Source organism: Elgaria multicarinata, chromosome 2, assembly GCF_023053635.1.
Source record: "Elgaria multicarinata webbii isolate HBS135686 ecotype San Diego chromosome 2, rElgMul1.1.pri, whole genome shotgun sequence".
Classification (NCBI taxonomy): domain Eukaryota; kingdom Metazoa; phylum Chordata; class Lepidosauria; order Squamata; family Anguidae; genus Elgaria; species Elgaria multicarinata.
Window position 1 is genome coordinate 118,320,872 of NC_086172.1, and position 251,441 is coordinate 118,572,312.

At 42.1% G+C, this 251,441-nt stretch overlaps 2 protein-coding genes across 4 annotated transcripts; both read left to right on the plus strand.

Moving 5' to 3' along the window:
- Window positions 1–39,114: 39,114 nt before the first annotated feature.
- On the plus strand, window positions 39,115–97,699 carry LOC134392803 (1-aminocyclopropane-1-carboxylate synthase-like protein 1). Of its 2 annotated transcripts, XM_063117441.1 has the most exons (16): window positions 39,115–39,214; window positions 39,365–39,464; window positions 62,058–62,674; window positions 68,377–68,436; window positions 70,115–70,185; window positions 72,138–72,207; window positions 73,844–73,910; window positions 74,464–74,561; window positions 75,151–75,228; window positions 80,519–80,619; window positions 84,436–84,525; window positions 85,778–85,823; window positions 85,965–86,106; window positions 86,458–86,600; window positions 87,956–88,109; window positions 93,396–97,699. In XM_063117441.1, the coding sequence occupies exons 3-16, from the start codon at window positions 62,075–62,077 to the stop codon at window positions 93,683–93,685; spliced, it is 2,010 nt and encodes a 669-aa protein (XP_062973511.1). In that variant the 5' UTR covers window positions 39,115–39,214; window positions 39,365–39,464; window positions 62,058–62,074; the 3' UTR covers window positions 93,686–97,699. The 2 variants fall into 2 exon arrangements, with proteins under 2 accessions (XP_062973511.1, XP_062973512.1); XM_063117442.1 differs by lacking the exons at window positions 39,115–39,214; window positions 39,365–39,464 and adding an exon at window positions 57,188–57,243.
- Window positions 97,700–109,035: 11,336 nt separating this feature from the next.
- EXT2 (exostosin glycosyltransferase 2) lies at window positions 109,036–235,169 on the plus strand. Of its 2 annotated transcripts, none has more exons than XM_063117444.1 (14): window positions 109,036–109,300; window positions 115,882–116,447; window positions 116,866–116,955; window positions 122,851–122,967; window positions 129,024–129,219; window positions 132,945–133,084; window positions 133,905–133,998; window positions 184,060–184,191; window positions 196,107–196,296; window positions 209,848–210,014; window positions 223,969–224,112; window positions 226,213–226,341; window positions 227,459–227,541; window positions 231,734–235,169. In XM_063117444.1, exons 2-14 carry the CDS (start codon window positions 115,912–115,914, stop codon window positions 231,870–231,872), a joined length of 2,157 nt encoding a protein of 718 aa, XP_062973514.1. In that variant the 5' UTR covers window positions 109,036–109,300; window positions 115,882–115,911; the 3' UTR covers window positions 231,873–235,169. The 2 variants fall into 2 exon arrangements, with proteins under 2 accessions (XP_062973514.1, XP_062973513.1); XM_063117443.1 differs by having other exon boundaries at window positions 109,036–109,235.
- Window positions 235,170–251,441: the final 16,272 nt, after the last annotated feature.

Genomic DNA, 251,441 nt, shown 5'->3' on the forward strand with positions numbered 1-251,441 from the left:
CTTCATCACAACAGTAAAAACTGCAGGAGCCCTGCCCTCTTTTAAATCTGGTCACTCTAGTATAGCTCCTGCACTTTAACTGTTGTGATGAAGAGGGAATTTCACCAGGTTCTCCATATATACAAATGACACCTGCTGAAATTCCCTTTTCTATGTAACTGTTAAAGATACAGGAGCCCTGTCCTCCTTTTCATATGGTCACCCTACACTAGAATCTAAAGAGGGACACCCAGTGTATGAACAAGAGCTATTGATGTTGCACAAGCATTGGCTTTTGTTACCACAACACAAATAGCGCTACCAACCAGACATACTTGGATTCTTCCCATGTCCTTTGCTCGGCACAACTTAAGAAGCTGACTTATACCAAGAAAGACCATTGGTCCATCTAACCCAGTATTGTCCAAACTGACTGAAACGGCTTTCCGGGATCTCAGACAGAGATCTTACAATGCCTGACCTGACACTTTATGCTCTCCCAATGAGTTATGACCCTTCCCATTCAATAGCTAGGCAAGTGGGGAAGGGGGAGGGGGGCTTACCTGGCTCCACCATATGCCGCTGCTGCGGTCCATGTGGTGAGGGCGGCAGAGTCAGGTAAGGGGAGAGGGGGGCTTATTTGTATGTCATTTTGTCCCCCTTCCTCACTTACCTGCCTCCGCCACCTGCCGCAGAGGAAGTTTAGTGGGGGGGCTAAAATGCCATCCGAATATCGATCTGGACCTCCAGATCTCACTCCAGATCTGGTTCCGGAGTGGGTTGGGGGGGGGTCTGGATTGACCCAAAGTGATTCGGGCCCAATCCGGAAGGTCTGGATCGGGATACGAAGTGGCATGCACAGCCCTAATATGGAATGTGTCCTGTGCCCCAACAGGTATCAGCACACTTCAATACCATAGTGAAGCACTAGTATAGACTCCCAGATAGGTGTAGATCGGATTGCTGCTCCAGAGGCTCAACTTCCCCAATAATGCTGCAGGAATGCTTCTTTAGTCTTATTAGGAAAAAACAGTAGTGAAGGCTAACAAAGTTACTCCTGAAATTTCCTTGCTACTTCACAGATTCCTTCTCCTCCTCCTCTTCCTCCTCCTCCTCTTCCTCCTCCTCCTCCTCCTCCTCCTCCTCCTCCTTCTTTTCCTTCTTCTTCTGCAGAAGATGGTGCACTCCACTTGCCCCATACAGCTTGCAGTTCCCACCTGAACATAAATGAACATTGTCATCAATGTCAAAGTGAAACTGACACAGTGAGTACAATAAGGCACCCAAAACTATATTCTGTCAGATGGTAAGTAGAAATAATGCTAAGCAAGTTCTTATGGACTTCCCCACACAGAGATGAAAGTTCAGCTGGGGTTTGCTTTGCAGGGCTGAGTAAATACACTCTATGATTTATGGGAAAACCTTTCCATTCCGTAGATCTGATAAAAATGAATAGCACCGAGATGATCTAAATTCAAGACAGATCACTGCCATAAACTTGCATAACCTTAAGCAAATCTAGCTTTATATGTGTAAAATGAAATTGGGGGGGGGGTTGTACCTGGTATCAAAAGAGTGCAATATAAACCTTGGAGCCTGGTCTAATTTTACTAATAAATATTTAGTTATTTGATTTATAGCTCTTCCTTCCTCACAAAGAGCTAACAACCTATTTAAAAACAGCATGCCACATAAACATTAAAATCATGACTCTAAAATCACAAGTATATAATAAACTATAAGAAAACCATCAACAGATAAGAAGAGGAGCAAAGCTTTGCAAAGTGCTTTGTGCATTAAAAGTGCCATATAAGCAACAGATAGTGAAACCTTGAATCATATTTAGGCAGCATTAAAAGTTCAACAGACTCCTTCTGACTTCTACAAATGATTAATGCACCGCACTGTTTATAAAGCTGCGTGGCTCTTAGCCTCTTGTCTCTGCGATGGCCACATTTGTTTGAACTGGGAAGGTAAAGTGAGAGGCATCTGAATCCCAGTACACCCTGTTCCTACAGCAAGTTTAGCTTAGTCTATTTTGTGTGCTTTTAACTGCCAGTTGTGTTTAATAATAAAGGTTTTCGTACTCTTCTATCGCATCATCACTCTAAATATTTGGTTTAATTCTCAGGGGGGGAAATGGGAAGATAATGTTTGACCAGTACTCATGATGGTTTGCGTAGAAAGGTACTGTAGGGCTTTATGACACAAACCATTTATTCCAAGTTTCCAATATCCAAGGATATTAAACTCAGTCACCACCAGCACCAGCTCTTGTTCTTAACTTCAGGTGCCAACTGAGCAGGACAAAAAACCCAGCCAGACCTGCTCTTCTGCTCTAAATAGCAGCTAGAGCTTTAGAAATCAGCAGGTCACAGTATGGAGAGAGACATTATTGTCTGCTCATGTCTGGCAAAGATGAAGCTGTTGCTGAAGGCAAGGAGAAGGGTGGGTAACGGAGGACACAATTCTATGCATGTTTAGACCGAAAAGTGCCCCTACAGTTCCCAGCATTCCTCAGCCAGCTGTGGGAATGGTGAGAGTTATAGGAATTTTTTTCTTGTCTCAACATGCATAGGATTGTGCCCTTATTGAGATTTCCTCCCGGAAAACCATTGTGGCGCCCCCTCTTCAAATGCCCCTGCAAAGTTCACCTTTTCTGTCAGCTCTTTTGCTTAACCACTTAGCAATCCTCTCCCATTGATAAACATGTGTGATTCCATAGTGAGGCACGAATGTTTTCCCTTCCCTGGCCAGCAGCATTGTGCGGGGGATGGGGATTCAGATTGGGGCTGTGGTGTGGGTGGATGGGTGGGAAGGTTACCCTGCCCGGTGGTTGCTTTTAATAGAAAATGACATTAAGAGATCCAATCACAGACCTCCCACATAACATGCCATTTGACCCTTAGTAAATTTAGGTCCCAGCCACTTTCAACTCCTGACTTCATTATCGAGGGGGCAACTGGAGTTTAATACAACGATTCCTGGTGGGTGGACACTTTGTCAGCTGTGAATAACTGTGGTTCACTGAAGTCACTTCTGATCAAGATCATCAAAGTCACCTTCTGGGGCAAATACTTTTAAATTTATTTCTTATTTTGTAAATTGATGTACTGCTTTCCACAGAGGCATCAAAGCAATGAAGATAAAATACAATAGCATCAAAACAATAAATACCACAATAAAAACAACACAATACAAATTACTTGGTAATAAAACTGCACATTCTACTGTGTGCTACAACCATAGCTGTCTGGACCACTCACACTCGTAATTTTACATACATGGCTGCTTTAGAGCTGCCAGTTGCATAACATTTTTTATGGAAAACAACGAGCTGCCATTTCTATGCAAAATAGTGGCTCACTGGGAAGTTGGGTGTCCGCATCCAATCTGGTGGGAGCTGAACCGGGCAGGTAAGTGGAGGAAGTTCACGGACTGGAGTTTTGGAAGTTGGGCACAACCAGGGAAGTCTGTCAGACTCTATCCCCCTATTGGACTCTCACAACATCCATATTTATGAGCCAGTGTGGTGAGGTGGCTAAGGTGTTGGACTGAGAATTGGGAGAGCCGGGTTCTAGTCCCCACTCAGCCATGGAAACCCACTGGGTGATGTTGGGCCAGTCACAGACTCTCAGCCCAACCCACCTCACAGGGTTGTTGTTGTGAGGATAAAATGGAGAGGAGGAGGATTATGTATGCCGCCTTGGGTTCCTTGGAGGAAAAAAGGTGGGATATAAATGTAATAAATAATAAATACATAAATACTTCGAAGTGCTCCCTCTGAAGATCTCAGAGATCAGGCAGAGATATAAAGGATGAGGTATTCCCTAAATTAAACTGGTTCCAAGTTGTTTAAGGCTTTAAATGGGCCAGTAGCTTATTGGCAGCTAGTGCAGTTCTTTTAGCAATGGTGTAGCCTACTGTTGGAAAGAAGCTCCAGTTAACAGCCTTGCTACTCCATTCCACACGAGCCGCAGTTTCCAGACCAAGCCCACGGGTAGCACCACATGGAGGGCATTAAAACAATCCAGCCTTGAGGTTACCCATGCCTGTCCCACTATGGCTAAGCTATCAGGGCCCAGCAGCAGGTGTACTAGCCAAAGCTGGTAAAAGGCACTCCTGGCCAATGAAGCCACCTGAGCCTCAAGTGATAAGGAAGAATCCAGGAGTACCCCCAAACTACACACCTATCCCTTCAGGGGAAGTGTAACCCTAGCCAGAACAGGCAAATGCATCTTGCACTAAGGTAGAACTGCAGAGAGGCGTATAAACACATACAGTAATATGTGAATACTCGTTCCTTCTTCTGCATGCCAATTAAGAATGTGTTTGAATAAGAACCAATACATAAGAGTTAAAAATCTGTGATGCATTGAGACATTTTGCTTGCATAAAGATGCTGTTGCTAATAACACAGCCTACAACATGTGAATTTGTTTGCTCGTTCCTTCTCAACACCCACATCGTTTGCAGATGGAAGCTGTGATATTGGAGGCCTTTTTTCTTCATTCTGCGTAAAAACAAAAAACAAAAGTCAAGTACATAATTGCCCTATTTCAGCTGCGATGGGAAACACGAGGAGGGAACACTCTGGATATTTTCCCTCCAAACTCCAATCATCCAAAGCATTGTGTCATATCAGGCACATCAGTGAGCACAGCCCGGGCTGGGAAATGACTCAGCCTCTCTCCCACTGACAAAGGCAAAGAGGTTGGGAGGACAAGAAAATTGAAGGTGGGAGTGAAATGAAGGGAAACAACCACAGACACTGTGTTCTTTCATAACATGAGAAGAGCATTTTGTGTTATGCTACCTGCAGCTGAATCACGCTTTCCATCACAGCCATTGAAAACTGGCCCCAGAGTAATGCAAAAGGACAAGATGAAATGTGTAGGGAAATGTGGATAAGAAATGGACAGCTCCGGTTAGGTCAACTCCTCTTGTTAGTAAGGACACAGGGCTATGTAACCTTTTCAAAACCGATTTGAGAAGATCTAGCAGGTACACAAATACAATGAGGGAGAGAAACACACACACACACACACACACAGAGAGAGAGAGAGAGAGAGAGAGAGAGAGAGAGAGAGAACGAACCACCTCATTTGGAACATTCCAGCCTAGTCAGATAAGAACAAACTCCGCTCACCTTTTGTTCCCCAATACTGTACAAACATACTTTGCAATAAGCATAGTAGTGAATCATGGACAGGCCAGATTCATCAAAGAAATCTGCACCATGTTTTGGAATGGGAGGACTGAACATTAATGGCATGGCTTGCTCTAGCAGTCGGGAAAGTTGGTAAAAATCATTTTGGGATTTGTTCCAATGAGAACATTATATAAATGTTGTTAATCAATAATAAAGTGGGCACATGTTGAGATCCAGATATGTTTAAGAGCCCCCAGAGCCATCCTTGTCATTGGGGCATGTTTTCAATTCAGGTGGAACTTAACCAGAGTTGAGGCAGCAAGCACTGCTTTGACCTGGCTGGCAACCATGAGCAGGGATGCCGAAGGGAATACCGCCCCCCCCCCCCGCACTGCAGATTGGCTACACAAGGGCTGTACTGCCCAGAGATGATGATGAAGACAGTGGTGATAACTGCCTCTATACTTCTTTATGTCCCAGGATTTCCAAACTGTTTACATAAAAATGCATGCAATACAATATAAACACACACACAGTGTAAAACACACACACATACACACACTCACATAGTGTAAAACCTTGAAATCTTTACAACAAAACAATAAAACAGAGCAGTGTCATGATGGATTACAAGTCAGGGAAAGCCTGAATAAACAAATGCATTTTCACCAGGTGTTCAAGCCTTCCCACAGGGTATCTGATTACAGGAATGATCAGGCAATCAAACAATCAATTGTTGTAGAGTTTTTCTACTGTATTTACTTTCAGTTTTGGTGCAGAATTGAGATCTGGGTTCTATGAGAAGAGTGTTTCCTTTCTTGCTTTTCTGCTACATAACCTCTAGGTGGCACTGTGGTATAGCAAAACAGTGCAAATGCACAAGTGAAAAAAGCATTTTTCTTTCACCTTTACAATTAAATGCCACATTTTCCTTGCTCTGAAAATACTCACTGAAAGTGATCTTTAGACACAGAAGAGAAACAGGAGGCATCATCTAAAGAACCCATAAACCACTGTGGGTAGGGAATGCTTTATGTAGAAAAGCCGGTAATCATGGTTAATTGATAAAAGAGTGGGAGAGTAAAGCAACTGACTAGCTTGATATGCCTTAGGAGCAGAGCTTAGCCATGGAGGGACGAGCTGAGCTGAGCACTAAAGTGTCTATATATAGGGAGTGGAAGACTGCGTTGACATTCAGAGTGAAGAGGACAAGCTTTGAATAGTGAGCTTTCAATTCAAGGGCAGGCAAGCTGGTGGCTTCCAAATGTTTTAGACTACAATTCCCACAGTCCCTGACCATTGGCCATGCAGGCTGGTGCTGATGGGAGTCCAAAACATCTGGAAGGCATCAGGTTGCCTACTCTTGCTCTAGTTGTCCTATTGTTCTATAGTTTTCATGAACTGTGTCTTTTTTAGTACAGTTGGAATCCCCTTGAAGATAATTTGTAATTTTATACCTGACGGCCTTGAACTGCTTCACCTTAAAAACACTTCTGGGTTCCCTGCTGGCAGCCTACATGTACTGAGAATACTTCATGCAGGATTCCGGCAAGAGGAGAGGGAGCCATGGATGGTATCCAGTTTAGGAAGCCGTAAAGCCCTGTGATGAATGACCCTCAGGGAAGGGCTGCAACAGTCTTGGTTGTTGGGAGATCCTTTCTTTGCTGGCCCATGTGCTGTTGTGTCCCCGCGTCCTGGAAACCTTAGGAAAAACAGGAGCTGAGGGACAATCATTTTGTTTTCTGGGATTGGAGAGGTGGAGGGAAAGGAATATGTAGCACTGAAGGCTGCAAGTGTCAGCGGGGCAAGAGTGAGTGTACTGGGATGGCTTCCAAATGCACCTTTGCATTTGGCTGAAGGGTTGTCCAGTCCAGGTCTGCTTTAAAGATAAAGAGCCACAATAAGGGAGAGCAGGAGGGGCCTTGAAGCCGCCCACCCACAGTTAGCACTTGGCCAGCAGACTGAACAGCTACACAAATCAGCTGATCTCAGTCTTCCCTACTGCTCCGGTAAGATGTATTGTATTTCTATTTAAATTAGAGTGGCCCTGTTCGGAAGACACCTTAAACCACAGCTTTAGCCATAGTGGTTAAGCCAGAAAGCTGGGCTGTGTTCAGAAGACACCTTAAACCACAGCTTTAACCACAGTGACTAAGGCAAAAAGCCTTAGTCACTGTGGTTAAAGCCATGGTTTAAGGTGTCTTCTGAACGGGGCCATTAATGAGGGAAAGGCTAAGCTGACCAATGTGTGCAGTATAAATCTGTGTCATTTTGGTCCTCTCTTTTGGGGATGCATTTCCTCTTTTGGGGTGATACCTAAGTGGCCACCCTAGCATATTCCTGCTCCTCTTCTGGGCCTCACAAGCTTCCCTTGAGCTATTCAATCTAACCAGCCCTGTTCTCTGTTTCCCGTCACACCCACTTGGCCACCCTGCCTTGACTGGATTCTGACCTCCCTTTGCCACTCAACCCTGATTCTGCCCTCTTGCTCCAGATGTCTCTGCTCTGTGTCTCCTCTCCTTTGGGGAAGGTCCCCTCCATCATGTGATGGTAACACAGGAAACTGCATATGCCATTGCCATTTATTTCTCTCTTTTAGTGCCACAGGACTGCTGGTACTGTTCAATAGACATCTGTAGACATCTGTTTTTCTTTTCTTTTTTCTTTTTATTATTTTTCTTTTCATTTTGCAAATATAACAATAACAAGCACAAGGAAAACAAGACAGAAGTGGAAGCCTCTAATAGAGAAGCGGGGGAAAAAGAAGAAAGGGGGAAAGTAAGAACATGTCCTAAAGCATATCCATACATAATAAACATTTTTACAACTCTTAATAAAGAAAAAAGAATAATAATTGTGATTCAAATAATTGTGATACAAATAATTATTGAAACAAAAACATTTCAAGCCTCTGATTCTCATACCTATTATTCCAAACTCTTTCGCTTGTCAAACTCTTTGGCAGAAAATTCTGAAGGCTGATATTTTGCAATGCTAGATTTTTTGCAGTATTCCACAATGTGCAATGTGATCACCGAGATGCGAGTTTCCAGGCACCATTTATGGGAAAGGAAGAAGGGGGGAGCTCAGATATTAAAAAAACAAATCAGCGGTAGAATAGGAAGTCAGCAGCTTCCCAAGCTTCTCTCTGGATGACTTGACACACGGGGTGGCTCTCAAGGGAATATGAGCTATTTTTACAATGGAAATCCCCATTGTAGAAATTCCGCTTTAGTCAATAGAGTGGCAAGAGCACAAGCAGGAAAGCACCGGAGTATCAGCGTTAAGAGAAATCTAGGGCAGGGGTAGCCAAACATTTGGGCCTGTGGGCACATTTGGAAATTTGAGAAACTGCCCTGGACACAGCCATAAAATGGCACCCATGGGTGGGCATGGCTAGTTACAAAGGACAAGTAACTTCCCAGAGGCATTCATGGGAAATTAAGATGGCAGTAAGTAACTAGAGGCTCCCACTTCACTGTGAAGCAATCCATAGTGCCAGTAATAAAATATAAAAATACTTTTAAAATAAAAATTGGGAGGACCAGGGTGTCTTAGTGGGTACCAAGGAAGGTGACTGAGGGCACATTAGAGCCCGCAGGCACCATGTTGCCTACCAGTTAGGCAGGGGTGGGATTTAAGGAGGGAGAAAATCAAAGTGTGCAATGAAACCTGGTAAATGGGGGCATGAGAGGACAAAAGAAATGCATCAAAGCATACACCATCAGGCTAGATAGCATTAGGGATGGGTGAACATGTGATGTTTCAGTTTGTTGAGATTGTCAGAATACCTTCTCAAAGTTTGTTTCACCTTGTTTGAGTTTTCAAATGTGAGCTTTTTTTTTCCTATTGGGGAAAAAATGTGCATTTTTCAAGGGAAAATGCAAACTTTTAACAATGTGCACACAAAATGCGCATTTCCCCTCCACAGGCTAAAACTTGAAAATGCGGATTTGGCGCAGAAATACAAATTTTTGGATATGCATATTTGTGCAAGTATGCATTTTTGGAAATGCACCCTTGCCAGGTATGCACTTTCAAATGTGACAAGTTTGGGAAATTGCAAAAATGACCCTAGAATTGCACTCCTGCTCACATTCGCAGTTGCAAACAGGTCATGTTTGCATAATTTGCGTACAGGAAAAAAAAATCTTGAACTTTCCTAGAGGCCATTAATTGATGCCCAAAGCAGGCTTCCTCTGAAATACCATTAGCAGTTTCTGAAAAGGGATTTTTGTCATGGCTGAGAGAGAAGGGGTTAGCATTTTCTCTCCCCACCTCTGTGATCCTGAGGCTGCTCAGACTTCCCATGGCTGCTATTCACAAAATGAAAAAACACACAAAAAACCTATGCACATGAATTGCATTCACACAAATGATTCCATGCCTAGTTTGGCTCTGATGGTCTAAGGGCTTCTTATGCAGACCTTTCTTTTGACACTCCCCATAGAACAGGGGTTCTTAACCGGTGGGGTACACCTCCCCAGGGGAGGTTTGGACTGACTCCAGGGGAGGTGTGAGTAGCCTCTCAACTATAAATTGTTTATTTTACAAGTACATAGCAGCGCAGCTTGGCCCAACCTTATTTCGTTCTACTAATCTTGGGAGCTACGATGTAGCTCATTTGTACACCACGTGCATTACCGTAGTTATCGTTACCTGCTACACGTGCATTAGCGTTCGTGAAGAACAATCAATATTTCAAGGTAAGTGACTGCTTTGTTCTAAGTCACTTTTCCCCTGGATTATTGCAAAAAGAAGAGCTGGGCTGAAAGTTTTGATCATTTCATTTTTTGGCATTTTGTGGGGGGTGGGAGGAAAACAAAAACTCTGGAGAAAAAGGCTGGGGAAAGGAGAGGTTTTTTGGAGGATTTCTCCTTGGGGAAAGGGACAAGGTTTCCATCTTTTGAAGTTTAAGCAGTTGTTCCTTTCTTCTTTCAATTTTTTTATATTTTTAAAAGCACCCCTTGAAAACGCAGCAGCCCAAGAGTTCTATCTGAATGCTGTTTGGAGAGGGTGAGGTCACATGGTCTCCAATTGCTGGCCTACGAGCACAGGAGAAAAGGCCTACAATTTCCAGCATAGGCCTTTTCTCCCTAAACTTGATTTGATTTCTTCGATCAAAATCTTGATGAATTTTGGTTCTCTCAAGTGGCTGCATATCCTGTTCTGGCAAAGAAAGCTATTTCATCATTAATTCCATTTCCAACCACCTATCTTTGTGAATCTGGATTTTTATTTATTTGTTTATTACATTTATATACCACCCCACAGCCGAAGCTCTCTGGGTGGTTCACAAAAAAACAGTAAACATTAAAAAGTAAAAACCATCAGAGACATAAAAAACAACAGTATAAAAACATCAGTATCCATTTAAAAACAACAGTTCTGGGGGGCCGTTAGAAAACAAACTTAGCGTTGTTAAATGCTGTTAACTCTTAAATGCTTTTCAACTCTTTGTCAGCACAAAAACCAAAGCTAGAAAGTGGTTGGATGCCAGAGATGATATGCGCCTAGCATTGTCTAACATTGTCCCTCAAATAACTACTCTTGCTGAGCGCAAACCACATTGAAGTTATTTTGAAATTATCCTTCTTTTATGTGTGTAGCTATTAGAAATACTTTCTTTAAATACAGGTTTTATTTCCACAAAACTGTTCATTGCTTGTGTTTGTGTTCATTTCATTGAATATACATTTTTTTAGTCCAGAGACAGAACTAAAAAATGCAAACTCGCCCTGTCTAAGCCTAAATTTGGGGCCGTTAACACATGGGAGGCGTGGGTCATAAGATTTTTCACAAGGGAGGTGTGACACCAAAAAGGTTAAGAACCACTGCCATAGAAGGAACATCATAGTTATTTTGCCCTCTCCCAGCGTTCCCTTCTTGTTTCTTTTAGCTTCTCACTTTGTATTACTTTCATTAAACATGATCCAACATGGTGCCAGGTGACCTACTTTATGGAGAACAGCTCTCTCTATTTGAAGGTGTCCTCTGCCCAAAGTCAGGTTTAAAGTTGAAGAACCATCAGAAGGCTGGGCCTAGAAGTTGCTCATCACAGTTAACACTTGGACAGTAGAGTGAGCAGGCACACAGATCACCTGACCACTGTCTTGCGCACTAAGTGAGATGTATTTCAATTATAGTAATTATTTATAAGTTTGCATATACATGAGCTTATGTAAATGTTTTGCAAATTGGTGTCCTCTTTTTATCTTCTTTTGTGCTCATGCATTTCCTAGAGCACCTCACTACCATTATGACCTTGCAGTAAAATGTGTGTCATTAGAAATAACAGGGAGGTGGTTCTTTCTTATAGTTCTCCATCCTTCCACACATCCTTCCAATTATACTTGTGAAATCTCCACCAGATTGAATTGAACTGTTCTTAGTGGGCCGCTCCTAATTGACACATAGTTGAAAGCAGAATCAACTCTTCTCCTCCCACTGGACAAATAGGTACTTGGCTTGGTTACAGGGCCTGGTCCTTGTGTGGCACTTGATGAGTCACAGCAGAAAAGGTTGTTAGTTTCTTGTCCAAACTTACAGTGCTCTTGTGTCTCCGTTTCAGTATTGATGTTGCTCTGTTCCGCACAGTGTGTACAGCAGCAGTTATTGGAAATACGTTGAAAAGAGCTCATTAAAAGGTGCTCTTTCTTTATCGCTTTGGTGCTGTTACAGAATGTACAGGTGACATTTCCATTACAGATCCCTCATCACGTACCCATTCCCACCAAGCGGCCAGCTGCTCCCCTGGTCTACAGAATCAGACTCAAAGAGTACTTATCAATGGAACCTTCTCAAACTGGGGAGAGGCAACGAGTGGGGTACCGCAGGGCTCAGTCCTGGGCCCAGTGCTCTTCAACATTTTTATTAATGATTTGGACGAGGAGGTGCAGGGAACGCTGATCAAATTTGCAGATGACACAAAATTGGGTGGGATAGCTAATACCCTGGAAGACAGAAACAAACTTCAAAGTGATCTTGATAGGCTGGAGTGCTTGGCTGAAAAAAACAGAATGAAATTTAATAGGGATAAATGCCAAGTTCTACATTTAGGGAATAGAAACCAAAGGCACAGTTACAAGATGGGGGATACTTGGCTCAGCAATACTACAAACGAGAAGGATCTTGGAATTGTTGTAGATCGCAAGCTGAATATGAGCCAACAGTGTGATATGGCTGCAAGAAAAGCAAATGCTATTTTGGGCTGCATTAATAGAAGTATAGCTTCCAAATCATGTGAGGTACTGATTCCTCTCTATTCAGCCCTGGTTAGGCCTCATCTAGAGTATTGCGTCTAGTTCTGGGCTCCACAATTCAAGAAGGACGCAGACAAGCTGGAGCGTGTTCAGAGGAGGGCAACCAGGATGATCAGGGGTCTGGAAACAAAGCCCTATGAAGAGAGACTGAAAGAACTGGGCATGTTTAGCCTGGAGAAGAGAAGATTGAGGGGAGACATGATAGCACTCTTCAAATACTTAAAAGGTTGTCACACAGAGGAGGGCCAGGATCTCTTCTCGATCCTTCCAGAGTGCAGGACATGGAATAACGGGCTCAAGTTAAAGGAAGCCAGATTCCAGCTGGACATCAGGAAAAACTTCCTGACTGTTAGAGCAGTATGACAATGGAACCAATGACCTAGGGAGGTTGTGGCCTCTCCCACACTAGAGGCCTTCAAGAGGCAGTTGGACAACCATCTGTCAGGGATGCTTTAGGGTGGATTCCTGCATTGAGCGGGGGGTTGGACTCGATGGCCTTGTAGGCGCCTTTCAACTCTGCTATTCTATGATTCTATGAATTTAGACGGATGATGTTGATTCTGTGCCTTGCAGCTGTAATAGACCAAGTGCCCAATCCTTTGAATGTTTCTTAAAAAGTTAAGACCCCCTGAGTTCAGTGGTATTACTCCCAACTTGAGTATGTGTGTATAGCATTGCAACCTTACTTTGAGACTGTGTGGGCATAGCCTTAAAATCTTTTTGAACTCCAGTTTCTGTAGTAACGTTTGGCTTCCATACTGCCTGGCAAAGCATGACCAGAGTGTTCTGTTTTGCCACTCCCATACCACATATCAGACTGGTGAAGTATCTCTTCACTGCTGCTTAAATATGTGTGTTTGTGGGAGGTTGGGTAGAGATCACAGGGAGAGAAGGAGCTCCAAAGTCTAAATAGCAAGGCGTCCATGTGCAGAGTGCTTTCAAAGTGTCAATCGGAGATGGAATCCAACGCAGGGGGGAGGTCAGGCATTGCGTCGAGAGATGAAATGTAGTCAAGCTTTTTCAGCTTTGCACCAGCATTTAAGGCTTATTCAAAAGCTACTTGACGGACAGGTACTTTGACCTGTAAGACATGCCCATGTGCCAACAGGGCAGGACAGCACAACCCACATCTAAGAACAGCCACCTCCTTTCCAAATACTCTGAAGTTCTCAGACAACCAGCAGTTTCAAGGCCACAACAGGGAAAAAGCAAGCTAGATCCCATGGGAACTTTTTACAGAGATAAGCTTGCAGAGACATTTGACATTCTCAAACTATTTCCTAATAAATCTACCTACTATGTACAAAGCCAGCTTTGTACTTATACCTGACACTGGGAGATCTGGCAATTTCCCAGATAATACCTCTCTCTTTTTTAAAGTGAGATTTCGAAGGGATAGCACGGGAGACATCTTGGGATGTTGATGACGTCATGTAATGGGCCCACAAACTTCCATGAGTGGCCAATCATGTGCATGCAATAATTCTCTCATTTAGAGAAGCACTAGATTTAAAGTTTCCATACCTGCAACCTTCTCCCACTGCCTGCTCTCAGGAAACAGCTGAGCAAAGGTGAAGAGGGATTTTCTCTTTTGGAAGCCTCAGTTTTTAGATTAAAAATATATAGAAAAATATATAAATTGGTTGTGCTACTAGTGGTCATTTGTTTTGTTTTTGGGATAAATTAGAAATGCCTCTTAATAGGACTCTCCAGGAGTATTCTGTGCTTCCTTTCATATGCAGACGACCTGCTGGTGTGTGCTTTTGCGGCCAACTGAGCAAGGCTTCCCATGACCCTATCTGCATACTTGAGAACGATTTCTTTTTTACAACCCAAACAAAAACGACACAGATTGGCCTTGAAGTAAGAACCTTTCCAACAGCTGTGTTGCAAGCCTTTGCGTCAAACAGCTGGACAGCGAAGCAGAAGCTTTGGCTGCTGACTCCTGCATTAAGAGAGTACACTGAAAAACCTGGTGTCGGGTGATCTGCAGATGTTCTGGCAGCCAATGCAAAGATATTTGATGCTGTTTCTCTGTTCTCTCCTTTGCCTTTTCTGATAGTATTTATAGAATCTTTTCTCCTGCCAATATATAATCTCCTTTTCAGCTTGTTTTCGGTCACTACGTCTCCGTCTGGTTTCCAGGGAGCTTGCTCATTATTTTTCTGTATATTTGTTTGCCTTTTGCCTGCTCGTCCCAGTAACCCTTGAGTAGATTCTATGCAAAGAAAAGTGTCTCAGATCAACAAGCAGAGCAGAATACCAATCTGCCCTCAGAAATTGGAAGAAGCACAAGGTTGCTCCCGGCCTTTTATTTGAATCTTGTCAGAACTTGAGAGAAAGAAATATCAGTGGGGTCTGGTACAAACACATTGTTATATGCACCCCACTTTTCTGAGACGTTAGATGGGAGTAGTCCCGTTCCCCCCCCCCCCATTTTGGTTTCCTTTGGAAGGAGGTGACTGGGGGCTTATGGCATTTTGTAAGACTGGTGCTTCTTTACAAAGATAGAGATAAAGCGTATCTCAGCGGTTCTCAACCTGTGGGTTGCGACCCCTTTGGGGGTCGAACGACCCTTTCACAGGGGTCGCCTAAGACCATCGGAAAACACATATTTCAATTTGTAACAATGAAAATACATCCTGCATATCAGATATTTACATTACGATTCATAACAGTAGCAAAATTACAGTTATGAAGTAGCAACGAAAATAATTTTATGGTTGGGGGTCACCACAACATGAGGAACTGTACTAAAGGGTCGCGGCATTAGGAAGGTTGAGAACCACTGGCGTATCTGGAGCATAGGGCTGGCTCTACCATTAGGTAGTGTGGGGCAGCTGCCCCAGTCGGCAGAAGTGGGAGGTGGGGTGCTCAGAGCAGTGGCAAGGGATGGGAGGAGAGAGATGTCTGTGCTGTGCAGCCTGCCCTGTGCCCTCTAAGCAAGCTTTCTGCCCTCAGGTGCAGTGGAGGCATCAGGGTAGAAGTAGGATTCAACTGCCCAGCGGCCTCTGTATGTGGAAGAAGGGGTGGGGCCACCATCTTGCCCTTTGCCGTTAACTCTTTCTTTCCCAGTCTGCTGCCCTCCTGTACCTGTTAGACCATAATTAGAAAGTCCGTCCATCTTAAGACTAATGCAGACTCCATGGCTTGAACATCAGCTACTCACCCCACCCCTCACTTTTTCTCGCTTTGTCTTCCTATCTGGCCTGATGAAGAGTTCTGGGACAATTGACAGCTTACATGTTTTTCTGTTGACCTCTGAGTTGGGCTAAGAAAGGTATAACCGGACTTTTTAAAAAAAATCTTTTGGGTTGTAAAAATTACCTCTTTGCAATTCCTTTGAATTCAGTGTCCACTGAATTGGCTTTCTGTCTCCAAGAAATCCATTCCTCAGGGTCTGATCTAGAGAATATTTACCTGAACACACCTCTGTTCTTCCCTGCATTTCCCTTTGAATGTCATCAGATGAGCATTTTATAGTACACTCATATGGATGTGCATGGGTCCTTTTGATGATGACGTCCACCTCCCATGCATCTCCCGCTCCTTCTGGTCCTTTTTCTGGGAAAAAATAAATCCCAGAAAATCCATCTTTTTTGTTTGAAGCGAAAGGTGCCACCATTTCCTGCTGTGTGCAGGAAAGCAGTGTGAAAATAACGCCCACTGAATGGGCAACATGGTCTTTGTTTACTTCCTCTTTCTTCAGCGGCTGAAGAAAGAGGAAGCTGTTTGTCCCTATTATGGAACAGAAGCATGATCTCAATCATTGTTCTCCCCACCTCACCATATCCAAATAATATAATGGAAGAAGGAAAGGGCTGTCTCTTCCTTGCATAGAAGGAACACAGTCCTGAAATGATGGGGTTTTTTTTAATTACTAAACACATCAAATCCTTCCCAGTTGGTATCCCTTATCCAGGAAGTCACCTCAATTAAATTGTGCTGGCAAGTAGCCCATCTGGAGACATCTGTGCTGTGCAGTATATACTAACTGGGGGTGTAGGGTGGAGAAAATTATATCTCTTTGCACTGCAATTACAGCACTATTTTGTCCATTTTGTTCTTTCCTTGCAGATGTATTCAGCGTTCTACACTCAATTCTTCCCCACTCCCCCATGTTATTTTCTTCTGCTGCTTCTGTCCCTTACTTATTCTGTAGCAAGATTGCTTTCAATCCTCCTTATCCCTGTATGTACCAGAAGGACTGAGTGACCGGCTGCCTTCTGTTACATGACGCAGGATCCATTTCCTGCTGTAGTTTTTCTAGCCAGCAAAAGTCAAACATAGTCCTAACATCAGAGAAAGGTGTTCTTTGGATTCAAGAAGAGAAAAGGCAACTTTGTAGCTTTTATTCCTCACTTGAAGCTGATAGGTAGTAGGGGTGTGCACGGACCCCCCGCTCCACTTCACTTCCAGATCCGCGATTTGCAGATCGGGCCGCTCCGCCCCGCCCCCGCTCCGCCTATGTCCACTCCGCTCCGCTCGGAGCTCCGGATCCGGATCGGAGCTCCGTTTCCCCCCCCCCCATAGGCTTGCATTAAGCTAAAAAGGTATACAACTTTTTTTCTGTTAAAGTTAGAAACCTCAAGTTTGGCACCATGACACCTCATGGAGGTATACACACGCACACCAAGACTCAAGGCAATCCCATCATCCCCTGATTTTTGGGGAATTTATGAAAAACGGGCACCCCATTCACACCCCTTTCCATAGCTCCATCAATTTGCACGTTAAAAATCTCAAACTCGCCACCATGAAAGCTTATCCAGGGGTGCACACGCACGCTAAAGGCAGTCCCATCATCCCCTGATTTTTAGGGAATTTATGAAAATCGGGCACCCCATTCACACCCCTTTCCATAGCTCTGTCAATTTGCACGTTAAAAATCTCAAACTCACCACCATGATAGCTTGTCCAGGGATACATACGCACGCTGAGACTTAAGGCAGTCTCATCATCCCCTGATTTTTGGGGAATTTATGAAAAACAGGCACCCCATTCACACCCCTTTCCATAGCTCCGTCAATTTGCACTTTAGAAACCTCAAACTTGCCACCATGATAGCTTGTCCAGGGATACATACGCACGTCAAGACTCAAGGCAGTCCCAGCGGCAGAGCCCGGTAAAGGACCAAGGGAGAGGGGGACCTTACCTGCCTCCGTCCATGGTCCGTCGCCGTCTTCAATTGAGCCCGCGGTTCCCCAGGAAGTCTTGGCCGCAAGTGGCCCAGACTTCCTGGTGGAACTGCGGGCTCAATTGAAGATGCTGACAGACTGCGGACGGAGGCAGGTAAGGGAGAGGAGGGCGGGGAGGGGGGTTACCGGGCCCTGCCGCCGTCGCCGCATGGGCGACAGCGACAGGGCCCGGTAAACCCCACTTACCTTTCCGGCGGAGCTCTGGATCGAGGCGAAGGATCCACCTTCACCTCGATCCTCTTCGCCACGCTCCGCCGGCCCCCCAATCCTCTTCACCTCCGCCTTAAGGGCAGGCGAAGCCCCCCGCTCCGCTCCTGCTTCTCCGGTCCGATTAGAAGCGGAGCACATCCCTTATAGGTAGCCAGCTGAAGCAATCTGGGATGGAAGGAAGCAATATGGGAAGGAGAGTGCCATAAAAAACATCATTTTTGCCACCACCCAAGAGTCAGGAGAAAGGTATGCTTTGATGACCAACTCAGGCGGTCGCTACAAGAAGTCACTCTGCATTTTCTTACAGCTGCTGTAGCCATGTCATAAGAACCCACTGCCATGTACAGAAGTCAGATCAATTGGGGGGGGGGGGTAGTTCTTTTGTTTTGTACACGAGCCCCATCTCCACCTTGCCGCATCCACATTAGTATGAGCAGGTTTTTCCACATGGCTGCCAATGGTTGAGATGGCCTTCAGATCCAGTTTATTTCATCTGTGGCCTTAGCTAGACCTAAGGTTTATCCCGGGATCATCCCTGGGTCATCCCTGTACATATAAATGACACACAGGATATCCCATGAGCAGGCAGGGGTGACCCCGGGATAAACCTTAGGTCTAGCTAAGGCCTGTAGCTCCTGGATCAGCAACTTTTAACCTCAGATTCATTTGAAATACTGTTCAGAGAATCTAAGCACCTTGCAGTCACATCTCTTAGCGGACTATATGTGCACCGTGTTCCCTTTGAAGTGCTAATGTTGTCCTGAGATACACTTTCGGTTAGCTCCTTCTAATACATATTTTATTTCTGAGGTATATTGTGGTTGAGGTTTAACTTTTTTAAAAAATCGCTAAAAATCAAGGTATGATCCGATTTGCTTCAAAGTTGGCATGGATAAGGTCCTATGTGGAAGCTATCATAGTGCCCAGTTACATGAGTGTATCTTGAAAAATGACAGAGATAAATACAGTTTTGTAAATGGGGGAAACTAAAAATTTTCTAAAAATCAGGGGGTGATCCAATTTGCTTCAAAATTGGCATGACTAAGGATCTATTTATACACTATCATGGTGCCCAGTTACATGTGTGTATCTTGAAATAATAAAAAAGTTGTAGGCATTTTTTCCAATGCAAGTCTATGGGGAAAAATTTGGACTTCCGAATCTCGCCTTGGATCCTGAGGCAGATTGGGGGAGGTCCGGATCAGTCCAAGGCAGATCGGGCCTGATTCAGAAGGTCCAGATTGGGCTCCAAAGTGGATCAGGGGGTCCGTGCACAGCCCTAGTTTCCATAGTGTATGAAAGCTTGCAAACTTACATCTATGTGCTTGTACATCCCAAGCCTCTTTACACCTCTCCTGTAGCACATTGCTTTTGAGTAAAGTAAATCCCATTGAAGATGAACAGCATGAACATATGACTTTTGCCCAATACTGGGCCTCATCAGCGGTGCTGGTTTTCAATAGCCGAGTGAAAAGGCCCTTGGGATGACATGCTCAGGCGTGAGGGGCGAAGAGACCAGCCTTCTGGAGGCAGCAGAGAGAGATAGGCCCGGGCGCCACAACCCCCCTTCGCCATTTCTCTCCCCTCCAAGCACAGTTGAAATCAATAGGATTTACTTTTGAGTAAATATCTTTCGTCAGCAATACTGCCCCTTGAAAACATGCCCACAGAACATTGGATTGATAACAAGGGATGAAAATATATGTTGCAGTTTGAGCGGTGTGTTTTTGCATTACCAGAAGAACCAGACTTTCCGGGCACCAAAATATGCTGCTAACTGCAATCACAGCAGGACTTAGTCGCCATCATCAGAGTACTTTGATGCACTTTGCTGTGACAACAGATATAAGGTAGACGTCATCGGAATACTTTGCATGCAATTTGCTGCGACAGCAGAGTATTATGCTGGTGTGATAAAGCTCTGATCATGACTGGTGCTGTAGACTAACATTGCCTACCTATAAGTCTCCTTGCTTCCCAGTTACTCTATCTGTCAATAGACATCACACAAGTGCCACATGACATGAGTATTCTCTCTTTACAGTGAAATATGTGCCCTGAAACTTCCTTCTGCTTAGGGAAATTAGGAATGAGCAAAACACCATTTCATTGTGGGATGTGCATAGGGCCAGTCTATCCATAAGCTAAACAGACATTTGCTTTTTTGCAGGGAAGGGGAATCTAAGGGCTGCAGACCAAACCCAACCTTCCTGGGTCTCAATCCAGTCTTTCTGATTTTACCAGATAGCCCTTCCCCTGGTGGCAGGTGCCTGGCCCCTGGCTTCCTTTGTAGTCAAGCTGTCCAGCCGTGTTTCCAGTCAATCACTTTTATTATGCAAGCTACAAACAAACAGGCCTTGTTTCAGGCTACAGACAGTATCCTTATCCAGCAATTGACAACAATATTTCCTAGCAGGCCATGTGTAAAACAGTAGGCTTCAGGCAACTAAAGCACCATGAATACCAGTTGCTGCTGGCTCCTGGGGACCACCTTTCTCAGACTGAGTGTCCTACCAAGTCCTTCCCTCAAGGTGGTTTTTTCCATGGGGTTGCTGTCCTTGCTGCAAGTTTCTTGACCCTGTGTTGCTCCTCCCTTTTTGTCTGATGTCTGACTCTGGGGCCTCTTATTCCAAGTTCCTCCTCCTCCTCTTCATTAGGAGCCTGCATTCCCATGGGTTCAAGGGAGAGCCCAACTGGGCTGTCATCCTATGGATTAGACTGTAGCTGGGCTTCACCTTCTGTGGCACTGATATTCTCTATGGGGGATGGGGGTGGTCCTGCAACCATGACGCCTCAACAACTCCTTCCCCTCCCCTTCCCCGTCTGACTCAGAATCAGTTCCCATGTCTTCTTGGGATACATCTGCAGAGGTGTTGGGCCCAACCCCTATACCTGACCCCATCTCTTTTCTCCCAACCACTGATACTTTGGTTGTTCCCAGGCTTTTGTACCATTTCTCCCACATTCTAAAATGTTGAAATGCCTCTCTTAAGGCTTCAAGCTACAAGAAGCTAGGGCTTTTTTTTGTTTTGTTTTTTGGGCCCACCCTCTTTGCCTTCAGCTCTACCCACCACTTGAATGTGGCCTCCAAGGTCTTCTCCAAAATGGAATTTGGTCCAGACCTGCTCTTTTGCTTAGTAGAAGTTTGCCACCCGCCACCCCTTTGACTGATGCCACTTTTGGAGGTCACCACAAGCAAATGAACAGTCTTGAGGGCTGTGACATCATGACTCCATACCTAGGGTGACCATATTTGGGAAACCAAAAAAGAGGACACCTAATGTGTGTGTGTGGGGAAGCAGCTTTCTGAGTCCTGCAGAAAGTACGTTATTCCCCCGCCACCTTAAAGAACCCGATTGGAGTGGAGGAGGGGAAAGGATTTCATTCTGCACCACCACCATCCACTCCAATTGGGGCCTTTTCTATAATGTCCACGAATGACCCACTTTCCCCTTTAAGACCTCAATTGGAGCTCGGGGTGGGGGAATGACGTGCCTCAAGAAAGCATGTCATTCCCTCCTGCCATGCTAATGGCAGCCTTAAAGAGGAAGGTGTGTCATTCCAGGACATTATTGAAAATTATAGAAAATCCCCCCTGACACCATGGAAAGAACAAAAACCCGGGGAAATCCTGACAGTTGGTCACCCTATCCATACCTGGAGTCCCAGTCCTCAAGACATGGTTTTGGGAATGCATATGACCATCAGAAGCTAATTCAGTGCTTTACTTTTTGAAGTTATATCAATAGAGACAGCAAAGAGCCTTTTTAAACAAAAAACAAAAAAAACCATGTTTTCCTCATTTGCTTCATCCTTTGGTTAACCTTTAGAATGCGTAAACTATTCTAGGGTTGAAACAAGGCAAAAGAGACCTTTTGTGGAAGCATAAACAAAGCCATAATGATAATGAACCCTGCTTCAGTGTCGTTTTTCATCTTCAGATAACAACAATATTTACCAAACTTGGCACCTCAAATCCCTCTGCCCTGAAGCATGCTCAGCTGATGTGACATCTTGCTCTCCTCATGCTGACGCCGCTGCCTGCGTATAAGTCATGAATCATTCCAGGTGTTCTGGTTCATAACCCCAGTGGACAAAGCCCCTCCCCCACAATTCTTCATTTAAGAGGCTTTGAGCTTGAGTGTTTTGTGTGCACTGTGACAGTTAGAAAAGCAATGTTGCCAATGTTTTGCTTTTCAAGTGTTTGTTCTTCCTAACGTCTTCATTTTGAAGTTCTGGAGCCTGGCCTAAGTAGGATGCATTGGATAAGACTAACAAAACATGGTGGTTGGTTTTTGTTTTTGTTTTAAATCCCCTCTAACAGCAAAATGCAGGCAAGTTCCAAACTGTAGGAGTTTCTGAACCAGAAAGAATAATAATAGATCATATCCCATGAACAGGCTAGCAAAGGAAAGACTTTTGCAACTCTGTTTTGACTAAAACATGGGGGAAGGAGAACAATCAAAGACCCAGACAGGATGGACATGGGTCTTCTTCTCTTTGAGTCTTTTGACCCCATGGTCAGAGTCCCAGGGAGTTGAGGCACTCGGGACCAGCTGCTATCTTAGACTTCCTCTTCGGTTGTTTGTGGACGTGCAGCCGGAGAAATCTTACATCCCAATTTGGCCTCATCTCTTTATGCTGTGAGATACTCCACTTGACCCTGATCAGGGCAGCTCTTCAACTGAGCTTATAGAATGAAGTAAATTGCCATGTGGGTTATAACCTGTCATTTTTGTGTGCCTCTAAAATAGTTTTTGAATTATTTGAAGAGTTGCCCCCATCTGAACAGAGACAAGTGCTGAGTCTGGGAATAATGAACAGCCTGGTAGGTTTGCCTTAGCTAAGGCTTCTAACCAAACTGAAAAATGGATCAAATTTGATCTAATGCTTCTTCTTCTTTCTTTCTTTTTAATTGTTGTTGCAGTAGCCTGTTGTTTTTCTTCAGAATGTCCATCCATAGCTAGTTTAAAGTGAGAAAAGCCTTTCTGCACAACCACTTTGTCTTGTAACAAATGTCTGTTGGTTGCAGCAGTCTGTATGTCTTTTTTTTTTGTTTTGAGGTTGGAATGCTCATCAAAGTTACAAAGTGCTGCTATACCCCATTGCCCTGTTCTACCATTTTGTGTAATTTTTCATTCTCCTTGTTTTTCAAGGAGAATGAAATGTATCCACTGCGTACGTATCCACTGGAGACCAAATGGGTCCATATTATTCAGAAGTAACAACTAGTTCACTACAGTCCATCTCTTTCCTCCATTGTGTGGAGAGACAGGAAAGATATCATAGTATAGGCACTGAGTTTGGTGCTTGCAGTATTTTATTTATTATTTTTATTTATTATTGCATTTATATCAAGCCTTTTTTTCTCCAGAGAACCCAAGGCGGCGTACCCCACCTCTCCATTTTATCCTCACAACAACAACCCTGTGAGGTGGGTTGGGCTGAGAGTGTGTGACTGGCCCAAAGTCACCCAGTGGGTTTCCATGGCTGAGTGGGGACTAAAACCTGGATCTCCCAACTCCCAGTCTGACACTCTAGCCACTACACCACACCGGCTCTCAAGTATGCTTGTGTTAGGAACAAAAAGTGAATAAGACATGTGTATTTTGTGTGTGTGTGTGTGTGTGTGAAATGGAAAGGTTGCAGCACAGACATATTCACAGGTGGGTTTTTTATTTTCACGTGCTTCAGAACATGAGAGTTCTTTAGACAAGGTAGGGAAGGATCCAAACTGCCATTGGACTTAATCCATGTATTTACTATTTGTATGCTGCCTTTTGATACACTATGCTCAAAGCCGTTCAACATTCTAATCTGTCTTTCATTTTATGCAGCAATGAACTTGGCCTCAGTGAGAGAGTCAGGGCCAGAGCGCACGTTACTTTGCACCATGGGCATGCCACCGAAAACAGTATCTCAGTGATGATTTGACCCCTGTTCATTCCATAGCATTTAACAGAACTTAGTACATGGAACTCTAGGCTCCCTGATCCTGGTGGTTATTGGATGGGGTGTAGAGACTCGCAATGTGATATCCCAGCTCCAAACAATACATTGGGACAGCATCTCCCATGCCATGCATGGCGTGTGTGCTCTAGTTTTCAGATTATGTTTCTGAGAGTCAGGCTGTTGATGCTCAATTGTACCAGAGCCCTAGAAGTATGTAATCCTGAATACAGTCATCAGATTATTGACCCTTTCTATGAATGTATATTTGGCAGCTACAGCTTTTATAAGGCAAGGGACAGCCAACAATCCATTTTCATAGCAGAAAAGTCATTCACACAAATGTCATGGCTTGTTCTGGGCCTGGGGATTGTCAAAGACAGTCAGAAACCAGTGCTGCCCCTCCTTTTTTATTTTACAAGAATGCTTTTGTAAGTTGACAACCATAATACAGGAAGGATTTGTACCTCTCTCTCCTTGCATTGGTTTTATTTGCACTGGTAACCCAAGTAACTGGGAAGTGATTGGCCCATAATACATCTTTGTTCCACCCACCCTATCGTTTTCCCCCATTATTGCCTTTGTCAGAAGACCAGTGGTGCCACAAGGTAATTTTAGACTCGGGACTTAATTATCTTATAGGTGCTCCATAAGTTAATTATTGGACAGGCTTGTGTATTACTTGATCTTATGAGACAGGCATGTGTATTATGTCGGTAGTGAAGCACTCAAGTAACATTTCTCTCCCCGTCCCCTCCCCCTCCCCCACCACACCATGCTTTACAGCTGCTTCTACATTCCTGATAGAATAATGACAAAACTGTTTGCTAACCCTGATTTAAAAACAAAATTCTCTGAGCATGTGCAGTTTTGTGTTTTAAACATACTTATATCATACCACCATCATGACTACAGGTAGAAAATGGAGTTTGCTTCCGATGCCTTCATCACCTGCCACTCTCTTGGTGGTCATTGGGAGGGCAATGGGGTGATAAAAGCCCTCCTGGGCTACAGGGCCTCTGGGCTTTGGCCCCCAAGGTCCAGCCCTAGCTGTACACCCTGCAGAGGACTGGTATGCATTCCACAAACAAGAATTGTATTGTGTCAGATGAGTTTCTTCTAATAGGTTCTAATAGGACAGATACATCAAACGTAAGCGTTTCACTTTGACCATTGATAACCTGAAACAAGCAACTTATAGATGTGCGTTCTGGGAATGAGGAATAAATGCATTTGGTTCACATTTTAATGTTTACCTACTAATTTGCATTTCCAGAATCAATATGCAAATTGAAATGCAGGTGTCCTTTGGTATTTGCACTTCTTCAATTTTTTTTTTAAAAGCATACCAAAATGCATATATTCATTTAGTTAAAATATATTAAGGAACGGTCCACACAAGAGTGAAAATAACATATAAAATGCATTATGTTAGGGAAATTTGCTTGCCAAAAATGCATGCGTTAGGAGAAATGTACATGAAAATAGACATTTACAGATAAAATTTCAAACTGATGCAAATATGGGACAAAATGACTACAAAACTAAGAAACAGAGAAACTGAAACTGGCAAATATGTTGATCTGTAGGCTGTTCCTGGCTGCCTCCCATTTCCACCCAAAAATCATTGTAGCTTAACAGTGCATATTAGAGGTTGGTCTTTGTATGCCTTATTTGCAGTGTCTCAGCAGCAGACTTTTGCCCCTTGATATGTTTGATAGTTTTTGTCAAAGAATCAGAAATTACTTTTGAAGAGGGATTTTGCAAACTGGCTGAAATGTGCGGAGGGGCCAATGGAATAATTCCATTGACGTCAATTCCCAGATGCTTTATTCAGAATCACTTTCAGTTCACATTCCCTTCCTCTTTTACACACTTTGCATCTGGCTCGTGCTTTTGTAGCTGCAGCTGGGCCAACATTATCAGTGATTTCCCCATCTCCATCATAACTCACGGCTCATCCCCTCTGTCAACAACACCTTCTTCAATCTGTTCTCTAGAGGAATATGCAGGCTGATGGTTTTCGTTAGTGCATAATTTCCAGCTTGCTTCCAGACCAATTTAGCTGACTAATCACAGTATTTGGTAGAAATATAGGCCCACTGCAATCTGATCTATGCCTTAGAATTCCAAATAAGAGCTTCACAATTTGACTTTCTTTAGGGCAAAACAACTGGACTTTCATTGCAGCCACTCTAGAGAGTTGCTCCTTCACGCCTTCTCCTGTGAATGACAACAGAAATGTAAGACGGAATCCTGAGACTGGGTTCGCACAACACAACAATCTACCATGTACTGTCATCTGAACCTGGGGGGAATCCGCACGTCGTTCTCAGGCCGCTTCTAAGAGACCCCAGTGCGGCCCCAAAGCGATAATATAACTTACCTGGAGAAGAGCCGAGGAAGAGACGTCCTTGCCGCCTCCGCCACCCAACTCCCTCCTCGCCGGCCCCCCGAGCTCTCCTCGCCGGCCAGCGAGGAGGGAGTTGGGTGGCGGCAGTGGCAAGGACGTCTCTTCCTCGGCTCTTCTCCAGGTCAGTTACACTATCGCTTTGGGGGCCGCACTGGGGTCGCTTAGAAGCGGCCTGAGAACGACGTGCGGATTCCCCCCTACTAGTGAGTTTTCTGCAGGGTGGCTTAATTTTCATGAACAAGCCACCTGAAAACCCATGGCTTGTTGTAGGGTTGTTCATACGCCTGTGGGGTTGTCGTATCGTTCAAACCCAGGAGAGTGATTTTATCATGGGTTCCTAGGATTGGCTACAGAGCTGCTTGGCAAAAGCAGCCAAAATGCCTTTGCTGCTCTTTTCAATCTCTCCAGTGCTGCCTCCCATCTCCCTTCAGAGTGACTGCCCACCACCACCGCTACCCAAATTGCACTTTGGAGGAACCATCACATGCTTGCTACCTTTTAAAAAACATTTTTCAATGTTTCAGGAGTATGGAAATGTGTCATAATTTTACAATTATTTCCTCCTGTTCTTTCACAAATGCGCAAGAGTGTGCTTTTGCCTGTCTGGTATGTGTAATGTTGTCTTGTCAATGTCCTTGTATGTTGCAGATGTCAATGGGAGTGCTGAAAGGAATAGGTAACACAAGAAAACTGACAAGGAGAGACTGCAGATAGGCTAATTTGTGCACAGGCGACAAGGGGGTCCTTCAGACAGGCAATTTTTCATGAGATCATCATGGTTTGGTCACTATTTCCCCCACACACTTTACATGATGCCGTTGCCATGCAGTCATTGTCCCACCTTTCCCTTCTTTTTGCGTGTTATTTTGTACGAGGAAAAAACTGTACTTTTGGGCATTCATGTGAAACCACCATTGTCTCCCCATGAAATCCTCCCATAGCACTCTGTCCTGCTTGAGTGAGCATGTGTTGGGCAGTGCAGTGTTGAAGTCAGTACTCATGAGGATCAGTTAGGAGTATCTCCTCCCAACCCTCTGCCCCTCCGCTCCTGTTCGGCTCCATATTTCAGGAATGCCTAAACAGATGGGCAACAGGGAGGAGGGCGTAAGTGTTACGACTCGTTCCCTTGAGACTCCTTTTCACCTTTCTCTTTAAGGATCCCAACCATGAACACAGTCAATATACAGCTGCCCACTCAGTGGATTATTTTTCCTTTCCCACCTCTGGGCACTACCTTTTTACTCTCCACACTGGTTCTGTGATTCACTGATCCTTTTTGGTCCCACAGCAACCAGGTTGGCACTCTGTGCTCCTTTTTATTCACTTTTTCTTTACTGCTGCCACCATATATCTCAGTACCTTACCTCAGGTACTTAAAGAATCCAATCCAGTGTGAAAACAAAAATAACTTTTATTTAACAAGAAGCAAGTTCACGTATGTTATTAAGCCTGTGGTTTCATTTGGTTCAGTACTTGGTTGTTACAATAAATATTTATTTATTGCATTTTATTTATTGCATATACCATGCAAATATATCATGTACCCTTGCCTACTCTACCCTCTAAAGTCAAATCTAACTCCTCCTCCTCCCTCTTATTCCCAAAACAATAAAACACAGACCCTACACTGATCTAACCTCTACAGCAGACTAACCCTGACTCTCTCTCACTCCCAACTGCTGTCATTCCCCGTCACACACTTGAATCCAACAGCCAATCAGCATTCACTCCAACATTTCAGTCACTCAGTCCCCCTCCCAACAGAATTAACTACTTACCAGCCTTACCATACGAAGTACAAACATTTACATCACAGATAAATAGCATAAAACAGTGAAACATCACAGTGATCACCTGCAACCCAATTCCGTTTAATCTCCTCTCCCATTGTACACTCACACGAGAAAAATTGCTCACTGCTTTTACAGGGACAATACTGACTTTCACGTGGGGGTGGGGAGGCAGGCTTCCAAAGACACAGACTTCTGAACTTGTGAAGACTCAGCACTTAACAATGGGAGGGGAGTTGCTCTGCTCTGCACATGCTGCCCGGGAGGAGAGCAATGACAAATCTTGATAAAATAGTTAAGAGCAGAGACACCACACTGACAACAAAGGTCCGCATAGTTAAAGCAATGGTATTCCCCGTAGTAACCTATGGCTGCGAGAGCTGGACCATAAGGAAGGCTGAGCAAAGGAAGATAGATGCTTTTGAACTGTGGTGTTGGAGGAAAATTCTGAGAGTGCCTTGGACTGCAAGAAGATCAAACCAGTCCATACTCCAGGAAATAAAGCCAGACTGCTCACTTGAGGGAATGGTATTAAAGGCAAAACTGAAGTACTTTGGCCACATAATGAGAAGACAGGATACCCTGGAGAAGAGGCTGATGCTAGGGAAAGTGGAAGGCAAAAGGAAGAGGGGCCGACCAAGGGCAAGATGGATTGATGATATTCTGGAGGTGACAGACTTGACCTTGGGGGAGCTGGGGGTGGTGACAGCCGACAGAAAGCTCTGGCGTGGGCTGGTCCATGAAGTCACGAAGAGTCGGAAACGACTGAACGAATAAACAACAACAACATTCACTCACCATAGGTGATAAGACTTGTTCCATTTCATGCTGATAGAGGGGAGGGGCTACACCAGAGGGGTGGATTTCTGATAACATCCTTCCAAGCTCCACCCACTCATGAAAATGGCATATAGCGTTAGGCTTAAAAAGAAAAAATGGCCATAAAAAGAATCCAGAACAGGAAATCGTGGGAGAAAATCTCTGCCTGAAGATGTCCAAGGACTGGTGGGGAAATAATACCGAGGGAACTCTTTTGCACACTTGAGATGCACTGAAAAGGGGGGAGAATGTGGGAGCAGTAAGTGTGCTAAAGGAGTGGGGCAATGTCTCCCACTCGGCAATGTAAATCCTCTCACTTTTAAGTGTTGAACTGACACTTGTCAGTGTCCTCCTCCCATTCAACATGTCCCCAAGACTCCAGCAAGTCCAGAAAGGGAAAGTCAATTATGATGAATAATTTTCCAGGGATTTGCAAATTTGGAATGATTCATGTTTCTTCTCTTTGTTCACAGCTCTTTTCACAGCTCTTCTCATTAGAATCACTCACACCTCTTCTTTGTACACATGAGCAGGCATTTTTTTCAAGGCAAAATACTGGTTCATGTTTTGCAAGATTAAAAGAGATAAATACAGAGAAGCAGTTCAGGTGATGCCGCCATTCTGAAGGGGGTGATCAGAACTGTATGAATACAAAACACACTTTTATGAACAGTAGGCAGAGGTATCTGGAAGCAGAAACCACATATAAAATTAGAGAGCATTCAGTTTCCGCAGTGGCTGGACTGCTGTTTCACTGAATAATGTTTGCATATTCCTCTCCAGAATTTAAATCAATAAATCAGAGGCATTCCAGTCTTTTACAATTGTATTTGTTTGTTTTGCTGCCACTTTGTTGAATGACTCAAGCCTGAGCTAGACCCCGGGATCATCCCTGTGCATCCACATGATGCACAGGGGATCCCAGGATCAGGGAGGGATCATCCCTCCCTTTCCGCAGGATCTCGCCCTCCCCTTTGGGCCCACTTTTTCCACGGTCTCGGGCTGAGCACAAGACTGCGGAACGTGTGGCCCGTTGCTGCGGTTTGACCCAGCTCTGAGTGATTCCTTGCACGGAACCAGGTGCTGTGCCCATCAGGGTAGGGTAGGCCGAGTGGGGATTTTTTTTTTAAAAAAAGGACCTACCTTTAGCACATGAATGTTCGTGCGCTCCTGTTTCTTTTTTAAAAAATGGCGGGCACAATGCCTCCTTTCCTGAGGTCATCGCACCTCACGTGTAGACAGAAGAGGGATCTCGCATTAATCACAACACGAGATCTTCCCTCCTCCATTGCGGACTATAAGGTAGGTCTAGCTAAGGCCTCAGTCAACAAAGTGAGCACCAAGAATGTGAGACAGGGAACTATCAAATGGTACTTAAAATTACTTCATTTTATTTTATCTCTCCCTCCCAAAGCAAATCTTAGCATTATTATTATAGGCCTCACCGCATATTGTTATGGTTTTCATAAAAGACTGGAAAATAGCACTGTGGTAATTTGGAAATAGAGGCCTTTCCATCAGTTGGCTAACAGTAGGGTAGGGGCCTAAAAACTTCTTCTTCAATCCTTTCAATAAGGCCAAATCAAGTAGATTTTTCCCCATAAAAGGTAGCATGTTTCTACCCAATGATTCACATCCATCTTTCCAGTGGGTTTGAAATTGACTTGGACCTTGCAACCTCCTTGAATTGTTTCATTGCTCTCTTTAATTTTGGGGTTTTAAACTAAGCTAGATGTGGCAGACACTAAACATTGCTCCCTCTCCCAATTCTAATACTTTATTTATGTCTGTGAATGTTTCATTTGGAACTAATTCACCAGAAAAATGCTGGGCCCAGCTCCAAACAGCTTCGTTTCCCTCTTCCATTTCAAGACATTCCTGGCTCTGACAGCACCAACTCTCCCAGATAAATATTTAGGAGAAAGCAATGCAGTTTGTTACTTGAGACATAGAAAACATGATTTTGATTAAACTTAGGCCATATCTACACCTGCCTTTTCCCCCAGGATCGTCCCGGGTTCATCCCTGTACATCCAAATGACACACAGGGGATCCTGGGAGCAGGCAGGGATAATCCTTCCATTTTCCTGGGATAATCCTTAGGTGTAGAAAGGGCCGGAGTCACCACCTCACCTGCAGGGTTGTATAGGGTGACCATATTTTGGAAACCAAAAAGGAGGTCAACATGGTCGGCCCCAAGGGTGTGTCTCCAGCACCAAGGGGGCGTGCCTACCCAAACATAGCCTTGGTCACATGTCTGATTTTACAGCACACATTTAAGACAAATCTGTTCTACATAACATCTTAATGTTAAAATCACTGAAATAAAGAAGAAGTGAGAGATTCAATGTATCAGAAATTAACTTCACTCACTCCTACTTTTGTAGGTTTTGTTGTACTTTGAAGCTTTTGCGATACTCTGTGTTACATTCTCCTCTTCTCTCAAATATCTTTTCTGACTGTATCTTCACACATTGCAAGCTGCTGTTGTTGTTAATAGGGTTTGCTACTGGCCGGCCGGATGGCTGGCTTTTTTTAATTTCAGTTTTTTAAAAAAGCTTGTGTATAACAGAAAGCTCTGGCGTGGGCTGGTCCATGAAGTCACGAAGAGTCGGAAGCGACTGAACGAAAAAACAACAACAAATAATTGTCACAAGTTTCTCTACTCTAACATTAGGGTGGGTGTTGTTGCTGTTTACCTAAAGACTTGAGCTCCCCTTAATACCAAGGGCTGAAACATGCAACACCCCAAAGAGGAGGTTTGACAACCTGAGTTTGAAGGATATGGCTCCAGCAGTTTTAAAACACAATAATTTTAAAACTTTGAACTTTTAAAAAATCCTAAAAAAAAATGGATGAACAAATCTGATTCAAACTTGGCATGGCTAAATTTCTCCTTAAGAGCTATCATGGTGCAAACTTTCAGCCCTTTATCTTTTAAAAATAATAATTTTAAAACCTCAATTTTTTAAAAAAATCCTAAAACTCAATGGATGGACAGATCTGTTTCAAACTTGGCATAGCTAAAGTCCTTGATAAGAGCAATCATGGTGCCAAGTTTCAGCTCTTTATCTTTAAAAATAACGTGTTTTTTTTAAAAAATAAATCCTCAAAATTTAAAAAAAAATCTTAAAAAATCAATGGATGAACGGATCTGTTTCAAATTTGGTATGACTAAAGCCCTTCCTAAGCGCTACTATCGTGCCAAGTTTCATGTCCTTATCTTAAAAAATGACAGAGTTATAAGTATTTTTGTTAATTCCCATTAGAGCTGCTCTTCGGGGGGAAATCTGGATTTCCCCTCCATTTTTTTTGACATAATCAAAAAACAAATCCGGGCAAATCCGGTCATATGGTCACCCTAGCCAGTTGTAGGGTGGAGAGAATCCTGTTCTTTTATGTCCTGGGATGGAGAATGCTTTCTTATGTGTTCTTTGAGAGTGTTGTAGCTTGTGGTAGAACCATGCTTTGCATGCAGAACATCCCAGGTTCAATCCCTGACATCTCTGGGTAGGACTAAGAGAAAATCCTGCCAGAAACACAGGACAGCAGTGCCAGTGATTCCAGGCTAGATGGACCCATGGCCTGCCTCAGTATAAGGCAGCTTCCTAAGTTATGCACCTTATCTGAGATGCATCATTACCTTTTTCCAGCTCATGAACATCAAATTAGTATTCAAGACAAATTGGTACCTGTGTCAATTCTATGGGACTGTCACCCAGAAGCCCTGGGGGCTTCTAGATGGAAAGGTCCTCCACACACTAGCTATGAGGAGGCATCATGAAGCTGTTCCGTCTTTTTCTCCTTAAATTCAGAGGCTGCAGTGTATCCAGTGAAGGGTGGGAGGACAGTGGAGGTGATCTTTGCCTCCATGTTCCAGCCACCCTGCATTTCTGCTAGATGGGTGATTTGACCCATCTAACACTGGCACCTTGGAGAGGGATGCAAGGAAGCTAGGGGCGGCCACAGGAAATTGCACATCATAGATGCCTTGGTCTACTCCCCTCCCCGCCCCCAGGAATGCCTCCTTTTCCTCATTTCCACATTCTGTTTTCTGAACACAGAGAGGGAGGGCATGGGGAGTGCAGTTTCCTGCTCCCAGGGTGGAACCCTGGCTCTGTTTCCTCAGAGCCTGGAAACTGAGCAATCTGATGGTCCTCCAAATGCAGTCTAGGGCCATAGGATGGCTCCTTAATACAGTAAGAAAAAAATGGAAAAAACAATGGGTAAATTTGGGAGGGTTCCAAGTAGAAGATGCTGTCATCTGAATACACACATACTTCTCAAATGCCATGAATGAGGCAGTGCAATGGCATGATAAGAGCCTCATCTGGAAGCCTTTCTTGTTAACTTGAGAACTGATCAATGAAACCTGGCGGGTGACTGCAAAACCAAAGCTCCCTGGCTGTCAGATGTCTTGCTGACTGGTAGTAATATGCCTGTGCATGGCTTTTTGAGGCTAGGAGCTCAGCTGAGTCTGGAAGATTAATTCCATTTTAAGGAAGAGCAAGCCAGTGGTTTCCAGACTGCATTCTAGGGAATCCTGGTGTTCCTTAGAAGCTTACAGCCCCCAAAGGCAGTGTATTCATCACTACCAACTCCTAATTCATCATAGGCTCCAACTCTACCTACTAATCAGGGTCTATCCCAATTTTCTGCTCCTTGGCCCTGGTAAAGCAGTAGCCTTATTTTGCCCCTGATTTCCCTGAAAGATGTGTGTGTTGTTTTGGGAATTCCTTTTGCAAATGTTGTTAGTCTGTACCTCCAAATGCACAAAAGTTCTTTGGTTTTCAGAGCCCTACCTCAGGCTTCCAGCTGATACATCTCTGAGAGAGAGAGGGAAGATGCTTCCAGTATGTGCACATTTATTTATTTCTTACCTTACTCTGAAAAGTCTACTGTAAATCTATTAAATAAAATATATTTAGCTTGCCTCCTTGCAAGTAGATGTGCCATTCTGTGTCCATCTGCATGCAAGGAGGCTAGACTGGTGAGGTGGTTCCCATATCATCCTCACAACAACTCTGTGAGGTAGACTGAACTAAGAGAGAGAGAGAGTGGCCAAAGGTTACCCAATGTGTTTCATGCTGAGGGAGGAGATTTGGACCTGGTTTTGTGCCTGTCCCTTTCTCCATAAGAAAGAAATTTCAATACTTCCAAAGAACACTTTATTGATTATCTCCAGCTCCATTCCCAGCCTGGGTCTTCCAAATCCTAGTCAGACACTCCATTAAAAGTGTTAACTGACAGTTTACTAACACATCCCTTCTTTATAGTTATTTTGCAACCATTGCAAACAGAGGCCTTTTCTATCAGTATCTAAGCATTAAGAGTTTTATTACTTGTGAGTTTTAAGACTATAGGTTCCCCTCATTGTAGTTTTTCATCAAAAATTTATTTATTTATTTATTTATTTATTTTACTATTGCATTTATTATTACATTTTTTCCTGCAAGGAACCCTAGGTGGCGTACATAATCCTCCTCCTTCTTTTTACTTTATCCTCACAACAACAACCCTGTGAGGTGGGTTGGGCTGAGATTCTGTGACTGGCCAGTAGGTTTCCATGGCTGAGTGGGGACTAGAACCTGGATCTCCCGACTCCCAGTCCGACGCTCTAGCCACTACACCACACTGGCTTTCACATCAAAGCCTATCTGGTTGAAATTGAAACCTATGCCATTTTGTGAAATAAAATATGATAGATTTTAGTGGGGTTGACCTCAGATACCCTCAAAGTATCCCTAATTCATATATTTATGTCATAAAGTACATGACTGAAATTAATGTTGGGGGGGATGTGTCTTAATATGAAAAAAGACTGACAATATTTTACAGGGGATTCTTCCAATTAGACACCCTTTTCACAGAACAGAGTCTTTGCTGAGCTCATATGGTACAAATCATCATTCATGATTTTTCACACACACACACACACACACACACACACACTCCTGAGCCCCCAGAGCCATTTCCCTTTGTTGGAGGGCAGAACTGTGTATGCCATGCAGCCTGTCCTCCACCCCTAAACTGGCTTGCTGTGCTTAGACGTGTTAGTGGACCATCACCTGTACTGAAGTCAGATTCGACTGGCAGTCTAGTCAACTTCTGGACATGGAATGGGAAAGGGGGCACCAACTTGTCCTTAGCCTCAAGTAGCAAAATGTCTTGGGCTACATCTTACCTAGGATTTCCAAGCAACCGTGTGCTGTGTCTAGGGGTACTTCCAGATGAGCCTTTTATTGTGCAATTACCCTGCCTCCTTCACTGAATTGTATGGAGGCTCCAGATGACATTGTCTTCCCTTTGAAACCCTCCCCTGATTTCCCACTGTTTCTTTTGTTTTGTTTTGTTTCTTACCACAGAAAAACCATTATGGAAGAATAGATGGAAAATCCACTGTGGAAGGAAAGATGGAATACTTCACAATGTGTTTTGATTGGTTGCAATAGGAGGCCTTCAATCTGAAAGAACTCTAGGCATTAAGAAAAAGTCCCTCTTGAACCTGCTGTGAGTCTCCTCTTGAATTAGCCAACTGAAAGCTAGTCACCTGAGAGAAGGATAAGCAAATAGGTTTTACAGATTTCATGCTGGTGAAGGGGAAGTGACTGTATGACTGATAGACAGTCCCATACCTGGTTCCTTGTGTGGGACAGAATACAGGAAATTGTACATACTAGCAGATGGACTGCTTTACAGTATTGGTGTTGGCATTGACAGCTAGAGATGGAGATAGTCAAGTTAAGGTGACCAAATTTTAAAAATCCAGCAAATCAGAAATTTTCATCACAAGTGAGCATATGCTTCACTCACTCTCAATGTGCTAAGTATTTATTTATTTATGGATGGATGGATGGATGGTTCCAGATGGATGGTTCCTAGCTCTACCAATCAAAAGACACTGTGTAGCTATTCTATCTTTTTTCCTTAAAGGACTTTTTTTTTCTTTTTTTACAAAAAATAGTTTGTGGCAAGGAAAAAGATGGAAGAGATGGTGAGAAAGCACAGGGAGGGTTACAAATGGAAGATGATGATATCTGAATCCCGCAGAAAATTCCACGAATGAGCAAGGGCAATTGCTTATTTAAAAACACACACCTAAATCTAAGTTTCCCAAGGCAAAATACACTTATACACAAAATGCACTATCTACATCAAATGTAAATAGTTCAAACAGTGTTGATAACATCAAATAGGCTAAAGCTGCCACTAAATATTGCAAGAGTGATTCTTGTATATGATGTTGACTTTGTTAGACTAGGGCTAATCAAAGACTGCTCCTTGAACCCTTTCATCACCAATCTAATCCTCTTTACCTTTTCATTGCTTTCCTCTGAATCTCCTCTGAGTTGTCCATATCTTTCTCAAACATAGGCCTCAGCAAGGAAGGACAAAGTTCTCCTGCGGAGGTCTGAACTGTGCAAAGCAAGGGGGGTACTGTCACTTCTTGCTTCACAGAGATGCTGCTGCAACTTCTCCAATTGCAGCTTCAGATGGTACTTGTTTGTTTTGCAATAGCAGCACATTCCTGACATAAGTTCATTTTGTAATCCACTAGATGTTCTTGTCAGATAGCTATACGCCAGAGCTGTGCAAAAGCATGCAGGGTTGGTCTTTGCTTCTCTTCTTCACTGATTACAAACAGTTCCACTATCTCCTTTGGGACGTACTTGTTTTTTTGACTTCTCGACTGGGATAATAACATTCCTATAACTTAGGTTCTCAAACTGTGAGGCAAGTTGACCAAAGGAGATGTAGGAAATTGCTAGGGAAGAGGAAAATTCCTTCCTGGCTTTCCCTGGGATGATATTTTGCGTCAGGATGAAGGTTAGGTTAAAAACCTTCTCCTTGAAACCAAGGGCTCATCTACACCAAGCAGGATATTCCACTATGAAAGCGGTATGAAAGTGGTATATGAAAGGCAGGAGCCACACTACTGCTTTATAGTGGTATTGAAGTGCACTGCAGAATCCACACTACTGTTTTATAGTGGTACTGAAGTTCACTGACAACTGTTGGGGCCCATGACACATCTACACCAAGCAGAATATAGCGGTATGAAAGTGGTATATGTTATGTGTCAAGGGGTACCAACAGTTGTCAGTGCACTAATACCGCTATAAAGCAGTAGTGTGGCTCCTGCCTTTTATATACCACTTTCATAGTGGAATATCCTGCCTGTTGTAGATGAGCCCCAAGTTTTCCGTGTATCAGGAACTTTTCTTTACAGAAGTGGTGGGTATTCAATCATGTGAGTCCTCATAGGCCAGGTGTGGGGAACTTCAAGCCTGCACGCCTGCTCTGGTCCTCCTGGGGTCCCAATTCAGCCCTTCACGGTTGGCAGATGACCTTACCACGTCTTCCTGAGTAACTTTTACTAAATTAAGCAATATACTTATTGCCATCATGGACTTCAAAGCGCACTTGTTTCTGGAGCCTTTGAATAAAAAGGCATTTGTATGGATAGACAGATGACATGCTGCTCTTCAGATACCTACTTATACATGGAACAGGCCCCTGACTGTATACAGCTGCACAAGTTCTTTCACTTCCCAACCTCCTGTATTCTTTTCGTTATCTAATTTTTCATTTACTTTTTTGAAGGCTAACATTTGAACCTTGATCATCTAATCAGCCAAACACCTGACATTTTCCCATGGCTGCACTTGTGCACACCTGGCTGTGTTCTCCATATGTTTCCAGTACTGGAATTTGTCTAGCATTTAGGAGGATACATCTCTGGAGGAGCGATCTTCTCTCTCATTTCCATCAGTGAACTGAATTTTCAAGTTGATGAATGGTGAAACAACAAGGCAAAAGGATGAGGCAGAAGGACAACTGGCACTATCTATTTTAATACTTTTTTAATTTAGGTGTCAAGTAAGTGATGAAGCTATTCTGTTTTGCTTGTTGGATCGAGACAACCCAAAATATGAAGTCCATAGCTCAGAAGATAATTTAGTTTAAAGCTGGTTGGGGATCATCTCAAACAGATCATTGCTGGCTATGTCAGACTTTGGGCTTTCTAAAGCTCTTGTAAACTGAAAGGAGAGTAATCTTGAATTACCTTTTGAAAATGAATAGCATGATGTTAGACACTGGTGGATTTGAGAAGATGGAGACTGGAATCAGCTGAACACTAGGCACTATGTTTTGATTGCAAGCTTTAGACTGCAATGCTATACACAGTTACTTGGGGGGCCATCCCATTAAACTCAATTGGGCTTACTTGTGAGTAGACATGTATAGGATAGTACCGTTAATTTGTTTAATTGCTAGGTAAATCAATTAAAGTTTTAACTTCTGATTAAATGCCCTTCAGATGGGTCTAAAATTGAAGGGCACTTTGGTGGCCTGACTGCCATTCAGCCCACCAAAGTGCGCTGGCTCCATCTCTCTTGTGCCAAACTTAGTAATAAACATAACAAAGTACAGAGATGGTGTTTCCTTCAAGTTGTATCTAAAATTAGGAGCTATTTTTTGTATTTCAAGGTGGCTTTCATTCTGGCACTAAGAACCACAGGCACTCAAAATATGTCAATGCATCTTTTAAATCAGGATATTCATCAATAATAATGAGTTGAACATTAATTTTGACACCTTTTGGACTCCAGTTTGTTACTCTAATAGAAAACACTCTTGCAGTGCAATCTTATTCATGACAATTAAAAAATAAGCCCCGTTGCTTTCCATGGGACATAATCCTAGATAAGTGTGTACTGGATTGCAACCTTAGAAATATTTAAGATGGTCTTACCTTCCAACAGAACTGAGATCTGAGAAAGAGCTTTTCCTTTCTTGCTTTCCTGCTACATAGCCTCTAGGTGGTGCTGTGGTATAGTGGAATGATACAATTACACAAGTAGAAAAATGTTTTCGTTTACTTTCACAAAGAATAACCCACTTTCCCTGCTCTTTTAAAAAAAACCCTGTGAAAGTGGTCTTTAAAAACAGGACCAAAACTGGAAGATAAACAGCTGTGAGTAAGGAATGACAAGTGCACAATAAAATGCCTTATGTAGAAAAGCCTGTAGTGTCTAGCTTTTCCCTAATACTGGTTCTCCTCTGAGTCTCTTCTGCATGTTACGAACAAGCCACCCATAAGTCAACTACAAGCTTCTATGGCCTTACTGGAAGGATGTTTTGTGTATCAATCATCTGCTGCCACATTCCCACCCAAGCCTCCTCATGATGACTTTAACTGGAACGCTTGAGCTGGTTATTGATCTCTTCTCTAGATGAGTGCCCGCCTGACCCTAAACGAATGCAGATGGTGCATTTCCAATGACGAGGAAAGTTATCTCTGTTTGTGTTATGTAAACAATTGGGTATGAACTTTGCAGTGATCCGTTCAATACCCTCTTTTTCAAGCTTCTGCTAGTTTGAAAAGGAGCAGAAGATAGTCTCCTTCAGAAAGAGCAACTACAGGAAGTGTGCTAAAGGTGCTTGCAGACGAGGCTTTTATCGCACCATCATCCTGCTTCATTCACAGAATTTTATGGGGGGGAGTCCAGACATTGTTGACTTCCACTCGCGACCCTCCCATGTTTTCTGACTGCATGTTTTCTTTTCTTTTTACCAAAACAACCCAGATCCATTAAGGAGAAAGAGGTGAATTTGCTGCACAATGCCTCCGAACTGGTAGCACTAGGAGCCTTCTGACTGGAAACACGATTTCAACAAACGGGGAAGGTAAGAACTGAGTAATCATGAACTGAACAATTTCATTCTTATATTATAAATTACAAATATGGGTGTGCAATGGCATTTAAAGTAAATTCTGCTAAAGTGAAAGAAGAGAGCGAGAGCCTTATAACTGGGACAGGCAAGAGTGACAAGAAAGGCATTATTCTTTATTCCCAAAGGACACCCTGCATCTCAGTAGAAATCCACTTCTTTTTTCTCACCCCTAATCAGATATATAATCTGAGCCCAAATAAATGATCTGATTAGGGCCAAAACAGACATTATTTTAATGTTTAGCAGCATGTTTGAAAACCTTATTTTACTCTAGAACAGGCACAGGGCCCCTGAACCAGATCACTATCGTAGCACGGTGGGTATCTGGTCAGTCTAGTATAGCTCCTGCAGCTTTAGCAATTGTGATGAAGAGGGAATTTCACCAGGTGCTGCATGCATACAAATGACACCTGCTGAAATTACCTTTTCTACACAACTGTTACAGGAGCCCTGTCTTCCTTTCCAGTGTAAAAAAAAAAAAAAAAATGAACAGAAGACATAGCTGCTAGACACACATTGAAAGTAATGTCTGTTTTGGCCCTTAGTAACCAGGGGCTTGTCTATATGGCTTGATTACCCTGACCTAAATCTACATATTTGTATTTTAGGTTACATGACCCAGCCGTCCCTTCACCTTAGCACTGGGTTTTAACCGCGATAATGCACATATTCACATTCACAATTTACCACGACTTTTGGATCATGTCTGAGTTTGCACTGCGTTTTGGCTATGTGTCTTTGGGGAGTTAAATTGGATTTTGACATGTGGGTGGAGCTTTGAGGGTAGGACAATGTGATTGGCCAATTTCCCAATTTTGCACCAATTGGCTGCCTCTTCAACGGCTTCTCTGGTCAAAGTCTTTCTCTTTCTCTCACCCTTTTCCCTTTTATTCTCCACGCTTTCTTCCTTTTTCTTCCCCCTTTCTTCAGAGCCTTTGAGCTTCCCAATACTCTCCAAATACACACATCCCCCCTAAAAATAAAATAATAAAAAATATATATATGTAAAAATCCTGTGGGCTCGAGAGCTGCTGGGCTGACCCACCTGGTGGAATAAAAATCGCATCAAGGATGAGTTCCCCTGGCCTCCTCCTCAATCTGCCTGAGGCTTATCTATGGGAGCTTCCCCTCCTGACTGAGGGCTTTCAAGTGAAGGCGGTGTGCCCCATGCTGGCCGGGCCGATGGTCTCTTGCATTTCTGTACTGCCAAATATGCAAAGCTCTCTGGGTGGTTCACAAAAACAAAGAGGGGGGAAACGGGCAGCCAGACGAAGGAGATGTGTTCTGCTGTCTCGTTCCTTTCCCTCTGCTGCCTCGTTCCTCCCTCCCCCACCCCCCGCTCCCGGTTTGTTTGTCCCCATCTACATATGAATCTGTGGAGCTCCGCATATAAAATTTATAGCTCCTCTCGTCTCTCCTCTGTAGTTTTGTATATGGGATAATGCGCATGTGCGCATTTATAACTCACAAATTCAGGAAATAAATCGCTGCTGCTGCTGCAGTGTGACGCTCTTTACCTACATTTGAATCAATGAAATGAGGAGCAATCCCGTTGTCATATAGGCAGGGGCCAGGAGAGAGTTTCATCATCCCAGTGTAGCTTGGTTATTTTGTACCATCCTGAGAAGTGCTAACGAGGAAGGATACTATGTGGTTTCAAAATGGTCTCTTGGCTCAACTGAATTTTGTGGAACTTGCTTCAGCATAATGGCAATAGTTCAATGAAAGAGTTCTGCTTGCAAAATCCATGCTTCCCCACTGGTAGCTTTTCGAAGCCCTGCCTATTGGCAGTACCCTACCTACCCAACAACCAGCTTCCTGTATTTTTCCATGGTGGGGCAGTGCTGGAAGGAAGCCAAGGCTGCCCATACTCCACCATCCATGCTACTTAAGACACATAGGAGTGACCTTGTCCATCTTGCACTTGAACACAGTTCAGGAGTTAAACACAATAGGAACTGAACTTTTCAACCCTGCTCTGCTTACTAGGAACTAGAAGTAATAATAAAAAAATACATACCTTTCTATTGCCAAGGATTTTGCTTTAGCTTTCGCATTGTAAGGAGGCTTGTACCATATCAGCTAAAACCTTGGATAGAATTGAGCTAAAAGAAAACCATTGATGGTTATTTTCTTATAGGAACAGTTGTTGGGTGGCACAAGGCACAGTTGGTTTTGTATGACAGCTACAATCTTTGCTTCCTGGCTTTACTAGGAAATTTTGTGATGCTGTGCAGTTTGCAGTAGTCAAATGTAAGCCCTCTTCAATCTGTGTAGGAAGTCAAAATAAAACTGTGGGTATTGTTATGGCATATCCTCAGTTAAATATTCCCTTCTGTTCTGGTTGTCCCATCTTTTAAAGTGTTATAGGAAAAGCAGAGAAAGTACAATAAAAGGTAATTAAATCAGTCAGCAGAATGAATTGTTTTCTTTGTGAAGAAAGGCTTAAATAGAAAGATCTTTCACCATACGTGGTGTGTGTGTGTGTGTGTGTGTGTGTGTGTGTGTGTGTGTTTAATAACTGACTAGAGTCCCGGTAAGGTTTTTAATAAAGTAATGTGTGGAAAGAATGAATATGGAAAAATTATTCATCCTTGAAATATAAGAACTTGGGGTCATCCAATAAAACTGAAAGGAGCAGCTTTAAGGCAATAAAGAGAGGAAGTACTTGAGGTAGGCAACACATAATGAATCTGTATAGTTCATTTTCTTGAAATGTTGTGATGGCCACTTAAGCATAAATGGCTTTAAAACAGATTGTCAGGAATTCTGTGTCCATTTATTTATTTATTGCATTTTTATACCACCCAATAGCCGAAGCTCTTGTGGCAGTTCACAAAAATTAATTTGGATGGCCGCTGCCAGAGATCTACTGCTGAGCTAGATGGACCATTAGTCTGACACAATATGGAGTTTCTGATGTCCTTAAATGAGTGGTTGCACCACTTCCTGGGTTGTGTCCAGGTGGCACAGCTGGGATGTCCAATAAACACCCTTTAATAATCAGGCAGGCAGTAGTGTAGACCAACCCTGATTCTATAGGTGCCTTTATTGCTGGCACCAAGTCCACCTCAAGTGCCAACATTGGATCAAGGGGTACCCCTGAGATACATACCTGCTCTTTAAAGGGGAGTGCAACCCCATTTGGAACAACTTGTACACTAATTTTCCAGACCTGAGGATCATCTACCCACAGTTTTGTCAGGATTCAACTTCAGTTTATCAGCCTTCATCCAGCCCATTACTGAATCGAGAGACTGGCTCAGCACCTGTACAGCCTCACCTGACGCAAATGAAAGAGAGAAACAGAGATGGGGGTGTAGAGATGGGGGTGTGTGATCAGCATATTGATCACCCACTACTACTTTCTGAAGCTAATCCTGCAGGTAGGAGCAGGAGCGCCGTATCTCCCTGGTCCAACCTACACAGCCGATTTAATGAGGGAGAGGACATCAGGGTTGTTTGTGGCAGATGATGCTGTTGCCAATCCGCAGCCACCCCACAGTTTCCCTCTGTAAAAGGCGCATTTTTTGGAAAGTCATTTTAGTGTGTTGTTTTTCTTAGATGCAGCTCCGGAGTGGTTCTGCTCCAGTGTGCCCCCCCTCCCCGCATTATATCCTGGGCCTGCCTATTTCTGTGACTTGGCTGTGATCTGCAAGTGGGGCCGCCCCCTCCCCACAATTCCCACTTTCTGGACACAGGCTTCTTCCTACTTAGCACTACTTTATATTCACAAGCATTTACCCATTAAGAATCTGTAGCATCTTTTTCCCATTGAGAAAACCAGCACTATGCCATTTCAAGCCTTCAGAATAGGCTTGAGACTTCCTGCTTCCTCAGAATAGCACCTTTTTCTCCATTGAGAAAATCGAAGCTGCGCTGTTCGCCACCACCACCGGTAGGGCTGATTTCCCATTCACAACATGCAGCTCCCTTCAATCTGTCAGGATACTGACTCCTGGGCCAGTTCTACACCAAGCAGGATGTAACACTTTGAAAACGGTTTGAAAACGATATATGGAGTGTGTCCTGGGCCCCAACAGTTGTCAATACCATTATAAACCACTTTAAAGCAGTAGTGTAGATCCTACCTTGGTCAGCTGAAAAGCAGATTAGGGAATAGGGATTCAACTTGTGCTGAATGGGGTTACACACACCCTGAAGACACAGGTCTGCAGCTTCTAGAATCAGCCCTGAGCCTGGATGCCCAAGTTTCAGCAGCAGCCAGGAGTGCATTTGCACAGTTAAAGGTAGTGCCTCAGCTGCGCCCACTCCTAGAGATGTCGGACCTGGCCACAGTGACACATGCTTTAGTTACATCCCGATTGGATTACTGTAACACGCTCTACGTGGGGCTGCCTTTAAAGAGTGTTCGGAACTTCAGCTGGTTCAAAGAGCTGCAGCCAGATTGCTGACCGGGGCTGGTTACAGGGAGCACACAACTCCCCTGTTAAAACAGCTCCACTGGCTTCCAGTCTGTTTCCGGGCACAATTCAAAGTGCTGGTTATGGCCCATAAAGCCCTATATGGCTTGGGTCCAGGTTATCTGAAACACTGTATTTTCCCTTATGAGCCTGTCTATGCTTTAAGATCTTCAGAGGAAGCCCTTCTCTCAGTCTCACCACCATCACAGGAACGCCTGGTGGGAAGGCAGGAGATCTCATGAGGTTTTGGATACAGAAATGAACAGTTATGGAGGATGGAGAAAACATGTATTTGGCCATGGGTGGAAGACGGGCTGAAGTTTTGCGTTGTGAAGTCCCATCATCTTTTGTTCCTTGGAAAAGTTATCAGGTCATCTTGATAGTGCATTACAGACTGCAGTTCTTCTGATTTTACAGTGTTTACATATAATATAGTCATGGTGACTGCATCACTGAAGGGATTTTTCAGGGATTTTTTTTTAATATCCATCACGAAAAGATAGTGTTGTTGACTGTTGTTGCACCATGTCCCAACTTTGACTTTTCCAGTTTTGATTTCTCTCTTGCTGGAATTCTAACTCCAACACTTCTAAAAATTTCTCAAAATAAGACAATTCTTCTCTAAAACACATTGCTAGGGCATTCTTTTTTTCTTTTTTTAATATTTGTTTATTGAATTTTACATTTATAACAAAAAGATGTAACATCCAATCACATTAAACGTAACACAATAATCAAACACGGGATATCCTTAATACACCTGATCAGCGTCGAATCAAATTACTCAAGTGACACAGTGGACTGATTGTAACTGTATATATTCAGAGCTAGTGGAAAATATATCAAAACAATTCCCCTCTCCGAACTCTTATCCTAGCAGATCTTTCATTCTAGCCTGCTGCAGTGGTTGAACTACTTGTGTTTTAGGACATAATAACAGTCTTCTGTAAGAAGGCAGACCGAAAGAGAGAGAGAGAGAGAGAGAGAGAGAGAAGCAAATTCAGAGTCCAGCTATCATAAATACTGCAGTGCAGCTGAAGCAAAATGTTATGTCAGCTAAAGTAAGTTTTCTGCCCATTTCCTCCCAACTCTTCCTTGGGCTCTCCTACAGGCTTGAAGTGATGGAACTGTCAAACACAGGAATTTTGTCAGCTTTGGTTCAGTATGCCATTCACAATGCTCAAGGCTTCTTGGGAGACTGCCATGATGGAGTAGGAGGAAAAAGCAAAATTTAGAATGGGAAAAAGAAAAGAAATGGGAGCCCTGCAAGAAAGGGGCATGTTTAGCCTGCAGAAGAGAAGATTGAGGGGAGACATGATAGCACTCTTCAAATACTTAAAAGGTTGTCACACAGAGGAGGGCCAGGATCTCTTCTCGATTCTCCCAGAGTGCAGGACACGGAATAACGGGCTCAAGTTAAAGGAAGCCAGATTCCGGCTGGACATCAGGAAAAACTTCCTGACTGTTAGAGCAGTGCGACAGTGGAATCAGCTACCTAGGGAGGTTGTGGGCTCTCCCACACTAGAGGCATTCAAGAGGCAGCTGGACAACCATCTGTCAGGGATGCTTTAGGGTGGATTCCTGCATTGAGCAGGGGGTTGGACTCGATGGCCTTGTAGGCCCCTTCCAACTCTGCTATTCTATGATTCTATGAATCAGTAAGAGATGAACCACCCCAATGGAAATTGTAATTTGCACATCATGTTACGGGTTCCTCTGTCTTGAAGTGCACTGTACCGAAGTGCACTTCGGTATTGAAGTGCACTGATAATTGTTGGGACACAATCCAGATTCCATATACTGCTTTCATAGTGTTATTTTCGGCTTTTTATTCCACATTCATAATAATTTGACACAAGGTGTAGATCTGGCCTAGGACAAGAATTCTCCATTATTCTGAGATCTTGTTGTGCATTCTTATAGTTTGTATGCAGTGTTGTGCAAGCACATCAACAATGGGCATCTTGGGAAATGCAGCATGTATCATGTTATGCATCCTGACATCATACAATACTTTACATTCTCCTCTTGATTGGCTGTTTTCCATCCTCCTCCTTGGATTTCCTTTCCAGGACTCCCCATAACGCTACCCACCAGCACCTAGGTTTAAAATAAACTTTTACTTACCAAACAAGAAAAAAAGAATCTGTCCAATAACATTGAACTAGGGGTAGATAGCAATGCATGTGGCTGTTGAATGTGATTGATTTGTTGAAGGATTTCAAATCCAAAATTTACACCAATTGGTTTGGAAAACACGAACGGATTAAGTAACATCATTCCGTCAGCATGAGTAAGAGGGCAGGGTAGGCTCTGAACCTCTAATCCCTCCCCAATATTTCACTTCTCTTGCAATATTGCTACTATGCTGCAGCTGCAGACCAGGAGGAAGGAACTCCTGACCAGGACCTTCATTCATACCCTCAAAGTAGGGGTGGAGGAAAGGAAAGGAAAACTCCTCAGGTCAGGTCCAAGCTTGAATAGTTGTTTTAAATGGATATTGGATTTTTTTATACTTTTGGTGGTTTTAAATTTTGTATATCTGTTTTTAACGTTCATTGTTTTAAACTTTTGTAAAATGCCAGAGAGCTTTGGCTATGGGGCGGTATATAAATGTAATAAATAAATAAATAAATAATAAATAAGCTTGAGCCAGCCAATCACAGATGACCCTTTCTTTCCAAAGGAGGGGTCATAGCTGGGAGATCATGAGTGGCACCTCCCAGAGGAGAAAGCAACAGTGGAGTTAGAGGAGGGCCCACCTGGGCATGAGCCCCAAATCTTCTGAGCTGTGTCCCAGATCTTTAGAGCTGCCTTAATACAAGACTGCTTATTCCCTCTGAACTCAGTAAACTTGCAGATACTAGGAGCCTTTAGGAGTCACTCCCTTAGCAGACCGGTAGGGAGTGAAGTATGAAGGCAACCTTTTGAGGTAGGTTAGGCTGAGAATTTGTGATTGGCCCAAAGACACCCAGTGAGCTTCATGGTTGAGTGAGGACTAGAAACCAGATCTCCCAGATCCCAGTCCAACACTATAACCACTACATGGTAGTGGCTGTTTTGAGCCTGGGCAGACTGAAGTCAAGTTCAGAAGGGTTCTTAAAAGGCCACTGGCTTCCCTTTTTCAACACTGTTTCCCCCGCCCTCGCCTGAACTACTATCCTCCTCAACATGTGCACACCCAATGCTCTTAACAATCAGAAAAATGAAGCTAGCACAAGGGACAGAGAGCCAGCAAGGACTATCCCCAATTCTGGGCTTTCTACTTTCCATTCTACTTGTGCTGCCAATACAATGGGTGAAGCACGATCTTCTGATTACCCCTGTGAAAGGCTGGTGCTGGAGATCCTTGGACCAACCATAGGCTTTTGAAGACAGCCCCTGTAGCTGCCCTGTTAACAGTACTTCCATCTGCAGCAATTATAGCAACTGATGATAATGCTTAACTCCATGCCATGAAAAGCTTCACTTGTTGGTTTCTGCATCTGTGTTAGGGGCCCAGGGGAACAGCGGGTCTTGTTCACTTGCCTATTTGTTTTGGCTAGTTGGCAGTCCTAACCAGCTAGCTCAGAGGACTTGTCTGCAGCCAATATTTGTGTTGTACCCCACCTTGATCTAGAGGGGCGGGTAACAAAATTATTATTATTAATATTAATAATAATTATTATTATTTATTAGCCCCAATCCAGAGGATCAATTCTCATCCCAATCAGTTGTCAGTAATCAATTGTCTGGAATCAGTTGGAGTCCTGATCCTGTCATGCCCCTGTTTGAGGAGTCCTTCTCAGAGGAGGAGCTAGAGGCCCCAGAAGCCCGGGTGCCCCAGAAGCCAAAGCCCTAGACCAAGAGCCACCATCAAACCCTCAGGAGCCTGAGCCCTTGAGGGAGGTGGTTGCAGGGCCATCCCTGACAGCAGAAAGGGACTCTGACTCTAAGGCAGAGGCTGAGCAGCCCCCCGACTCCCGGGAGCATCGTTGCCTCAAGTGACAGGCTAGTAAGGCTAGTAGGGCTCCCATGCGACAGAGTGCTCGCCTGCAGAAAAGAGCAGAAAGTGGCTCCTCAGGAGTAAGGCTCTGAAAGGAGAGCGCTGATGACTGCAGCGGAGTTCTGGGTGAGCTTAAAAACTTGCATCAGAAATCAGCCAGCCTTGGAACAGCTTTGGTCCATCCTGCCTTGTACCTTGTCTCCTGCACTGTGCCTCTGCTTGATGCCCCATTTCCTGACCTTCTGGACTAACTAACGCCTCTGGACTGTGTAATGTACCGACTGCTTTATCGTGTTTTGACCTCTTGCCTGTTTTGTGAGCACTCCTGTTATTGCCTGATCCTCCTGCCTGCCTGCCAGTGCTCTGACCCCTGCTTGGATTTTAAGCACCTCTGTTGTAACCTCAACTGCATCTAGAGCCTGCTGCAGCCAGAGCAGGACAGATCCAGGAGAAGTCACAACTACCTTGTCCCATTGATTTCAAAGCACGTGCACTGGCCAAGTGTTGTCTTTGGCTAAGAGAAGTCTGCAGTCTTGAAAGGTGGCTAAGAAATACATTAAATAAAATAGAATATAGAAATAAAGTGTTCTCATTGGGGGAAGGTTCTCCAAGAGCTGTTGCAGTGGCCATTTAATGGTGGTCCCTTAGGTGCATCAGAACTACAGTTGGATCTTCCAGTAGTCAGTAAATCGTATATATCACCAAATTGCCAAAGGAAGGTGCAAATTCTGCTGTAGTTAGTAGCAACTTGCTAATGCAAATGCACCCAATGGACAGACATAGAAAGTCCTCTCCCAGTACTCAGGCCAGATCTGCCCTCTGAGATATTTAAGCTGCAAGCCCAAACAAGGAATTCTCTATAGACTTGGCTGCGATTCCAAACATTCCCTGATGTGTATATCCAAAAACGTTGTCTTATTTTGAATCAAGTTAAAATGAGAAAATTTTGGTATTCTTGGAGACTCAATAGTGCCTGGTGTGACTGTGAAATCTGGGCATATCACTGTTTCTACAAATTACCTTTCTGTTGCTCTTGCTATGCTGGTATACCACGCTGTCACGGCACTAGCAGGAATGACAGCCAGTGTAACTGGAAGCTGGCACTGGCCGGCACAACCAGAAATTATCTGAAACTACTGCTTTCAGGATGGGAAGTCAGCGGAGCTTGTGGAAGGGAACTCTGCTAATGGTGCAAACCTATCTAATCGAGATAGGCAACAGCCTCTGAAGTCAGAGGCTGCTGTGTACCCAATGCAGGGCAGCCAGAGCATGGAGGTGATCCTTGCCTCTGTGCTTTGGCCACCCTGCATTTTTGCTAGAGGGAAGGAGGCTGGGGCATGCATAGGAAGCTGTATAATGCAGTTTCCCTAGTCTCGGCACCACCCCTAGGACTGCCCCCTTTCCCGTCTCGGACTCCATTTCCGAATACAGAGAGAACCACAACGGCGATGAGGGGGAGGGGCGGAGAGCGCGGTTTCTGGGTTCTCAGGTTAGAGCCTTGTTTCCAACCTCAGATCCCAGAAACCAATCAATCCTATGTTCCCACAGACATTGTCTAGGGTTGCTCCCTAAATTGTCCTGCTCTGGAAGCGGTCATTTTGGCTAGTTTCATGCATTACATTAGTGCAATGGGTTTAGTGCTGGCAAATTGCCTGAATTGGATACTGCTCTAGGCTACCAATTTTTTTTTACTGGCCCTGCAGTTGTGTCTTTAACAGCAGCCTGAAAGGTAAAAATCAGGCAGGTGAAGCTTTTCCCCACCATGCCCAAAGTTCACCTGATGAATTGTCGCTGTTAAGGACACATAAGCAATAATAATAATAATAATAATGATGTAATAAAAGGGTTCGACCAGTCAATCAATCAAATTTATTACGGTCATAGACCAGCAGAAATAAAAGGGTTTACAATCTTACCTTTGGCCAATCTGGTAACTTCACTGTAACTGTCTCTGTAAATTTTGGAATGGGATGTGCAAACATTTCTTATCCAAAAGTACTTATTTAAAATGCAGTATCTTGCATTTAAATAAATAATTAGGAAGGTTTGACAACTGGTCCATCTATAGAGAGCATCCTTTCAGATTAGTTCTAAAGGGTTGTTAATGGGTAAGATGTAAGGCCTGAAGGAACTGGAGCTGCTCAAACAACTAAACATGTTTTGCCAGAAGACTTGCTGGCAATTCTTTCAAAGAAAACAGAGCATGCTCTGAAATCAATTAGCAAACATGCTTGTGAGGGGAGCTTTAAAAAAAAGAATACAGAAGGCATGTGCTTCTGTTTGTGGAAGACCATCCTAAAAAAGGATACTATAGAGTTGGAAAAGGCAACCAAACTGATCAATAGGCTCAAGCTACTTCCATATGAGGAAAAGTTACAATGTTTGGAACAATATTTGGAACTGCTGAATTTAGAGCGTCATCACATGGGGGGAAATTGTGTTTCCTGACCATCACTTCTCCATCTCCACTTTTGTCCCTTATTACTTCCTCTTTAGGGGCTGTTTTTATTGCACTGTTTTCCTGGCACACAGGAGAACGGATTAAAAGAGGTCTAGTTTGTGATGGAAAAATGAGTGGAAGGAGCAGGAGGTGCGTAGGAGGCGGATGCCCACAATGGTTGATATTAAAGGGCCATTTCTCTTTCCCAGAATTCACTGCTTGCTTGATGTGAAATTCTCTAGCTATTTTTTTTACAAATGTTTAAACAGTTTTTAATGGGTAATTCTGCTTTTTAAAATTTATTTTCAGTTTATATATCTGAATTGATGAGTTGGTTGGTTCCTCATTTGTATGCACTTCAAATAACTTAACAAAGTAGTGACCTGCTTTTTTAAAAAAAAAACCACAAGGATAATTCTGTACAAAAAACAAACAAATGAACACCCAAACAAAACAACAAAAACAATAACATCTGTTTCCCAAAATGGTTTCCTGACTAGTAATCTTTAGTAATCTTCTAATCCCATAAACAATTCTGAAATGTGTTTGTTATTAACATGCAATAATAGTGATAGAATGTTTGTGACACAAATGTTTATTCTGGTCAATACAAAGCTTTACATTTTATTTATTTATTTATTTATTTATTTATTACATTTTTATACCGCCCAATAGCCGAAGCTCTCTGGGCGGTTCACAAAAATTAAAACCATAATAAAACAACCAATATGTTAAAAGCACAATTACAAAATACAGTATAAAAAGCACAACTAGGATAAAACCACGTAGCAAAATTGATATAAGATTAAAATAGAGTTAGAACAGTAAAATTTAAATTTAAGTTAAAATTAAGTGTTAAAATACTGAAAAAGGTCTTCAGCTGGTGACGAAAGCAGTACAGTGTAGGCACCAGGCGGACCTCTCTGGGGAGCTCATTCCACAACTGGGGTGCCACAGCAGAGAAAGCCCTCCTTCTAGTAGCCACCTGCCTCACTTCCTTTAGCAGGGGCTCACGAAGGGCCCCTGTAGATGATCTTAAGGTCCAGGCAGGTATGTATGGGAGGAGGCGTTCCTTCAAATAACCTGGCCCCAAACCGTTTAGGGCTTTAAATGTCAATACCAGCACTTTGAATCAGGCCCGGACCTGGACTGGCAGCCAATGAAGTTGTAAAAGGACTGGCGTAAAGGGAACTCGCCGGCCAGTCCCTGTTAGTAAACAGCTGCCCTGTTTTGTACCAGCTGAAGCTTCCGGACCATTTTCAAAGGCAGCCCCACGTATAACATGGAATTACCAGCTGATTAGACAAAAACTGGCTTAATTCTCGTACGCAAAGGTTCTCTGAAGCCATATGGCAAAGGGAAAGAAGACAGAAAGACTACATGGAATTAGAATCAGCAATGCCATTCTAACAGTCCTCTTTTGAATGAATGATGTATGTTTTTGAAATTCAAAAACTTGATAAATTTTAGAGCCATTTCACACATGACATGGTAACAAACCCAACTTTGCCACTGAGTGTAGAACTGCATGTCATGCATAGATCTGTTTCTTTATTTGTGAGCTCTTCCTCAGTGAAGTCACTGAGACATCCAATGTGAGGGAAGAACAGCATATTAATCCTTTATCCTCACACAGTTTGTCTGCTAATTCCCCCCTCCCCCGGCTGCTTTCACCTCCCACTAGGAAAAGATACAGGTGTCCTTTGAAAATTCGAGACATCAATGGACCATGGAGACTTGAATAAAAATTAAAAAGCAGACCGTGCAAGAATGAAGTTAGCCTACTACACTAAAGTTCTGGTGATATGCCAACAAATTTCAAGAAGTCTTTGCTTATTTTCTGAAAGAGAGAGAGAGAGGCTTTAGCTAGAACTAAGGATTATCCAATCCAAGGCAAATGGAGGGGTCGTCCCTGCCTGCTCCTGGGATCCCCTGTGTGTCATTTGGATGCACAGGGATGATCCCAGGATATAGGCCTGGTCTAGCCATGGCCAGAGAGAGAGAGACAGACAGACAGACAGACAGACAGACAGACAGACAGACAGACCGACCGACCTTTGGATGCAAATAATCTCCCATAGCTTTTCAGATCCGCAGATAGTATTTTGTGGGGGAAATTAAAACACAGCAGCTCAGCATATACATTTTCTACAACCACCCACCCCTTGTTTCTTTTGTGGAATTTGTGAAATAAGTTTGTTTTTATTGAAATGTTCTTTACTGGGGGGCAGGGGGGAAACATCCAGTACTACAATAACAAACCCAGCACTGAGATCCAAATGCTTAACTCTTGACTGAAATCCCTATCCTGCCAAGATCTTTTGGCTTGAAAATGTACTTCGTGCTCCCAGCTAAACAGTCTGGTACGTTCCACCTGGTGAAGTCCCATTGAAACTCCAAATTAGGTTGCAAGTTCAGTATGCCTTTGGCTCATCTTCCAGAATATGGGGATTTAGTGCCATCTATTGGCAAATTCCTTTCACAACAGGCCCTGGTCACACAAAGCTTTATCACACCAGTGTTATACTGTACAATCACTGAGAATTGCATGCAAAGGAATCAGAAGTTTTCCACCTTATAATCTGCTTTGATTGTGAAGTACTCCCATGCATCCTGCCTTAATTGTGCAATAAAGCAAAAAGATTTGCCATATTTAGCCCCTACATTTTGAGCGTATCTTCCAAGCCTCCGCTGGGGTGCAGGAGCAGGATTTTAAAGAAATGCTTTCATCTGCGTAAGCTTTAAAGATAAAGACACCAAAATTGGCACAGTAATAGATATTAGGGAGAGCTTTAAGCATACCAAATTTGAATTGAATTGGGTCATCTGTTCATTTTTAATGATTTTTTACATTTCCCCCCTTAAACTCACTTCCTGGTATGCAAAGGATCGCTGTCGCCCAGTAGCAAAAACAACAAGAACCGCGAAAGCTTAGCACTACGGGGATAATCCGAGGGAAGCAGGTACATGAGATGAAGTTTACAACTAAGAGCTTCATCCCACATACCTGTTTCCCTTGAATTATCCTGATTGCGTAAAATTGTTGTTGCTGTTGTTAGCTAAATCACACCCTGGGCGGTGGCGCTCCTGAGATCCTTTCCATACCAGGAAAATGGTTTAAGGGGGGAGGGAATGTAAAAAATCATTAAAAAATCAACGGATGACCCAATACAATTCAAATTTGGTATGCTGAAAGCCCTCCTTAATATCTATTACTGTGCTGATTTTGAAGTCTTTAGCTTTAAAACTTACGCAGATGTAAGCTTTTGTTTAATTTGCAGTTTAAAAATATCAAATCCTCCTCCTGCGCCCCCAGGAGAGAACAACAAAAGATTCGTTCTTAAAGATTTGTTCTCAGCCCAGAACCATGGAAAAAGCGGGCCCAAAGGGGAGGGCTCTATCCTGGAGCAAGGGAGGGATCATCCCTCCCTGATCTCGGGATCCCCTGTACGTCATATGGACGCACAGGGACTATCCCGGGGTTCACCCCATGATAAAGCCTGGTTTAGCTAAGGCCTGAGTAACCCTTGCAGGTCTATAAGAAAACTTCCAAAATCCCGTCAGGCAATACCTTTATTAGGACCAACTTTAATTTTTGTATATTGTTTCTTAGTGTTTTATGTAAACCGCCCAGAGAGCTTCTGCTATGGGGCGATATACAAATGCAATAAATAAATAAATAAATAAATAAAATGATGGGCAAGCTTTCGAGATCTGCAGATTTCATCAGGCAACATGTTACAAAAAGCAGAGGAGGGGGAAGGCTGACTAGATGTTGAAGTCATGAAGTCTGTATGGTCAGCGTCTTAACAGGGAGATGAGGAAGAAGCACAGAATTAAATGGATTAGGCTCTGCAAGGTGACAGGCACATTTCAGATCATTTGGACTTTTGGGACAAATAAATACAACACAGCTGCCTTCAATCTGGCACCCTCTGGATTAGATGTTTTGGACCACAACTCCCATAATCCCTGACACTGGACATGCTGGCTGGGGCTGATGTGAGTTGTTAGACAAAACATCTGGATAACACCAAGTTGCTTACCCCTTAGACTTTGGTTCCAAGTAAATATATTATGCTGAAGTACTTGCTTTGTGGAGTTTAAGGGAGGTAGTGCTGAAGTGTTATCTATCTAAAGATATCAGCCATTGGTGCCCTTCAGATATTTTGAACTACAACTCTCATCATTCCTGACCATTCCCTGTGCCGTCTGCAGCTGACATCTAAGGGTCCAAAACATCTAGAGGGCACCAAGTTGGGAATGGCTGATATTATTATTATTATTATTTATTTATTTATTTATATAGCACCATCAATGTACATGGTGCTGTACAGAGTAAAACAATAAATAGCAAGACTCTGCCGCATAGGCTTACAATCTAATAAAATCATAGTAAAACAATAAGGAGGGGAAGAGAATGCCAACAGGCACAGGGTAGGGTAAGCAGGCACAGGGTAGGGTAAAACTAACAGTATAATATCTTTATTTCATATTCCAGCACTACCTTTCACCTAGTGGTGAAGGAGCTGGATGGAGGAAGACAGAGAGCTTGTCTCCCTCTGCAAAAGCACCTCGTCCAGGCAGAGGTTTATCATATCACCTATACAAATACAATGGCTAAAGTGTCGGACTGGGAGTCAGGAGATCCGGGTTCTAGTCCCCAGTCGGCCATGGAAACCCACTGGGTGACTTTGGGCCAGTCACAGACTCTCAGCCCAGCCTACCTCATAGGGTTGTTGTTGTGAGGATAAACGGAGAGGAGGAGGGTTATGTATGCTGCCTTGGGTTCCTCGGAGGAAAAAAGGTAGGATATAAATGCAATAAATAAATAAAAAATAAGTTGGTGAGGTAGCCATTGATTAATAATAATAATAATAATAGAAGAGCATGGTAGTCTGAAGAATCTTGTTTCAGGAAAACCGTTTAGCATTTTGAAAAGTAGTTGAATAAAGATTGTTCCTTGCAGGCTTTCTGCTTTTTCTTCTGTAAAATAATCCCATATGGCCCCATACTATCTTTCTGCCTCATTATTATATTACCTGTGGCAAATTCTGACTGTTTTTCAATTATTAATAATTGTTTTCAGCAGGGGGCTGGACTAGGTAATCTCCAAGTCCAGTTGTTGTTTATAATTTATATTTTTGTCTGCAACTTCAGTACTTCCCTGAAAGAAAAGCAGGATTCTGTTTAAATAAATAAATCTGCCAGAATTGGCCTTCTATCCCCCACCATAGCTAAGTTGGATATTGTGAGTGCCCACGTTTTTGAACCAGACACGGAACTGTGCTACGCTTGAATGTTACTAATATGGGATAGAATGCAGAAGAGAAACAGGATCTGGTAACCTATACTCGCTCAACTGGGAGTAAACTCCCATTGAACTCAATGGGATTTTTTTTCTGAGCAGACATGCCTAGAATTGCCCTGTGTGCTTCTCAGTTGCGTACAAAAGTCACATTTTCACATCCTTTTAAGATAAAGCCCACTTCAAGCCTGCAGAACTGCTGATGGGGCGCAGATTCGACAGCCTTCAAGCCCTGCGTGCAGTTTCGCCACGTGTCAAGGACTTCCCCGTCGGAAAACGCCCAGCTTTTCCCCCGCCGAATCTCGTCGGCTTTTGCTCTGTCGCCTCTTCCGGGCAGCGATAGAAGAGCCGAAGGGGGCGGGCCGAGCCGCCTGCGGAGGCGGAGCCTTCCCAGGCCCCACCCCTTCGCCTTCGTACGGCTCCGCTTCGTTTCGCCCAGTCCAGCCCAGCTCGGCCGGGGTTGCGGAACGTTCTGAGTGACACGGACCAAAGTTATCCCGGAATAAAGGGAGCACGCATGTGCCGTCACACCGGATGTGAATGGGCTCCTTTTGCTCCCTGCCTCCGTCACTCGCTTTGTGAAAAGGTAGCAACCGTGCCGAGCCGTGCTAAACCGGTCCAGTCTGCGCTGCGGCCTCTGCAGCAAGAGAAACGAGCCCGAGATTCGCCCCCCTCACCCCGCGCCCTAGATACGCGCCCTACTGAGTACAGCGCTAGGTTTTAGTTGCACCAATAAACTGAACCGGGTCGAACCCGTTCCAAACCCGTTTCCTCCGCGGATGTAAACACGACCTGCCTTGCGTGTTCACTGCAGCCCATTACTCCTCTCCTCGTTTTTGCATTTTTGCCATACTTGGGGTGGCCGAGGGTGGCCGTGGAGGGGCGGAGGCGGGACGGGGGGCGGGAGAGAGAGTTGCAAACCCGGGAGGAAAGCATGGATTTCCGAGGGAAGAAGTACGAGCGGGGCAGTAACTGGTCCGACCCGGAGGTGGTGGAGCTCTTGCACCTTTGGGCCGACGAGTCGGTGCAGGCGGAGCTGGAGAGCTGCCTGCGCAACCAGCACGTCTTCAACCGGATCGCCGAGGTGCTGCGCGAGAAGGGCATCCACCGCACGGGCGACCAGTGCCGGGAGAAGATCAAGAAGATGAAGCTGGAGTACCGGCGCATCAAGGACAACAACAAGGCCCCCCGCGGCGGCAGGACGTGGAAGTTCTACGAGGTGATGGATCGGGTCCTGGCCAGCCGCCCGTCGCTCGCCTACAACTCCGCCGGCAACAGCGGCGGCGTGATGGCCCAGGCGGTGCTCCCGGGCACCATGGTGGAGACCTACCATCACCACTTGGGCGCCTCTTCGGCTCTGGCCTTTGCGCACTCTCAGCCCCCGGAGCTGATGGAGATCAAATGCGAGGAGGTGGATTCCGAGGATCAGGGCTTGTCGCCCGAGCCCCCGCCTTCTCTCACTTACCAGCCGGGGGCCTCGGCTGATGAGCATGAGATAGAGAGGGCCTTTTTGGAGAATGACTCTCCCATCTCCAGGGTGGAGGTCCCCGTTGAGACCAGTGTCTCGCCTTCAGGTAGGACGGCCTGATCTCCTCCTTATGCCACCCAATGGCAGAGCCTCTTCTGTACTCTGGAAAGAGATTGTGTCTGAGACACAGGCGAAGGGGTCGGCAATCCAGTGCCCTCGGGATGTCTTGGCCTGCAATGTCCGTACTCTCTGACTGATGGCCATGCTGTCTGGGGCTAATGGGAGTTGTAGTTCAAAATATCTGGCTAGCACCAGCTTGCATACCTCTACATCATGTTGTGCGCTAGTGTTGTGAACCACTATTTTCATAATGGGGGGGGAATTAAAGAGTCCCATTTCCTTAATGACTCCAGAAGTGGCAAATGCCCACCAGAAGCCTGTGGTTATGAAGGGATCCATCTCTTGTTCGCTTCCAGCATATTGCAGCCTATGTAAGAGAGCCCCAAGGGAGTGGTTGCGTCTCCCAGTTAGTTTCAGGACTTATAGTTCTTAGCCCTGTCCTGTGCTTGTCTATTCTGAAGTCAGTCCCATTGAGTTTAATTGCAGCCGACTCAAGGCATAGCAGCACAGTTTGTGTTCCCTGTGCTGCTCTTTTGTATACTGCCTTTTGTTTACAGAACTATTTGTGTGTTCAAAGGGGGACACCCATATGTATATATGGCTAAGAATATAGGAAGCTATCTTGTCAGACCATTGGCCCATCTAGCCCAATATTGCTGACACTGACTGGCAGTGGTTCTCCAGGATTTCAGGCAGGATTCTTTCTTTGCCCTACCTGTAGATGTCAGGGATTGAACCTGGGATCTTCTGTAAGCAAAGTATGTGCTCTACCACTGAGCACTGAGCTATGCAACCTTGATATGGCTATTTTGCCACATGTACATGTATTGGAACCCCAATGGCAACTGTGTTTTCCTAATATTTGCAAGTAGTAGAATAGATATATTTTCTCATATGCCCACATGGGTAAATACTATGTGTGAGGTAGTCTTTGTTCTACCTCTCCACAATTCTTCCAGCTTCTGTCATGGAACTCAAGTTGGCACACATAGATTCCCAACCGCTACCCTCCCCCCATCCAGCTACTGACCAGGACCATACCTGCTTAGATTCAGCAAGGTGACCACTTCATTAGTATTTTGTGTGCCAAGTGATATATGAATAAGTGTTACATCTCTGACTACATGGCCCTGGCCAGCACAGTGAGTTTTGCTGTATTCCAGCACCCATCCTATGTGGGGCCAAATAGTCAGTATTTTCAGGAAAAGAAAACAACCGTTGAGCCTAAGTGTAATTTAAGCGTAGCCCATGTGCGATGGACAGTACTTAAAACTGTCTGCCTATGAAGCCGCCATAATGTGTAGCCCAATTCTCCATGTGATTCTTTTGCCTGGCGTGGAATGTTTCTATGCCAGAACAGCTATTCCTTGTTCCAGCTGTGTTGTTGTTTTGTTTTAAAGGCAGGTAGGCATGTCTCACAGTTCCTTCACATCCTAAGTTTGACAGCAAGCAGCTCAAATGAGAATGGCAGGATATGTTTTTATTAACATTTTAACTGTTTTTATATATTTTATTGCTGTAAGCTGCCTTGGGAAGGCTTCTGCCCTGAAAGGCGGCCAAGAAATGTTTTAATTAAATAAATCAAATCATCTCTATGAACATACAGTATGTTTAAAGTTCCTCTGTGAAAGACATTAGGAAATAAATGCATTGCTCCCCTTCCATCCAAAAAGAAAGTCCAAGTCCATTTGGTTCATTGATGCCCTGCCTTCCTGAACAGAATGCTCTACATTTTTGATGGAGAGGTGCTGAGGTGGGCTGGCTTTATCTATTGGCTCAGCCAGTGGACACTCTAGAATAAGATAACCATAGAGAAGCTCATGTTCCTCCCCCTGCCAAACATCTATGTATCCTCAGGGGCCACCCACTTCATATCTTGAAAGCCAAGAGGGCAACTAAACAGGCACCTGATCCTCTTGTACATTTATCTAAACCCAGAATTCCTTATCATCTGTTGCCAGGACTCTCTTTTCTGCACAGAAGACAGGGATTTCACTGTCTTTTGCTCCTGTAATTCAGCAGTATTTTTTGTGTCCCTCCCGCTCCCCAACCTCTCCAAGAGGAACAGATGCGCTACTTTGACAACTCTTTATTCTGTCTTTACGGTGAAGCCGCAGAACATGGCCTTGGGCATGTTTCAGGCAGTAAAGCATTTAAATAAGCAGTGTACTTGCGGCTTTTAAAACACTCCTTGGCAATGGGTTCCATAGGTGAATGCCCCTTGTTACAAATACTTTTGAGACGACAGTAGAAAGACCTGTTTACAGAATGTGAACTTCCTTGGAATTGACGTTTATGTATGAAATAGGGCGTAAGGCAAACAGACTAAAACCATGACTTTAAAAAGAATTTTTGTGAGTTTTCTGGGCATTGAGGCAGATGGCTTTGGATCTCATGAAGATGAATTAACTTTGATTAAAGCTCTCAAGGTACTTTGGAGGTTTAAACTCCACAAAGCAAGTACTTCAGCATAATATATTTACTTGGAACCAAAGCCCTAGTAGAGATGGGATAAGCAACTTGGTTCTCTCCAGATGTTTTGGATTATAACTTCCATTCCCAGCCAGCATGGACAGTGGTTGGGGATTATGGGAGTTGTAGTCCAGAACATCTGGAGTGTGCCTAGTTGCCTATCCGTGGCACAGGCCTAATCCACACCAAGCAGGATATAGCACTATGAACACGGTATATGGTACGTGTCAATGGTCGGTGCACTTCAGTACTGCTATAAAGCAGTAGTGTGGCTCTTTGCCTTTATGTACCACTTTCATAGTGCAATTGGTGTGGATTAGGCCACAGAGTAACCTTCCTGCACAGTTTTTTTTAAAAATAAATAAATAAATTCATTCATTGCAAGTCCACAAGAGGATAGGAACAGTTTGGGCCTTTGTTAAAACGTAGAGGGCTTGCAGCAAAATCATATAGCATGGTGTGAAGGAGCTCTTTTATTATTTTTTTAAACTGAGAAGTGAAAATGTCTTGGTCACATCCCTCTTTGTCTCTAATAATATCCCTAATATGCCTTTAAGGGATATTAGCAGAGGCCAGTTGGCTGACAGCAAAGCTACTCAGGGGTCAGGAAACTCTTTTAAGTGGTGGGCAAAGCACTTGCAGGATTTGTAGAAGGGGTCAGTTCTCTGGCAAACATTTACTTATGCAACAATTTTAACATCCATGACCTACACAGTCCAGGGATTCACTGGAATTTCAAGGCTGCATAGAATTTAAGGAGAGGGCATTTTATGTCGATGGTGCTTAGGCACATATGCTGTAAGGGTGGAGGGAAGAAAAGTTTATGGAATAGCCTTGGTGTTACTGTATTTGTGAGGTGGCAGAATTATGTGTTGGGTATGAGCCAGGGTTCAGCACTGGTTCTGCTTCATAGTGCCAGTGATTTGAATCCGTAGAGGAGGGAAATCTTTGAGTCTTTCCTGGTAGTTTCCTTGTTGCGGCTGCTGTTCCACAGGTACATACAGGAATGTAGAATCAGCCAGCCGTGCTTGTTTGGTAGGTTGCAATCCAGCTGAAATGGAAAGCAAAGCAGCCAGCGCTTCCCTTGTTCGTTCCTCCCTCACTCCTCCTGTGCAGTGGACCTTTTATGCTGCTCATTGTAGCTTTTGGGGAGAGGGACGGTCAAAAGGACCATGTGAACAATGGGTTGAGCCAGCCTTACAGCAGCAGGTATAAAGGTACCAGGAGGGGAAACATCTAGGTTGCAATGCAGCAACCTTTTCTACAGGTTGGTTCTCACTTAGTGGAACATAATCTAGATTCTGAGTAGGATTTTATGGCTTGAGCAGATGAATCTGCTTACATGAAGGATGGGGGATGTAGCCCTGAAAGCTTCTCTGAAATTGGATTTGGCCCTCAGGCTGAAAGAGGTTCCTTATCCCTGGCTTGGAGGCTTATGTTTAGTCAAGTCTCATTTGCATCAGAATCTGGTACTGGGCCCCAGGAACTGAGCTTCCCCACTATCCATTATTTCGAATGGTCTCTAATTCTGACTGAAAACTTGCTGAGATCAGAGTATCTTGGGTGACCATATGAAAAGGAGGACAGGGCTCCTGTATCTTTAACAGTTGTACTGAAAAGGGAATTTCAACAGCTGTCATTTGTATATATGGAGAACCTGGTGAAATTCCCTCTTCATCACAACAGTTAAAGCTGCAGGTGCCCTGCCCTCTTTTAAATCTGTTCACTCTAGTATAGCTCCTGCAGCTTTAACTGTGGTGATGAAAAGGGAATTTCACCAGGTTCTCCATATATACAAATGACACCTGCTGAAATTCCCTTTTCTATGCCAGTGTTAAAGATGCAGGAGCCCTGTCCTCCTTTTCATATGGTCACCCTAGAGTATCTCTCAGTGCTTGGTGGTTGCTTGTCCTTCACCACTGAGCCACCACAGGTAACCTCGATATAAAATTAAGAAAGGAAGGGCTGCCGTTTTACAAATCAAAGTACTCCATATGGGAGGCACACATCGTTCTTTGTTTGAGGCAAAATGCTGGATGAGATGCATTAGTGCATTATTATTTTATTATTTAATAGATGTATATTATACTTACATATTTTTTAAAAAATCTTTAAATGGCATCTGAGGAGCTTCAGGTATTGGATTCACAAAGTTAAAGGAATAGTCAATATTCTCTAGTGATCTAAATGATTTGCTATGAGGGTCAACAGTGGACAGGCCTGATTCTAGTTAAAGGATCACTCATGCAATGTTGACCTTTGCCAAGAAAAGTAAGGGAATTTCAAGATATTGCTGTAGATGATTTCCCTTTATCTATTTCCACTTAGGGTTCAGTGAGCCCAACATGGCTTCTTCATCCCGGATTCAAAGCCTTGGCCCGCGTCCTGGTTTTTCCACTTTGCACCGCTTGCGTAAGAAGCGGAAAGCCCAGCGGCTGAGGGACCCCCTGGATGCTCTTCTTCTGAAGACCTTGACTGCCCAGCGGGAAATGGAGGAGCGTTTCTTGCAAATGGAGGAACGACGGCTCCAACGAGACCTCGAGATGGAGGAGCGGCGGATACAGCTGGAGCAAAGACGCTTTGAACTGGAGCGGGACCACGAATTCCGCATGTTCAGTGTCTTTGCCCAGATGCTCAGCATCTTAAAGCAGAGCAATAATGGCTCCTCAGCAAGTGGACTGCCTCAGGGTGTGGACCTTAGTCAAGCATTTTCTGATACCCCAGGAGCAGGAGAAGGGGCATCACAGGAAGTAAGGACCACACTCTTAGGGCGACCCGCCACGGACAGGACAGCCAGCACGTACAGTTTCCGCAACCACAGTGATTTCCAAAACAGCCCATACCTCTCTAACCGAGGTAATGGTACTACACTGTTCAGAGGATCCGCAGAAGAGGGATACAGGGCCTATCATGCCGACAAGTATGATGAAGACAAAAACCCTAACGTGAGTAAGAAACCTTCTGGTACATGTTTTGTGTTTTTTTTAAAAAATTATTTATTACAGTTACATCTCGCCTTTTTTCCTCCTTAAGGAACCCAAGGCGGAGTACATAATCATCCTCCTCTCCATTTTATCCTCATGACAACAACCCTGTGAGGTGGGTTGGGCTGAGAGTCTGCGACTGGCCCAAAGTCACCCAGTGAGCTTCCGTGGCCGAATGGGGACTAGAACCCAGATCTCCCAACTCCCAGTCCAACATTCTAACCACTGCACCACACTGGCTCTCTATGATTATATGATTATATAATTATAATTATTTATTTACACAGTGACATCAAGGTCCGTGGCACTTTGGAGTAGGCATGGGCAGACTTCAGGCTTGCAGACTTAGAAGCCTGAAGTCCACCAACCAAAGCCAGGTGTGGGGAGGCAAGTAGAATGAAGCACAACATGGTGCTTCAGACAGTGGAGCCAATTACCTGCATGGTACCTCCATGACCCTTAGGCTGGGATAACCTGCATAAGCATGTTTAGATCTATTTCAATCAGAGATTCTAACAACCTGATATAGGGGCAAAGGCGAAGACTTCTTTTTTTGTTCATTGGGAGCTGGAAAGAAACCCTTGCAGATCTAGCGCAATTCATCTAGTGGTCTACTAGTAGATCCAGGTCTACTCTCTACTCTTTACAACATAAGAAAAAAAGGGGGGAAGTGGGCATGTTTCTGTCTTCAGGAATTTAATTCCAATATTTGATTGTGGATAGAGAACATAAAAGGAGAGTTATTATTTATTTATTTATTTATTTACTGAATAGATTTTTTTATACCATATTGAAAAAATACCTCCAAGCAGTTGTGGGTAACTAGCAATGAACTTAAGCAAATGCAATTATGAAGCTTAGACATTGGGGTGGGGGAAAACTAAGGCTGTAATCCTGTGTGTGTACTTGGAAGGAAGCCTTATTGGAGTCAGTGGGATGTACTTTTGAGGAAACATGCAGAGCATTGGACTACACAGGATTAAACCAAAAGCTTCTTGGGGAAAAGTGAGTTTGCAGGTAGAAATTTAAAAGCCTTAGTGTAGAACAGCCTTCCCCTCCAGATGTTTTGGACTACAATTCCCAGCATTCTTGACTATTGGTTAGCAATTTTGCCTGTGATTAGCAACTGTGCCTGGAATTTTAAAAAAAGGAAATGTGGAGGGCTGGGGCTTATGGAAGTTGAAATCAAAAACATTTTGTGGGCAATAGGTTGAGGAAGGCTAGTATAGAATTTACGGGCTTAACTCAACATTACTTTAATTGTGTGATTAAACAACCATGTCTGTTTTTTTTTAAAAAAAAATAATGGTAAACTGGGAGGGATGATTTGTCCATTTTCATCTGGACTGCAGTGCATGAGGAGGGGAGATTTTTCCTCCCTAGCCATGATCTCTGCTATTATCTCCCCACAAACCCAGCCCACCAGCAGTTGAAGTCAATAGGAGCTTTTTTCTAATGCTAGTTGATATGGTGGGATGGGTAAGTGGTATTTTAGCCAGATTGTGGCTGGAGAAGACAGGATAAAGCCTCTCTGCATGTCGCAGTCCTGATGAAAATTGCCCTGCCTTCCAGTGGTCCTTTTTTTAAAAATGCCAGGCATTTTTTGCTAACCACACAACTATAGTAATGTCTGTTTTGACCCTCATTTAAAGAGTATAAATAATCCTCCATGTTATAGAATCCTCCATGTTATAGAATCCTCCATATTCTAGATGCTAGAAAAGGAAGCCCGCTCCCAGAGATAGCGCAAACAGGAGTTTGTCAGGGGAGTGGAGTGGAAGAGGAGACCAAGGCAAGGAAGAGAAGAGAGGCTTCGAGTAAATCCAGGAGGCTGCCTATTCAAAGAGGCCATGTGCTCCTGAGTGCTGAGTTAAGGGGCTTATCCTGAGAGTTGCTGCAGGGCCTGAAGGGGTGTGGCCTGATTGCTTTCAGGAGCTGAGTGGGGAGGGAGTCTTATTCTGATTCCTGACTCCAAGCTGAACAGAAGCAGAGAAGAGGAGCTGCCCGAGCTGGATTAGGAGCTACAAAAGGAAGCCAGCTCCCAGACAGAGAGAGCACGATCAGGGGGAGTTCGGCAGAGGAGGTCAAGGGGGACAGATTCTCCACAAATGCAAACAGGTGGAATTTTGCATTGATGGAGCATCAGGATAATGGTTTGAGGGTTGTTGTTGTTTTTTAAAAAATTCCCTAAAAATCAAGGCACGAACAGATCTGAGTTAAACTTGGCATGGCTAAAGGCCTCTTTAAGAGCTATCACTGTGCCAAGTTTCATCTCTTTAAAAATTATGCAGATGTAAGCATTTTGGTATGCCACAGATGTCAATATCAAAACTATCCCTCACCCCACTAAGTCTCTTCCAAATATGGAGAGAGACTTACTTCTGAGTAAGCACATATAGAATTGACTATTAATATTGTGGTCACTTAGAAGCTTTTTTCTTAAGTCTAAAACAGCAAACTGGAAAGAAGTGCTCTGCGACCCTATGCTTACTTCTGAAGTCTTCTGTTTACTCAGAAGTAAGTCTCTTTTCAACGGGGTTCATTCAAAGGTAAGCATGCATCAGCTTTTAGTATGACTTGGATGTAAATGCAGTTGAAATCAATGGGATTTACTCTTGAGTAAGGGAATTAAGCCCAGGCAGTAAACAAGCTCCATTTAACACACACACACACGATTCTGCCTTAATCCACCCCTGCGCAGAATCGGAGGTGTGTATGTGTGTTAATGGGAAGGAATGACTTAAGGGGGGAATTAAGTATTCCTAAAAAATCAAGGGATGAACTGATCTGAATCAAACTTGGCATGCCTAAAGCCCTACTTAAGAGCTCTCATGGTCCCAAGTTTCATCTCTTTATCTTTAAAAATGAGGGAGCTGTAAGCATTTTGGTTAATTCCCATAGGAGCTCCAATGAGCAATGGGGGGAAGGCTGCCCACTGGATCACAATATTCATCAATGACAAGAACCAATGAACTAGAGGGGGAAGGAGAAGGGGTGGGGTGGGCGCAATAGCGGGAGAGCAAACAAGTGAAAAGAGAGTTCACTGGTATAGCAACAATCATGAAGGGAGGAAGGCTTGCAGCGCTTATGAAAGGGACGTAAAAATGTGGAGGCAAACCAGGGGGGAAAAATAGGTGTGATGTTGCTCAGAGACAGCTGCGGAGATGCAAAGCAGCCTGGATGTTGGGAGTTGCCCGTGCAGAGAAAAGCTGCCGCTCTCCTCGGTGCTAGTGAGTCTTGTTGTATCATCTCCACCCCTCTCTGTCGCTTCTAACTTGTATTGAAGATAGCAGTGGTGATGAGAGAAGAGCAGCTACTCCTCTCCCCAGTGCTGGCAAGTCGGGTCCAGGCCACCCAGCATCTTCGCTGCTATCTCTGATCTGCTATTGGAGATAATTGGGGGGTGGGGTTTCCACTGCTAGTGCATGCCAGCAGGGGAATCCCTGCTATTATCTCCAATCTCAGACTGGGGATAGTACTAGGGGTTAGTACTATCCTCCAGGGGTTAGGTTTGGAACCTATGCCCTGCCCCTGGAGGAACCCCAAGACACAGCACAGGCCAGATTAGGAATGGCCTTTTGCTGGGTTAGACCGTTGATCCATCTGGCCCAGTATTGGCAACACTGACTGGCAGCAATGGCTCTCCAGAGTTTAAGAACATAAGAAGTGCCGTGCTGGATCAGACTGAGGGTCCGTCTAGTCCAGCACTCTGTTCACACAGTGGCCAGCCAGCTGGAGGCCAGGGACCAACAAAGCAGGAGTTATTTTTTTAGCCCTACTTGGAAATGCTGGGGATCAAACCGGGGGACCTTCTGCAGGCAAAGCATGTACTCCGTCATGCTGAGCTGTGCACCCCTGTGCTAGTCCAGAGGAGCCTATAATGATGTAGTCCTGAAAAGCTTATAGATCTCTTTGTTTTACTTCATTCCTCATTGCCAGCTGAATTCTGAGTGTTGTGTTGTTTTGTTTGTTGGTGATGATATATCAGAAACTATGTATTTCTGTACAGTTTCTGTGTTGTAGTGATTTCCAAAGCAGCTCTAGTTTTCTGTTCCAAAGCAATACTGCTGTCATTTTCTCAGTTTTAACATTTATTTTACACATTTAGCACTCTACCCTTCAGTTCTGGAGGGTTCTCAGAGCAGTTTACGGTAAATAAAACAGTACAAACATTTAAAACAGCAGGGTAGCAAGTTTTCACACAATTAACGTTAGATCTAAGAGCTTTTATACGTATTAGGAATTTAACCATATAAATTTCATATACCTCATTTTTTAGATCAATCCTCACCCAGCAATGAAATTTACTGGGTGACTTTGGACCAGTAACTATTTGTCAGCCTAACCTACCTCACAGGGTTGTTTTGAGAGTAAAATGGGATATGTCCATGTATACCACCTTGAACTTCTTGGAGAAGGGACAGTATACCAATGGCTAAGCCACCGTCTCTTAAGAAAAGAAGACTACATAGATGTTAACCTGCCATTTCTTTTTACACTGTGTGAAAATCAAAGGTTCTGTAGGTAAGCTTGGATCAATGGCATGAAATGTCATTGACTGAGAAATATGCACCTGGGCTATGTAAATATATAGAAATTTCAGCTGAAGACTCTCATATAATTATGTAGCAGGGTAAATCATGGATCCCTCTGTCATGAAATGTCTCACTATAGACTGATTAAAGTCTGTTAGATAGGTGGGGTCCGTGTCCTGTTGTGTTATAGTTTTGTACATGTTATTTTTGGAAATGGCAAACATTACACATCAAATTACGCATGCCACACCATCATTGGCTTTATTAATAATAAGGAAAGAACAAAATGTGGAAGTGATGTATAAGGAATTAATCATGTTTGTATTGATGACAACTTCCAGAACAATAGCTAAAAGTTGGGAAACCACACAACTTTAAACACTGATGTCTTCGTACATGGAACTGTGGCAAACAGCCATGGAATGTTACTTTAAATTACCCATAGGCAAAGTTAAAATATCTGATTTTTATTCTACAGGGCATGATTTTATTTCACATACAAATCAGGGACATATGCACCAACATACATCAAAGCATTTCCTCGGTTTATGGAAAATACACCAAATATAATTTGAGGAAATCTCACAGGCTGCGATGAATTTTATCTTGGCTGTGCTTTTATATTGTATTTTATATTATGGTTTTATACTGTTGTTTTGTTTTGAACTGTCTTAATTTTGTGAACCACCCAGAGAGCTTCGGCTATTGGGCGGTATAGAAATGCAATAAATAAATAAATTCTGCCCACATTTTTTGTCTATAAAGTAAAGGGGGTGTGGCGAGGGAATATTAAATGTACTACCCTCTGTCAACAATTAGACTCAAACATGATGTACTTTTCTTTATTTTGCTTGTTTGTTTGTCTTGTATTTGGAAAATTAATATAATTTTTTTTAAAAAAAAATTAAGAAGTTAGTTCATTCACAAAGGAATTGGAGAAATTACTTGCTATTTATTTATATGCCTGGTCTTCCAAATTCTTTTTGCCAAAGTGTTAATTGGCTCCCATATTTCTGATTCACACGGCGAACTCATTTCATAGGGGATGTGATTTTGAGATGGCACTGTGGACATGTACATATAGGGATGGATTGTTTTTCTTCACAAAACTTCTGTCTCTGCTTCCAGGGTATCATTAACTTTGGCACAAGTGAGAACAAACTCTGCTTTGATCTGATGTCCAAGCGGGTAAGACTTTTGTAAATACCCTTCATTATTAAACAGTGGTGATCAGCACTCGTGGTGATGCTCTGTCCTTGATGTTCCCACATTGGAATTGGATTCCCAGACCAGCAATGGGAAGTGTAGCTTGGCATTCTGTCAGATCTCGATTCTAGCTGTCTTTTGATCTCCAGATAAACATTTTACACCTTTTCTAAACTTATGACACATTTTTTGTGAGACTGGATAAATCATAAACAGGCTTATAATTCATTTGTGAGTCTGGAAAAACAATTTGAACTGGCTTACAATGCATTTTTAAAACTGGAAAAAACATGAACTGGTTTACATTGCATTTGTGAGTCTGGAAAAATCATGGGCTTGCTTATGCATTTGTGAGTGGAAAATTCATGGAGTGGTTTATAACACATTTTTTAGTCTGGATAAATCATAAACTGGCTTAAAATATATTTGCAAAACATTATGTCTTTAAAAAGTCCTGTGCCAGATGGTTGGGTGCCCCACTTTTATATCTTTGAAAGCTCCTCTGCACAGTGATTTTAGTTTTCCCTAGAGATTGTGGGTGGGGGGAACGTGGGAATAGGAGCCAATGGAGGATTGAAGCAGGAGGTACAGCAGCTGCATTCTTCTAAAGAATAATCTCCAGATAAACATCTTATACCTTTGCCAAGCTCCATGATCACTAGGAACCTCAAAGATCATCTAGCCTAACCCCTTTAACCATAGAATTTAAGTCTAACCTAGAATTTCAAAGCCTAAATCAGAAAATCATTTTAAAAAGCAAGGTATTTTTATTCTCTGGGTAGTTTCTCTTTTAACTTAGGGGTTTTCTTTACATTTTATACTGTGGGTTTTTCCCGACAGGAGTTTCCTTCCAGTGGCTAACTTCAGATAATTCTGCAGTAGTGTTACCCAACTGCTGCTGCTGCTGCTATTATTATTATTATTATTATTATTATTATTATTATTATTATTATTATTATTTCTATACTGCCCAATAGCTGAAGCAGTTAGGGATGGGAGAAAAATCCATTCAGTTCACATTTTACTTAACTTACTTCCATACTTTAGAATCAATATGCCAGCCATCTCTCTGTTGAAATCGCCACTTTTCTGAATTTTGCAATGGAGTTCTCTGATCAAAAAACAAGAACAAACATTTGTGTATGAGGGAAATGTGCACAGAAAAATGCATATATTCATGAAAATAATAGTAAAATGCATTGTATTAGAAAAATATACTTGGAAAAAATGTGAATGTTAGGCAAAATTGCATACAAAAATGCATGCATTAGGAGGAATGTGCACAAAGGCGTGCATGAATTTTCATGCTGACTTATTAAAAAAAAAGTTCTCAAAGTTCTGGATGAACCGAACCTAAGTTCGGAGAAATGGAGAGAAACTGAAATCGACAATTCTCTCAGGGGCTGCATTCCAGTGGTAGTTGTGCCCCAAGGCAAAAGGGGCCGGCCAGTGAGATCTCCATTCCTTTGAAAAGAAATAGGATAAACTAGCCTTTCAGATAGAGATAGATTTGTGAGTGTGTTTGTAATTTGTAAGAAGAATGTTCTTCAGCTGGAGGGGTGTGTGTGTTTCATAAGAGCATCAGCTGGGTCATCTTCCCTTTCCAGAGCAATGTGTGGTGTCTTGCTTAATGATTATGCCTTCTTCTCATTGTTGATAGCTGATGCAAAGTGACATGAACATCATTGAGCCCCCATTGCTACAGTATCCCAACTGGAAGGGCCATATGTTGTAAGTATACTGAACCTTTTCCCCTTTGTGAGTACATTTGCTCTCTCTTCTCCTTGCACGAGGTACAATTATGGGATGTTGTTCAAAAATTAAAAATAATTCATGAAGAATGATAGAAGCAGTAGAAGTGATGAAGTGAACATTCTCTCTCTCTTTTCTCTCTCTTTCTCTCTCTCTCTCTCTCTCTCTGTGTAAGTGTAAGATCATAGAATAGTAGAGTTGGAAGGGGCCTATAAGGCCGTCGAGTCCAATCCTCTGCTCAATGCAGGAATCCACCTTAAAGCATACCTAACAGATGGTTGTCCAGCTACATCCACAACCTACCTAGGTAACTGGTTCCATTGTCGTACTGCTCTAACAGTCAGGAAGTTTTTCATGATGTCCAGATGGAATCTGGATTCTTGTAACTTGAGCCCATTATTCCGTGTCCTGCCCTCTGGGCTGATCGAGAAGAGATCCTGGCCCTCCTCTGTGTGACAACTTTTCAAGTACTTGAAGAGTGCTATCATGTTTCCCCTCAATCTTCTCTTCTCCAGGCTAAACATGCCCAGTTCTTTCAGTCTCTCTTCATAGGGCTTTGTTTCCAGACCCCTAATCATCCTCATTGCCCTCCTCTGAACACGCTTCAGCTTGTCTGCATCCTTCTTGAAGTGTGGAGCCCAGAACTGGACACAATACTCAAGATGAGTCCTAACCAGTGCCGAATAGAGGGGAACCGGTACCTCACCCGATTTGGAAGCTATACTTCTATTAATGCAGCCCAAAATAGCATTTGCTTCTTTTTTCTTTTTTTTTTTGCAGCCACATCACACTGTTGGCTCATATTCAGCTTGTGATCTGCAATAAATGCCTGTGAATTATCTGAATTATGGCTGAATAACACCTGGGAGGGTAATGAACTGTGTGGCATACACGAAGTTTGTGAGCCTGAGATCGTTTCATCAATATAGTTCATCAGTTTAATAAAGTTATATACTAAGAGTGGAATGCCTAGCCCCCTGGGTTGCTTAGGCGTCTGGCGAAATATCCTAAATAAAGACTAAGAAGACCCCCTTCTTCCTTGTCACTTATTTTGGCCATCTGAGGGTGCTGCTTGTTGAATCTACTCAGGTGATTCTTGAGTGAGTGCTTTCCTTCAAGAAGGCTAGCACACTTCTGAATGTTTGTTTTTCCCCTGTTTGTTTTCCCCTTTTTGCCTCTTACTGCGTCCTTTTCATAAAAATCTGTTTTTCAGTCTGGACCTGAGGTTTTATACCTGGGAGCGCGGGCAGGCAGGGGGACCTCTTTCAGCTCAGTGGCCAAATTCAATTTTGGAGAAACTCTCAGGGGCTGCATTCCTGTGTTGGGCATGGCTGAAGGCAAAAGGGGCAGGGCTGAAGTACCCCAAAGACAAGCACGTTTTAGCTTAAAGCCCTTACTGCCAGCAACTCAGCCCTTTAGAATGAGAACAAAAATGCAAAAGCTGGAAGACCCCCAAATGATTGATAAACAGGAAAGGGAATGTGGCCATCTGGGAAGCTCTGGAGGGCCAGATCAGGACCCTCAAAGGGCCAGATTTGCCCTGCGGACTTGAGATTCCCCACCCCCATTTTCAACAAACTCAAGGGAGTCTTCTCCTGCCCTCTAGGCTTTGAGATGAAGGAGAAGTAAAGAGGCGAAGAGGGGCTGAAATGTGGCCAGTGGAAGGTTAGAAGCTTGGCCAGCGACCCCACTTACTTCTGCGTAAATGTGCTTTATATATCAGAAAAAGCACACTTGCTCTGACTTAGGATGACTAGTCTAGCAACTTCAAACATGCCAGAGGTGGTCTGCCTTACAGGGTTGGTGTAGAGATGTTGTTGCTCATTGGTCACAAAGCACTTATTTGCATTCTTCCACAATGCAGCCTTGTGAGGGAGCCAAGTTTTTCCTTGGAAAAACTAATTCCACAGTTGTTTTTGTCTCTCCTTCAGCCTGCGAGAGGAAGTGGCCCGATTTTTGACTTATTACTGCAAGACACCTGCACCTCTCAAAGCGCAAAACGTACGTCAACTTACTTTCTGGTTTGTTTGCAGTGGGGGACAGTGGGGGATGCTCAGTAATGTCTTGGCGTTCACTGTCAAACAACTTTATTTAGAGATGGTTTCCTGTCACACAAACACAGAAAAGCTATATTGCAGCTGTTACCTTGTAGAATGTTGTAAGCTCCAGGAAGATACTGTGTTTACAATTATATGTATACCCTCACTTCCTCCTCCTATGTCTGTTTACATGTTGGTCCCAGGTCAAAAGTAGATCACAGCCAAGAAATATGAGATTGATTAGATGATGGATTGCATTTTATTAATTTGAGAATGGGTTTCTATGACGGGGTTCACAAAACACACTAACCCATGATGGTTTGTTTTCTGGAATAGCCCATGATGGTTTGTTTTCTGGAATAACCCATGATGGTTAGAGTGCTGTCTGTGGGATGTCCCCTCCCACTCCCTGATAGGTTATTTCCCCCCCAAATAAGCCACCCTGAGAACCCATGGTCTGCAGTAAGGGCCATTTTACCTATGGTGGGTTAGTAAGTTGTCTGTCATGCAGCATGGGTTACAGAGATTGCCTACAGAACTGCTCGACAAGACCCGCCAAAATGCTGCCGCTGCCCTGCTCCTCTCAAGCAATCTCAATTCCCACCACAAAGGAAGCTGAGATACCTGCCCGGCTGAACTGGAGAGCTACAGAAGGAGGAGCACCGAAGAGGAATTGAAATTAATTACTCTGTGTTGCATGTTTGCCTGATTGTCTGACGGAAGTACAGTAAGTTGTTTGCGAAATGTCCTACCCAGCGTAACTTGCCACCTACCATGAGTTAGCAAGATGTGTGAACCAAACCTGTGTTTTAGGTTGTTTGCTTCTGTTTTACAGATTGCTTTCATGAGAACATGTTTAATTCTTTAATTTTTATTTTATTTTATCCTTTATTACTCTAATACAGCCTTGCAATTAAACTCCCCAAAATTACCAGCCTGCAATTTATTTATTTATTGCTAGCTTGCTGCATCTCTCTGCTGGGCATGGAGGAGATTGCTTCTGTGCTTTCACAGCCCTCTTGGTTTCTATCTGGTCCCGTCCTTGTGTGCATGGATTCCATGCAGTCATCTGTATATGGTTCCTGATCGCCTATGACTACCAGGCTAGTGCTTAAATAGCCTGGTAGTCATAGACTGCTCTATGCCACTTTCAGCTAGAACTGGAGTTCAAAAAAGGCCCAACAAAATATTTTCTTGACTTAGCATGAACATTTCATAGCATTTGTCCATGGGGAAATGCTAATAAATACTAAGTGACTGTCTTTCCAACATAACCCCTTTCCCAACTTGTGGGGTTGGTCATGTCCCTCAATCTAATTCATTGCTTTCTCTTCCAAACTGAGGCTGTCTCTGGTTGAGGATTGCAGTCTTGATCTATAGGACTTACACAATCATTTTCAAATTTTAGAACCCACCTGCAAATTCTGACCTTGTGAGGGCAGCATCCTCAATTTATAAGTGGAGCAGTTCTGTGGTTTTATTTATGTAGTTGGAAAAGATGGATGAGAACAGATTTTCATCCTGGGCTCCAGAAATTTTGTATGATGAATATTTCCTCCTGCATAGGAATAACATCTGTCCCAACATCTTTCCTGCAGGTGATTATACTGAATGGTTGCGGCTCTCTGTTTTCTGCTTTGGCTACCGTTCTCTGTGATCCAGGAGGTAAGTGAGATTGCTAGAGCAATTGAATATATAGATTTGTTGGATGATGACGGAGTAGGAATTTTGCAGTGAACAGCAACAAAGTTGCTCATGTTTATGATGGCATTTCTGCCACCACTCTGGCAATGTGCTGTGTTTTGCCTGTGCTTGATGCAGCAGTTTATCTTTGCACTAAATAGCTCCAGCAGGTCTGGAAAAGCCGTTTGGCCTATCAGGTGCTCATCTACTGTACTTTTCTTTGATTCCAGCTGCTCATGGCAGCATGCTCTGTGGACACCTTCATGTGAGGTTGTCACATAATACACGGATGGCCGTGTATTACGGTTGATGTACAAGCCAAAAGGGCTTGGAACTCCATGAAACAATTGAGGGTTGCAGGAACTGTTCTTTAGGATTGTACAAGAGGACAAGCACACCATTTTTCTTTTGTTGTTAGGAAATTCTCCATGGCTGAAATCTAATTTGGTGATACTTGATTCATCAGATGTACAAAGATGGGGGAAGGAACTGATGTTGCCAGTGGGATTAACTGGCTTTCTTGTTTTGCTTGCAGAAGCCTTCCTGGTTGCTGCCCCTTGCTATGGGGGCATCATCCAAAGTGTGTTTCCCTATGGGAATGTTAAGCTGGTCTATGCCTATTTGGACAGTCAGGTAAGAAGGAGAGTGGACAGCCACCACATTGCTTAATTTCTTAGCTGTTCACATGGACTGTAGTTCCTAAACCATAAACTGGGACCCTCACTCATGGGGAATATTGAGGATGTTTTGCTAAACCGGCCAGCAGAGAGTGTTAGAGGCATTGTTGCACACCAGGTATGTCCAGGGTCTAGGATAAGACAAACTCCTGAACAGAAATTACATTTGTGTGTCCCTTTGGTAAGAAGCTTTGGAATCACTTTTCTAAAAGAGATTTGCAGAATTTAAAAGGGATCTTGGGCACATTGAGACATAAGTAATTTGGGCTACAATAAAATGCACCTTTGGCTGTGCCAGGATTAGCACTCTGGCATCCTTTGTGTGTTCTCATTACATGTCTGTGACTATCCAGCTTTCAGCGACACATGAATTTCAGCCTCAGTTTATAGCTGCTCTATTCCTGGAACCATTTTAATCAGCCTTATTTGTCGCTGCAATATACAGTGAAAAGGAGCGGAGTGATTCTTGCAGTGTACAGCTAAAATAGCTCTTGTTTGGTTCAGACAGGCTGTCATGTTCTGTTCTATCATTTGGTGTGTTTCAGGTCACTGGCACATCCACCCGTCCATTCCAACTCACTGTGGACAAACTAAAGAATGCCTTGCAGGATGCACAATCTGAGGTGAGCTTTGCTGATTTTACAGTTGCTAGGTTTATTGGCACAGGACTGGATGGGGCTACAGATTGGAGGGATGTTGTTGAGTGTAATATAAAGCCAACGGTGGCCTCAACAATACAATGTATGATGTTGACCTACTGCTGTCTTATGGCTTTAGATAGACAAATTCTATTTTTAGACAAATAGACAAATATATATATATATATATTTACAGGTGTTAATTTGGTAGCCTAATCTGAATTCTAATTTGTACCTTTGCGACCGAGAGAGTACAGCACGGCTGGTGTAAAAGATCACAGACCCAAGATTTTAATTGAGGGGGATTAGTTTATTGATACACAATATCTAGAAATGATATGATCTTCATACAGCAAATGATTAACTTGAAGATAGATATAGTAACATTTGTATGTAGAAAATATTATAAATGCTCAGAGAAGAAAGCAAGCAGTGAACAAGGCAACAAAACAATATAAATGTTTTAAGAATGGCATAAGAATGATATTGAAATGACATTAAAACAAAGCAATTTGAATAGTAATCCTAGGTCTACATCACCCTCTTCTTGTTGTTGTTTATTTGTTCAGTCGCTTCCGACTCTTTGTGACTTCATGGACCAGCCCACGCCAGAGCTTTCTGTCGGCTGTCGCCACCCCTAGCTCCCCCAAGGTCAAGTCTGTCACCTCCAGAATATCATCCATCCATCTTGCCCTTGGTCGGCCCCTCTTCCTTTTGCCTTCCACTTTCCCTAGCATCAGCCTCTTCTCCAGGGTATCCTGTCTTCTCATTATGTGGCCAAAGTACTTCAGTTTTGCCTTTAATACCATTCCCTCAAGTGAGCAGTCTGGCTTTATTTCCTGGAGTATGGACTGGTTTGATCTTCTTGCAGTCCAAGGCACTCTCAGAATTTTCCTCCAACACCACAGTTCAAAAGCATCTATCTTCCTTCGCTCAGCTTTCCTTATGGTCCAGCTCTCGCAGCCATAGGTTACTACAGGGAATACCATTGCTTTAACTATGCAGACCTTTGTTGTCAGTGTGGTGTCTCTGCTCTTAACTATTTTATCAAGATTTGTCATTGCTCTCCTCCCAAGAAGTAAACGTCTTCTGATTTCCTGGCTGCAGTCAGCGTCTGCAGTAATCTTTGCGCCCAGAAATACAAAGTCTGTCACTGCCTCCACATTTTCTCCCTCTATTTGCCAGTTGTCAATCAAGCTGGTTGCCATAATCTTGGTTTTTTTGAGGTTTAACTGCAACCCAGCTTTTGCACTTTCTTCTTTCACCTTTGTCATAAGGCTCCTCAGCTCCTCCTTGCTTTCAGCCATCAAAGTGGTGTCATCTGCATATCTGAGATTGTTAATGTTTCTTCCTGAGATTTTAACTCCAGCCTTGGATTCATCAAGCCCAGCACGTCGCATGATGTGTTCTGCATACAAGTTGAATAGGTAAGGTGAGAGTATACAGCCCTGCCGTACTCCTTTCCCAATCTTAAAGCAGTCCGTTGTTCCGTGGTCTGTTCTTACCATTGCTACTTGTTCGTTATACAGATTCCTCAGGAGGCAGACAAGATGACTTGGTATCCCCATACCACCAAGAACTTGCCACAGTTTGTTATGATCCACACAGTCAAAGGCTTTAGAATAGTCAATAAAACAGAAATAGATGTTTTTCTGGAACTCCCTGGCTTTCTCCATTATCCAGCGGATATTGGCAATTTGGTCTCTAGTTCCTCTGCCTTTTCTAAACCCAGCTTGTACATCTGGCAATTCTCGCTCCATGAATTGCTGGAGTCTACCTTGCAGGATCTTGAGCATTACCTTACTGGCATGTGAAATAAGTGCCACTGTCCGATAGTTTGAACATTCTTTAGTGTTTCCCTTTTTTGGTATGGGGATATAAGTTGATTTTTTCCAGTCTGATGTCCATTCTTGTGTTTTCCAAATTTGCTGGCATATGGCATGCATCACCTTGACAGCATCATCTTGCAATATTTTAAACAGTTCAGCTGGGATACCGTTGTCTCCTGCTGCCTTGTTATTAGCAATGCTTCTTAAGGCCCATTCAACCTCACTCTTCAGGATGTCTGGCTCTAACTCACTGACCACACCGTCTGACCTATCCCCAATATTATTATCCTTCCTATACAGATCTTCCATATATTCTTGCCACCTTTTCTTGATCTCTTCTGTTTCTGTTAGGTCCTTGACATCTTTGTTTTTGATCATACCCATTTTTGCCTGGAATTTACCTCCGATGTTTCTAATTTTCTGGAAGAGGTCTCTTGTCCTTCCTATTCTATTGTCTTCTTCCACTTCCACGCATTGCTTGTTTAAAAATAATTCCTTATCTCTTCTGGCTAACCTCTGGAATTTTGCATTTAATTGGGCATATCTCCCCCTATCACTGTTGCCTTTTGCTTTCCTTCTTCCTTGGGCTACTTCCAGTGTCTCAGCAGACAGCCATCTTGCCTTCTTGGTTTTCTTTTTCTTTGGGACGTTTTTTGTTGCCACCTCTTGGACAATGTTGCGAACTTCTGTCCGTAGTTCTTCCGGGACCCTTTCTACTAAATCTAGTCCCTTAAACCTATTCTTCACTTCCACTGCATATTCATTAGGAATATTAGTGAGCTCATATCTAATTGATCTGTGGGTCTTCCCTATTATCTTTAGTTTGATTCTAAATTGTGCAATAAGAAGTTCGTGATCTGAACTACAGTCAGCTCCAGGTCTTGTTTTTACCATCTGTATAGATGTCCGCCACCTTTGGCTGCAAAGGATGTAGTCAATCTGATTTCGGTGTCGGCCATCTGGTGAAGTCCATGTATAAAGCCGTCTTTTAGGTTGTTGGAAGAGAGTGTTTTTTATGCACAGTGAGTTGTCCTGGCAAAATTCTATCAGCCTATGTCCCGCTTTGTTTTGTTCTCCTAGACCATGCTTACCTGTAATTCCAGATGTCATCTGACTACCCACCTTAGTGTTCCAGTCTCCTGTAACGAAAATAACATCTCTTTTTGGTGTATTATCCAGTAGGTGCTGCAGATCCTCATAGAACTGATCTACTTCTGCTTCTTCAGCATCTGTGGTTGGGGCATATATTTGGATCACTGTGATGTTAAATGGCTTACCCTGAATTCGAATTGAGATCATTCTATCATTTTTTGGATTGTATCCAAGCACTGCTTTAGCCACTTTATTATTAATTTTGAAGCCTACTCCATTTCTTCTGTGATCCTCTTGTCCACAGTAGTAGATCTGGTGGTGATCTGATGTGAAGTGGCCCATTCCAGTCCATTTCAGTTCACTGACACCCACCCTCTAGTCCATATTATTAGACTACTCTGCTATGATGGGCAAAATTCATATTCCATCTCCATCAGAGTGAATCTGTGCAGTGAGGCAAAGGTTCCAGTTGTCTCCAGTCAAGCCATACCAGGGTGAGAGGAAGTGGGAAATATCTCAGAGAAGAAGGGAGAAGTAGTAGTAGCAGAAATAGTCACTGTATGTGCTCACAACATCTTTTAATATTGATCACAGACAGGAACAGATTTAGCCCTGTTTTTATGTAAATTTCTTCACATGTGCAAACCTAATAAAGATATCTAGAGGAAAGCATAACTAGGACCCTGCTTTTCTGCAGAATTTTGCATAGGTCAGTTTGACATATGACACGTCAGCATGTATTTTAAGCATATTCTTCCAAGCATTCCAATAATGATTCCATGTTTATTTATTTATTTATTTATTTATTTATTTTATTTTTATTTATTACATTTTTATACCGCCCAATAGCCGAAGCTCTCTGGGCGGTTCACAAAAATTAAAATCATCATAAAACAACCAACAAGTTAAAAATACAAATACAAAATACAATATAAAAAGCACAACCAGGATAAAACCACGCAGCAAAATTGATATAAGGTTAAAATACAGAGTTAAAACAGTATAATTTAAATTTAAGTTAAAATTAAGTGTTAAAATACTGAGTGAATAAAAAGGTCTTCAGCTGGCGACGAAAGGAGTACAGTGTAGGCGCCAGGCGGACCTCTCTGGGGAGCTCATTCCACAACCGGGGTGCCACAGCGGAGAAAGCCCTCCTCCTAGTAGCCACCTGCCTCACTTCCTTTGGCTATGTTCCTTTGTTATGATTCCATGTTCTCTGTGGGCTTCTCTTGTGGCTTCTCTTGATAGCTATCTTATTAGATATGATGCTCCTTAGCAGGTTTTTATCATCAGCTAAAATGCCAAAGCTTCACATGGACAGTCACTAAAATCCAGCTGAATTCCAAGCAGCCTGCAGAAAGCTGGATTTTTCCACTATGAGCATACATCTTAATGCATCATCATGCCTGCTCTTTAACCGGCAGAATCCCATGGCTTCTTGGTCCTAGCAGCGCCAAACCAACAGCAGGGACTATAGTGTAAATGGCACAGGGGCTGACAGAGCAGTGACATTGGTTCCACCCACAAAATTAACTCTACATGAATCAAGATTCAAGAGAGTTTTGGCACTCTGAGAATAAGCCCACAGAAAAAGGTTAAACTCTGCAAGACCCTGTATAAAAGGAAGTGGTCAGACTTGCTCTGTTTGCCTCATTCCAGAGTGTGCTGTGAATGGACAGGTAAAGCCAGCTTCAATTCTTCAGGCATCTGCTAATGAGGGGGTGCAGGTTTCTTGACAGGCAAGCTCAGTTCAGACAATATGTTTCCTCAACGGTGGTTTTCGAACTCCACAGTGGAGTTTTTACACCACCATTGAGAAATATGTTTTCTGACAGGAAAACTCCACGCAACAGGTTTTTTTTTTTTAAAAAAAACACTCCACGCAGAATATCCATACTGTACAGAGGAGAATTCCTGTGCAACAGTTGTGTTGCATGTTGTGTGTCAGGCTCCATGGGTTTTTCCATTGCATTGAGTTGACTTTTCCCACTGGCTACAGAGTTTCCTGGCAAGAGCAGTGAAAGGAGGGAGTGCCGCTCTAGGAGAGCTGCTAGGATTGTTTTTTCACAGCAATGGCTGATGGGATACCATCGGGAGGACCAGGGGAGGAGAGAGGGCGGAGGAACTGTCAATCAAACGTCACAATGGATTTTGCTCAACTCCATGGTAGCCCACAGTCACACAGTGGTGGAGTTCGAATATGTTGTGTGGGGAGTACCTCATAAAAACTCAACCGTTGAGTGGAGTTTTCACACTGCGTTGACTAATGTGTTGTCTGAACTGAAGTGCAGTGTTCTGTGTCGGAGCTTGTGTGTGTATACATGTGTCTTAACACTGCTGTTTTTGTTTTATAGGGTATCAGGGTAAGGGCCTTGATTCTCCTCAACCCGCAAAACCCCTTGGGGGATGTCTATTCCCTTTCAGAGTTACACGAGTACTTGGAATTTGCAAAAAGGTAGGACAGCCTGAGAAGCTTGACAGAGGTGATGTTTGGAGTCTTTATGGACCAATAGTCCAAATATCTCTTCAAATACTTAAAAGGTTGTCACACAGAGGAGGGCCAGGATCTCTTCTCGATCCTCCCAGAGTGCAGGACACGGAATAACGGGCTCAAGTTAAAGGAAGCCAGATTCCGGCTGGACATCAGGAAAAACTTCCTGACTGTTAGAGCAGTGCGACAATGGAATCAGCTACCTAGGGAGGTTGTGGGCTCTCCCACACTAGAGGCATTCAAGAGGCAGCTGGACAACCATCTGTCAGGGATGCTTTAGGGTGGATTCCTGCATTGAGCAGGGGGTTGGACTCGATGGCCTTGTAGGCCCCTTCCAACTCTGCTATTCTATGATTCTATGATTCTATGATCTTTGGCTGCCTAATTAGCTTTGAACCTTTTTGTGCAACGCAAATAACTTATTTTAATTGATGGAGCAAAGGGATCAGAAGCAAAGATGCAATTTTTTTTACATCCTGGGTGGAGAAAATATCTAGAGATCTTTCTATTACTTGTTGTTCAGAACAGCTGTGTGGGCTCTGCAAGATGGTATAGACACCAAGTGGGAGCAGCTTCATACATTACACTTTTCCAACATGGAAAAAACTTTTGCTGCCTGCAGATTGTCACATCTTTCTCTGGGCACAGATAATCTAGTTACTTTGAAAAATCTTTCTCTGGGCACAGATACTCTAGTTACTTTGAAAAATCTGTAACATGCTCTCATCTCATGTAGGGGCTAACATTAAAAAAATGCTAAAACAATCATATTAGTAATACAAAAATTAAGATCTAAAATGTGAAGCAGAAAAACAGGGAAGCTAAAAAGACACCAGGCTGTGTGCCAGCAAATAGCCCTGGTGAGCGTATTCCGAAGCCACTTACTGGTCAGCACCCATCTCACTTCCAAAGGCAGGAGGACCTGAAGGAAGATTTTATTTAGGCAGGGAGCTTTATATTAGGAGAAGGTGGTGCCAAAAGTATCAGGGTCCCAAGCTGTTTTGGGCACTGTGCTGGGAAGAGGACCAGGATCAGTGCTGTACATTGTGCTGCGAAAAGGACCAGTATCAGTGCTCTCTTAAGTCTGGCAAAATATCAATGACTAATTTAGCTGCCATGTTTTGTGATAATTATGGTTTTATTAGAATGTAAACCTATGTGGCAGGGTGTTGCTGTTTTATTCTTTTACTATGTACAGCACCATGTACATTGATGGTGCTATATAAATAAATAAATAAATAAATAAATAATTGCAGGTTCTAAACCCTTCATACAGTTCATTGCAGTAAACCAAATGGGTAAGTTAACCACATGGATAACATATCTCAGTAGAAGGGTTATAGTTGGCACATCAGCTAAAGGAAGGCATTCGTGCCACTGAGTTCATTTGGACCTCTCATGGAAGGGCTTGATTTAATAGCCTCCCCAGACTACGAACCAGATCCTTGAGAAGGTGTGCAACCCCCTTCATAATGAGCCAAATGCCATCTACCAGCACAAAAGAACCACCTACCACTAGAGTCACTGTCTTACCAGGATTGCATTTAGTGTGTCATTCCCGACACTAGACGCCAGTTTGGTGCATCAGCACCTGAATTTGATGAAAAGGAGAAATGGGATCAGGTTTCATCAGCACACTGATCTGCACACAAAACTCTGGATGACCTCACTCAGTAGTTTCATGTAAATTTTGAACAGCGTAGGAGTCAAAATAGGAGTCCTGTTGCAAACAATAGCACAGCTGCCACCTTCTGGAAATAGCCATCCAAGTAGGAACGGAACCACTGAAGTGCAGTGTCCCCAGTTCCCTTCCCAGTCAGTCTATCCAGAAGGCTACTGTGGCCAATGAAACTAAAAGCCGCTGAAAGGTGCAGGAGAATTAGCATGTTTGTGCTCTCCCTGTACCCCTCCTGACACAGGTCATGTATTAAGTTACATGTACTTAGACTTAGGCCCTTTCTACACTTAAGGGTTATCCGAGGAAAATGGGGGGATCTTCCCTGCCTGCTCCCAGCATCCCCTGTGTGGCATTTGGATGCACAGGAACGATCCAGGGACGATCCTGGGGAAAGTAGGTGTAGAAACGGCCTTAGATTCCATAGTGGATGAAGGTTAAAGGGTGAAGCCAAAGCCTTGACACAAAAATGGGTTTTGGGGTGGGGTATCTGAGGAAAGCAGAAGGGTGGCTCCAAGCATGTTCTAAAAAGGAGTTCTAGGCATAGGAGACAGCAAGGGAGAGGCGTGTGGGGAGCTTCAGAGGAGCAGGAGACCTTCAGGTGTTTGCAGATGGTAGAGCTAGAGGAGCAAAGATGTGGACGAATTGCTGGCTTTCATTCCAGTTAATAAGAAGGGCAGAACCCTGGGGTGGGGTGGGGGGGCAAACCTGCCCTGCCTGGGGTCCCAATCCAGACCTCAGGGGTTCCTGAGATCCCCCCCCCCCCGTTCCCTGCCCATTAATCATTTGGTGGTTCCTAGGTTTTGTGCATCACCCCCCCTTCTAAAAGGTTAAAATGCCTCTCCTAAGGCTAAGTTACTAGCAGTAGAAGCTTTAAACTACAACATGCTGGTATTTTTGCCTTCATCCCCTTTGCCTTCATCCCTGCCCACCACTGGAATGCAGCCCCTCCCCTCCAAGCTTCTCCAAAATGGAGTTCGGACCTTGGGCTGGAAGAGTTTCAAAACACCTGCAATGGATGGTGATGGTGCTTCCTCTCTGGGAAGAGCTAGGTATTCCAGGGGGAGAACTAGACCAGTGTAGCGTTCCGTCTTTATCCATGGGCCGCATGTGTCTGTCAGAGAAAGCCAATCATTTAGGGGGGAAACATGATTTCATGGAAGTTTTGTTGTAATCTCTAGTAATGAGAGGGTGAGTATTAGCTACTAGGTATGGTGCTTGAGCCCCATTCTTGCTGTCCAGTTTTGGCAATATTGGCCTTTCAAACTGTGGGTGAACATAAGAACAGCCATGCTGGATCAGACCAAGGGCCCATCTAATCCGGCATTCTGTTCACACAGTGGCCAAGCAGCTGCCCACGGGACGCCCACAAGTAGGGCATGAGTGCAATAGCACCCTCCCACCCATGTTCCCCAGCAACTGGTGTATGTAGGCTTGCTGCCTCTGATACTGGAGGGAGCAGACCATGCTGAGAAAGGGCATATGTAAGCCAGGTGAACTGTGCTTATATCCTGGAACTAATATCGGTGGCTTCCAAGACAAAGAAACCCTGGACAGCACAAATTATGTGAAGTTAGCAGTTACAAGAAAGTTTGCCCATTTGGGGAGAGATTTGGGTTGTTCCTGCAGAAGTGTGGAATCACAGATAACAGCAGGGATTCCTTTCCCTGTGGAGAGGAGGCAGAACCAAGGCTTGGGAAGGAAAACTCTGCAGGTCCAATGGGGAACTTCAGTGGCCCACATTTGACCTCCAGGTTTCCCACCCATGTTCCCCAGCAACTAGTGTTTAGGTTACTGCCTCTGATACTGGAGGTAGCACTTAACCATCAGAACTGGTAGCCATTGATAGCCTTCTCCTCCAGGAGAAGTCTAAAGCCCCTTCTAAAGCCCCTTGTCTAAACCCCCTTTTAAAGCCATCCAATTTAGTGGCCATCACTACATCTCGTGGTAGCAAGTTCCATAGTTTGCACTGTGTGAAGATGCTCCTTTCTAGTGGTGGTTTGTAAAGGGTTAAAATATTTCGCCTGTTTCCTGGCAGTAAGTAGCCTCCCAACTCATTGTTAGAAATGTCCTCTCTGTTTTTCTTTCATTTTCCTCTGTTCCAGGCATGAGTTACACGTGATTGTGGATGAGATCTACATGCTGTCAGTTTTTGATGATTCTGCCACATTCCACAGTGTGCTGGAAATGGACAGGTAAAGCCAGTTTTGGTGCTTCAGTCACCTATGAATGAGGGTCGCCAATGCTCTGAAAGAGAAGCAGCGCTGAGCAAGAGCCTTTCTGGCACAAGCAGCTCTTAAAGACGTAGAATTGCCCTAGCAGGTCAGAGGATGGCTGCTTTTGTTGGAAGTAATACAATATACTCTTTTTGGGGGACCTTGTGACTGGATAAAGGGCTTTCTATGCTTTGTAGTATGATATTTCTCTGTCAGTCATCTAAAAATAATATTTCTAGGCCGGCTTTCAGAAATTTCTAATCACTTCCGAAGCTGATCTGAGAGAATGGCTTTCCGGAGTCTTTCGGGAGAGGCACAATTTATAAATTCACCTTGACATTAGTTTGCATTTGTATGGTGTTTGTTTTGAGGTCCTCCTATATCATGGTGTGGAAATGCAGGGCTTGTAGGCAGAATGGAAACTCTTGGCTCTTTGGACTCTGAGGGCCAAATTAAACATTACATAATTTTTTAAAAAAATCTTCGGCCAAAAAGGCTCCCAGACCTGCTTACAAAGATGAGTGGCACGACAGCCCCAGCCCTCAAGTTTACAATCTAAATTGAAGCCATGACACACAAGGAATAAGATTTAAGGCACGTGGCTGGGGCATGCTGGGAGGTGTAGGCCTTTTTTCCTGTTTAACCATGCATAGGATTGTGCCCTTATATATTAAAAACCCTATTTAAAGAGGTGGGGGTGGTGACACATTACTTCCTCTTCAACTACAGAGTAGTTGGGTGGAATGGCCTCTGAAAGGGGAGAGTGTAAAGGAAAAGAGAAGCAGGATCAGGTATCATGTTTTTTGTTTATGTAAACAGAAGCCACAGGGAAGTCCAGGCAGCCATGGGATGGTGGGACAGGGACAGTAATTCTTCCCCCCCCCCCCTTGCCAAGAGGGGATTATTTTGCTGATAAAAATCGTCCCCTGGCCCTTGGAAGCTGCTACTTGTGTTTCCAGTGGCAGCTTCCCTTGAAATGCAAGCAGGAGTCTCAGTGGGTGGGGAGTGGGGTGGAGGTTGTAGGGATTCTGCCAGGGAGAGACAGTGTTAAACTCCGCCCTCCACTCCCACCACAATCTTGCTTAGGCTTCCCCAGTTGGAGCAAAGTTTTCATGCAAAAGAAAAGCGAGTGTGTATAATGCTCACTGTGGTTTTGGAATGCTGGGCCAAAGATACGGAAGCCTCAGCAATTTGTGGCTAACATGCTTACATACATTCTCCTTACATGCAGATTACCTGATCCACAGAGGACCCATGTGATGTGGGGAATTAGTAAGGTGAGTCCTGTTTCTAATGTTCAGGTGATCTCCAAAGCCTGGGCCATGATCGAGAGACAAGAGCAAAAGGTTAGTTGCCATCAAAGACGGATTTGCGTTATGATGGTGTAATTATGGTTTTTCCCCTCGACCCTGTTCTAGGATTTTGCTGCCTCTGGGATTCGGTTTGGCACCTTGTACACCTTGAACCACGATGTGGCCAATGCTGTTTCTTCCTTGTGCTACTTCCATGGGGTTTGTGGTCCTGTCCAGCACAAAATGGCCCAGCTCCTCAGAGACAGAGGTGAGGCAAAGAGTGGGGGTGCTGTTATCCACCTAGAATCTCAGGACGTATGTTGGAGGTTGACAGTTTGGCAGAGCTGTCAGCTAAAAAAGAAAAGAAAGCAAGTCCCATGCCGTATTCAGGCGCAATCCCACCTCACATACACATGTACAAAATGCATGGAGGAGTGTGCCCCAGGCTACACCACCAATCTCCACATATTCCGTTGAATGTGAGAATGGGCTCCTTACTGTGTGTGTGGCTTTCATGTGATTTAGAACCCTGTGTTCTGGAACACAGGCCTCAAGAAACCAAGTGGTTATGTGTGCATATGTTTGAACCTCCCCTAAGTGTCTTCTCTCTCTTGGCTAGATTGGATCAACCAGGTGTACTTACGGGCCAACCATGACAGGCTGAAAGCCGCCCATACTTTTGTGACAGATGAGCTCAAGACCCTTGGCATCCCTTTCCTTAACCGCAATGCGGGTTTCTTTATATGGATTGACTTCCGAAAGGTCAGTGGTCATTAGAGGAGCCTGGTTGGGCCAAACTAAGAGTCCATCTATTCCAGCGTTCAATTTGGCAGTGGAAATCTTCCTGCACTGAGCAGGGGGTTGGACGTGATGGCCTTATAGGCTTCTTCCAACTCCGCTATTCTATGATTCTAAGCCAGATGGTTTAGGATAAGAATGCCACACAGCTCTCACCTGCTGTTTGTCTGCAGCATTTGGTATTCAGAGGTATGCTATGCCTGAACATGAAGGTTCCATTTAGCTATCATGATAACTAGGGACTGGTAGACCTGTTCTCACTAACTTGCATCATATTGCACAGACATTTTTATTCCCAAACACTTATAGATATCTTTTATGAAGAAGTAAAGTAGTTTTATTGGGACCTGTATGCCTCATTTTTTGAGGTAGGTGTTACGACTATAAATTCTCAATCACTCTGGGACTTGAATTTTAACATTTATAATGTGTTTTTAATTGGGTCGTATTTTGTTGGTGATTTGATCTGGAAGTTGTACTTTGCGACAAGGGTAGAGAGCACATGTATTGCATGCACAAGATCCCAGGATCAAATCCTGTCTTTTCCAGTGAATAGGATCAAATGGCAAGTGCTGTGAATGTCCTATGCCCAAAACCCTGGGCAGCCAGAGCCTGATAGAGCAGACAGCACTGGGTTAAACCAGCGTTCCTGAACCTGGCTGCAGGATTATGGAATTTGTAATCCAATACATCTGGAGGGCATCAAGTTGAGGAAGGGTGAGGCAGGTGGACAAGCGATCTAAGCTGGTATAAGGCAACTTCCTATGTTCCTAAGATGCTTGGATATCCTAGTCCTAAAGTGGCATGCAAATAGCAAGTATAAATTAGATTAATTAAACTAAACTTTCTGAGATTTGCCAGCTGCTTCCTCTTTATGGCCAGCAAAAACATCTTCGCAAAGATCACCATTTATCTTCTTACTCCAACAGCAGAAATTAAAGGATTCCCCACTCCCCAGTTTTCTTAGCTCTCCTGGGGCCATGGCTTCCCCATTCCCTGGAATAGAAAAACACCCCCTTCTTTAAATTTATTCTTGGTTTTGGTGGTGGGGAGTCTTTAGCCTTGGTTTCTACTTACTCTGTAGGGCAGCGGTCCTTGACCTGGTGCCCTCCTGATATTTTGGACTACAGCTCCCATCATCCCTGACCATTGTCCTTGCTGGCTGAAGCTAATGGGAATTGAAGTCCAAAACATCTGCTGTAGGCAATGTTAGGTCTTCGGTTTCTTCCTACATTTAAGGAAACCTGGATATGGCGCCTCCTTCCGAATCTGTACCTACATATTTCTTGACACTTTGTTCTCCTGTCCACTGATTCCAGTACCTGAAAAGAGGGACGTTTGAAGAGGAAATGCTGCTTTGGAGGCGCTTCCTGGACAACAAGATCCTGCTCTCTTGTGGCAAAGACTTTGAGTGCAGCGAGCCCGGCTGGTTCCGTATCATCTTTGCTGACAAGATACATCGTCTGCAGCTAGGTCAGTGCTGTCCACATCCTGCCTTCTCTCCCAGGCTGGCACCACGGGTGACCCAACAAGCTGCTTCCTCTGCTTTACTGAAGAGGTTAGTTCCCCTGAGTTCATTGGAACTTACTCCCTCCCAAGTAAGTGTGCACAGAATTAAACTTGGTCCAATAAGCTTCAAGATCACTGACCTTTTCCATCTTTTATTTTAATGATAGGACTTACATTGCCCCTCAGATGACGTTCTCTAGAAGAACAGGGGAAGGGCAATGTCATATAATATAAATAAAAGGGAAGATCATTGACCTTAAGGCTTAGTAGACCAAGGCTAATCCTGTACACATTTACTTAAGGGGAGAGTAAGTCCCATTGAACTCAGAGGATCCTATCTTTTCAGTAAAGCAGAGAACAGGACTGAAAAACCCTGAAACAAATAATGGAAATCATGGTGGTAAATGTAAATTGTCATGCTAAACCAACACAGCTTCCTTTTCCAGGAGGCCCACTTGGCTCAAAGGATACGATGGAAGGTGGCTGTGCTTTGGGCCATATTCAAAAATATTTCCAGGAATATGTTGATGAATGGACGCTAGAGGGATGTAACTATCATTCTGGGGCACCACAACTGTTTGGTAGACTACACTAAGGAAGTAGTCATGAATGCCCAAGTTTTTCATGGAAACAAGGTACCTGGTAGGATTTTACAGTGCTCTGTATTAGTTCTAGGCCCGGGATGAGAAGTAGAAAGTTTAGATATCAGAGACACATTGCAAATATTTTGGATCAGGGTTAGACTTTAAAATTACCTTAAGAACGTAAGAAGGTCAGAACAAACTAGATCAGAACAAAACTCTATCCAGTCCAGCCTTATCTTCACACAGTGGCCAACCAGAAGCCCACAAGTAGGACATGAGTGCAACAGCACCCACTCGGTCACATTTCATAGCAATTAGTATACAGAGTCATACTGCTTCTGATAGTGGAGGTAATATAGAGCCATCATGACTAGTAACCTTGATTGCTATGAGGGTAGCCACCAGCATCACCCTGTTCCAGTTATACTTCTGGCTCTTAATAACTCTTAATAACTCAGAGGGCACATTTCCAATTTGTCTCATGACCACCACCATCTGGCTCACCTATCGGGCAAGATTCCCCACATGTAAATATCTGTGGTGGTGTTGAGAGTTTCCTGGTGTAGTGGTGTGGTTTCCTCATCCCTGTCAGTCCTTTGTCTGCCTGTAGTACAAGGGGGTCCTCTGGGCTGGAGAGAAGTTCCACAGATGGATGGTTCCTCTTAGTCCCATACCCAAGGCCAGGGCTGGAGTTTGACCGACTTCTGGAACTATCTCTTCTTCTCGCTGACCTCCTCTGTTTGCAGCCACTTGCAGAGCAAGTACAGGACTCTGGTGCAGGAGTCCCATCCATCACATATGTGTGCACATAATTGAATCTAGGAAGGAGCAGGAAGATACCTCAGTATTCTTCTACACTTCAGAGTCACGTTACTTGAATAGCCATCGTGCAAACATGTTATCTAGAGAAGCCATGGACTTCATTATGTTAGAAAATGTAAGGGTATTGTAATCCCTTTTTATAAATATATGGTGCGGCTGCATTTGCAATATTGTGCAGTTCTGGTCACCTTGTCTCTAAAGGGTGCAGAAAAGAGCAACCAAAATGATCCTGTGAAGACAGGTGAAAGCAGTTGAGGAATATCTTAGAATCATAGAATCATAGAATAGCAGAGTTGGAAGGGGCCTACAAGGCCATCGAGTCCAACCCCCTGCTCAATGCAGGAATCCACCCTAAAGCATCCCTGACAGATGGTTGTCCAGCTGCCTCTTGAATGCCTCTAGTGTGGGAGAGCCCACAACCTCCCTAGGTAGCTGATTCCACTGTCGCACTGCTCTAACAGTCAGGAAGTTTTTCCTGATGTCCAGCCGGAATCTGGCTTCCTTTAACTTGAGCCCGTTATTCCGTGTCCTGCACTCTGGGAGAATCGAGAAGAGATCCTGGCCCTCCTCTGTGTGACAACCTTTTAAGTATTTGAAGAGTGCTATCATGTCTCCCCTCAATCTTCTCTTCTCCAGGCTAAACATGCCCAGTTCTTTCAGTCTCTCTTCATAGGGCTTTGTTTCTAGACCTCTGATCATCCTCGTTGCCCTCTTCTGAACACGCTCCAGCTTGTCTGCGTCCTTCTTGAATTGTGGAGCCCAGAACTGGACGCAATACTCTAGATGAGGCCTAACCAGGGCCGAATAGAGAGGAACCAGTACCTCACGTGATTTGGAAGCTATACTTCTATTAATGCAGCCCAAAATAGCATTTGCCTTTCTTGCAGCCATATCGCACTGTTGGCTCATATTCAGCTTGTGATCTACAACAATTCCAAGATCCTTCTCGTTTGTAGTATTGCTGAGCCAAGTGTCCCCCATCTTGTAACTGTGCATTTGGTTTCTATTCCCTAAATGTAGAACTTGGCATTTATCCCTATTAAATTTCATTCTGTTGTTTTCAGCCCAGCACTCCAGCCTATCAAGATCACTTTGAAGTTTGTTTCTGTCTTCCAGGGTATTAGCTATCCCACCCAATTTGGTGTCATCTGCAAATTTGATCAGCGTTCCCTGCACTTCCTCGTCCAAATCATTAATAAAAATGTTGAAGAGCACTGGGCCCAGGACTGAGCCCTGCGGCACCCCACTCGTTGCCTCTCCCCAGTTTGAGAAGGTTCCATTGATAAGTACTCTTTGAGTCCGATTCTGTAGCCAACTGTGGATCCACCTAATAGTTGTTCCATCTAGCCCACTTTTAGCTAGTTTGTTAATCAGAATGTCATGTGGTACTTTGTCAAAAGCTTTGCTGAAGTCAAGATATATGACATCCACAGCATTCCCACAGTCCACAAGGGAGGTTATCCTATCAAAAAATGAGATCAAATTAGTCTGACAGGATTTGTTCCTGACAAATCCATGTTGGCTTCTAGTAATCACTGCATTGATTTCAAGGTGTTTACAGATTGACTTCTTTATAATCTGCTCCAGAATTTTCCCAGGGATGGATGTCAGGCTGACTGGTCTGTAGTTCCCAGGTTCCTCCTTTTTGCCCTTTTTGAAGATAGGGACAACGTTAGCCCTCCTCCAGTCGTCCGGCACCTCACCCGTCTTCCATGATTTTGCAAAGATAATAGACAAAGGTTCTGAGAGTTCTTCCGCTAGCTCCTTCATTACTCTTGGATGCAGTTCATCGGGCCCTGGGGATTTGAACTCATTCAAGGAAATTAGGTGTTCTTTGACCATTTGTTTATCAATCTCAAACTGCAATCCTGCCCCCTCAACTTCTGCTTCACTTTTTCCAGGGGGGTCATAGATCCGCTTTTGGGAGAAGACCGAGGCAAAGTAGGAATTGAGCACTTCAGCCTTTTGTTTGTCGTCTGTTATCAATTTGCCATCCTCATTAAGCAGTTGAACCACCATTTCTTTCCTCTGTCTTTTACTACTCACGTATCTGAAGAAAGCCTTTTTATTGCTTTTAGCATCCTTCGCTAATCTCAGCTCATTCACAGCTTTAGCCTTCCTGACGCCATTTCGGCACTTCTGCGCCACTTGTCTGTACTCTTCTTTTGTAGCCTGGCCTTCCTTCCACTTCCTATATGTATCCCTTTTTGTTTTCAGTTCATCAATAAGCTTTTTGTGGAGCCACATTGGTTTCCTCTGTTGTCTTCTATCTTTTCTCCTTGTTGGAATTGTTTGTAACTGTGCCTTTAAAATTTCATTTTTTAGATACTCCCACCCATCCTGCACTCCTTTTCTTTTTAGGCTCCCTTGCCACGGGACCTTACTTATTATAGTTCTGAGTTTATTAAAATCAGCTTTCCTAAAATCCAGAGTACGTGTATGGCTACGCTCGACTTTTGTCTCCTTCATAATCAAGAATTCAAGTATGACGTGGTCACTTTCCCCCAGAGTTCCCGTAACTGCCACTTTATCCACTAAGTCATCCCTATTGGTCAATAACAAGTCAAGGATTGCTGACCCTCTAGTTCCTTCCACCACTTTCTGTAGGAGAAAGTGATCACCCATACATGTCAGGAATTTCTTGGAAGGGCCGCTTTTGGCAGTAATGGTCTCCCAACAGATATCAGGGTAATTGAAGTCCCCCATCACTACTACATCACACTTCCTTGAAACACTGGCAATTTGTTTCTCAAAAGTTTCGTCCTCGAAACTTCCACACTATCTCAAAGTAACGTCGAGGTCTCCTCTCTACGTCCTTGCCGAGTGTTGAGACCACACTCGGTGAATTCCTTTGGCATCCAGTTTGTAGTCATTTTCTAGCATGGCTCTCGCCTGCTTTCTGCCAGATGACCTCAAGGTTACTTACAATGTAAAACAAAATACAGAAAGTACTCCCAACAAGAAACAGCAAGTAGGAAAAACAGGTGAAACAAGGGAGCCAGCAATTAAAAACCCAAATAAAGGCAGTATAAAAGGCAATAAAAAGGTACCATTGAAGGTACGGAACAAGACAGTGGACTTCACCGGTGTCTAAAAGATAGCCAAACATAAATGTATCTTGGGAGGCAGTGTCTTAGAAAAGTTCTTTCTCCAGCAGCTGCCTGCCTTAATCTCAAAGGGACACCTGGAGAAGGGTTTCTGAAAAACACCTTAGTTGACAAGCAGGATCATGTGGGAGAGGGCCTTCCTGGCCCAGGCCAAAACAGGCCCAGAAAGTAAGCAGCAGACTTTTTACACTGGAGCAATGTGTTCACAGCAGTTCAGAGCTAGGAGTAGTGTGGTGTAGTGGCTAAGGTGTCGGACTGGGAGTTGGGAGATCCGGGTTCTAGTCCCCACTCGGCCATGGAAATCCACTGGGTGACTTTGAGCCAGTCACAAACTCTCAGCCCAACCTACCTCACAGGGTTGTTGTTGTGAGGATAACATGGAGAGGAGGAGGATGTACGCCACCTTAGGTTCATTGGAGGGCAAAGGGTGGGATGTAAATGCAACAACGCCAGCAGCAGCAGCCTGGCTACTGCATTCTGCACTGGTTGAAATTTCCACACACAGCCCTCATGCTATTTTATACAGTAGATATGTGGAATGTGGTGCTACTCCAGGAGGCCTCTGACCAACATGTCACTCAGCCTTGGGAAGTGGGGCAAGCCAGGAAGTGGTGAGCTGCAGCTGTGACACGTCAGTAGGTTCTCTTGCATTGGCACCACTTGGTAGCTTCAGTACCATAGCTCTTCCTATGAATGCAATATTGGATTTCCACCCCCACCCACCCTGTTTCTTCCAGGCATGCAACGGATCCGTGAGGTGCTGGAGGACCACGAGCGTGAACTTCTGAATGAAGAGAAAGACCCGTCTGACTCGGAGGGCAAAGCCGACAGCACCGATGAGGTGATCTTTGTGTCGCACCACCAGGAACCAACCTCAGCTGGGAGCTCCAATCTGGGCGATCTGATTGGTCTCCTGCAGCAGCAAATGCGCTCTTCTGACTGGCTGCAAAAGAATACCGTGGAGCAGTTTGCACAGGAGAAGCCAGAGATCTATGACGTTTTCCGCAAGTTGGCTGGGAAACAGTAAGACAGGCCTTGGAGTGTTTGTGCAAGGACCATCCCTGGAGGTGCTTGCTGCCTAAGTTGACTCCTACAATGCTTACATTTTCTATATAGCAGGAAACCAATTTGTAAAGCTCTTTCCTTAGCCTTCCTCTTTTCATTGGATTGGATCGGGGGGGGGGGGCAGCTTGGGATTCGTCTTTTCCTGGGGGGGGGGGGGAGATTTTTTTTACCCCTGAAGAACCTTTTATATCTCTTCCATGACCGAAAATGGAAATTCGAAGTACAAGTAACTTTGACCTCAGTTGAGTGTTTTGTCAACAAGTCACTTTTAATACTGAATTTAGAGGAAGGTTTAAATGTATTCCAGCTCAGATATTCTAGTACGGGTAAATAATAAGTATTTGTTCATAATTCATTTACTCCCGTGTGAGTATTTGTTACTACATTCCAGTGTTCCAAAGACTAGTACAGATGTAATGCTTCCTGCCTTCTTAACAGTGATTAAGGGATTAGGAACTACCATAGGTTTACATATACTCCCCTGTAGCCCTTCCCTCTCACACTTGAATTTTCCCCACAGGCTTTAAGCATGATTAGTTGTTATGCCTGCAGTGACGTTTTCCAGGGTTAACCTTAACTACTGTTCACTCCTAACCAAGATTTAAGTCAGATTAACTATAGTTAATGTTCAGGATGCGGAATGTGTGGCTTTCCAGATGTTGCTGGAATGCAACTTTCAGGTCCTGCCCTGAAAGGTGGCCTAGAAATATTATTATTATTATTATTATTATTATTATTATTATTATTATTATTATTATTATTATTTTATATAGCACCATCAATGTACATGGTGCTGTACAGAGTAAAACAGTAAATAGCAAGACCCTGCCGCATAGGCTTAATAATAATAATAATAATAATAATAATTTATTTGTTACCCGCCTCTCCATTTTGATCGAGGCGGGGAACAACAGTAAATATAAAATACATAAAATAATAATAATAATAATAAATTCCCATCATCTCTTACCATTGGCTACGGTAGCTAGGGCTGACGGGAGTTGCAGTCTAGCAACATCTGGATGGCCACACATTCCCCATCCCTGATTAAAGCAAACCCTGGTTTGGGCAGGTTAATGATCAGAATGACATGGTTAATGTTCAGGTAGACCTAATTAATTACCATGATTAAGGCAAGAGGATTCACATAAAACATGGACAGGAACTTTACAAACTTTGAGTCTCTGTCACTGTTATGTCTGCAACCAGAAGCTTTCACACTCAAAATGATTAAAGTCTTAGTTGTTCACATTTTGAATTATTGGAATGGAATCCTTGGGAATTCAATAATCTTGGAGTTTACAAGAAGTGGCCAGTCAAGTTGCTTCTGTGGCTTGGAGCCCTATCTCTGAAATACTGTCATCACTTTGGGTCTCTCGTCTACCATGGAACTAAAGGGCAAGCATTCCCAGTTACGAGATAGACTTTGAGCTGTAATATGCCTTGCTGCATAAGGACCTTTTTGCTAACAAAAGCAAGGAAAGGGAAAGGGAGTTGGAAAGGGAGAGATGGGAGTTGGGAGATGGAAAGGGAAAGGGAGTTGGCTATCTCGGATACCCAACACTGTAGGAGAGAGGTGGAAAAGAGACCACAAAGTGATTTTTCACTTAAATTACGTTCAGTGAAATGGACCTCATCCACAGTGATTTGCAAGTGAATGAATTCTGATGATTGCTGCTTGGTTTTGAAGTTGTTTTTCAGGAATACTTTAATGGGTGATTTTGACACATGTAAAACACAGGGGGCCTATTCAGACAACATGCTAAGCCATGGTTAGGCCACTAACTAGGGTGACCATATGAAATACATAAAGATACATAATGAAATACATAAAGATACATAAAGATACAACTGTATCTTTAACAGTTGTATTGAAAAGGGAATTTCAGCATGTGTCATTTGTATATATGGGGAACCTGGTGAAATTCCATCTTCATCACAACAGTTAAAGGTGCAGGTGCCCTGCCCTCTTTTAAATATGGTCACTCTATTATAGCTCCTGCAGCTTTAACTGTTGTGATGAAGAGGGAATTTCACCAGGTTCTCCATATATACAAATGACACCTGCTGAAATTCCCTTTTCTATGCAACTGTTAAAGATACAGGAGCCCTGTCCTCCTTTTCATATGGTCACCTTACCACTAACCCTTTTGCAGCAAATGGTTAGTGAGGGCGTTTAAACTGTGGTTATGTAGCCGCCATGGTTAGGATTGGTTCACACGAGATGCTAAGCCATAATGTTTAGCTCAAAATGCTTAACCACTGTGGCTTAGTGTGTCATCTGAACAGGGTACAGTAAATTTCCCACTCAGATATAACCCTTTTGTGTTGGCTGGCAGCTGTTGTGGGTCAGTTTGCCTTATTTTGATTGATTTTGCCTTCTCTCCCACCCCCACAAAATGCCTTTAGCGGCTTTCCTTTTTGCTGCTGCATAGGGTACTGGCACAGAATTACATTTCCCAGGATGGTTGCATTTGTAAAATTGTACGGTTGACAGGAAGGTCACCTACTCCAATCATAAGGACTGATGTAGGATATCCCAAACTTAACACCGCTATCCTATTAACTTATATCCTCTCTATTAGAAGTGCAGAGAAGGCAGAAGAGAAGAGGGACAGCAGGATCTCTCAAATGTCTGTATGACAAGGAATAAACATGCACCCAGCTAGTGCCATAAGTATGCCCTGGGAGATAAGTTGAATGATGCATTCTGGAAAGAGTAGGGATCTTCTGTACAAGCTAATTTAATTGCAGTTCTCTATATCCTTAAATGCAATTGAGGAGTTTGATCCAGATTTAGTCATACTCAGAGCAGACCCATTGAAATCAATGGGAAATAAGTTATTCATGAAGTCACTTTGATTTCAGTGGGTCTACTCCAAGTTTGTATAAATCTGGGTCCAACCATAGATATATAAAATAGGCAAGGACCATGAAACAACCCTGACAAGATAGGGCAGGGGTGGGCAATTTGTGGCCCTTCAGCGTCTTGGTCTACAGCTCCCATCAGCCAGCATAGCCAATGGTCAGCGCTCATAGGCATTGTAGGCCAAAACAACTGGAGGTCCACAAGTTGCCCACCTCTGATGTAGAAGGATCTTCATGCTATATTTGATTGTAAACTACGCAATAACCTATATACTGTCCTAGATGGGGCGTAGTGTTGTTCTGGATGGAATAGAAAAGTCTTTGCCACCCTCTCCTCTTCTCCTTTTTGTAGCCCTTCCTGCTGTTCCAACTTCTTTCCGCTATTGGACCTTGTACCACCATTACTGCCATTGTCTCCCAGTGCTTCTGAACATGTCTGGAGTGAGAGGATGTGCATGTTCCATTGAATGTTTGGGGAGCCTAGTGAGGACATAGCTTTCTGTTCCTGACCATACTTAGTCGGAAACCTATTTTGAGCCAAGCATACCTCTGGAAGAAGGAACAGCATGTTCTATCACAGGGGTAGACACTTGTAGGCCTTAACATCTGGAGGGCCACAACTCCCAAGATCCCTCACTGTTGGCCAGGGCTGATGGGAGGTGTAAGGAAAAAACTTCTGGAGAGAAACAAGTTGCCCATTCCGGTACAGAGTTTGACATAAGTGCAGGGTGGTTATAGATGAAACAATGTATTAAAACAACAACACAGAGTGGTATTTTACCAGCGTATAAGGCTCAGATTTTCCAGCAGTTTCTTGTTCAAAAGAGTTTACTTTCTGTCCTCAGCTTGCTAGGGACATTTATTCATAGTAAAGGACACGAGCAAAGCCAAGCATCACGAAAATATACTGGATAAACACTGGAAGCCAATGCTATTTTTAGCCACTCGATGTATTCCCTGCTGTTCTCCACCAGATTCTGAATGTGCACAAATACATGCACGAGGGCTTAGCTATTCTAGGCAAGTCCTCCTCGTGACCCTTTCCCTTCTGAACGAATGACCAAATCCAGAAAACGTGCAACGGATTAAAGATGAATACTGTGGCAAACTATGGCAACAGCCTCTCATTAATCTGTGTTTTAGTTTTTTCATTCTCAATGACGGGAAAAGCTGAACAGAGACAATCTGGGACTTTGAAGTCTGGGGAAGTTCTTATGATAAAACACCGAGGTCAGGTTTGTTCACCTCACCCGATATAAACTGGGTGTGTAATTTGGGCTAAACAGAGAAAAACAAATCGTACATTTCACTTATATTTTTTTCATGGTATAGTCCATTGTTGACCCAGTAGTTATGTTTGCTGAGGCTAAGGGGTGTTGTAGTACAACTGATGTGGTGGGCAGCAGGTTGGGAAAGGCTGACACATGCTGTGACTCTGGGGTCTCCAACATGGTGCCTGAGGGCAGCAATATGCCCATGGATGCTGCTTCTGGCATCCATCAGGCGTCCCACCTCTCATGGTTTTAATTTCATTCATAAAGGGTTTTAAAAATATTTTTTACCAGGAGGCTGGCGTGCTGCAAAGCAAATGGCTGACCTGCAGCACTGCCTTTATTTGAGTTCAAAAGAATTGCTTCTATTAGGGGCTTTTCACCAGTTTGCCTTCTGGGAAACGGGTGCTTTGTGCCTAGCCATGCCCACTATGGCAGCCATTTTATGAGTGGGTAAGCCACCCTCCAATGGCAGCCATTTTGTGAGAGCACCCAAATCAATCAAAATTACAGATGTGCCTACTGACCCCAAAAGGTTGGGGAACTTTGCTGTAACTGATAGTGGCTCATATAAGTAGTATTCCTCTAAAATAAGCACATGTCAACATGCCTAGCATAGTGGAGTGTAATGTGTCCCCAATGTCCAGTTTCTTTTCATTTTTATTATGTCCTACAGTCAACTGAAACAATAACATGCTATGTCTGTCCTAGTACAGACGTCTTATGGGATTGTATGGCCTCAGAACACACATTAGAAGACATATGTTTGGAAGCCAAAATCTCCTACATCTGAAAAGCTTTACTCGTCAAAGATAAATAGTTGTACTCTTGATTCTGGTTTTCATAGGAATACTTATTCACTGTTCCCACCTTTGAGGGGGCTATACAATGCCTCAGTTAATTCTCAGTTGACCTTGACACCTTTCCCTGATAGTGACAGTGACCTTGTTCTTGCAGGGCAGCATTAAGTCAGGACTGGTATATTATGAGATAAGGGACTCTACTTTTACCCCAGCCTAGTTTCGTGTAGTAATTTTATCCCTAAGTACACAACACTTCAGTGGGACAGACGATGAGATGATAACCCTAACATCTGCCCTACTGTACAGTATGCTGTCATCCCCAATCCAGCATCACTAAAGATAACCAGCTAAGGAATCCCAGCTAAGCCCCGTGTTGCAATCTGGCCCTCTGCGGTTCCAGCTTTATGTAATAATAAGGAACAAATGGACGCAGCTAAGCTGTTGCATGCAGAATATGAATGAACAGCAGACGAGTAGCTAGCTGTGAACTGAAGACTCTTTCTTTGTGATCTGAAACTGATCCCCCACCTCTCTCACGCAGCACACGAAGGCAAAGGGGTGGAGGAAAAGCCCGGCTCTGACGTATTTATACCAATTAATAGCATGTCACCCTGAAGCTGATAAATAATTTTGCAGGATATAAATGGCAAGCCAGAGTTCTAAAAATAGACCGGTTTGCTGCAGACCTGTCTGCCTTGGCTATACTACTGGAATACAAACAAGATCCCTTGCTGTGTGGTGTTTTTTTCCCCCTTCTCTTTTCTGCAGAGCCGAGGAAATCTCTGTTCCAACACCTTCTGTTCACACATTTCTGAAAAGTGGCCCTGAACCTAATCAAAATGGAACAAAATCTTTACCTAATTTCTGCTTTGCTGGGAAACATGCCTGAGGGCACTGAAGACATCGGCCTGTCCTGTCCCCCTGCCCTCGGTCGCCATTCCAGTTTTTTCAGCCGCACATGTAGTGGCCCATGTCCTTGTCACATGACAAGGCTCTTCCCTTGGAGGGCTCCATGACATTTACACAGATGAGTGCCTCTCCATTCATAAAGAGACCACACTCCATTCACCAGGCACCCTTTTCTCCTCGGGATGAATAAAACCGTGCCATGCTACGTGTTTTACTCAAGGCACCATGGCAACCAGTCAGGCGTACGGAAGCAGGTTTCCGCACCCACAGATCCACTCCATATGCACAGCCAAGAGCGGGCTGCCGTGGGGAGATGGGCTGGGTAATAGCTTGCATCCAGCGGCCTCGGCTGCTTATGTGGTAGCAGCTGAGAAGCCCACACGGGGCAAGCACTGCTGAATTTGTAGAGCCACCTGTCCCAGTGGTGTTCAATATCCCTTCCTGCTTTCAAAGGCTGCCACCTGATCAGGAAAAATGGCCTGGCTTGCTCTTGCATTTTTTAACAGAACTGAGCAACAGCATATGCCCCCACCCCCACCCCGTTCCCCTACCTCAGCTGCTGAATTTACCTACCCAAATTACAATGGAAAAGCGTGTGGTAAGTGTGTGCTTTGTTGTCAACCAGAATCACGCTCCGGGAAGCCTTGTTTCCTTGCAAGTTTGCTGCGCTTTTTGTGGTCTCCACTGCCACAAATTTGGCAACATACTGGCTGGGTATGATGGGAGTTGTAGGCGCCAGGTTGAGAAGGCTGATGTAACCTGGTGGCAGCGTGCGTCAGTCTGCTGGGGAGAGCAACTTGATCCCTTCCAGTGCTTACTATTCTGTACACATTTGTCTTAAATAATATATATATATATAACACAGATAAACCTTTCAAAACATTTTAAATATTATAATCATAACATTCCCATTATTTTCAGAAAATGCATCTAATCTATTTAGTTACCATTTATATTTTGATAGCTGTTGGTATTTAATATCTGATTATTATTTTTTTTTTTTAGGATTCGAGGTTAGGAGACAAGAATAGCCTCTTCCAGTATCAGAGGCTGTAAGCATGTATACACCAGTTGCTGGGGAACATGGGGGGAGGAGGGTGCTGTTGTTGTTGTTGTTGTTGTTGTTATTATTATTTATATAGCACCAGCACCCATGTCCTGCTTGTGGGTCCCTGGTTGACAGCTGGTTGGCCACCGTTGGAACAGAGTGCTGGACCAGATGGAACCTTGGTCTGATCCAGCAGGGCTCTTCTTATGGTCTTATTATATACAGTATTGGAGAGGAGATGTTAAAATAAGGGCACGTTTGGAGATGTGCTTGAGGACCATATTCCAGTAGTGGGCAGGGCCAAAGGCAAAAGGGATGGGGACAAAACAAAACAAGCGTATTTTAATTTAAAGCTCTCACTGTCCCTAGCTAAGCCTTAGGCATTTCAATGGCCTCGTTCAGACAACATGCTAAACCATGCTGCTTAACCACAAAATGGTTAACGGAATCCGTTAACCATTTTATGGTTAATCAGCATGGTTTAGCGTGTTGTCTGAATAGGGCCAGTATTTTAGAAGAGTGGGTGGCGTGACAGGGGAACTGCCCCAAACCTGGGAAGCCACCAAAAGATGGGGGAAAGGGATGGGTCCTGGGAAGGAGTCATTGACATCTTGGGACTTGGCCCAGTAGGGTCGGACCTGGCCCCTGGCCCTGAGGTTGCTCACCCCTGATGCATTTTACATTTCGTTTACACAGTATCATTCTTGGATGCAAGATCAAATTACTGTCAGCTAAAATGTATTTCTGGTCCTTATCTTCCTGCATGATCACATCCTTTTAAATTGAGTATGGGCACCAAAAATCAATCTGCTGAATATAGACTGAGTCATGCTTAAAAATACACCAATTGAATCACTGGGCATTAATTTCAGTAGGTGTATAAGGTTACAATCCTATCCCCACTTACCTGGGAGTAAGTCCATTTGATCTCAATAAGGCTTACTTCTGAGTAGACATGTATAGGCTTGTGGTGTAAGTTAGGCTCCAACCAAATGTTTGAATATTTATAGATTTTGGCCCTAAAGTAGTCGTGATATCTACTTAATTAGATATGTCATTAAGAATCTAAACATTCTGAAACAGACTTTATATCTGCATTAGAGGTTGTCTCCACTCTACCCACTTCTCATGTCCACCCATGCGTTGTCTCGCTTAGCTATGGACATTCATATTAGAATAATTTAAGCACCAGTTACTTGATACTGGTGAGCTCTAGGCTGCAGGACCCAGGACATGGAATAGATCAATTTACTAATATGGCGGCAACATGCAGTATTGTCTGCATTTCCCAGCCATGGGCAAGTTCTGTTACTGTGACCTATATCCCATAGACATTTAGCTTAGTCCTTAGCTTCCCAATCATCTCATTCCAGAGGTGATGTGACAACATACTAAATGCAGAGCCAGATCTAGCTATGCAATGAGTAATCTCATCATCCACAGCAATGCACTCGGTGAGAGTGTGCTCCTTAAAATAGCAGGATATAAGGTTAAGATGAGCATTGCCAGTCGTGAACGTGCGCATTCCCAGGAAGAGGCTCAGGGAGAACTTGCATTTAACCTGCTTGAGAGCGAGTGAGCACTGGGCTACCCACATAAAGGAATCACAGCAGCACAATCCTGTACATGCTGACTTGGAAGTAAGATCCACTATGATTGATGGGGTTTACTTCCAGGTAAGTCTGCATAACATAATAATCATTCCATGAACACCAACTACAAAATGGACAGCCTGTTCATGAGCCTGAGCAAGTAGTAGCCCTTTTGGCAAATGTGTTGCTTTAATGTGGATGCCTGCATTGAGCAGGTGGTTGGACTCGATGACCTTATAAGCCACTTCCAACTATGATTCTATGAATGGGCACAGTTGGCACACTAGCCTCAGTTTTGAAAACACACTCCCAGACACCACTGAGACTTGGGCATCCAGGTTCAAGGCTGAGTCCAAGAAATACACCCAATCTCCAAGCCTGAATCTTCAGGGGTAATGTAACCCCATCCAACACAAGTTAAAACCCTATCCCCTTGTCTGCCTTTTGACTGACCAAAAGCACCTCGGTCTAGTCTGGACTACGCTTCAGTTGGTTTGCTCTCATCCAGCCCGTTACTGCCATCAGGCACTGATTTATAACAGAACAGCTTCCTTGGATTTAGATGGAAAGGCCAAGTCGAGTTAGGTCTCTTCAGTACACTGGTGACACCGAACCCCCAAACACCAGGCAATATCTCCCAGCAGTTTCATGTATATGTTGTGTAGCATGGTGATAAGATGGAACCTCAAAGGACACCACAGGCCAAAGATTATGCATTGAATAGAAATTCCCCAGCACCACCTTCTGAGATCGCCCCTCCAAGGAGGCCTGGAGTTACCACATAACAGTGCCTTCTAGTCCCACCAAAGAAAAGCACCTCAGGAGGATACCATGGTCAATGGTATCAAAAGCTGCCAAAAGGTCCAGAACATGAGAGATGCACACACTGGTTTCAGTCCTAGATCCAGAAGCTTGTTTACACACACACTGATATAGAACACTGTCCAAGAAACCTGCTTATCCCGAGGGAACTTGGTTTACAGCATTGGCAACCCTTCTTTAGCAGGTGCCTGAAGCCTTGAAGCTGGCTTTACTGTCCGTTCACAGCACACTCTGGAATGTGGCAGACTGAGCCGCTTCGTTTTATACAGGGTCTAGCAAAACTAACAGGGATACACTCCCTCTATCCAGTTTCTGGTGTAAATCGTCCTCCAAGGTGACTAAAGCAGTCTCTGTTCCATAGGCCCGAAGCCAGATTGAAATAGGTCTAGATAATCCATCTCATCCAGAAATCCGTGGAGCTGAGAAGCTACACACATTACAGTACCTTGCCCAAGAATGGAATACTGGCAACCAGCTGGAAATTATTAAATATAGGCCTTGTTCAGACAACACGCTAAACCATGCTGCTTAACCACAAAATGGTTAACAGAATGCATCCCATTAACCATTTTGTGGTTAAGCAGCATGGTTTAGCGTGTTGTCTGAATGGGGCCAGTGTGGGGTTCAGGGAGGGTGTTTTTTGTTGTTGTTGTTGTTTAAATAAAAAAACAGAAGTCTTACCACTGACTCTTTTAGGCAAGATGGAATCACAACCTTACCATAAAGAGGTGTTCACTACTGCCCATTCAGCCAGTTCCCCTCCATTCCCATAGGGGCCAATCAGATGCCCCAATGGTAACCCTACATAGCACCCACCTGCTCATGTTCCCCAGCAACTGGTATTCAGAAATACTGCCTCTCATCCTGGAACTTTGGCTATTGGGCAGTATAGAAATGCAATAAAATAAATAAATACCCATCATGACTAATGGCAGTTGATAACCATATTCAAGAATTTGTCTAATCTCTTTTTAAAGCCTTCCAAATTGGTGGCCATCACTTCTTAAGGAAGTGAATTTCATAGTTTAAGGCCAGATCAACACCAAGCAGGATATAACACTTCGAAAGCAGTTTGAAAGCTGTATATGGAATGTGTCCTTGTCAATACCGTTATAAACCATTATAAAGCAGTAGTTTAAATCCTGCCTAACATGGTAAACTCTTAATGTCTCATCAAATTTGGTCCTATGTGAGGAGGAAGTGATGCCACTTCTAAGATATTGTATTTTTGAATGTGCTTTTCTCATCATCATCATCTCCTGCCTGATTCATCAAACTTTTTCAAACCAATTACAGAGTTTTTAATTGATAAACTGTTAATCCAAACAATTGTGTAAATGCTGAAACATGACATGATATTCGTCTTCCTTAGTTGTCAACGGTCTCCGGATCTGAATGGAGCAGCACTGCCCTCTTGTGTTGAAGTCTATGTTAGAGCCATAGAAAACACTGTCGGAAAACGTAGGGGGAATTCTTGGTGTGTCAGCTGCCAAGCCAGCTTAGTTTTGATAGACGTGAGCTCACATCTATATGCTGGAGGAAATCTATAGGACAGACATGGGGAATGTATGGTCTTCTAGAAGCTGTCAGACTGCAACTCTCCTCACAATTGGCTATCCTAGCTAGGTCTGATGGGAGTGGCAACCCAACAACATATGAAGCACCACACGTTTCCCATGCCTGTTGTGGGCAGAATGTATAGCTTGAGTGGAGAAGATCTGGAAAATAAAGCTGAAATAAGAGAAATGGAAACTGGATGCTTCCTCCTTTTGGAAGTGGAAGCATTGAGCAGAGCAATGCTGTGGACATCAATATTTGATGGAGACTAAGGCCTTAGTTAGGCGGGGTGAAATCCCCGGGATCGTCCCTGTGCGGTCACATGGCGCACAGGGGACCCCGGGATCAAGGAAGAATGATCCCTCCCTTGGCCTGGGATCTTGCCCTACATTTAAGCCCACTTTTTCCACAGTCTCAGGCTGACTGTGGAACATCTGTGTGGGTGTCACGGTTCCACGCGAGGAGCCAGGACCTGCGCATGGGGCGCAGAGCTCCTCAGGAGCACTGCACCCATCGGGGGTGGAGTGGGGTGAGCAGGGAAAATATATATTTTTAAGAAAAACCCTTACCTTTTGCGCACGAGCACTCATGCGCATTTTGTTTCTTAAAAAAAAAACTAAAATGGCGGGCGCAACGTCCTCTCCTTCCGAGGCCACCACGCGCCGCGTGTAAACAGAGGGGAATCTTGTGATAAAAACATCGCGATATCTTCACCCCTCCGTCGCGCAATAACAGGTAGGTCTAGCTGAGGGCTTAATTGCTGTGGAACTAGGCATGGCTGGCTGGCCGGCCGGCCACCAGAAACCAGTCTCCTAGGAACAGAGGCTATGCTAGGGGAAAGAACGCCAGACTGAGAACAACAGCTTTCTAGACCACTAAATCAGAGAACTGACAGTATACCCAGCTCCTGCTGAGGCATGGGCAAGCAACCTAGAGAGATGCTACTTCTGCCCATGTTTGCACACCTGTAGCATCTGGCTCAGCTAATGCCACTCCCCAGTGTAGCAACAGCACAGGGAATTCTGGGACATTAACTCTCAGGCTTGCACTTTATGGTGAAGGTGTGGCCTAGTTGCCAAAAATTGTAAGAATTACTGGGTGTGGCTTGAACCAGGATAGGTAGGCAGGCAGGCAGACAGATTGGCATGATTGGTGAAGGACATATTAGACTGTAGCAGTCTTCCTGTACACAAAATATACTCCCAAGGCTGTGCACACTGCTTCTTCGACTCCTCAGGAAAGCAAAACCATGGACAATGGATATGGTAAAGCAAGCTGCTACTTCTGCCTCTCTTTCAGGCTGCTTTCAGGTGGAAAATAAAATCCCATAGCAATACTTCCCTTGAGCATATACAGTATGTCTCCTAGACAAAAATGCAGGCTTCCCACATGGTGGGGAAATAACTATCCTTAAGACAGTTGTGTCCGAGCAGCAGAAATGCTCTCCACATAAGCAGCACTACAAAAATGGCCAAGTTTTTGTTGCTGTTGTTTTTGTTTCTCTGTATGTGTGTGTGTGTGTATGGCCAGATCTACACCAAGTAGGATATAGCACTATGAAAGTGGTATATGGAGGCAGGATCAACACTACTGCTTTATAGTGATATTGAAGTGCACTGACAACCATTGGGGGCCATGACACATGCCATATACCACTTTCATAGTGTTATATCCTGCTTGATGTAGATGTTTCATCAGCCCCAACAATTGGTTCCATAGGTGAATGCCCCTTGTTGTTAGAAATACTTTTTAGGCTATAGTGGAAAGAGCTGTTTACAGAATGTGAACTTCCTTGGAATTGATGTTTATGTATGAAATGACTTATTAACTTTGATTAAAGCTGTCAAGGTATCTTGGAGGTTTAAACTCCACAAAGCAAGTACTTTACTTGGAACTAAAGCCCTAATAGAGTAGGGGTAAACAACTTGGTCCTCACCAGATGTTTTGGATTACAACTTCCATCCCCAGCCATCATGGCCAGTGGTTGGGGATTATGGGAGTTGTAGTCCAAAACACATGGCTGGACAGTTAAGGAATGCTTCTTGGAAAAGAGCTGTTTACAGGAGATACCGGAAGCAGGACAGTATTGGCACCTCCTGTAAACAGCTCCAGAGGCAGGCAATTCTAGAAAAAAAGGGCCACCACACTAAAGACTCTTCTCCTGGTGGACTCCAGTTGTGCCATAGGTCCATGAGTGGTGGAAACATGTATGTGAATAATGTGTTGGAGTAGGGTGATGGTGATTGCGATTAATGGCAAACAAGGATCACAATCAATTTATTTACTTATAAAATATTCATTGTGCTTTTTCTGAAAGCTCAAAGCAATTTACAACAGTAAAAATAACATCAAAACCATGGTGCATTAAAATAGGAGTGCTTATGCATAGGAAGATATGTGCACAAGGGACCTCATTTGTCCACAAAGAAATAGGCTTGTGGTGATTTCTGGTAACAATAGGCAGTGTTCTGTGGCTGTATGGCATAATGTTGTAATTTTTCATTAGCTGTGGCTATGCTTCCACAGAAATAAATCACATGCTGAACAGACCCCACCCCCGACAAGACACTACAAATATCCTGAAACTGGTTGTCTTATGTGGTACTGTTCCCTTCCTGTTGATGGTATGACACTTGCGATGTATTTCTCTCTCTCTCTATATATATATCTGTTGCTATTGTCACATACTGGAGGCAGGATGAAGAAAAGGGAAAGCACAAGCTAGGATTCTGCGAGGTTTTTTGCCTACCATTTAAGCTTCATGTTCATAGCCATTTTGTTTTTAATGGTAGTTATAACACTGGTGTTATAACAGCCATGTAAGACCTATTGTGGTTCATGGGAGTAATTCCATTGTTCATATGGATCAGATTACCAGATACACAATACCATTGACCCTTGTACAGTGTAATTTACTTTAATAGTCACACTTTAAAGGAGGTGGTACGTAAACAAAGACTGTGGGCTCATCTACACCAAGCAAGATATTCCACTATGAAAGTGGTATATAAAAGGCAGGAGCCACATCTACACCAAGCAGGATATAACACTATGAAAGTGGTATGAAAGCAGTATATGGTATGTGTTATCGGCCCTAACAGTTGTCAGTGCACTTCAGTACTGCTATAAAGCAGTAGTGTGGCTCCTGCCTTTTAGATAACACTTTCATAGTGGAATATCCTGCTTGGTGCAGATGAGCCCAGAATTATCATTAGTATACCAAGAGTACATGTTCATACTAAGTATTATGTGATTAAAGGCACAATCCTATGCATGTTTAGCCAGAAAAGATTGGATGACGAATGCTGGGAGTTGTAGGCCTCCTTCTGACTAAACACACATAGGATTGCATCCTTCATTTGCATTCTGAGGCCTTAGCTAGACCTAAAGTTTATCTCGGGATCATCCCGGGGTCATCCCTGTTCATGTAAATGACACACACAGGATCCCGGGAGCAGGCAGGGTCGAACCCGGGACGATCCCGGGATAAACCTTAGGTCTAGCTAAGGCCTTAGTAATCTGGAGCTTCCAAGTATGTCCACAGAGAGCTCATTGGAATAATCCAACCTGAAAGTTCCCAGAATACAGGTATCTGAGGCTACTAAGGCCTCTTGGAAATTCCAGGGGAAATGATGGATCTATGGAAAAAACCGCAACTTTACACATGATCCTTCTGAGAAGTGAACAATTCCTTCCAGTCAACTGGCCTTTTCCAACCTGGTGCCCTCCAGTTTGCTCGCAACGGGATGATGTGAGTTGTAGTCCCACACACCTGGGGACTGTCAGCTTAGCATGAACATTCTTGACTTCATACACCACAGTGGCTCATACACCACATGAGCCAGTGTGGTGTAGCGGCTAAGGTGTTGGACTGGGACTTGGGAGATCCGGGTTCATGGGTTCGGCCATGGAAACCTGGGTGACTTTGGGCCAGGCACACACTCTCAGCCCAACCTACCTCACAGGATTGTTGTGAGGATAACATGGAGAAGAGGAGGATTATGTATGCCGCCTTGGGTTCCTTGGAGGAAAAAAGGAGGGATATAAATGCTAATAATAATAACAATAACAACAACAACAACAACAATAATAATAATAAATAGGTAATGTATAGGGGCCATACAAAGATCAAGGCAGGGATGCTGCGAATTGACGGAGGCAGCCATACATCCAAAATGAGGTCCCGTCATGTTGCATAGGGCGGACAGACACCTATCCTATCCTACCGCGCTCCCGGGATACAGAGGTGAGAAACCACCACCTCCACCACTTGTTCTGGCCGGGCAACAGGAAGAGACCGTGACGACCCAGCGCCTTCCATCTGCGCGCGACCAGCGAGCCAACCGAGGGCCTGGCAACACACACACCGCTCGTTGGGGACTGGGCGCGCAGGAAATGACGTTCGTGCCTGCCGGAACCCGGAAGCGTCAGCCGCGGCGGGTGCAAACGGAGGGGTGTGGGAGGCGAGCGCCCATCGCGGTCTCCTCCGCCGAAGCGTCGGGCGGAAGGCCCGCAAGTGAAGAGGAGCGCCCATGAAGAGCTGAGGCCTTGGCCGGAGCGTAGCCGCTGAGGTGCCTGCGGGGAGAAGCGGAGAGCGTTGCCAAGGCAGCTCCCGCCAAGGTCCTCCCTCTCGGGCGACCGGGTGAGTGGCAGCAGGCAGGGCGGAAGGCTCCCTCGAGATGCGCCGGTCCGGCAGAACACGCCAAGGTGACCAGTAAGGGTGGCTTCGGGATAGCGGAGGAGCGAGCCACGCGTGCCCGTCCCCCGCGGCTCCTTATTTGAGCCCCCGAAGCGCAGTGGTGGGAGTGGGGTGGGGGTGTTCCTCTCATCGAGGGGCTGCCTTGTGCTCCTTTGCCTCCTCTCCCTTTGCTTGTGGTGACAGGTCTCGCCACGCTGGGAAGTGCGTCTTTTGCCTCTCAGTAATGGCTTTTTCCTGGACAAACATCTCTTATCAGATCATAGGAAGAGAGCAGGAATAATGGATAGAGCCAGGCCGCTAGTGTCTGCCTCCTTTCTTTTTTGTCACTGAAAGAAATTCATTGACTCTAAACGTTGAGTGTGTTGGAATGGGAGACACCTTGATCCCTAGCTGGCTGTACACCTACCTTTCTCCAGCCTGGTGCTTTCCAGATGTTTTGGACTACAATCCCTATTATACCTGGCTATTGTCACAATCACTAGGACTGATGGAAATTGTAGTCCAGGGATGGGCAACTTTGGGAGGTACTGGAGCCATTGGGAGATACGGAGCACTGGAGTGGTCAAAATTAGGTTAGAAGCAAGCTAATTTTGAGCCTTTTGGTGCTCTGTAGCCACTACATTGGGGGTAAGGGGTGGGGCAATTTGGAGGTGTCCATCCCTGTTGTATTCCAAAATAACTGGAGGGCACCCGGTTGGTGAAGGCTGCCGTACACTGTAGGAGGCTGCATGTTCAGACAAGAAATACTTCACTGTCTCAACAATGTCAGCCTTGATGTTGATGGTAGTTACACATTTGATTCTTATTCTGAATCAGGGGTCTCCCTTTATTCTCAGGGGATTCAGTCTTTCTCTTTATCTGAATTCTTGACACATACACACTCCTGGCCACAAACTGATGATTGGTGTGACCCAAGCTGACAATGCTGGCACCAATTCTATGCTGTAATTCTGGATTTAGGACTGAAACCGGTGTGCACATCTAAACATTCTGGATGCAGCTGTCCAGTGCTGGAAATTGCAGGTGCAGTTACTAATCTCCATGTGAATGCATACAGGGAGGAGAGCTTCCATCACCTCTACTGATCTGTATGTAATATTTAATCATCTGCTAGTTAAGCATGAACAGTTTTTTAATGTATCTAAAGTAGTTTATCTCACAGTGTTCAGTATTAATATGGTTAAAGCACTTGCAAGAATTGCATATCTGTTTTTGCTGTTGCTTGACATGGCTGCAGAACATGGCTGTTTTCATTCTGTATTCTAGGTTTGTATCAGTGCAGTTTTTGTCACGTTTGTGGAGCTGTTGGGCAATGGCTGAGTATTTTGGAATGGGTGGAGAATCTAGAATTTGTAATTTGCTTGAAATTGGACATCAATTTACATTTTACTAAATGTCCCTAAGTTATTTACTTTTGATTTTATGTGAAATCAATTGATGCTAAATGGGATGCATCTCTAATCTTAAGTAAGTGATGTTAGGATGCAAATGTAGTTAATTAATCTATTTTTAAAGCAGAAAACTTCATAGTCTTTCTTGTTTTTAACATTCTTTGTTTTGTAGCAATGGGTTCACAGGTGAATAATAATCCATATAAAGATGAATAAGTAGTTCCATGGAATGTAAAGTGTGTACTGGAGTCTGAGGAGGAAAATATTTTCCTCAGCAGCTTAAGCATTTATCACAGATGTCCAGTCTCAGTGATCCACTAAGATATTCCACTGAGTGTATGTGAGAGAGGCTTCTGGCTTTTGGCCTGGTAGGAGAACTGATAGAACACTTGGTAGCATGCTATGGCATGCCTGCAAGATATTTTGAGGACAAAATTGCTTGTAGCTGTCATGACTTAACTTTCCATAGTTCAGCCAGTTCAGTCTGTGGAGATGTTGAGGGCAACATCTGATCAGATATTGCTGGATAATTTTCAGTTTTCACTTCCCAAAGATGTGGGCAAGGTGATTGGTAAATTTCAAGCAACTATCTGTTTGCTTGCCCTTTGTGAGTTCTATCTAGTAGGGAGGGGATACCCAGCTGGGTCTGGGAGATTATAAATTCCTCCTTATGAGAGGGAGTGGTCCCAATCCCCTCAAAGGAGGCAGTAATGACACTATTACTGGAAAAAAAATCATTGGACCTTGGTGATCTAAATAATTATAGGCTGTTGGCTAACTTCTTCCTAGGCAAGGTGCTTGAGCAGGTAGTGGCTGATAGATCCATACACTTTTGGATGAATCTGATTTTCTATATCAGTTTCACTTGGGGGTTTGTCTTGATTTTGCCACTGAAACTGCCTTGGTTGCCCTGTGGATGACGTTTGTTGACAGAGAAACAGGGGCAGTGTATCCCTGCTGATTCTCCTGGATATCTCAGCAGCTTTCAATACCATTGACCATGGTATCCAGAAGAGGTTGTCTGAATTGGGTGTGGGAGGTATCCAGGAGATGGTGCTGGGGTTTTTCTGCTCAACCCCATGGCATTTATGGTTTGCTGTCCCTTAGAGTTCTGTCTTATCCCTCTTGCTATTTAACATCTATGTGAAACTGCTGAGTTGAGGTCATCTGTAGACTTGGGCCCTTTCTACACCTAAGAGTTATCCCAGGAAAATGGAGAGATCATCCCTGCCTGCTCCCAGGATCCCCTGTGTGGCATTTGGATGCACAGGAACAATCCAGGGACAATTCTTGGGGGAAAGGCAGGTGTAGAAACGGCCTTAGAGTGCACTACAGTGCCCTCAATATGCAGTTCTACTTTCATCAGATCTAGGTGAGGCAGTGGAAGTACAAAACTGCTTCCTGGACATGATAATTGACTGGATGAGGGCCAGTAGACTGAGACACTACCCAGACGAGACAGAGGTACTTTTAGATTATGGTTTGTCAGGATAAGTGGTGTTTGACCTACAGTATTCCAGAAGGGGTTGTACTCCCTATTAAGGACCAAGATTGTAGTTTGGGGTGTTTATAGATCCATCTTTGTCATCAAAGGCAGACATGTCTTCTGGAACACAGAACACTTTTTATCAGCTTAGGCTGGTAAGCAAGCTATGATAGAGATAGCCTGGCTTTGCTGATACAGGCCTTAATAACATTCTATTCAGATTACTGCAATTCATTGTATGTGTGTGGGTTGTCCTTGAAGATGGTCTTGAAACTTCAGTTAGTATTTATGGTGCATAGGGTACTGACTGGAACCGGGTGTTACAATAATATTATGACAGTACTGTATAATCTTCACTGACTCCCAGTTCATTTTTGGCCCCAATTTGAAGTGTTGGTGTTAACCTACAATGCCCTTCTCAGCTTGCGGTCACAGCATCTGAAGGAGCACCTCTTTCTGTATATTCTGAGCCCTAAGATCATCATCAGATCTGGAGCCTTGTCTAGTCATTTATATGATGGAATTGTTGATATTGTGTAATAAAAGATACAATACATATTTGCTAGTTGACCACTGACCTTAATAGGTAGATGCTGCTTTTGTTCGATGGCTTTATTGAAAACAAAAACATACCTTGAAGGCTGCTTCTGAGGGCTCATCTACACCAAGCAAGATATTCCACTATGAAAGCAGTATATAAAAGGCAGGAGCCACACTACTGCTTTATAGTGGTATTGAAGTGCACTGCAGGATTTATACTACTGCTTTATAGTGGTACTGAAATGCACTGACAACTGTTGGGGCTCATGTCACATCTACACCAAGCAGGATATAGCACTATGGAAGCAGTATGAAAGCAGTATATGGTATGTGTCAATGGGGCCCAAGAGTTGTCAGTGCATTTCAATACCACTATAAAGTAGTAGTGTGTCTCCTGCCTTTTATATACCGCTTTCATAGTGGAATATCCTGCTTGGTATAGATGAGCCCTGAGACTGCGTCAGGAAGCAGAAGAAAAGCAGAGAGGTGCTTCCTCCCTTTCCTTCTTGCCTTGCTTAAGCTGCTTTTCTCTGAGGGTGGGAAAGCAACTTGACTAGGATGACATTGAGTGGACAGCAACAGGGGAAAGGGTTAAGCAGCTCTTGCTCTTATAATTGTGGACTGTCAGGGGCTGCTTTTCAGTAAACAGCAAAAAAAATATTGGGGAAAGGAATACTTGCTTGCATTTGGCCCTTGTATCTGCTGTTTCCCATTATTAAGTATTTCAAAATAAAGATTAGTAAATGCAGTATAGGAACTCCATCGGAAATGGAAAGTCCCCAAAACTTCTGTTGTTCTTTCTCGGATTCTGATCTTCTGTTATTAGATCTCTTTGCTGAGACAATTTGGTCGAGGGCACATGTATACCCATTGTCATTCTTGCCCCTACAGTCTCTGCCCTCTTCCTGCTATTTGTTATGTGCATAGTAAATTGAAAAATCACTGGGACAACTCAAACCAATTGAGTTGGCTGCAGCACTGTATTTTATTGGGTATCATTGTTACCTTGGGAGTAACTAGATAATCTAAATTTGAAGCATTAACACTTTCTAATTTTAAAAGTGTTAAATCGCAAGACATTCAATGTGTAAATAAAACTGAACACACTGCAAACCATGATTGAAATCTCTTATGACCGAAATGGAAATAAAGCTACTGGGCAATTCCGTGTTATCTGTATTGTCATCTTTAGAATTCTAGTACTTGCTTGCACTTACAAAAGATGTCTGTTGTGCCAGCCATCCTTTTATTACTTTGTTTTGCAAAACCTTTCCTCTTATGGTCTGCTTGCTTACTTCTTCAGCTTTGCCATTTTAGCATTTGAGGGACACTTTGTATGTAACATTTTGTACTCTGGTCTGGTGCCAGTATTCAGGTTCAAAATGCTCATGTATCATATGAGATGTGAAGGCTTTGTATATGTATAAATAGCTCATTTTCCCTTGAAAATGCACATGAGAACCAACTGAGATGTGATCAGGCTCTGCTGTACTTTAAACAGAGAACGACTAATTACAAATGTCCTCTCAAAAACTAGTGTGTGTATTTTGGTGTGAATTGCTAAATGCAGACAGGAACTTGCATTCTGTACTGAACCCAGCATGTTGTTGGTACTAGACACCTAGTAGTAGTAGTAGATGACAATTTTTTTTAAAAAAAAATTGGGATGTATTCCTATTCTGGGGATTTGTTCCAATGCTTCCACATCAGTACACTCCAATGCTATATTTTGTTTGTTTTATTGGAAAATCAGCATTTCCATGATATTCTGGTGTCTTGGTAGTACAGTTACAATCCACTAGAGGTAGAAATAACATTTCTTCACATTTTGAAGCTGGAGGAACAGGAATTGAAATATATGGAACAAGGTTGATTTGATTTAAATCACATTTTAAATTACTAGTGAGGAAGATTATATTTACTAATTTTTAGTAGAAGTACATTATTGTTTAATATAACCTTAATATATATTCCGAGATGTAGGTCTCATTAGAAGGTAGGTATACAGTAAACAATTATTTTCATCTAAAATAGGGTGATATTTTGGTCATTTTAGTGCTAAAGCAAAATGAATTTGTGAAGTCATTCAGGAGATGAACCAGCTCCAACTGTTCAATTAAAGATGACATTTTTGTCATCATCTATTTATTTGTTACCTGCCTCTCCCTTTGGATCGAGGCGGGGTACAACACAATTAAAAACAACATAAATACATAAAACTAATTCAAACATGTGCCAGAATCACTACCACCAAACAGGCTTTGAAATTGTACTAATAAGATTGTTCACTTTTGGTGTTAGTTTCTGTTCCCCTTCCATATCCCTTGCATCTATATCCAGTCTCTTGCTCTTTGTTCAGATCTACTCCATCTCCCTAAACTATCTATTCATTGACCTTCTCTATCTTTGAACTTACAGAGAGACAAGGCTTTGAGAGAGAGAGAGAGAGAGAGAGAGAGAATACACTTCTGTACACCACCTGCAGTGCAAAATAGGACTGATCAGTTATCTCTTGTCTCGATAAACTGCAGTTAATATAGTCATAGAATATAATTAGAAAGTGTATAATTAGTATTCATTATGGTATCTTTGACCTAGGCTCTTTTCCTCATTGTTTAAAGAAAATTTTGAAATCTAATTTAAATTTTAAAAAATCAATTTAAGTGTGTGTGTGTGGGAATTCCAATTTAATTTAAAAATCATTTTAAAAAAAAAGCACCGATATCAACCCAGATGTGGAATACATCTTTTCTTAACAAACCTTTTCTTTTACTGCTTTAACAAGATAAAATGCATCATTTATAACTTAGCAGAGAAAATTGTACTATTTGGCATATTGATGCAGTTTACAGAGCAATCCTCAGGAGCAAGACACATTTAGTTTATTGCAACTGCCTCTTAGATAACCACACATAAGATTTCAGCCTCAAAATTGCCAATGCTTTAGTTATGTACAAGCAAAGAGCTGCAGACGGCTGCACTCTGTGCTACCTAAGCACATAAATCTTATGTTGTTAGCTCCCCTCCCCACAATTACTTTTTCCAGGCCTTCAAATCTCTAACTTTTTAGTACAAGGATGTTTTTTGTAATTGCAACCTGGTCAGAAATCCATGCAACAATCTAAATACTATTTCTTTTTAAATTTTGTTTTCTATATTTTCTGTTTTGCAGAAGCTCGTGGGAAAGGTGCCTTGTTTCATTATGTGTGCGTCAGTCAAATATAACACTCGGGGTCCAGCCCTCATCCCAAGAATGAAGACCAAACACCGCATCTACTACATTGCTCTCTTTTCCATTGTGTTGCTGGGCCTGATTGCCACAGGCATGTTCCAGTTCTGGCCACATTCCATAGAGTCTTCAAATGAATGGACAGTTGAAAAGCGCAGCATTCATGATGTACCTGTAGTTAAGATACCTGCAGACAGTGCCATCCCAGAACGTGGAGACCTCAGCTGCAGGATGCACACATGTTTTGATGTTTACCGCTGTGGCTTCAACCCCAAAAATAAGATCAAAGTCTATATTTACTCTCTAAAAAAGTATGTGGATGAATACGGCATGCCGGTCAGTCATACGATTTCCAAGGAATACAATGAACTGTTAACTGCTATCTCTGACAGTGACTTCTACACGGATGATGTCAACCGTGCCTGTCTCTTTGTGCCATCTATTGATGTGCTGAACCAGAACACGCTCCGTATCAAGGAAACGGCTCAGGCTTTGGCGCAGCTATCCCGGTACCAACAGTAACCTTGCTGTGTGAATGAGCTAGGATAGGGGGGTAGGGGTAGGGGTAGGGGACTAAGAGTGAAAAGCCAAGCAATCATGGGATGAATGATCATTGTTGCTTTTAATGTAGTAGAACAGTGGTTCACAGCCTTAATTATTGACCATTCTGTTCCCCCAGAGCTTGGTGATGATTGAGTAATTGTGAGGTAGGCCAGCTGCAAACCATCCGAGAGTGACGAGGCTTTCAGCCTAGTGCAGAAATCATGGGAATGATCACAATTATAGCTCATTTGTGACAGTTGGGTTACTTTATTTTTCTTGGAGCTGTTGTGTTTTAGATTGGTTTTGGGTGTGTGCTTACCACTGAAGCTCTGGTTCTTGGTTTGTCTCGTACTCAGATTTTTCCTTCATTTTTCTTTTTTGTAGTTGGGATCGAGGGACAAATCACCTCTTGTTCAACATGTTGCCTGGAGGACCACCTGACTACAACACAGCGTTGGATGTTCCAAGGGACAGGTAGGCAATTTGCAGCTGCTGCTTTGAGACTTTTTATAAGAGGCCTCTAAATCAGAGCTGTTAGGAAACCAAGGATGAATGTGTGTATGTCGATATTGGTACTTCTGAATTGCATTAATTAAGTTCAGAAATTAAACAATTTCATTGTACCAATTTCTAAAAAGATATTACTTTACAAAACTTTTATGTAGTTGGCCCTGATTTATAGGTGCCACAAAGGCATTTTCCTATTGAAGCTGAAAATGTAGACAAATGTTTAAATCTAATGCCTCTTAAACAGATTTCCAGTTTGTGTCTTCTTAACTTCGGTTGTTGTTTCTGGCCCCATTCACGTGATCACTGGGGGAGGGAGGGTAAGGGATCCACGGAGTAGTAGGAAAACCACAGCACATGTGCCTGTCACACAAGTATTACCCCTGCAGAATGCCATGGTTTACTTATCCCACCTGTACCATGGATAACTTTGCAGCCTCCTGTGCCTTCATATCCTAGTGTGTGCCATAGTGTGAATCAGGCTGCATCAGCTGCCCCAGAAGTAGCAGTCACTCTTGCTGGTGGACTCTATGGTTGCTGCGATTTTTAGACTTTTTTTCACTGGAATGAGGCCAAAAAACTACGGAGTTCCTATCAGATAACACAGGGACCACCATAGATGCTCGCTAACCCTGCTACAACTGGTGGGTAGCGGGCATGGATACTTGACCCATTGTGGGGCAGGGGGAACACCCACCACACGACATGCTAACCCACTGTGGATTGCACCTACTTAAAGATTGGATCTGTTTTGGTATAGGTAACTGAGTAAGAGGTAGAAAGGTAACTGATTTCTTTCGCGCATTTCCTCTTTAGTTATGTATTTATAAACATAAAATCCATAAATGAGTTTTTGTCAAATTGTGTTTATGTATGAGATGTTGCTGACCTGTAGAGGGCAGTCAACCATTATTGTTATACTACAATCTTAATGCTTAAAGAGAGAGAACGTAAGAACTGCCTTGCTAGATAAACCCAAAGGTCTTTCTAATCCATTTCTCTGTCTTCAGCAATTTTCCTGGGACGTTAATGAGTGGGATGTGATGGTTACCTATTCTCTGTTCTTAGTCTCCTACATCTGTTGTTCAGGCACTGCTCTGAAAATTTAAAAAGTGGGTTATAAAATAAATATATGGAGACATACTATCTTATAACATGGAGGTTTCATTCATCTAATCGTTATTTAAAGCTTGTGGACAACATATTTTGTGGCAGTGTATTCTGTGAATTATGTGTTGTGTGAAGAAGTGCTGCCTCTTTTGATCCTGAGCCTGTTGGCTGTCAGTTTCAGTGGATGACCTTGAGATCTGTTGGTTTTTTTATGTGCAAAAATAATTTCTCTGTTCGCCTTCACATCTTACATAATTTTGTAAATCTCTATTAGACTAGATTTACTTAATTTGATGAAGCCACTTGACTGTAACAATTTGACAGAAGCATTGACAATTTGTAATAATAAAGTGCAACATCTGTAAGAGCAATTAAAAAACAGTGCAGCAGTATTTAATATTTTTATTAAAGTTGCAATATCAAGCATCATTTAGGCAGTGGGCCCATTTTAATTGCTTTGATCTCTGTTGGTTCCCTTTGGCTCTTCAGTCTTTCATTGTGAGAAAGATGGTCATTTACTAAAGCTCTATGGCAGTGCTCTTGCTGTTGTGGGTATCTTTCATCATAAATCCTCTGTATTGAGGCAGATGTGTAGTCCTACTGATCAGTAATAGAGACCCAGGAGTAAGTCGTCATCCATGTCTTGTGTGTGTTTATATGAATAGCAATAACCTTGTGTGACTAGATTGCACATTCAAAGATGAATGACAGTCCAGGTTTAACAAAACAAGGGAAATGTTTTGTATAAATATAAAGTTATTTTTATTTATTCAATTTACATCTCGGGTAGATACAGAATACCTTAGGTGGGTATTATGTTTGACCAAAATTGCAAAGTACATATTAAAAATGAAAGTGTGCTTTAAACTAACGGTTGTTGCTGACTAGCTATAAGCTGTCCTGGTAGAGTTTTGTCAGAGCTGTATATAGTATTGGCTTCCCTAGAGAAAGAAGCACTTCCCAAGCAGATTATTTCTCTGCTGCCTTTTCTTGAACCACCTAGTTTGGGCACTAGGTTTTAGAAGGCTGGTTGTCCAGGTTGGGGAAGGCTGTCTTAAAGGGAAAAAAAGGTGAGGTTTTAGGAGGAGCAAGAAAACTGATTGGCAATCTTTACAAAACAAAGAGAGTGCGTCAACAGAGAAACATCAGGGCTAGCGTAAAAAAGAAATTGTGAGGAACAAGTCATAGGTTTGCCATTCCTGTTTTTGTGACTATTAAAGACTTACTTGCCTTCAGAAATTAAAGAGTTAAATTCTTGGTTCTTTTGCTATAGTGTGAAAATCCAAGCTGAGGTACTTAACTGTGTGTTAGTTCCCTCTGGCTTTACTTAGATAGATGCACACCTGTTTTCTCAAGGTTGATGAAGTGTTGTTACATTGCTTACCAAATTAAAACAATCTGGTTGCTATTTTATTTAATTAGAAAGGAGAAATAAGGGGTAAAAGTGCAGGAGAAGTAACAGCTGAGCCAAATTCAGTTTTTTCTTGCTTGTTCCAACCTCTGAATTCATGTGAGGTTTGAAGGATAACAGGGGCATTCTACAGTAGTAAACTGCATGTCACTGAAAATAAATGGAAAATAATGCAGAATGATTACTTTTAGTACTTCAAACTCATTAAGCCAGTACCCAAGCAATTTACCTTGTTGCAAAAAAACTTCTAGCTTGGACTGTTATATTTGGGTTTGCTTCTCCTTTTCCAAAATGTGACATTTAAAATGTTAAAACTGTTGCAGCGCTTTTCATCTGTAATTCTTAAAGCACTTTGCAGCCTTCTTCCAGTATTATTTTTTCTTCCATTCCACAGCTTACAAGCTGTTCCTAAATTTGTGTGCTCAATATAAATCAAATTAATAATATTTCTGTAAACTTACCTATTCTGTTACAAATAAAATATCCGTTTTTTCAGAGTATGATTTTATTGGCAGAAGAGGAAGTGTAGGGAAGAGAAAATCAGTGCATGACTGGTGGCCAAGAGAAAGACAAAGGTGCCTGAGTAGGTCACTGAATCTCTAACCGCATGAGCACTGGTACCTTTGTTTTTCAACTATATCTCCTCAGCCATGGCCACAACTATTTTTTTAAAAGGTTGTATTTTTAGCACTCTGGGTACCAGGTTTTCTGCATCATTCAATGTGTAAGATTCTGATGATAAACAGCTCCAGGGCTGAGGAAAATATTGCAGATTCCTAGGCAGCAGTATTTTTAGCATGTAACAGTGCAATCCTATGGATGTCTACTCAGATATAAACCCCATTGAATTCAATGAGACTTACTCCCAGGTAAGTATGTACAGGATTGCAGCATAAAGGTATTTAAGATGGTGTTATTTAGTAAAATGTTAATCTGCTCTGTCTCATTGTAGTTGGTCCGTCTGAACCTTGGTTCTGTATAGGAATCCAAAGCAGCATCTTGGATTATCAGTTTGAGGAGTAGGTTTACTGTTTGCTAGCTGAATAATGAGTGAGTGTAGTGAACAGTCTTGACTGGCCTTGCACAGTTCCTGTAAGAAAAGGTTTATACCTGCTTCTCTGAGTGTAATCTAAGATGGGGTGTGGGATCTCCAGATGGTTTGGATTTCAACTCCCATCAGTCCTTGCCAGCATAGCCAATGAGCAGGAATAATTAGAGTTGAGATCCAAAACGTCTTTTGCCCATCCTTGACCTAAGAGAATGGTATCTGGAAGCAGTATGGCTGTACTGCAGTATGGCAGTATGGCTGTGTTTTTTTTAAAGAACATTCATTTTTTGCAACATGAAATTTTTTAAAGAAGACTGATGACCCTACAATAATTTAAGAGCAAAGTGCAAACCACTGTTTTGCAGTGAAAGCTGGAGACCATAGTCAACCTGTGTGAATATTGAGTGAAGCATTTCTTGTGCTATCTTCTCACTGGGGGTAATGTGGTAATCACGGTCTCTTGAATACATAAACAAGAAGCCAATTTAATTGTAGCCATAAAATACTGCAAATAGGCTTGTTATACCTGTAGCGTTTTTTTTAAAAAAACAACAACAACCACCACAAAACTTTTTTTGATTTGCATCTTGCTCTTTTGGTCTGAAAGCTTGATATGCCTGCCTCATTTTGGAAATCCCATTGGTAGGCTAACAATGTGCCAACTGAGGCATTTCCATGGGACCAACCTCCAATACCTTTTTCTTATTAAACAGCATCCTATTTTCATTGTGCATGGTTATCTTTTGCCATTTGCTGTTGATAGCATGATACTTACTGTATAATCAAATGAGCAGGTTATTCATTCTTGTATATACCTGTTTGAGTAGTTATATTCATCTCAAAAATAGTTAGCCTATAAGAACAAAATGTACTGGTGAAATGATATTGCATGTATTTTAACAATCCTGGATAAACTGATGGAAGGTAGAGAATGAAGAATCACATTTTTGTGGTCTTGGTGCATTTTGATACGGATTTTGCACTTATACAGAGCAATATTTGAAATATTCTAGAGCTGTGCAGTGGAATGTTTTGCTGGAAGGCTGTGTTAATAATCATTTTTTTTTATTAATCAAGCTGAAATGTTGTTAGGATGCTGGACTTTGCCAAAATATTCTTCAAAATATACTGCCAAATGCTAGTGAAGGCAGAAGCTCAATGGAACTAAAAGGACAAGAGCAATGCCTATTTAAAATTTCAAGGAGGCATCTTAAGGGAACACTTTACCTGAATTTTATGAGTTGATATAACTGTGTATATGAAGAAACTTTCTCAATTACCTTTCTTCAAAAGCTAGGATGTAAAGGCAAAAACGACAATACAGGGAAGATAGTATATAAAAAGTATTACATTAAATTATCTGCAAGATAAGCATAATAAAGTGAAGCCTTTCCTGTAAAATATTATTTTTGGCCCTGTTCATACAAGTATAGAGCCTCATGTGGTGCAGAGTGGTAAGCGGCAGTTACTGCAGCCGAAACTCTCCCCACGGCCTGAGTTCAATCCCAGCAGAAGCTGGTTCTTAGGCAGCTGGCTCAGGTCGACTCAGCCTTCCATCCCTCCGAGGTCGGTAAAATGAGTACCCAGCTAGCTAGGGGAAAGGTAACCACAACTGGGGAAGGCAATGACAAACCACCCCGCTACAAAGGCTGCCAAGAAAACGTCAGCGAAAGCAGGCGTCCCTCTAGGAGTCAATAATGACTCAAGAGCTTTGCACAAGAGGTTCCTTTCCTTTCCTTTCTTTTCATACAAGTATAATCCTGGCTGTTACAAAAAGGGATGAGCCTTGCTGGAAAGTAATGCATGACCTAGAGAATACCAGTTCTGTCTCTACCCAAGATCCCTCTAAACATGTTATCCATACCTTTCTTTCAATCTGAATGTGTGTACTGGGTTTTATTCTTCACAATTAAAGATTAACCCAGTGTTGCATCAGGTCAGCTGTTCTTTTCTATCTGGGAAGTGTGGGGTGAGAATTCATGTAAACAGGGGGCTTGTTCTCATGCTAGATATTTATTTATTAAAATAATTATATCTGCCTTTCCATTGAAAAAACGCCCATTGCAGCTCAAAGGTGGATAGGAAATGTTTATATGAACAAATATCTGGAACTCCTAGCTAGGAGTTTCAGCGATTTGAATCCATTACATGTATTGTCTTTGAATCTATCTGTTCCTAATTCCACAGAGAGAGATTCACAATTCCTCCTTACTCCAGCTATCTAAATGTTTTGAATAAGTGAGGGTGGTTTGGAAAAATGTGGTTGTAGCTGATCTTTTCTCTCTATCTTCAGAGCTCTGTTGGCAGGAGGCGGCTTTTCTACGTGGACCTACCGGCAAGGCTATGACGTCAGTATTCCTGTTTACAGTCCGCTGTCTGCAGAGGTGCAGCTGCCAAGTAAAGGACTGGGGTGAGCTGAGGATGAGTGGAATAGTGCAGTGTAGCTGTGGGTTTTTTGCTCTCAATAACATAGAATGCCACAGCTGCCAAGAAATTTCAATCCCTAAGACCAGATGTGCAATATGAGTTACTGTTCTTCTAGTAGCGGGGCTCTTTTCATTTTTGAAAACTGTGAAGCTGAAATATGGCTTCACATTACCTGTTAAGGGATTGTCTGATAAGTACTATAGAAAACCTGCATTCAAATTAAATTTAGGAAGGACTTTTCAGTTTCTGTGTCTTACAATTCTTGAGCAATAAAGGATGCTTTCCCTGGGTACCTCACTTGAACATGTAAGAAAAAAGCTTTATCAATGTGAAAGTGGTTTCTGCTTACACAAAGCTCATCCCGCCATTAGAGGACTCATATATGCTGCCTGTAGTGTCGTTCCTCATTTTCTCATGTTTTCCTGGATTCCGCTGCCTGTACCCCCCTAGTCTCTAGCAATTCCAAACCTCCATATTTGTCTAACAAAATAAGAGTACCAACCTTTCACAGTGTACTTTGTGCTTGCTGAATTCTAGACCCCCTGAAGTAGAACTGCAATAAAAATGCATAAAAAATCTTGAATCGGAAAAAGCATACTTCACTGGTCAGGAACTAGAGCAGATAAATACTAAAAAATACTGTACAAGAAATATGCAGAGAGAGAAAATGGTGGGTTAAAAAGAAGCTCTCTCAACTCCCTGCCGCTTGTACTAATTTGACAAGCATCGGGGGTATGCCATGGCCTTCAGAACTCTCAGACCTAATAAACCACAATGGATAAGATGTCATAGGTGCAGAGTGCCATCTGCTGGTCAGCAATTGCTTTAAGAAACTCAACATAAAGCTGCGTTTTTGTTTGTTTAACACTACTTCATCGTATGCCAAAGCCCCAGTGCAGATTACAATATTATTTAGTAGGAGGTTTTGTCCTGAAAGCTGTGTTATGGATGAGAGAAAACATTTAAAATTCTGTTCTGCTTGCAATTGTGTGTACGAGATGTTGGGCTTTGTATTGGAAATTGATTTCTCTCTTTTTTAATACATAGCCAGACTTGACAGATTCCCCCTCATCCCGCTTAAAGAATGGCTTCAATCATGCATTACTTAGCTCAGGCCGTTGGCATTTATAGCACATATCTTTTAACTGCTATACATTTTGGAAATCTGCAATGAGCTAGGAGTGCCATATGAGCATCTGATAAGAGAACTTCAAAACATTAATCTCCCAGTATATATTATTTATTTATTTACTTACTATTAACATTTATATGGCACTTCTTGTTTGCTAAAAAGGCATCAAGGCAGTGCATGGGAATTTAAAATAATAACACTGTAAAACAATAACAACAAGAACATTTAAAAATGGTAGAACACTAGAATGTTAAAGCAGCCATATAATTTAAAAGGCTAGTTTAAAAAGATGTGTCTCCATACACAAGGACCAAAACCACTGCTGCAAAACAGCATCTCCAATGCCCTGCCCAGCCAGATGGTCTGTGGCTTCCTCCGCTGTGGCACCCTGGCTGTGGAACGAGCGCCCCAGAGAGGTCCGCCTGGTGCCTACATTGTATTCTTTTCATCGCCAGCTGAAGACCTTTTTATTTTCTCAGTATTTTAACACCTAAATTTAAACTTTGCTGTTTTAATTCCGTATTTTAATCCTATATCAATTTCTGCTATGTGGTTTTAACCTGGTTGTGCTTTTTATGTTGTATTTTGTATTTGGGTTTTTAGATTATTGGATGTTTTATTATGTTCTTAATGGTTTTAATTTTTGTGAACTGCCTGGAGAACTTCAGCTATTGGGCAGTATAAAAATGTAATAAATAAATACATAGATGGATATCATGGTCGATGATATTGAAAGCTGCTGAGAGGTCCAGGAGAACTAAGAGGGCTGTGCACTCCCTATTCAGTTCTCAGCATAGGTCATCCACCCAGGTGACTAAAGCAGTCTCAATCCCCTATCTTGCCTGAAATCCCAAATGAAATGGGTCTATGGAATTTAAAGCATCCAGATGCATCTGGAATTGCAGTGTTACCACCTTAGCCAAGAATGCCATGCTTGAGACTGGCTTATAGTTAGATGTGTCTCCTGCGTCAAGGGAAGGTTACTTAGTAAAGGTTTTATTACTGCCTCTTTTAAGCAAGAGGGAATACCCCTTTCCCACAAAGAGGCATTAATCGTTTTCCTTAGCCACTGCATTAGTCTCACATTAGCCGACTTAATCAGCGAAGAAGGGCAAAGTTCAAGCGTGTGGGTCGTGGCCCTCACCATTCCAAATATCCTGTCCATGTTCTCAAGATCTACAAGCTGAAAAGAATCCAACAACTGGGCAAGCAGTTACTGAGGTTCCATTAGTCTGACCTGTCCTAATACTGGTGTCCAAGTCGAGATGAATCTGAGCAATTATCTGCAAAGAATGAAGCAAATTATTCACAGCGAGCCACCTACTGCTCTGGCTCCTCTCTCCAGCATACTGAAGAGGCCTCACACAATACAGAAAAGAATTGCCAGTGTATTCTGTGCCTATTGTGGCTCTTGCTGCCACAATATAATAAGTCTTTAAATGGTCTTTCACTTGTGTTTGGTCAGTTTGTCATCCTGACTGTTTCTCCAATGGCACTTTAACTGGCAACCCTCTTGTTTCATTGCCCTCAACACCCTGTTAAATCAGAGAGCTGACCTGGCTCTACTGGGATGGAAGGAGTGCTTAGGAATGATACTCTCAACAGTCCCAGCCACTTCCATGTTCCACAGATCCGTTAGTGCTTCAACAGTACCGCATGGTCAGGAAAATGTTCAGATCCATTAATTTCCTGTGGCAGACCATTTCAACTGGGCCTCTACCCTTGCAGTTATTCGTTGGGCCAGGTCCACAGTTACCAATGCGGACATGAAATCCTGAGCTGCTCTTGTCTGAGTGACGTAAATGTGAATGTTGAACTCCCCCAGAACAAGACACCTGGAGTGATCTAGTACCAACCCAAGATTGCTGTGGCTATTTCAGGAAGGGAGACTGTTAAGCAGTTGGGTGGATGGTACAACAACAGAATCCCTGTGCTGTCCTGGCCACCCAAATTCAACAACATGCACTCAAAGTTAGCAAAATGTTGGATGGTTAGTGAGAGAGCAAAGGAAGTTACCTTATGCTGAATCTGACTATTGGTCCATCAAGCCCAGTATTGTCAACTCTTACTGGCAACAGCTCCCCAGGATTTCAGGCAGATTTCCCCCCAGCCCTACCTGAAGATTCCAGGAGTTTAATCAGGGACCTTCTGCATGCAAAGCATATGCTCTGCCACTGAAGCACAGCCCCTCCTATGGAGACAGAATTCCAACAAACTGCAGCCACTCTGCCTCCCAGCTAACCCTTGGCAGCCCTAGCCTGCTCAACCACAGAATAAAACGGCAGGCAGAGCTGGGTGAGACACACTCCCTTCTCTTTCTTCAGCCAAATTTCCATGATACATCCAAGAATTTCATCATACTCTAGAATGAAATCATAGATGAGCGCTATTTTCCATTGACTGAGCTGATGTTAAAAAGTAAGACCTTCTGACTGGGAGGACTACCTTTGCTCTTCTTTCAATAGATAACCTGGAAGGAGGGAAGGCCCAACAATTGCCTACCTGCCTAGATTGGAATCTTCCACCATACCCCCTTCTGCTGGTTATTGCTTAGTTGCCCCCTTTCCCCAATTATTATAAAGCCCAGTATAACAGTGTTAAAGCCAGCCCCTAAAAGCACAAGTTCTAAGAGGCTAAGCAGGTCCCCAGAGAAAACACAGACATGACCAACAACACAAAGTGAGGCGCCCTTGGCTTCCACGAATAATAAAAGGGGTGACCCCTTTTGGAGTTGCATATTCGGTGGTGACCCCGCCACCCAAGGCCAGGCTCTCTTATCAGCCCCTTGGTCTGAGCGATGGTCCAATGAAGCTGAGGCTGCTGGAAAACCCTGAGTCACTGGCAGGACACTCTAGGAAGCAGGAACTCTCTGGGTAGCCAGATCTCCTGCAGCAGATCTACTTGAGAGGAAGATTCCCAAAGGAAGCAAAATGGTAAAAGCTGACTTACTGTCATTGCCAGGGCGGCTGGTCTTCCCTCTTCCCCTCTTGCTAGTGGGGTGGCTGCTGCTATATGATCTTAGAGCATCAATGCAATGATGTTAAGTAGAACAGTAAGGAGTATCTGTCTTCACATGTGTTACAAAGTTGTAAATTTTAACAACAGACAGTCATTAAGCGATAATAGAGGTATGGGAAATACTTGAGATCTTACCCAGTCAGCGTAGACAATACTATGCTAGATGGACTAATGGTCTGGCTCAGTATGTCAGCTTCGTATGTTCAAAGGCAGGATTATCTACCCAGTAGCTGCCTGTCCCAGATTAAGCTGCCAGTTTTTGAGAATTGTAAAGCAGATGCTCAGCAGACAGAGTATCTGTTGAGCAAATGGCTCCAGATGACTCAAGTAAAGCAAGACACATGCTATAGGCCCCACAATATAGTACTGGCCCTATAGTGTAGAGGAAGGTGATCTCTCCTGCTGACCCCCGATGGTAACACACATTTGACTTCTGATGACATCCTTGTGTAGCTTAATGTGCACAATACTGCTTCCGTTACTTCTAAAGTTATGAATACCTAACTGAAATCTGGGGTTGATTCTCAGCAGCAGTTGTAGTGTTCTGTTACCAATGCCAGATTTGGATTGGTTGCTCAGTGCATGTCTGAATCATTATGTATTCCTAAAGTTTTGGGTTTTTTAAAGTCATGACTGTAAATTTCTAGTTCAATGCTACTCCTGTGCATTATAGGGCATGCTTGTCACTTGTATCTTCTAACACTTGTATCTAAGCTGATTGTTACCAAAAGATAGCAGTTTGATTAAAAGTTAGGTCATTCTTTGGAATAGAAGCAATGCCTGCATTATGTTGAGAATAGGCCCTAAGTTATGGAGAGCAGCTGTATTGCTAACTAAAACTGGATAATTCAGCAGCAGTTGTCAAGGGGAAAATGGCTTCTGTTATGAATATTGCCTCAGAATGTTTTACAAGCAGCACTTAGGACAAGCTGGGATCTAGCCCAAGAAGGAATAATGCAGAGGTTTGGCTTAAGAGGATATCTTTTTCAATATGAAGCCAAGACCCATTGTAAAATGTCCATGATTTGGTGCTTTCCAATCTGCTTTTAAAGTACCTTAACAGTATTTTATTAGGAATAAAGTCCCATTTATTTGAGTAGAACTTAAGGCAGGTCTACACCAACCATTTATCCCAGGATCGTCCCAGGATCATCCCTGTGCATGCAAATGACACACAGGGATGATCCCTCCATTTTCCTGGGATAATCCTTAGGTGTAGAAAGGGCCTTAGTTCCAGATAAGGATACTTAATATTCCAAACTCAGATTGCAATTCAGCGCACAAATTTGAATTCAGTGAGACTGGCATATGTAAACATACAAAGGATCAGGTTGTTAGCTTGTAATTTTGCCATACGTATTTAGGATTCCAGGACATGGAACTTGGTGGTATTTATTTATTTATTTCATTTCATTTCATTTCTATACCACCCAATAGCCGGAGCTCTCATTGTACTCATTGTATATTTATTTATTTATTTGTTTGTTACATTTATATACCACCCTATAGCTGAAGCTCTCTGGGCGGTTTACAAAAGTTAAAAACAGTAAACATTAAAAGTATACAAAATTTAAAAACAGTATAAACAACAGTATACTGTACTTTATAGTTTGCAGCTATGTATCTCATGTATTTGCCCATATCTACTGCTTTTGTTCATACAACAGGTTTATGAATCCCTCCAGAATTCAGCTTTACTGTACCAATATGTGATAGTTTACAACTCTCATCTTGATGCTGATTCTCTGAAACTTGAAAGGAGATGGTGAAATGCTTAGGAGCAAAGCCAACAAGCCTAAAGCTAAGAGCACCATGAAGGGAAGCTTGTTCTAGATTATCTAGTAAGAGCACTGATGGATTGGTCAGGTTCCCATTGTTGTGCTCTTTAGTCCCCGCAGGTACTTTCTCCTATCTTCTCAAATGGCTCTTCATCCTGAATACCGTTCTGAACTGGAGGCTCTTCAAGCTGAAAATACAGAATCTGTGCTGATCCTGGACAAGTGTACCAACCTCTCAGAGGGAGTCCCTTTCACTCGTAAACGTTGCCACAAGAATCAGATCTTGGATTATCCTCAGGTGCTTCAGGTAATGATGCCTGTCATGTGTATCCTATCATATATATTTTTGGTTACGGGGGAGTATGAATTTTTTAAAAGTGGTTTAACGTGCTGTTATACTTGATGTATCATACAACCTCTCACTAGGTTGGATCCTGAGTTGCCCTTCCATGAGCAGAAGTACTCCTTTTGTGAACAGAAGACACTGGGGCCCTTTCTACACCTAAGGATTATCCCAGGAAAATGGAGGGATCATCCCTGCCTGCTCCGGGGATCCCATGTGTGTCATTTGCATGCACAGGGATGATCCTGGGGGAAAAGGCAGGTGTAGAAACAGCCTGAGATCCAGGGATAGACTTATTCATGGGAGAAGATTTCTGTAGATAAATGTGTTGCAAATTCAGTTATATTAATGTGAATAACTTTCCTTCCCTGGGCAAATGAAGTTGTAAAACTGGATGTCATACCTGTGCATCTGTAATCTAAAAAGTAGCAATACTGTTACATCTACGATTCCAGAGGTCTTTTTATTCAGGCAACTGAGATAAAACCTGGCTTGTATATCTCTTGGTGTACTCCAACAATCAAAGTGCATAGAGGTGCACTGGTGTAGAAATACAGAGAAGAAGCTTCTAACTGCTGTTTCCCAGCTCTAACTGTAGCAAACAAACAGCCCCTGAACTTCTGCAAAGAAAGATGAAGCCAGTAGCATTTTGAAGGAAAAGGCAACATTATGGAAATGTTTTGTTGTTTGTGCACCAAAGATGTTTACAATCCAGTGCTGAGAAGTGGAATGAAGCGTGCTCTTAAATCCAGATATTCTGTCACAAGTTCAACTGATTTCTGTTTCATTTTTGATTCTTTAAAGGCAGACTGAATTGTCCTAGAATAGCAGTCTAACAGAGCTATAAAAACCTTATAGCTGTCAAGCAGCAATAGTTAAATAGTTTCCCTCACACAACCCAACATCTCTCTTTGGAATGTCTGGCTGATAACGGTGATGATATGAGATGTATTTATAACAGCTTTGGTCTAGACAGGAAAAATGTTTAGTTGGGTAGATAACCACGAGCATCCTCATATGGGTCGTCCCCCCCGCTCTTAAATCCCCTTTTTCTTCCCTGACCCCCTAGCAGAATGACTAGGATTTTCCACCTGCTGTTCTATAACCTTATCAAGTGACGTTTCTGGATTTTTTTGTTCCTTAAATTTAGTTACACCTTAATGTATGTTAATCTGACATAACTTCTAGGGATGGCAGTCATGGTAGGTTTACAGTGAAACACAGGAAGCTGCTTTATGCGGAGCCAGATGTTCAGTCCACCTGACTGGCAGCAGCTCTCTAGGGTTTCAGGCAGGACTTTTGCCAGCCCTACCAAAAGGTGCTGGAGATTGGACCTAGGACCGTCTGCAGGAGCTCTGCACTTTCACCAGAAGAGGTTGCTTTGGGGAGAGATGCAGTAATCGTGGAGCCTTGCAGGGTCTTTCCCTGAATACATCCCATTCATTTCTCCACATAGTTAAAATACTAACTAGTCACTCTGGAGGAAGAAATCAAATTTCGGGATGCAGCCGAGGTGCAGCCCATTCACCCCTGTGGAAAAAAGTAAATGCAGCATTGGGGAATACCATCCCTCTCATTTTGGAATTTATTTTTTAATGTAAAATATCCGGGAACTGATTTTTGTGGCTGGTATAGAATTTTTTAAAAAGTGAGAGTAAAACCTTTCCCCCTTGCTTTGATAACCAGGTCCAAACAAGCCAGAGGGAAGGAATTTTTCTCCTGCCTCGTTGGTGCTTCTCTGGCCAGTTCCTTACAGCCTTTTCCCAGAGCGGCTGGCTTCCAAAGAGCACTATAGGGTCTTCCACGCTGGAAGCCAATCCGCAGAAGCCTGTCAGTTAAAGCAAATGCATTTCATTGTGTAATTTGTTCCACATGTCAGAATTAGATTTGCTTTGGCATTGTCAGCACAGGATGCTCTTGTGCTTTCTTCACGCTCTGACCCTTTAAACAAACAAAGTGCTTAAGCCAAATTGAAAGCTGAAAATGGAAGTTTATTCCATAGAAAACTGCCTGCATTTTCTATAAAAGAGAACACCCACTTTCCCAGGGGGATAGGCTTGCTCAGACCATTAGCAGCAAAGTGCTTTTTGGCTCTCTGCTCTCGTGCTGCTATCACAAGAGGTACCTTGCCATTCTTTCAGTGCACTTAAACTCTGTTACTTTTCCCTAATCTGTGCGACCAGCCTATTACACTGCAGATTCTCTTTGCTCTTAATGAATTCTATTAGTAGTGTTATCAGTCAACTCACAACCAGATCCAGCTGGCTTCTATTCACTATGTCCTCTCATACCTTCCCCAAATTTACCATGTTTAGACCAGCCATAGTGTTCATGCACAGCGCAAACACATGCTTCACGAACCAAATCAACATTTTAAGCAAAAGTGCAGCCCTTAACAGAGGGACCAGATAGGATTTTTTTATTTAGCATTTTTATTTAGAATATATATGCATTAATTTCTCTCCCACCCAGAAAGGCTCATCTCAAATATATGCAGATGCTTCACTTTTTAAAATTGGTTTTCTTATGGGAGTGTGGTATCTTGTATTTCTATATGTTTTCTAAGTATTCTTCCAAGACTGGAAAACGTATTTCACATCTAATCAGCTATTGAAACCCATGGCAAACTTTGAAATGGTATTCTAGAATTTCAATTAATTAATTCAAAATTATTTTCAGGCCATCTTTAAGGGTGGAACCCTCTTAATGCGACATACAAGAAAAAAAATACAAAGTTACGCAAAATACAATAGGCAAACAATAAATGTTCAATAAAAATACTATAAAAGCAGATAATGCCAGTAAAACCTGCAGCTCACAGACTATGGAAAGGCCAGAAAAAAACAAATGAGTCCTCAGAGTCTTCTTGAAGACCTGCAAACGGAGCCTGACAAACTCCCAGTGGCAGCTACTTTCAGAAATACAGGGCCATCACTAAGCAGGCCCTCTCCCTTGTATGCACCACCCTTGGCAGGTGAGAATGGCCTCTTCTGATGACCTCAGACAATTGTGATTTCCTCCTTGTGAGAGAGAATGGGGGATGCTTCTTCTAAGATGGTGCTTGCCAATCACAATTGAAGGAGTTATATTTTAAAAATCGTTAATGATTTTAAAAAAGCAAATGTTGCCCAATTAATTTGAAACACCATTTTAATTGTTCAAAAGGTTTACTTTTTAATTTTAACCAATTAATTGGCAAAATGTTGCAGCCCTCCCTCAGACACATGTGCATGGGTGTTTAAAAATGTGTGTAGTGGTCATATCTTTTACATAAGTGGAAGAGGAAACACTGGTGTTTGCCATTTAAATGTGAAGCTTCCTCTGTCTACTTCACCGCTAGATGAGAGGATCTCTACAAGCAAAATGAACAACCCATGAGGAACCTCAAATTATTATTTGGGAAGCTTCCTAGGTTGTTGTTTTAGAACTTCTGGTATGAAAAAATGAAATATGAAGACACCTGGTTTGCATTTGTCATTATTAGTGACCCTCAAACCCAGCTACAAAGCAGAACATTCTACAAGGCAGAGAGTACTCTGTGCGTTGATGATGATGATGATAGGTATTTATATGGCAAATAAGTTAATTGGTGAGATGGCAAGATTCAAAATGATGTGACTACTCTTTCACATGCCGCCAGAGTAAAGAAGGGATTGATGTCTTACTATGTCCATTTCATGTGCCACCAGGAAGCCACATTCTGTGTGGTTCTGCGAGGAGCCCGCTTGGGACAAGCTGTACTGAGTGATGTACTTCAGGCTGGTTGCATCCCTGTTGTCATAGCCGATTCCTGTATTCTGCCTTTCTCTGAAGTTCTGGATTGGAAGAGGTATATATTATCTATAGTCTTGATGTGGGTTTAATTTTTGGACTTATTTGCAAACTGCATGGGTATGCAGGATTGATACTGAGTAAAAATGCTGAAACTGAGATACTTATGTTGACTGAAGTTCACCTGGTGTTCATGCAATGCACGAACAGAGTGGTCTATTTCTATGGTGTATGTAGGACAGAGGGGAATAGTAGTTTATGTGACCAGCATTCTCTTCAGATTAATTTTCATATATTCCCTTTTTTCCTTGGGCTTATCAACTTGACTCCGTGAATTCCCCCCTCCCGATTTCAATTAACTAACTAGTAAGACACTGCATTGGATCAAGAGAACGTTCTGGAAGAGCTGTGGCTCAGTGGTAGAGCACGTGCTTTGTATGATGAAGATCCCAGGTTCAATTTCCGGCATCCCTAGGTAGGGTTGGAAAAAACCCTTCCTGAAACTCTGGAGAACAGCTGCTAGTCAGTGTTGAAAGCACTAGGCTAGACGGACCAATGTTCTGACTCCATATAAGGCAGCGTCCTCTGTCCTCATCCTCCAGAGCAGATTTTCATAGGACTTAGGGGAGTGTGTGAACTGCAAAAATCTCCTCCTCTCTTGTTTATCAGTAGAAATCTGCTGCTGGCTCAAAAGCCTTCTGCGGATGGAAGGAGCCCTTCTGTTCTTGGGCTAAGTCCTGGATCCAGGGCACTCTTGCCTTTTTCTGAAATTCATTATTGTCAAGGCAGGGGGGATGTTGCCAGTAGGGTAGATTAATATAGTATGTTCTTTTGAGGTATTTTCTAAAATTGTCCCTGCTATCCTTTTCACACTTAAGGGCTTCTGTGGTGATACCTGAAGAAAAGATGTCTGAAATGTACAACATTCTGCAAAGCATACCCCAGCGACAGATTGAGGAGATGCAGAGACAGGTAGAATAGATTAAGTATAAGCCACGAATACTGTCCTGGAAGTCAAAGCCCAAGTTTACATGTCTTAGTGAATTTACATATTGGGGCACATGTCATGATGTTTTGCATGTTCCTATATTTTAATGTTTAATTTGTTCAGAGGATGTGCTGAATATTGCGTATTGCTGAATTGTGCTGAGTAGATACACTGAAGGTACTCAGACTGAATTTTTTGTTTTTCCCTGGATCAACATTGCTTATCTTATCAAATGAAAGTCCATCCACTTCTAGAGGACAGTTATGTCCCACTGAAGGAAATTGGATTTGCTTCCAAGAAACTTTATGTTCAAAATGTATTTGATCTTTAGTTCCTTGAAGTGACAAGAAGAATCACTACAAGTCAGACTTCAGAAGAAAAGTGGTTAAAGGTTCTTTGAAGGACTAGATAGCATTTGGAGCTTTGGTCATTTCATCTTATTTGCATATGAAGTTCCAGGAGATCATTTAGACTCAATAGGGGCCATTGTAATACAGAATACACACAAAAATGGCAATCTCTGCTCAACACCTCTTGTGACTAGTGCTTTTTGAACTTTCGCTAACGTCAAGCACGTTGTGTGGGGATGCCTTCATTCATTCATTCATTCATTTGTTTAAAGTAGTATTTTGCCCTGCTCTTAAGTGAAAAATCTCCCTGAGAGGTTTACAGATCAATTTTAAAAAGTTATTATCTGTTCTCAGGTTTATAATCTAAAGGACAGGAAACAAAATGAAAATGGAATCAGGATGATGGAGGAGGATTTGTATAATCTGGCAGAGTTTGCAGTTTTCCATAGGACTATACATATTGTGATTCTGTATAGGTTCACATTTCAGCATCCTAAGAATCCTAGCTTTGAGGTTTTGTTTTTTAAAAAATTGACCCTATGACTAAGAAGATCTTGACGGAGTCTGGGCACACTATCTGGTGACATCTTGGAATCCATACAGAGTAATGTATGCCAAATAAGCAAATAATTTGCTTAATTTATTCATAATACAGACAAGTTGCATAATGTATATAGGTAACAGAATATTGCTTTTCTTGGCACAGAATTTAAATTTTGCTATAGTACAAACTATACACAGCTCCACTCACAGATAGTGTAAATAATCTGGTTTGTGAGTTTAATGATGACTCAGTAAATAAAGACTTCTATAGGTCCATCATATGCCCAGTGTAAGACTTTACACAGATGTATTTAAGAAGATAGTAGACATTGATCACATTCTAAAATGAAACCAGAGGTGTTTGCAGTAGGGGTTTTCAAATTATGTAGACCCTGTTTTCAAAACACAGTGGGTTATCATGGGTAAAATCATCCACAATGAGCTGTGGTGTGTGCACTCACCATTTTAAATATGCAACTCTAATAGGGTTATTGGGGGTTGTGGTGTGGAATGTGAATCAGGCCAGCATGGGTTATTCAAGAGAAAAACAACCCTTGTATAACTCTTGATTAGTAGTAGGGTTCACATGACATGCTGTAACCCCGATAGCTTTGATCAGAGGTGATATATTCAAAATGGTGACTGTATCCACCCAGTATGCATCACAGCTCATCACAGAATAAATAACTCACAATGAACCAGCCATGTTGTGCGAACTGGCCCACTGTCCAGAATCCTAAAGCATCTATCTGTCAATGTACCTTGTATGTGTGTGCATGTTCATATAATATTACCTTAATTATGTTGCAGTTGGATTTCCTACACCACAAATGGTCCTCCCAAGTGGTTTGGCTTATACCTCCCATCATCCCTCACCATTGGCTATGGTAGCTATGACTGAATGAAGTTGTAGGCCAAAGCACCTGAGGGTTCTACAACCACAGTTACCTAGATATTTGAATGGAAGTAAACATGAGATAAATGAGTAATAGATGCAAATTATGACTGAGGAGGAATTAACACTTACAGTTAAATGACAAAGTGTGTTAGGACTTTCAAACATGAGTTTCTTTTTTAAAAACAAGAAGGCAACCCAATACTAGTTTGAAAACCTGTATGTTGCTTCCGGGTATAGTCATTTAAATTTCAAAACTTCTTCACAATGATGAAGGCTAGAAATGGTTTTTAAGCACTTCTTTTCTTTAATTAAGAACCCATTATTAGCTTCTGGTTAATAGCATTCCTGAGGACTGTAATCAGGAGAATGGGGATCATACTGAAGTATGGGAAATTAAGCATAAATATCTGGGACATTCATAACTAATATGAAGACCAGATTTGTGAGGTAGTAGGAGTTTTCCTGTCCAAGTCTTGGAAACTAAAGTGCACTTGGATCATGTGTGAGGTAATTAGATTAGTTAAGTCAGTGCTTGTGATTCTACTGATATATATATATTTGTGCGCTGAGAAACTTTGCCAATATGATAAGCAGCCAGAAGAGGTCTCTGCTCCCTTAATTCATTCTGATTTTCTTAGCCTTTTGTTAAGCATTCTACTTGCATACAAAATGGGTCAATTAACCAATAGGATAGAAACGACTTCCTTGTGATTAACCACTGAGGGCAGCAAAGACAGCATGTCTATGCTATAAGAAAGTGTATAGATGTGTGACGTGATATTCATGCTAACTATTCAGACTAGCATTATTGACTCTTTTTGCAAATGCAAGAGTGCCTGTTTTAGCAGACCTAGTAACTTTAGTCCTGTGTTTGCAGTAGATGTCACAATGGTCTGAATTATAATCTAAAACCTGCTACAGTAATGCACAGAGCTGCAAATATGTATCTGTAGATTTGTAATTGTGTTTATGGGTACCTCCCCCTTTCTTCCTTTTAGTCTATGGAGGATAAAACATCTGGCAAAGATGTAGGGATGAAATTAGAGCCACATCTGTCAGTGTTCTGGAATCACAGAATTGTAGAGTTGGAAGTGCTCCAATGGTTCATCTAATCAACCCCCACCCCCCCACCCCCGCCAACTTAGGCTATCCCAGACCTATATTACTCTTAACAAATGTGTATCTGGCTTTTTTTGTGGAACTTCGAAGCAATGAGATGCCACACCTTCCATACATCATTTATTTTATTGCTTAACTGCTCTTTTAATCAGGAAGTTTTGGCCAGATCCACTTTGATTTAAAATAATTGTTTCTTCTCCTATATCCTCCAGGGACAAGATGAATGAGAGAGAGATAGAGAGGGAATGGAAAACTTTCAGCTTGCATGCTTCTACACCAGCCTTAGTTGATATAGCTTTTATTGCATCATGTTTAGGGTTGCTAGTATTAGTCTGTAGATTTTTCAACTGAATCTTTAGTTGATTAATAGGGTAAATCTTATTGATGAGGGCATATTTATTAGGAAGAGCTGCAAGTAAGAATAAACTTAGTTTTTTGAGATTATTTTGGTTTCCTTTCTTCATAAGGGAATGAAAAAGAAATATAAAATATGCCCTTTTCTCAAAATTGAATGGTGACTTTAATTAGTCAGTTATTTTACATTTTCTTCAGTATCTCAAAAATATGCACTGTTAATGACACTTTGATATAATCAAAATGTGATTTATTTTATGAATTCATTAAGTCATATTCTTAATCAACTTAGGGTGCAATTCTATATATGTTCAGACAGAAAAGAGTCCTACATACTGGCTGGGAAATGCTGGGAGTTGTAGGACGTTTTTCTAAACATTCATAGAATTGCATCCTGAATCTTTAGTCAGTTGGGAACCTTATTTTACATTCTGTGACTGGAATGTGTGGAATTACGTCCTGTGTGTTTGGAATTACTTCCGCTTGTTCATGGTGTGTGTTGTTGATATGTGTCTCCTGAAAAGCTGCTCCAATGGGTCATGGGATCCTCTGGAACCATATGGAATGTGATTGATATATTCTTCTTTAAAAAAAACACTATTAATTTGACTGACTTCAATGTAATATGATGGTCTGAATATTTCAATTACAGGGAATCAACTATTCAAAGAAGTTACCTAGGTTTGTAATAACTCCCAGCTTTAATTTCTACAGACCACTGATACTGTACTTTTTCCTTCCAGCTCAAAACTTCCTGGAGGTATGAATGAAAAAAATGATGAACAATTAATAGTCACTGTTGTGGGATTAAATGAGAGTTTTCACTACATTGTAATTTAGACTCTCAATAACTTGAATATGTAGCCTCCTCCCCTTTCACTGAAAACTTCAATATCTTTTTTTCAAAAAAGACATACACACAAGGGGGAAGATTTGACTCCTATTGTAGGTGAATATATAGCATATGAAGTAGTTCTGATTAAGGAAGACTGTTCTACATTTTTATAACCCTTTGAGTGGCAGTATAAATTAATTTCTTGGTTGGCAAAATAAGATTTGATGGAACCAATATCAGATTTTTATGTGCCTGTATAACAGGATGTGTGGGATTTGTTTAGCCCTGTATCTAAAAATGAACAAACACCATGAACAAACACCTCTTGCCAGTGGTTTTCCTAACTCTGCTATTACTTTGGCATACTATGCACAAGAAAACACACATTTCATTTGTTGTCAGCTTTATTTATTAGCAGATTTTTATGTTAAAGCATCTGTGGAATCTCTTCTGCAACACATGGTTGTGTGGTATTTGTAGGAAATATATATATATATATATATATATATATATATATATATATATATATTCAGAAAATGGTCCCCAGCGTAGATGGTGAAGAGCAAAGTAGTCCATAGATGTACATTCTTAGTTTGTGTGAAGAAGCTCACCACCTGCTTAGCAGCTGTTCACATTTTCTTTTCTCTGTCTCTCTCTCTTTTGCCATGGAGCTATTTCACAATGAAATGATGGGTTAAAGATGGCCCTTGACACAAAGGTTAAAAACATACTTGTTTTCTCTCTAATATGAAGGGGTTGGGGTGAGGGTGAGAAGAGAGTGCTGGGATTTGCCAGCACATTGATTCTGGAGATTTTCATTCTTTGTGCTTCCCTTTCATTTTTGCCTGCTTAAAAGTGATGTACTTCTGTGGTGCTGTTCAAGCACCCATGATTAAGTAAAAGAAACCTGATCTAAAGCTTCAGGTGCTGGCTGAGTAAAAACTACTAAGAAAATCCAATGTTTGAGGCTGTTCCAACACATCAGCTGGAATGAACTGAGGTAATAAAAGCATAGGTGCCTCTAGTGGGGTGAGGTGGGGTAGGGAGATTGGGGAAACATAATTATTCCTTTCCTACAGTCTGTGGGTCTTTCCCTCACTATCATTTGTTCACTTTGCGATTTGATCTTCTGCAATACTTGTTTGTATCCCTTCCTTCTTAGCTGCTTTCAAGATTATTAAACACTATATTTTTAAATCCAGATGCAGCTTTCAGAGAAATACCATCTGTCAATGCATAGCTGTAGCTTGCTTTCTTCATAATTATTTCTTCCCTTTTTTATTTTGCTTATCCATTGCAGTTGCTTAATATTTAGCTGTGTTTTTTATTTTTATGAGTGTTTATTGTTGGCTAACTTAATAAGCCAAGGTATGTATGAGATTTGTGCACCAGTACAGCTCTCTTTTTTTGTAAACCTGCCCAGAGAGTTTTGGCGAAGGGGCGGCATTAAAATGTAATAAATGAAATGAAATCTCGTTTTCTTCCACTTCACCCCTCTTTTTGGCATAAGCAGTGAAATAAACCAGGGAGCCACAGTTAACTATTTATTTGTAATACTTTATATCCCATCTTTTTTACTCTTGCAAGGAACCCAAGGTGGCTTACATGGTCCTCCTCTTCCTCACAGCAATCCTATGAGGTAATTTAGGCTGAGAATCAGTGACTGGCCCAAAGTCACCCAGTAATCTTCACGGCCAGGTGGAGACTAGAACCTGGATCTCCTGAGTCCCAGGCCAACACTTTAACCACTAAACCATACTGGCTTATCATAGTATCCTCTTACATCCAAACTGGAAATTCTGGTTAATGGCTTGCAGACAAGCCAGTATTAAATTTTGCTTCTGAATCCTGGCTTGTTTGGAAGTCATTCGCCCATGTATACCTTCACTTATTAAATCAGGTTTTGATTGTCCGAACCGAGCCACTATAGAAGCAGCGTTAGTGATTCTGTGTTTGCTTCGGCAGTAGCAGGGACATAGCTGGGCTGCTGTGCAGTAATGGGGAGAGAGGAGTCCTCGACATACAGTAAGCTGTATGTGCATCTGGCACAGCTGTCTGGGGAGCTTCTACCCCAGTAGCAAATGGGCTCTGCAGGAGAGGCTTCTAGGTATAGTCATTTGCTATACAACCTAGCTGTGGTATAGAAAAGTGCACTTTTATCTGTCCCCCACCTCTTTCCCTAACTAGCAATTGAGGTAGTCAGTGAATGAAACTTTACAGTATAAATCTGCTTTTGGGGGAAGAGCAAACCTAGGCTGAATCTGAAGCTATAAGAGAGTCTCTTTACTGTATACAAGAAGAAGAGTTACTGGACCCTAGTGATGGCTACAGCTGGGACAAGACCCCTAATTAAGACTCTTGAAATCTTGTTCTTCAGTTAGAAAAAAGTTTCTAGCTCTTCCCTGCCTGCTACCACTTCTGTGATTTGATGTATATCATTTCCCCCTGTTTTCATAGCAACTTTGTGAGGTTATTTGCTATGTGCTCTTAGATCATGCTGCCTCATATATTTTTATTTATTTATTTATTTATTTATTTAACTTATATACTGCTCCCATAGCCAGGGCTCTCTGGGCAGTTTACAGAAATTCTAAAATTGAGGTAAAAACAAGTATACAAAATTTAAAACTCTAAAACACAGAACATACACACATAAAGCATTAAAAACCGATTAAAAACTAAACATGTGGGTAATTAAGATGTGCCGCCATATGCCTGGGCAATATGTGGGCCTGCTTCGCTAAGGTTGTCTTAGATGTAGAAAAATAATCAGTGTAATGCATGGGAGGATTTTCATTGAGAAGTTGTAGCTTCTGTTTCCCTACTAAACCTAGTCATGGTCATGGCGAAGGAATTCATTGTGATTCTTCCTTAACTTTCTTCACTGATATTATTTATCTTCAGTTTTATATCAAATATTCCAAAGGGGGGATATTCTACTTCTATATTTCAGGTACACATGGGCAAGATGGAGGCAAACTGCTAATATGGAATTATGAGGCAATGATTAGCTGCTGACGCTCAGTGTTGCATTGTGTGTCAAATGTAGGATACATGAGAGGTAGAATGCATCAGGGGTCATCTCCTCCCTATTCCCAGTGTGAATAAATCTTATTTAAGATGTAACATTGATCAGTAAACTTGGCTGTGTTTACAGCAGCTCATTGATGACTTTTCAGTTAAGATACCAGTCTGTAGTCTGTCTTACTTCCCAATCCTAAAATTCTAAATTTCTAATCTCTGTCAAATAGTTTATTGTGTGTGTTTGTGTATGCTCACTCATACATACATATTTACAAATTATAACTTTTTTCTCCGCCTTTTATGATCAATTATTCTGCACTTTATGTTGCTACATTCAATGATTTGTATGAACTTAGTCCTAGATCTGTAAAAAATTGTCTGTACAAATAAAATTTCCAAGTAAAATATTTGGATCAACAAGATTACAAAACAAGATTACAAATGCAAAACCTAGATGAGCTTCAGGGGAGGCACTGTAGTGATTTCCCACTTCATAATACTTCGTAACTGTCACATAGTACATTTAATGATGTTTTGTAGACTTATGGTTAGTTTAGGAGAGAAACAACTTGGAAGAAAATAAGAGAAATAAATATTATTATGCTTTTAATACATATTTGTGTTTGAGAACTTGAAACCTAATATATCATGGGCCATCCTTTTATGTTGAAAAATGACATCAATGTTTTAAGAGTAAGCTGCTATTTGATGAGTAAGGGTTCTTTGATAATCTATGTCACAGTGTATTAGACAATGCGGGAACATATTTGCGCATGCACCTTTATAATGTTTGTGCTGCACACTTAATGATACAGACTAATGTACAAAGTGAAAACAGCTGTTTACTGGTTGCTGTAAAATATTTGCTTAGTCATATGTCAATATTTTGCATTAAATGATAAAGTAAGTATTGCTGTGTGGCACTTTGAACTGTCACTGTTTAAATGTTTTCTTGGATGTTCAGTGACCAGCTTCATTCAAATTTTTGCTGCTTGCATACTGGAGTACATCATTTGGCCATAAAACTGAAATAGTTTTCTGACTCCTGGGCATCTACATTTTTTATTTGAAACCATTTTATTTTCAACATTTTAGATTGTTGTGATTAAAGTTGTTCTGGTAGTGCAATATCTTGGTCTCATAAGACAAACCCTTTAAACAAAAAATAGCATATATTTGAGACCTGGAATTTTTTTGTGAGTTTCTGTTGCTGAGGGGAAAATGCATTCCATACTGTATTGGAATTAAATCATCTCTGTTAAGATGGGTATGCAATATATGTTCATGTGTTACTTTAGCCCCCAGGAAAAGTATTTGGATATTATGGAAGCAAACTTTATTCAATATGACCTTGCTTTGCAGAGCTGCCAGGAAAACATGAGCTATATAAACCAGAGATGAGGAATTGTGTTATTTTGTGGTTTGATCAAAACCGAGGGATTGCGAGGGTTGAGTTTTCTACTTCCCTGTTTCCTTTGCTGTCTCTGACTTGCAGTGAGACCTTGGGCAAGTCCAGAAATCTAGACTTTTCATAATCAAGTTGGCTAAACATTTTGCTACACAAGGCCCCAAACCCACCTGAAGTTTTGACACATCTCTGACTACTAATCCTGCAAGCTGATTTGTGTTCGTGCTTAATCCCACGCAGTTATGCTGTAAAAGAATAAAAATATGGTGGCCATGTGTGCTTGGAAAGCATGTATGTCCTTATCCCCCCCCCCAAGCCCCTCCTTTTAGCTTTACAGAAACCAGAGGTTTCTTCTGGCTTTATCTAACCCCAGCAGACTTGCCACTTGGAAGAGATGTGAGCCAATAGAACTTATGAAAATGATAGCAAGCTGGCTGAACACATGGATTACTGAGACCACCCCATGCTTGCTAAGCAGCTCTCTTGCCAGCCTGATTTCTAAAAAAGCCACCTAGCAAGCATTCTTCTTCAACCCGCCCACCCTCACATTAGATCCACATGGAAAACTGAGGAAGAGATTTCCTTTAGAAACATTGGATAAGCAATAAGGTAGAAAAAGAAGCAGAATCACTGAGACCTAGGGCAGCCTTTCCTAACCTGGTGGCCTCCAGATATGTCAGACTACAACTCCCGCTGTCCCTAGCCAACACAACCAATGGCAAATGCTGCCTGAGGATGGTGGGAGTATTGTCTAACCCTTTTGAAGGGCACCGGTGGGAGAAGGCTGACCTGGGGTATAAAGGGAGTCAAGCAGGAGTGAGTAATGGACTGTATCAAAGGTCAGTGAGAATGAGAACTAAATAGGTGGGCTAATTGTTTCCTGTTTACCTTGTTTTGTACTCTTATTGTGGATTAATCTACCGTATTTCTTCGATTCTAAGATGCCATCAATTGTAAGATGCACACTAATTTCAGTACCACCAACAGAAAAAAAGCTTTGATTCTAAGAAATAATAAATGCACCCGTGATTCTAAGACACACCCCATTTTTAGAGATGTTTATATGGGAAAAAAGTGTGTCTTAAAATCGAAGAAATACGGTATTAGATGTCCATGTTCAAGGAGGTTTTGTTGGAATGGGTGGATAAGCAGTAGTTCCTGTGTTGTTTATGACAGAGCCAATTGTATGTTCTTATATGCAAACCTGTTCTGAGACTAGCTTGAAGCCATATAGAGAAAAACAGTATTGCTTTTTAAACATCCAAGCTGGTAGAAGAAATCAGGTTTAACAATATTTATCTTCAAAGTCTTATCTATCTAAAAGGATTTCTTAGGCCATTTTTAAGGACAGAAGAAAGGAGTTAATGTTCGTTCTCATTGATGACATCAGCAGTCAGGCTTCCTTAATTCAGAAGATTGGCTTTAATGTGTTCTGTGATGGAAAGCAATGTGATAATGAGTCTGCTGTCCTTTAGGAGATCGTATCCAAGCGGTGTTGAAAATAATTTGACTTGCATAAGAGCCTTTGTGAAATTTCTTTAATTCTAGTGGAGTTTGTGCAGAAGATGTTCTTGGTAGATTTTGCCCAATGTTGATTGAACCTTCTTGCTCTTCTGTGATTTCCCCTAAGAGATTTATTGTGAGAAAAGCAAAGAACTCCAAGAAAGCCCAAAATTTTCTATTCCCCACCCCACAAGATTTTATTGTTTATAGCCAATGGCCATCACACCTCTATTATGCCAGTCTCCCTTGAATGTTTCCCCAAAATGTGGGATTAGTGCTGTTTTGACCTGACCTATTCATTCAGAAGAGTCACATCACTGGCACCACCGTGGCAGAATTCTTACTTTTGTTCCAAGTGTCTCAAATCTGACCTTCAAGTGGGTAAATAAATTATTATTTTTAATGCCACATTAAAACAGCATGAGTGACTGGCTTTTATGACCCTTCCCCTTTTTAATTTAATGTGCTGCTTTTGGCTCTTCTTTAAAGAAGACTCTGTGGAGTAATTTTGGCTCTTATCAGTTTGCTGACAGCTATATAAGCTATTACTGGCTCCAGGCAATGCGTGCAGGCATGTGAAATCTCCCGATTTTAACTTCGGGGTGAGGGTGGAGAGTTTTGCACCAAATTGATTGTGAAGAATATGGAAATGAAGGGCTGAAAGGAAATATAGCTTAGAGACCGGCATACTAGCCTCCTTATTTAGTGTGTGCATGCAAAAATATTTACCTTCAGTCTGTATTTGAATACTTGAAGTAGAATGGAAATGTACATGAATCTAACAGATTATTAAAGGAGTACTCACAAGCAAATGCTAGGTGTTTGAAAGGGTTTTAATTAGTATATTTGACTTTCAGTCATCCATCTTCCCCCTGAGAGAAAACAGCTTCTGTCTCAGGGCTTTTTAAAATCATTATCACATTGAAAAGAACTTTTATCCATCTGCCATTTGTAGTATTTTAGATTGTGTGATTTGAGAGCCTAACCCCACTTTAATCCTCCTAGAGTGCCTCTCTAGAGTTCTTCCTTCATAAATGTCAAGCCTGGACACTTTTCCATCTTATCAGATGTATGAAGCAGAAGCGCTCCCTTTCCCATTGAGAAAGATCTCTGAATCAGACAGCGAGGGGAAAGGAGTGGGTGTCTCTCATTACCTGGCTACTTGCCAGGAGTAGTAAGAGGACTTGTGGAATTTTTGGTATTTAGTACATGTTGGCTATTTATTTATTTATTTATTTATTTATTGCAAAGGCACTTCTGCTGCAGAGAGGAGGTCTGAACAGATTATTCTATTCTGTGCTGGCCAGACTGCATCTGCAGTCTAGTATATAATTCTCGGTGTCATTTTAAGGAGGACATCGACAGACTGAAGCGTTTTCAGAACCAAATCTTTTAGGAGCAATTGAATAAACTAGGGTTATGTTTTAGGCTTGAGAATAGAAGATAAAGGGGAGAAATCATAGCTGAAGGGCTCTCATGAAGAAGATGGAACAGACATATCCTATATTAGAACCTTTCTCATATCTGCATACTCCCCCTTCTGCTGTCTTTTTCAGCCATGGTTGCATGGAAGAGTTTGGAATCTTTTATTTGTGTTTTTGATTAACCGTCACTTGCTGTGTTGACCATACCTGGACAAATCGTGATTAATCCTAACTATGATTAGTTGAAACAAGCCACTCAAGGTCTCTCCTCCTCTGGTAATTTCTACAATGAGTGACGACAAGTTAGTTGGCAACTATCCTTGTGGCCACTGCAGTGTTTGTGTAAATAACATTACATTTATGCAAACTGAAACTAGTTGATTATCATTGTACTATATTAAGGAATTTGTTATCTGTAACACCAAAGGCGTTGTTTGTTCTGTGGAAATATGATCTGTGTCGGCACAACCATCAAAGCAGTGAAGATTGGAATCTGAGAACACAAGAAATGAACATAAGAAGAGCCATGCTGGATCAGACCAAGGGCTCATCTACACCAAGCAAGATATTCCGCTATGAAAGCGGTATGAAAGCGGTATATAAGGCCTTGGGTAGAAAGGGCGAAATCTCGGGGCAATCCCCAGGATCGTCCCTGTGCGTCCAGGGGATCCCGGGATCAGGGAGGGATGATCCATCCCTTGCCCCAGGATCCTGCCCTACACTTTAGGCCCACTTTTTCTGCGGTCTCGGGCTGAGCCTGAGACCATTGAACATGTGTGCAGGCGTCGCAGTTTGTCCCGGTTCCTCACGGTTACTCGCAAGGAGCTGGGACTCGTGCATGGGGCGCAGAGCTCCTCAGGAGCACTGCGCCCATCGGGGGTGGGGTGGGGGGAATGGGGAAAATAATTGTTGTTGTTGTTGTTTTAAAAAACCTTACCTTTTGCGCACGAGCGCTCATGCACATCTTCTTCTTTAAGAAAAAAACAAAATGGCGAGTGCGATGCCTCTCCCTCTGAGGTTGTTGCGTGCTGCGTGTGAACAGAGGGGGAGATCTTGTGATAAAAATATTGCGAGATCTTCACCCCTCTGTCCTGCTAGACTGGTAGGTCTAGCTAAGGTCTAAGAGGCAAGAGCCACACTACTGCTTTATAGCAGTATTGAAGTGCACTGACAACTGTTGGGGCCCATTGACACATGCCACTTTCATAGTGTTATATTCTGCTTGGTGTAGATGTGTCATAGGCCCCAACAGTTGTCAGTGCACTTTAGTACCACTATAGAGCAGTAGCATAGATCTTGCAATGCACTGCAATACTGCTATAAAGCAGTAGTGTGGTTCCTTCCTTTTATATACTGCTTTCATAGTGCAATATCCTGCTTGGTGTAGATGGCCCCAAGGGTCCATCTAGTCCAGCTGTAGAGCAGCAACCCACAAGTAGGACACAAGTGCAACAGCACTCTCCTGCTGATGTTCCCCAGCAACTGGTGTACCTAGGCCTACTGCTTCTGATATGTGTATTTGATTCATAAGGATTGTTTCCCATGGCCAAGTATTTCAGTGACTTTGGACATTGTGAAAAGGACCTAAAGTTCTTGATAATAGAGAGGATCAAAGGACATGGGATAACATTACACTACCAATTAAAGCTAATGAAGAGACATGCCCTGCTTGGTGTGCCAAGAGGTGTTCGCTCTCTTTTCCCTCCTTCCCTCGGCAAGCCTGCGGTGGGTGCTTCCCATTTAAAGGGGCCGTGTGCAGTATGGCCCATTTTTCATTATCAGCTCAGCTTCTCCATCCAGCCAGTGCTGCTCAGCCCGGGCGCCCAGATCAGCAGGATCCAGAGGAGCGTTAAGAATTTACAGAATAGTGAGGTACTCTACCCTAGTTACTAAATGTGATATCTAATAATCTTGCTAAATGACTATCAGACTTTGAAAAGATGATATCACTGGATCATGTTCATCAATTATGTTTATTGAATAAACAAAAAAATGTAATTGGATTTTGAATAAATATTCAATTAATTGTTACAGTTTTGAATTTTATTGTTATTACCGTATTTCTTCGATTCTAAGACACACTTTTTTCCCATATAAACATCTCTAAAAATGGGGTGCATCTTAGAATCGCGGGTGCGATTATTATTCTTAGAATCAAAGCTTTTTTTCTGTTGGTGGTACTGAAATTAGTGTGCATCTTACAATCTATGGCGTGTTAGAATTGAAGAATCCCACTTCCTTAGTGGGTTGTTGAAAACCGCTATTCTGAATAATGATTTTTATAGTGTAGGGTAGGGAGCACTGGGCATGAGTTTGTGGAACCAAGGGGGCGGTTACCTGAAAAAGTTTGAGAACCACTGTGCTAGATCTTAGTAGCAGGGCCAAGTCTACTATTATGAGGAGCATGTGCAGGAAGCACCATCTGCAGGGCTACAGCAAGAGGTCGGCCCCTCCCAGGAACAGAAATGGAAGAGCCACACAAGTTCTGTGGAAGGGCAGCCCCCGGCCAGCCCCATTCAGCAGGATGAGGGGAGCCCTGACAGCGGCAACAGGGGCAGGTACAGTGGGAGGAAGGGAGCAGCCAGCAAAGCAAGTATGGGTGAGTTAGCAACAGTGCCGCCTTGCTTGAGGCGGCAATATACCTTGGCCAGGCCTGCATAGCAAGGGTGATAGGCAATAGTGAGTACTGAGTGTCGCTTCTGGTATGATGTGGAGGGGGGTACGAGTCACTCTGAAGGCATTGTTCCCTAGCAGCCTAAACAAAGAACGTAACCAGGTGGCTGCTCTGTAATCTTTTTATGTTCTTGACATAACATAGTTTTTAGGTTTATTTTGCTCTTGCTATTTGAAGTTTTTATTATTGTTTTAAATGTTTGTTATCTGTTAATAATGTTTTCTTGCATTTTATTAGTAGTGTAGTCTTTACATATGTCCATTGCATACATTATGTAATAAGTGATATTTCTTTAAAGACGCCAGAAAACTACACTTGGCCTGAAAGCACACCTGTCAGTTCTGACTTCAGCATTTATATAGGAGGGCTCTTTCTGAACACATTGCTGATCCACAGGAAGCTTTAGGTCTTTGGGGAGCAATTTGACATATGAGTACCTGTCAGTGGATTAGGATTTTTTAACCAATTGGAAATACTTTGGTGCTATATATATGAGGGCTATGAAGCAATTTTATGCATGTTTATACAGAAAAAGTCCTATTCTGGCTGGGGCTTGCTGGGAATTGTCAGACCTTTTTTCTGTCTAAACATGAATAGGATTGCAACTTTCATCTCTTCAGTCAGGGTTGGGGAACATGTGGCCCTCCAGATGTTGTCAGACTACAACCCCATCACTACTCACCATTGGCTTTGCTCACTGATAGGAGTTGCAGTCCACCAACATCTGGAGGGCCGCACATTCCCCATTTCTGTCTTCAGTGTTCATAGAATCATAGAATTGCATAGTTGGAAGGGGCCTACAAGGCCATCGAGTCCAACCCCCTGCTCAATGCAGGAATCCACCCTAAAGCATCCCCGACAGATGCTTGTCCAGCTGCCTCTTGAAGGCCTCTAGTGTGGGAGAGCCCACAACCTCCCTAGGTAACCGATTCCATTGTCGCACTGCTCTAACAGTCAGGAAGTTTTTCCTGATGTCCAGCTGGAATCTGGCTTCCTTTAACTTGAGTCCATTATTCTGTGTCCTGCACTCTGGGAGGATCGAGAAGAGATCATGGCCCTCCTCTGTGTGACAACCTTTTAAGTATTTGAAGAGTGCTATCATGTCTCCCCTCAATCTTCTCTTCTCCAGGCTAAACATGCCCAGTTCTTTCAGTCTCTCTTCATAGGGCTTTGTTTCCAGACCCCTGATCATCCTGGTTGCCCTTTTTTATCATTTTAAATAATGCATATTCTTAAGTACCTTAATGTTTTTCTATTTTCAATCATTTTGATTGTTTTTTTGAGTAGGCACAGTGTAATGTCGTTAAAATTAAACATTGTTTAAAGTTCAGACAACATGGTAAAATGCTTTTAATCTAAAATAGAAACAGGAGTTTCCAATCTCTTTCTCGTGGTAGGGTGAGGAGAAATCAAGCTAGTTTTTGTAATACTAAGCCATGTTTAGTGTCATATCCAGGGTTGATAAAAATCAACATAGTTGTTTTTTAAAAATCAAATTGTTTTTTTTAATAACGGAATTTTAAAATTTAAATCTGATTTTGAAATTTTATTAAAACAATTAGTAAAAAGAGAGCCTAGGTCAAAGAATCTCTGAATATGTTAATAGCAGTTTATGTAGATGAGAGATAACCTGATCAGTCATATTCTGCACTGCAGGTGGTGTACAGAAGTGTATGCTCTCTCTCTCTCTCTCTCTCTCTCTCTCTCTCTCTCTCTCTCTCTCTCTAAGCCTCGCCTCTCTCTAAGTGCAAAGATAGAGAAAGTCAATGAATAGAGAATTTGGGAAGATGGTGTAGATCTGAACAAGGGGGAGGAGTCTGGATATAAATGCAAGGAATAAAGGAGGGGAATAGAAAGTGACACCAAAAGTGAACAGAACATATTCATGCAGACCTGACTCCTGAGGAAGCTTCTGCTGTATGTATCCTCTATTGTAGACAGGAAATACCTAGCATGGCAGTAGCAAGCTGTAAAAGAGACCCAATTGGGGAATGTTTTGTTTCTGTACATGCTGTGTGGTTGAAATTGCCTATTTTTTATTTTTAAAGACTTTTTACATTTGTCTAAACACTGAAATAGTTAACCATTCAAAAATACATGTGCGGTTTTTGTTAATGTTGTTTGTTGAAGAAGAAAATTAACCAGAAGAATAAACAATCTTTTAGTTCAGCTTAAATGTTTGTTTGGTGGTAGTGATTCCGGCACACCATGACAAAAATATCATGATTAATTGAGTAGTTGGAGCTGGCTCATCTCCTGAATGATTCCAAAAGTTCATTCTGCTTTAATACTAAAATGACCAAATTATCATCCCATTGGTTGATGAAAATTAATCTGAAAACAATTTAGAATAATTGCTTAGTGTGTACCTACCTCCAAATGAAACCTATATCTCTGATTATGTATTAAGGTTATACTAAACAATAGTGTATTTCTACTAAAAATGATATAATAGGATATTCACTAGTCATTTAAGTTATGATTTTAATAATTACAATTGAGTTCTTCTGAGAAGCAATTAAAACATGATTTAAATCATTTTGATTTAAATCAAATCAACCCTGTATATATCCAACACAGCCTCTGTGGATTGGATCCAGACAGGTCCTTCCATGAATTGAAGATCTCCTTCTGTTTATGAAAGGGACTCCAAACCAGCAGAGGCTCCCCACTTGAGGAAGGGAGAGGGAAGAGGTGATTCTTCATCGTGGTCTCTATGCATCACACATATGGGCTCTGCGCCTGCGCGGAGACTGGAACTGGAACCTCTACTAGCTAGGCAAAACGTTTTAGGCGGGAACCCCTCCCCCACGCTACTGTGCATGTCCCTGGGGTTCCCGTCCTTGCCTCAGTTCTTCGTTGTCCGCCATTGTGCATAGACTGAAGTAACTTACCTCCTAGCTCTTCTCTCTTCTCTGATAAGAAAACTCTCAAATTTCTGTATATAGCTATTCCTTTTTCTCTTCTCCAAGTTTTTTTCCCCCTATAAAAAAAAATTAAAAAATTATGAATTAGAGTAGTTTTCCCTCAAACAGCGATCTTAAGGTCGTGGGCGCTGCCCAGGCGCATGGCACTGAAGGCCCCATTTAGAAAATGTGTGACCTGTGTGGCTAAGCTCCCACTGACTAATGGTCACTCACTTTGCGTTTTATGCCTCGGTGAGGGCCACAAAGTAGAATCGTGTCACCATTGCATGGCGTTCACGAAACAAACGAGAAAAAACCATGCAGACAGACTACGCTCCATCTTGTGGGAAAAAGACCTCAGGGCTACCGACCCAGTCGCCCAAAAAGGAGCGGACAAACCCACTCTGCAAGTGACCCAAAAAAGAATGGACAAATCCACTCTGCAAGCTACCGAAGATGAGAGCTCCATACGCTCTTTTGTGATGTCGGAGACCATTATGGCGCAAAATAGGGCACAGATTCCCCTCATGCCAGGTCGAACATTGGTAACGTCCGCAGCCAAAAAGATTTCTAAAAAGGCCCGGACGCCCAAACCGGTCGACGTCGAGAAAAAGAAGAAAAGGAAAGAAACCGAAAAATCCTCGGCGTTGAGGTCGACTCCGCCCTCGACCTCTACCGTAGCAAGACCAACCCAGCTCTCGGTACCGACCTCGATACCGACAGCCGCATCATCTAACCAACCTTCATTACCAACTCCATTGCAGAGACCTCTGAGTTCTATGTCAGAGGGAGAAATTAGAGACTCCGTTTCCGCTGCCTCGATACAGGAAACAGCGGTACGAGGAGAAACTCAGCTGGCTGATGCGAGACGTCATAGATCTCCATCACCAAGGCCCCTGGCTAATGTTGAAACGACTGTTTCACCCAGATCAGAATGGGATAGGGCCTCCCAATACTCTGAATCACGGTACCGCCAACAAGAGCTGTACGATTGGGAATATTACCGCCCCAGTGGTTACTTCCAAGACGAACGGAGATATCACCAATATCCACCAGACCCATACTTCACCCACCCACCACCTCCATCGAGGGTCTTCCAGGTTCCGAGGGCTCCACCTCCACCGCAGTTGCTATCACCCACACCGAGTCACCAACGGCGAACACAAAGTCCTTCGGTACCGACGGCAACCACGACTACCGCCATCGTTCACCAAGAGGAACCACAGCAACAAATGGAGCAACAGCTCCAAATTGTTAGACCCACCTCTCCAGACGAAGATTACCAGTCTGATTCAGAGTCTGCCATGTCGGTCGCTCCCTCGGTGCCTTCCCCCGAGGACGCCGTGAATTCACAAGACCCAGCCTCTCCTTCTGAGGACATGGGCAAGTTTTCTGAACATATCCTACGGATGACTCAGTCCCTGGGTCTTGATATCCAGCAACCAACCGAAGTCCTAGATGACCCCATCTATGACGTGCTACATACCGAAGCCAACGCTTCCATGGCCATACCTTTCCCGCCCACCTTACGGCGAACTGCCCAGGCATCTTGGAAGACTCCGTCCTCCACGCAACCAACCTCAAAGAGGTTGGAAGCCATGTACATGATCCAAGAAAAAGATGCTGAATTCTTGTTTCAGCATCCTAAGCCGAATTCATTTATTGTGGAGTCGGCTCAAGGCCGTTCCCAGAGGATCCACTCAGCCCCGGTAGACAGGGAGGGCAGAAAATTAGACCTGACGGGAAGGAAGATCTACGCCTCCGCCTCTTTAGGCATCCGTGCTGCAGCCTATCAAGCAACCATGGCGAGGTATCAATTGTTCCTCTGGGAGAAAATTGGCTCCCTCTGCGACTATCTCCCAGAAGACAAGAGAGAACTCGCCAGAGTTTTTCAGAATTAAGCATCTGTCATAGCGAGACAGCAACTGAGCACAGCAAGGCACCAGACAGATTCTTATTCTAAATCTATGATGGGCGCCATCTCTTTAAGAAGGCACGCTTGGCTTAGGTCAGCGAATTTAACACAAGAGACCAAATCCCGAATTGAAAACTTGCCATTCGACGGCGAAGGCCTGTTTAATACCAAAACAGACGACGCCATGGACTCAATTTATAAGGCATGCACCACTGCAAAGAAGATGGGCTTTACCGCTCCCGTAGTCCAGTATAGATCGAGACATTGGACAAGACCATTCCCTCAACAACAACAGCAGCAACGTCCTCAATTTGAAAGGCAGCCGCGGCAGCAGCAACAACTCCAAAGGAAAAGGCCCTACCAAGGCAGATATCAATCTAACAAGCGTCAGCCTGACTTTTAAAAAAAGCAGCACCTTTGACTTCCCTGCCCCAGGTCTACCACCGTTCGCGAACCACCTAGCACCCTTTTTCCATTGATGGGAGTTAATAACAACAGACTCCTGGGTGCTCACCATCATCAAAGAGGGGTATGCCATCGAATTCGATGCCCTCCCTCCTCCTTCGGGAGTGAAAGTAACACCGCCATCCCCTCCTCTGCTTCTCGAGGTACAAACTTTACTAACGAAGGGAGCCATCTCCCCTGTACCAGCAGACCAAACCAACCAGGGGTTCTTTTCGCGTTACTTCACAGTCCCGAAGAAGGATGGGGGTCTTCAACCAATTATGGATCTCAGGAAATTAAACAATTTCATCACCCCCAAGAAATTCCGTATGACAACGGTTACTTCTATTCTCCAACTCCTTCATACGGGAGTCTGGTTCGCTGTGGTAGACCTGAGAGATGCCTATTTCCACATCTCCATCAGGAAGTTGCATCAAACTTACCTGCGTTTCTCCATCGGGACTCAACAGTTCCAATTTTCCGTCCTTCCCTTTGGACTCGCGACGGCGCCGAGAGTCTTCACAAAGGGGATGGCAGTCGTCTGCGCTCACTTGAGGCAAAAGGAAATTTATATTTACCCATATATAGACGACTGGCTCCTGGTAGCGGACAGCAGCCTTACACTCCAGGACAACATAGCTACGACTCTCGACCTATTACATTCCTTAGGACTTTGGGTCAACGAGGAGAAATCCATCTTAACCCCACAAAGGAGAATAGACTTTATAGGGGTGACTCTATCGTCCTTAGATGGGAGAGCATATCTCCCGGTGTCCAGAGCAAAGACCCTTTGCGATCTCATCCTCGATACCGAGGGCCGAGTAAAACTCTCGGCATGGACAATCCAAAGACTTCTAGGCCTAATGGCAGCGACCACCGCAGTGATCAGATTTGCAAGGCTCCAAATGAGAGTCTTGCAAGGGTGGTTTTTAAGAACGTTTGACCTTCGACGCAACACTCACAGAACTTTTCTCTTGATCCCGAGACAAGTGTGGGCATCTCTGAAGTGGTGGCTGTCGATGGGGAACTTACTGGAAGGGGTTCCGTTCCAACAAGTATCGCCTTCGGTAACGATCAGGACCGGCGCCTCCATGGATGGATGGGGAGCTCACTGCAACTCTCTCACCACCCAAGGAGGATGGCCCCCCAACCTAAAAGAAGAGCACATCAATCACCTAGAGCTCTTGGCAGTGGAGAATGCGGTGAAGACCTTCGCTCAAATCATCAAGGGTCGGAACATCCTGATTGCTACGGACAATACCACCGTAGTCTGTTACATCAACAGACAGGGCGGAATGAGATCGCACCCGTTGACTCGGTCTGCGCTCAGGATATGGAACTGGTGTATAAAGAGAAATACTTACCTGACTGCGATCCATGTTGCAGGGAAAGAGAACACCATCGCGGACTCACTCAGCAGGTCCTTCCATACCGACCACGAGTGGGAGCTCGATACCGAAACAAGGGAACATCTTTTTTGGTACTGGGGGTATCCAGCCGTCGATGTCTTCGCCACTGAAGAAAACGCAGCCTGTTCCAGATTCTGCAGCAGAGAAGGAAAAGGAAAGAACTCTATAGGAGAACTCTCTAGTTCATCAGAACGTGGAAAGGGGATCTTCTTTACATCTTTCCCCCGTTTCCACTGTTGACAAGAGTCTTAGCAAAGATCCAAACAGACAACTCGGACTGTATCCTAATAACACCTTGGTGGCCTCGACAGGCCTAGTTCCCGCATGCTCTTCGGCTATCGAGGCGGAACTACGTCAGACTCCCATCGATACCGAAACTGTTGTCTCGACACCAGGGCAAGGTTCGACATGCAGACCTCTCCACACTCAAGATGAAGGCGTGGAGGATAACTCCAACTCCTCCTACTGTACTGAAAACTTGACAATTGACCATATATTGTTGGCATCAAAGAAACCGTCGACAAGAAAATCTTATGCAACAAAATGGCAAAGATTCAAGAGGTTTGCCCTACATAAAAATCAGACAGCAAACTCTTGTCCAATCACTACGATACTTGAATACTTACTGTCACTATATAAGCTCTCTTCCATTAGAGTTCATCTAGCAGCGATCACAGCCTCTCATAGCGGTGTGGATGGGTTCTCGCCTTTCACTCACCCCTTGTCAAAAACATTTCTAAAGGGCTTAAAAAATACTATACCGGCAGTTAAGGAGATCGTTCCATCGTGGAGCCTTTCAGTAGTTTTGCAGTCGCTTACCAAGAAGCCATTTGAGCCAATGGCCACGGCAGATCTCAGACTCTTATCCCTAAAGACTGCCTTTCTAGTGGCCATAACTTCGGCAAGGCGTGCAAGCGAGCTCAGAGCTCTTAGGATAGACCCTCCATATACCACATTTCACAAAGGCAAGGTGGTTTTACGCACAGACTTGGCATTTCTGCCTAAGGTAGTCTCAACCTTTCACCTGTCACAAGATATTGTTCTGCCAGCCTTCTTTCCTAATCCCACTACTGTAGTGGATACATCAATGCACATGCTAGATGTGAGGAGAGCTCTTGCCTTCTACAAGGCTAGAACTGAAGGCTTTAGGAAGACTAAACAACTTTTTGTTTGTTATGGAGAGCCACGTAAGGGACTCCCTGTATCGTGCCAACGATTGTCACGATGGATTGTGCAGACAATTGAATTGGCATACTCTTTAGCGAAATTGGAGTTGCAACAACCAGTGACAGCTCACTCAACCAGAGCCATGGCAACCTCTGTCGCTTTCAGCAGAGGAGTGCCTGTAAGACAAGTGTGCAAGGCAGCTACGTGGTCCACTCCATCCACGTTTGTCAAGCACTACAACCTGGACACTCATGCACGTCAGGACTGTTCCTTTGGGAGGACGGTGCTCTCCGAGGTCCTAAGATGACACACCAACCCACCTCCAGGTATGTCAGCTTGCTACTCGCCCATATGTGTGATGCATAGAGACCACGAAGAAGAAATGCAGGTTGCTTACCTGTAACTGTAGTTCTTCGAGTGGTCATCTATGCATTCACACAACCCACCCACCATCCCCGCTTGGTGGTGCATAGTGGCTATGTTTATATCTTTATACGCTTAATTACATTTTATTGAATAATACATTTCATGTTTATGGGAGCACAATGTCGGACTCCTGTAAACTAAGGCAAGGGCGGGAACCCCAGGGACATGCGCAGTAGCGTGGGGGAGGGGTTCCCGCCTAAAACGTTTTGCCTAGCTAGTAGAGGTTCCGGTTCCAGTCTCTGCGCAGGCGCAGAGCCCATATGTGTGATGCATAGATGACCACTCGAAGAACTACAGTTACATGTAAGCAACCTGCATTTTTCACTGATTTCCCCTTTCCCCTGCAGCCCCAAGTGCCACCTCTAATGTGGCTCTTGTCAGGAAAAAAAAGGTTCCCATCCTGCATTAAAAGTAAAAATAATGTGTGAGTTCGCATGCCACGCTAAGCCACGCTGAGAATAAGCCACCAGGGGTTGGTTGTTCGTGATCAGGCATTTTGCCATAGTTAGCTTCCCTTTTAGTTGTTCTGCACACTCTGGGCACATATCCAGGGGCCTTTGCAGCACAACAACTTGTTTTGCGGCTGCTAAGTCTCATCCAATATCACCCTCTCCTTTTCCTATGCCTTGAAATGATACTTGAGAATTACTCCTCCACTGACAGTGACCTCTTTTCCCCCCATTATTACTATTTTCTCTTGCCATACTTGCACGAGTCCACAGGTTCAACTGACTGTTTCAGTGCATAGTCTCTTTTTTAAAATTTATGTGCTTGCTTAACAGTTGTTTTTTAAATTGGTCCTGCAGAAATCGGCTTCACAGACTCCTGCAGTAATTACACCTGCCTCAAAAGCTTCTTCAGCCATCTCTTTCAGTTCCCCTCCCCGGTGCCTGTCAGGGGAAGCCCTGAAATGGAGGAGGTAATTCTCCAGTGTCAATTCAAGATGTAGGAAAGGGACATTTCAAGATGTAGGCGGGATGGAGGGCACTGACAAGGAAGGCATGGTGCTAGTGAGATCACAAGGAGTGGTCAGGTTTTTCGCCGCTCTTACTAGCTGACTTTATAGCTCTCTCAGACAAGCCACTCTGCCAGGTTTTGATGACACAACAAGCCACACTGAGAGCAAAGAACCCAACAACAAGCCATGAGTTCTCAGTATGGCTTGTCAGTAGTTAACAAACCAAGCTGCTGCTGTGATACTGGGTTTGCACGACATGACAAGCCATGCTGAACAAACTTCACTCGCAACCCACCATGGGTTATTGTATTAACCAGGTCAATGCCTTCTAAAGCAGGGAGGTTGAACCATATACCCCAAGTTGGAATGCCTCTCCTAAGGCTTAATTACTGGCAGTAAGAGCTTTAAAGTAAAATATGCTGGTATTCATGGTATTTTAGGTGCTATCGCCTTTTGCCTTCAGCTGCACCCACCACTAGACGGTGGTGAGAGCTTCTCCAAAATTGAATTCAGCCCTTTGTCTGAAAGAGGTTCCAACTCCTGTTCTAAAGGCTATGAAATGAAGAAATCGTAAGAGGCTTTCTGTCACCAGGAATTTCAACCTTAACTCCCTGTCTAGTGTATGATGGTATCCCTGGAGTCCTTTTCTTTTCTTTCTGTTTTTGCTGGTACTATTGTTCAGAATTTCATGTCACCTTAACTTTAAAAAGCAATTAGTTCATACCTCTGGCAAGAGCAATTTGGCCCGTCCCCAGCCATTCACTGGGTGGGAAGAAAGGGGGGCAGAAGAAAGGGGAGAGGAAAGGGGATAAGAGAGAGAGAGAGAGAGAGAAGTTAGTTTGATTTGTTATAAGGTAGTTCCTTTTAGTTGTACTTTCTTATCTCGTTTACTATTTGGACATACACTCTGTAATTTAAACAGTGAGATGTTATGAGTAATTCAATATTATGACTATGTTGTGGGGGTTTAAATCCCAGTCCATCTGTTTTTCTGAAGAAAAGATAATCTGCTAGGTGCTGTCATAACTAACTGAAGCTGTTCAAGGTTTTAGAAACACCCATGATTATGGAAGCTTTGACAGAGATGGATGTATTCAGTCTTGGCTATGTAAGAAGAAGCTCTGTCCCCCACAAGGGACTCCTTGAGTCTAGCCCAGGAAAGTATATGCCATAAAACTGTTACTCTTTAAGATACTGCAAGGCTTTTGGTTTTTTTTTCTGCAAGAGATTAACATGGTTCCCCTTTGAGAATTAATTGAAGACTTTCTGATTTGAAGCCTGGGCTTACCAGGGCTCAGATCTAGTTCTAATTCAGTGCTAGGCATCTGCCCTGGAAGATGTGAAACTGTGTCTCTGAGCAGGTGAAAAGTGTCTGTACCAGCACAGCCTGCACTCACAATGCAGGATACAGCTTCCAGAACAAAGGATGTGACTTCTAGGCAGGCTGGATCTCTACAGTGAAATTCTCATGAGTGTTCTTGGGATCTATTTTATGGAATGCAGTGAAGCTGAGGACCTTGTTAAATGTCAGGCATCAATTGTTGGTTAGAATAAAGGACAACCGTTTAATATAAGGGATACCTCTTTGAAGTAAGAGAAATCTGGCAGTCTTCTTGTGTGTGATTAGCACTGGGTTTGCTTTGTGTTTAACATCCCTACTCATGGGAACAAAACCTTCTGTTCTCTTAGTGTTTAGTATGGTAGTAATGAGAAATCTCAAGCAAGACTGATGTTGTTGCAGTGGGCACTATTTATTTATTTATTTGTTTATTTATGATGCTGGATACTGATTAAAAGTTTCCAGCCATGTTTTAAGTTGGCCAAGTCTAGAGCCAGCCAGGGCAGCTGCTGACCAGGGGAGATGCTAGGGGACATTGTACCAAATCACAGTGGGAAGCACCAGTGCGTAGCTCCAAAAGCTGGGAAAGATGTAAACAGATCCTCAATTTATCTGCCGAGTGGGTTCTCTAAACACGGTTTTATTGGACAGTGGCTCCTGCTTTACTAACCTTTAACCTCTGTAGTGCTTGGAGGTGCTACCCACTGACCAGCCTTGTCTTTGAACCTCTCTCGGTTCCTGCCACCTCAAAGGCTTGCCGTCAGATTCCTGTGTTTTTCTTGGGACTTCACCTCTCAGTGGGACGCCTACAGTAGGGAAAACTGATCCACCATTAGAACATTGACATATTTGAAAGCGATACCCTCGAGACTTGAAACCTATTGCTTTCTGTTTCAGGAGCTGTCTGTCACTTGTCAAAAAATGTAGCTGAACCTTTCCCCCCCTTTTTTTCAGTAGGCAATCCTATTCCGTTAGGACATACCACGCAGCTACATGTAATACCATTTTTGTTCTCCTCATTCTTAGCAAACCTCTTTTCTTAGCAAACCGCTCTGTAACAGATGTGAATACCTCTGTGGATTTGGGTCTGTGAGGTGACTAGCAGAATTTTAGATTGGTAGAACGTTTAGTCGAAAGGATTGTGAAAATCCCCCTGTAGCATACCTGTGGTTGCCCTTTTTAATTGATCTCCTTCTCTGAAGATCATTATTGCTGACTTTGTTCTGTCTGGCTGTTCTCTAAACACGGTTTTATTGGACAGTGGCTCCTGCTTTACTAACCTCTAACCTCCGTGTTGCTCAGGACGCCATTGCTTTCAATGATATTAAGTATGATTTTTACCTGAGAAGCCTGATGGTCTTTCTCTTCTTTTTTTCTTCCTTTCTTCAAAGTAATGTCACTGTCTATAACCTGGCCTTGTATTTAAACACAAGCCGGATAGCTCTAGGCAAGAAGAAATTGAATGCAGATGAGTGCATGGAATTCCATGCAGGTGAGTGAATGTGCTGGCAGAGGAGGGACAGAGCGCTCCAGCCTTTCTCTGCACCCAGCATAGATGCTACTGAGGAGTGACGGAGCTCATTTGCCAGTGTCCAGTAGGCTAGTAAATAAGTCTAAAATACTATTAACTTGTGCAGATATGTATAGCTGTATTCTGGAAGACAAACTCAAAGAAGCAATTTAGATGCGAAGAAAAAGGATGTAATTGTATGTATTCAAATGGGGCCGCATGAGCTGTTGCAGTGAATAGGAAGGATGAGGCAAAGGACAAAGGGCACTCTTTCCTTTCCCTTCTCTTGGGGTGCCTCTTCTGCACACTTCTGAAGCTGCCTCTATAGGGATGACAATCCAAAGGAGCCAGCAGCTCTCTCCCAGCCAGACATAATTGCTTCCTGAATATTGTGGATATGTTTAGTGGCTTTGGTCGGTGAGGGAGAGATGGTCACTCTTTTGCCACCTAACTTGATTTTATTTTTTTATTGCTTTTATATCCAGCCCAAGGTGGCTTACATAGTCCTCTCTGTTTTATCCTCACAAGAACCCTGTGTAGTAGGATAGGCTGAAAGTCATGATTGCCCCAAAGTCACCTGGTGACCTTCATGGCTGAGTGCAGAGTGGAACCTGGATCTCCCAACTCCCAGTCCAACACTCTAACCACTACACCACACGGCTTTCTACTCAACTGTTACTGGGTTCTTCAGGTGTGCCAGCTTTTGCTTCTGGGACAGTCCTGGCTGCTTGAGACAAATGTGCCTGCAGGAATCATGAAGAATCATAGAATAGCAGAGTTGGAAGGGGCCTACAAGGCCATCGAGTCCAACCCCCTGCTCAATGCAGGAATCCACCCTAAAGCATCCCTGACAGATGCTTGTCCAGATGCCTCTTGAAGGCCTCTAGTGTGGGAGAGCCCACAACCTCCCTAGGTAACTGATTCCATTGTCGTACTGCTCTAACAGTCAGGAAGTTTTTCCTGATGTCCAGCCGGAATCTGGCTTCCTTTAACTTGAGCCCGTTATTCCGTGTCCTGCACTCTGGGAGGATTGAGAAGAGATCCTGGCCGTCCTCTGTGTGACAACCTTTTAAGTATTTGAAGAGTGCTATCATGTCTCCCCTCAATCTTCTCTTCTCCAGGCTAAACATGCCCAGTTCTTTCAGTCTCTCTTCATAGGGCTTTGTTTCCAGACCCCTGATCATCCTGGTTGCCCTCCTCTGAACACGCTCCAGCTTGTCTGCGTCCTTCTTGAATTGTGGAGCCCAGAACTGGACGCAATACTCTAGATGAGGCCTAACCAGGGCCGAATAGAGAGGAACCAGTACCTCACGTGATTTGGAAGCTATACTTCTATTAATGCAGTCCAAAATAGCATTTGCCTTTCTTGCAGCCATATCGCACTGTTGGTTCATATTCAGCTTGCAATCTACAACAATTCCAAGATCCTTCTCGTTTGTAGTATTGCTGAGCCAAGTATCCCCCATCTTGTAACTGTGCCTTTGGTTTCTATTTCCTAAATGTAGAACTTGGCATTTATCCCTATTAAATTTCATCCTGTTGTTTTCAGCCCAGCACTCCAGCCTATCAAGATCACTTTGAAGTTTGTTTCTGTCTTCCAGGGTATTAGCTATCCCACCCAATTTGGTGTCATCTGCAAATTTGATCAGCGTTCCCGGCACTTCTTGTCCAAATCATTAATAAAAATGTTGAAGAGCACTGGGCCCAGGACTGAGCCCTGCGGTACCCCACTCGTTGCCTCTCCCCAGTTTGAGAAGGTTCCATTGATAAGTACTCTTTGAGTCTGATTCTGTAGCCAACTGTGAATCCACCTAATAGTTGTTCCATCTAGCCCACTTTTAGCTAGTTTGTTAATCAGAATGTCATGGGGTACTTCTTCAAAAGCTTTGCTGAAGTCATGATATATGACGTCCACAGCATTCCCACGGTCCACAAGGGAGGTTACCTTATCAAAAAATGAGATCAAATTTGTCTGACAGGACTTGTTATTGACAAATCCATGTTGGCTTCTAGTGATCACCGCATTGATTTCAAGGTGTTTACAGATTGACTTCTTTATAATCTGCTCCAGAATTTTCCCAGGGATGGATGTCAGACTGACTGGTCTGTAGTTCCCAGGTTCCTCCTTTTTGCCTTTTTTGAAGATAGGGACAACGTTAGCCCTCCTCCAGTCGTCCGGCACCTCACCCGTCTTCCATGATTATGCAAAGATAATAGACAAAGGTTCTGGGAGTTCTTCCGCTAGCTCCTTCATTACTCTAGGATGCAGTTCATCGGGCCCTGGAGATTTGAACTCATTCAAGGAAATTAGGTGTTCTTTGACCATTTGTTTATCAATCTCAAACTGTAATCCTGCCCCCTCAACTTCTGCTTCACTTTTTCCAGGGGGGTCATAGACCCGCTTTTGGGAGAAGACCGAGGCAAAGTAGGAATTGAGCACTTCAGCCTTTTCTTTGTCATCTGTTATCAATTTGCCATCCTCATTAAACAGTTGAACCACCATTTCTTTCCTCTGTCTTTTACTACTCACATATCTGAAGAAAGCCTTTTTATTGCTTTTAGCATCCCTCGCTAATCTCAGCTCATTCTCAGCTTTAGCCTTCCTGACGCCATTTCGGCACTTCTGCGCCACTTGTCTGTACTCTTCTTTTGTAGCCTGGCCTTCCTTCCACTTCCTGTATGTGTCCCTTTTTGTTTTCACGTCATCTCTAAGCTTTTTGTGGAGCCACATTGGTTTCCTCTGTTGTCTTCTATCTTTTCTCCTTGTTGGAATTGTTTGTAACTGTGCCTTTAAAATTTCCTTTTTTAAATACTCCCATCCATCCTGCACTCCTTTTCTCATTAGGCTCATTTGCCATGGGACCTTACTTATCATAGTTCTGAGTTTATTAAAATCAGCTTTGCTAAAATCCAGAGTACATGTATGGCTACACTCAACTTTTGTCTCCTTCATAATCAAGAATTCAAGTATGACGTGGTCACTTTCCCCCAGAGTTCCCGTAACTGCCACTTTATCCACTAAGTCATCCCTATTAGTCAATATCAAGTCAAGGATTGCCGATCCTCTAGTTCCTCTCTGTAGGATAATCTCACTCTTCCCCCCCTCCCCTCCCCTCCCCTCCCAGCATGCAGGCGCAATCTGGATATAAAATCACAATGACAGAAAAAACATATTATCTCAAATTAACACATGTGAATTCATCAGATAGAAAAGTGAACCTATTTGGGAGTGTTAGGAGAGACCCCTTTGCTCTGCAAGTGAAATTTTTGCTTCTCATTTTATTTCTAAAACATGCAGATGCCTGTATATGTCCTTGCACACATATTTATCAGCCTTAGAATTGAGCAAGAACATAGAACACTTGCAAATGAGCAAAAGTCTGAAACTAGTAAGCATTTATATGGTTCCTGATTGTTGTCAGGCGTCTGAAAAAATGGTTTGCCTGGAATGATGTTTTGAAAAGTACTAAAACTTGGATGCAGAATAAAAATCAAGATGTTTAGAAGGTCAGAAATCTTGTTGAGGTGGAGATAATAACACAACATGGTTTCCCTTTTTAACCTCACTACTGGGAGCCATATCTATGATGACAGTCGTTTACGGTAATAAAATGGAGAACCTATAGAAGGCAGCTCCCAGGTGACCAATATCTGGAGGGTCAGACAAGGATTTTGAACTGTGACCTTGGTGCTCCTTGTGAATTTGAAACTACAAAACAAATGTGGTAATAGCTTTCCTACATCCAATTTAATTTTCAGATCAGATCAGTATAAAACTCTGTAAAAGCCTGAAACATTGTTAATGTGTATACTTATAAAATCCAGAGTATCTAAACTTGCCAAATGCTGGCAAAAGTAGTTTTAACTAGACTTGGAGGTATAAAACCATAAAAACTGCCATGTGGGGTTAGACTTGATGGTCCATTGATCTCAACATTCTCCGACAAGGGCAAGCTAAGATATCAAGGTGGAGTTCACAAGCAGGGCAGAGTTGTGATAACAGACTTCTTTTCTCTGTTCCCCATATTAAATGCTTCTTAAAAAGCAATTAATGCAGCGAGTCACCACAACATCCTGTAACCAGAAAGCCTATTCACGCATTACTTTTAAAATATAAATATAAAAATGAGTCTCATCCTGGTATGAGTCTTGGGTTCTCATGTCCCCCTCCCCGTTCACATTCAGAGAAAGGAACAAGTTAATTGGGTTGTACTATGCTTATCTTGAACATGGTATCCCCTGAACACCCAATCTGTCCCTGCAAACACTAGGATTTTTATTTAGATGGCCAGGGAGATACTGTGTTCAAATAAACAGTGTATTCCAGTTCTCTTGTTGCTCCTTCCTAGAGATGAGAGGAAGAGCATGAGCTCCCAAGGTTTGCAGTACTTAAAGATTTTCTCTGGAAAGTAGCATAAAGTGGCCAAATATATTTGCTAAGTTATATTTTCCTTGTTTGAGAACTGTCTTCTCTCAGCTTGACTGCAGAACACTTCATACAATATGTTTTATACTTAAGAATCTATTGTTCAGTTCAAAATACGTGCAGCTAGAATCGGTTATTAAGTACATACATATGTATAAATTATGAATTTTAGTTCAAAATACATGAGTTGGGGGTCTGATCCTTTCATAGTTGCTGCCTACATATACTTTGAAAGGAAAATGGCTTCCCTTTTTAACTGACACGGAGCCTGTTCAGACAACACGCTAAACTCCTCCTTCCACTCATAATCCTGTGTCAAGGCTTGACAAGTTGCTGCCCTACAGAGGTTTTGCAATACAACTTCTATGATCCTTAACCTTGCTGGGAGTTGTAGTCCACAACATCAAGAGGATACATCTAGAGTTGCCTATCCCTGTTCTATGTGGTCACAAATTTCCCTCAAATTTCCCTCAGATCAAAGCTGTGTCCTCAGCTGTGTCCTCACAGCCAACCTTCCCCAACCTGGAGGCCTCCAGATGTGATGGACTAAAATTACATCATCTCCAGCCTGTGTGGTTATTCGCTGTGCTGCTTGGAGGGATGGGAATTGTAATCCCACTTATTTGGAGAGCACCTGGTTGGGAGAGACTGCTGCAGACAGTATCACAGATAGTGAACTTTAGCAAAATAGGGCTGTTTATGAGCTGGCTAGGGTCCAAGGAGCCTTGTAGACACATTCTTCACATGTACTCAATTTTTTAAGTAGTCTTTTAAGAGAAACAGGAGGTTGCACAGGCCACTAAGTCTCTAACCTTTTGGGAGACCCCCTAATTTAAAAGATAAAAAGTTAAGTCTATAGCAGGATTTGGCCATGTATTTTCTGAGAAATTTTCTTCAACAGAGAGACTTCATATTTTCTTATATAAGGATAAAGTGAAAGCTGAGTTTCTCAGGCAGTATTGAATTTTCATGGGTTAATTTCTCGCAGTGAAAGCTGACACTTTCTTTGAAATGTCTGCATTCTCATAGAAAAAAATGGCTTTATTCTGCCACATGGATCTGTCTCCCTTCCTAGACAAGATGGGGGGAAGGATTGTGCTGGGTGTTTGGCTTCATTTTAAAATGACAGTTGCAGACATTTTTGCTCTTGTCACATGCCTCCACCCTGAAAAGATGCCCCCCTTTGTTGTATGTGAGAACCATTTCATAAGTAGGGGGGCATGCGTTTGATATGCCCTAGTGGGAAATCAATGCCAAACTTCAGAATTCAAAAACTTGACAAAAAGTTATGGAACTTTTTTTTTTTTAATTCAGCTTGGTATAAAGTGACCTGATACATTTCTTTGCAAAATCTGTATTCAACGTAGCTGATGTGAAAGGGTGAATGTCCTAAAACTAATGTAAGCAATGTTCATTAGAATGCAGTATCTTCATTAAACTGGAAAAGAAATAGTTGAGTTGCAAGACATCAATTTTTATTTAATTGTGACATACAATAAAATCAGTAGGGGTTCCCCCTTTTTTATATATATAATGTCATGTGCAACAATTTATGCCAGCTTGGAACCTTTGAGCAATTTGGTATGGCTGCCGAACTAACTTGAGAATCCTTTACTCTCCCAAAACCTGGAACATCTTCCAAAAATTAGGCTTCTTTTCATAGTGACCTCTGAAGAAAGTTATACATATTCTTTACTTTAATTATACATCATATACAATGAATTGAAATTGAGAGCCTGTGTTGTAGTAAACTTACCTAGGCATACAAAAAGCCATCCAAAATCAGTGGAATCTGTATTCATGTAACTTGATGTAAGTTTACAGGTAGCTTTTAAATTATATCAGCCTTAGGCCACATTTGGATGACACTTTGGGGTGAACTCCACCCCACAGACTGAGTGGTGCAGACTTCTAGCATGTCACTTTAAAGCGTCATAGTAAAAATTGTCCATTGGGGAGTTCACCTGCTGTGTGGGGTAGTCTCTCCCCGACTTTCTACCCTCCCCACCGAATGGCGGTGCTGATTCCCGCTTACCGTATGGGGTGCTGCCATCCCATGGGGAGGGGCGGAGCTGGGGAGAGAGCCAAAAAATGCAATGTGCCTGTTGTCCTAGCAACAAGCACCGCTGCACCTCCCTGGAAAATCCATTTTGCAGTGAGGCGCCGCCGCTTGTTGCTAGGGCGAGAGTCGCATTTGTCACCGCCACAGGCATCGCTGTAGGAAGAAAGGGGTGACAGGTGGATCGATCCTCGGAAGAAAAGCGATCTATCCGCCGCTTCCTCCTTTCAGTGTAACTAGAGCAATCCGCAGTAGACACCCCGCTTCAGGTTACAGTGCTTTTAAGATTGAGCAGGGGATATGTTGACAATAAGTGAAAACCCATGAAAGGAGGAAGGATATCTCTTGTGGTTTGATGATACATGTCAAGCCACTGGAGACATTCTTCACCCCCGCCCTCACCCTGCAAAGCATTTGGAGATCAGCACAAAGGGATGGAGCAAGCTTGGTCTCTCCCCTTAGAGCATCAAGTAATCCCTTTCCATCCCCTCGAACCGATATCCACATGGATTGCGGGTCGGGTGGATGGGTGAAGGGACGTGCACATCCCTGGGAACACGTGGGGTGCCACAATCACTGCACCCCACCCAGGGATGGCACAATTGGGGCTCCCCAAGTACATCCTGGCATGGAATTCTTTCCCATGCCTATAGAGCCTTGCTGGGCAAGAGTGGCTGGGGTTTCTGCCGCTCTTGTCTGTTGACTCCATAGACATGAGAAAAACTCCACGGAGCCCACCAGACAACATGCAACACAACAATTGTGCTGGAACTCTCCTCTGCACAGTGTTGATATGCTGCATGGAGTGTCCCGTCCCCCCAAACTCCACTGTTGCATGGAGTTTTCCAGTCAGATGACACGTTTCTCAATGGTGGTGTAAATACTCCACCGTGCAGTTCTAAAACCACCATTGCCTTAATATGTCATCCGAACCAAGCCTTAGACTTACAGTGCTTTTAAGATTGAGCAGGGGATATGTTGACAATAAGTGAAAACCCATAAAAAGTCATGGCTAAAAGTTGAAATGGGGGTTGGTTTGTAAGGATTAAAACTTGAATGAAGGACAAAGATCAATATACTATTTAGAAGAATTGCAGTAGTGTTAGTTTAGCCACTTTGGTCTAACTGACCTGATGGTAGTAAAAGATGTGTGGGTTTTCTATAACCTTTTTCCAAAAGGAAAGCCATTAAAGTAACTTCTGCCACCATGAAAATGGTAGTACTTCAGGACCTCATAAACTGTGTGAAGTGTGGCACTCTGGGAACACTTGACTCTTGCAATGGGGCAAAATCTTACAACACCATGGCGCCTGACTGTTACGTTAGGCAATTAACTTTTATTGCTTTCTTCCAAGTCCTTCTACCTTTCTCTTGGCTGACATTTCTCTTTTCCAGCTAGAACTTTGGCCTAGGTGATTGATGAAAGCCAGAGTCTTTCTCCTGCTGAATATAGCCTCCAACTGATCCTGTTAATGCTCCATTAAGCAATCTTTTTTGTGTATCTTACCCAGTATTAATGTCTTCGTACTAGATTGTACATTTGCCGTTGGTGCAGCATAATGGGGCATCTCTAGTGACAGTAACACCACGTCTTACACACACCATAAGAATAGACTGCTGTAACCTGATGCTGTCCAGACTTGTGAAGAAATGCTGGGCAGTCAAATGTGTAGTTCTAAAGAAAATAACATTTTTGCCTAAATAAACGTTGCTTTCAGTATGTAGGTTTCTGCAAATGTTATTTTCAGTGAGTAGATTTCCCTCTCTGGTGGCAATAGATGTTTCTTACCAAGCTCCACTGTTAACATACACATCAGCTTCTCATGTTATAGTGCTAAAGCAAAGCATATTATTTGGTCTGAGTTGTGTGTTGCTACTTTGTTTTAGGGAGTGTGAGAAATCCATCATCACCAGCATCTATGAGCCACATGTGGTACAGATCTTCCCTTTCCCAAATTGGTGAAGTGCATGCGTGAGGAATAATTTGAACCTGCTCTTTCTAATAAATGAATGTCAGTGCAGCTAAGGTTGTGAGAAGTAACACCAGCTTTGTGTATTAACTTGGAATAAGAAGAAGGAGACACTTGAGGATGGGATGGCCTACAAGTTGCAGTTAATCATAGGAACATCATTCAAATAAAGTTAAATAAAGCTACACAGATGTATTTAAATGTATTGACTTGGATCCAATCTTGTAGTAGTGGAAAAGCACGGCTGCTTAACCTTAAATTCTGGAGATTCCATGTCCCACTGCAGCCCCCCATGTCCTATTCCATGGGATTCCATAGGGTCCATGGATCCTCAGAAGTGGGTTTATGAGGCCACAGGGGATTGTAGTTGGAAGGTAGGAAAACCTCATTGTATGAGCAAAATTCTGCTTACATGTCTCTGGATACAACCAATGAAGAATGCATTTTAAAAAATCAAAACACAACAGATGACTGGTAGCAAAGAATCTGAAATTATTTTTTTTCAAATCATGTGCAGTTAACTAGGTACAACATTTGAGAGGGCTGAACCAAACTTTTAAACAGAAAACTACTGTAAAGCGCATCATTCATTGACACAAGGAATAAAGGTTGCATTAATAGGCAAATTAACTTTGTTCCCTCCTGTGTATTCCGTGTCTCTATTATCAATTCCAATTTTGTTTACTTATTTAAGCTTTTTGTCCCACCATTATCTTTTATAATAAATAATTCCTGACAATAAATAAACAATGACAATAAAATAATTCACTCCAAATACAGTGCAATGGTATAACATCAGCAGTTGTTAAAACAGACTAATAGGGCAATCCTGTGCATATCTATTATTTCATTTCATTTATTATTAAAATGTGTAAACCATGCTTCATATGCAGGATCCCCAAGTGTGTACACAACATTAAAAACTAACAAATCCAATATAAGAACCATGCAGTTGCACATTAAAAATCCAATGAAACAGTAGCAACATTTTTCAGCCAGAAAGCTAAATAAAAACACAACTATCAATTTAATTTAAAAATAACTTAAATTTAAAGTTTTAAAGCATTAAAATTAAAATGTTAAAAAGCCTGGGCACCTACTCAGAAGTAAGCCCTATTAAGTTTAATGGTACTTAACTCTGAGGTACATATGTATAGGATTGCAGTCTAAAAATACATTGATAAAAAGATTTTGCCTGGTCTGGCAAGTACCAGAGAGGTGAGCTATGACAGGTCTCAAAAGGTACCTGGTGTCAGAGGCAAGCAGGTGGCATTCAGTTCAAGGCACAGGGCAGCTGAGACATATAGTCCATAACATCTGGAGAGCCACAAGTTCCCCATTCCTGCTCTAAGGAAAACAGTTCTAGCTCCCAAAGGCCTGATACAGAGAAGGGATTTCAGTAAGCAGGCAGAGATGGGAAGTAAGATAAACTTATTATTATTTATTTATTTATTTATTTATTTATATAGCACCATCAATGTACATGGTGCTGTACAGAGTAAAACAATAAATAGCAAGACCCTGCCGCAAAGGCTTACATTCTAATAAAATCATAATAAAACAATAAGGAGGGGAAGAGAATGCACCAAACAGGCAGTATAAAAGTCAGAACAAAATCAAGTTTTAAAAGCTTTAGGAAAAAGAAAAGTTTTTAGCTGAGCTTTAAAAGCTGCGATTGAACTTGTAGTTCTCAAATGTTCTGGAAGAGCGTTCCAGGTGTAAGGGGCAGCCGAAGAAAATGGACGAAGCCGAGCAAGGGAAGTAGAGACCCTTGGGCAGGTGAGAAACATGGCATCAGAGGAGCGAAGAGCACGAGCGGGGCAATAGTGTGAGATGAGAGAGGAAAGATAGGAAGGAGCTAGACAGTGAAAAGCTTTGTAGGTCAACAGGAGAAGTTTATATTGGATTCTGAAGTGAATTGGAAGCCAATGAAGAGATTTCAGAAGTGGAGTAACATGGTCAGAGCGGCGAGCCAAGAAGATGATCTTAGCAGCAGAGTGGTGAACAGAAACCAACGGACTGATGTGAGAAGAAGGAAGGCCAGTGAGAAGAAGGTTGCAGTTATCCAACCGAGAAATAACCAATGCATGAACAAGCGTCTTGGCAGAAGAGACAGACAAAAATGATCGAATCCTAGCAATATTATACAGGAAAAAACGACAGGATTTAGCTACTGTCTCAATATGAGGAATAAAGGAGAGCGAGGAATCAAATATAAAGCCAAGACTACGAACTTCCTTGACTGGAATAAGTGTAACATTATTGACAGTAAGAGAGAAAGAGAGATGAGGAGAAGGTTTAGGAGGAAAAACAAGCAATTCAGTCTTTGCCATATTAAGTTTCAAACGACGATGAAGCAACCAAGCTGAGATATCTGAAAGACATGCCGAGATACGATCGTGAACATCAGGAGAAAGATCCGGAGATGAAAGATATAATTGTGTATCATCGGCATACAGACGATATTGGAGGCCATGAGATTGAATAAAATTACCCAAGGGCAACATGTATAAAGAAAACAACAACGGGCCAAGCACCGAGCCTTGCGGAACCCCTACTGAAAGGGGAAAAGATGAAGACGAGCTGCCATTAGCCAACATGCTGAAAGAGCGACCCGCTAGATAGGAGGCAAACCAGTTATAGACAGAGCCACAAAATCCGAGGTCATGAAGGGAATCTAAAAGAAGATCGAGATCAACTGTGTCAAAGGCTGCAGTTAGATCAAGGAGAATAAGAACGGAATAAGAACTTGGGATTCCTGATGCAAAGCCTGCATGGATTTTCCAGGAGGTTTGCTAAATAGCCCTAATAGTCAATGGGGTTGACAAGTAATAAATGGGGCTAAGGTGCTAGAACAAACAGCTGCAGAGAAGCTTCAGCACCTGGTACCTGATTTGATAGGGTAGGAACCACAACTGAATGACTCCATTCCATGTTCCAGCCAGTGTCATCTCTCTGATGGAGGGGACTGTGACCAAAAGCCTCTTCCACATATCTCAAGGAGCAAGCTGGGTGATGAGAGAGCATTTCTCTCCTTATGGCATGCTATACCAAGGCAATTCAGAGTTTTCTCAGAGACTGAAATTCAGCACTGAAATGGACCTAGAACCTTATAGTTAAGGTTAGTGTTGGGCTGCAGTGTTGTTTTCTGCATTTTGAAACAGCTGAAGTTTCTGAGTGGCCCCACACATAGTTCTTCACCTTCTGCCTAGTCTGAAAATTATATGCTTGCCTCACAGAAGCTGCTTAGAGAAAAGGAAATGTTTTGGAAACAGAAACTGAATAAAATGTTACATGAGCAGACTTCTGCTCACACAACAGGAGTTTCCCTTCCCAGCCTCCCCCTGAAGCCTCCCACAAGCCCCCCCCCAATCTGTTCTGAGTCCCCCTAGATCTCATGTGAGAAATCTGTGTTAGCAAGGAAAGGCACTTGGTCCTCTTTATACACTACCTCATACTCTGGCTGCTTTCAGCGTCCCGTCCAGCTACTGTGGGTACTTTTGCATGATTATGACTTCAAGAAGCTAGATTTTTGCTGCTCAGAGGCAACTGCTATGAAGCATATCTGTTAATGCCCACATTTGGTAAATGTCAGTATTTACAAATTTAGTGAATATCCAAAAACTCAGCAAGAGAGACAGGCAAATATTGAGAATTGTCTGAATTTAATTGTCACTTACTGGTGCATGTCCAAAAAGTATTTTTAGACATATTTACAAAATTAATCTGTAGTTTAACAAAATTTGGTCATTCACTCATATATACAATATACTGTCTGGGCATTGCATTCTTCTTCAGCCTCACTAGGTTCATGGCTATCAAGCAGCAATTTATTTCATAACTAAAATTGCCTCATTATATATTTCATATTCTCTCTCTCTCTCTCTCTCTCTCTCTCTCTCTCTCATCACATGAGCTAAATAAAAATTGTGTCCATAACCTGTGTTTCCTTTTAGTCTAGGTTTTTATTTTAATTACATGCACTGCAGAAAAGAAAAATCAAAGCTTCCTTTGATGAAATAGGGAGGGCACATCTCTTCTTAAGTGGAAGAATTTCCTGCTGTGCTCAGTAATGTTCTGTGTTGGATGGTACTGGATGACTGGACTAGTCACGTTAATCAGTTTATTTTCTGGAAAAGCAAACAAGGTGGGAAGGAAGCATTGAGCCCTGAAGACATCTGTTTGGAGATTTGCAATCCCCTTGGAAGGTTTTGGATTTTCCTCTTAAAGAAACGTAACTCAGAAATAATTACACAAACATTTAAGCTATGAAAGATAAAATCTTCTCCATTCTTTGCCTCCCTCTTCTCCATCATCCATGGTGCGAAAAAACAATTCTTTCTGAAGCTGCTCTTAGCAGTGGAAGAGATGAATGCAAAAGGAAACTGTAAGAGATAAAATGCTTGCTCTTAGGAGCTAAAAGAAGGGTTCTTTTATAGATACTGTTATTAGGTCATGTCTAATATAACAGAAAACTGTTTACACAGTACAAAAGTAGAGGGCATGGGAAGGGGTCAGACTGTGGTGACTTAACCAAAGTCCTTTCAGCTACTGCAGAGGTAGATATTAACTGCATATATACGCAATGTATGGTAAACAAGAGAAAGATATGGCTAAAGTTATACATCAGCTCCCTCATAAAGGCCTGACTGTTTCCCATCTGTTATTGGGGCTCTCCAAGCTCCTTGTAGATATAGGTGGACCTTGGAGCACTCCAGTGACAGACCTCAAAAGCTTCTTGAGGTACTTTTGATTGGAGAGGAAATGTAGAGCACAAATGTACTATGGGTGTCATGTCCAGCTCTGTTCCCCCTGGATTGGAAGAAGGTGTTTCAGGTGATCAGAATCAGATTCTGAAGTAGAGGAGTTGGCGCCAGAAACAGACCAGCCTGTACCAGCAGGGGAGAAAGTTCTCACGGGCTTTTCACCAGCTGGTGGTGAACTCTCTCCGGAGCTTATCTCATCAAGGGCAAGGAGAGAGCACGGACAGGTTAGGCAATCCTAGAGTACGCCGCAGACTAAAACGAGTGGAGTGAAAGGAAGCCGAGAGAAAGTCGGCCCGGCTCACAGCGCGTCAGAAGCTGCCTCAGAACTAGTCTCTCTGAAGTTAACGCGTCTTGGGAAAAGGCTTTCCATTCTTCTTGAAAGGACAATCGTCTCGCTTAGTTTGCATAGTTTTGCCTAGGGGAAGGTTCCAAGAGATTAGACTCTCTTCAGGTGGGAAGAGATGTTTTTTGCTTAAGTAAAGCTTTGTGGATTACTTAGCAGGCCTCGTTATTATCTCCCAAGAAGGCAGGAGGTTTTTGAGAAACACGACAATGGGATTGCTGCTGGATCCTGACCCATGGCTCTCCTCTTCTCTGCTCAGCAGTCCCCAGGGATCACATATGCACAGGGAGGAAGATGAAACTATACAAGGCAGAGGTTGCCAATCTGCTATTTGTCAGTAGGAGTAAGGACCACTGGCATGTCTTCAGGTTTTGTTCCTAAAGTACTAGTTAACTCCCTGGCTGGAAGTCAACATACAGTAACTTAAAGATGCCTTTTCCTTGTATAGGAAGGAATATTGTCTATAAACTATAGAAATGTACAGTTCAGGGGGGCGGAGCTTGGCAGCCTGAGCGATGGCGGGTTTCTTCTGAGGCTCTGAACGGCGTTTGCCGGAAAAGGCAATTATCTCTCTTCTAATGGGCATAAATCTTTGAGCAACTGACAGAAAATGATTATAAAACCAACAGGAGCTGGGAAAGTGGAGAGATTTGAACAAGGGAGGTGAGATGAGCTATGATTAATGCAATGTCTCTGTCTAAACGGCAACTCTATCAAAAGTGAAAGTAAAGTAAACGCTGACTGACGCAGTTTAAAAAGAAGGAATTTACGCTTGCTGGACATTGATTTGTGTTATAACCTTTCATCTTTATCTCACATGGGAACGATTGAAATGCTGGCTTTCTAAGGTGGAAGTGGTTGATTGGATTTATTGGCGTGGCGAGAAGGGGGGTGAAGGGGCGAAAAAAGCTGCATTTGGCATTCGGTGAGGGAGATGTGGGATGCTGAGAGACTGTGAATGATTAAATCTGATCCCCTCTAGTGAATGCTGTTGTGAACTGGATATTTCCCCCCTCCTCGTGAAGAAGGAGCTGTGAGTGCTATATAATAGAGAAGCCAGCATAAGTTGCTAAGGAAGAGAGTTGGACTCTAAGATTTATGCCCTACCCAGAAGGGACCCATGCCCAACGTTAAAAAAAAAAGATCAAAAGTTGGGAAAAGCTTAATATACAAAAAAAGAAACCTTCAAATCATAATTTGGCTTACCTCTCCTTCCTGGAAAGTACAGCCCCTGGAGTTGAACAGGAAGAGGAAGATATAGACCCAGTCTCTTTGGATACAATACCAAATAAAGAAAAAAACATGGCTGAAGGGGGAAAAGAAAGTGGTAGTAACCCTCCCTCTTTAATGGAAATCAAGGCTATTATAGCAGAAAATAACATTATTATTTTTAAAAAAATGGATCAGCATATGAGTGAATTCAGAAAACAAATGCGTACTATTGTGGATAAAGCGATGGAAAATTCGGATAAGATCAAAGAGATAGAGGCTAAAGCGGATCTGGACCAGAAGAAACAAGAGGCTTTCGAAAAATCAATTAATATACAATTTAAAGAATGGGAATTGCGTTTGATTGCCTTGGAAGATGAATCTCGTAGATCTTCGCTTCGAATAAAGCAGCTGAAGGAGACGCAAGGAGAAGATCTTAGAGAAATTATCGTGAACTGGTTCAAGGAGCTGATGCCTGACATACCAATAGATGGATCGGATCTGGACCGAGTCCACCGTGTGGGGGGGCAAAACTACAAAGGGACTAGAGACGTATTGGTGAAATTTGGTAACTATTACAAAAAAGAGCAAATTATGAAAGAATTGAGATCTAAGGTTCAGATACAGTGTAAAGGCAGACTAGTGCAAATTTACAATGATCTTTCTCAATGCACATTAAATTGGAGACGTAGTCTTAAACCAATAACGGAAACATTAATGAAGAATAAAATTCCTTATGCATGGGGTTACCCGGTTTTTTTAAGATTTACATATGGGAGGAGGGAACACAGAGTAACCTCATTGGATCAAGGTAAAGATTTGCTGAAGAGGCTGGGTCTGGATGGGGAAGCAGATGGGGCTGGAGTGGGTGGGGGAGGGAATGAGGCTGGGACATCTGGAGAGTAAGAGAATGGTTAATTATGTTTGGAGATAATTGCAAATAAAAATGTTAATATAGAAACCTGCCGGCCAGGCACAGCACTGCCTCCCCCCTCCCCCTTTAAAGTAGATGGCTGGAGTACTAGACTCACGGGGATATGGGGGGGGATTAGAGTGGGGGGGTGGGGAGGGGGGGAAGGTAAGGGAGGAGGGATTGGGGTAGGAGGGTGGGGGTTTTATGTATGGAGTTTGTGTTTTTATGTAAGCAAGTTTGAATTGCTGAGCACAAGGGATCGGAAGAGATTTCAAAAGGGTGATTATGGATAAAAAGATAAAGGTATCAACACTCAATGTTAAAGGTTTAGGGGCAGTCGTGAAAAGGAAGAGAATAGAACAAATGCTTAATAAAGAGGGATCAGATATTATAATGATCCAAGAGACACACCAAGGCTCCGAGAATTCGAATATGATAAAATTAAAGTGGTTAGCCTATTATGAAAAGTCATTAGGGACATCAAAAAAAATGGAGTGGCCACTTTGATTTCAAAAAAAAGTGGGTTTACATTAGAAGAGGTAAAAAAGGATGATAAGGGTAGATATCTTATGTTAAAAGGTAAAATTGAGGGAAAGGTCTATACTTTGATTAATGTTTATGCCCCAAATGAGAGGCATAGAGAGTTTTTTATAAAGTTGTTTAAAGAAATAGAAGAATTTAAGGAGGGGTATGCTATATTAGCTGGGGATTTTAATATGGTTATGGATAATAAAAGGGACAGGTCAAATCCCACTAATGCTGAAAAGAGGAACAATATGACTATATTGAATAAGTTAGTAAAAGAAAATGATTATTTAGATTCGTGGCGCTTACTTAACGGGAATAGGCCTGGATTTTCATACTTTTCCCCAGTTCATCATACATACTCCAGGATAGATCATATATTTGTTTCAAAAGACTTTGCAACGAGGATTTGTAAAATGGAAATGGGGGTAATAAAAGTAACTGATCATGCCTTGTTAAGTTTAGAATTTACAGTTAAGAAAGATTATAAAGAGGCATATAGATGGAAGTTGAACACAAAGATATTGAAATACAATAAAATAGTAGATAAAATTCGGAAGGAACTGTCGGAGTCATGGGAAATTAATGAAAAAGGAGGAACAGCTGGGTCAGTCATTTGGGACACCATGAAGGCTGTAGCAAGAGGAATCTGTATTAGAGAAACATGTAGTTTAAAAAGACAACAACGTGCAGAACAGGAAAAGTTAGAGATAGAAATTAAAAACCTGGAGGAAAGATATTGGCGAAGTAAAGATAAATATAAATTAGTGGAAATACAAGCTAAGAAGAAACAATTAGAAAACTTAAATATAGAAGAGATTCAAAAGAATTTAATGTATATGAAAAGGGAATATTTTGAAAACAGTGATAAGAACTCGAGGTTGCTTGCCAAGCTCACACAAAAAGAAAAAGGGAGGAATGGGATAGAAACGTTGAAAGATAGCCGAGGGAATTATTGTCATGTAATGAAAGCTAAAATAAAAATTTTTCAGGAATTTTATCAGGAATTGTACAAGGGTAAAGAAATTCAACAAGAAAAGGTGGAGGAGTATATTGGAAGGTTTATAAAGAAGGAAATAAAATCAGAATATAAGGAGTTAATGGAGTCAGTAATAACTCAAAGAGAAGTTGAAGAGGTTATTGATAAGTTAAAAGTGGGTAAATCACCAGGAGCAGATGGTTTGGGTCCAGAATATTATAAGGTCTTCAAAGATTGTTTAGTTCCAAAATTAATGGAACTTTATAATAGGATATTATTAGGAGAGAAGATACCTGAATCATGGGAACATTCAGTGATAATTCTGATCCCAAAACCAGATAAAGATTTGACTAATCCCGATTCTTATAGACCTATTTCTTTAATAAATCAGGATGCTAAAATTTTTACATCTATTATGGCCAAACGACTAAATAAATTTTTGGCAGAATATATAGGAGCAGATCAATGTGGGTTTGTGGTAGGAAGACATATGCATAATTTAGTGGGTAGAGTTTTAAATGTAATAAATGTAATAAAAAAAGCAAATATTAAGGCAGGTATTATGGCATTAGATATTTTTAAAGCTTTTGATTGTGTGAGCTGGCAGGCACTAAAGAGTATTATAGATAAATTGGGATTTGGAAATAAATTTAAAAATGTAATAGAACAGCTATATTCCCAAAATACGGCGGTAGTGGTGGTAAATGACGGACTTACTGAAAAGATACGACTAGCCAGAGGAACAAGACAAGGATGTCCGCTCTCGCCGGTCCTTTTTGTAATGGTTATGGAAGTTTTGGCGAAGGCACTAAGGGAGGATAAAGAATTAGAAGGAATTGGAGAGGTAAGGGAAATAAAGCTAAACATGTTTGCGGATGATACTTTATTGACCATTAAGAATCCATTAAGAAAATTAGAAAGAATTAAATATCAGTTGAGGGAATTTGAGGAAATTACAGGGTTAAAAATAAATTGGTCTAAATCAGAGATGATGTTGTTTAACTATACTAAGAAGGAAGAAAAGGATTGGGAATTTAAGGGAATGGAATTGAAAGTTAAGAATGAGATTAAATATTTGGGAATTAAAATTACAAAAAATCTAGAGAATCTAGAAAGGGAAAATTTAACGAGGTTAAAGAAGGAGGTACTAGAGAAATTGGAGAAATATAAAAGATTAAATTTATCTTGGTTTGGGAGAATAGCTTTGATAAAAATGAAGATATTAGCTAAAATTAATTTTGTATTTAGGATGCTACCTATAAAAATATCAGAAACCGAGATAAAAAGTTGGCAAAATATTATTAATAAATATTGTAATGGAGAAAAGAGAGCAAGAGTGAATAAAAATAATTGGTACCTAAGCCAAAAAAAGGGGGGAATGGGTCTCCCAAACATAAAATTATACTACGTAGCAAATAGATTAAGACATGTTGTAGAAGCAATTATGGGAGTAGGAGATTTATATTGGATGGAAGAAAAAATCATAAGTAAGGTAGAGATGAATCTAGAGAATGTTTTTTTTAAAGATGGAGGAAGAAAGTGGGTTGGAAGTATAGATAATCCACTCCTGAGGACTCAATGGGAAATTTGGAGTAAATTTAAAGGGAAGCTGCTTCCGAGCAACTCTCCCTTAGCACCGATAATAATGTTAAAGAATTTCCCAGAGGATCTAAAGGGTAGATTATGTAAAATATTAAAAGAGAAAAATAAAATAAAATTAAAGGATTGGGTAAGAGATATTAAAACAAGAGAGGATATGGAAAATTTGTTAAAGGAGAAGAAGCTATCTTGGTTAGAATATGGTCAATTAGAACAATGGAATAAAAAGTGGATTAAAGATAATAGAATGTGCAGAAAGATGACGAGGTTTGAAGAATTAGTAGTAAGTAAGGAGAAAGGAAAAGGAGGTAGTATAGTTTCAAAAGGATTAATGAGTGAAATATATAAAATATTGTTAGAGAAGGAGTTTAGAGAGAATACAGAGAAAATGATTTGGGAATCAGATTTGAAGATACAAATAGGGCGACAGAGCTGGGAGGGACTATGGAAACAAAGAGTGTTGAGAAGTTTATCAGTAAGAATAAAGGAGAATTATTTTAAAATTTTATGGAGGTGGTACCTAACCCCGGTTAGATTGAATAAGATAAGTGATCAACATTCAGCAAATTGTTGGAGAGGATGTGGGGAAAAAGGAACGTATTTACATATGTGGTGGCAATGCAAATATGTACAAAGATTATGGAAGATGGTGTTCTCAGAAATTGAAGAAATAGTGGGAATGAAAATAGAACAAACACCAAAAATAGCATTGCTGTCACTATTTGAAGATATAAAGTGTGGAAAAGGAACTATAGAGCTGATATCGAGTTTGTTGGTTGCAGCACGATTGATGTTAGCTAGGAACTGGAAGATCCAAGGGGAATATTCTATTGAGGAATGGTATAAAGTAGTATGGGACATAGCCATTAATGATAAACTGACATGCAATATTAAGTGGAGAAAAGGCGTAACTAAAATAAATGAGTTCGAAGGAATCTGGAAACAGTTCCTAGTGTTCGTGTTTACTAAGGGAAGTGGGAAACCACCAGCAGAAGAAATGATTAGATTTTGGACTCAAGAATGATCCCGAGGTGGGGGGTGCACTTTTATGTTAAGAATGAAGATGTTGTAGTGTGATAAGGCATATGTAATAGTTTTTGATATTTGTACTCAACAATTATTCAATATGTATGCAGCAGATATTAGATGTATTTTTTTTCTTATTGTGTTTGTTTCAGTTATATTTTGGAAATGTTTATCTATGTTTATATAGTGTTGAAAATGAATAAAAATTATTATAAAAAAAAAAAAAGAAATGTACAGTTCATCTGGCTTGTTTAGAGGCAGAACCAATCATTACCAAAGTGTGAATGGGTTATATCTCATCTCTGTAGTTGCTGTTATTTACCTGGGGTGGCCAGGGCATGAGGTTTCCTATTCCTAGTTCAGCTCGTGATAGTTCATTTTTATAGCTGTACATAATCTAGGCTATTTAACTGTCCTTGACATGCAGGAGTTGCCAATGTGTTAACAGTTTTCCTGTTAATGTCCTACATGAGCTAAGCCGGAGACACTGTTTACTGAAATGTACATATTACCGTATTTCTTCGATTGTAAGATGCCATCGATTGTAAGATGCACGCTAATTTCAGTACCACCAACAGAAAAAAAGCGTTGATTCTAAGAGTAATAATCACACCCGTGATTCTAAGACACACCCTATTTTTAGAGATGTTTATATGGGAACTGAGTTTGAGCTTCTGATGAAATTAACTTACTATAAACCTGTCCATGAGAATCCCGTCTGGCTCTCAAACCACTTTTTCAGCATTTTCTTCATCTACTTGGAGGTAGCAACCAAGAGCTTTTAAAGGAGGATGGTCTTGCCCCACTTTGCAAGCATAGAATACCACTATATTCTTAATAGACATGATTCATTCTCTGTCCTGTTTGGCTCTCTGTGGCATTACAGCTTTTCATAATGTAGGCATAACTCCCTCTATTGAAAGACAATTTGAATTGTACTTAGCAGTAAAACAGTCTCCAGCAGCAGTGTGCAACTGTTTCATTTGATGTGTAACTCCAAGGGCATAATGTTCTCCAGTTGTGTTTCACTCTGTTATTTCAGCATGATTGTATCTGTGGTGCTAGGCTTTCTTCACAGTCAGAAAGTCAACCTGATAAGCACAGCCAGCTGCGTATGTTATGCTATTGCCTTTTTGTAAGACTGGCTCTGCAAGCATTATGTCCAGCCAATGCATTAGGGGGGAAAAGAAGCTTTGCTTGCTGACTGCCCTACACACACATATGCACATACTCCTCCTGGCTGATACTGGGCCTTAGGGAGGTCTTTAAATTTTAGTGCTTCTGGACACTTAAATCTGTTGGAGATCTCTGCAGAAACAATTAAACTTAGAAAATAACTTCTGTAAGGGCAGATCACTTGAGGTATTGGCAGGCATGTTTCCTTTGGGGTTGTAGAGTTTTCAGACTCAATTTGGTTCTAAGCCCTTACAAATTCTGTTTGTTGCACGTTTGTATTAGAAGCAAGCAACACATTACTATTTAAAAACAACCAACCAATTCGTATCCTGAACGACAGTTGGCAGTGGATGAAAATGTGATGATAACAAAAGAACGTGTCATCAGCTTACATGTTAATGGTTTGAATTCTTTAGTAGAAATTGGGTGCCCACATTTTGTAGTGCCCATTGCCAAGTTGCAAATTAGTTTAGGAACTTCATTCAACATGTACACCACACTTACAATTTTTGTATTATTTCGTAAGGGTTAGAATAGGAATTGCTTGTTCTACAGCCTTCTTAGTGTTGGGAAACAGCAAGCTATCCTATTATCATATACAGGCTTATTGCCTCTCCTGACCTTTATTTATTTTATTTATTTATTGTGTTTTTATACCGCCCTATAGCCAAAACTCTCTGGGCGGTTTACAAAAATTAAAACCATAAAAACCATTCAAAATATAAAACAAACAGTATAAAAGCATGATATAAAATACAAAATAAAGACAAAACAGTGTGATCCTGTACACGTCTACTTGGAAGTAAGCCCCACTGAATTCAACTTATTGCATTTGGCTCTATTGTGTACATCCAAGCAGGATAAGACAGGGACTTTTCAGTCATGGCACACCATTCTATCAAATTCTCTCCTCAAAGAGGCTTAAATGATACCATTATTGCTGTCTTCAATGCACCAGGCAAAATTCTTTTTATTTTCCCAGGCTTTTAAATTTTAAATCTTTTAAATCTTCCTGATTGTCTGTTTTTTTACTTCTGCTGGCTTGTTTTATCATGTAGTTTTATTGTAGTTTTATTTGTGTAAACTGCCCTGGATCAAATTCCAGAGAAGGGTAGCATATGCATATTTTAAACAATAACATAGTTATATGTTATTTATAAAATATATGAATATTTTAAACAATAACAATCAAAAATAAGTAATAGAAGTCTAAGCATAGCTTACGACTAAATAGTGAAGTTGGTGGTATGTGGAGGGAAGGTCTGTTGACAGTACTCATGGGGGTTTAATTCTGTGCACACATAACATCATTCTGTGGGATCCATGGAGGCTAAGCCACCTAAGAGTCAGGAGTAGAGAGATGTTTTTAGCTTTCTCTACAACAATGTCCCCAATGGTATCACTTTACTTCTGCCATAGGAGTTAATGACAACCATTCACCTATAGGAGGAAAAATAAAGGGTTGTGGTCAGGGACACTGGTTGGGAGCCTCATCTGCTTCTCTGCCTTTGAGTCCAGTATCTAGGACAGGCATAGGTAACCTGCAGGTCACAGTCTTTAGCCTAGTTTCAAAAACACTCTCCATATAAGTTCAGACTCCTGGCAAGAGTGATCTATCTGTTCCCTAGCAGCCTGCTGGGCTTGGAGGCGGACACACAGAGAAGGTGTTGAAGACAGAGACCCGATTCGGATGATCACATGGTGGTGATGGAAAGAAGCCATTATGCCTTTTCATCCCACGTGTGCTGTGCATAATTACCCACAGTGCAGTGAGGCTAATTATGTTATCTGAACCTGGCACACAACGGAAGTGGCTTAGTACCCCATAACTTCAGTAACGGTTGAATGGTGTGCGTAGAAAGCAACTGGTACTGCACGGCATGCCAGGTTCGGATGGCACAAAATCCATAGTGCAGTGTGTAATTATGTAAACAATTATGTAAACAACGGGGGTATGCGTGGCACGTGCAGTGGTGGTGGGAGAACCCATGATAGCTTCTTTTCCCCTGTGATCGCCTGAACACCCTCAGAAAAAAGGAAATGGCAGAAAGAGGAAAGCAGTTCGATTCTGCTTTTTCGGGGTTCTGTCCTTGCCCACACTTGGCTGGTGACCCGCAAGGGATTATCCCCAGGGGACTGTGGCCCTTGACAGCCTTTGCCATGCCTCATCTCAGAGAAACATTAGATTTAGTGCCTTTCTGAACTGTTTACCAGATTGTAGCCTGTTTAAAGACCCATTTTGGAGTTGGTTTCTTAGTGATGTGAATAATCCATAAATTCTGCAACAGTGACTAAGAAGCTAAGGGGAGACATGAAAGAGGTATACAAAATTATTCAGGGTGTGGAGAATGTGGATAGGGAGACATTTTTCTCCATCTCCCATAATACTAGAACCCGGGGTCATCCCATGAAGCTGATTGGTGGGAGATTCAGGACAGATAAAAATAAGTACTTCTGTGGAATGGCCACGAATTTGGATGGCTTTAAAAGGGGGGTTGGATATATTCCTTGAAGAGAAGGTTATCAATGGCTACTAGCTCTGATGGTTATGTGCTACCTCCAGTAGCAGAGGCAGTAAACCAGTTGCTGGGGAACATGGATGGGAGGACATGAGAACATGGGTTGCTCTGTGTCCTGCTTGTGGGTCTCTGGTTGACAGCTGGCTGGCCATTCTGTGAACAGAATGCTGGACTAGATGGACTGATCCAACATGGCTGTTCTTATGACAGTGGCATGTGATTGAACCTTGGAAATATAGATTATATATACATGACAATCTTATATAGATGTTAGGTATTTGCTGTCTGCTTGAATGTAATGTGAAAATATTATTTATTATTCTTTGCAGGCAAGGTGGTTCTGGGAAGCTTATTTTCAATCAATGAAGGCTATTGCTTTGGCAACTCTCAAGATCATCAATGACAGGATCTACCCATATGCTGCCACATCGTATGAAGAATGGAATGATCCCCCAGCAATTGTAAGTGGAGTTATATTTCTATTAAATAGGTAGACTATTCCTATAGGTTGGTGCAGATTCCCATCCTGAGGCCACAGACACAGCAGCAACTTCAGGAGTGTGAATCGGAGTGCGGATTCTTCTGCAGCCACACCGGCTTCTCGGCTTGTTTTTGGATCTTGCTTTGGATAGTATGCAGTTACTTAGAAAAGATTTTCTATCTAATAATAATAATAGTAGTAGTAGTAAATATTTCTTAGCTACTTCTCCCTTCTGATCGAGGCAGAGAACAACAGTAAATACAAAATACATAAAACTGAATTAAAACATAATATACATTGTTAAAAACATCCTTCTAAAACATCTTAAAATTCCACTGGATAGGCCTGCTGGAAGAGATCAGTCTTTATAGCTTTCTTGAATGCTAATAGACTGTTAAGTTGACGAGTCTCCTCTGGCAGGCCGTTCCACAGCCTGGGAGCAGCAGAAGAGAAGGTCCTCTCTCAGCCTAACTGTCAGCCAAACGTTGACTGACTTAAGTGGATTCTTCCCAGAGGACTCGAGTGTGCGGGGCGGATTGTATGAGAGAAGGCAATCCTGCAGGTAACCTGGACCCAAATCATGTAGGGCTTTAAAAGTTATAATCTTCTTCTTGCAAGAAGATTATTAGACATTGAAATATAAAGACCTTTCATCCTACAGAATTTTTTTTGCAAGGAATTACTAGGTTTGTGTTTGGCAGCAAATAGGAAGAACTGATGCTGAAGGTGATGAATTTCTAAATAACATAGTTCCTGAAATCAAAGTGAATTGTGTAGTGTTTCTATTCCACACTGGCAGAGGAGTTCTAAAGATGAAGAGATATTTTAATTCAGTTGCATTGAGAATGATATGTAAATATTCCAAATAACAAGAAATTGAGGGGCTGGCCTTCTACACTCTGATTCAGATTAAAAATGATATAGCAGGTAAGGAAACAATATCTAGTGACAGCTCTCTTTAAATGGAGGATTATTTGAAAACTGCATTGGTTTATTTCTACAACACATGCAGTGTCAAGGGAGTACTCGCATTTTGTCAGTTTATTTCAGTTGTAGGGAGTTTTCCTAAACCTGCTTTTAAGCACTGTTCTGCAAAACGACTGGCTCTGTTTCATCATGGCTGTTTTGGAGACTTGGGTATGACTATCGTAAATTGTTTACCACCACTATTTTAATAATCACTGGGAGAATTACAGTATGGAGAGCAATAATTTACTTTCTCGGTAGGCCTCTATTTTCTCTGTGAATGAGCTCCAGAGAGAGGAAAAGGAACCCCTACTGAATGAAATAACAGATTAATAATTCAAAGAATGTTTCATGTGTAATACAGTACTACTACTAGAGCTAAGAAGGCCTGCTTTTGTTAACCACCTTGATAATTGCTCTGGCCCTGTTCAGACAACACGCTAAACCATGCTGCTTAACCACAAAATGGTTAACGGAATGCATTCCATTAACCATTTTGTGGTTAAGCAGCATGGTTTAGCGTGTTGTCTGAATGGGGCCACAGAGTCCCTCGGGGGAGAGCATATTGTTAGTTAATTAATGAATAAATAATAAAAAGGAGCTGGTCTTTGACTGGGCTTTGCTTCCTGTCTCAGCCGTCATCTAGCATTACTCATTCCACCTGGCTACAGCACCTTTCTGGGTTTACAGTGTATTCTTCTACCTCGTGTCAAATATAGTGTCCCTAATATGCCAAGTTTGCCTTGGTCTTATAAAGTTGATTTTAATAGTTGTTTTTGTAAATGCTGCTGTTTGTCTTCCAGAACTAATCTTGAGAGTTCTTTCTTTCTTTCTTTCTTTCCTTCCTTCCTTCCTTCCTTCTTTCAAAATTTGAGTGTTATTCATGTTTGATGAGTTTGGATGCCATGGTGGTTAGCGGTGTGCGCTCTGCCCCAGAATTATCTGGTAACCATGAACATCTGTGGAGCATTTGATTTCCAGAGCAGAGATTGGATGCTTCCAAACCCATTGATTAATATCAGAGCGGACACATGCCCAATCGGAGCTTCTAAAGTCTCCAGAATTATCCTGGTGTGTGTGTGTGTCTAAATTGAATATCTCCATATTTGGAAGTCGCTGAGTGGAGTGAGGGGTAGTTTTGATATTGAGTTCTGTGGCTAACCAATTAGGAATAGCCACAGTGCTGTCCCTGACCGTGTTCTCCTCCAATCGCAGTGTTTGGGGGAATGGGAAACACCAACTGGCTGCTGATTCTGGCCATGTTGTGGGAGGGAGGGAGGGAGCGCGTTTCTACTCGGACTCATAGAAGTCAATCATTCACATTTCTACAGTGTGAAAGTGCTTCTGGGCTGTCTGGCATGGTGAGTGAAAAAGCTTCTTTTATTTATTTATTTATTTATTACATTTTTATACCGCCCAATTGCCGAAGCTCTACACCAGAGAGACTCTACAGCAGAGTCAGGCACAGGCAGGCTCTTTATTTCAGTGGCTGGGTGCAGGGGTGGGGGTCCATCCAATAGATCTGGACAGCACCAGCTTGTAGAAGGTTGGAGTGGGGAATTTTTAAAAAATCCTTAAAAAATCAAGGCATGAATGGATCTGATTCAAACTTGGCATGGCTAAAGCCCTCCTTAAGAGCTATCACCTTGCTGTGTTTCATCTCTTTATCTATAAAAAAATACGCAGATGTAAATATTTTTGTAAATTTCCATTTAAAAATTCTTTAAAAATCAGAGCATGAACCAATCTGATTGTCATCCTTATGAGCCATCACTGTGCCAAGTTTTATTTCTTTATCTTTAAAAATGAAGGAGCTATAAGCATTTATGTCAATGCCAGTTACCTGAATACTGAACTGCTCTTTGATGGGTAATTCAACGAGGTGGAAAGGGGGGGACGCTCTGAAATTGAGGCAGAGAATCACCTCTATGGAGCCCAGATTGAATTTCGAGGCAGTGAAGACCCAATTTGCATACCCCTAATGGAGATGTATATCCATACCATATTATTAGATCAACCTGCTGTAGCCAAGAAAAGCATTTGATATAAAATCTGAAGTAACTTGACTGTTGCACCTACCAAACATATTCTTTCGGAAAGATTTTGGGTGTTTCCAAGATGTTCCCAGGTAAAATTTAATGACATACATTATACAAGAAATAGGTAATGTCAGTGGCCTCTTTAAGAACACACACTGTATAGCCATATATACCTTGACTGAAGAAAAGATTTTTGGCACAGTTATGGCCTGAAAAAATATGATCTAAAAAGAAATATGTTGAACAATTGGGTTTCAGATTGCTTGCCACTTCAGCATATCAGCTAAACATTAAAACCAGCCCCTCAAAGTATTAAGTTTATAACAACTAAAATGCATAGATTAGATTAATTCAAACACCCTTTATTGCTTTGATTATGTACAGAATGACTGGAGAACACTGCTTCTGTTCTCCAGTAATTCTGTTTGTAACCAAAATTGTAAAAGGTGTTTGCATGAATCTATCGATATTTTACTATTTTAAGCTGCAACTGTACTTACCTAGGAATAAGCCCACTGAATTCAATGAGACTTCTAAACAGGCAGATATAGGGTTGTACTGTCAATTGATCTTTTAAAAGGTGTACGTATCAGTTCATAGATTGAAGTTACACCCCAATAATCTTAACATTATGGATAAATTGTATGTGGCGGATCAGCCATTTGGTAGGATTTTGGGGGTGGGGAATCAAGTGCTGAATTGTAGATATGCATATTAGTGAGCAAAGGTGATGCTGGAGTGAGCTTAAACTCTTCAGCTTTTGCCCTTTGACCAGTTATGGATGGGAAGCTTGATGAAATGCTTTCTCAAAGCATTCAGTGGAAATGCATCATGCATAGTAGAGCAGAACAGACAAAATCAAAGATCAGCTCTTCAGGTAATACTTAATAGAAACCATATTGATGTTACAACTGATATTTAAATGAAAAGAATCCCATTCCTTAAAAACATGGTATACGTATAATTCCAATAGCAAAGGGTGTTAGAATATTTTGATTCGTGTATTGTTCAGTGCTTCTTATTCCTCAGCATTCCATTCTTGGCTTTTTTTTTTAATGACAGTAGACTGTTCTGGTTCAAATTGAATATGGTTTTACAAAGCAATAAAATATAATGTCTGCTGAAAAGAAAATGGTGTGTGTGGAGGTCGGGGGAAGAACACTGTTCTTGTTCATGAGAATAGCAAGCCCATTTTTATGGTTTCCAATTCATAATCCAACAGTAGGAGAGTAACCTTCAGGTTCACAGTGTGCAAACCAGTTTAAAGACCAAAAGGGAAGGGTACTCCTGATGTATAACAGCACGTGGTCAAATGCAAGCATGAGAACTGTGCCCCTTCTCTACTGGACACCCATTATTATTATTATTATTATTAGTAGTAGTAGTAGTAGTAGTAGCCAAAGTTCTATTGTAAGTGGTAGTAAATTCGTTACAGTGTGGATTTATTTTCCATGTAGCTCTCTTTTGATGCCCTACTGCCTGTTGTTTTCCTTTTAAATATTTCACTCCCCACATAGGCTTACTACTTTATTTTTTTGTCATGTTCCTTAAAGAGAGATCACCAAATGAAGTCTTCTAAATCCATAGACTACTAGGGAGGTGCCCATCAAATGGCATGGAAACATGGCCATAAAGACTGGCTGTAGCTGAGTGAGTTAGCAAGTGTGTGTCCAAACCTGCCCTCTGCATTTCTAGTTGGCTTTGCCGCTTTCCCATTTTGACCCCTAATTCCTTTGGAGTCTAAAGCTTGGGCCTTCTTTCCCAGGCCCTTTCTACACCTAAGGATTATCCCAGCCAAATGGAGGGATTGTCCCTGCCTGCTCCTCAGATCCTCTGTGTGTTATTTGCATGAACAGGGATGATCCCGGGATGATCCCTGGAAAAAGGCAGGTGTAGAAATGGCCCTAGTCTCCTCAATCCCTTCTGATGCCTTTTTTCTTAGTATTTCTCCAAGCTAGTCCAAGCTTTTCATTCCTTGCTCCCTGCTTCTTCCATACTCTTCCCATAGCTCCTCTTCCTCCAAATGCCCCTTATCTCAGGTATTCTTTGCTTCTACTCATTTATGGTTATGATTTGGTAATGTGGGATGAGGAAAATATTGGTTTTCTGCCACCTGCTGTCACATATATAATTCTAGACTGCCTACCTGTTAGCCGTGGTACTGGGTTTCTCCCTCCAAACATGAAAGTTGCAGTTTCTTCTTATTTAACACATGGTTTGTTGCCCTACCCAGGGTTTATCTAGCAGTCAATTGAACGAAAAGATGGTTTATTTTCTCAATCCCAATGTGGTTTGATTCCCTCCTCCTTCATCCACTATTTCCTCATATCCCAAATACCTTTGTGGTGCTGTATTACTGGCATAAGGAGCTGAGGTTTTTTGTCTGCTGCCTCTGTAGCCTGGTGAAACAACGCACACATATTGACCAATACATGGTTCAAATAACCCAGTTTACAACCCTACAACAAAGGGCTGTCTTTCTGGGTTGTTTGTTGTTAACAACCCATGGTTTGTTAGCACATTCATTTTCACGCATCACAACAACCCAAAATTCAACAATATATATTACGGTTTACTGGCACAGAAGGGAGGCAAACATGTGCATTGGCCGCACAGACACATGCAATGTTATAATAAATGAATAGTCTTAAAATATGTCCATCTTCTCCTTTTTGGTTCTTTTGCTTGCTCTCTGCAAGTTTATACCACTTGAGATCTCAGTGGTGTTCTTAATCTTGTGTGTCACACTGTGGGCACATTATTATTATTATATATCTTTCTCGCTCGTGGTGGTTTTTCTAGATGGACATGATGGGCTTTGCCTCGTCATGCTGTCATTTACTGATTCAGGAAGTTCCTGAAAATTGAGCATGTTTTAAGTATGACTGCTTTCTGGATGTTGGTGTGGTTGTATTTTGGTAGGCCCAGTTTCTGAAGGGTGGTTGTTGTTGTTGTTATGTTTTATTGTCTTTTTAGTTTTTTTAGCTCTTCTATTGGAGAAATGCTTTTAGAAACAATTACGAAAACTGAGCTTATTTGTAAACCAATTATTGGGAAATCTGTCACAGTATAGTCTCACGCATTTTGTGCATTTGTTTTTCTCTGATACGTTATTTATTGTTGTTGTTGTTGTTGTTGTTATTATTATTATTATTATTATTATTATTATATTTTTATACTGCCCAATAGCCGAAGCTCTCTGGGTGGTTCACAAAAATTAAAAACATTAAAAGCATAAAAACAACCAACAATTTAAAAACATGAATCTTTTCCCCTCTTGGCTTAGGTCTATTCCTAAATATCTCTGGGGAAGGGAATTCCACAAGTTCCTTTGGTACCGTTCTCATTCTTTGATTGACTCTTAAAATAGAATGCTGCAGGCAGTAAAACCAGAAAAAGAAGTAGTCTGAAGCAAAGGAAATAAATTCTCCACTAGCAAATGGAAACTTTTTAAAAAATTGTTTGCTAATGGCAATCTGACACAAATGAGTTGCTTCTTGTGGAGACGTTCTTTTTTTTTAAAAAAGAAAAAATTACCAAAGTTAGGCCAGCTTCCCAGCCTCCCACTTGGGTTCTGGATTCCAATGCTTTGGCTTCTGTTGCCGTCTGCGGAAAGGAGACCGCTGTGGAAGAGCCAGGAATGCCAGACCAAACAATGTGAGATCATTGTTGCAAAGTTGACACTTGCAACTCGATATGGCTTGTGCATAAAACTGATTCACCATAAATAGCCTATCAGTCTTGGGTTAATTGCTATGGCTCCTGTAATGAATATTAGTTGGTTGACAGTGGGGAAAGGGGGTGTAGGGTAGGATTGCCTTAGCCATAGCTGAAAGTCAGCAGTTTGTCAAAGAAAGTGATGGATGATTACACCATCAGTACCATTTGCTTTGGTGGGGAGGTGAGAATGAGCATTCATTTGGGTCTCCAATAGGAGGAGGGCTGGATCCGTCTCAAACGAATGTTTGCTGTTGCATTCTCCATTGTCGGGAAGAACCTTCCTTATGTCACCATCAATTTCATGCCCTGCTTCCATAATAGGGATTTAATTAGGCTTCTGTTGAGTTAATTACCTGTATTGTTTGCCTTTCTCCAACAGAAGTCTGAAAGACACAAGTAAATCATGGAGGTTTGAATTTGCCCAATTTCCTGCCGAAAGTGAGGTCAAGAGGTCCCAGACTGTAGACACACTTTTCAGGCAGGCAGCAGGGGGTTGGCTCTTAATGGTGTTTCAGCAGTGTCTAAATGCCCTTTTGAAATGTTACTCTCAAATGAAGGGGACTCGATTGTTTGGGGTTCTCTGTTGGGCAGCAGGGCAGCAGAACATATTCATTCACCTAGTTCAGCCATTCTTTGCCAGTACCATAAACAATAACGCATCTACTTAATGCAAAAGAGGCTGCATAGATCCTCCCCAACCCCTTTCTTTTTGGAGCACATCTCAGTCATACAGTAGTCTACATACAGCGAAATGGCACAGCTGTCTAGATGTTAAATTTCATTATCCAGACCAGATATTCAGGTCTCATTATTCAGAAAGGTGTTAGACGTTTTAGGAAAGCATGTCAAATATACTATACAGATTTCTCTCATGGTTGTAAATACCGAGAAGAGAAATGTTGTCTTCACAATATTGTTCAGTTCAGAAACAAATTTATTTGGATCAGTATTAACGAGGCTGGAGCATTTGCTACATTTTCAGTAGCTACAAAGCTTTGGTGCTGGAATTATGGAAGCAGCGTCTGCAATGGATTAGACTGCTTATTTGCTACAACACCTAAGGAACCTTCTGTTGTTTCACTTTCATTTGTCATTTGTCACTGTGCTGTCCATCATTTGTCGGTGTGTTGTATTTGTGGAACATACAGTCATTGATCAGCTGAAGAACAAGAACCAAACCAAAACAGTTTGCTTTCGAATAGCACACACACACTCTCATCATTTTAAGTGGCAAATTTTCCAGCCAGTACGCTCTCCAGCTTGCCTTTATAAGTGGCAAGCTTGAAAGAGACAGTGTTGCTTGATGCTACAAGGAGTATTTTGAAAACTTCATTTCTTTCTAAAGAGAGATACTAATTTTCTTAAAAAGACACACCAGCCTTTTTACTAGCTTGCTGGTATGCTAATTGCACCCTTTTCTGGAGAAGCCTTTGGGAAGACTGTGGCTGTTGAGCTATGGGATCAGATTCTGCTGTCTGTTGGTTGGTTTGTTTGTTTGCTTGCTTGTTTTTGCTGCATGCGTCAACTTAGCCTTGATGTCATTTTCTCAATATGTTATTGACATTTGCCATTTTTATTAATATTTGATTGTTTGATGCTTTGAATTTTGCAGAAGAAAAATATGGAATCATCGGGCCATTTCACACAATTGCGCAAGCTACCTTGACTTAAATAAGCCATAGTGTTTAAGTCATAGTGGCTTAAACAAGCCACTAAGGCTTATTTAAATTGGTGATGCACCATTATTAGCCAAATTACTCATCCAGGAGTGGCTTGTTGTGTTGTCCAAAACCAGGTGGCACGGCTTTTTTGAGGAGGAAACAACCCTAAAAAAAATCCAACAATAGGCAATGGATTATTTGAGTGTTGTCTCCCCCTCAAACAAGTCATGCTGCCTGGATTTGGATAACATGATGAGCTGCTCCTGGAGTAATTAGGCTAACAGTGCCCGGCATGCATCGCCAATTTAAATAAGTCTTAGTGCCTTGTTTAAGCCAATATGGCTTGAACACTATGGCTTATTTAAGTAAATAATCAGTGCTTGGCATGTGCCAGCACACATCACCAATTTAAACAAGCCACCATGGCTTGTTTAAATTCAAACTGGGTTGTTAAGAGGGAAGGGACTTCAAAGGGACTTCAACCCCTGCTGATGGCAGAAAATCCACTACTCCATCCAGTCTCTGCTTTAAAATCTCTAACGAAGGACGATCCACCACCTTCTGTAGCAGTCTGTTCCACTGTCGAATAATTTATACTTTCAGGAAGCTGTTCCTAATATTTCAACTAAACCCTTTTTCTTGTAATTTGAACCTGTGCTACCCTCTGCAGCAACAGAAAACATAATTGTAAGACACAGAAAACACTTCATGTATGTGGCAGCCCTTCAAATATTTGAGGATAGCTATCATAGCATCTCTTCTCCAGCTAAACATACCCAATTCCTTCAGCCTTTCCCTATTTGACTTGGTCTCCCGGCTCCTCACCATCTTTGTCACCCTCCACTGGACATGTTCCAGTTTGTAAATTTCCTTGCCAAGAACTGGACACAATACTCCAAATGAAGTCTGACCAAGGCAGAATAGTGTGGCCAGCGCTCTAGTTCTGTTGAATTAACTTAGAATTGCAGTAATCCTTGTAGCTGCTGCATCACACTGTTTATTTATTTATTTATTTATTACATTTTTATACCGTCCAATAGCCGAAGCTCTCTGGGCGGTTTACAGAAATTAAAACCATGAAGAGCATAAAAACAACCAACAATTTAAAAAACACAAATACAAATACAATATAAAATACAATATAAACACTGTTAATTCAACAGGTTATAAAAGTGTCAAATAAACATCCTCAAGCACAATTATAATCATGTTAATGTCATACCAGCAATTGATATAAGATTGTGAGGAGGAGACATAGCTCAATGGTGGAGCATACGCTTTGAATGCAAAAGGTCCCAGGTTTAATCCAAGTGTCTCCAGGTAGGTCTGGGAAAACACCTGCCTAAAACCCAGGAGAGCCACTGCCAGTCAGTGTTGACAATACTGTGATAGATAGACCAGTGGTCTCACTGAGTATAAGGCAGCTTCCTATGTTCCCACGCCTACAACATATCCCAGGAAACCCAGTGGTTTGCACACAATCAGTCAGTCAATCAATCAATCAATCACATTTATTGCATTAATCCTTGGACCTTAGCAGGGTTTGCACACAATGCTATTCGTCACTCATCTCACTATTAAAATATTTCTACAGCTATGAAGTGTTTGGGCATTTAAAGTCTGATCTGTGTTTCATTAACCTAAAGCGTTCTGAAACCAGACTTAGTTGATGTCAGTGCTTCTTTTCTACTTTAGAGAAGATTATACTCATACTCATTGGTATGTGTGGGTCTTGCTATACATGTTTGTTTCTTCCAAGACAAGTTATTTTTCTGCTCTGGGTCAAAGTCACTCTCATGCATATTTTAATAGCCAATAGACATATTCAGCAAGAGTTTATGGTATAGTCCTCTTGGGACTGTATTGCTTTAGAGTGTAGTGGGGCATTGCATTAAAAAAACCAACAACCATAAATTTGCTACCCTGGGAAAACTAACATATTAGAAACAGAGGAACTAGTAGAAGTCTATGAAAGAAGAAATCCAAAGGTTCTTGCATTGTTATACCATCTACCTTGAACCTTAGTAGATAACACTACATCTATAAGCGCTGTTTTCCTTTCCAGTACTATTCAAACTATTGCAATATTCTATAGTTGAGTGGGCAACACAAGCCCCCTATTGTGGCCCCTGCGCCCCCTGCTGCCCACACAATTGGTGGGAGGTGTTTTGAAGAAAATGGCATCTATAGCAGCTATGGAGTGCCAAAAAGGTCAAAATTTGCTTGTTTGCAAGTTCCAGCACTCCATAGTGGCTACAGGCTCTATTTTTTAAAGAACAAATTGTGTGCCCACAGGGGTGCAGCTTGGCGGTGGGTGGGCGGGCCCAGGAGGCCAAAAATGGTCTTCAGACCTCCCACAGTTAGCCACCCACGTTCTGTAGAACGGATGGTATTCAAAGATTCCCCCCTTACTCTTCCCTGCCCCACTAGGGTGGCCACTTATGAACCACCAAAAAAACATGAAAACAATAAAATGCAACAAATCCAAACAAAACTGAAACAACACTAATGAAATACACAAGAATAAATGGGAACAGGGCCTATGCAACGCTGAAGTTAATGAAAAGTGCTCCTGGCCAACTACAGCTATCCCTAGTGTTTTTATAGGGCCAGATTTTAAATGTTTTCTAAGAACTTCGTTAATTTATCTGCCCTTTCACAGTCTGTATTATTTTATTTTATTTTGTTGTTGTTTCTGACTGCCAGGATGGTCAATGGAAGTGGTAAAGGAAAATGCCTTCTTTTGTGATTCTGTCTGATGGTCCCTGTTGCTCCTGTGTCTGCAGCTGTACCAGCATAATTAGCTTCCTTATGTTGGCAGTAGTCAAAACTAAGTCTACAGAAAGTATTTAGGGGATATTCTTGTTAATACAAAAAGTAAATAACATTGAAGTTGATCTTTGCCTCTCTTCTTGCATCTCCCCCCAAAGTGCTTAAATGGTGGACTGTTTAAAACCATAGAACAAACCTATTTTTGTTTAAGTTCGCATTTTATCCTTCTATATTGAACCAAAAGTGTATTTTCCTTTCTATTTGTGCCCATTTTGTGTCAAGTTTATGAATTTGCCTCTCTTTACTTCATTTCCCCCCTGAAATTGTGGCACTAGACTGGTTTTCTGTTTGTTGGCCTAGTCTGAATTAATATGAAGCTTAAGCTGCCTTTTGGAAAGAGATGTAGGGAAGAAGCAAGCTAGGTTAGCTGAGTTTTAAAACCCTCTAGTGTGCCTTCCACTCTTTCTTTCTGTTTTTCCCCTCAACATACCTGAATGTACTTTGTGGTTTGCTCATGACCTGAGAATACATAGAACATTCTTACATTTAGCAGAGTTTGTTGTCTTGTCAGAAAAGTAGTCTTTTAAAAGATAGTTTTTTCTCTCTCCCCAAAGTAGTTAAGGTGTTTATTAGAGTGATCTGATAGGTCTTAACTATGGAAATTTTTGTTCTATGTATTGTTTCCCTGTTACACCTTAACAAGCCCTTCATTTGATCTCCCATCTTTCTTTTTACAGAAATGGAGCAGTGTGAGCAATCCACTCTTTCTCCCGTTGATCCCACCTCAGTCACAAGGCTTCACCGCAATTGTCTTGACCTATGATCGGGTGGAGAGTCTTTTTAGAGTCATCACTGAAGTCTCAAAGGTGCCAAGCCTTTCCAAGTTGTTAGTCGTTTGGAACAACCAGAATAAAATTCCACCAGAAGGTAAGTTGTAAGAAGCCCTTAACAACTTGAGACCCAATACATTTTGGAGACGACTTTTGACCCTACTATTAGTGCATCTGGTTTTGTATGAGAAGAGCACTGGGAGAAGCATTCTTTGTGATTGTCCATCAGTTGTGAAGCTCTGTTTCTTTATGAATTCTCCCCAAGTCTAAGGCTTTCAACCATCCTTCCCAAATGTGGTGCCCAACCTGGGTGATGGGGGCTAGAGATGATGGGAGTTGAAGTCCATGTTTGCTTTTTAGTCCCCAGTGTTTGAGTTGGTTATGGGAAATAATATCTTTAAATGTATTAATTTATTTATAACCATTGTGGGTAAAAACAAAATAGAAATCCAAAGAAATATGTTATGGAGTGGTTCAAGGCACTGTTTCTCTAACTCATACAACAATTTCTCTTTCCTAGTCTCCTTAAGCAAGTTATGCAATTTCCATGATCAGGTTTTCAGAATCACAAACTGGGTCACTCAGTTGGCAAGTTGTGAAATGTTACTATAAAAGGAAAATATGCACTTAAAATAAAATAATGGGTGCTGCTCTTTACAGCCATAAACTCAAAAGCAACCACTGATGTATTTGCCAGTGGAAGTTTTTATTCTTTGCCAAACCAGTCATGAAAAATTTATCAATTGTTGAACAGTTAGGTTTCCGCTAAGGAGCAACTCTGGTGTGTCACAGCGCATTTCTTTTCCAAGCACTATTCATTACTTTTACTATTTCGTTGTGCTATTATTCTTATGAATAGAATGAATTCTACCTAAAATAAATTCAAGTATTAATTAGTTAGTTAAAGAAACTAACTTTTAATGTAATTTAATTAACAATACATTTCGAATATCTCATGAAAGCACAGCTTAAACTAGGGAATGGAGAACGCATGGAGGGCTTGCCCCGCAAGTTCGCCCGGCCCTGTTCTAGTGAGCTGGGCCGGATGAGTGCTCGGCAAAGACCACTTTGCAGGGCCATCAGAAAGTATGCAATTTCCCCCGGCACACCATTAGCATGGTTGGGGGAACTGCACACTTTCTGGAGGCCTCGGAAAGCACGCTTTATCTCCCCCCACATGCCAATCGGGGCCTCAAAGGCCCTCTTAATGCAAGGTTAAGAGGGCCTTTAAGGCCCTGATCAGCACGGGGGAGGCGGGGGATGCAATTTCCCCAAGACTGGGGTAGTCACGTATTTTTCCCCTCAACTCTAATGGCAGCCACAAATTGCATGTTTTTCTACCAATACTAAACAAAGGGAATGTTCATTCTTTGCACCGATGGAATTTACAAGTCTAGCTTATATTTTAATATCTTCTGTAATATAAATGTATAACCTGATATATTGTATACATTTGATTTCCTTGATTTCAAATGTATGAGAGTGGTTTGGAAAGTAACAGCACTTCTTTACTTACATCTTCCTTCTTATAATAGCCATCTTTCATCTTACTCTGTTTGCGTGAATTTATTTTATTTATTTATTTATTTATTTATTTATTGCACTTATATACCGCTCCCATAGCCAGGGCTCTCTGAGCGGTTTACAGAAATTCTAAAATTAAGATAAAAATGAGTATACAAAATTTAAAATTCTAAAACATTCTAAAACCATTAAAAAAAACTAAACATGTGGGTGATTAAGATGTGCCACCATATGCCTGGGCAAAGAGGAAAGTCTTAACCTGGCACCGGAAAGATAGCAGCGTTGGTGCCAGGCGAGCCTCGTCAGGGAGATCATTCCATAGTCTGGGGGCCACCACCGAAAAGGCCCTGTCCCTCGTTGCCACACTCCGAGCCTCTCTCGGAGTAGGCACCTGGAGGAGGACCTTAGATGTTGAACGTAGTGACTGGGTATATTCACATCGGGAGAGGCGTTCCATCAGGTATTGTGGTCCCAAGCCGTGTAAGGCTTTATAGGTCAAAACCAGCACCTTGAATTGGGCTCGGAAACATACAGGCAGCCAGTGCAAGCGGACCAGAGCAGGTGTTATATGATCGAACCTTCTGGTTCCTGAAATCAATCTGGCCACTGCATTTTGCACGAGCTGCAGCTTCCGAACCGTCTTCAAAGGCAGCCCTACGTAGAGCGCATTGCAGTAATCTAACTTGGAGGTTGCCAGAGCATGGACAACTGAAGCCAGGTTATCCCTGTCTAGATAGGGGTGTAGCTGGGCCACCAACTGGAGTTTGTAAAAGGCACTCCGTGCCACTGAGGTCACCTGAGCCTCAAGTGACAATGATGGATCTAAAAGAACCCCCAAGCTATGAACCTGCTCCTTCAGGGTGAGTGCAATCTCATCCAGAACCAGTAGAACACCCCCCATCCTGTCAGCGGAGTCACCTACTAATAGCATCTCAGTCTTGTCTGGATTGAGTTTCAGTTTATTAGCCCTCATCCAGTCCATTGTCGCAGCCAGTTTCAACACATCCACAGGTCCAACACATCCACAGCCTCTCCTGCTGAAGATGAAAAGGAGAAATAGCTCTGCGTGTCGTCAGCATACTGATGACAGCACACTCCAAAGCTCCGGATGACCACACCCAGCGGCTTCATGTAAATGTTAAACAACATGGGGGACAAAACCGACCCCTGCGGGACCCCATACTTGAGAGTCCACAGGGCTGAGTAATGTTCCCCAAGCACCACCTTCTGTATCCGACCCGCCAAATAAGAGCGGAACCACTGCAGAGCAGTACCTCCCACTCCCAGCTCAGTGAGTTGTCCCAGAAGGATACCATGGTCAATGGTATCGAAAGCCGCTGAGAGGTCGAGGAGAGGATATTAAAATAAGAAGGCAATTTGGCAGGGGCTAGGAACAGCATGGATTAATCTCTGCTGATGGACAATACCACCAAACAGGAGTGGGGTGGGGGAAGTTATTAAACCAAGCTATCCCCTCAGAAATCCTCCAAACCTTGACCTGCAAAGTGATGTAAAGGAGGTATGCTGTGACATGTTTGCTAATCACTTTAAGGATAAAGCCACTCACAATCCCTTCAACCTTGCTGCTACAAACTGTGCAGCACAGTTTGGGGACGTATACAGAGCACTGTCTGTAGTCCTTGAGTTGAGTTTCAATTACAGTATGATGATGTAGACACGGTACTTGGAAGCGTCAGCCTTACCGTTTGTTTACTTGCCCGTTGCCTCTCTTGGCTTATTATATCTAGCAGAAGAGGACTGACTTTGCTGTGCAGGAAGTTACAAATGCTTGGAGTGGTATCCAGTTAAGTATTCCCATCAGTGAAACTGCTTCCCCCTTCCTACCTGTAGCCCCCTGCACACTTTCAAAATCTGTTCCAGAGCAAATTTAGGGGGTCCCCTGGAGCAGATTGGGAGGGGCACAAACTGCACTGTGGAGGAGAGAAAGAGAAAATCCTGTCACACAATGTTTGATTTTACGTTAAAAGAGTTAGCTGTGAGGTTACTCCTAAAGTTAAGCCTTCTGAACACCAAGTAGTGTAACATGAACTGGCTGGTTGTGAAAATCCCCTTCTTTGTCAAGGAGCTTCAGTGGGTACTTTCTGGGCAACTCCAGGAACTTTTGAATGAGGTTGATAATTTGAATCTATTCCAGACTAGTTTGGGGATGGAGTTTGGCACCAATTGCCATGGTTGTAGGCTGGCAGTAATTCTCCACCCCCCACTCTTCTTCATGAAAGTTGAGGAGAGACTATCAGGGGATATACAGAGGAGGGCAAAAATCACATTACTTTTGGGTGGGTGTACTTTTAGGCATTGTGGCAAGGGTAGGTTTACCTTTTTTCTTTAATTTTAAGAATGCTAAATTACTCCTGCTCCAAACTCTTTAAAATGAAGTCTCTGGGAACAACGCTGTGTGATAATTAATTAACTCATGGTTGGTCATTACGTTTTATCTGTAGTTTTATGTCACTGTTTTGCCACTTTTTTACTCTGGCATGTCCTTCCAAGGGGTATTTGCAAAGTTAATTGATTTTTAACATTGTGGTAAGATTTTTAGCGGGTTGATGAATTGTTTTCCATCTCTCCACATTTTTGGATTGATATTTTAGTATGTTTTATTCTTGATATATTGCGTTACTTTTCTACACTGTTCTGGACCCCACTTTTGGGGTGAAGGGGGGCATAGCATTTTAAAATAAATAAATTGTATAAATGCGTTGTTACAAAATGTGCAAATGGCTTGTAACTTGAGAACTATACAGAGCAATCACTGGGTGTCTTTAGATCAGGTGGCTTCTTGCTATCTCTCCCCTACCACTGTATGTTCATTTATTTAATCTTGAGGTTTGTATGAAGCCAAACTAATTGATAGCAAGTTGGATATTTCCAAGGAATATTTAACCATTTAAAATTTCTGTTCATTACAATAGTTTATAGTAAAACCCTTTATTGGTTTATATACTATTGAAAACATCTTTAAATAGTTGATGTGAAAAATAATTGGCCATGAAGGTCATAGGTTTGTTTCCTTACTGAGAGTTATCTAGCTTTGCTTTCTAATAGCTATGTATTTTAATAACTTTCTTATGTGACCGCCAGCTACCCCCTTCAACTATGTATTTTTAACACTTGGATAGCTTGTGGAATCTCCTGGTCTGCTGTCGAGGGGTTTAATTTAATTTGTTTTAATTCAAATGCATACAGTTCGTTCCACCTAGCTCTCTGGTAGGACAGCAGAACTTGGCTTCACTAAGTCTTTCATTCAGTCTGTCTATTACGGCTTCTAATCCTTGGACTTCAAAGCTTCTGCCATTTATAGCCTATTAAAGCCAGGAAGTTTCTGATGGATTAGGACAAGGAATGAGTTTGAAGTTAGTAATGCACACCGCTGTCAACGATAAGGTCTGGTTTATTACCCTACGGTAGTATCTGCACTTTTACGGCTATTCTCTTTTAATTGGTTATAGTAAAGCTGGGACCGTTAACCTGGTTGAGTATCAAATGCAGGATATCCTGACCATTGCTGTATAAGGAACACATTTCTGGCTTTGAGCGAAGTCAGGTACGGATTCTGTTATTTGAACCAGTTGTATTTTTGTTATGCACGGGTGAAAACTAGGAGAACATCAAAGGTAATTTTTGCTCATGATGTCCCACAGTAAATTCAGGTTTGAACTTGGCTCTTGATATTTGGCTAGTGCAATGGTAGATAAAAAGGCACTTAGCTTCTCCACATGCCATCACCACCACCACCCACTTCCCCATTATTGGTCCAATAATTATAAATGCAATCCTTTCTTTATGTATTATTACTACTCAATTTGTAACTCAGGTATATAATTAAAAATGTGGCTGTTTGCTTCACAGTCTGAAAAAAAATAAGGGAAACTAAATGAATTCATGCTGGCATTCACTGGAAGAAGTAAAATTAAAGGCAATTTTAAAGTCCCTTTGGTATCTTCATGGCCTCTTGACAATTGCTGAGGTGTACCTGTTTTGTTTTACTTTACAACCAGTTAATACTACCGAACATATTATAGGATAGTAAATTATGTAAAACAAAATCATACAAAACCTTGATTGACAAAAGTTAAAGCTTTTCAGTGCAAGAAGTACAGAATGTTTCCTTTGTCACTTTAATCAATTAAAACCCAAGGAACAAAATATATATTTGTAATGTGTTCCAAAATTTAACAAATGCACGTCCTTCCTATCAAGAAAGTCAGCAATACCACCTCCATTTTAGAAACCTAATGGGTTGCTCTATGAAAATATCAAAAATAAGGGACGGTTGAGCTATGTTGTGTTATGTGTTGTGGCAGCTTTTAGGTACACTACAGTATAGTGTTACAGAATAAGAAAACTAGGGCTATCCCATAGCCTTTATGTACTTCGTGCTAAAGTATTTAATATGTTACACCCATGCAAACAACTTGTGCACCAAGAAAAATGGAATTATGTGGCCTCCTTAATAAGGCAAATTGAGAAAATTTACATAATTTCTTTTATTTTTGCATAATTTGTTTTGCAGCTGGCAAAGGGGAGCTAGGAGGCACTACAGTGATGTGCTGTGTGTTTTGGTGCTTCTTGTCTGCTTGCATATCTGTATGTAAGTGCCAAACACACCATCAATTTCCAGTATACTCTCCCCATGATAAAACTGGCCATCTCCCGTGGAACTATCTACCTCTTGGGGAAGAAGGGGTGTGTGAAACAATATGCCAATTAAATGGCTGCCATACTACCTTGTGAGATAGGTCTCATGCACGTATCTTTTTGGCTACTGGTGAACCATGGTTTGCGAATTGAGAGCCAGCCTTTTAATTAATTTATTTGAATTGTGGCTGTCTGCCTTCCTACAGCAAAGACTACTCAAGCAGCTTGCACTAAACTGTAAATCATAAAATACAACAAAGGGATGTGAACTCCCATTCCTTCCCCTATCGCTTTTTAGTTATTTTCCCCTCTCCCTTTCCCAATATTAACCATGGTTTCACGTTACATTGACACCACTCATCATTCCCTTGTAAACCAGAATGTTTTGAAGTAGGTTTGTTAGCCAGGCTTATGAGGCAACCTGGTTTGTGTTAGTCATAGGGCATGGCTAGATGAGGGGGGTGGAGGAGGAGGATCTCGCGATATGATGATCGCAAGATCCTTCCCCTCAGTCTACACATGGCGCACGACATCCTGGGAGGAAGAGGACGTCGCACCCGCCATTCCCCACCCCACCCCAGTAATGAGCGCAGGAGTGCTCTTGCGCAAAAGGTAAGTTTTTGTGTTTTTTGTTTTTAAAAAAAACCTCCCACTACCCACCCAAACCCCAATGGGCACGGAGCTCCTGAGGCGCCCTGTGCACGGTTCCTGGCTCCTTGTGGTTACACGTGAGGAGCCGGGACGAAAACAGGATGCCCGGTCACACATCCTGCGGTCTCGGGATCATCCAGTGAATGCGGGAAAAGTCGGGATTAAAGTGTAGGGCGATATCCCGGGGAAAGGGAGGGATTACCCCTCCCTGCTCCCGGGTATCCCTGTGCGTCATGTGGACACACATGGACGATCCCGGGGCGATCCCCTAGATATTGCCCTGTCTAGCTATGCCCATTGTTTGCATTGGCACATGAGCATCCCTAAACTCACCTCAAAAGCACTCAAGAATTTATGCACATAAAGCACCTACTCCACCTCCTTTGCCTGCTCAAAACTCCCCATTAATTTGCCTTGGGGCATGGGAAAGGCAGAGAAGGAGGCAGCCTCTGGGGGGCATTTTAGTTAGGGGAAACTATGCACATTTTCTCATCAGGGATGCTGGGACCAGGTAACGGAGCTTGTTTGCCTTCCCTCTTGTTTAAATAAAAGTTAATGGAGAGCCTGAGGGGGAGGCAGGTGATTACGAGATGGGGCAAACAGAGTCCTGCTCATAGCAGGCTACACATAGGGCTGGGTTCACTCCCTTTATTTATTTATTTATTTATTTAAAGCATTTTTATAGCACCGCCTCACCATTTCTGGCATCGAGGCGCTTTACAATAACATATAAAACAATTCCATTAAAACCCTCAACCCACATTAAAACAATTCCATTAAAACCCTCACCCTCAAACCATTAAAATTATTATTATTATTATTATTATTATTATTATTATTATTTCTATACCACCCCATAACTGAAGCTCTCTGGGCAGTTTACAAAGATTAAAACATTAAACATTAAAAATCGATATACAAAATTTAAAACCATAGAAGCATAAAAACAGATGACATATAAAGATAATATACATTTAAAAACAACTTTAAATTCTCAGCTAGGCCTAAAGATAGATCTGGGGTCAATTAAAAACTCAACATATGCTGTTAAATGCCTGGGAGAAGAGAAAAGTCTTGACTTGGCGCTGAAAAGATAACAATGTTGGCACCAGGTGGGCCTCGTCGGGAGATCGTTCCATAATTGGAGGGGGGGGCACCACCAAGAAGGCCCTCTCCCTTGTTGCCATCCTCCGAGCTTCCCTTGGAGTAAGCAGCTGGAGGAGGACCTTAGATGTTGAGCGTAGTGTACGGATAGGTTCATGTCAGGAGAGGCGTTCCATTAGGTATTGTGGTCCCAAGTCGTATTCTGCTGACAGGCCTTCAAAGGTACTTGCATTTGTGGGAGTCCCAATCAAATGCTGGAGAGATACCCCTACATGTAACATGAGAGGAAAAGAATATATGCTTGCTCTCAATTTAGCAAACCATGGTTTACAGCAGGGTTGCAGAACTTCTGGCCCAGGGGCCAAATCTACCCCACCTAGGGTCCTAGTGTGGACCTCTGGGGTTCCCTAGGCAGCCACTTCCCCTGGCCCCACCCCTTTCTTTGAACTGTCAACTCTTTGGTGATTTCCCAGGTTTTGCATGTTTTTCCCCATTCTGAAAGATTAAAATGCCTCATCAAAGGCTTAGTTGCTGGCAGTAAAAGCTTTAAGATGCTGGTATTTTTGGGGCCCAAGCGCCACTGGAATCCAGCCCCTGAGAGCTTCTTCAAAACTGAATCCGGTCCTCTGGATGAAAGAGGTACAACACCCCTGGTTCACAGGAACTTAGTCTTACATCGGCATGGGCCATCTGATGCTAAATGTTGAACAAATTAAGTTCATTAGCTCATTTAGCCTTGATTTATAAACTCATATTAAGCCATTTTAAACCATTTGATAAACTTGTCATTTTAAACATTTTATAAAATCTTAAAGAACCTGTGGGGATTGTTGGCCTCATGCATATACATGGGTAATTTGCAATCATTAGCTGTTTATGCAGTCTGTAAGGAGAATTGTCAACTCAGCTGCAGCACCAACAAATGAATATGACTTTACATGTAGGATATTATTATTATTATTATTTTAAAAAATACTTCGGTTAGAAGCTTTGAAATGTTATAGGAGGAACTGATGATTTTCACTTAGTCTGCATTTACTAAAATAAATATTGTGGTCCAAGTGTCTGCTGCTGGAAATATTTGTGTAGGCAGAAATGTTATTATAATTCACCCATCTTATCCAGTACTCTTCATTAACATTTAAAGTTCAAGAAAATTATGCAGAGTGGATGGAAGTTTTCATAATGTAAGAAAACTTCTCTTCTATTTTACCACTACTAAGTGTTGTCAGCTTCTGTAACCAGGGCTGTATTGCTGCTACTTCAGGGCTCACTTCACTAGGGGTAATTATACCTCAATAAAATATAGATGATGCCATGAAGAACTAAAACAAATTATTCCTGCTCCATTGTAACCCTGCAATGCTGGCCGTGGTAGGCTATGGTTTTAGTTGTTTCTTTTGAACTAAGCGCAATGCATAAAATACAAAAATGTGTCCGTTTTGGTTTGAAATGGAATAACATGCTGGAGGTGGATATTATTATTACTTTTTTATCCCAACATCCCCTCAGGGAGCTCCAGATGGCATACGTGGGCGTAAGCCTTTTTTCCTCACAACAACTCTGTGAGATAAGCTAAATGAAGAGATAGTATTTTGCCTACTTACCGTTATTCAGTTATTAGGGGCTCTGAGTTGAGTTGTTATTTCTTACAATTGTTTGGCATTAAGGGACTATGCAAAAACAGACATATGGAAATTAAGTTGCCTACTGCTGTGGGTGAGTAGATTTTTTTTATTGATGCAATGAAAATTTGTTTCCGTTATCACAGTGTTGCAGTACGTGCTTCTGTGTCATGAATCAGAAGACCAATATTTCGTCCTCAGACTCGCATGTTTCAGGGAGAGTTCAACCCCATCCAGATTATTGCCCCTTTATGTAGCTTGTTGTGTGGTGGGGGTAACCTTGTGTGAACGTGGGATGGTAGCAGTAGTAGTATGTATGAAGTTGCATATGCAGAACATGTGCCCTACCATTGAACTAAGGCCCCGCTAGTAAGAATTAATTTATAAAGCATTTTTGTAAGACTTGCAGGGGCCACCTTGGAGTAGGAAACTAAAGCGATTATATTTCCAAAACCTCTCACTCTGTATTTCTTATTCCTTTTGGTCACCTTGGCCAATTCCGCCTTTCTTAAAACCCTTCCAAGGTAAACGTTCTTTTCATAGTTGTTTAGTGTGGTTTGGAAAAGGGTACAGTTTTCCTAAGGAAGCTGTCTCAGGTATTATGTTTGGATGCCAGCATCTGAAGTGTGCAGAACTTCATATGCTCTTTAGAAGTACTCTGGGTAAGCTATAAAATCAGACTCTCTCTAGTCTGATTTTGGACAGTCGGAGTATGGTTATCCATTGATGCTGTCTCTGTCAGGACAGCCCTTGTACTCTTATGCATATCTCCATAGTAAGCTGTCAGTGGTGGCAAATTCACACTTAGAGGTGTGCAGTCCTCACATATGAAGGGGCTCACATTCTCTTCAATGCACTCACATGCACTGGTGTAGGTAGAATGATATTTATGAATTGGATTCCACACTCTGAGAGACTGTTCTTAACAGTTCCTACTAAGTCTAGGATACAAGTTACTTTGACACATGTTGATCTCTTGCTCCTCTGTACTTTTAAAGGGTATGTGTAAATTGTGTAGCTACTGGTACAGAATTAAAAATCTTAAGAACATAAGAGCCATGCTGGATTAGACCAAGGGTCCATCTAGTCCAGCACTCTTGTTCACGCAGTAGCTGACCAGGAACCCACAAACAGAACATGGATGCAGCATGGGTTCCTTTTATTAGTATTACTTTTGCACACAGTAATGTTATTACCTTGATTTTTCAAATCCTCTGTATTTACAACAACGTATTCCAATCACTCACACATGTATACACAGAATCATAGGATTACAAGGCTGGAACGGAATCAATCCCATTGTTTAGTTTCCTTCAGGGTCTTCTATCTATTATCCAGATTAGCACCTGTAATCATATATAAATTAAATTATTATGACGCATGTGAATGTATATGTTATCATTACTAATGGGGATTTCTGAAAGAAAGAAAGAAAGAAAGAAAGAAAGAAAGAAAGAAAGCAAGCAAGCACTGAATAACAATAAAATAACAGTAAGTTAAGGAGTGGTGGCGACTCCTCTATAAACAGTCCATTCTGGTTGGTTTTCCCCACTGCAGGTATGGTGCCACCTGGGGGGAAACAGGGTTCCTGGAGTGGAATTCCCCAACTTTACAGGCTAGGGCAGCCCTGGAGGATATCTGGATGGGCAGATACTGTACTGTGTGATCAAACTAGCTCCCTCAGTCCCAGAGGCCTGAGGATGGGGAAGCCCTTAGTTCAAATAGGGCAATGACGAAAGTCAGTAGGTAAATTCATCTGTCCCAAGGATTGGCAGGGAATTGTGATCTGCCATCCAAAGAAATTGGAGAGGAACATTATAGGACAGATGGGTTCACCTGTCCAATGCAGGTAATGATATTTTCTTGCAAGAACTCAATGCAGGCCTGTGGGATTTTCATCCTGGACAGGTGGGGTGTAGGGTGCTGAAGCTAAGGCTTGGCAGCCTAATATGGCAGGTTGTGTGGGAATCTTAGGGCATCAGGAGAGGTTTGGTGACCACTCGTTGGCATCTTATGGTGATTGGCAAGTTCTGAGGCCTGATCCTCGATGGGCTGTGTTGCTCACGACTCAGGATATATATATATATATATATATATATATATATATATATATATAATATTTATTATTTATTGCATTTTTATACCACCCAACAGCCGAAGCTCCCTTGGCTTGCCTTGCCTTTGGGGTCCTCTCTGTCTCACCTACTCAGGGTTGTACAGCTCAGCTCTGAGCAGGGTTGAAATGGGGTGGTTCTCCCAAGCATGCAAGTGTGGAGCCGGGTTTTACCCAACTCCTGGCTTGGCCGAGTGGGTTGCCCAAAATGGCAGGCTAGTTGTCTAGAGAAAGGATTAATTAGATTCCTGCACTCTCACATGCAGATCCAGGGAGGTGTGAATGATCCAATTAAATAAAGATGCCCTAGTTATCCCAAGCTCCGGTGTGTGTGTCATTATCTCTCAGCTTCCATCTCTATCCACAAGTGCAAGCACATGTGAAATCAGCTTCCTTTAACTCTGAATGCATCTAACTCTCAATTCTAAAAAGGTTTTTTTTGGGGGGGGGATTGGTTTGTTATACTTATTCTTACCAGGGATTTCAATGAACTTTTATTCAGAAGGTTTGATCGGGTCCACTCTGCTTAGCTTCAACAGTGCTGCAGCCTCAGGTACTCCTGGGCCGAGAGACTTTGCCATTGAGATTTTTGTCAATGAACGATACTCTCCAGTGATTTTTAGCTTTCTAGATCTTTCCCCAGCACAATTAGATTAATTATATTTTAACTTCCTTTTTAATTCAGTAAGGGCATAATTCTACTCTTATTTAGAAGAAAAAAGTCCTGCATCTCCCACCACTCCACAATGTTTGGAGGTCTAGGACTTTTTTTTGCCTAAATATGCATAGGATTGCACCCTAGATTTGCTTTCCAGATTTTTCCTCATCAAAAACAACTTCCAATGCAATCAGTTGTTTCCCTTTCCCCTAAATTCTTCAAGCCCTGGAAGACAGAAACAAACTTCAAAGTGATCTTGATAGGCTGGAGTGCTGGGCTGAAAACAACAGAATGAAATTTAATAGGGATAAATGCCAAGTTCTACATTTAGGAAATAGAAACCAAAGGTACAGTTACAAGATGGGGGATACTTGGCTCAGCAATACTACAAACGAGTAGGATCTTGGAATTGTTGTAGATCGCAAGCTGAATATGAGCCAACAGTGCGATATGGCTGCAAGAAAGGCAAATGCTATTTTGGGCTGCATTAATAGAAGTATAGCTTCCAAATCACGTGAGGTACTGGTTCCTCTCTATTCGGCCCTAGTTAGGCCTCATCTAGAGTATTGCGTCCAGTTCTGGGCTCCACAATTCAAGAAGGACGCAGACAAGCTGCAGCGTGTTCAGAGGAGGGCAACCAGGATGATCAGGGGTCTGGAAACAAAGCCCTATGAAGAGAGACTGAAAGAACTGGGCATGTTTAGCCTGGAGAAGAGAAGATTGAGGGGAGACATAATAGCACTCTTCAAATACTGAAAAGGTTGTCACACAGAGGAGGGCCAGGATCACTTCTCAATCCTCCCAGAGTGCAGGACACAGAATAACAGGCTCAAGTTAAAGGAAGCCAGATTACAGCTGGATATCAGGAAAAACTTCCTGACTGTAAGAGCAGTACGACAATCGAATCAGTAACCTAGGGAGGTTGTGGGCTCTCCCACACTAGAGGCATTCAAGAGGCAGCTGGACAACCATCTGTCAGGGATGCTTTGGATACCTTCCAACTCTGCTATTCTATGATTCTATGATACTTTGCATCCTTTTGTATCTTCAGTTCCTGGCTATCTTATTAAATAATTATATTTCATTTACTTGTTTTGTCTAAATGTTGGTAGTAGACAAAGTGGAAAGCTACATGGAAAGCTTCTTTGAATTCATTTTAGTGTCAAAATACATGGTTTAATTTTCCTTTTTCAGTCCCTGCCTACTACAAGTATAAAACATAAAGAATTGAGGGGAGGGGAGGGAATAAACTGCAAGCTGGATACTGAACCAAGAATGCAAATTAAATATTTCTTACTTTTTGGTTCTTCTCAGAAACTGTTTGGCCCAAAGTTCGAGTTCCATTAAAGGTTGTACGAACCACAGAAAACAAACTGAGTAACCGCTTCTTCCCTTACGATGAGATTGAAACGGAAGCGGTATTGGCCATTGATGATGATATAATCATGCTGACATCAGATGAGCTGCAGTTTGGGTACGAGGTAAGAGAACTACTGCTTCTTACATGGTACAAGTTGACGGAGCTAAACACTTCTGGGGATGTATCCTCAGGTATTCCCCTCATAGCATATCTTGTCACAAGTAGTACCAAGATATACTATCAGAAAAGAAATGCTAGAAGCTAGCCTGACATTGCTGTGAATTTATAGAAAATATTATCTTTGCCTTTTGGCTCTCCCTCACCCATGGGTTTAGTGTAGTCCTTCCACAACTCATATACAATGTTAGTGCATGAAGATATATGCCCAGAGTTCCTGGAATGTGGAACTGATGGTCAGAAGCATCCTGGGAAATACTTGTAATTTTTATTTCTGGCCCTTTTTCTGGTGCTTCCAAATCCATCTTATGTGTATTTTCCATTGTATCTTCTACAGTTAAGTAGAAGTTCAATCTTCAATATATTTATTATTTAAGATATTTATAGGCCACCCTATAACACAATATTGCCAGAGTGACTTAACATAAAATAAAAAAGAAGAAATTCAATGACAACAGTAAGAATAAAACCGTAAACCATGATACAGCATAAAAGTTCAATAAGAAACAAAAGTGGAGAATGCATCAACACAGACTAAAAATAAGCAGTGAACTTGGAAAAGGCAGTGTTGTGAAAGCTCTCAAAGTCAAGAAGGATAGGAAATTAGTGCTGAACATTGCAGAAAAGTTAAGAACTCACAAAAAATCATTGGGCTAGGCTTGGAGCTGAGGATAAGAGATGAGTGTATGAAGAGATGTCAGAAAGCAGTGACAGGATAGAGATGGGGTCTAGTGGAAATGGCCATCTACCAGGTCCTGTTTTTTCCTTGATGTTTCCACAATTTTTGGGAAGGAGGTGGAAAAGTTCAAGATGAGAGTAGAAAACCGTGGCTTAGTAGAAAAATGTTCTTTTCTTCAGATTTTTCTCCATAATCATCAAGAATTTAGTTTGCGAGAATTGAAGTTATATGGGGTAGATTTGACAATTGACGTACTGGCTTAAGCAATAGTAAAATGTATGGGGAGAAAAGGGATTAAAACACCATGTGTGTCTCCAGATGGGAAAACTCTCCCATGGGGATTAGCAGTTATATGGGCAGCCAAGCTAATGTTTTCTTGTTCTAACAGAACATACAGATAGAAGGAATTGTAGCGCTCAAACTGGAGTGTATTGGCAGTGGAGAATGAGACAAGGGAACATGCAGCCTGACCCAGTTCTGTATCAGCCAGTCAGAGCCAATTCATATGTGTTCCTCCTTATAAGTATATGCCTATGATAGAGTTGCATCACTTCACAATGCGTGTGACAAATTGGTTGTTTATAATAAACCATAACAACAACAAGAAGAAGTTTTAGACTACAATTCCCATTATCCCTGACCATTGGCCATGCTGGCTGAGGGTAATGGGAGTTCTCATTCAAAACATCTGGAGGATGCCAGGGTAGGGAAGGCTGTTATGAACATTATTTTGACATATAAGCTTTCATTGAGTGGAGACGTCTTGACATAGCAGTGCTTTAAAATAAGCAGTCTCCTTGGGCAAGCCTCCAAGAGGACTGTTCCATGTTCCTTCCATGTTCCTTGCCTGAATATTTGAATAGGCTATAGATTCCTGTGTGTCTGGACTGCTGACATAAGATGGGCTGAAACAGCTGCAATTTTGGTGGATTGGCTGGATATGCTCTTTCTTTTTTCTTCTTTTTTCTTTTTGTCTGAAGAATTTACATCCTTTCTGTTTCTAGAGAAACATTCAGCTCACAATGTAAACTTTAATAAACAAAATATATTAAAAATTAATGATATTGTAGACCATTTAAGAGATAGGGGGATAAAGCTAGAATTTCCTTGAAAACTCAGGGAGAATAAAACACCAGCAGTTTGATAGGCCAAATAATGTTGAATTCTTAAAAAAAAAAGTCTTTGTGAGGTGGCTCAAAGAGGAGACAAAATGGCTCTCCCGTGCTGGGACTTCTACAACTCAAGGAGGCCCTCTCCTGTTTCCCAGCCAACCATATCTCTATTGTTGGAACCCAGAGGAGAGTTCCTTCAACAGATTTTATGCCTGGACAGGTTCATTTGGAAGGAGTTAATCCGTTAGATAAGCCTGATATCATTTGTGATCTGAAACCAATTGGAAGCCAGTGAAGCTGTTGCAGCAGGGATGTTGCGTGCTCCTGATAAGCTCTAGTAAGTTTTCTAGCTGCCATGTGCTGGACCAGCTGTCATGTTCTGGAAGAGCTTTGGCTATTGGGCGGTATAGAAATGCAATGAGTAAACTCTGAACATTTTTCAAAGGCAGTTTATTATGTATTGATTTACAGTAATTTTATCTAGAAGACATGGCACAAAAGGAAAAGGGAGCGGGAGGAAGGATGAAAAAAGTAAAACTCAGATACCAGTTCTTAGTTTCAAAGTTCTTATGAGTGTTCTTTCAGGCAGGAAAAGGCAAAGCAAGCTCCCTGCAGCTGTTCCTTCTCCGGCCCTTCTTCCCCTTGCTGTGATGTTCGTTCTGAGAGGCAAGGAGTGGAGCTTCATGTGGAGCACATTGCAGTAGCCCATTCTTGGTGTAACGCGTGTCCCCATGGCCAGATCTGCTTTCTCTAGGAAAGGATGGCATACCAGCCTAAGCTTGGACAAACATATTCCTGGGTATGGCCACCACCTGGGCAGTACTGCCAAATGGCAAACCTGAAACTTGGAGGTGGGTTGGAGGCAAACCCTATCCCATCCAGCACAGGTTGAATTATCACTCCGAGATCAGGAGTTCTACGCTCCAGGAGCACCTCTCTGTCTGGCTTATCCTTCTTATTTTTTGGGACCAATGTGACTCTTTTCATTGACAGATTGCTCCTTGGGGTGACACATGAACTAACAGCTTTGCTTCTGTTTTCTGCCAGCTTTCACATAAGGATTAACTAATATTTGATATTCCTGTGTAGCAGATATTCAGCAAGGTGTGCTTTTTCTTTGTATTGCTCACACACTTGTGCATTCTCCACCAGAAGGATCACGTGAGGCTACCTCAGAAATCTCTTCTGTCTTTCCTTGTGGTGAACTGGAGAAGCCTGGGCAAGAGTGAAGTGGGCCCTGCTCTTGTAACGCTCACGAGAGTAACTATAACAGCACTATAGCAGCAGGCTGTTCATTTTTAGGAATCATATTGATATCCTCAATTCCTTCCCCCAGGAAAGAAGAGAAAACATACAAGAAAGCAAAGCAGTAATCATAACAACTTTACATATATTTTTAAAGGAAAATTCCAAACAATGTAGAAAAGCCTCCATAAATAATCTTGTCTTCACACCCATTTGAAAAATAAGAAGACATGAACTCTGGCGGACAAGAATTTTTGTAATGATGTTACCACTATTTGAAAAATGTCCAGCTTTATTTCCTCGTTGATTTTAATTTCACGGTTTGATGGAACTTGGAGCACTGTGTCACTGCTTGAGCTCAACACACAGGAGGAATCATATGGATGTGATGTTCCTTTTCATCTCAGCAAGAGCAGGATAAGGGTTAACACACATTATAAATGGCGTGACTGAAGCGGTTGTTCGTGTGCCAGTAAGTAACATAGGACCTAACATAGGTCCCTTTGCCACCCATAGCCTATTTCAAAACAGTGCAATGCATATTGTGGAATGGATGGCTAAATTTGAGGGAAAGCTGGCATGCATAGACTTAAACTAAAACAAGAAAAGTTATATGAAATGTGTGTAGAGAACGCTGTCTTTGTTCTTGCCATTGTAGATAATGACAGTAAGCTGCAGCTGGCCTTTCATTTTAAAGGCAAAGAAGTGTTGCAAATGGGTTGAGTACTATCAAATATGCACTGCTGGTTCTTTATTGAATAGGGCACTTCATAGATGTTAATACCCCAATATGACTTATTATTTCATAGAATCATAGAATAGCAGAGTTGGAAGGGGCCTACAAGGCCATCGAGTCCAACCCCCTGCTCAGTGCAAAAATCCACCCTAAAGCATCTCTGATGCTTTATTTATTTTATTTTATTTATTTCATTTCATTTGTATGCCGCCCAATATCCGAAGCTCTCTGGGTGGTTCACAACAATTCAAACACAGAAGAAGAAAAATACGAACTACAACATTAAAACATTATACTACATTATAATAAAACATAGACTAAAATTGTTGAAAGTAAAAATAAAAAAGTTAATGTTAGGGAAGATGAGTGACTTCCTCAGGGTAACCCTGTGATTCTGCAGCTGAATTGGGAATCTGCAGCTCATAGTCCTACACTTGAACTTCTGGGTCCGTTTCACCTATTTTGTCTGACTTGTGTTGCCCAGATGCTTGGATTCTGAAACTGCCTGAACAACAGCCTGGATAGTTTTTGTGTGAACTTGGTGCCACTTGGATAGAGCTTCCTCTGTTTTGGCAGACACATCTGAGCCTTGCAAAAGCTGTTTTTTAAAACAATAATTCCCAATTTATAAAATAATCCTACAGTCTAAGGCAGTACCATACGGGGGATTTTAAAGAGCCTTATAAAACAGATCTGGAGTGATACAAAATTGTGTGTGTGTGTGTGTGTGTGTGTTTAAAGAAAGAAAGTTGAACCGAACACCAGTGTGGCCACTCTTTTTGTAGAGTTTCCTCTGTAAGGGAGCATAAAGGGAAATGTGTATAAATGCAGTTCCTACCTTCAACCCACAAATCAGTGGCTGCAGATCAGTCTTCCCTGGGCCAGAGTGTCTTTGACTTGCTTGACAGGCTTGAGCTGGCTACCAGATGTTTAACTTGTCCTCGGCCTGTGGTAATTTATTTATCTGTTTATGTATTTCACCAGGAAAGTATCTATTGGGTTTCTGAGTGGTTTGCAAGGGAATTCTGAGGGAACAGTAGCAGCGTATAATGTTACAGGAGGATTTCATTTTTTTAAAAGCGTCTTGCTTCAGTCAGGAGAAACATTTGGAAACGTGATGTTGGTAACGTTCTTCCTCTCCTTATTCTCCAGACCTTGTTTTTAAACATGTGGCTGAACTTTGTGGCAGCACAGGCTTGTCTGGCCATATCGATTAGGCTCTTTTATAATAAAAAGAAGAAGAAGAAGAAAAGAAGGGGGTTACTTTGATCTCTGTACACTTTCAGTCATAAAAATTAAAGTAACACTCAAAGTGTCAGACATTTTTTACTTGTTAAAAGTGAACTATTAGGGTCCCTCATGATTTATTGCATGGTGCAAAACTACTGAAGCAGGAGCAATATAGCCCCTATGCGCTGCTTAATTTAAGGAGGCATGGGCATATCTACAGCTCTGTGTGACTTGAAGGGACAGCTTTGTGAAAAGCAGGAGGACAGCTTTTCAGCATTGTGTTGACAGAAGTACTGACAGATACTGTACTGTGCTCTTAAATAGTTAGGACTATGCAACATTTCTACCCATTCATCAGCTGTTTCTGTTCCACTGATGCAAAAGATAAAAGCAAAAGAGCAAGGAAATGTAGCATGTATTCAGCTGATCATATTTTTAAAAAATGAAGGGAAGCCAGGGAACATTAGTTTTGCTCTAAACCAGGCTTTACGGCTGGAGCCTTCAGGAGGCAGGAAGTTACCTTTCTTTAGCCTTGACACTGTTTCGTTTAAAACCTGAGATTGAAATCTGTCTGAAAGTTTCATTGTAATTTATTCTGTTCTTCTGTGCCCCCAAATAAAACGTTGATAAGAGTTTAGAACTGGGGTGCAGAACCTCAGTCCCAGGGGCCACATCTGGTCTGATTGGGGGCCCAGACTGGCCCTCTGGGGTTCCCCAGATTTCCCCTTCCCTTTCCCCCAAACCATTGATTGTTTGGTGATTTTGTGCAGGGTTTTTGCACGTTTTTTGCGCAGGGTTTCTTTCCATTCAAAAGAAGTTGAAATACTTCACCTGAGACTTAGTAAGAGCTTTAAGCTAAAATATGCTGTTATTTTTGCCCCCCTTTTTGACATTGGTTCTGCCCCTTTTACCTTTGGCCCTGCTCTCCACTGGAATGTGGACCACAACAGCTTCTCTAAAATTGAACTTGACCTTCAGGCTGAAAGAGGTTCAGCTCCCGTGGTGTAGTACTTCAATATTCCATTGGATCCAAAGCCCCTTCATTCCCTTGAATGACCCCAAGATTGGGCCCCTCAACTATTTCAGCTTGGAGCTGGTGTGATTCATTCCCTCCCCCCTGAAACCAATTTTCCTCCCATTGAAATCAATGCAGGGCAGGCAAGGAGGACTTAAAATAATTTTTAAATCAACAGAATGAAGAGGAACTCCACTCCCCATACACTTCTTGCCCCGGTTGGCGCAAGCTGGCCGGTTTTGAGAGCAGCAGACAATCTGCCACTTTGCAAACAGCCTCCCTAACTAGGACGGCTCATCTTGTAAAGGCAGATTTCTTGTGCAGTTTGCACAGTGACAGTAAATGCTAAGTGCCAGTTGAGGCTGAATGGAAAGATTTCTCCTCTTGTTTTATCCCTAAGGTTCAACTTGGCCCACTTTCTGTACATTCATAGAAAAATAAGTCTGGCATGGAACAAAGCCAAAGTATATCAGGCAGGTATGGAAAACACTTTGGCGGCAGCTGTTGTCATCTTTACCTAGTTCTAATGCTCGTTGACATTCTGTCACTGGCTTTAACATTTGCCATTCTTCTGCCACAGTAATTAAGTAAGCACCATGTCTTATATGAGCCACAGCTGTTTTCCATATTACTCCAAACTTTCCATTGGATAGATTTTCTTAACTGAATATAGAAGAATATGCTTAACATATATGAATAAATACTACCTATATATGTGGCCACATGCTGCAAGGCTAAGAGTACCTGCATACTCGTTGTGACTGAGTCCTGGTGCCATGTTTCTTGATCCTGAAACTATAGTCTGGAGGCCAGGGATATGATGTTTGAATTGAGTTTCTGTCTTCTGCCCTTCAAGGCAGAAATAAGTAAGCTTTCCGTTTCCAAAGACTTCATATCCATTCTGACTTAGAAACGATGGGCTATTTATCGTTTCTGTCAGGATCACCTCATTCCTTCTCCATCATTATATAATGGATGCAGCTATGTTTTGGGTAGTTTCAAGTTAGCAAGAGACGTGGAAGTGATCATTTTGAATTATAAATGTATCACCTTTATACTTTGATACTGCAAATCTACTACACTAGCTTAAGCTATGATTACAATCAGCCTATACAATTTTCTAAAAGAATCAAACTTGCAGTGCAAAAAATTGCAGTGTATTTGTTAGAATGTCAGGCCTAGTCCCTTTCTGTGCTTCTATTTTCTAGAGTGACTTCGGTTTTACAGCCAGGGTGATGTGATGTTCTTAGTCCAGATAGTGGGCTCTAATAGGGGTGTGCATTGACTACAACATTCGATTTAGATCCTGCTTAGTTAGATTCTGAGGACACCCACTTTGACCCAGGTCTGAACCTGTATCTTGATTCAGAAATCCAAATCTTCATATCTCCCTCTGGCTGTCATTGGAAATTAACAGACATCTGCAACATTTTTCTTTTTGCCAGAATTTGATGAAATTTGCAGTCATAGTAGTTCTTTATTACACCTGCCAAAACCAAACAAATAGGTGTGGGGAGTTTGTGCTATGCACTTTTAAATTATGATTGTAAGAAAAAAAGAGGAGGAACTGCCAATGACTTTTTTAAATTTCTTGTCAAAATTGGATGAACTTTGCAGGAATAGTTTTCCCTCTGGAGGGGACCACACCTGTCAAGTTTTAGAAAAATAAGTGCAGGGAGCTTTGTGCAAGAGCAGCCTCTACAGTTTGGGGGTTTCCAAAAAGGATGTGCTTGTTCCCCTATTTTTTTGTGGGCAAGTGTAAAATAAAGTGCAGCGTAGAGATGGCCCTGATTAAAAAGCCTGCAATTTTCAGAAGGATAGGTGCAGCATTTTTTTTGTAGAAGGGGGATGTTGAAATGGGGCGGTTGGCTCATTTCCCCTTACCCCCTTTTCCATGTTATTCTGACAATTGGAATGCAAATGGCATATACACCCTCCTAGGTCTCAGAGGCTCCACAAGATCTCTTTTAATGTCCCTGCTCCTGGGAGAGGGATCTACGAAGAGCACTGAATACTGGATCAGTCCGGCAATGTATTACTTCAACATCTCCCCCTCACCCAAAGCACTGGGATTGCAGAGCCCTGGAAAAACCTTCACTGTGACTAGAAACTAGACCTGCTGATCACAAAACTACACCCCCCTTGCCCTGGTTTTTTCCTTACGTGGAGAGCTTGAAGAGACTTGTATCCATTTTGGAGTCATGCTGTCTGCAACTCTATATCCCTCTGAATCCTGGATATTCAGGAGTGTTCACATTTGGATTTGGTCTGCTTCAGAGGAGTTTTCCTTGGTTTGGGCATCTGTATCTGTCCAAATCAGCCCAATTCAGTTTGAGATTTGGCCGAATCCAAAGCACACCCTTAAACTCTAATCCATTCATTGAGAACAATCCCCCTTTCACCGTCATTCACTCCTTGCATGATGCTATTTGGCTGATGTGGTATTCCCAGCTGATGAATGGGTTGAAATATTGTGTACAGCACAGTACTGGGGCTATGCCTCAATAGAAGGTCACGTGCTTTGCATGCAGAAGATGCATGCAAGAAGGTCTAGAAAACAAGCTTACCTGAAACTGTGGAAATCCACTGCTAGCCATTGTCAACAATACTGGGCTAGATGGATCAGTGGTCCGACTCAGTCTAAGTCAGCTTCCTATATTCCTAAGTGTGAACAGGAGATAGACATCTCCAGAGATTTAAGAGTAAGTAATGGATATGAACTGTCATTAGTACATATAAGAACATAAGAAGAGATCTGCTGGACCAGACTAAAGGGCCATCTAATCCAGCATCCTATTTCCCACAACGCAGCAGCATTCTCCTGCTGTTAAAAAGCAGCCTTATTTCAAGTCAGACTATGATCCTGTTGGCACGGAACAACAACCCTTGGGGTAATAGGTTGTCAAGGCTATGCACTACTTCTGCTTTGCATCCAGTTTAAAACACACACCCAGTTTAAAACACACACAGGTTTGTTTACTGTGACATCCATGTTGAGGGAGAAACAACCCAGAGTTTGAACCTGTGGTTTGTTGTTTGGTTAAAACTCCCTCACCAACCCAGAGTGCCAGGTTTGGGCATCATGGGGCATTCTTAGATTGATTAACAAAGCAGATGCAAAGCAGAAGCAGTGAGGAGGCAGGAGGCCATGCACTCACATGCGGCCCTGACAACCCATGGTCTGTTTGTCTATCTACTCCGTATCATCTACCTGGACTGGCAGCAGCCATCAAGGGTCTCCAGCAGATTTTTTTGCCATCCCGTTACTGGATCCTTTTAATTGGAGATGCCAGGGATTAATCATGGGGCCGTATGCATGTAAAGCATGTGCTCTGTCACTGAGCTGTGGCCCTTTCCCAGCAACTGGCATATTACTGTCCTCTGTGTGCTTATAGACACACACATTCTCTTTACACTTTACAGTGTTCAGTATAATCAACAGTAGTACACGCACAGCAGACATTACTGTCACATCTCTGAAGTGTCGATGTTGACTGGTGCCAATTGCATCTATTGTGACAACACACACAAACACACATGCAGTATACCATGCTATTTTGAAAATTAATGTGTATGCTTTTTTATTAAGTTCACTTTCTCAAAGAATAAGAGCTATATATAACACAAGAGAGTGTGTATTTATATACAATGACTAACCAAATGTTTTGGCTTCCATCTTCTTTAGCTGCTCTGATGTGAAACAAAGGGTACTGTAGCCAAGGTGGCCACGTTGCTTTATGACTTCAATAATTCTGTTACGTTAGTCACTGCAATAAATATAAGGTATTGGTGATTAACTGCATCTTTCTAGGATCCAGAGCAAACTTGTCTGAAGTGGTGTTTGAAGCTTTAAAAATCTCTCTCTGTGTATATATAAATTATAACAGCAAATAACGAAATGGAAGGGGGGAATCACAAATTTTTAAAATTATTATTCGGCAATCCTAAACACAATCTGTACCACTGAGTTATTGGACATTTGCATCTGTCCTGTTCCTTCTGTGAGCCCCTTGGTAAATGTGTCCATTGAATAATAAAGCCAGAACTATATATAGAACGTATGGGGTGTATTAATGTTGACTTGTCCCTGTTCCTGTCAGCTTGTGTTTTGATCTGGTAATCACTGGCAAAGTAATGAAGTGATAGGAATAACATCCTGATTGTATCCAGGTGCCCAGAACAAGGCAAGGGCAAAGAAGCTATAGTAACAGCTTGACCAAAGTACCCATTGAAAAATATGAAACATAAACCACTGTTTTTAAAGTATGTCCCTGTATAATGGTGGGGAGAGAGAATCTGTATAGACTCCCATTTATGCCCCAAATTAGCTTAGGCCACACCTCCTGGCAACATGTTTCATATAAAAGCATTTGTATTTTATTATGCTTCTCCATGTAAAAATTGATAACTTTATGACCAAAATATTTGCCTTGCTCCACAAAGCCTAAACATTACGGTCAGCATGATTTTCTTGTTTATTTTTTGTATTAGACAGTCACGTCTATACAAAATGATTTTGATTGTTGAAAGTGAATATCGTAAGAAGTCTGTGCATCTATCGTGAAGATTGATTGTTCCAGATAGTTGTATTACAATATCAGAGAAGGTTACAGAATGAAATGAAGTGCAGTTATTTTAAACCTGAAGCTGTGTACCAGAGTATACAGTAGCTGAAAGGAAATGGAGAAAGCAAACCAGGTTGTTAGGAAAGACTGTTTTATGAAGAGATAGTTTTATCTTGAATAATCATTTTGCAAGGGAAATGGGAGCAGTTTGTTGGCTGCTTAACGTGACTCTAGAAAACAAGTGGAATGTTTAGAAGACAGTTGTTTAGAGGTCCCGTAAAAATGACAGTGTGTACTTTTGACTGCTGTGCTATGTTGATGTGGACACACAATCCTATTGCATGCTAAGAGCTGTTCCCACACATTATATAGCAATAAATGTGGGTTTGCCATCAAGGCACGTTCAACAGGGAGCTGCATTCAATCCTAGTTCTGAATGTACCTGTATGCTACATGCATTTTCAAACACTTGTGTGTCGTATTACAATTTTACTTATATACTTAACAAAAATTAATGTGTGTTGGGCTGCCCTCCATAAGATTGAGGTTCTATGCAGTTATCGGAAAACAATATGACCACTTGATTCTCAACATATATGAAGATGTAACACATGTGTGTTCTAGCTCATGTAAATTGACAACCTGCTTTGAGCCTGCTGTTCATATGGTGATGTATGTATGAAGAATGTACACATGACAGTGTCGTGTTGATTTTTTTCATAGCTCCCTTGTGTGCAGCAACCTTACGATTTATATAATTCTTCAAAACTGTGTGAACTCAGGTTGGATTGAGAAAACCTCACACTGCATTTTTTAAAAACATTATTTAGAATGGGGTGTAGAACCAAATACATCTGAGGATCCAAATACATCTGAGGTCTTGATCCAGTCCTCCAGTGTTCACCCACGTGGCCATCCCTCTTTCCCCCGCCCACTGGTCTCTTGGGGTTTCCCAGTTTTTGTAGAATCCCTGCCCCCCATTCTAAAAGGTTGAATGACTGTCATTGGTTTAGCTACTGGTATGTTAATATGCTGGTGTTTGGGCCCTGCCCCTTTTGTCCCGCCTACCACTGGACTGTGGCCCCTGAGAGCTTCACCAAAGTTGAATTTAACTCTTGGGCTGAAAGTGGTTTAGCAGCAATGCTTTAAATAGGCTGACCATATGAAAAGGAGGACAGGGCTCCTGTATCTTTGAAGTTTTATAGAAAAGGAATTTTAGCGAGTGTCATTTGAATGCATGTAGCACCTGGTGAAATTTTGTCTTCATCATAACAGTTAAAGCGGCAGGAGTCCTGCTCTCTTGACCAGATACAAAAGAGAGGAGGGTACCTGCAGCTTTAACTATTGCGATGAAGAGGGAATTTCACCAGATGCTGCATGCATACAAATGACACCTGCTGAAAATCCCTTTTCTCTACAACTGTTGAAGATACAGGAGCCCTGTCCTCTTTTTCATAGGGTCACCCTACTTTAAAGACACCATGTGACAGGATCCACAGAGAACTAGATATATCTGAAGGGTTAGTCTTTTGTCAGCCTTCAAACATTTTGGCAGCAAAATGCATGATGCTCTTGTGCATGGTCACATACCATATGGTAGTGATAAACTCACTGCAGACTGAAAAACATATCAGTCTCTCCTCGGAAATGTTGTATTTAAGGGGCTGTTTGCACATGATGAGTCCCATTAGCCACCCTGTCCACAAGGTGTGCTTCCAGGCCTGCCTGAGTCCCATATGCTAAACATACATAAGGGCAATAGGATTGCTCTGTGTTTTAGTGCTTACTCTGCATTTTAACACCCGATTTCTAGGGTTAACAATCCCCTGAGAAGACTTACGTTCACTTATTATTATTATTATTATTATTATTATTATTATTATTTATTTATATAGCACCATCAATGTACATGGTGCTGTACAGATTACACAGTAAATAGCAAGACCCTGCCGCATAGGCTTACAATCTAATAAAGTTGTAGTAAACAATAAGGAGGGAAAGAGAATGCAAACAGGCACAGGGAAGTGTAAACAGGCACTGGGTAGGGTGAAGCTAAACAGTATAGAGTCAGAACACTTTGTGCATGTATGTCCTATTCTAATATTGCCTCAAGCAGAGCAAGTGCCTTGTGACCGAGGTGGGCACAATCCTCTCCCCCCACCCCCGCCCCACATGCTTAGGGTCTCTACACTCTGAGTCTGATGTGGACGACTCCTGAGATGTAGAGGTCCAGTGGGGAAAGACAGCCCACATAGAGCTGCCCCTCTGTTGTCACATCAGGGTGGGGACCTTTCCCACTAGAGAAGAAGATCTCGTAGGAGTTTAAAAAAAAAAAAAGCTGGGGGAGCCTGCACAGCTTGCAGATTTATCTTTACAGAAGGAGAGCGCAGCTTGCTGAGATGACTTATTTATTTATAATACTTAGATACTGCTTAATGGGGTAAAATCTCGAAGTGGCTCACACTAAATTGCATATGCAACACAATAGAAAACAATATAAAAATAATGAATCCAGACTGGAATGAGTAGAGGTAATTATGAAGAAAACTATCTAATACGTTTACAGCATAATTGTATTCATGTCCACTGAAAAATAAGCCCCATTGAGTTCAGTGGAGCCCACTCCAGTCAGTAGGTATAGGAGTGCAGCCTTAAAGTGTTACATGGAGAGGATATGGAAGAGGTTCTGAAGGATAAAAAATTAACTTGGTTAAATTATTGCCCCGCTCGTGCTCTTCGCTCCTCTGATGCCATGTTTCTCGCCTTCCATTTTCTTCTGCTGCCCCTTACGCCTGGAACGCTCTTCCAGAACATTTGAGAACTACAAGTTCAACCGCAGCTTTTAAAGCTCAACTAAAAACTTTTGTTTTTCCTAAAGCTTTTAAAACTTGATTTTGTTCTGACTTTATACTGTTAGTTTTACCCTACCCTGTGCCTGTTTGCATTCTCTTCCCCTCCTTATTGTTTTATTATGATTTTATTAGATTGTAAGCCTATGCGGCAGGGCCTTGCTATTTACTGTTTTACTCTGTACAGCACCATGTACATTGATGGTGCTATATAAATAAATAATAATAATAATAATAAGACCACCTGCAGCTGAAACATCACCACTCTCCCAAGCAACTAGAACAAGCCTGGGGGTGAGAGAGATATCGGGCTGAACTCATGTCCCCTATCCAGCCCCATCTATACCCTCTTATAATATATGTCTTAATTGGATTTAAAAACAAACAAATTTTACAATCCTATTAAACCAAATACTTCCAAATTGTAGCAAAGACCTCTAGTATAATAACTCAATTGTATTCTGCAGGTATGGAGAGAGTTCCCTGACAGGTTGGTTGGATATCCAGGTCGCCTGCATTTGTGGGACCATGAAACAAATAAGTGGAAGTATGAGTCAGAGTGGACCAATGAAGTTTCAATGGTGCTCACAGGGGCAGCATTTTACCACAAGGTAAGATATGATACCAAAAGCAAACTATGAGCGTGTGACATGAATCTGAAATGGTGGTTTTGCATTTGCATGTGGCTAAGGGAAGACCAGTTGTGGATGGAAGAGGTTTTATAACACAATGCAGGTAGCAGTGATCATTCTCATATGTGCTGGGAAAGACAGGGGATCCAGAAAGTGACTGCAATCTGTTGGCTACCCTTTTGATAAATTGCCTGACAGTGCCGTCCTTACAGCATCTGAAGCATGGTGCACCTTTTCCATTTTCCTCATTGCACTCGTAGTTTCTTGATCATCATAGAACAATCTGTTAAAATATGTGGATGCAGAGGCTATCCTCTGAACTAACAACTATAATGCTGAGCATTTAAAGCTACTACAATGTAGCATAAGATTAATCTCAAGAGGTATGATGTTATAGGTGTTGTAATAAAGGAAAGGGCTGATAGGTCTGCACATGGTGGCATTTTTTGCCTTTGAATGACAGATGTGCATACCACTGCATTCCATATTTTCTTTAATACTTTGAAAATCTTCTCTATTTCAAAAGAAGTTTGTTTTGTGGCACATGGGCAAGTCTGTTTAAGTATCTCAAATCCAGCCTTCCATAGGCATGTGGAGCTAGTTGTTTGGTTCTTTGAATCTAGGCCACTGGCACAGTTACAATTCTCAGAAGGAGTTTTCCAGAAATATTTTGAGTAGAATGTATGTTGATGTTGTATTGATTTATCTGTGTAATTGATCCAGTAAACTCAGATTGTGTCTTCTGGTTAGGCCGCTAACCCTTTTGCAGCAAATGGTTAGTGAGAGTGTTTGAACCGTGGCTACACCATGGTTAGGAATGGTTCACACGACACGCTAAGACTTGGTTCACACGACACGCTAAGCCACAATGTTTCACTCAAAATGCTTAACCACCGTGGCTTATCGTGTCATCTGAACAGGGTCGATATTTCTAATAATGACTCACTCAGTAGACTTAGGCATTATCTATAACCAAGCAGGATATTGCACTATGAAAGCAGTATGAAAGCAGTATATAAAAGGCAGGAGCCACACCAAGCAGGATATAGTGGTATGAAAGCAGTATATGCCCTGTGTCAATGGGCCCCAACAGTTGTCAGTGCATTTCAATACTGCTATAAAGCAGTAGTGTGGCTCCTGCCTCTTATATACCGCTTTTGTAGTGCAATATCCTGCTTGGTGTAGATTAGGCCTTATCTAATTCAGCATAGGTTTAAAAAAGCAGTAATAGTAATATAAAATACAAATAATCAATTAAAAAATAAGTCTATAAAACAAATGATACATTAACACAGTGGGCTGATTTGCACGATTGAACAGCCCATTGTGACTAATTTAAGCCATTTTGGGCTGAGGTGCATACAGGCATGTTCAGGCAGCTATTTTGAGTATTCAGTGCCCAGCCACTGCTTGTCATTCGTGTTATGTGAACCTAGGGATGGTGGATTATGCAAGATTTAAACAATCGCATAACCTGTGGTCTATTGTTGAGTTGTTTAATCCTTGCATAACTCATGGTCCCTGGCTTCGCACAACATGACAAGTTGCAGCCAGGGATTTGAATATATAAATTGTGCTCGGTATACCCCACACAGTCCATGTTGGCTTAAACAACTCACTGTGGGATGTTTTGATCATGCTAACTAGGACAGTAAGATTTGCAGTAAAACCAGGCACCAGCAAGAACTAAAATGACAAAGTTATGCTGCTTTTTTATTATATTGATTGTTTTAGGCTGCAGTCACATAACCACTTTCATGGGACTAAGCCCAATTGAATTCAGTGGAACTTAATCCTGAGTAGACATAGGATTGCAATGTAAATTGTTGAAGGCCACCCAGACAGCAATTACTGAAAGGACATGGTATACATTTTTAAAAAATAGTTTTTGTGTAAATTTCCATTAATTTTAGTGGAACTTGTACTGAACAAGTTCCCAGTGGAACCTGCCCATCACTTACTCTCATTCCAGTTTTAAGTTGCTTGGTGTTTTTTTTCCTTGGTCTAGAAAATCTGCAGTTGCTGCAAATGTGCATAAAACTATATTTTCCCTTCCTATGCTATTTTTACAATTTGCAGTATTTTAACTACTTGTACACTTACAAAATGCCTGGGGACATCAAGAACTGGGTGGATGCTCACATGAATTGTGAAGACATTGCCATGAATTTTCTAGTGGCCAATGTTACCGGGAAAGCAGTTATTAAGGTAAGTTTTTTCCCCCCTTCAGTTGTTCTCTCACTCTTGCTCTCAGAGTAGATAATGTTGCAGTGCCATTAATACTTAGCTGCATATGTAACTTTAATGAGTAAATTTCTGTGTCTCTTTTCTCATTTACTTCTGAGATGATCTCACCTACTTGTAAAGGGCCTAAACACCTGAGATCTGGATGCCATTTCGGCAGTGTAGGGTGTGTGTTCTAATTGTTGTGATCATTCTGGCTAGACAGATGTGGGAGAGAGCAAACTAGTAAGTTAAACCATTTTTTTTAAAAAAATGTCCCTGAATAAAATTAAGAGGGGAAAAATCCATCCCTGTCTATCTCAACTGCAACAGCTGATTTATAGGAATGTTAATTGCAAGAATGTTAATTGCAAGATCAGTTTTTAAATGAACTTTTATCCCTGAATTAATTTCCTGACATGTTTCAACACATTTTTGGGGGCCTGGATGTTCATTTTGTCTGCTCGTTTCAAAGCGTGTCAGCTCAGAATGAGATTTAGAGGCCTCCAGGCATTACTTCAATTAGCAAGGTCTGCTTTCCTGCCTGTCCATCATCATTTACTCAGACCGGTGGTTGCGTTTCCTAGAAAAGCCTTAGAAGATAAAGCATGTGTGTTTGCTGTGAGAGTTTCTGAACTGTACAAGGGCAGCGCAGAGTAATTTGGCACCTCAATGCAGTTGGGAGAGCATTGCAGAGTTTGCCAGTCAGCTATTAAGTGAGCAAAGTGTGTCTGTTGGATTAAGGTTACAGTGAAGTATGGGAAGCTATATTTCATCGCTCTTATGGCTGCAAGAACAAATGGTGTTTATACAGGGACCTTGGCAGTGAGAAAACAGTCATTAAACAGGAATTAAGGAGCTTGTCATCACCACTACTTTCCACTTACAGAAGGCGAAACCCCTCCAAGCCATTCTTTTATTGGGCCACTGTGAGCTGTGCAGTCAGCTAGGCCAGATGGAGCTAAATGGCATAGATTCCCGCCCCCCTCCAAGGGTTTGACTTACATTGCAGATATGTGCAAGGGCACTCGGCAGCATTTCTAAGTAAGGGGATTAATATCTGTACTATGGACAATGTTGTTCTCATGCTGACTTCGTACAGGTGACCCCCAGAAAGAAATTCAAGTGTCCAGAATGCACAGCCATTGATGGGCTATCGCTAGACCAGACACACATGGTGGAAAGGTGAGTCTCTCATCCTTGCCCCCTTCCAATGCTTAAATCTTAGTTTCTTTGAAATTAGAACCAACTTACTCATTGTTTGTATTTACAAAATATTTTTGCGCAACTCTAATCTGCCAAGGCAGTTTTTGCACAAAGCAGGAGCTATCCATAACTTCTGCTGAAAGGTTAGCTCATTGCTTCCCAAGCTCAGCAGTTCTGTGGTTTTAAACACACACATGTACATTTGCATGCATCGCACAAACATTCTAGATTAATAAAAAATTAATTGGGGCACTCCTTATCTCTAATGGAAAGGCATGTTATGTCAATAATGCAGATAATCATTGTTTTCAAATAAATTAAGGTGATGACCTTATTTGGAGTGACAGAGAAGCAGGGACTAAATGTTTATATGGGGAGAGAATTATTGGAGCCCTGATGATTGAAACAGCAGTTTGGTGGTACAGACTGAATTAATATTAATGTATTATTTTAGTCTGAAAGCACTATTTTAGTTTGACAGCATTGTCTAGAAGCAAAATATTTGCAGTATCACACACTTCTACATGCCCCTCTGTGTATTTCCTGTACATGCTTCATGAAATGACTCCATTAAAAGTATATTTTACTACTTTCCAAAATAGAGTTTAGTGGTGCGTAGGCCATGCCATTGAGGCGGTTTCAGCAAACCTTACTTATCAAAGCCATATAATCATGAAACAGGAAAAGTACGAAGAGTAACTTGAAATGTGTGCTTGTAAGCAAGAGAGAGTGGGAATGCCATGATGCAGAAGTCTAGAATTATAGGTGCTACCTCCAGTATCCAAGGCAGTAAGCCTGTGTGCACCAGTTGCTGGGGAACATGAGTGGGAGGGTGCTGTTGCACGGTGTCCTTCTTTTTGGTCCCTGGTCGACAGCTGGTTGCCCACTTTGTGAACAGAATGCTGGACTAGATGGACTCTCAGTCTGATCCAGCATCAGGGCACTCCTTATGTTCTTATAGGTGATTACAACAAATTATATGTATGTGGAAATGTTATCATATTTCAAGCTCTGACATTTTGGGTAGAAGGAGGCATCAGGTCAAAAGGGAAGTACTTTTAGTAATGATTTGCCCGACACCTGTCATTATGGTGTATCTCTCTCTTGGTTGCTTGCAATATTACAATGGGAATGTTGTATTCACTTTGTGCACTTTCCATCTCCACGTTTTACTGAGAATTCAAGAGGTCACTTCTGAAACGGATACTACCATAGCCTGTAGGAACGGCTGATTTATGAGATGAGATTAAGAAAAGTATATATAGCCTGAATAAGAAATTGCTACATAGGTATAAGTCTTCGGGCATTTAAGAGTGTCAACACCAAGCATGGTGCTAAGTTATTTCGGGTGGCATGAGGATATATACTGTGAAATAAGGGGATTACATTCAGGAAAAGCTATCAGGAAGTACTACTTAATCATGCTATGGAACAGTTTCCAAAAGGAGGTGATGGATTCCTTGTGGACTTAAAATGTGCAATGAACCATCTCCTGTTTCTACAACAAGGGTTGTCAGACACTTTCATTGTGAACCTGTCAGAGAAAGAACTGAGCCCTTTCCAAATGTAGCAGCATCTACCACATTCTAACAAGGCTCGTCTAACTAGGGCTGTTCCACATTTTGAGAGAGAGAGAATATGGCAGAAACGTCTTCAGCCTTGTAGTCACAGATGAGACGACATTAAGTTTGGGGGATTTGAGGGTGAGGACTGATGGGTGAATAGTCTCCATTTTCATGTTGTTGTTGTTGTTGTTGTTTTAATGTTTATATCCTGCCTTTCCTCCAAGTTGCCCGAGGCAATGTACATGACTTAGGTTGAGAATTTGAGACTGGCCCAAAGTCACTCGTTGAGGTTCATTGACAAGTGAGGACTAGAACCTGGGTCTCCAAAGTCCCACAGCACTCTGAACGCTACACTTCAACGGTGCTTGATTTAATAACATTACTTAGTGGTCAAAGTGTCACAGTGTTGAATCCTCTTAATTTTCCATCTTTTAGATCTGATGTCTGACTTTTCAAATTCTTGGGTTCAAATTCTCTAGTCCTGTAGTATTAAATTCCTTGCCAGCGTCACTTCCACAACATATCTGCGTGAGAATAGTGATATGGGGGTGGGGGGTGGGGGAGTATGTGTGAATACACCTTTGGTAGTACCAGTATTGTCTCTCCCATCAGTTTGTGCTGATGCCTCATCTTTGATCCAGATGTGCCATGCCTTAAGGACAAAGAGAACATTTGGCTTTAATGTCCATTTGTTTTTCAGGATGCCATTTAATTATCATTTATATCATAGCTTTTATCATGCAGACACCTGCCCTCCCCAAGGAGGAGATCAAGTTGAAATTAATTTCACACAGGATATTAAAGAGCTACTGTACTAACGTTAGGGCTGTTTGTTCATTTTGCATATGTGGAATTGAATGTTTGCTTGCTTCTGAGGCTTAAGTTTATCATCCCAGTGTTCTCTGAGAAAATCTTGCAAACCTATGGGCATTAATGACTTCTAATGCAGAGGACAATTGAAAAAGGTTCCTGTAGCACTAGAACACACTTCCCCAACATGGTGCCCTCCAGATATTTTGGACTACAACTCTCATCACCCCTGACCATTGGTTATGCTGACTGGACTTGATGGGAGTTGTAGTGCAGAACATGTGCCAAGTTAGGGAAAGCTGTTCTAGACAACAGGGCCCTTATTTCCTGCAAAGCTCTCTAGACCTCAATGACAACTGTTCCTTGCCCCCTCATCCTATTGGCCACTTCATTGTAATTGCCACATGCTTTCTTTCCTTGTGTCACCCTATTCGTTGTTTAATATATCTTCCATCAGAATGTTAGCTATTTGACATTGATCGCTCAAGTGTGCTGGAGAAAGGGTAGACTCCTTCACCCATATATAGGAAGTCAGGAGTGCATGGAGCATAAGGTGAAACGACTATCTAAAGGAGGGATTGCAAACTTATGACCCTCCAGATGTTTTGGCCTACAACTCCCATCAACCCTAGCCAGCCTAGCCAATAGCGAGGGAGTTGTAGGCCAAAACATCTGGAGGGCCACAAGTCACCCACCCCTGGTTTAAAGCCTCCATCAACAAGTTTCTTGCTACTTTTTGCTACTTTTTAATAAATTTGTTAATTTTGTGGCCAATTAAAAAGGGAAGGATCATGTATCCATGTTTAATATGCTACTTGTGGTTTTTGGATCCATTTTACATGCTCATTGCAATTTATTGTGCCCAACATCCAGCTTCATTTACCTTGATACCTACTAGACATCAGAGTTCTAACAATTATATTCTTTAAAATATTTTTTCTGTTTTATTTCTAACACCATTGTGTCTTATGGAGGGCGGTAAGGTAGAGTAAGAATCCAATATCCTTTTTGGAAAAGTGGATACTTTACTTCACTTAAGTTGGACAATGAAAATAAACCAGTCAGTTTCAGGTTTTGGTTTTTGAGAAATGTTGTACTTTAAGCTTTCATGTACAATCAGTCCTGTAGACACCATAAAGGAAATACTTGTTTATTTTATGGAGAGGGGAGGGAGGACTCCTTCTCCAGTGAGTTTCTTAAAATAAAATAAAAAAACTCTCAAGAAATATTTCTGTATGCCTTTCGTTTCCTACATGCTTATTTTTGCAAGCCCTACACTGAGCCAAATTTGACCTGACAGTGGCTCTTTAAGAGATATGTTGGCAGCTAATCCACTCTAGTTTACAGCATGTACGTTGCGTTAAGAATGTCTGGAATTCTGGCAGGGCAGGAATAGGGAAGTTTTGACCTCTCTGTGCACATATGCCTCTGACAGCATCTCCTTTCTCTATTGCTGTGATGAAAATGCTTCAGTCAAAAAGCTTCATGACTTTGCCAAATCCTGTATGGTGTTGAGACTCCACCTCCTGTTTGCTACATCTGACAAAATGGACCCTAGCTCATGAGAACTTATACCATAATAAATATGTTAGATTTTAAGGTTCCACCGGCCTCTTACCTGTATTTCCTACAACCTACTAACATGGCAACTTCTCTGGAATTTATCTCCAATTTGCTGGTAGCCCATGTGGATAAAATACTCATGTTATTGTGAGCTGGATAGTGGGTAAAATGTTGCAAAACATACAGTGGGACAGTCCTATTACTAAGCAATGCAATTGTTGTTTTCCCCCCAGGTCTGAATGCATTAACAAGTTTGCCTCCGTCTTTGGGACTATGCCTCTGAAAGTGGTGGAGCACCGGGCAGATCCAGTCTTGTACAAAGATGACTTCCCTGAAAAACTGAAGAGCTTTCCTAACATTGGAAGCTTGTAAAGAATAACCACAAGGCAAACTGAGTATTGGAATCCAATACAGAAACAGCTGTTGGTGCTAAGAAAAGAATCCAGTCTTGGAGAAATGTGCCAGGGTTTATTACGGAGAGAGGGGTCAGAGACTAATGTTCCAGTGCTGGTATAATTCGTGCTTCTTACACAGAGCACAAGACTCTTGATGGAGGGCAAAGCAGTGCTGTGATTGTACTGAAATGCCAGATAAATATTTATTTGTTCCATACAAATTACATGCAAACAAAGAGAAGCACACAATATAGAATCCTTGCCTCACACACAACAGGATTTCCCTCCTCTCTCTTAGGGCTACTGGTTGTCATTTAAATTTCGTGGAACACATTTCTGGCCCCCTTGCAAGCCACATTCCCTGTTTACTGCACAAAATTCCACCTATGTGTAAGGCTAGCCTTTTTGCTCAGTGAGATTAGAAAAGAAAATTGCCATGACATTGGGTTCATCTGTATTACAAGAAAAATATATCCATTGGAGAAGAATAAAGTGGCAACCACTCTTTTTTTCACATAGATATACCTGTTCATAGATGGACACATTTCATGTTTTCCATCACATTCATATAAGAGAAGATGTATGGTTGACCACCTTCATACCAACACATTTTAAGTATGTGCAATGAATATTTCAATCTTGGGATGTTTTTGATACCCCCTTTACCATGCTGGAAACAGTTCAGCTGCACATGGTCATAAACTAGCACAACATCTTAAAAATGACAGTTTGTACTTTGGAGCTATTGTGTTCAGATTCCAAAATATGTTTCCGGAGGGAGTTGGATTGTATATGTGTGTAGTACATTGATACTGAATGGAAATCAATGATTTCTATCCAGTTTATCTTCTGAGAGTTACCAAAGGTTGGTGATTACAACTCACTGCCACAAAATAATTAAAATCCATTAAGTAATCAATTTATGCTAAAGTAAACATGAAAGTTTGAAGAACATGTGCCAGGAAATTATGAGGGCACAGGTCCCTTAGATTTCAAGATTCACTGTCCCATGTCACACTGTAGAAAATAGTTTACCATGAATTGAAAACAGCACATGTAAAATAGTTCATGTGATGCACCAGTATGAACTGGTTTGAGATATGAACATGCAAGCTTTTGAATTAAACAGAACTCTTCACTAGAAGTGAATTGGAGTAAACATGGACATATTTATTTTGCTTTGCTTTCCCTTGGACCAGCACAGCAGCAGCTGTGTAATACCAGAACTAGAAATAATTAACATTTGTTTCTCTATATTTTATTTCTCTATATTTTAAGTTGGCCTGAATAAAAATAATCTCTTGATAAATAGGCTGATGCACATCTAGAAGATGAAAGAGTTTTCCTCTTTGCACCAGCATTGTAATGTTTCAGTTACATGAATTGTAGGAAATCTCTTTGAGGCCTATTCAACTTCCAGAACATGTTATTCAGTCAACAATGTCTGCTCATGTGTTTTGTCCAGTTTCAAACTGCATGGTGCATGAGAGAAATCTTCAGCCTCCTCCTCTGAGGCTGAATTGATAAAAGAAAGATATATGCCCACTCTTTGACTGGAGCATCCTGGTAAAAATGTTATTGCTGCCTATCAAGGTGATGCTGAACACTAGCTACAAGGGAACATTACAAATTATAACTCTCAGGGAATTGTTTATAAAGTAGGCTGTCTCATTCAGTAAGGAAGATTTTTTAAAGTACGTATTTTTCCCTAAACTTTTTGCAGATTACATTCTCTGCTATGTTCTTGACTGGAAACTTTTATCAGGTGGTGTAGAAGTCTCAATAAATTACATAACATCTGGGGCTTTGTTTTGAGTTACACAGAACTCTTCACCAGAGGCTGATTTGAATAAAACATCTCACCCTAACTAAGGCTGCCCCTGGAAAGGGTGGGCTCCATTCTCTGGGCTCCATTCTCTGGGCTCCATTCTTGCCAGTGGATTCAGTGACAAACTGCAGTGGGAGGTACTGTCAGATGGAGGCCATCATCACCCTGGTATGGAATGTTATTTTTCTGTCAATGAAAGCTTGAGCTGATCAATCTAACTGCTTGTTTAATGTAAGTTAAACAATAGATGATCAACACCAATCCTATGGTTTTATAAATGTTTATATTCTCTCAGCTGACTCCAGTGTTTGCATCCCTGCTATGCATCAGACTGTAGTTAGTTACCTTGATGAGTTATCTCGTCCTCATCCCTTGTTTCTTTGAGCTCAACACTGCTCAGCTGATAGTTTTACCTCTTCATCTTCTAAGTTCTTGGGCCTTTGCTCTCTTTGTGTCTGTTTTCCAATGTCAGCTACAACAACAACTTCCTCCCCACTGTTGATTGTGCAATTTAGTGCTAAGCTGGTAGTACAAAAAGCAGGAAGCAGTACCGCAGCAAAGGGACAATGCTGTGTCAGATTTTGTGCAGTTTCCTCATAGCCCATTGCTTTTGAAAGTGCCCCTACATTTCCCCCTCCAAACTTCTGTCTGCTGTTTGGACTAGCATGGATCAGCATAGTCATTGGAGTAAACCCATACAGTTTGGAAGTGTTCAATGTGCAGAATCAGTGTGCCTTGAACTGAAGAATTCTTTTGTTTCCAGAAGGGTGGTTATGCCAGTACAATATTACACAAAACTTGCCCTTCATCTGGAATTTAGCACATTAGTGTATACTTCCCTAAAGACAATATATGCATAACTGGATATGTAGTTGTAACAGCAGCTGCTAGTTTCTTAACTTGAGGAAGAACTACTAGATTTTCAATAAGTGGAATTCTAACTGGCAAATGGAATCTGGTGACTTAGCACCATTTTGCACATGACATTTTTAGAGGTGTTCATCTAGGATACTTTAAGTGTGCATAAAATGTGTAAAATGTGAATGCAGTAAACATGTTTGCACACTTGCCAGGGAGATGTAGTTGGGCACAGAAAGTATTTGTCTTGCCCCTGTGTACTGTGAAAACAATGAGAAGAAGTCTGAAGTATCCAGTTGTACTCACCTAGATTCCAGAAGCATTAAATGAACAACACACTCTGTGGTCTTTGCTAAGATGATGAAACCTCAGTGAATGTCCCATTTTAAAAAGAAAGTCTTCAAACAGTAAAATGTGATACATGCATCGTCCTAAAACATTTCACAGCTGCTTTTATACAGTAAACATTTGTTTTTAACTGTCTATTACCATTCTGTAATGTAAACATTGTCCAGGGACCACATTTCCCAATGTGTGCGTGTAAATTCATTTTCTTTTTAAAAATAAATGTAACATTTATAAAAGCAATGTTCCTGAGACAATATACTCTCTTGATTGTGAGCATTACTACCTTATCAGTTCATTTAGTGTATCAACTAATATCTTTTTAATAGGGAAACTATTTTAAAAGCAAAATAGATGCCAAAGTAAGCTTTTTTTATTTTAGTTGTAGCTAAACTATTTATGGAGCCTGTAACAGATCCATTCTGATGTTAAGCACACACACATGAAAGCTCTCCATGGAATCTTCTAAAAACAACCTTTTCGCCAATTGTTTGTGTCCCTGTTATAAATATTGTTTGTGTGTTTCCGCAAAACACTGTCAATTTACTATGTATACCTATGCAATTAAATCACCTATTGTTTGTTAACTGTGTGTCTGTATGATAGCTGAAACACACCAGGGTCAGCACAGAGAGCTTCAGCACTTGCCTCCAAATGTTGGTTATTCAGGCATGCTATTGATTTCTAAATTCATTACACTAGTATGCATCAGAACTCTCTGAGGCCGAATCTACATTACTGTAGCTGTAACATTATAGATAGCTCTGGATGACATCAGTGATCACGTGATGTGTTCCTTATAATGTTATACAGAAAGGTTTTGTACTGTTTTACCTTTCGTTGTAACACTTCTGTGTCATTAGACTTCTTTCAATGTGCTCCGTTGTTATGATGTCTTCTGTGTCGCATTGCGAAACTAATGTCACATGATCCCTCACCGGGCTTCCTGTCTGATGTAACTTCCTCTACGCGCCTTCAGTAACTGTTGTTAGAACTGGTGAATGGAATCTTTCTCATTTTTTGAACATTATTTCCGTGGCATTACATGCAAAGTACCTCGGGTAAAAAAATATATTATTATTTTATTAAAGGATGCGCATATGCACATCCTTAATTTAATTTTTTTTAAAATAAATTATGAGCATGTGCACATCCTTTAATAAGTTAAAAAAAAAAGTTTTTACCCGAGGTAGGTTGCATGTAATGCCACGGAAATAATGCTTAAAAAATGAGAAAGATTTAACACATTCCGTTCACCAGACATCCCTACACTTTCCTCAAGAGACAGACAACTCCGACAATCCGTAAACCACTCTCTCTGAAGAACTCCCGCCACAAAGATTTGAAATTAAGAGCATGCGCATAAAGGAATGTTAGCTACAGAGGCACGGAAAATACAAAAACAAGGAAGTGAGAAGTGCAGAGAAAGGACAGTCTGGGAATTGCAAGGATCACAGAAACGAGAAGAAAAAACAACACAGACAACGGGGCAACGAACAGTGTGCTCCGCAACAACGTTACAAGAAAAGGTAACGCTACTGAGCAATGGTATACAAGGTAGCAATACAAGTTACAACGTTACAAAGGCTCAAAAAATCGATATAAGCAGAAGTGTAGATCCACACTGAGACTGAATAAGACCTGATGTATGCCCCTTTTACCAAGAAAACCCCATGTTGGCTAGGGTGGAATAAAGTGTAACAAATACAAAGAAGACGATCTCCCAAATAGCAAGAAAACTATAGATGAGATCATTGGAACCAATACCAAATGAAAGGATTATTATTATTTATTATTATTAATAATAATAATAATAATAATAATCATTTTTCTTGTGGCTTGTGGCAGTTTTTCTAGTTAGATGAATATGATAGGCTTTGCCAAGTCATGCTGTCTTTCACTGATTCAGGATTTCCTGACTATTGAGCATTTTTTAACTATGACTGCTTTCTGGATGTTGGTGTGGATGTATTTTGCTAGGTCAGTTTCTGAAGGTTTTCTGTAAAAAGTAATGATGTGATGCTGGTGACTGATGTGACTAATGGAGCAATTGTGACCTTTTCCTGTTGCCCTAGTTCTTTAACTTCCATAGCCAGTGTTATATATTTTTGTCTCTTTTCCTCTTCGTTTTCTACAACATAAGAGTGTTTCAGATGAATTTGTATAGTATGGTGTAGGTTGTTTGAAGAGGTTGAATTTGATGGCCAGTTGTTGGTGAATTATTTTTGCAGCTATATTGTGTCTGTATAGTTCATTCCTGCCAGAATTTTATGTTCTCCTGTTGGTTGTTGTTGTTGTTGTTGTTGTTATTAAATACAGTACAATATTTATTTATTTAATTAATTACATTTATATACTGCCCCACAGCCGAAGCTCTCTGGGCGGTTTACAACAATCAAAAATAGAAAACATTAAAAGTATACAAATATATACTTTTAATGTTTACTATTAATGTATACTATTAATGTTTACTATTAAAAGTATACAAATATATATTACAATGATACATAAAAAATACATATGCTGTAGCTAAAAATCACTTTCATAAATTGTACAGATACACTGAATCCCAATTGTGGACTGGGTCTGAGAAGACAAGATCTCCAGTTCATATCTCATTTCATTACTTCATCAGGACTACCTAAGGAAATTTCCTCATGTTTGGCAGCTGCCTTCCAGTTGTACAATTTGGACTGTTATTTTCTTATACTAATACTCTTATTTGCTATTGGTTCCATTGACTTTGTCTATGATTTTTGTGGTACAAAGTGTGACACAAAAGGTGCATGTAGCAATTTTGCAAAGGGCTGTAGACTCTTGCTGAAATCCTGCAGTTGAAAGTCTCCACACATGAAACATTGTGCTTGTAGTGTGCTCATGCTTGTCAGGTGTCCTTAAAGCCCTTAAGTCAGTAGGCAAAAGCCTCTCTTCTGCAATTGGTTGAACTTTGGATGTTGATTGATATATATGTTTCTTTGAACGTGGAACTCCAGCAGTAGCAACAAATTTGATTTGATAGTTCTAACTGGCTAGATCCCTATAAAGAGGAAAGGTGGCCTAAACTACCTGCCCCTTCCTGCCAGAAATAACACTCAGCTGCATCTGACCTTGGGGCAGAGAGCGGATGGGCAACACTCAGCCATTGGCCAGGAGACGAAGGGCCACTGGGAAGCTGCACCTCTTGCCTCCCAGAAAGAATGGCCTGGACCCATCCATCAGCTGGAGAAGGAGCTGCTGCTGCTCCAATGCTTTCCTCTTCCTTCTCCCCTCCACATCCCCTTTTCCTTTGGTATCATGTCTGCTCTGCTTTGAGCCTTCAGGCAGGGATTGCCACACCTTTCTGTACATGCAAAGCATTTAGAAAATTGTAGTCACTTAAGGATTATTTAGGATGACCGTATGAAAAGGAGGACAGGGCTCCTGTCTCTAACAGTTGTATTGAAAAGGGAATTTCAGCAGGTGTCATTTGTATGCATGCAGCACCTGGAGAAATTCTCTCTTCATCACAACAGTTAAAGCTGCAGGTGCCCTGCCCTCTTTTGTATCTGGTCACTGTAGTATAGCTCCTGGAGCTTTAACTTGTGATGAAGAGGGAATTTCAGCAGGTGCTGCATGCATATAAATGACACCTGCTGAAATTCTCTTTTCAATACAACTGTTAAAGATACAGGAGCCCTGTCCTCCTTTTCATATGGTCACCCTAGATTATTAAGCTGCTGGGCAACTCCAAGGCCCCACCTCCTCTCCCTTATGGTTGTTATCTTGAGCTAGATAGCTGTTCAAATAGAGGAGGTTTAAAGGTACAGTAAATTAATAAACTCAGCACATGGAAATGCAGTCTGAGGTATTAAAGCAGCCATCCCCAAACTGATGTCCTCCAGATGTGTTGGACTGCAACTCCCATAGCTGGGGGATCCTGGGAGTGGTAGTCCCACACATCTGGAGGACATCAGCTTGGCGCAGACTCTGTTACCCTCACTTCCCACAAGGAACTCTGTGCTTGCAAATATTAGAAGGATATAAACTTCAAAACAAAATATTTGAATTAAAACCTATTTAATTTCTTTTGAAATCAACAATATGCAGTACTTAGGAGTTATTGAAGTTGGTGGAATATAAACTGTTAAATTCCAAATGCAATCGCTTACCGGGACTTGGCTCAAAGATCCAAGTTTGTCCAAGGTGAAGAAAGCAGGGCCAGTTGGCTGAGGAATAGGGGTAGGAGATTGTGTGTGTGTGTGTACTATTTATTTAACACATGCACATCTATGCTCTTGTAGATGGAGCTCACCTTTTGGGGGGCCATAGTTAACACATGCCTTTTGCCTCCTTTTTCATTAAAAGAAAAGGTAACCCTGTTCCATGAAAATAGATGCGAGGATTTAGGTTGAGACTAGTTAAATTGCATTAGTCTGTGTGGTTTTCTAAAAAGCTGACAAAGTAAAACATTAAAATAACAGCAAGGACGCGTTCAAACACAAAGGGGGTGGGAAAGCGATTGGAGTCCCAAGAAAAACAGTGTAGGAAAAGAAACCACAGTTGCAACGTTCACTTGTACCTCTTTGCAACATTGTGACTCTTCTCACCATAGAATATTAAGCTTAGAGCCAAACTACATAATATGGCTGTTGCATAGTGTCTTGGATTTGTGATATATTAATTAGAAGCATTGGTTGGGGAGGGGTGTGTGTTTCTTACTATGAACACAGCATGTGGTGAGCGGAGGCTTATCTCTTCACTGCCTAGCTGCATTCTGACCAAAAACTGTACAGCATTACGCTACTGCAATGAACACCCAAAATGCCATAAATCATAGCTTGCGGGAAAACTGAATCTCCCACATGAATCCCAGAAATGTATTGGCTCTCTGTGCACAGAATGGAGCTTTAGGAGGGGGAAAGAACTTTTCATTGGCACCATTACGTTCGTGGGTTTCATGTGGGGGATTTCCCCACAAGCTGCAATTTATGGCTTTATGCACACATTTTGGGTGTTCTTCACCATAGATCTGAATTATGCTGGAAACAGGAGGGAGGCTAGTATTGTTTATTTGATTGATTGATTGATTGATTGATTGATTGATTGATTTACTGCCCAACTAACAAGTGCTCTCAAAGCGGTTATCGATTCAAAACCCCAAACAGCAGTAAAATAACAAGCAACACAGTAATACAGCCAAATAAAATATTGAAAAGTTAATTATTAAAAACATTACAAAATATATTAAAGAGCCAGAAATAATAAAGACAGCAAATTAAAGATGATATGCCTGTGTAGCACCTATAATGAAGACTCCAGGTAGCTCTCTCTAGGAAGACCACTACAGAGAATACCCTTTGCCTTGTAGCTGCTGATCACCATTGTGGGTGGTGGCACCCAGAGAAGAGCCTCCAAAGATGGTCATAACTGTCAGGCAGAAACAGGAGATGGCAATCGTTCAGGTAGACTGATACTAAGCAATTTAGGGCTTTAAAGGTCAGCACTCACAACTAACCAGCAACAGCACTAGAGTACTACGTTCAAAATGGCCAGCCCCAGTAAGCAGCATCGCTACTCTGTTCTGCACTAACTGAAGTTCCTGGGTGGTCTTTAGAGGTAATTCCATGTATCACACATTGCAATAATCCAGGCTGGAGGGTGCATGGACGCTAGTGTTCTTATTTATAACATTTATATCCCGTCCTATATCAATAAGATCTCAGGGCGGCATACAGATAAAAGCATATAGGGTGCAACGTAAGCTATGAGGGGTTGAGTCCTATGCAACACTACAGGCAACAAAATGGCGGCCTTTCATGGCTAGCAATGTTTGCCTGAAACACTAGCTCACCCATTGACAAGTCATCCGCCTGTCAGCATTTATTATTGGCGTGAGACTTGCTTGCTCTCAGCCTACCTCGGGTCTGAAGCTGTTTGGAATCACTTGCCCTTTCTGTGTAATTTCAGTTCAGAACAAACCACTGTTTTACAGTCCTGCATCTGCTGATTTTCAGGATCCCACTGCCTGCCAGGTTCTTGTGGCTGTGAAGGAAAGTTGTGTTTCTCATTAAGGGGATAACGAATGGCAACATCTGAGACAATTAGTTGAAATGGAGCAGTGATGGTGGGGCCGAGGCGTAATCCACTGGAGGAAACACAGCACAGCCCTGATAGGTATTCCCAGCAGAAATTCCAGCAGGATTTCTGAGAAGGGATATTGAATGGAGAGAGGCCCCCTGTTTGCCAGCTCCATTTTCCGGAGTTGGTTCCAATAATTCCCCTCCGAATGTCCTTGACTTTATCCTCATTTGCCTTGATTGTCAATTTATTTGGGGAAAGAAGAAAATGCTTAACTCTTTCATTGCCTAACTCGTGTGAGAAGCTTCTATAATTTTGGGTAGACAGAGACATGTATGGTTGTAAATACAATACAGGCAACTGTAGGCTGTGGGTGTTATTTGACCTGGAATGCAGCATTTTAATATCACTTTTATTCTTACAAACATCACTTGTAAAAAATAAACTATCTTAAGAATTCCTTTTGGGGGGGGGACAGTTTGAAATGTGTGAATATCAGTTTCTGCTCTTCATTTGCACTGGCATTCTGAATCACATGTTGGGAGTGTGATGTCTCTACAATACAGCACAGTGGATGTGGTATTTCTACAGCCCGAAATATTAATATCTGTACCTTCCCAATATAACTCAATGCAACATCATCTAGACCTTCAAAAAGAAGGGTTCCTTATTTAGAATTGCATTTGAAGGTGGATCTTCCAGTGCAGATGATCAGATTGACAACTCATATGAACATTCTGTGAACAATGTGGAAGAGAAGAGAATGATGGCTTTTATGTGGACCTGGAGAAAATGGGAGTTTGGGTTGCGCTTATTGCTTTGGAAAGGTATAAAGTCAATTATATTTCCTCTCATTTATACAAATACTGAATTGCTGTTTTAATTGCTATATAGAAAATAACGAGAATAACACACCATATAGCTATTATACTGTGTGCATGTGTATATTTGTATATATGAATGAGAAAGGTCAGTATATACACAGCCCTCCTTTCATTATTTGCACTGGGGGTGACCTTTTACACTACATCTTGTACTTTGATGTTGTGTGACTGTTGTGAAGGGTGCAGGTGTATAGGAATTGATACCTTTCCTTTCAAAATGCGCACATGCTGCAACTAAATAAAATCCTTAGAAATGTAAAGCCTAGAAGGGCACAAAAAGGTCACTGACATGCATCTGTCTGTCTCATCAGTAACTTTCAATCTAAAGATGTATGTGCAGCTATAAGTGGAACATGGAGGATACAACTAACAAACTCTTATTTGTCTTGGATTAAATGCAACACCTTGACACATGGTCTCCATATGGCCATAAAGAGATGCCTTTGCCACTTTCTCATAGTATGTGTAACGGCTATGATTGGTCTGTATTATTAAAAGATTAGCCCACTCATCTTTGAAAAGGAAAATGTAAAAAAGAAAAAAAAAAGCTGAGCTTGTAGCATATTAAACATTACTTCTCCATGATGAAATCTCACACCTAGATGGTTACAGGCTACTTAATAACTCTCAATCTTCTATGCAGAAAAATTTGACATCTGTGTGTGGACTGCTTGCATTCTGCACTCAGGAGACCTAGAAACATGATCTGACTCCTAGGAACATAGGAGTCAGACCATGGATCCATCTAGCCCAGTATTGCTAACACTGACTGGCAGCAATGGCTCTCCAGGGTCCCAGGCAGGTGTTTTTCCAGCCTTACCTGGAGTCCATGCCAGGGATCAAACATAGAACCTTCTATATGCAAGACATGTGCTCTATCACTGAGTTATGGCTCCTCTGCCTGACTTGGCCAGTCCCATCCTGCAAGAAGTGAGAGAATAACCCAGATGCCTTTGGGGTTTTTCTCTTACTGTATTTGCGCTTGTTGTTTCTGTCTCCTTGCCTTCCCATGCAATTACAGTTGACCCCCATGTTTCTTGAATGCATGATGGGGCTGTGGAGGCATGGAGGTTAGCTCCACCACATACTGCCAATGCACCTAGCATGCTTGAGGAGGGGATTTATGTGATCCTCTATCGAAGATGGGACAGGACTTCCCCTCACATGGAGGATACAGTGAAGAGCCTCTGGATATATGCTGGTCCAATGCGTGGCTTGTGGATATGTAGCCAGAATGCACATGGGGTGGGGGAGAAACATGGGCAGCAGGCGTGACCTTGCTTTCCCTGTCGACATGTGAGGGGTATGTGTATGAATACCCCTAATGTCACAAGTATGTTGACTAGGGAATGGGATTCATTTGTCCAACGTTCACCAAACTCACCCAGCAGTAGAAGTGCTCATGGGCTATTCAAATGGTGTGTGTGTGTGGACCCTGATACCTGTCAAAGTGGCATCCCTAGCAGTGGCAGGGGATCGGCACAGTGACCTCTGATGCCACAGATAAAGCTCAGAAAGTTTTAATGAAAACTCAGCCGGCTATCATGTGGGGGCAGAGGGTGATGAAAGTGTGTGTTTGAAAACCTGTTACATGATCCTGAGTATGTTCAGGGGCTACCCGCTCCTAGTACCAGATGTTAGCTTTCTTTGAAGCTGAGCTTGAACTATAAAAGCCTCAAACAGCCTGGGCCCAAAATACCTTGAAGACACCTTCTCCCCCTGGTGTTTCATTGCAATCTCCAGGATGAACCATGAACACTGTATTAATGCCACCATCCATATGCCAGGCTCCTACTATTTCAAGAAGGATTTAGAGAAGCATTCCCGATGGCTGTCCCATAACTGTAGGCTTTCCTCACTTTGCAGTGGGAGGAGCTCTAGTGGTAGACCATAATGCCCTATATGTAAAAGGCCCCAGGTCCTAGGCTCTATATCCCCAGTTCAGGTAGGTGGTAGGGCTGGGAAAGACACCTGTCCCAAACCCCAGAAAGCCACTCCCTCGCAAAAAAGAAAATATTGTTCTTGCAGTCAAGGAATTTCAAAAGAACTAAAAACAGCTCCTGAAGAAGGAGACATCCTCTCCAAAATGTGTAGAGCACAATAAATTTTCTTTCTTTCTTTGAGCACCGGAGTTTGCCTTTTCCTTCATCGGTAGAAGGTATCCACCAGCTTAGACATCCTATATACTTGGATATTGCAATTTAGCCTCAACTGTTCCAATGCAAATGATTCCACACAGATGGGCAGCACAGTTAGAGATGTAAAATTTCCAGAAATGTTGAAGCCATGGAAAAAAAATGGTTTTTTCCCCGCCGGAAAACCCCCCAGAAATTTTCAGAAAAAATGGGGAAAAAATCAGTATTAGCACTTTTTACAGATGGAAAGTCACTTTGTTACTTTAGGAACATAAAATGTAACTATGTCCAAGTTGGTTTGGCATAAAATTATCACATTTGGTATTACAAATTGAATTTACTTTTTTACTTTTTTGTAACAAATGGAGCTACAAGCTCCTGAAGTGTAAGGAACACCTGAACTGTAAGGAACCTCTTTGGTTTTGGCAGTTTATGAGGAGCAGGCAAAAAACATTTTTAAAAAAAGAGAAAGAGAAGAAAGCATCAACATTACTAACAAAGAAAATTATGTCTCTGCTAGTCCTCCACAGTGTCAAGCACACATAAAGCACCCATTCCCATAAAAAAAATTGAGAAAAAGGGAGGGCGGATCCGCACGTCGGCCCCAGAGCGCATTTATGCGACCCCAGGGCACCCCAAAAACGATAGTCTGTACTTGCCTGTAAAAAGAAACGAAGAGATGACGACGATGACGCCGCCGCTGCCGACGCCACCCAGCTTCCTGCTCTCCGGCGGCTCGGAGAGCTCTTTTTGAAGAAGGCGGGGTAGAGAGCTTTTTCCGCTCTCCGGGTGGAGAGCGGAAAAAGCTCTCTACCCCGCCTTCTTCAAAAAGAGCTCTTCCGAGCCGCCGGGGAGCAGGAAGCTGGGTGGCGTCGGTGTCGGCAGCGTCATCGGCATCATCTCTTCCTCATTTCTTTTTACAGGCAAGTACAGACTATCGTTTTCGGGGTGCCCTGGGGTCGCATAAATGCGCTCTGGGGCCGACATGCGGATCCGCCCGGAGACCAAGATTCAATGAATATGCATGAAATCAGAACCATTTTCTGAGCCGAAGCTATCACTATCAGTTTCAGTCTCTGCTTCAATGGCAGTGCCCCCTAGAGGCAGAAAAGCATCTTGCTCTTACATTTGAGAGTTGTAGTCTCAGATTGCAACCTAGGACTTGTGTGTCCTCGGCGTAGAAATTGTAATAATCTGATACTGTACATAGTTTTTAGAAATCATTTGGAGAAGTAAATATATGAACACCTTATCTTAAACATTTCATTCATCATGCTAAAATAAAACATTGCATAATCCATTCCCCCCCCATTTTTTAGAAAACAAAACAAAAGGCTTCAGAAAATAAATGGGGGGAAATGATTTTTTTCTGAATTTTTCCAGTCCCCCCCCCCAGGCCTTCACATCTCTAAGCACAGTTATACATTTGAATGTCTACCCTCATTGATATGAGTCCCACTGAGCTGGCCAGATGCATATATTTACATTTGTCCTTACCCAGAGCCCATCATTATTAAACAGAAATTGCCCACAACTCAAGTTGGTTTGGGCCTCAGATGATTTATTGAAGGAAACCTAATGGAAAACAAATGTCAGAATTGGATTTCTGTACTTTTACAGGAGTCAAAACTTAGATTATTTTGGGGCTTTCCTCACAGACTTGCCCCCTCAAAAGTTACACAGGAAACTAATCCCGACAAATGTTTCTCAATATGTACATGCACTTCAAAACATCAGCCTGTAAACACTAGTGGCATACCAAAATCTTCTTCCTCCTCCTCCTCTCCTCCTTCTTCTTCTGTGATCAGATCTTCACTTCATCTCCACCAGCCTAATTCTCGACAACCAGTTGGCTGGCTCACAAGTTGCCTCTAGGATGTTCCCGGCACTAGTTCCTGGTTGCTAAGAATCTCTAGAGGCAGCGGGCCTGTGAGCTGCCACCTGTTGTTAATCTAGCCTTGTTTAATCCATTCTGCTCTGTGTCAGCAGTTCAAAAGGGCACTGTTAGTATTTTTTGCCAACTTCAATTAACGTGAGATTTTGGAGGCCCCCTCCGATCGCATTTCATCTGTCATGAGTCAGGCACAAAATAGACAGATTTCAGTTGGGAGTAGAGAAGAGATAGTTTATTGCAACTCAGAACAACACAATAATATTTATTTGGGTCTCCTCTGCTTTTGCTCTGGGTGTTTATCAGTGTGTGTCCCCAGCATCTTCCCCTCTGTTTAATTTTTCTTTGTAGCATTAACCAATTTTACCTCACTGCTACCTTCAGCTCTAGGGAGGGAAAGAAGGTAAGTGCAAGAACTTACTTCTAACAAATATATTTATGGAAAAAATAATGAAAAACAAGATGCAAAGTAGTTTGTTCTTTTTTTAATATTACAATGTAATGAATTTGCAATACATATCTGTATAGGCAGTAAAATTGCAATGGCACAACCTCTCACTGGTTTTTTTTTTATTGTGGGTTGTCTCCGCCCCCCATTCCATTGTTTTATTCTTGAATGTTTTTGAATATATATATTTTAAAATATTCTGCCTCAGGCCATAAAGCTAAAGGGAAAAAATAGTTGCATTTATACAAGGTTACAATATTTTACAACAATAATATTGACTGAGGTTTGTTTTTCTTGCGATCTTTTTCCCATTCTCGCTTTCAAACACTGCACACCCAAAAACGGATATAATATTATACATTGAAAACTGTCCTTCAACATCAGTAGTATAAAAGTCCTAGCACTATCTTATGTACGTGGAAGGAGGGCTGGGTAATACATTACCCACAATTTGCTGTTAAGGGTCAGGGCAGGGGGAAAGGGTCACACTTCATCATCCCCGCAACAGCATCCATGTAGTTGAAAGCAGTCGAAAAGCTTTCATCTATTCAGCCTAATTCTGCCCCAGTTTCCATTTGGGAGATATAATATACATTTGCTTTTTTGCTTTTTTGCTGTGTCAGTCAAAGCAGCAAAATAAACAGAGTTCTCAACGGCTGTGGCTGCCTGATTATTTTTCAAACCATTTCCAGGAAACTACCTTTTTTCGCAGTTGTTTGTTTTCAGAGCGTTTTACAACATACTGTGAAATCTTGGTGTACTCTGAGATGAGGAGCAGCCATTTAAAAAGGAAGAAAGAAAAAGAAATAGGAACACCCTGCAGCGAAGAAGAAGAAGAAGAAGAAGAAGAAGAAGAAGAAGAAGAAGAAGAAGAAGAAGAAGAAGAAGAAGAGTGAGTAGAGCCCACACTGCATTGCTTTGGCCAGCATCTGATACCTAAGGAGAGAGTGGAAAGTATAGGCACACACACACACACCCCTCTGCCCCAAGTACATCTCTTAGTCATTGTACTCACTATACAGCTCTCCTAGCTCTCAACTGACAATTAGAGGCTAACTGGGGACTGGATTTGGCTTTCAAATGTCTAGTTCTTTCTGGATTTGGCTTTCAAACGTCTAATGAGAGCCTAGTTCTTGATCCCAGCAGTCCCCGGAGTTCACTGACTGTGTTCAGCATTGTTTCAACTCTTGTGCTGAGCTGCCATTAGTGGGATTCTCTTGCTCCAGTTGCATTCCAACAACAGCCTTTCATTTGCAGTTAGGATAGAACCAGAGGCTATGTTCCCTACTGGGCTGGCAGTAAAAAGATATCCCTTCCAACCTCTCCCTGTGATATACAGGCTGAACTATACCATTTCCTTGCCCTCCCCGCAGTGTCAGCCAATGAGGTGGAGTGAGGGCAGGGATATTCACTGGTAAACGTGGTTATTAGTGAGAGAAGGAAGGGAGACTCAACAGAGGGCTGGTGCTTCGGACAACAGCTCATTTTTGGAGCATAATATCCTGTGACAAATTTGGGATGAGTTTACTCTTTCAAGGGATTTAAGCTTGTTCCATTGAGCCTATTACTGGTTCCACGCATGCTTCAGAACGCTGCAAAACATCTTCTGAAGTAGATGTTGTTGATATATATACCTGGTTCACATGACACAACAGCCTACCATGGCTTAATTTACCCGCGGGAGCTGTTGTGTCATGTGAGACCAGGCTTCAGGGTTAACATAGGGTTAAACAACCTTCAAATAACCCCTGGTTTGTTTTAGGGTAATTTGAGTGCTGTCTAACCCTCAAACAATGGGTTTGGGGTGCACATGACACAACAAGCCATGGTAAGCCAGACACACATGGGCAGCAGGCAAAAATGGACCCACAGGCATCTGGCAACAGCCCCCATAGATAAGTTAACCCATGGTGGGCTGTCATGTCATTGAACCAGTTCACAGTCTGGGTATACATTGAACCAATACATGCAAAGCCACTTTTGAGTTGCCTTCAACATGTGACAAACAGATCTCAAGGGAACCTAGCCTTACACAAAGTACACTTCAGATACATTTCTGCACATTTCTTGTGCAGACATACCTCACACACAATACCCCTGATACGCTACTGCATGCAAATGTGTGTGCTTTGCAGCCATTACACACAGCTAGGGTTGGCAATTTAGCCATTCTAAAACAGCAGAGGAGTTTTCTCTCTTTTAGTCATGCAGTAACATACTTCTTAAAGGTCAGGGTGCAACCCAATGGCACTTTTAGAGGCAACTGACTTAGCATTGAGAGCTAAGAAAGCAGAATAAAAAACTAATAAGAGTCCCCCTTCTCCCCCATCTGAAAACTGAAAACTCATTGGACAGTGCCGATAATTGGCTGATATGAGCGATCTCCTCTTCTACTCAAGAGATGGCAAACTTGGCTGTTTATACAATAAACATACTTGCACAGTCAGCACACACAAAATGTATTCTCCTAGGTAGGCACACTAAGGAACACAAAAACATGGTTAGGCATGGATAATATTGCTGATGCACTCACACAAACACACGTTGCTTCTTGCGTGAGAGTTCTAGCTGTAACTCTCAAGAATGCTCTTTCATTTTGACTTTACAGTTCAACAACCTCCATTTCGTGGACTTAGCCTGAGAAGCAATTGCTAGACCTTGATTTCATAGTTTAAAAGAAGGGAAAGTAAGCAATAGCACATCTCCCCGGCAATTTGTGCATATAACCCAGGAAAATGCAAAGTTGTAACACATTTGTTGTGGGGAAACTCAGATGTCTTCTCCGAAGGTAGCACTTTTATGGCGAGGTGGTGTGTTCTCCCAGGGGGCACCATCCAGATGAAGCTGAATTACTCCTAAGTCCCCAGTGATGGTCTCAGCACTCTCTCTGGAATCAATGGGACTTAACTTTAGTCATTAGGCGGGGGTGATGGTGGTGGACACATTTTCCTCTGCAGCTTGAATGCCAGTTGTAATAAGGAGTGCTGTAAAACGGGGTTGTGCAATTGTCATGGGCATGTATCACTTGAGGCACAAGCAAGAGGAGTCATATTTACCCTCGGTAAAGGAAATGGATTTGGGTCTTTTCACACTCTGTGCCACAGGCACACTTATTATCACAACAGTTAACTGTGTAGAACTAATCATCATAAATACAGGTCTTCCTGAGGAATAATGACATGTGGTAAGAAAAATGGGGTTGGGTGGGAAGTTATGACTTCTCTTTCCCTAAATGGTGTCCCTGCTTGTTCTACCCCTGCTTCAGAAATAGGATGGTGTTTCTCCCTCTGCTTCAGGAATGGGATGCTTCCCATTCAGGACCTCCATTGAGTTTTCCTTCTGTGCAGTGGAGGCCAGGAAGTCCTGTTGGCTGTGAGTTCATTCCTTCATAGGAATTCCCAGCTGCATCCTTCCCAGTCCAGGCTGGAGTGCGTGCATCCACGTTCGTGATTTTGCAGCCACATGCAAGCCAGAAGGCAGGTGTGTGCTTGCTTGTGTGCCAGGCATGGCTCAGGACGGTCTGTTTTTTTGCTCTGAAGCCCAAATGAAATCTGTGTGAATTACAAAACCTGCATAGCAGCTGCTCACTGGACAAAGGGAGGCCAGTAGCTACCAACCCAGTAAACAGCTCTTTAAAACCAGACAGACAGTTTAAAGCGTGTTCTTTCTCTCCTCTGGTGGATGGGATCTGTGTTTAAGAAACCACAGAAACCCAAATACTATTAATATTCGGCCTTTTTCATAGCTGAGATGGACAGAATCTTAGCTGACTTGACCCAAATCTGCTTTGATCCATCTATAAAGAAGGCAAGATACAGGCCCACTGGGATGGTGCCATCATCCTAATGAATGGGAGTGACAAGAGGTGGGTCTGTGTCTGCTTTGAGTTGGATGCAAAAGAATTTCCAACTAAGGAAATAACCTCCCTTGCTTTATTTCTTCACGACAGGAGTCTGGCAACTCCATGTACTTGGGAGGAATAAACTGAAAGGGACACCCTGGAGACAGTGTTCTGCTGGTAGTGGCAGTGTGTGTTCTAGTTCCTTCTTTAAAGGCGCCCTTTGTTCTGGGAACCGTGGAGAAGCCTGTGCAGGAAATCACATTCTGCAGCTTTCTTTAGAGCAAGGGTGGGGAACCTCTTCCGATCCAGGGGACGAATTCAATTTCAGAGAAGGTCTCAGGGCCTGCATTCCACTCATGGGCAGGACTGATGGCAAAAGGGGGTGGGGCAAAAATAGCAGCACCATTTTAGTTTAAAGCACTTACTGACAGTATAAAGCCTTAGGAAGAGGCATCTCAACCTTTCAGGATGGGCAAACATGGCAAAAGCCAAGAAATTGCAAAACAATTGGTGGCCAGGAGAAAGGGACATGGCCCTCTGGGGAAGTGACAAGAGGTGGGAATGTCAGAGGGCCAGCTTGGGACCCCAGAGGGGCCAGCATTTCCGGAGGTTCCCTAACCCAGCTTTGGAACACAACTGCAGATCAAGGGCAAGTAGACAAGAAAAGAATGTCCTCTTCTTTTATTGCCCACAGCAGCCTTCCCCAACCTGGTACCCTCCAGATGTGTTAAATTACAACTCCCAGCACCTGGGATCTGGAGGTCCCCAGGTTGGTGAAGGCTGGCGACCACCTTCTCCCAATTTTGTTTTTCATTCAAGCCAATAGTCCAGTAGGCTGCATTTCACTGACGGCAGTGTCTCCCACAGCTAATTTAGTGATGTAACACTAAACCTGTGCATTGGTGTTGTCGGGAAATGGAGGGCAATGGAAGGACGCTGTGCCCACTAGCACAGAAGGTTGCACCAAAATGGCTGCTTTGGATTGTTGCCATCCTGCTAGCCCCTGGCATGCTGCTTGGATTAGCACCAGATCCCTATGTGGGAGGGTTGCCAAGCTGCGACATGGAGATGCTTCCTATATCTTGATAGTCTTTGTTGAATCAAGCAATGACACAGCCTTGACCTCTCCTGGGTCTTTTACTTTATGGTGAACCCCTCCCTGCAGTGTGGTACCTCTGTTTACTACATGAGATGGGGGCTGATGAGAGGTTAGAAGGAAATCATCTTTCACCCAATTCAATCTCTGGGTTGCAGCCTGG

What these genes read in the sequence shown, in the direction of transcription:
- LOC134392803 (XM_063117441.1), top strand. Translation starts at nt 62,075, where the DNA reads ATGGCTTCTTCATCCCGGATTCAAAGCCTTGGCCCGCGTCCTGGTTTT. An exon ending in TACTTGGAATTTGCAAAAAG is followed by an intron (nt 80,620 to 84,435) that starts GTAGGACAGCCT and finishes CCTCTGTTCCAG; the next exon opens with GCATGAGTTACACGTGATTG. An exon ending in TGATGTGGGGAATTAGTAAG is followed by an intron (nt 85,824 to 85,964) that starts GTGAGTCCTGTT and finishes ACCCTGTTCTAG; the next exon opens with GATTTTGCTGCCTCTGGGAT.
- EXT2 (XM_063117444.1), top strand. Translation starts at nt 115,912, where the DNA reads ATGTGTGCGTCAGTCAAATATAACACTCGGGGTCCAGCCCTCATCCCA. An exon ending in AGCTGCAGTTTGGGTACGAG is followed by an intron (nt 210,015 to 223,968) that starts GTAAGAGAACTA and finishes TGTATTCTGCAG; the next exon opens with GTATGGAGAGAGTTCCCTGA. An exon ending in CAGACACACATGGTGGAAAG is followed by an intron (nt 227,542 to 231,733) that starts GTGAGTCTCTCA and finishes TTTTCCCCCCAG; the next exon opens with GTCTGAATGCATTAACAAGT.